Genomic DNA, 288,358 nt, shown 5'->3' with positions numbered 1-288,358 from the left:
GCACAAACATACTTTTCTATAACCTAGATGAGATTAATTGCTATCTGAAGGTGGACAGAGGGAAAGGTCAAAGAGAGACAATTTTAGAAAAAGTCATGTTAAAAATAACTTTCACTGTAATTGAAAATTTAAATTAATAAAATCAAAAATAAAATTTCGGGATAATAAAACTTTGAGTACAACAAAAAGTACAAAATGACGTTTTGATCTACATTCAGATTCTATCAGTTCTTGATCTGCTTCACCACCCTTCTTGTTTTGAAAGAAAACATGCATGAAAAAACTGCAAGACATAGAAGTCCATTTTCCAATGGCTTTTAGGCTTTCCTTTATCTTCAGATTCCATCCATTCTTTCTCTGGAGGTAGATCGCATCCTTCATCATGAATCTTTTGGAGTTGTCTTAGATCATTGCGTTCCTGAGAAGAGTTAAGTGACTGACAGTCAATCATTGTACAATCTTGCTGTTTGCTTTGGCTACTGATGTCCTGGCTCTGCTCGCTTCACTTTGCATCGGTTCCTCCAAGTCTTCCTAGGTTTTTTTTCTGAAAGCATCCTCTTGGTCCTTTCTCATAGGAAAATAGGATTCCTTCCCAAGCCAACACTATAACTTGTTCATCTGTTCCCCAGTTGATCTGGATCCCCTCCCTTTCCAATTTGCCACCCCAAAAAGGGCAGCTATAAATAACATTTTTGCAAACAGATCTTTTTCCTTTCTGTGTGTTCTGTCTTTGAGATGGTGACTCAGTGCAGTTATTGTTGGGTCAAAGTTCATGCAGGTTAAATGCCTTTTGACTACTTGTCAGAGCTCCAAGTAGCTTCCCAGACTGAGTTCACACCTCCACCAAGAGGGTTAAGGACCTACCTATGAATTAAACTTGCCCCCTTGCCAAGTTCCAACTCCCCCCATTTTTAAAAGTAGGCTTTCCTCTACCTTCAGATTCCATGAGTTACTTCTTTGGAGGTAGAGAGCATCTTTCATCAAGAATCTTTGGGAATTTTCTTGGATCACTCTATTGCTGAGAAGACCTCAGTGACTGACAGTTGATCATTGTACAATCTTGCTGTTTACTTTGGCTTCTGGTGTCCTGGTTCTGCTCACTTCACTTTGCACCATTTTCTCCAAGTAAATGTTCCCTGGTTTTTTCTGAAAACATCCTCTTTGTGATTTTCTTTAGGACAATAGGTTTTCTTCCCCAACCAATACCACAACTTGTTTAACCATTCCCCATCCCCTTCCTTTCCTCTATTTTTCCACCACAAAATAGCAGATGTAAATATCTTTTGTGAAAAGATATTTTTTTTTGCCTTTCTGTGTGTTCTGTCTTTGGGATGGGGGCTCAGTGCAATTGTTATTGGGTTTCATGCAGGTTAAATGCCTTTTGTTTACTCTGCAGATCTCCAATTAACTTCCCAGACTGAGTTCATACCTTCACCAGGAGAGCTAATGACCTACCTTTAGGTTAGACCTACCCCGTTGCCAAGGTCCAAAAAACACCCAAGAACTGTGTCCCTTTTAAAGAGTAGGCTTTCCTCTACCTTGCTGAGAGGAACTAAGTTATTGCCAGTTGATCATTATAGTCTTGCTGTTTATTTTGGCTACTGGTGTCCCTTCACTTTGCATCAATTCCTCCAAATCTTCCCTGGATTATTTTTCTGAAAGAAGCCTCTTGGTCCTTTCCCTTAGGAAAATAGGATTCCTTCCCAAGCCAACACCACAACTTGTTCACCCATTCCCAAGTTGACTTCAATCCCCTTGCTTTCCCATATTTTGTCCCCATAAAAGGGCAGCTATAAATAACTTTTTTGTAAAAAGATCCTTTTCCTTTCTGTTTGTTCTGTCTTTGGTATGGGGACTTCCTATAGTTATTCTTGGGTCAAAGTTCATACAAGGTTAAATGCATCTGGACTACTTCATGGACCCGAAAGTTAGCTTCCTACACTGAGTTCACACCTCCACCAAGAGGTCTAATGACCTACTTGTGGCTTAACCCTGCCCCTTTGCCAAGGACTATATAAGCAAGTGAACTTTCCTACCACAATGCCATAGCTTTACAGCAACCTCTGGGAGAGACATCTAGAGACTTGTCCAGAGAGACTCGTCCAGAGAGACTCTTGGAGACTTGTTTTCTCCCATCTCCCTTCCTCTGGAGGACATTGCCAGAGACGTCCACTTGTTCTGGAAAGGGTGGGCTTGGTTTCTACAGCACCAGTTACCAGGCAGAAAGCTGATATGGAACCAAACCAAACCAAGCAGCTTCTCCTGAAGATTGTGAAATCAGCACAGCAACTTGACATCATCCTTGCAGGAAAGGCAGCCCCCTATGAGTTTTTCCAGGCTGAGAGTATGGCCCTGAGGGCTGAGATGGAAGAACTTCTCCTTCAACTCCTCTTCCTGAGTCCAGGACATCAGGGGATGGAGGTAGAAGAGCTGCTGTGGAAAAAGGTCTATGTTGATGTCCAAAGGCTCAGAAATACCAACAGATGGTTGATAGACAGGTGTAGCCCAAAAGGGGCCTACCAGGGCCACTTGATCCACGGGATCCACCTCTACCATGGCATGTTTTTTTCTGTGCAAGCATTTTTTCAGCTGAACTTGGACAGCTACATTGACTGGACCCCACCCTCCCCTGTGAGTGCTGCTAAGGAGGCAGGGTCTCCCTCCCTGGAAGAAATGGCCTGGGCTCGCCTGTTCTGTCATGGCTGTCTTCTGCGCATCGGAAACTTGTACCATGCTTTGAAAGAATTCCTGGGTTCCTATGCAGAGAAGCAGGCTGAAAAGTACTACTACAAAGCTCTGGCCCTGATTCCTGAGATGGGCTCACCCTTCATGCACCTGGCCACTCTGTCTGGGGACAAGTATTCTTATGTGGAGGCTGCCTATTTTTATCAATGCGGCATCTACTCCAAGATGTCCCATGCTGGAGCAGCTTTGGGTCTGGAGCAACTTTATCTCAAAATTGAGAAGCTCTACAGACAGCTGACAGGTGGGGTGATAGGGAAACTGAGTCCAGAGAGGAAGCCATGGGATGACATTAAGAGGCTGCTGGTGAGCTTCCTGTATCTTCAGAGCCTCCTGAAGCCAGGAGGCAGGAAGGACATTAGGTTGGAGAGACTGTGTGAGGTTGTCCTGGAGGAATTAGAGCTCTGCCTCTCTGACGTCAGACCAGCAGGGCATCAGGGGCATGGCTCCCCCTTGCCGAGTCAAGTCATCTTTCAGATGGTAGTCCTGTGCCTTTTGAGCATACACAGCTTAAAGAAGACCAACATGGAGCTCAGCAAGATGGCCACGGCCTTCAGCCTGGCTTTCTTCTCTCCCATTGTTCGCCAGGTGAGAGAGCACCTTCAGGCAGGCCCAAAGAATAAGCTGGGTGCAGGGAGGCTAGAAGGATCCCAGCTGAATTCTGGGAAGGCCTGGCCTGAAGAGGGACATCAGCCACAAGAGCTGGGCCCTGCCAACGCATCCTCAGGACAGAGCAGGTCATCAGAGAGTAGCCAGGAGTCCCTTTTCCCCACTCACCCCCCTGCAGCTTCCTGGGAGAACAAAGAACCCATGGAAGTCTCTGTCTTGGATGTGTCCTCTGACTCATATGGAGACTTAGATGACAGTGATGACTGGGGGAACATTTCCCTGTGTTCCCTTCCTGATACAGAAGGCAGTGTGGGGGACCTCCTTTCAGATGTCAAGCCAGATGGGAGACCCCCAGGGGAAGAGTCCCATGCCAAGCTCCTGAAGCTGCAAGAGAGGCTGCAAGTTGTCTCTGGAGAAGGGCTGCTGCCCACTGTCAAGGTCATCATGCAGTGGCTCTGCACAGATCAGACCCTCACATTCCTTAGCATGTACACATGCCCAGACTTGTGGAGGGACCTGATAGTGGTGCTGAACCTGATGCCCACACCAGAGGAACTTGGCAACCACCTCCTAGGCTTGGCCCCCTGGCTCCAGGAATTGCTGCCAGGCTTTGACCAACCAATCCCCCCCAAATCTAGGCCTCTCCCTGAGGATGTCATTCTGCACAGCCTCCTCCCCTTCCAGGCTGCCCACCACAGATTGGACTTCAACCTGGACATGCCTCCTGCTTTCTCCAGGGAGGAGGCTGCCCTCCGGGCCTGTACCCTCCGCACCTTTGGGCATCATGCTGCCCAGCTACCTTCCAGCCTCATCCGGTTTGATTCTACACGGGGCATCTTCATCCAGACAGCCCTGACTCCTTCCCAAAAGAAGACTTCAGAAGGAGGGACGCAAAGCTGCATCAAGGACATCATGGTGAAGCAGCAGCTGCAGAAGGAATTGAAACTCATGGAGAGCCATCTGCAGCTGCTCCAAGCTCAGGTGGCCCTTTCCCCTTACCTCATTCTAGACAGCCTAGCCCTCTGCCATTACCTTTCTCTCATAAGGGAGATGGCCAGGAGCAAGAGGTTCATCATCATTATCCCCAGGCTTGTGATTGATGAGTTGGACAGAACCAAGAGGCATGCCTTTCCCCGCCATGCCCTCAAGTTCTTGGAAGAAGAACTGAAGAACAGGAGCCCATACTTGAGGTGCCAGGTGCAAGTTGGGGAGAAGTTTATTGAAGCAGCGAAAGAAGAAGCAGATTTGCCTGCCAGGAACCTCTGTGGAATTCTCTTTGCTTACCAAGACCTGATGCTCCTTGCTGGGGCTGAAGCTAAAGATGTCAGAGGCATGGTGACCATCCTCACAGCCCTTAGCTTGGAGGATCCAGGGACTTTCTCCCCTTCACTGAAACATGCTTTCTGGGCTGCTCACAGAGCAGGGGTAGCCATTCACCATGTCCTTCCTTTCTATCAACACTGGAAGGCTCTTAGCTGAAAGACAGCCCATTCTGCTCTTGGAACAGAGATGTCATTCAACTGAAACTTTTCTTGATTGTAAACAAAAAGCAAGTTCCAAAACACCAAAACCCAAGAAATCCCAAAACAAAGCAAATATTCATAAATTATTGCTTTCATGTAAAAATATGCCTCTGTATAATCTACTTGCAATTAATTTCTCTCTTAGGGTTAGGGGAGGGAAGTGTCAAAAGGAGGCAACTTTACAAAAAGTCAGAATTGAAAATTATCTTTCTATATGTTTGGAAAAATAAATCAATAAAGTTAAAACAATTCTCACTGTTCAACCAAATTCTGAGAGTACCAAAAGAAAATAAAAGTATAGTTTTCTCTTCATTCTGATATACCATCTGTTTTTTCTCTGGAATTTTCTTGGATCTTTGCATTACTCAGAATAACAAATCATTCACAGTTGATCATTGTACCATCTTGCTGTTTTCTGTGACTAATGTTGTCCTGGTTCTGCTCACTTCACTTTGTATCAGTTCCAATAAATCTTTCCAGTTCTTTATGGAAGCATTTTCTTCATTTTGACTTAGGATCACTGAAAGCAGACATAGACCCTTTTGGCCTTAGGAGTTAAGATATCATTCACCTGCAACTCTTTTTAAGAATCAAGCAAACATCAAAAAACTCAAAAACTCCAAACGCCTCAAAACAAAACAAAAACACATAAATGCTTTAATATCAAAATGTGCTTTTGTATAACATACATGATGAGATTAATTGCTATTTTAGGATGGAGGGATGGAAGGGTCAAAGGGAGTCAACTTTCCTAAAAGATGTAGTTGAGGGACAGCTAGGTGGCGTAGTGGATAAAGCACTGGCCCTGGAGTCAGGAGTCCCTGGGTTCAAATCCGGTCTCAGACACTTAATAATTACCTAGCTGTGTGGCCTTGGGCAAGCCACTTAACCCCATTTGCCTTGCAAAAAAAAAAAAAAAACCTAAAAAAAAAAGATGTAGTTGAAAACTCTTTTCATTCATTTGGGAAAATAAATCAATGGATAAAGTAAAAAGTAAACTCTCACTGTTCAACAAAATCTAAAAGTACAAAAAAAAGTCTAAAAGTATGCTTTTATCTACATTCCGATTCCATCAATTCTTTCTCTGGCGTTGGAAAGTAGCTTTCATCATGAGTCCTTTGGAATTGTCTTCCATCATTGTATTGCTGAAAAGGTGGTCATTGTATCATATTGCTGTTTACTTTATCTAATGTTCTCCTGATTCTGCTCACTTTTACTTTGCATCAGTTCCAATAAGTCTTCCCACTTTTTCTGAAAGCTTTGCCTTATGATCCCTGAAAGGCCTTGAAAACAGACATAGCCCTTTTCAACCTTGGCCTTTGAGATGTCATTCACCTGAAACTCTTCTTGTCAAACAAAGCAAATTCCAAGAAAACCTAAAAAAAAATAATAAAACAAAAAACCCATATAAATTAACTAGTGTTTTTATGTAACAATATGCTTTTTTTGTATAAACTACATGAGTTTAAATACTTAGAGTGGAGGGAAGGAAGGGTCAAAGGGAGTCAACTTTATAAAAAGGTATGTTGAAAACCAACTATTAATATACTTGGGAAAATGATTTAATTGATAAAGTAAAAAAATAAAATCTCAGTGCTCAGCAAAACTCATCTGTAAAATGGGTATAATAATATATAAAGGTTCAAATGAGGCAATAAATATGATATATATATATATATATATATATATATATATATATATATATATATATATAGCCTTCTCAAGTTTTTCTGAATACATTCTCTTGTTATTTCACTGAAAGGCACTTACCTGAATGTGACAGTCCTTTTTGGGCTTAGGGGTTGAAATGTCATTTATCTGAAACTCTTCTTGCAGTGGGAATAAAAGCATACTCCAAAAAAACCCAAAACACATAAATAAATTAATAAGTGTTTTGATTTAAAAATATGATTTTGGACAACCTACATGAGATCAATTGCTTTCTTAGCTTGGAGGGAGGGAAGGGTCAAAGAGAGACAACTTTACAAAAAGGTATCTTGAATACTATTTTCCAGTATAATTGGGAAAATAAAGTAATAATGTAAACATAAAGTCTAAGTGCACAACAAATCTCTGAGAATCAAATAAAGTATAAAAGTATGATTTGAGTTGCATTCGGTTTCCATCTGTTCTTTCTCTGGAGATGAAAGCATCCTTCATCACGCGTCCTTTGGAATTATCTTGTATCCTTGTTATTGCTGAGAATAGCGAAGTCATCCACAGTTGGTCTTTGTACAATCTTGCTTTTTACCGTGTCTAATGTTGTCCTGTTTCTACTCACTTCACTTTATATCAGTTCCTGGACGCTTCCCATGCTTTTCTGAAAGCATCCTCTTGGTTATTTCCTTTTTTTCCCCCAAGGCAATGGGTCTAAGTGACTGGACCAAGGTCACATAACTAGGTGATCATTGTGTCTAAGGTCAAATTTGAACTCAGATCTTCCTGACTCCAGGACTGGTGTTCTATCCCCTGCACCACCTAGCTGCCCCCTCTTTTTTATTTCTTCAGCACAATGATATTCCTTCACAATCAAATCACCACATATATTCTTCACCATTTCACCAATTGATGGCATCTCATCAATTTCCTGTTCTTTGTCACCACAAAAGAACCAGTACAAATATTTTTGTTGAAACTGAGCCTTTCTCATTTTGTTTTATCTCTTTGAAGTTGGTTCTTTGTTATGGAAGACTAAAATAATATCACTATGTTAGAGGCAAGTTACAGTGTGACTGACTAGGGCTAGTCAGACCAATACAACCTCAAAATACTCTATCATAGGCTGGGCACAAATAATCCATGTGAACACCTGGTGTGAGCATCTCAAGTCTCCTTTGAGCTACTTCCCTTCTGCCTTCTGATGGGGGCACACTATGCTGGATGGTCCTATGCCAGTGTCTCCCTTGCTGCAAATCAATTCCAAAGATTTTGAGGGGCCCTGAGAATGTCCTTGTATCACCTTTTCTTAACCCCCCCCCCATTCCCCATGAGTGCTTGCCCTGTAGGATTTCTCTATCAAGTCATCTTTTTATCAAGTGTTAAATTTGGCATTTGAATTTTGGCATTTGTGACATTTAACTGCTTGCCAGTTTGGCTTGAGAGAAGACCTCAGTATCTGGTATCTTATTCTGTGAGGTGATCTTCACAATCTTTCTAAGACAGTTTAAATATAAGTGATTTGACTCCCTGGCATGGAGCTGGTAGACTGTCCAGGTAGGCATATAGCAATGAGATCAGTTCAAAGGTTCTGTAGACTTTCAGTTTGGTAGTTAGTCTAATTCCTCTTCTCTCTCTCACTTTTGAAGCTTCCCAAATGCACAGCTAGCTCTGGCAGTGTGAGTACCAGTCTCACCATCAATGTGTACCTCCCTGCAAAGAACACTGTCGAGGTAAGGGATGTTATCCTCAGCATTTAAAATTTCTCCATTTGTTGCAACTGATGATTCTACATAAGGAGGGTTTGGCTCATAGAGCACCTGTATTTTCTGGGTGTTGATTGTTAAGTCAGAATGAGCACAAGCAGCAGAGAATCAATCCATGCTTCTCTGCATCTCAGCTTCAGAAGCTGCATTGAGGACACAAATAGAAGATCCTGCACCAACACTCCCTCCACTTTAGTCTTGGTTTGTGGCCATTTCAAGGTGAATAATTTGCCATCAGTATTGTAGCTGACCTTGATGCTTAATTCATCCTTAATGGAAGTGTTTGATACCACGGCTGAAAACATCATGCTGGGTCAAAGGGCGGACACAGTTTTATAGCTTGTTTTGACCTAATTGCTCTCAAGAATGGTTGAATCAGTTCACAACTCCACCCAATCTGGGAGCTAAGCATTGCAGAGTGAAAAAGACAAAAGACAAACTCTTTTCTCAAGGAGCTTGCAAACTAATAAGTGAGCTAACATATCCTATGCAGGATAAATAGGAAATAATTATGAGGAAAAAGCACTGGAATTAGCAGAGGGTGGGGAATGTTTTCTGTAGAATGAGGCATTGTTGTTGGGACTGAAAGGAAGATTTATATTTACTGCCTCGTTTGAATCTTTATATTGTAATATTATTATACCCCTTTTAAAGAGGGGGAAATTGAGAAGCAGATAGGGTGAGTGACTTGCTCATTGCCTTATTGTCTCAGCCTCATTGACTTGAACTCAGCTTTTGATTCTATCAATTCTATCACATTTTCCTGTGGGTTTACTTGTTTTTAGGTACCTGTGCCCCAAATGGAGTCAGGAAGAGTAGAATACCAGGAAAATGAGTGCACAACTTGTGTATAAGTGTGGGGTGCTTGGACCTGAGTCCAAACCTTAGCCAATAATCTGTCAGTAAACATGTGATTCTTGAGTATCTACTTCTCTATCAAGTACCAGCTGGAGGGACCAAAGCAGAGAAGAGAAACAAGCGTTTGACAGGTATAAGAGACAGCCATCACACAAGATGATCATGGTTGTTTGACCTGCATAAGTCTTCTCTCCACCTTAAGCCTCCATTTCTTTAGCTGTATAAGGGAGTTGGATTTGATATCTCTGTGAACCTTTCCAGCTCTAACCTGTATGATTCCGTGCTCACACATGCTCAGTTTTGGGTAAATTATCCACAATCATACCTCTCTCCAATAGGCAAATAGGTAAGAAAACAAATTTTGTCCACATTCGGTTCCACTGCCCAAGGTTAATCATTAGTCACCATGACCACATGACTGATGAAGAGATGGTATCATCCATGATATTTCATAATCAACTAAGTGTCTTTCCCAGAATTGAAGCCCCTATCTAACATCTGAGCCAAGGGGGGATAGGAGATGATGATAATACTTAGATCTTCAATTTACTAAGCCCTTTCCTTACAATCCATGTATGAGGTGGGATAGGCAAGTATTGCCTTTGGAGAGTATTGAGAGGGCTCACTACTACCCAGTAATGGATTAAGTTTATTCATACACACACACACACACACACACACACCTCCTCCCTCTCTTTCCCCCGTCTCTACCTCAAGCATGATGATTTTCATTTACTGGTAATCAGTGGCATAATCATGGTTGAAATTGGTCCCATGGCAACAAGAAAGAATCTTGTATTTTCCATTCTTGACATGAGTGACGTTATTTTAGAATCAGCCTCCATTTCAGGATAAACAAGCAGCTTCACCTTACTTTGAGTTTTGCCTTCCTTTACTCAAATCCTTGCGAGGGGATAGGATATGACTTATATTCAGGAGTTGTTACATTTCTCAATGTGGCAATGATCTTCTCCTTTCCTATGACTGCTGCCATGTATGGAATAAGCTTTTTACCAACATGTGTTCTTGGCTGGAAAAAAAGTGAGCTTTCTTGTCATACTTGTCCATGGGCATTTGTGACAAATTGTCTTGGGAGTAACATGGAGGAAGTCTGTAGGAAATAGAGAGTGATTGGAAAGTCATTTGGGGCTTGGAGCCCCAACTGTTGTGAGATGGGGCAGGAAGGCGCTTTGTTAGGGTCACCATATGTTCAGACTAAAGGTGTGTGGCTGACACAAAGTGTATGGGTGTGGGGTGATGTGAGGGCTAAAATGCAGATCCTCTAGCATATGGGAGTGCATTGCAGATGTTCATGCATCCTTGAATGTTTACCTCCCTTTGAAGAATGTGAAGGTATGTGAAAATTAAGGCAGGGTATGGAAGCAGGCACCCCCATATTTTATTTGGTAGGATTAAGTCACAGTAGGTCCCTTATCATCCACATAAAATGAATCTAATTTGGCAGGAGTTTTGTTGACCAAGCTCTGATAGATGTTTAATTATTTAGCCCTGTTTTATCTCCCATTAGAAGAGACATTGTACAGTGGTAAGAATCAGAAGAATTGAGTCCAAGTCCACATTCTGCCCACTCATTACCCAGGTGCTCTTGGTTCATGTCACTTACAGTCTCCAGACTAGGTCCTCATCTGTAAAATGAAGGGGTTAAACTGGACTCAATGGCCCCTAAGTTTCTTTCCATCTCTCTATCTATAATCCTTCAATGACTCACCAGAAAAGAGTAACACCTGAGAAATTCTCCCAGGATGAACACCGCCTCCCCACATTCACATAGATTGACCCACATTCCTTCACCTTGCACACAATAGCAACACTCATCACTCTAACTCACACCATGTGTCATTCCAAGTCTGACACACACACCCCATTTCTACCCACTTTATACTCCATTCTTGACAGTGTCACAAACACTCGAGGGATGGATTCCAACTTCATCTACTCCACCAACCGCTAACATCAGGAAAATACCCTGACATTCTCTTTTATAACAGATGGGTTCATTTGTACCACACAAAGCGAGAAACCCTTTCACCTTGGCACAAAACTTTTATCTCTTCTAAGTCTAATAGCAAGTATTATTATTTCCATTTACAGATGAATAAACTGAGGCTAAGGAGGGTAAATAATATAGCCAAGATCATGCAGTAAGATATTATATGATGACAGAACTGGAGGCAGCTTTAGAAATTGTCTCATGTGAGCCTATCATTCTGCAGAGGAGGAAGAAACTGAGTCCCAGAAAGGAGCAGAGACTTGTTAGCTACTAGCAAAATGCTGACTCCAATCCAAGTCTAACTATATAGTGATGGACAATGGAATTCTCATATACACAGAAATGAAAACCTGAGTTGAACAAATGCCCAAAAGGAACTGCCTGCCTTAATTGGGTTTGGCATGTGACTTCCAAATGCCTGCTGCTTATAGATAATACACTTGGAAATGGAGTTTACAAAACCCACCGAGTGCCAAGGATGGCAGTAACCTTAGAAAAGGCTCCCAGGGCCCTGGCACGAGGCATTCTGAGGAAGTCAGCATTGAGGAGAGTTGCTCTGCTAAATGGAAACAGATTTGTTGTCATTTTCTCGCTCGGTCTAACTCATCTTGCCGTTCTCTCTTTCTCCCTTCTCGACCTCCTAATTTTTTCTGAGTGCAGTCAGATTAGATGTTTAAAATTACCTCTAAAAGTCAAGCAAGTTGCATTTCCTAGTTGACCCGTGGAATTGGCGCGTGGATCAGAGGACCTGGTCTTCAAACTCCAACTTAGGGTTCTGGACTCTGGGTCTTCAGAGGGTCAGAATAATTGAGTCCCATTTGCCCAAGATTTCTCTGAGGGGGTGGGTGGCTATTTACTGATTCATTGATAGATTTAAAAATATTCTCAGAATGTTTGTTATTTGCCTTCATAGTTAGAGGTTGGTGTAAATAAAGATATCTTTTTCTCCTTTTCAAGTTCACAGAGCCTCTTGAATCTACAGTACATTTAGGAAGGGTGAGGTGGTCCACGTGTACCAGGCTAAGAGCCCCTGTTCTCTATCAACTATAGATTTCCTGTTTTGTTAGTAAATCGGTTGGTTGTTGTCCTTTATTCTCGAAGAGGACCAAAATGGCATCACTACGTTAGAGTCAAGTTACAGTGTGTCCAACTGTGGCTGATGAGACCAATATAAACTTGGAATGCTCTCCCACAGGTTGGGCACAAATAGTCCATGTGAGCATCTGGGGTAGGTTCTCTAAACTTACATATCTCATGTTTTCTTTGGGCTGCTTCAATTCTATTTTCTCATGGAGTGTAGCTCCCTCTCTAAGGAGGGCATGCCATGATGGGCAGTTCTATGCTGTGCTGCACAATCAATTCCAAAGTTCTTGAGAGAGACTTTGAGAGTGTCCTTGTATCAACTTTTCTGATCCCTTCCCCCCAACATGAATGCTTGCTCTGTGTGATTCTCCATAAAATAGTGTTTTTAACAAGTGTCCCTTTGATATTTGGAACACTATGGCCAGCCCACTGTATTTGTGCTCTCTCTAGTAGGGATTGATTGCTTGGCAGTTTAGCTCAAAAAAGGACCTCGTATCTGGTATATTATTCATCCAGAATCTTCCAAGATAATTCAACTAGAAGCAATTCAGTTTCCTGGCATGGTGTTGGTAGGCTTTCTACGTTTCACAGGCTTACATCAATGAAGTCAGCACAATAGCTCTATAGACCTCCCACTTGAAAGTTAGTCTAGCATCTCTTCTCTTTCACACTCTCCTTCGGAGGCTATCAAACACTGAGCTATCTCTGGCAATGCATGTGTCAGCCTTATTATCGATGTGTACCTACTTGAATAGTACAATATCAAGGTAAACATTCTACAACATTCAAAATTTCTCCATTTGCTATAATTAATGATTCCACATATGGATGGTTCAATGGTGGCTCATGGAACACCTGTGTTTTCTTGGTGTTGATTGTTAAGCCAAAATTAGCACAAGTAGCAGAGAATCAATGCAGACTTTGTTGCATCTCAGCCTTAGAGACTGCATTGAGTGCACAATCATCTACAAATAGAAAAATCATGTACCAATACTCCTTTTACTTTAGTCTTGGCTTGTAGTCTTTTCAAGTTGAATAATTACCATCAGTGCAATAAATAAATACAACAGGGATAGCTAGGTGGCATAGTGGATAGAGCACCAGCCCTGGAGTCAGGAGGCCCTGAGTTCAAATCTGGCCTCAGACACTTAATAATTACTTAGTTGTGTGACCTTAGGCAAATCACTTAACCCCATTGCCTTGCAAAAACCAAAAAATAAAAATAAAAATAAATTAAAAATAAATACAATATATTCAGTTGTAACCAGTGTGTACGCAGTCAGAGTAGCTAGGTGTCACAGTGGTTAGAGTACCAGCCTTGGAATCAGGACTGAGTTCAAATCTTCCCTTAGATACTTGACATTTACTAGCTCTGTGATCTTTGGCAAGTCCTTTAACTACAATTGTCACATATCCAGGGTTACCTCCAGTCATCCTTATCCATATTTGACCTCTAGACCCAGATGGTTCTGGAGGAGAAAATGAGACTGTTAATTTAGCACAGCCTTCCACCCCCCTCATTCAAATCCAATTCACGTGCATGTCATGGCATCATCTCCCTTATGTCATGGTCTTCTTAGAGAACAAAGGACAAACAGCAACAAATCAGTGTGGCAGAGGGGAAGTGATTTGAAATTGGAGTCAGAAAGCCTGGGTTCAAGTCATGGCTCTGCTCTTACCACCTGTGTATTTTTTCTAGACTTGTTTATTCATATGTTAATAAGGGCTTTGGGCATATACCAGCACAGTGCTGTTTATTGCTGACTGACTAAGTGACATCTAAGGTCCTTTCCAAGTCACTTTTCTGGGGTTCTGATATCCTATCAGTTAATCTTTTCTAGAGGATTTAGAATTTATTTCTGTAACTCATTTGTTCAATTATTCTGTTTACTCATTTCCTTGTTTGCATATTCATTCACTTGTTCATTTACTTATAGTTACATTCATTCCCTTATTCACACATTCACAGTTCACACGTTCATCCATTCATTCATTTTTTTACTTATTCATTAGTTCATTTGTATCTTCATCGTTTTTCACTCACACTCAATCATTCGTTCATTCTTCTTTTATTCATTCCACCAAAGCATAAAGAAGGAAGACTGATTAAAAGTGTTTGACATTGCTCTGGAAGCTATTGAACATAGATTACTAATCAATAAATGATTCTTTGTAAACCTAGAGGTCCTCCTGATGGGCTTCTTTGTAGGCAATGGTTAAATCCATGATTTCTTTCATTAATTTGTTGAAATCCTCAGGAAATTTATAGCCATTCAAATAAGATCAACTTAACAATTCACATGGATGATGATCAAATGAATAACATCTAGTTTTATGGATGGTCCGTCAAGCTTATCCATCAATACATTGATCTTGGTCAGAAACTGCATATAGGCGCTCAGCTGGTCTCCTGCCTTTTTTGACCAATGCTTGCTCCACTTCATCCTGATGTGTCTTAGGAATGAACTCTTGGAAACTCTAGAGGGCCATCCAGATGGAAGGGATGGATTTTCATAATGATCATTGGCCTAGTCTCAGCCTCATTTCTCATCTTTAAACATAACAGTGAGCATGGTGATTAAGTTTCTGCTGGTCTCTATCTGCTCCTGTCTGGTAATTTATTACTTAATTTTTAATCATTTAGATTATCAGGTGTTATTTCTACAAGCTTGATTGTCCCTGACTTGAGAAAATGAGATGACCTGAAGACCAATTATTGAAACCTTACACTGAGGCAGGCAGGGCCCCAGGACCATTCTGGATCCAAGGAGGAACATCCATAGGGAGTCAATCTTTTCCTAATGTAAATTATTCCAAGACATCAATGATGGTGCCCTGAGTTCTAAATAAGGAACTAGTAGGTAAGCACTGAATATGGAGCCATATATCTCAACAGATCAGAAGATTTTTAGAAGCTTTCTTCTGTCAGAGTTTGTAGCGAAGAGATTTGAACACGATAATGTGACAGTTATGGTTGCTGCAGTCTCCAAAGTTTAAAGGCTCACCAACAACATTGTGAGATAGATTTTATCTCCTTAAATCCATCAGGAAACTGAGATTTAGAGGAAAATAAATGATGTGTCCAAGTCACCGAGCTATTGATATTTGGAGCAGGGATTTGAATCCACAATTTTGGCCTCCAAGATCAGGACTCTTTCCACTAGCCCATACTGCCTTTCAAAAGACAGCTTTTCTGGGAAGAATAAAATCAAGAATATTTTCATAGAAGTAACACATGCAAAGGGGAGGAATCAGAAAGCCTGGGTTTGAGTCATCTCAGTTATTAGACTCACTTATTACGCTCAGATTCTGGGTGAGGAGGTGAGAGCTGTAGGTCCTAGAAGATCATGGAGGGCAGAGTCTATTTCATGTTTGCCTTTGACTGTTGGGCTGCTAGGTAGCACAGGAGAAATCTGGGCTTGTATTGAGGCAGGGCTGAGTTCAAATCTAGCCTCAGACCCTTATTGTGTGATCTTAAGTAAGTCCAGTGTTCAGTACAACACCTGGAGTAGAGAAGGCATTATCTGGCTGGATCTTGGTGGCAGTAGAAGTAACAATATCCTGACACCCACCACATAGTAGGAATTAGAGAAATATTCATTGTTCCCACCAACATTGTTATTATTATTTCTACTTTCAACACCAGCAATCTCTGAGCATAGTTTTGTTGCTGTGGAGTCATTTCAGTTGCATCTGACTCTTCCTGACCCCATTTGGCTTTCGTGTTTGTTTATTTTTTGCAAAAGTACTGGAATATTTGCCATTTCCTTCTCCAGCTTATTTTACAGATGAAGAACCAAGGAAAGCAAAGTTAAGTCGTTTCCTAGTAGCTTAATACATTCTTGTTGCCTGACTGACTATCAGCGATATGGTAATAAAAGGGATGGGCATTTCCCCCTCCACAGAAGCCTTGGAACGTATCCTCCAAACCATTCTTTCACTACATTCTCATCACTGTTTCCCATGGCATAGTTTTTGCAAGTATCATTGTCTCCATTTTACAAGGAAACGAATTGAGACTTAAGAAAGGCAGTGACTTACCCAGGTTAAATAGATAAGAAGTGTCACAGCTAGGATGCAATGTGGGGGGACCTTTGTCTCAGAAACAAGCACTCTTAGGATTCTAGGCCTCCTTTACAGTGACCATGGTGCAAGGAGACCATGTAGACACAAGTAGCAATAACATCAACAATGTTGATGGTGATAACTAACTTGTAGATGGGCTGTTGGAGGGTTGAAGAAGCAAGCTTAAACATCCTCATTACAGTTGGAACCTTGCAAATATAATGGGTTGCTGTTTGTTTTTTCCATGAAAGAACCCTCTCTAGAAGTACATTTTATGGTTCTTTTTATAGTAAAAAGAATACTGGAACCAAAACACCTTGGTGCAAATCACTCCTCTGACGTATACTAATTCCATGACCAGAATTAGTCCTTTAACTTCCCTGAGCCTCAGTGTGACCATGAGGCCTTGAAAGATAAAGCCCTATTGACCTCTGTCTTCTCCAGAACTCAGAATAGGACTCTGAGGTCAAGTGCTTCCCAACTGGGAAACCAGAGGCAATTCACCAAGCCTCTCAGTGGCTCCAGGCATCTCTCAAGATTACAAGTTCCAGAATAAGGGTTGGTTGGAGAAAGCTCCTCATTGAGAGCTATCTCCAACAAATTTATAGAATGACAGTTATGGTCACAGTCTAGTTGGGAGGAATAAGGTCTTCCTGAGTCCTGGTCTGTTCTCTTATTAGCTGTACCGAAAGAGCAGGAAAGTTCCAAGGTGGTTTAGGAAATGGAGAATGGTTTCTGTAAACCATCAAAGTGCTTGTAGAGATAGAATTTGGGATTTTCCTCTGAACTCTCACCACAGTAATGATGATGCCAGTTGTTAGCTTGAAGCAGTAAGGGGTCAGCAGGATGCCCAAAGGTTCAGCCTTCATCTCTGGTGTCTCAGATCTGCCCATCTCTATTTGGGGAGCTGCAGCTTTTTTTCTTCCCCCTTGTACTCGGCGCCCACATTCACTCCCTGTCATCGCACAAAAGACTCAGTAGGGCTGGTTTATTTTTGCAACTGTGAACTCATTTGGGAAAAGAACCTGAAATTCCACACTTCTTGGGAGCAGCTCAGACTGCCTGGGAATCAAGGGTCTCTGGAAACCATCATTTAAAGTGTTTCTATAGAGAAGTGCTGGCAGTACTTTGGGTCCCCAAAAGGGGATCTTCAGAACCTTGGCCAGCACTTGTCATCCTTAGATAAATTCTCTCTTGGGGGCAGGGAGCTAAAGATGTGGTTGTGGGGCTTGAGGTTTGTTGTCATAGGATTTTGGGTTCTTGGGGAGGTTGCTTTTACTAACTTTTTTCCTCCCCTGCATCCTGTTTCTCGTTATCTCCCCTTGACTAGCACAATTATCTGTATACAGTAGAGATATCAAAAATGTTGAATTCCAGTGATCTCCTTGCCTCTAGTCTCTTTCCTCTCTGGTAGATCTTTCATACCCCATATAGAGTAATCTTCCTAAGATGTCTCTCCTATCCTTCGTTCTTCTATAAGGAGTATGGAATGAGAACCTTCCAAGATCAGAATGCCAAGCTAGGTGATGAGGAAGACAGTGACACAAAGACACAAAGTAAAAATAAATTAGACTCAGTTTCTGTCCTTAAGGAATTTGTTGTTTCCTCAAGGAGACACATTTACATACACACAAAAACATACATCCACAGAGTACAAAATTAAATTGTGTGCCTGAAGAAAAGTACAAACAAAAAGCTGTATTTTTAGAGTTTGGAGAGATCACCTCTGACTGGTAGAGACAAGGGGGGAGATCAGGGAAGGCTCCCTGGATGAAAAGGCATTAGAGCTAGAATTGAAGCATAGGAAATATATCAACAGTCAGGAGTGTGGGACACTAGGCCTAGGGAATGGTGGGAGCAGACATGGGAAATTATTGGCTGTGTACCAAAAACAATGAGTCGTCCCCTGGCCTGAAGAATTACACAATTGAAGATTAATATGACCATCTCAAAGCCTTTGCTCACTATTCCCAATGCCTAACATGCTCTCCCTCTTCCTTCAAAGCCTAATTCAAATAACACTTAAATGAGGTGATGAAATGTGAAAGCAGAAGTAGAAGTTTGTGTACAGAGAACAACCCCGCATTCATAGATATGTTGTATGTGTGTGTGTGTGTGTGTGTATGTGTGTGTGTAAAACAGGTCCCAATGTAGCAGAGCTTCTGACAGATTTGAGAAAATAATAAAAGCATCTTTTTTGTGATCTGTTAACTCACTTGATCCTATTTTGCTAAATGCTTCAAGTTTGTTATATGCCTTGGATATGATTATTAAGTTTATAATCAAGAATAGTTTTAAGTCTAACTCAAATGATATGTGAGAGGCTCTCATCAAGATGGCTGAATAAAAGGAAGCAGAAAAGACCAGTTCTTTTCCAAACTCCTTCAGGAAAGATTTTAAAAAGAGCCCTGAACTGAGAAATGATTGAGAAGTTAAAGGAGAAAATCCACTAAGTGCATTTTACCAGACTCATCCCAGACAAAGGCACAGCCAGGAGCCTATGGATACTAGGAAAGGGGTCCAGCCAGAAAGCCCAGATTGGGAGCATGGCACATGGTAGGCTTCCAATGCAAGGATCAGAGGTGAGCCAAAGAAGTCTAGAGACTGAAGTTATATTCTAGGGGCAGGGAGATGGGAGTCTGAACCATGATACCTGGAGCCAGAAGTAGTTTCCTTAATCCCTCATAAGGGTTCAGAATCCTAGAGGGGGGGGCACAAACCTTTAGAGAAATTATCAGAGTTTCCTGGATCAAACCATCTTATATAGATGGTGTCAAGAGCAGGATACTCCTCAGATAATTCTGAAATCCTTAGACTCCAGATAATTCAAATAAATAGCAAAGAAGGCTTCATCATTCTTTCCAAAAGTGTATAGTGGCTGACCTCAACACAAAGTCCTCATTTAGGAGTGAAGCTGGAAAAATGAGTAAACAGAAAAAAACAATAGGGACATTGAGTGAAAACCTCAATAATGAAGAAATATTTTAGAACTAGGGGCTTTTGTGAAACAAGTCAAGAAGAAAATAACTCTATGTCACCTCTAAGCATAGCCTCAAAGAAATTCATAAATATACCAAGGCAGTGGAAGAAAGAAAGCAAAAGTGTTTGTTTTCTAAATGAAATTAGAGCTCTAATGGGAAAGGAAATGGGAGCTCTAGAAGAAAGAAAATAAACAACTTCATGTCAGAGGTGCAAAACCTTCCTCAAAGAGCTGATTTCTACAGCATTTCCTCTAGGATGCTCATCCTAATCCTTTGATAGACCTTCTTTCTCAGTCCTCACATAACATTTAGTTTTTGCCCTTTCTCCAATGCACTTGTGTAATACTGGGCAGTAAAGTTAAGTATATGTGCCTTATTCACCTAATAAACAGCAAATTCCCTATAGGCAAGAATTCTGACATATCTACACCTTTTCTCCCCCCCCCCAGAACCCCACATAGGGGCTGTGTACACAGCAAATAAATAATTGATGTTTTTCCTTTTTTCTTGAAAAAGATCATGATATCGGGGAAGTAATGCCATGACAAGCATATGAGTTAGGTTTGAGTGAGGGAGATGCTGTGCTAAATCATCAGTCTCAGTTTCTCCTCCAGAGCCATCTGGGTCCAAGGGGCCAGTTATGAATCAGAATGACTGGAGATGGCCCTATATGTGAGGCAAAAAGGCTTAAGTGACTTGCCCAAAGTCACACAGCTAGTAGGTGTCCAGGGTCAGATTTGAACTGCCATACTCCTGACTCCAAGGCCGGTGCTCTATTCACTACACCATAGATGTTTAATGAATGAAGCTTTTTCATAAGCCTTTGTGCTTGTGGATTCTTCTAATATTATACCTGCCTCCCCTAGATAAATCTCCTAAATTTATTTAGAGAATAAATTGACCTCAGCAAACATTCATTAAACACCTATGGTGTATAATCCTCTTTTGAACACTGGAGGAGACAGAGGTCAGTAAGTCCCTGCCTTCCAAGGCCTCCTAGTCTAGTTGGGAGGAATAAGGCACATGCACCAATATTCAAATACAAATTAGAACATGCTTAGTGAATAAAAGCTTTTAGACAAGGGATCCTGGAGGACTCTGATGAATAGGGTTATTTATATTATTATTAACTACAGGAAGAAGGATAGAGTTAGGTATCCAAAATTATATACAATTTTTAAAAGTCGGAGGGTGGAAGGCATATTGAAATAAGGAAGTTAAATGAATACAGAAGCAGGAAACATAGGATGTGCCTCAAGTAGATGAGCAGTCCAGTTTTCTTGAGCTTAGAGTACATGGATGGGCTTAGCATGTAGAGATGAAATGGAAAGGTAGGTTTTGTTATTTTTATTTAGTCATTTCAATCATGTCTAATTCTCTGTGACTCCATTTGGGGTTTTTTTGGGCAAAGACACTGAAGTGATTTGCTGTCTTCTCCAGCTTATATCACAGATGAGGACACTGAGGCAAACAGGGTTAAGGGACTTATCCAGGGTTACAGAGTAAAATCAGATTAAATTCAGGTCTTCCTAACTCTGGGCCCAGCATCCTATCCACTGTGCCACCCAGCTGCCCCAATGAAGGTTTTAGCTAGGTCATAGGGTGTTTTGAATGCCAGACTAAGTAGTTTGGATAGTTTCTTACAGCTTACATTTCTACAGTGCTTTGTAGTTGGCAGTGTTTGCCTCGAAACCTCTTTGTCAAAGAGAAAGTTCCTCTTTTATTTTATATATTTTACAGGTGAGAAAGTGAGACAGAGAGAGGTTCTCCTTGTTCATGACCCCATGATAGAAAAGGCCAAAGTCAAGATTCAAATCCAAGACTGCTATTTGGTGAAACATATCTGGGATCTGGCATCGAGAGAAGCAGGTTCAAATCCCAGTTCTGACTTTTACTCTCTGTATGGCCTTGACTGAGGCAGTGTGGTGTCATTTGTAAACATTGAATTGGAAGTCAGGAAGACTCACATTCAACTCTTACCTCAAACTTTTACTATCTATGTGAACCTGGGCAACTTAACCTTTCTAAGCCTCAGTTTCTCTAGCTGTAAAATCAGAGAATAGGACTTTGGTTTCTGAGGTTCTTTCCAGCTCTAGACCAATGGTCTTAGGAACCCATGAGCTCATAAAATGAACAAGTGGAACTGGATGACTTTGTAGCCTCCTGCTTTTGATCCAGACTCTTGGGTCTCCTCTCTAGTCCCTAGAAAGAGTTCCATAGAAGTCAACCCTGATTATGACCCATCTGCTGACGGTGTTCTCAGTGTCTCATTGTGATGTGACACTGGTCCTGAGCTCTCAGTCTGTGCCCCCAGAGAATGTGCTGGGGAGTATCTTACCAAGCTAGATGGGCACCAGGCCCAGGCTAAGTGACAGACTGCATGGCTGTTGTCTGGAGACTATCCTGGCCCACCAGAAGGCCAACCCAGTCAACAATTTGGCTTGGCCACAACCCTGTGTGAATCCAGCAATTAAGGTACGAAGAGGTTGGGATCTGGACTGGTCAATGGGGGGATCTACACTGGGGAAATCATGGCTCCCCGAAGCCTGTGCTTCTGTGAGCATTCAGTTTTTTGGTCGAATTTGAGCAGCAGCTGCTGCAGGAGATGATGGGGGCACCTGTCTAGCCCTGCCCCAATGCCACCATTGCTTCTAAAGCCAAATCTGAGAGATGTGACTTAACCAGCTCTCTCTCCCGAGGCAGAGATGCATTGCCGCCTCCCCGTGGTTCTGATGCTGTGCATGCTTAAAATATATACATCGAAGGATCCAATTATAAAACCAAACAGCATCCTCAGAACTGCCTCCTCAGCTCCTGCTGCTGGGCTTCCTCCTCACCTGCTGTTCTCTGCCTCTTCCCTCCCCCACGCCGCAGGACAACCTGAGCGGGCACTGGCTGGCACCAGGTGCCCTGGTGGCCCCTGGCATTTTAGAGCCTTAATAAAGATGCCAACTGCCAGCTGCCCAGGGTCTAGGGCCTAGTTTTCTCTTTCAAAGTTTTCTATGAAAAGTTCAAAATGAGGCACCTGCAGGGAACCTTATCTTAGAATGACCTGGCCAGGTGAGACTTTGTATTTTCAACTTCCGTTCACACCGTGAAATCATAGAGATTCAGTGGTGGTGGGAGGGAATATAGAATGCCCAGAAATAACCATCCAATCTGATTCTGTCACTAGGTGCCTACTATGTGTACTTTTCTAAGCCAGAGCTCCTAACCTTGTTAAACTATTGCCCCTATTGGGCAGTTAGTCTGGTAAGGTTCATGGTCCTCATCTCAGAATCATGTTTGAAACATAGAAAGCAAATGGCATTGCAAGGGATGCCCATTCTGTTGGCTTCTAGCTAGCTCTTAACCTGGGGCTCAGGTTAAGCTCACTGACTTTAAGACTATAAATTCCTCAGCAGATACAACCCTGACCAAGAAAGGTTTCTCAAGAGGAGTTCTCTATACGAATGAAGCCATAACTCTGGCCCCAAATAAAAATGGACAAGACATTATGACAGAGCTGGGGGTCCTAGAATCCCAAGTTTAGAACCCATGAGCCTAACTCCCTGTTTTACAAAGGAGGAAACTAAGACCCAAGAAGAGTGAATCACTTTCCCAAGGTCACTTTTTTTTGTTAGTAGAAGATGTAATGTTTTATTTTTCAATGTTATTTTATTTTATCTTTTCAATTACATGCAAAGATAGTTTTCAACATTAATCTTTTTGGAAGCTTTGGAGTTCTACTTCCCTCCATTACTTCTCCCCTCCCCTTCACAGTGAATAATCTGATATAGGTTGTATATATACACAATCTTGTTTAATATATTTTCTTTGTTAATCATATTGGAAAAGAAGAATCAGAACCCAAGGGGGAAAAACATAAAACAAGTTTTAAAAAGTGAAGCTGGTCTGCTTTGGTCTGCATCCAGACTCCATAGTTTTTTTTTCTCTGAATGAGGATGGCATTTTCCATCACAAGTTTCTAGAATTGTCCCAAGGTCATTTTCATTAAGAAAGCTTTCCTATGAAGGCAACTTCTCATTCTTTATTCATTCTCGTGGAATTTATTAAACAATCTTGTGTTTAGCCCTCAGTATTCAAAAAGGGAGAGGAAATACCTTAAATGAATGAATGAGTGAATGAATGAAGCATTTTCTGCAAGCACTGAAAAATAATAGGAATATAAACAGAAAAGAATGATAATAGGGGGCTTTCAGGAATTGCCATTCCATTGGAGAAGAAAATAGAGAAGCTTCAAGTCACGTGGGAAGACCCCTAGCCTTTAGGAGGCAGAGGCAAAGCAGATAATTAGGGTCTCATCATTCCCCCCATGTAATCGTGTTTTATTCTATCCAATTACATATAAAGAGAGTTTTCACCATTTATTTTTATAAGATTTTGAGTTCCAACTTTTCTCCCTCCCTCCATTCCCTTCCCCCTTCCCAAGACCACAAGCAATCTGCTATAGGTTATACATGTTCAGTCATATTAAACATATTTCCCCTTTAGTCATGTTGTGAAAGAAGAATCAGAACAAAAGGGGAAAACCATGAAAAAAATCGAAAGAAGTGAAAATAGTCTACTTCGGTCTGCATTAAAACCCAATAGTTCTTTCTCTGGATGTGAATGGCATTTTCCACCATGAGTCTTCTGGGATTGTCTTTGATCACTGTATGGCCGAGAAGAACTAAGTCTGTCATAGTTAATCATTGCAGAGTGTTGCTGTTGTTGTGTACAGTGTTCTCTTGGTTCTGCTCACTTCACTCAGCATCAGTTCACATTAAATCTTTCCAAGATTTCCTAAATCCTCCTGCTCATCATTTCTCATAGAATAAAAGTATTCCCTTACATTTCTATATCACAACTTGCTGTCATTCCCTAGTTGATTCCAATTCTTTGCCACCACAAGAGTTCTATAAATATTTTTGTACATGTAGATCCTTTCCCTTTTGTTAATGAGTTCCTTGGGATACAGACCTAATGGTAGTATTGCTGGATTAAAAGGTGTGCACAGTTTTGTAGTCCTTTACACGTAGATCCAAATTTCTTTTCAGAATGCTTGGGACAGTTCACACTCCACCAACAACACATCACTGTTACAATTTTCCCACATCTTCTCTAATGTTTATCATTTTCCTTTTCTGTTACATTAGCCCATCTGATAGAGTTGAGATAGCACCTCACAAATTGTTTTAATTTGCATTTCTCTAATCAGCCATTTAGAGCACTTTTCACATGGCTAAAGATAGCTTTAATTTCATCTAAAAACAGCCTGTTTATATCCTTTGACCAATTATCAATTGGGGAATGACTTGCATTTTTATAAATTTGACTCAGTTCTCTATATTTATTTAAGAAATATATATCAGGGGGTGCTAGGTGGTGCAGTGGATAGAGCACTGGCCCTGGAGTCAGGAGTACCTGAGTTCAAATCCAGCCTCAGTCACTTAATAATTACCTAGCTCTGTGGTCTTGGGCAAGCCATTTAACCCCATTTGCCTGGCAAAAACCTAAAAATTATGTATGTATGTATGTATGTATGTATATATATATATATATATATAGAGAGAGAGAGAGAGAGAGAGAGAGAGAGAGAGAGAGACTATAAAAGTTGTTTCCCAGCTTTCTGTTTTCCTTCTAATCTTGAGTGCACTGAAGTTGTTTGTACAGAAACTTTTTAATTTAATGTAACCAAAATTATCCATTTTGAATTTCATAATATTCTCTATTATCTCTTGTTTAGAGATAAATTCTTCCCTTCTCCATAGATCTGAAAGGTAAACTATTCCTTGCTCTCCTAATTTGCTTATTATATCACACTTTATGACTTTTTGACCTTATCTTGATCTATTGTGTGAGATGCTGGTCTATACCTAGTTTCTACCATATTATTTTGCAGTTTTCCCAGGAATTTTGGTCAAACAATATGTTCTTATCTCAGATGCTGGAGTCTTTGGGTCGATCAAATGATAAATGACTATAGCCATGTACTATTGTGTCCTGTGTACCTAGTCTAGTCCTTAGATCCATTGAATTTTTTTAGTTGTCTGCCCAGTTTATTGATCTACTCTTTCTCTCTTTTATTCATGTAAGCATTTGGATATATAAATTTTTTCCTAAGAACTGCTTTGGCTGCATCAGTTAAATTTTGGTATGTTCCCTCATTACTGTCATTCTCTTTGATGAAAATACAGATTGTTTCTTATTGGTTGTTTGACCAGTCACTTATTCCTTAGGATTAGATTCATATTCCCTTCACATACAGGCATTTTCATATTGTTTTCTCTTCAAAGTTGATGATTTGATCTTCCTTGTTGCCATAGTAGTTTTCTGTGGTCAAGGCTTCTTTTCTGGTTTTTTGCTCATTTAAAAAAATGTATTCTGTGACTTTTAAAGTTGAGCTGTTCCTGGGGCACTGTCTCACACTTCTTGTACTCAGGGGGCAGGGGCCTGGTCATTGACTTTCTGAGTCAGAGCCATAGGTACTGGTGGCTTGCCCACTGTGCTGGGGTGACTCGGCTTGTTGTATGGGGGTTCCGAGGTTGGCAGTTTCCCTTCTACAGTGGGGTTGGGGGGCTCATGTCTGGTCTGCTGTGTAGGCATGGGGGAACGGAGGGGTTAGTTACTGACTGTTCTGTGTCTAAATGGTCCCATATGGTCTGTGCTCAGCTGTGTTTCCCTTTTCCGCAAGTGAGACGGGCCTTTCCTGAAGCCCTTCTAAAGTTATCTTAAGCCGGAAAATTGTTTTTCTCCATCTTTTTGTAGGTTCTATCACTCCAGAATCCAGCTTGATTTCACATCATTTCCAAGGGAAACTGGGGACAGCTCAGGTAACTTCCTGGCTTCTCTCTGCCATCTTGATTCCATCCTTTCCTGGGCTCATCTTTATTTCCACTGGTGAAATCCTATCTATTTCTGGTGCTGAATGACTAGACAGGGCCAAAGGCATTAATGGCAGAATGTTGACTGGGTCCTCACTCTCTGGCTGTAACCCTCGCATGGGCAGTTTCCCAGGGTGGTGGTAGAGGGCTCTTGCCTCCTAGCATGGCCCTTCTCTAGGTTTGGGGATCCAGTATCCTGGGCTTCCTCCGTCATGGTCTCCAGGTACACAGTGGTCAGAGTGATGGTTGGGGTGATTGCTCTACTGGGAACATGCTGCTTCCCTCAGGGCGCTCTGCTGCTTCAGCTAGACTGACGTGTCTCCCCTATGGGTGGTAATGGGTTAGCAGCTGGTGGGAATAGTAGACCCCTTCTCTCCGGGTGACAGCTAGGTGAGACTGGGCTACAGGAATGACCAGCAATCTGAGGGTGGTGCTGCCAATCCTTGGGCTCTTTTATTCATCTTCCTGTTGATTGTTCAGCAGCTATTGGTGATGACAATGAGGAAGGTGGACCCTCTGTCCTTATTATTTCTGCCTTCAGTGCCTTTTTGCTATAAGGACTGGTCTGGACACAGACCCGGTGACCTGGGTTACACTGTTATTCCCCAGGTATTGGGGTTCATGGACACTAGGTTATATACATCCGAGTCCAAAAGGAGATGGTGATCAAGGTGGGGGGAGTAGTTTGATTTGCCTGACAAATGCTTCTTCCTGTCTCTCTAATTAGCTTGCATTCTCTTGGGGGAGGGGAAAATAGCATGTACAAAGACAAGACAATGCAAAGGGGGGAGGAGACAATGACTAGAGGAATCAGGAAAGATTTTGTTTAAAAAATGGCACTTGATCAATGAAGGAATGAAGCAGGGGATCCAAAGGGACAAGGCTAGCAGGGAGGGCTTTCCAAGAATGGGAGATAACCTGGACTGCAAGGATGTGGAAATGGGAGATGGGATATTGTGAGAGGAAATAGCCAGTAAGCCAGTGACTCAAACAGAAAAACCTGAAAAGTCTTGTATGAACTGATGCAAAATGAAGTGAGCAGAACCAGGAGAACATGCAATACAGTGTCAGCAAGATCTAACAACAATCAATTGTCCTATTCCTCTGCTTCCCAAACCTTCCGTACCTTTCAAGGTCAAGGTCAGGACTTACCTCCTCTAGAAGGCTCTCCCAGACTTTTCCAGCCCACAGTCATTATCAGTCTCCCTCCTTGTCTCTTTCTCTCTCTCCCTCCCTCTGTGTATGTGTCTCTCTCTTTCTATATCAGCGTCTGTGTGTTTATGATTGTCTCTGCTTCCATCTCTTTGTCTCTCTTTGTCTCTTTTTCTATCTGTTTGTCTCTGTCTCTTTTCTCCAAAATTTCCATGTGAATTACTTATTTTTCTGCTCATAATTGCAGAACCCCAGAAGTATCATTCACTAATAAACTTTGGAGACTCCATAATTCTGGGTCATGAAATTGTACTGTCATAGAACATGAGAGCTGAAAAGAATCTTAGATATCATCCCATCCTTCCCTGTACTTTACAAGAAGTTAATGCTCAAAGGACCCTAACTGTTGCAGTGATACTCAGAACTAGACCTCAGGATTCCTGGCTCTCAGCACAATGTTCTTTCTGGTTTTGTTCTGCCACTGAACGCAAGCCATTGTCCTGCAGAAGAAGCACCTGCCTTCTTTGGCCAGTTGCTCCTGTGCTATCATTTCTACCCACCAACTGGTTGATTTGGGCCTGGGCATCACTGGTGGGACCATAGCAGCCCTGACAGGAAGTAAGAAAATGGCTCTATATTTCCACTTGGGCTACCTGAAGTCTAAGAGAAGATGCCTGGTAGGTTACCCAGTTAAAAAGCAACCCCAAATATATTTAGCCTCAGACTCTCTGCCTCCAAATACAGGATGCAAATATAAATTGCCCTGCTTTGTAGGCACTTATGAAGGAAGTTTGAAGGGATGAATGAATAGCAAGGTAGACATCAAATTGTGGAAAGCTTTAAATGTTATAATAAGAAGCATGAGCTTTTCTTCAATAAGCAGTGGGGAGCCATTAAAGGATTTTAAGCAAAGAAAGGAGGCAAATATAGACTAAGGAACTTTCCAATCTAAACATTCTATATACAGTAAACAGCTATTTATTTTTTCCATTTTTATATTTCCTTTCCCCCTAATTACATGTTAAAATAGTTGTTAAATTTTTTTCAAAGTTCTGAATGCCAAATTCTATCCCTCCCTCCTCCTTCTTTCCCCTACCTGAGTTGTTAAGCAAAGAGATTGAATGCAGGTGCAATCATGTAAACCATCTCCATATTAATCATTTTTTATAAGAAGACTCAAATAAAGAGAAAGGAGGGGAGGATATAGAAAGGAAGGAAGAAAGGACATAGGAAGGAAGGAAGGAAGGAAGGGAGGGAGGGAGGGAGGGAGGGAGGGAGGGAGGAAAAAATAGTATGCTTCACTTTGTATTCAGACATTATCAGTTCTTTTTCTGGAGATAAATAGCAAGATTCATCACGAATGTTCTTCAGAATTATCTTGGATCATTGTATTGTTTATCTATTATTTAAGTCATTCCCAGTTGATCATCATACAATATTTCTATTACTCTGTACAAGATTCTCCTGGTTCTGCTTACTTCACTTTGCATTAGTTCATGTAAGTCTTTTCAGGTTTTTTCTGAGAGCTTCCTCTCACAGCACAATAACATTCCACCACACTCATATATCACAGTTTGTTTAGCCATTCTGGCTGGGTATCCCCTGAATTTCTAATTCTTAACTACCACAAAAAAGCTACTATAAATATTTTTGTACAATTAGGTTCTTTTTAATGTATTTAGTGATGTGGCTGCAATTTTATATCACTGAGGACAGAGCAACTATCCATTTTTATTGTTCTATGCTTTGAAATTCCCTCTTCTAAGCTCTCTTCGAATTGAAATTCCTGTTCTGAGGCCCCTCTCAGCCCTGACCTCCCCTGTTCAGTGATGTTTCTGTGAGGGAAAGGTAGTGGATAGAAGGCCTTAGAGTTATGATGACCTAGGTACAAGTCTCACCTCTGATATGACTGGGCATGTGACCCTGGGCAAGTCACTGTACCTTTCAGGGCTCCAGACACCTGTCTGGGCCCCTGCATTGAAAAGCAGCCTCTGCTCTGCTGTATAAAGGAGAATTTCCTTACCAAGATCTCCCACACCCATAAAATTACAGTTCTGGACTTTAAAAAATAACTTGTCCCAGCCAACTCCATTCCAAAAGGACCCGTTGAGGTTTTCCCCTGTCCTTTAAAATGGTGCCCACATCAGAAGCAGGAATGTTGGGAATCAGACAAAAGTTCTGTCCTAAAAACTGTCCTGGCGGCCACTCAAGGCAACCAAAGACATTCCCAGCACCAGTCCAGTCCCTAGGGTATCAGGGCTAGGAGGGAGTGACGTCATAGCTTCTGGGCCTGGGCTCAGTGTCTGCTGAGGCTGCCAGGGCGAGTGGAGAGGGGCAGATTCTACATCTTGTTCCAGTAGTGAGGAAGGAGAGAAATTCCGTGGGCAAAAAGATGTTTCCCCTCACAAATGGAAGCTCAGACAGGGACTCTCTAAGGGGAAGAACTCTCAAGGGCATCTGGTTCTGTCCAGTCCAACAACGACACGCAACATGTTTCTAGTGTTTGTTATGTACCAGTCACTATGTTAATTATAATTATCATGTCATTTGATCCCCATAGCCCTGGGAGGGTAGATGTTCCTATTATACCCATTTTATGGATGTGGAAACTGGGGTGAAACTGAGGTGAAGGGACTTATCCAGGGTTATACTCACAGCTAGTAAAAATCTGAGGCTGGATTTGAACTCAGATCTTCCTGACTCCAAACCCAGAGTTCTGTCCGCTGTACCACTGAATAGAATAGACAAGAGAAGCCACTATTCATGGCCAGGAAGAGCCAGAGGGGAGAGCCAGGTAGGGGCCACACAAGAGAGGGCAAACACTGAGAGAATACAACAAATCCTATTAATGTCTCTCTAGGAAGAGTCCAGTTGCCTCCTGAGAACCTCTGGTGATGGGGAGCCCACTTCCTCCTAAGGCAGACCATTCAATGAGAGGTCCTGGTTGAAAACCCTGCTTTTGCCTCTATGTCAAACCTTGATTCTACATCCAATTCCATTCAAAGCCTGGGAAAATCACTCCCTCTTCCTGACCTCAGTTTCTTTGTCTGTAAAATGGTTGTAAAGTGGTTGAAGTACTTGGCTTGGAATCAGAAGACTCATGTTCATGAGTTCAAATCCAGCCTCAAATCCAGCCTGTGCCTTCCACTTAACTCTGTTTTCCTCATCTGTAAAATGACTGTAATAATGTTTGCCCAGCCTTCCTCCCAGGACAGTAGGGAGCAAAGGGCTTTGTAAACCATAACATCCTATAGAAAGGGGAGTCTTTGATTTTTGACCGTAGCATTTTCCAAGGTAACTAGAATCATGCTTCCCCATGGACAAGTCACTTCCCAGCACATAGTAGGAATTTAATAATTGTTTATGAGTTGATTGATTCTCCTTTTGGGTCTCTCATTTCCAGCTATTTACAAAGCCTGGATCATAGACTCAAAAATCTAGAACCTAAATTGACCTCTAAGAGATTGTCCAAGCCAATCTCCTTATTTATAGATGACAAAGGTGAGATTCAGAGAGGATGAATGACTTGCCACACCAGACCAGTCCCTAGGGTATCCCATAAGGGTCCAAGGTGGTCTTTGGACTATTCACAAGAGGTGGCTGCCAAGGGAATAGGAAACCCTTTTCCTGGAGCACTCATTTTTCAGAGGGAATAGCTGTTGTCTTGATCTTGTAGCCAAGCCCAGGTTCTGCACACAGTAGGCAGTTAGCGAAAGTTCCCTGAATAGAATGCAACAGAATCAGCGTAAGCCTTACAAGGTTTTCTTTTTCCACTTCCATTACCCTATAACTCACTGATGCAGGGCATTTCTAGACCAATCAATGGCCAGGACAAATGACTCTTGGAAACAGTGGTCATTGATCATAATTACCTACTGTGTCGGGCAGGTTAGGGAGAGGAGCTCATATTCTAGCTGAGGAGACAATATGGGTACTTAGGAGCAAATATAAGGTAACTTGAGCAGCCAGGGAAAGCAGGGAAGGAGTTGCCTAGGATATGGCTCCTTTGGAAGAAGATAAGGAGGGATACATTCAAAACATAGTGGGAGGTGGGGAGAGACAGTCTAGATAAATGCCTGGAGGTGGGAGATGGAGTGTTAAGTTGGGGTTAACAGCCAGCAAGTCAGTTTGACTGGAACAATTTATTGCGCATCATTCATTTATTCTACAAATATTAAGTAAGACTACAATCCCCTGTATATGAGAACTCAAGTTCCTAAGATCCCTGATAAGATGTAGCCTCTGCTCTTCCAAAGCTCCCCTAGTGGGGAATACAAAGTATTGACTGAAATGCCTATTAGTATATTAATAATCCATGAGTACAAAAGGAGGGAGAAATCACAACCAGAGGCAGAGACCAGCAAAGGCTTCCTGGAGGAGACAGCATTGGTATGCAGCCTTGAAGGGCAGGTAGACAATTACATGAATGTGACCCTTTACCTAGGTGGGTGATGTGGATGGTTCACCTTGGCTTCCTCTCCTGTGGCTCGTAGAACCTAAGCAAGTCTCAATGACCTCCTTTGCTCCCTTCCTGTGGTCTCTGGGATTTTAAGGTTCTCAATTAGCCCTCTCCCCCTCTCAGGAAAGGTTCCCACTGGCTGTCCCCAGAGTCCTCAAGAACTCTGCATCTTGACCCATGGTAGAGTGCCTCTTCTCTAATGGTTTGTTGCCTCTCTTTGCTCAGGTAATTCCCTGACGGATCAATGACAGCCAAACGATGACAAGTTGTGGCCAACAGTCCTTGAATGTGCTCACAGTCATTCTCTCATTGCTGTTCTCAGCAGGTAAGAAAGTCTCTGCTAAATTCATGCTCTTGGGATGGGGGTGGAGTTGGAAAGTCTGGGGAGGAGACAACAGTGGTCACTGTGCATGGCTGGGTCACATAGGAGAGGGCAAACACCTGAGAGGAGAATCCCATTCATGTCTCTCTAAAAGAGTCCCAGGGATCAGGAGAATCAGTCACAGAATTTCTTTAGGAGAAGGAGATCTAAAACCTCAGCAAGCAGCATGGGGGAGGCTGAATTTAAAGTCATAGGTCATGAGTTCAAATCCTAATTCTCCCTATGTCACCTTACGCAAGTCATTTTCCATCTCTGGGCTTTGGTTTTCTCAAGTATAAAATGATGAGGAAAGATACCCTCTATCCCTGGACCTCTGATGTCATGAGCTCACTTTCTATGAGAACAAAGTCTATCTCTCTTCCCCATTATCCTATCCTGCCTCAGTTGAGGGAGAAAGCTGACATTGGAGACATTGGGCTAACATTGGGTTAATGGTATTCTAGTGCTGAGACTTGGGAACTTACAAGGCTGTTTCTATGAAGTGTCTCCCATAAAGAATGAGTCCCAAGGGGTGGCTAGGTGGCGTAGTGGATAAAGCACCAGCCCTGGAGTCAGGAGTCCCTGGGTTCAAATCCGGTCTCAGACACTTAATAATTACCTAGCTGTGTGGCCTTGGGCAAGCCATTTAACCCCATTTGCCTTGCAAAAATAAACCTAAAAAAAAAAAAAAAAAGAATGAGTCCCAGGGATCACTGCCTTGCCCACTGTGCTGCTGATACCTTCCCTGTCCCTGCAACCACAGAAAGGTGAAGGACAAGGATGTGGATCACAGCTCATGTGAGCTGGAAGAGGCGATGAGAGCAGATCAGTAATGTACAACTAGATGGGGAAAACTGATCTCAGTTTGGGGAACTTGGACCCCTGGTTCCTCCACTTACCTGTCCTATGACCTTGGTTAGGTCTCTTTCCCAATCCTCTGTTAAAAAAAAAAAAAAGGAGAGGGGTCTAGATAGCCTCAGAAGTCCCTTTACCTCTGGCATTTAGGGGCTGGGATTTGAGGTTCAGAGATGTGTTCAAAACTTGTTAGCTATGTGGCCTTGGAAGTGTCCCATCCTTTCCCTTATCTGGAAAGAACCTCAAAGACTCTTACCAGCTCTAAATGAATGATTCTATATCATCTAAATTCCCATCAGTTCCCTGGACCTAAGTTTCCTTTTCCATAAACTACAAGGTGGAACTTGGTATCCTCTGAGGGACCTTGAAACCCTGGGATTCTGGAACATGAAGACTAATTGAAGTGACACTAATTATAACTCCCATTCCAATAGCCCTTGAAGATTTATAAAGACCTTCTCAGTGATATTGGAAGTCAGATAATTCAGCTATCATTTCCCCCACATCCTAAAAATAAGACAAATGAGGCAGCCAAGTCACAGAGAGGGTGAATGAACTGTCCAAGATCACAAAGGCAGTGAGAACTAGACTGGACCTTAGAATTCAGATGTCCTGACACCAGATCCCCAATGCCACTGACTGTAGCATTTTGCCAAGAACAAAACCAAACCAGAAAACCTTCACAGTGAGAGAAATCCGAGCATCTGACTGGAACTCATTAAAAATGTCAAAAATTAACTGCCAATATGGAGGTTGGTTCATTGCCGAAAGATACTCATTAGGAGACCAAAAGGCTTCTCTAAGTTTCCTTTCTCTGTCTTCCTTATTCTCATACTGGCCATTTGATTAATCCTCCCAGTGGTGGAGGTAATATTCTGTCTGCCAAGTCCACCTTTCATTAACTGTGGAACTAGAGGGAACTGAGGCATTTAGTCTGACCCCTTTAGTTTAGAGAAGAAGAAATTGGGGGCCTTAATTTTCTTCATCTGCAAATCGAAATCAATGGAAGGTCATGACTAGTTCCATCAAACAGAATAGCATAGGTTCAAAATTGGAAGGGATGTTGTCAAGACCAATCACTGCACCTTTCAGATGGAAACTACAAAGGGAGGCTGTGAATTGCCCAGGATATCCCATCCCTCATTTCACAGAAAGGGGAACTAAGATTGAGAGAGGGGGGTAGTATCATACCCCAAGGTTACCTAGGTACTTTTTTACTCCAAAGAGAGTGCTCTAAAGGAGCTCAACCCCAGCCTGGTTAGAGATAGAAGTCTTCACTGGCCTCCAATGCCTTCTCTTCCATGAAGTACTGTTGGAGTACCCCCAAGTCATAAGTAATATCTTTCTCCTCCAACCTCTTTTGAGTTTGGGGCTTATAGAAATGGAACTGAAAGGGTCTCTGAGCTGCTCTAATTCCTTTATTTTATAGTTGGGGAAACTGAGGCCCATAAAGTGACTTGCTCAAAGTTACACAGTCAGTAAATATCTGAATTAGGATTTGAATCCACATGTGACTGCAAATGTAGTAGGAGGTCAGGGAAAGAGATGAGATCAGCATCACCTTTTCTCCAGCACCCAATCATCTCCAGCATCAACTACACGAGGGAGTAGGACCTGGATGGGTCTTTTGGTTATGGTCCATTGGAGGAAAAAAAGAGAAAGTTCCGAGGAGCCTTGGATCTAGCCACAAGAGGAATCATAAAGGACATCAAGTCCACCCCCCCCCCTTCCATTTTTCAGAAGAGAATACTGAGCTTCAAGGAAGTGAAGAAGTGACATGTCCAAGGTCATACAGATAGTTACTAAGAAATAATTTAAATCCAGATCTCCCTTACCTCAAATCCAGGACATTCTCCACTACATCCTGCTCCCTTCAAGGGAAGTAAGGGGAGTAAACTGAGGCTTGGTACTCAGAAATCATAAGGTCAAGATTCTGAAATTCCACAGATCTGGATTAGGCCTTTATTGTATGAAAAACTCAGGATTGAGAGCTGTGGGGATACAGGGATGCAGAAAACATGATTCCAGCCCCCATGGAGTTCATAAGCTAGGGAGACAGGGTGGGGTGTGAGAACTGAGACAGGTGCAGAAATTCCTAAAATGTAAAATGAGAAATGGTAAGTAGCCATGAGGAGTACAGCCAAAATGAAATTGGAGTTACTTCCCAAGGATCTGGGAAATCAAGGAAGGCTGCAGGGAGGAGGGAGAGGAAAAGGGATGAGACGGGAATCCCAAGCATGGGAACAGCATGAACCCAGGAGGCAAGAATGACACATTTTAGGACTAGTGAATCATCTTTATATGCAGAACATAGAAGATATGAGGGGGAGCAGTGTGAGATAGGGTTGGAGCCAGGCTGGGGAGGACTTAGGAATTGGCATTTTATCCTCTTGTAGTAGAGTCTCCCATTTTCTGGTCAGAACTGAGTGTAAAAGATGAGTGCCATGGGGTCCAAGGCCAACTCCAAGAGGAGGAAGGAGGGAAAGGCCCACTCTTCTCTCCTGGGGCACACAATGAGAGTGAAGGGCAGGGATGGCCAAAGATGCCCAAGTCAGTGACCCTTCCCCAAGCCCCCATCACAGAGCCCTTCTCTGTTGTTTCTTTTGCAGCACTGTCCGCACACTTTCGAGTCTGTGAGCCCTACACTGACCATAAAGGTCACTACCATTTTGGCTTCCATTGTCCCCGGCTTTCCGACAACAAAACCTTCATCTTGTGCTGTCACCATAACAACACGGTCTTCAAATATTGCTGCAACGAGACAGAGTTCCAGGCGGTGATGCAGTTGAATCTCACCAGGCAATCTGAAGGCTACATGCATAAGTAAGTGATTCTTTCAGACCCCTATTGACCCTGATTGGATCTTTCTGGTGTAGAAAGACTAAGGGTTTGGGAATCAGGCTTGACCTGGGAGCAAAGCCTGCCTCTGACCCAGTGCCAGCCCTGGGGTGACTCTCTGACCTTCACTTGCCACATCTGTAAAATGGGAATAATTATTCCCAAATGATTTATTGCTTGCATTGTTTTCAAGGAAAGTGCCAGGGAAAGGGGCATTACTGTTTGAGCATCTTTCCTTCCCCTGGCACTGTTGCCTGCTCCTTCCACATATACACACACACCCAGGAGGAACATCAGCCCATTCGATTGTTAGTCCATAAGACGAATCACCCAATACTGTCTGGCACTCAGTCCCCAAAGCTCACATAGCCTTCCCCCGACATAACTCGAGACAACACAGAACAGTAACAACACTCTCAGAATTCCGAATGCTTTATAAACATGAACAAGCCCTAGCCAGGCCCCGCTCAGGATGGGAGGCAAATGGGATCATCACCTTGCTCCAGATGGGGAGCACAGTCCCAGAGGGGGGCAGCTGGTGCCAGAATGAGAATTCAAGCAAACGAATTTCATATGAAGAGACAGAGAGCAGGCTGGAGGTTTGGCAGGCAGAGAGGACTCCAACTTTTCAAATAGAGTGGAGAGGGGATTTTTTTTAATCCTTATTTTTAAATCCATGTGTTTCTATAATCTGCATATTTGCATGTGATTTCACACTTAAGCTGCTGAATGTTTCAGTGTTTGGTTCCTGAAGCTCATTGAGCAAATTTCAAATGAACCATTTGTCTCCAAGAAAAAAGGGAATCATTGAGTCTTAGGATCATGAGCTCTTCAAATCAGAGCATCCTAGAATCTTAGCATCTTAAACTGGAATTTCCTAGCATCTTAGAATTGGAGTAGGCTATAATCTTAGCATTTCCAAATTGGAGTATCCTAGAATCTTAGAATTGGCTTCTCTGAGAGTCTTAAAATGAAAGTATCTTAGAATCTTGGATGTGGAATATGTTATCATCTTGTAATGGGAGTATCTAGAAGCTTAGAAGCAAATATTCTAGAATCTTTAGAATTAAAATCTCATGGAATTTTAGAACCCAAGTATCTCAAAATCTTAGAACTAGAGACTCTTAGAATTGGAATATTCTAGAATCTTAGAATTAAAATCTTTAGGAGCTGCTTGGTGGTGCAGTGGATAGAGTACCAGCCCTGGAGTCAGGAGTACCTGAGTTCAAAACCAGCCTCAGACACTTCATAATGACCTAGCTGTGTGGCCTTGTTAACCCCATTGCCTTGCAAAAAAAAAAAAAGCCTAAAAAAAGAATTAAAATCTTTTAGACTCTTAGAACTGGAATCTCATAGGCATTTAAAGCTGAAGTATCATAGAATTTTTAAGCTAGAATATCCTACAATCTTAGAATTAGAATCTTTTAAAATATTAGAACTGGAATCTTATAGACCCTTAGAACTGGAATATCCATATCTTAGAGTCTTAGAAGTCTCCTAGTACACTAGAGTTTAAAAATTAGAATCAGAATTGTTTAGAATCTTAGAACTGTAGTCTCATGAACTCTTAGAACTGGAGTCTCATGAACTCTTAGAACTGGAGTCTCATGAACTCTTAGACAGGAGTATTACAAAATCTTAGAACTAGAGTGTCCTAGAATCTCAGAATTGGAGCCTCCTAGATTTTTAGAATTAAAGTATTTTAGAATCTTAGAATTGAACTCTCTTAGAATTTTAGATCTGTAGCATCCTAAAATCTTCAAATTAGAATACCCTAGAATCTCAGAATCGAAATCTCCAAGGCATTTAGAATTAGAGTCTCTTAGAATCTTAAAACTGGAGTGTTGTAGAATCCCAGAATTGGAATATCCTAGAATCTTAGACTCTTATATTATCTTACAACCTTAATTTACAATTTCATAGAATCTTAGACTAGAATATAATAGAATCTTAGAACTGAATTATCAGACCCTTAGACTACACTATCATAAGCTTTTAAGAATCAAGTATATATCTAGTCATAGAATTTTAGAAACAAGGAAACCAAGTTTTTTAGAATCTCTGAATCACAGGATACAAACTACCATCCAATTCAACAAATCTTTAAGCACCTACCAAATATGGGGCATGAGATGGAGGTATCTGAAACAAAAAGACAAAACAAAACTACTCATATCCTTGGAAGCTCATATGTCATCCTAGGAATATCAAAAAGACGGGGATACAGAGATCACCTAGCCTTTACAGGATCTCTAACAGGCAAGCCAACCATCTCTGAATAACTGCAGTGATGGAGAATTCTAAAATAGATGAATTCATTCATTTGCATGGATGTCCAGCCTTTTAGCTCTTCTGGGTCTCATCTCTCAACAAAACCTCTTCAAGAGCCACGTGAGTTAAGGATTAAACTGGTCTGTGATACTGCACCATTAGCACATGAATTCCTTCATGTTAGATGACCACATGAATGGACTTTGGGAGCTATATGAATGGGGTCTTGGGACCATGAGGCCATTGGGCTGAAGTTTGGGCACACCTTGAGCCCAAAGTAGAGGGGTTTTTTGCATTAAGAGGTGGCAGTTAATTTTTAGATGATTTAGAAACCAAATACATAAACTTCATTTCCTCCAAATACTGATAATATACCCTTCCCACATGTACCAAGGGCTGGCCTGTCTTCATTCAGTATTGCATCATTCATTCATCCATCCAGTTATTCATTCAATGAACATTTTTTCCAGATTCTGTATAAGGGACTGAGGAAGCTTTGGACCTACTCTTGTGATCAGTGACTATTTTTTGAATTAGACTGAACTGAACTGTGCACAGGATAGGCTAAAGCAGGCTAGAAGTCCCACCTGGGGGGGGGGGTTCCTATGGGATCAGAAGAGATAGTCTGGTCCCAGCATGGAAGCCCCCTCTCCTGCTGCTCTGGAGGATCCAAACTGGCCCTGACTGTTCTCTAGACTTGTCAACCCAGCTCCTCGCTCCTTCTCTTCTCTGGGTCTGATGCCTGGGGTCTGGAATGCCTCCCCTCTTCTTCCCATCTCTTCAAAGAGCGCTCTAAGACTCAGCTCACATCCTTATCCCAATCAACAATATTCCCTGGCCACTTAGCTCCTCTCTCTCACGATTTCATGGGTGTATTTAATGGGACTCTCCCTTCGTGCTTATGTATCACAGCTCCAGTACACATTAGGTGTGTTTAATCAATATTTCTTGGATTAAAAAGAAGTGCCACCTCTATGGAAGAGCTTAGAGAGGAATCATATCAAAGTCATAATTCACAATTATGTATGATCTGTACTGATGGAAAGAATGATTACACTGATAAGATCACATGGGATCAGAAAATCTAAGTTGAAAAATATCTAAGTTTAGGGGCAGCTAGGTGGCTCAGTGGATAGAGCACTGGCCCTGGAGTCAGGAGGACCTGAGTTCAAATCAGGCCTCAGATACTTAATAATTGCCTGCCTGTGTGACCTTTGGCAAGTCACTTAACCCCATTGCCTTAAATAAATTTAAAAAATTAAAAATATCTAGGTTAAACCTCTAAGCCTCAGCTTGAGAGAACTTCTTTGAAAACCTAGTATGGAAAGTCAGAACTGGAAGGGGCCCTAGAACAGGACTGTCAGAGTTGGGAGGAACCGTGCAGATTCATAGGGAACCTTAGAGGTCATTTAGCAAGACCCCTTCATCTTACAAATGAGGAAACTGAGACCTGGGGAAAGAAAGTGATTTCCCCAAAGCCTTGTAGATCATACACTCTGGCCTCCCAGTGCAACAATGCCTCCCCCCCCCCTTCCTGCCTCTGTGACTGTGAGTCACTGTTGTCTTTCATATTATTAACTGTTGGGAATCATCTCTTTAACTTGTGGAGGAGACCTGGGGGAGTGGAGCTTAGAGTGAGCTGAGCTGAGCCAGCCTTCTCCCCCCACTCAGCCTCACCCAACCCCTCTGCTTCTCCCTAGCACATGAATCAGCCCCAGAGGCGGAGCTGGTGGCAGCCAAAAGGGGAACAAGCTTCATGACGGATGCCTGGTTTATTTGTGTTTTCCGAAAGAACAGAATGGCTTGTTTGGGTTGGGACTGTTTGGCAGATGGGATGCCTGGCCAGACTACAGAAAACTGCCTGATGGGGGAAGCTCCCCAAAACAGAAACCAGACTCCTTTGGGGGTCAGGTGGATGGCATTAAGGGCATTGAGGAAGGGAGACGGGTAGCAGGAGCCCTGATCTCAAGCCTTGTCTCCAGTGTTTACCTTGGACAAAATACATTTGTGAAATGGGGAGAATCAACCACACAAAAAGTATTTATCACATCCTTATGGTGACCCAGCCACCTTAAAAATGTACTAAAAACAAAAGAAAAACAGTTCCTGACCTCAAAGAGCTAATATTCTAACTGAGGAGACAACATTGTTATGGAAGAAATACCTCTTTTTGGAGGATATGTGGCAGATAACTGCTATCTAAATAAATCTACCACAACACAGAAAGTACAGATGTAAAAACCTAGGTTTTATTATGCTTGGACACAAGTTCAGGGAGGTAGAAAAATCATCCCTGAGCAGACATTGGGATTTCTGGACAGACTTGTGTAGAGAAGATTGTCTTAGAGATAGAAAATGATTTTTTTTTATAGATTGCAATCTTGTACATTTTTAAGGATAGGAAAGTTAAGGAAAAAGATAGATTCATAACCCCCATAATTTTATAAAAATCGAACAGACTTACATTAAGCACAATTATAATCTCATACATCCCCCAGGGAAACAAATCTAATTAAACAGATGATAGATAAACTAAGTCAGGTTATTGATTAAGCTGTATTTGGAAGTTACACAACTAGGTTGATTGATGGGGGAAATTCAGAAGTGTCTAAGGGTTGTTCAGTAGAATTCTTTCCTTATGTTGAATTGTTTTGAGTCTCTTTTTTTGACTTTTAATCTGAGGAATGTTAAATAGTCTTCCTTTTAGCACTAGTATGCCATGAATCGGGTTTTGGTCAAGTGAGGTTAATATTAATAGAAGACAGGCTTTCAATTAACCAAAAATTGCAGGAGGAATGGTCCTATCGTAATTGGGTACTTGTTTATCTGCCCCACAGGGGTATTTTGAGGAAAAGAGTTCTGTAAAATCTGCGGTTTTCAAGAAATGAGTTGTTGTTGGGAAAAGGGAGCTGAGCAGGCCACTTCTGATTCTGCCTCTCCTGGGAAATTTCTGGAATTTCCCTCATTCACAGAGGGAGTCTGGTGTTTGAGAAGAATCCCTGAACTTGGGATCAGGAGACATGAATTCACATTATAGCTATAACTTCCTAGATGTCACATCCAACTCCCCTCACCATCCTCACCGGTCCTCTCTCGGTGGAAGTTTTTAAGTAGACCGGGATGATGACCACTTCTCAGGTGTGTTATAACAGAGGATTTTTTCTTGAGTATAGATTGGGTGAGATGACTGCCCAGGTCCCTTCCAGCTCTGAAATTTTTGCTTGCTTCTAAGGCTGGATAGCCTCTCTTCTCTGGACATGTCCCCTCCTAAAGCATCGTCCTCAGTTTTCTGTGGATTACAAATACTCATTGACCTAGAACAGGCTCTACCACAAAGAAGCCATTGTCTAGATTATTTATTACCTGGGAACACCTCCATCGATATCCCCTTCCAATGACTCATCACAGGGTCAAGGTGACCTTGGGCTCCCAAAAGCTTGAAGCTTGGAATCCAACTTCTGACAGGTTCTTCTAGGTTGGAACAGCATCAAGTCTGGCTCCAAGGATGAAGTATGTGTTTGTGGTCCAAGGATCAGCTAAGCTAAGTTCCCAGGAACTCATTTTCAGATTGGTAACCAATAACTGAATATTTCAATCAAAGCAACTCCCAAAGTATACTAAGTCATAGAGAAATTGCTATCTGTATCAGTGGAGGGAGCACCCACACCAAGGAAAACTCAAAAAAAAAATTGTGGTATCTCTCCACTGTTGGATACAAAGGTGAAGCTATGAAGAGTGACCAGATGACTATCCCTGATGTGAGTTCAATTACATGTTTCTACAGATCACTGATTTGCTTACTGTTGTCAAAAAACATATTCCAGCATATCCCCCTTAATGACTTCACTCCTCCATCCTCAGCTTGACTATCTCTAAGTGACAAGCAACTCACTACCTGTCAAAGTAGACAATTAAATTTTCCATCTTAACCCTAAATCTACCTCCTTGAAATTTCTCTAGGTTTTGCCCTCTAGGACCAAGCAGGACCAGGCTGATTCCTCATCCATGTGTCAACCCTTCAAATACTTGAAAATAGATGTTATTCTCCCTCCCCCAAAGTATCCTCTGTCTCAGGGAGTCCTCCTATGATGTACTATCCTGCTCCCCTCCTCCTGCTCCCCAGGCTCATCAAGGGTCTTCCTAAAAGGTTGGCACTCAGAACTGAACTCCAGACTCCACCAGGGTTGTCTGAGAAGAGAATAGCTCAGAGAGACTCTCGCCCTTTCTCCCTCTGGCCCCATAATGCCTCCTGAGAATCAACAGCAGAAAAGATTTGCTGACTTTTCTTCTTAGCCAATATCTACAAAAAAACCCTTCTTTCTCTTATTTTAATATTATTTATCATTTTACTTTTGGATGGAAAAGTTGTTTTTAGGTGACCCTAACTCCAGTTGGGCTGTTTTTGGTCAGCTTATCAGCACCGGTTCTATTGGAAGGTTTAGAGCTCACAAATTGCTTTTAAAGATAAGTTTGTTTATTGCTTGGGAAGCGTTGAAAGAATTTTCAGCCAATAAATAACCCCCAGATTCACTGGAAAGTCATGTCTGTGGCTTCTAGTGCCCCTAATAGCATTCTGTTGAAAAGGACTTCTGCCACTGAGAGATAGAGAGACAGAGACAGAGACAGAGACAAAGAGAAAGAAGCATCAGGATAGGATTATTTTTCCAGATCACATTTTTCAAGCAAAACTTTAACTGTCCTAAATGATTCCACCATGAAGGATCCAGTCCCAAGCTCTGGGCCATATTTCAGAAAGGAAACTAGAGGTTGACTCAAGGAAGGTAAAGATGGTAAGAGGACAGAAACAGGAGGAGGACTGATTGAAGAAAATGAGGGTATTTATCTAGCCTGCAAAGGGGAAGACACAGGTGGGACCCACCCTTTGCTGACAGTCTTCACCTGGCTACAAACAATTGTCCAGGGGTATTCAGACTCAATTGAATGAACTCCTTACCAATGGAGATGTTGAGTAGGGATCTCTCAGGAATCCTGTAGAGAGGATTCATGCTTTGTGTAGAGTTGAACTAGATACCAGAACGAGGATGTAAACTCCATGAGGGTAGGTACTGGGTCCTCCTCTAGAAGCAAGGTCATTTTTTTAAATGTACTTTTTAAAATTAAAAACAATGTCAATAAACGTAAACACTTTGATGTACAGAAAAGGACAGAAAAGTAGAGACAAGGTGGAGGTAGGGAGTTATAGATGAAATCGGGCATCTCTGCCCTGTGCTGTTTGTTCCCATGTACAGGAAGGGCAGGACCTCTGACTGATGTGAGAAACATCTAGGCAAGGAAACTCTACTGATACATCACTGGCTTCTCAATCATTTCTAGTTCCATATTTAAAGCTGGAAGGCATCTTAGAGATCATCTACCCACTCCCCAGATGAAGAAACTGAGGCCTAGAAAGACTGAATCATATCAGAGAAGGGTTTCGTTGTTGTTCAGTCATGTCTACAGGATCCCATTTAGGATTTTCTTGGCAAAGATATGGACAGGTTTGCCATTACCTTCTCCAGTTCACTTTAGAGATGAGGAAACTGAGATAAACGGGGTGAAGTATGACTATTCTTGACCCCCTTTGGAATTGTCTTGACAAAGATAATGAACTGCTCTGCCCTTACCTTCTCCAGCTCACTTTCCAGATAAGGAAACTGAGGCAAACAGAGTGAAGTGACTTGCCCAGGGTCACACAGCTAGTGAGTGTCTGAGGCCGAATTTGAAATACTCTGAAACTCTGGGCACTATGGTGCTCCCTTAGTGACCACCATACTCCCTGCACATAGTAGGCGTTTTATATCAGTTTCCCTTCCAATTGAAGTTACAAAACTTGCTTTGTAGGGGCTCAATCATGGGTTAAACAAATTCATTACTATATCAATAATAATAATATGAAGAGCTGACATTATATGGGACTCTTGGAAAACCCTCGGTATATGTTGGGTCATTTGCTCCTCGTCACAGCCCTTTGAGATAGGGGCTGTAATACACCTGTTTTACAGAGGAGGAAACTGAGGTTGAGGGCTGCTCATCATGAATCTCACTGCCGGTAAATGGCTGAGGTAATCTCCAAGCCCAGCACCCTCTTTATTAGCCACCACCCAGACATTCATTATTCATGTGGGAGCTGCATCAATGCAGCCTATGTCTCAGAAAAATTTGTATTCTCAGATTGTTGCCTGAGGCTCTAAGATGTTGACTTGCCCATCCTCACACTAGGTAGGATTTGAACCCAGATCTTCGTGAGTCCAAACCCTGCTTCCATGGCATTGCTTTTCAGCAGACAGGAGCTCACTCTATCCAGGTCAGAATGCTCCTGAAGGGGGGCCACCTCTCAGACCCTCCCTCCCTTTTGCTCTCCCTGGGCTCCGATTACTCCTGGATGCCGACTGATGAAGGGATTAAAACAAATCCGCCAGCCAGGGAGGCTGCACACGCGATCTGACCAGAAAACATTTATATTCAGGAAACTATAAAAACAAGCTCTCCAGGAAGGGAAAATTGGAAGCAGGCCTGGGTCTGGGGAGAAAGGATTCCGTGCAGCATCAGACCTCTGACAGAGAGGACACTTAAACCCCTTTTGGGATGCCTGGCTCTCTCTGCCACTGGGTTTTATTGTTGGTTTCTGAAGTTGGATTCCACAAAGAAAAGTAGAAAATAGCTGACATTTTTAAAGTGTTTTAAGGTTTGCTGAGCATTTTTCAAATTAGATTTTATTTTATGTTCAGACTTGCCTTCTCTCCCTCCTGCCCTCCCTCTTTCCCATTAAGAAAGGAAGAAAAACAAACCCGTTATAACTATGTATAGTCAAGCAAAACGAATTCCCGCATTAGCCATGTCCAAAAACAATATATCTCCCTCTGCACTCCAAGTGTTTAGCCTCTCTGGCAGGATGTGGGCAGCACATTTCATCATGAGTCCTCTGGAATCGTGGTTGGTGATTATGCTGATCAGATTCCCAAATTCTTTCAAATCTCTTAGTCCATATAATATTGTCTTTTCTGTATAAATTGTTCTCCTGGTCCTGCTCACTTCCCTCTGTATCAGTTCACATAAGCCTTCCCAGGCTTCTCTAAATCCAACACCATCATTGTTTCTTGCAGCCCATTAGTATTCATCACAATCACATACCCTAGTACTTTTGGTCTTTCCCCAGTTGATGGGCAGTATCTCCCTCAGTTTCCAGTTCTTGCAAAGTACTTTCTAGCCACTGATTCTTTTAACTTCCTTGGCCAGGTCAATGCTAGAATGCCAAGAAGAAGAGCCTGAAATCTGCTCAAGGCAATAGGGACCCATTGAATATCTTTGATCAGAAAAGTGAAAAATTATTGATCCTTAAATTCTGCAGCTCAAATGTGGGCTCTGGTTTCATTGATAAACTAGAGAATAGCCAAAGTCGGTATAAATGAGGTGATGAGTGGACTAGAAGCTAGGACTGAGAGGATTGACTCAGAGAACCTTGGGTCTTGAACTGGCAAGGGAAATAAATGGGAGACCAGAGAGAAGCCCCCTCCATTTTGAAGGTAAGAACACTGAGACTAAGCAAGGCTATGGGTCTTAAGATAAGACAGTAAATCTAAACCAGGAGGAGTTCTTTGAGTCATTGAATCTAACCTCTTCTGCTTTACAGAGAGGGAAATTGAGGCCCAAAGAGGCTAAGGGATTTTATAGGGTCCTAGATGGAAAGTAAAATTCTACAGAATGAAACTCCAGCAAAAAGAGAAGAGGTGACACCTCCTTCATTCCCTTCTACTCCTTCTAGGAAACCGCTCAGCAGTCAGATCCCCCTTTCTCACATGTCTTCTTCAGTCTCTCCCTCTCTACTAATGCTTTCTCATCTACCTACAAATATGTTCAGATCTCTGCAATCCCTCTTTAAAAAGCCTTCCCTAGACCATTCTAGCTCCTTGGACTATTGTTCCTTCTCTCTCCTTTTTTTAGGTTTTTTTTTGCAAGGCAATGGGGTCAAGTGGCTTGCCCAAGGCCACACAGCTAGGTAATTATTAAGTGTTTGAGGCTAGGTTTGAACTGAGGTCCTCCTGACTCCAGACCAGTGCCCTATTCACTGCACCACCCAGCAGCCCCTTCTCTCCTTTTTTTCAGTGCTCGAAAAATAACTCCACCCCAGGAGTCTATACCTCAACCTCATTCCTCACTCCTCTCCTCCATTTTCGGCCATCTGGCTTTCACTCCCAGCCCCAGCCACACTTGAGAGAAACTACATTCTCAAAGGTCACCAGCAACCTACTAAATCACCAAATCTCTCAGCCTCTTAAAGGATCCTCATCCTCTCTATCTTCTCTCTGTCTTTGGATGATGTTGCCCTCCCCTTCCAGTACTGTTTCCTCCCTTTCTTTTAGCTACCACCGTTTCTAGATTTTCCCCATCTGTCTGAAGCAGCTCTTCTCTGTTCCCACTCAATGAAGCCATTCACTAAGGAATTGTCCTTGGGTCCTCTCCTCTCCTTTCCTCTCTCCCCAGTCCTCCCTCTTTCTCCTTCTTCAAGCTTCCCCTTATTTCCTCTTCTCTTTCTTTTTCTACATTCTCTCTCTCCAGTCTCTCTCCTAAGAGGCAAAAGAGGAGAGATGAGGAGAGAACCTAGGGAAAGACCATGCAAAAGCAGATAGAATAGAGCATCCAAGGAACAGCATCATTTGGCCAGGACATAGAGACCTTGTGATAGGAGAAAATGTGAGATCATGTCAGAAAACCACAGTGAATCCAGACTGGGAAGAGCTTGAAATGAGCAGGGGGCAATCATAGCCGAGAACGGCTATGCAGTGAGTCCAGGGGGGCAGCAGGACCAGACCTTCTCTGGACTTTCTTTCTCCTGCCAACACAGGGCATCATCAATATTTGTGCATCATACCACCCAGCAAGGGGTAAATGGGTGAAGGGGTCTGTGTGGCCCATGACGAAAATACAAGTTGACCTGCAAACTCTGTCTCCTTTTCTTAAATATACACACATTTAGGGGCGACTAGGTGGTGCAGTGGATAGAGCACCAGCCCTGGAGTCAGGAGTATCTGAGTTCAAATCCAGCCTCAGACATTTAATAATTACTTAGCTGTGTGGCCTTGGGCAAGCCACTTAACCCCACTGCCTTGTAAAAAAAACTAAAAAAATGCACACATTTTTCGCTCACAAATCTACACTCACACAATTACATGTACCTACATAGACACACAATCAAACACACAGATAACAGAATTATCCATGCAGACTTTCCCCACACACAAATACACATATGCACAAATATACACACATATTCTCCTTACACACTCACACAATCCACCCATAGAGGTGCCACCTTCTCTCGATGGGCACAACATCCCCAGAACGGCCTCCAGAAGTGGTTCAAACCCATTTGATTTTGTTTCCCAAACAGACCTAAGTTAAGAAGTCACAAATCCTACAGTCTCGCTTGCTCCCTCTTTAAGACCAAACATTTCTTGTGGAGCAATAACTCCAACCATCATGTGTCTTTCTATCACCCTCTGGGTTATTTGTAACTGTGGAAGAAATCAAAACCATATGGGAATGACATGAAGTTGATGCCTGTCATCCTGCCTGCTACTGTGATTGTCCCAAAGTTGTTTTCATTTAGTCTACAGTTGAGCCCCAGTTCCAATACTTTCATCCAATTATGAAACAAAAGTCTGTGAGATCCCTTGGAGACAACTCCCCAGCTTGGCACTCTCGCTTGCCTTGGAACGGTTAGAGTGGCTACAGATATGGACGTTAGGATCATCCTCCGAGACAGCATCCAGAGCTCATGAGCCCCCACCGGTAGTAGACTTGCCATTTATATTCAGCCAAATAGAAACAATTAGCGCTTAGGAAAAAACATTTCCTAAGATAGTATAAGAGCAGGTGTTACCAAATAACTACCCCCTCCACCTCCACCAAAAACCTATGGCAGATTTTCCCACTAATACACTTGAGGAGAGTGGGCAAAAGTTGAAGTACAGTCATAGTGAGGGAACACATCCGGCTGAGGTAAATCACAAATGCTCTTATTGCAGGGACTAGAAGTCTTTGGGAGTTTGATGGGGCCCTTCCGTACCTCCCCAAGTTGCAACAGCTCTGTGGTGTGGGGGCCCATTTGGAATGCCAGGGTCTGCTCCTTACAGTCAGTCTCTGGCATCAGGAGAGATGTTTCTTAAAGCTGTTTCCCACCTCGAGTGACATCACTATAGTCATATCTGCTTCAAATATGATGGAGGCATCTCTGAGGGTCATTCAAATTGGACCTTTCTCAAACTCTGGGCACATGGTTGCCAGACCTGGACAAGGGGAGAAGATAAGACAGAAATCTGTGCTCTGATTCTTGACTCTCTCTGAGACTATTTTAATCTGTTCCCTTGAAACACTAGCTTCCTTTTATTTTACTGAAGAAAGGCGTTCCTGCATCCTTAATGGATCAGCCCATCTGGTCACCTTGTGACCACTAGATATCTATTCTTTACTTCCTGTCAGTATGACAATTGAGGGTACTGGGGAACCAGCTTCCTTACAAGTCCCTTTATCCACCCTTAGGATAGTTGTCTGAAAGGTAAGCAAAAATAATAATGGCAGGGAACAATTTAACCTAAACCCATTTCTAGCCGAGCTCTATTGAATATAAACATGAAAAGAATGTTGACAACCACAACAGATGACAAATCTCTGTTCTGTAGAAACAGACCTGAAATTGCTTTGAGGATATGACAAATAAGCTTGACTAGGATCAAAACAACATCACAGGGGAAGCTAGGTGGCACAGTGGATAGAATACCAGCCCTGGAGTCAGGAGGACTTGAGTTCAAATCTGACCTCAGACACTTGCAAAAAAAAAAAAAAACATCACAGACTAAACTGGGGCCCACCATCTCTTGGATAGAGAGCCTCAACCCATAAAAACCTAAGAATGACATTTTTGATGAAGTTCACTCTACCAAAGTCTCATAATTTCCATTCTACTTGGTGAGATAAGGGATGGGAATGGGGAATGGGAATAGCATGAAGTCCAATATAATTCAATAGACATTTATTTAGCACCTACTATGTACCAATGCATAGTATGCTGATAACATAATGGGGAAGAGATAACACAAAAGAGGGAAGCCAGAGGTTACCATGGCACTAGGGCAACATGTTCTTTCATGATGAAACCAGGAAAAGCAATAGATAAAGAATGGAGAGAACCAAAGGACTAGTTTCTACCCTCTGTAAAGGAAAGAAATAGGAGGAGTTTGGTATTCCACCAGTCAGCCCTGCAATCAAAGGGGAGAGGAAGCTGAGGGAGGTGCTATCGATCATGGCTTGTGTTAGCAGCATAAAGATGAGGTTAGAGATGATAAAATTAACCTGGGAAGGGGTCTCTTATTCCCTGCAATTGAAGCCAGGTAGATCAGGAATATCATTCCCATTATCTATTCAGATGGAGTTGTCCCAAGGATGCTTTCCATAAGCCTTTAATCCTAATAATTCTATTCAATTATGAAAAAGAGCTTTTATCTCCACGTGCAAAATAATCCACAGAACATTCATTTAAATGAATCATAGCAGCTTGGTCAGGGACTATAATTATCTGAACTCCATCAAAAAAAGGAAAATGCTATTAATAGGAATATTATTAATAATAACAGCAGTTATCTGCATATCAGGGGCTGATAAGCCCTCTCCTTCATCTTATTTGATCTCTTATTTAACCATTAATTATTTATTATATTATTTAGCTATTAATGTATATTTATGGAATCAATTTTTGACCCCAACTGGAAAACTTTACATTTCTTCCTTTTAAATTGAAGTCCACTATTCCAGCTTATTGAAATGTCCTGTTGGATCTGGACTCTGTTATCCTCTGTGTGATAGATCTCCTTCCCAGTTTTCTGGGTCCATAGATGCAATAATGGCACTCTTTATACCTTTATCTGAGTCATTGATAAAGATGTTATCCATCAGGTTCAGGGGGAGATCCTTGGGGCACTTCTCTGAAGACTCCTTCCACATTGACATTGGTCCATCATTCCAGATTCTTTGGGTCAAGTTCCTTCCCCTTGGTGAATGCCACCATGATGGTCACCAAGCCTCTTTGTTGATTCAGTTCCCCAAATCTTATCTTAATTAATACAAAGAGGTGCTTCTTTCTTCTGTGTGTCAGAAACAGATGCTATTTACAAGGAGCAGATGGGAAGCCCACATTCAGAGCAGTTAATAAATCCATGCCTGGAAGTCACCACATTCTAAAATAACCCTGGTTCAGATTGAGCAGCACTTGAAGGGAGCCCACCCTGTCTGATTTCCATCCATTCACTTAGCCCCATGCTCGGTGAACTCTCTTGGTGAACCCATTCAGGGTACAAAGAAAGGCTTCATGAAGGCAGTGGCCAGAAGGGATGGCAGAGGCCATCTCATCCAGTCCTTTCATGAGCCAGGGATCCCCTCTTCAATGAAGGTCATGGATCTCAATAGAGGAGATGCACTTTTAAAATCATTGGTTGCAATCTCCTATTTTACATTCGGGGAGACTAGATGAGGCTTAGGGCGGAAAGTAGCCCACCAGCGAACACAGAGACAGTGAAGTTGAGCCCAGCTCTCCTGACTCCTGACCCAGGTCTCTCTTGATATACTCTGCTACTTAAAGGCCTCCAGTAATAGGGAACTCCCTACCTCCTAAGATATATTCCATTTTTTGGACAGTTCCAATGGTCACTTCTTGAGAAGGGTGGCATTCCACGTAAGAGGCTCAGCATCAGCAAAGGAGCAGACACGACTGATCATGGCACAGGAAGGGGGCATTACCTGATGGCAGGAAAGTGACTTACCCAGGGTCACATAGCTAGGCTGGGTCCAAGGTGACCTTGAGCCCAGGTGTTGACTCCGATGTCAATTCTTTATCCATTATATAGACATCATCCCTACCTCTACTCTCATTATTAGTTGCTTCTCTGGCCCCTGATATGCACAATTGATGGTTTACTAAGTCCTTAATAAAAATGATCTCTTTGGATTCACCCCCTCCCTGAGCCTCAGTTTCTCCTTCTCAATCAGGCTGAGGGAAGAAGGACAAAGGACAGTCTCTTCTCACTCTAGAGTCCTGGGGTTTCTTAGCTCTTCTGCCCACATCATGGCTACTTTCTTCTCTCTCAACAGCAACTACACAGCCTTACTGGGTGTCTGGATTTACGGCTTCTTCGTGGTCATCTTGCTGGTGTTGGACTTTTTGTATTACTCGGCCATGAACTACAATATCTGCCGAGTTTACCTGGCTCGATGGGGGATCCAGGGGGCATGGATGAAGCAAGGCCCAGGCCGCTGGAGTAAGCCGGCTCAGGGTCCGAGCCCGGCTCAGCCCCCTTCCCCGGGGTCGGGGCCCCCAGCCCCCACTGCCTCTGCCTCTGCGGCACCCCCCTCCCAGACAACACACGCTCTCAGAGGAGACACACTAAGCCCACCGCCGCTGATGGCCTTTCCGAGCTCCTCTGCCTGGTAAGTGAGATGTTTCAGTTGTCCTTTGTAGAGGGGCTGAACCCCTGTGGGGAGTTCCAAGAGGGAAGGGCCCCCCCATCTCTTTCCATCTTGGTCAGTCAAAAGGGCTCCCATTTAGGATCATAGAATTACAGGATAAAGCTACCTTTGAAATCATGGAGGCCAACCCCCTCATTTTACACAGAGGAAACTGAGGCACAGAGAGAAGTAACATCTTCCTGAGAGAGGTAATAATAATAATAGCAATAATAAAAACTGACATTAATATAATATCTTTAATGTCTTCACAATGCTTCATTTCCAATCTTATAACTCTTGCACTGGCATGATGGTGCTATCTCCATTTTACAGCTGAGAAAAGGACACAAAAAAGATTCAAGTGATTTGCGCAGGGTCACCCAGCTAGTAAAAGTTAAAGGCAGGATTTGAACCCAGGTCTTCTAGACCCTAGGCAATTCTCTGGGTAGACACCACACCTGAAGCCACTTCTCAGAAGAAGAACTGCTCTATCCTTCCCAATAATAATAATAATTAATCATGAGAATGATGCTTCCAGCTGCCATTTTTTTCTATCATTTTCTAGTCACTTGCTAGGGGTGAAGTGCAGAGATGATTGTTCTCATTTTAGTGATGGCAACCCAAACAAGGACTTACCCAAGGTCTCCCAGAGGGAGAGCTATACCTCTACACCTCACTGCCTCCAGAGGATGGCGATAGAAAGTTCTCAATGACATCTTCCTTGAGGTCATTTGCCTTAAGTGGACTTGGTCTTCTTTCATTAGCCCAAACGCTTCTTTGAATAGGTGGGATGTCTAAATGTCTAATTCTAAGGCCCCTCCCAGCTCTGACATTCCCAATTCGAAGATTCCCTCTCAAATCTAATATTCCCTGGTCTAAGGCCCCTCCTGCCTCAGACAATCTAAAATAAACATAATCAGAAACACTACATAAATTACTGGACACTAATTCCTCATATATTTACTTAGTTTTCAATGTAATATTTAAAATGTAATTGTATTTATGTTTTATTGTATTTGAATTCATTTTGTTAAATATCTCCCAATTAATAAATATAATATATAAACAAAATATCAAAAATGTATTAAAAATATGAAGTAAAAATTCCCAGATTAAAATAGAATCTGATTGGGCCACAGTCAGGAAGGAGGGCATTTTGATTCTTTTTATCTAGAGCATCAAACAGTAGCATTCCAGACTTCAGACCAAATATTTTTAGAATCTTTTCCAGTGTCCTACATCATTAATGATTCTTGGTTTTTTTCGGGTTTTTTTTTGCAAGGCAATGGGGTTAAGTGGCTTACCCAAGGCCACACAGCTAGGTCACTATGAAGTGTCTGAGGTTGGATTTGAACTTGGGTCCTCCTGACTCCAGGGCTGGTGTTCTATACACTGCACCACCTAGCCACCCTTTCATTAATGATTCTTAATGGAAATAATAGTAGCTTGTCTTTTTCTAGCATCTTATGGCTTGCTCCCCTCTTTGCCCACAACAAATCTGTAAAATGGTTTATTTAGCATTCATTATATCTATTTTGTAGGTAAGCAAACAGAAATCAGAGAGGACCAGTGGATTGCCTTGGGTTTCATCCTGGAGTTTTAAGGATCAGGTTCCTGATTTCTGATCCAGGGGGTCTTCCAGTAACTCCATATCAGTTCCTAGGGAAGAAAGGTGGTGTAGAATATAGAGCACTGGATTTGGGATTAGGAGGACGGAAGTTTGAATCCAGCCTTAGACACTTACCACTTACTGTGTGACCTTGGACAAGTCACTTCACCCTGATTGTCTCACATCCATGGTCACCTCCAGTCATCCTGATTCATATCTGGCCACAAAATGGCAGCTAGAAGCATCATTCTCATGATTAATTATTATTATTATTGGGAGGGATAAACCAATTTTTCTTCTGAGAAGTGGCATCAGGTATGGTGTCTACCCACAGGATGGCAATAGAAAGTCCAGAAGACTTGGGTTCAAATCCTTCCTTTAACTTTTGCTAGATAGATGACACTGGGCAAATCACTTAAATCTTTTTGTGTCCGTTTCCTCCGCTGTAAAATGAAGATAACACCATCTGGCTAGATGGCTCCAGAGGAGAATGTGAGGCTGGGGACTTAGCACAACACCCCCTTACTGAGATCCAATTCATGGGCTTGTCATAGCATCACCTCCCCATTGTCATGGTCTTCTTGGAGAGCAAAGGACAAACATCATCATCATCATCATGTCCCTTCTAATGCTTAGAGAAAATTTAGAAATTGTGTCATGAAAGACCACAGTCTCAGAAGATCTGTGTTCAGATTCCTGCACTGATACTAATCAATTTATTTATGTTCATGTCCTAATGAGATTATAAAGCTCTTTAAGGATCTGATACACAGCTCACTATATACCATAAATGATGATTGTTTACATCTCTTTGAGTCAAGGTGAGGAATCCTTATTCTGCCAAGAACCATTTGGATATTTAGAAAATCATTTGTGGGTCATACAAAATTATCAGCTTAAAAATTAGGCTATATTTGTTCCAACATTTAATTAATTCACTCCAAAAAACACTCCTAGATTTATTGAATTTCAAATCCCACTTGCTGTTGCTTTGGCAACATCAGGCCTAATGATTTCAAGGACCTTATAGAGCCAAGGGCTGGATGTCCCCTGCCCCTGTCTTGGAGGCAGAGTGTTAGAGCGGAAGGGACCCTGGAAAAAGGAACTGAGTCTCTGAGCTCACATCCCTCATCTGCCACTCAAGGGTAGAAAATATAAAAATGTAGGTACCCATAAGAGGTGAGCTCTCCAGCTACTGTGGTATGATTTACAAAACGGTTTCCTTCCTGAGTGATATATATGATCCTAGGCTAGGTACTTTCACTCTCTGGAACTCAGTTTTTTTTCATCTAGATAATTAATCAATTAGCATTTATTAATCGCCTACTATGTGCTAAGCCTTGACATACAAAAAGAGGCAAGAGACAGTTCCTGCATCTGAAGAATTTATAATCTAATAGGAGAGACAACTGGCAAACAAATATATACAAAGCAACCCAAAGACAGGAGGAAAAGGAGGTCATTAACAGAAGGGAAATACTAGAGGACCAAGAGGGCTTGTGGAAGGCTTCCTGAGAAGCTCTGATGAGACCAGCACACAGCGAGTCAGGAGCAAGGGTGGTCTCCAAACCAAGACCCCAAGACTCCAAATGCAGTCTTCCTTCCTATTTTTTTTTGCCAGCTCCCTTCTTACAGGGAAGCTAAAGGACATCTGCTCCTTCTCCAGAGAGACAAGGAAAAATAACAGAGCTGCCATGGGTCAGAAATCCTCTATAAGCAGGCTAAAGGACTCGTGTGTGTTTGTGTGTGTGTGTGTGTGTGTGTGTGTGTGTGTGTGTGTGTGTGTGTGTGTGTGTTTGGGGAAGGAGCTGTCAGATCCTTGGATGGGGGGAGAGCCTAGGAGGGAAGGGGTACAGGAAATCCTCAGGCTAGAATTGCTTTGTTTATAAGTCACAATTTAAAAAGCAATCCAGTTAAAGTGGCTCGAGCCCCCAGCCCCAAGGGGATTGATTTTCTCTTGGTGGGGGAGGGGTCCCCATGCTTCTCCAGGCTTGTGGCACACAACTCCCAACCACAGCAGAGCAGAGTTTCCATTCCTGATGTGGAGGGGAAATGCCAAATTACATTACAATGTAAATGGGAGCAGTCCTGGCAGCTGACTCCCCAGATCTGATTCTCCGGTAACCAAGTTAAGGAACATTCTCAAGGAAAATGAAAGCAACTATAATTGGGGGGGAATACTGGCTGCCTGTACTTCTTCCAGGGGAGATCTCATCAGACTTTTTTCCTTTGTCACTGTTTAATATGTAATGAGCCCAGACAACAAACTCCTTCCTGAACCCCACCCCCAGCTCACTTCCCTTCCAGTCTCTGCCCCCCCCCCGCCCTGTGCTCTGTTAGGGTTCTTTGGAAAGACAGCAATCCCTTAGCTCCTTGGGCTGCTGATATGATGAACCCTACATTGAAGTCTTTCCTCTTTCATTATTATTAGTTTACTTTTCCACTCAATAACTTTATTCTTGTTTTAAAAAAAGAAAAGATAAATTCACTTTGGAGTGGGTAAATTTCCTGGGGGGGGGGCAGGCGGTGGACTCTGCTTGGCTACCTCTCCCCTGCTTATGATACTCTACCAGCTCATCAAGGGTGGGACCAGGACAAAAGCCTGCTTTGGACCAGGAATAGGAAAGCCTGAGGTTAAGTCTCAGACAGAGAAGACAAAAGCCGTGGCCATCAAACTCACACTGCAGGTTTCAGCATAGTGGAAACAGAACTGAATTCATAAGCAGAAGATCTAGGAACAATTCCAAGCACTTCTCTTCCCTTGTGTGTGGCCTTGATCAAATTACCAAGACAATCTGAACCTCAGTTTCCTTATCTGTAAAACTAGGGAATTAGACAAGATGGCCTTGGTGTGAACCCTTCCATCTAAGACTTTTTTCCCTTCTAGCCTGAGTTTTCTTTTCTGTAAATTAAGGGATTTGTACAAGAAGACCTATAAGTCCCTCCTACCTCCAAGATTCATTCTGTCATTCTAGGCAGGAGACAACCATGTTGGGGGTCCGAGTTATGAACTGGGGTCCACAGAGCAGGTAGAATTAATTTTAACTGAGATTGGTCCCAAGTTTCCAACAGACCAAGAAAATGAGGCAGGTCTAAATTAACAAAGACCACTCCCTGCCCAGCCCCTGCCTCCAACAGGAATGTCTAGGGAAAGTTTGATGGTGATGATGATGTTTGTCCTTCATTCTTGAAGAAGACCATGACATAAGGGAGGTGATGCCATGACAAGCCTGAGAATTGGATTTGAGTGAGGGGGTGCTGCGCTCAGTCAACCAGCCTCACTCTCTCCTCCAGAGTCATCTGGGTCCAGTGGCCAGATAGGAATCAGGTCAACTGGAGATGGCCCTGGATGCGAGGCAGTCAGGGTGAAGTGACTTGCCCAGCTAGGAAGTATCAAGTGTTTGAGATCAGATTTGAACCCAGGTCCTCCTGACTCCAGAATCAGTGCTCTATCTACTGTGCCAACTGGCTGGGAAAAGAGTCACCTATAAGAAGCATCAGTCAACACATCAGCCAACTCATCGCCTTTAAAAAATTCAGGATCTTTCCACCTCTGTGCACATGCTACTTGTTCCTCTCACTATTATTTGCTCACTTTGGGGCAGAAATGGGGAAGCCTCAGGACCACCCTTCAAGCCAGACTTGAGAGCCAGGAGTCTAGTCTATAAGATGCCCACCCAGCTCAATTCAACTCTCAGGCTAATTCCCAGTCCTTAAAAGATAAATACAAACTAGTGGACTCTTCCCATTGGCGTCTGGTCTCCTAAGAGAACATAGGTCACACACAAGCACTGTTTTTTGATCCATCTCAGATAAAATAGCAGAGCTGGGAAGGGACTTAGACAAGGGATGTCAGAGTTGGGAGGGACCTTAGAACAGGGGATGTCAGAATGAGGGACTTTAGTACAGGGGATGTCAGGACTGGGAGGGGGCTTAGAGAGGATGTCAGAGCTGGATGGGACCTTAGAATAGAAGATGTCAGAAGGAGCTTGGAACAGTGGGTTGATTGGGTCATCAAAAAGGACAGGGTTCAATAATCTAGCCCAACTCCTTCAATTTACAGATGGATGAAACCAATGCCCAGAGCAGTACTTTGTTCAAGATCCCACAGCCAGAGCTAGAACCCTGATGTTCTATTTCCCAGTCTGATGTTCCCTTCTTTCATGATGGTTTCCCGGGAGGAGAACTGTGCTGGCTTTCTCTTGGTCTGCTCCACATCCCCCCAACACTGCTAGGCTGGGATTTCCCAAGGACTTCTTTGTTGATTTGAGATTCCTCAGATCCTCCTGGACCATCTGTAGTTTTCCAGCTGTCCCAGCAATATATGAACATCCCTACTCAGTCCTCTCCTTACTTCCTACCTTGTCTAAGAAAGCTATGACGGAATTCCTGGGGATCGCAGTGTGGGGTGGTACATTTTGGTGGTACTATCTCTCTGTCATGCTTCTGGTGACACAGAAAACTGGAAAAAGCTGGGGGCCCAAGGGGCCTCAAATATAAGCCAACAAAGGGATGTAGTGACCAAAAACGTGGATATGACCTGGGATTGTATTGAAAAAAAAGCCTAGTGTCCAAGTACAGGAGGTGATTATTCCAATGTATGCTGCCCCGGTTAGGTCACATCTAGAGTATGTGAGCACTGCACTCTACAAACAGGACCTGAGCAGGCTGATTAGGTTGCAAGCATACAGTAGGGGAAAGGACAAGAAGCCAGGACTTAAAAAGATTGTTAGGAAGAACTAAGCAGGGCAGGCTAAGTGGCACAGTGGATACAGCATCAACCCTAGAGTCAGGAGGACCTGAGTTCAAATCAGACCTCAGACACTTAATAATTGCCTAGCTGTGACCTTGGGCAAGTCACTGAACCCCAATTGCCAAGAAGAAAGAGGAAAAAAACTAGAGGTGTTCAGCTTGAAGAAGAGCAGGGGTTCTCTGCCTTTTTGTGTCCTAGCCCTCTGGGGCAGTCAGTCCAGTGACTGACTTTAACAATACTTCACAAATATTTTGAACTGATTCCCCCTAGCCCACTTCCTCAGAATTTGGTTGTAATATTGTCTCCTCCAGCTAGATTGCAAGCTTCCTATGGGCAGGCCCTGTTTAGATTCTCTCTCTATGCAAGCCCAGCTCCAGGGTTCTTGATAGGACCTTAATCAATGTTGGCTGGTGGGTTGGTAGAACAGTGGATTGGTTGATTGATTGAAAAGCTATAGACGATATTTGGGGCCATCCCTCAGGAGCTCTAGGTCCATGACCAGATGATGGGATCTTGATGATCGCCCATCACAGAATTCATGGTAAGGAGAGGAGCTCCTGGGTCTTTTTCCTTCCAGCTCAGCAAACTCCTTCTCTCCCCACCCAGAAGCCTCCTCTCTGGCTAATGTGGCTTAGAGGGGTTTTATTTTTCATCTTTTCATCTGAATAGCCTGCTGTTTTCCAACAAACTTGTATTCATACAGGCCTTATTAAACACGAACTCACTCATTCCCCTTTCAGAAAAATGCAGACGAAGCAATTTCCAAATGATGAAAGGAAACAGGTTTTCAATGGGGAGATTAAAGCTGAGTTTCAGTAGTGTCTGGAGGGACTGGGAGGGGAGACGGCACACTCTTCCCAGGCTCTTTCTTCATCCTCAAAGTGATTTCTTCCATTCCAAATGACAGCTCTTTGAGGTTAACAATCAAGGAAAGACACTGGCCTGGAGTCAGGGACCTGGGTTCTAATCCTGTCCCTGATACTCACTGTCCTTGTGCCCTTGAACAAGCATGTTGCAACCTTGGAGCTTAATGTCCTCCTAGGTAAAATGGCTTCCAAGTCCCTTCTCTTAGGAGCTTTCATCCTAAGTCATCTCACCTCCCTGTGCCTCAGGTTCCCTTTATATTAAATGAGAGGCTGGTCTTGGTGACTTCTTATCTCTTTCCTTAAGATCTATCATCCTAAGTCACTTCACCTCCCTGTGCCTCAGTTTCCCTTTCTATAAAATGAGAGGTTGGACTTGATGGCTTCTGAGGACCCTTCCAAGCAAGTTGGGTGACCCACTTCTTATAGCAACATGTTACATGGAAAGTCCAAGTGGGGCAGCCTTGGATGGCCACTTTGCCTGCCTCCAGAGGCCTGTCTCAGAGCCCAACATGAGGCAAGTGTATCCCTATTTTCCAGATAAAGGAACTGTGACCTGCACCAGGAAAGGGAGTAGGGGACTTAGATCCCAGATTCCAGAATCCAAATGCTATTTTATACATGCTTGTTGTGTATTTGCTTAATTGATTGGTCCGTCTCAGATTCTGAGCTCTTAAAGAAACTCTCAGGATCATCTAGTCCCACCTCCTCATTTTACAAGTGAGTAAACTGAGGCCCAGGGAAAGCTTAGCAATTACTGGGGTTTTTTTTTGAAAGTTTAGCAATTTCAGTCCATCAACAGGCATTTATTAGGCACCTAGTATAGTCCAGGAACTGTTGGAGTTAATGGGTAGAGAAAGGCAGAAAGCAAAGCCTTCTTGCCTTCAAAAACTAACATTCCAGTGAGGGAAAGAAGTTTGTCTCTATGTAGTCCTGGAAGGAGCTAGCTCTAATGGCTGGAGTCATGAGGAGAGATGAGCCGGGGTTCTCACCTCCAGGACCCTTCCTCCTGCTCTTGCAGGTGCCTCTTCTTTCTGGGAAGGTGTCACTCCTAGGGACACTGTTTAGAAATCGAAGACAAGCCTAGTTCTGCCTTTCTGCCATTTTCCCTCTCTATGCCTCAGTTTCCTCTTCTGTAAAGAAAAAGAGTAAGTTTACTTGGCTTCTACAATTCTTTTAGTTCTATTATAATCTCACCTGTTTGTCAACTTGGGGAGAAGCTGGGGGATGGCCACACCTAGAGCTTTGCCATCAATTCTGCCCTTCCTTCACCATGGCCACACCCTCACTCAACCTTCCACAGATAGGACCCCACTAGTATCTGCTCATTCCATCTTCTGAGATAACTGGCACAGCTGGGCCCTCCTTCTCCTCCTCCTGAAAATAAGCCAGGATCCTGAGAATGTAGAAATAGCAAAGAGTTGGGGGGCAAAGGATCTGAATTCAAATCTAGCTGCCATTAACAAATTTGCCTGGCCAGTTTATCCAATAAACAATCTATGAACAGTGTCCCTAAGCTTCCCTAGATTGCCTAGACAAGGCCTCTCCCCATGGATGGATTGATAAATGGCTGGCTGGCTGGCTGGATGAATGAATGGATCTCATTCTTTGGGAGACTCCTTCCAGAATGTAGAGGAAGCTACCTTGCTAATTTTTGTTAAATAGTATTATTTTCTATTTTTTATGAGTTCAGAGGCGGGGTAGAGTAATGGGTAGATTACTGGTCTTGGAGTCAGGAAGACCTTGAGTAGGTCACTTCCCTAGGCTGGATCTCAGTTTCTTAATCTATAGTATAGATCGTTGGGGTGCCTTCCAAACTTCATCAGTGGAGGATCCTCGCATTTCCCCCAGGTCACCCGGTGATTCAACCCTCCTTTTTGCTGGCACAAAAACACTCCTCCTCCCCTAAGCCAGCTTGCCTTACAACATGATCATGGTGATGAAAAGACAAACGAGTCCTGCCTTCCTGGGGCGTGGGGGAAGAAGGGGCAGGATGAAGCCCATTCCTTCTCCATCCCTGGCCGACTCAGCCTCCCTCCACCCTTCTCTTCACCTCCCTATGGCCAGAGCCATCAGCCTGTGGCTTAAGAAGTTACAGGCCAAAAGAATGAGATTCCAGGAAATAAGAAATGGAGAAGAGTCGAGTCAATATCTTATTTCCTTGGCCTGAAAATCAGACAAAATCAGAGGCTCCGTGGGTGGAATTTATGAGACATTTCACATCCCAACACAAGGACTGAGGTTTCCAATCTCAGCTTGATCGGTGAATTCTCTGCTTGTCCCCTCCAACTGACCTCTTCCCCAGCTGAGGCCCAGGGCCCTCTTCCTTCACTTCTTCACCAGATCTTTCCTTCACATTACAAAAAAAAGGCACGTGTGAGCAGGAAGTCTGGTGCAGCTGACATTTTTTAAAAGCAGTGCTGCCTCAGCATAACTGGGAGAGCTTGGGCAGTGGTTTGTAGGATCAAAGTGCCCTGAGATCAGGGAATGTCAAGGTTGGGAGGGCTCTCAGAACATAGGATGGCAGGATTGGGAGGATCCTTAGAACAGAAAATGTCAGAGTTGGGTAGACCTTTAGAATATGGAATGGCAGGGTTGGGGAGGGGGTCTGAGAACAGACTTGTAGAAGGGAGATCGATTTTGTTCTGTTTGGTCCAGGAGGTCAGAAGTAGTTATGATGGGGGAAGAACAAAGTGACCAGTTTGGACTGGGTCATCATTAGGTGGACTTTACCATGGCTGCTCGGGGGAAGAGGGAAATGGGCTTCCCTTCACTGAAAGTCTCCTGGCAGAAGCAGGATAACCATTTGTTGGTTCTGTTGTGTGTGGATGGAGGGAGGAATGAAAAAAACACATTTTCTGGATGTTTTCTGTTTTGCTTTTCTTGTATCCCAGTGACTCAGGTTTGAGCCATCTGAACAAATGGCGAGCATCCCAAGTTCCCTCTGATGCAGGCTCTTGTCGAGGAAGCGATGACCCCTGTCCTGACCCACACAAACACCTCTGTCCCCTCTCCCTTCCTCCAAGGTAGCGCTGTTGACCCTCCTTTGGGGTGGTTTACCCTGCTTGTGATTTCACTTGCAGCGTCAGTCCCGACTTGCGGTCTCAGGTCAAGCTCCTGATGGGGGCTTCCTCCATTGGCCTGGTAACCGTCCTCTTGAATTTGTGCATAGGGGATGGAGTCTACTCTCTGGCTTCCTAGAATCAGGGGTCTCGGTGGAGGAAGTCCTCCCTGGTGTCCCTGATAAGGGGTTCTCCCCACGACAACCTGTTCCCGCTGAGTGTCAGAAAGATTTTGATCTTTTTGTTTGTACTAAATCTGCCCCCTGTGACTTCCTCCCCTTCCTTGCTCCAGGTCCAGCCATCTCAGGCCAAGCAGAATAAGTCTCGCTCTGGTCTCTGCTGATTCTGCATTCCTGTGGCTTCCCTGTGGCTCTTTTCTTCCTGTTAGTGTCTGGCAAATCCCCTGTCTTGGCCTGACCGCCCAAGGACCCTGTCCGTCCTCAGGCCCCCGTGTCTCCACCCCCCACCTCCATCTCCCAGAAATGGCATGTGGGTGGGGACAAGAATACATCCTTAAAATGAAACTAGAGAGTTCATCGGGGGTGCCCTTCTGACATCCTGGAGCTCCCCCATCTAAGACCCCAAGCAATGTAACACCTTGCCTATAGAATGACCCCCAGAATTGGAATTGGAAGATGGGTAGAATGCCAGTTCTAATTTCCAACAAGTGACCTTATCCAAGTCCTTTAATTTCTCCTGGCCCTGGCTTCTTCTTCCAAGAAATAAGGGGTTTGGATTGAGAGAATCACTGGGTTAGACAGAACTCAGAGAATGCCTCAGCCCTCCCCACCTGACCTTGCCTTGAGTTCCCCAATATTTGGACAACTCTGCTCCACCAGCATTGGCTTCCTGTGTAATACTATCTATTCTATACATTTAAAAACATAATTCTGAGAAGGGCTCCCTATGCCTCACCAGACTACCTGGGTGGGAGGGGAGGGGCTGCTATAGGGCATTCTGACCAAAGCAAAGAGTTCCAAGAGTTCCTCTGGGGGCAGCCCAGAAATTCTTGCCATGGCCCTCTGGTTGAGGCTCCCCAAGGCCCCACGTGGATATTCCTAGCAATGGTTCATGACCTGATGGGTGACTTAGCCCAGAGAGTCCTGGCCAATGGCAGATCCAGAAAGAATAGGGGTTGTTTTCATTTAATTTTCAAAGTAACCTCTTTTATAAAGAAAACTCTGCAAGAGGCCAGGAGCAGGATTCCAAAAGACCAACTGGAACATATTTTTGTGACAAAGCAGGCCTGCCAGACCCTGCCCTCTTCTTGTCGAGCCTCTCACTCCCTGTAAAATCCTGAACAAAGGGCTTAATCTAATTACATGAGATTTTCTGGGCCAAATTATAAAAGACAATAATGCAATTTGGCTGGGCCTGACCTGGCACATTCCCAAAGGGCATCCCCCCCCCATCTTGTATTGCAAGTAGCCTCAACCAGCTGGTTAAAGAGGACTGGTCCGGGCTTTCTGAGAGATGTTCCCAGAGATGTCAATCTAATAGGGAGGTGTTACCCAGAGATCACCTGTACAATGTGATAATTAATATCATGACCTCACACCCAGGGTTAGCCTAATGAATGGCAAGTTGATTGATTGGCAAGTTGATTGATTGATAATTTGATTGTAGGTGACTTTTCTGGAGAATTGAGAGGTTAAGGGACCTGTCTGTGGTCACAGAGCAAGTGTCTCAGGTGGGATTTGAATTCAGGACTTCTTGACTCCCAGGCTGCCTCACAATGTTTGGAATGTCATCCTTTTGGACTTGGTTTCCTCCTCTTAGGAAGAATTTGGAATAGAGTAGACTTGGAGTGACAAGACCTGGATTCAATCCTACCCCAAACATTTACTAGCTATATGACCCTATCCTGGGTAAGTCACCTAACCTGTTTGTAAAATAAAGTGTTTAGATGTAATGGCTTTAAAGGGCCTTTTCTCTCTAAACCTATAAAGAAAGGACTGGAATCATCTCCCTTCTCAGACATTCTATAACCTAAGGATCTTTTTACACTTGTTTTAATAATCCATATTCTAATGTCCTTCTTGGCTTTAGCACCCCATATCCATCCATAAAATGCATTTAGGAACAGAGAAAAGATTATTATCCTGATTTTACAGTTGAAGAAACTGAGGCTTATAGAGGTTATTGATTTTTGTCACAATATCAGGGCAAGTCAGTATCTGATCTTGGAGGTCAACCTGGGTTTTGGGAGGATTGTGGGTTTTGAACCTGGAAGGAACCTTTGTTGACTTGAAGGTCACGTGACCTTCAATGAGTAACTGCAAATAAAACCACTAAAACTGGAGCCCAGGTGCCCAGGGTCCAGTCCTGGGGCTCTTTCACCAGCTGCCCCTCTATCCAATGACACAAGATGGGCCAGCAAGGGTGGATGGGATGGACCCTGGAGGCAAAGATCTCCCCAAGCAGGGGCAGGGAAGGGGGAAAGGAAACAGTAGAATAAGTCTTGAGAGTGCAACCAACCAACCATGGAACATCTGAGGAATGCTCCCTATGTGCCAGCTACTGTGGGGGCATGGGGGCATGAGGGCCAAAGGGAAGAGTCTCTGCCCTCAGAGAGCTTACTCTTTGCCAGGCTAAGTTGTTTGTGGCTTAGATAGCTTCAGTTAGAAATCCATCAATTATTTATATCCCTATTAGCCACAGAATGCCATAATGAAGAACTTTAGTCACAAGGACTGAGGTCAAGTTTCGACTCCTGGGCTTCTCATCTGTGTGACCCTGTATAAGTCACTTCCCACCTTGAGCCTCAGTTTCCCCATCTATAAAATGGAGGGGGCAGTGTGCTTGCCTCCCCTTCCTCCCCAAGGAGGAAAGGACTCTGTAAACTTGGAAGGATTGTAGGAATGGGAACCTGAAGGTATTTCTCAGGTGCTGCCGACTGCACACCCAGCTGCATAAGCAATAAGGAAGGGAATGCAGAGATGTAGCACAGCTGCTCCTCACCCCAGGAGCTGACATCTCCTTGGATGGACATGACAGATGCTTGTAAAATGATAATTAACAGCACCAGCTTTCTGGGCACGAGGCCCATGAGCAGGGTCACTGATGGAGGGAGGGAGAATTCCAGAAATCACACTATTGCAGCAAAATCATTTCTTCCTAAGAGCCCAAAGCAGGAGGAAGAAGAGGGCGAGTCAGTGCTCTGCTTAGCCCCTTGTGGGCCCTGGACCCCCACCCCTACCAGGGAAGCCTTCTCAGAATCAATCTGGTGAATGCATTGGGTGACAAAGGAAACCCATTCCATTGAAAGAAGTCTGTGGACAGGAAGCTGGGAGCTATCAAGGTTACAGACCCATCAAAGCTCTGATGAGTATGAACGAGGTTTCAAGATGTTCACAGCCACCATGATGTGATATGAACCTGTGATTTCTACTAGGGACAAAATCACTTCTGATGTGACTGGTTTGACTGCCTTCAGAAAAGAAATGCTATATTTCAGTTTGAGTAAGATGTGATTCCTCACCCCATCCTGGGATTGGGATTCTCTGAAATCTGTCTGTTAACTGTTGGGTCCACAGTCTTTGGATCCAACAATGACATATTTTAGGACCCAGGACACAGATGTAGGCCATGAATGTAGACATTCTCTTTTCTAAGGCCCCTCCCATAAATGGCATTTTCTATTCTACCATCCTTCCTACCTCCACATTCCGTGTTCTAAGATCCCTCTCACTTCTGACATCTGTATTTTAGCTCAGAGATAGTGGCTCTGTGTTTAGTCCATAACAGACCCTTAATGAATCCTTGGTGATTGATTGGCTGACTCATGAATCTCTCCCAGCGCTGACGTTTTATGTTCGATGACTCAAAGCTTTCTGGATTTTCTTCTCCAAATGCTTCTTCCTGTCTCCAGGAAGGCCTTGTTCTTTCTCCTCTTCTTCCTTAATTGGGGACACCGACAATGATCTCCTGGTCTTTGGAAATAACCATTCTACTCTCTTTCTGCTTATTTGAAGTTTATCCTTAATTCTTTTTTTTTTTAGGATTTTGCAAGGCAAATGGGGTTAAGTGGCTTGCCCAAGGCCACCCAACTAGGTCATTATTAAGTGTCTGGGGCTGCATTTGAACTCAGGTCCTCATGACTCCAGGGCTCTATCCACTGCACCACCTAGCCACCTCTGTCCTTAATTCTTAATCACATGAATGCATTCACACATATATGTTTGGCCCAGTTAAATTAAGATAGAAAGAGTTCTTGCTCACAACCAATAATAATCCCCTTCAAATGTTCAAACAGACTTGAAATCAAAGCAATTTCAGCTCCATGAATTCAAAGGATATCCACAACTGCTGAGGGGAGGAGGCAGGTTATATATAATTATGTCCATGACACAGATGAGTAAACTGAGGTCCAGAGACTAAACAACTTGCCCATGGTCCCAAAGCAGCATCTTCTGACTTCTGGGTGGGGGGAGGGGGAATCTGCTAGGAACAAGCCAGGAAGAGGCAGTGAAGAGAGAAGGCCCAGCAGCAGCAAAGGCGAGCCTTCTAGAGAGAGAAACTGCCCATCGGGAGGTGGGCCAAAAGTTCTAAGGTTCAGTCAAAAGTCCCCCCACTCACAGGTTGAGAATTCTTTTCTGGGCAGTTACCCAAGACCCCCTGCTTTTCCCCCTAAGAACCTGGACTTTGCCACTCATGTGGATAGACAGTCTTGGGACCCTTAGAGCTGGAAGGGGCTTTAGGGATCATCTGCTCCATCCATCTATAAACCTCATTTACAGAGAAGGAAACTGAGGCCCAGCAAGGTAAGTGACTTGCCTGCCCCAGGTCCCAGAGAAGGAATGCTGGTGAGTCAAAAGCCTGGAGGCTGTTTTCCAGCTATGCCCATTTCTGTATGTCCTTGGGCAAGTCACATGCCTTTGCATCAGTTTCCCCACCTGTAAATTAAAGGATTGGAGAAGAGAAGCTCTTAGCATTCCCTAATTTCTCATTCAGACAGTAGGAGAGGTGGCTCCTTTCATTTCTTCATTTCATCTGCCAAGAAACTGAGACTTGGATGAAATGAGGGTTCATTCAGGGCTACAGGCTCAGTGACCTTCCCCAAGGGTGAGCATACACATGCTCACACCACCGCATGCTTTCCTGGGCTAATGGTCTCTCAAATGTCAGAGAAAAGCAGACTGCTCAACAGAACATGTCCCCGACTGCAGCTCTCAGAAGCTTGGCCTGATTCCATCACATTCAGCAGATGTTTTAATGATTCAGAATCAAACGGGTAGAAAACTCAACATTGGAACATGATGGAGAGAGAAGGACGCAGGTCAGAGGCTCTTCAGCAGAGCGCCTCTCCAACCCCAGACATCCAGGGCAGGAAAGAGTCTAAGATGAAGATCATGAGGCCTGGCATGACCTGATCCCAGCCTCTCTCCTTAACCTGTTCATACAGAATTACAGATTGGGAAGCAAGAAACCTGGGTTCAAATTCTCTTTCGATCAGAAATTTAACTCTCCAGATCTCAGTTCTCCCATAGCCTTAGAGCAGTTGGGTTAGAGCATAAGGGAAAGACCACCTGATTGGGTTGGAACTTTGGATGTATAGCTTGGAAGTCTAGTTTTGCATCATTTGGTGGTTTTCTTCATTGAATAAAATTATAAGCTTGGTGACTCTGGACAAGTCTTCAGCCCTCTCTGAGTTTTATTTTACTCATATGGAAAATGTTGGGGGTCATTGTCCCTACGTGATCTTCCCCAGGGATATTGTAAGTCTAAAATAACGGTGATGATAATAATCTATAACAATAGAAAACATTTTCACAGTGCATTAAGGTTTGCAAAGTATGTAGCATCTTCCATCTGATTTTGTCCTTATCACAATGGGGGGGGTGCTATTTTTATGTTCATTTAACAGAAAATGTGTTCTGACCAAATATCTAGTTGTGCTGTGGTCCATGGAGTCAGGAAAAGGCAGCCATGATTGAGCAGCAAAATGTGCTTCTCATATAATAATGTGTATTGTAAGTCTTTAGCTTGGCTTCTACTAGAGTAAAAGCTGCATGAGGGCAGGCACTGTGTCTTCCTTACAGGCGTTATCTCTCCATGGGCTTGCGGTTACTTGATCTATAGCAGATATGCAATGCAGATTTGATGAATAAATGACCTTTAAAACCTACAGAAAGTGAGTATAAAAACAAGAAAAAGAATCATTTTCTCCATTTCCTTTTTAAAACATTTGACTTTTGACAATACTGCAGTTTAAGAGGCAGAATGAGGATTGTTAACCTACATTTCACTGCGGGGAAGGGGGAGGGATGGTGAATTGAGTCCCAGAGACTCATGCTATGAAGGAAGGCAAGCTAGAGTTCGGTCCCGGGTGATTTCCCAGCTCTGCCATCAACTGCCTCATGGAGATCTCTTCCTGGATGGCCTTTTGGTAGCTCAGCTTCACCAGGTCCAAAACAATTCACTGTCTTCTCTTAAACTATCCTCCCTACCTTCAAATGTCCCTATTTCTGTTGAGGACAACGCCATCCATCCAGGGCCCAAGTGACACAGTCATTCTTGATTTTGTGCTCCCTCTCATCCCTCATTCTCATTCAGTTGCCAAATCTGGTCCATCTTTCCCATCTTTCCCATCTGTCCCTTTCTCTCCATTTACCAAAGCTCTAACTCAACCCCTAATCACCTCTTACTCAACTGCTACTGTAATAGGATCCTAACTGGCTTCCCTCTTTATGCCTCTCATCTCCCCAATCAGTCTTCCACAAAGCCACTAAGATAATCTTCCTAAGGATCAACCTGAGCACATTGTTCCCCTGCTCAAAAACCTTCAATACTATTCATTGGCAACCAGATAAAACATATGTGCATGCATGAGACCTTCCACCATCTAGTGCCAACTTTAATTCATATTTTTGCTCTTCAGAAAGTGCACATTCTATCCAGCTGAACTGGGACCGCCACCAACCTTGCTACCCTTACTTCCCTCCTCTCTTCATACAAGACTTTTCCCTGCTTGGGAACCCCTCCTCACTGCTGCTCCTCAGAACACTTCTTTTCCTCCCAGGCTCAATCTATCTGCTACCTCCTCCATGGAGCCCACCTTGGTTTTTCCAGTTTTTTATGTTCTTTCCTCCCTCAGTTTCCTTTGCATGGTACATACTAGAGTATTTGCCACAGTCGAAGATAAGCCCTTGAGGGCAGGAACTATTTCATAGGGCCATTGACCTAGAACTAGATGAGAGACTTATGAGGCTCTGGGGGGAACCAAGATTGACTTGCTCCAGGACATAGGATCATTGACCCAGGCATCCTAACATATTTTATCTCTGTCTAGTCTAGACTCTCTCTGCTTGGGCTTAGACCAGTAGACCCCACTGTGGCTAGGTTCAGGGTTCTAACATGCCAATGATCGCCATCCATTGTGAGTCTGAGGTTCAGCAACTCTAGATTTCGGTGGTCCTGAGATTACTTCTGATAAGTCCCTGGCTTGGTTCTCACTTTTCTTCTCCAAGTGCTATTTGAAGTGATATTTTCCAGACAAGGTTAAATTCACCATAAAGGAACCTTTTGAAGATCATTTGAAAGAAACTCTATGAGGAAGATTTGGGCAAACTGAGTTCAGGCTAGGTCCCAAGTCTGACTTTTTACCTTTTATCAGACACTGTCCTATGACCAGTTCTGAGGGAGGGACTGTAATTCTTTAAATTTAGATCCTTCCTTTCCTGTTTTCCCCTGCCCCCCCCCGAACTCCATCTTCTGTGAAGGAGTGGAGGAGGGGAGAGGGAACAAGTGCCTACTTAGTGGGCTAGGCAATAGGCTAAGTATTTGACCAATTTTATCTCATTTGATCTAGGTTACAGGGCATCACATCATTCCTGCCACTGGAATTCCCCCCACTTCAAATTTTAATTAGAATTTCCAGTTACAGTACCCTTAGCTAATACTTCACAAAGATGAGATGTGCTCTCCCAGAGGTAATTAAATGGAGTAGAGCCTCCCTGAAAGAAGCCAGGAGATATTTCTGTGAAGGCTGCAGAAAAAGCTTTGGACCCATTAACTTCCCCAGAGCAAGAGAGGGTATTTCTCTTTGTAGGCTTGACAAGAATCCAATGTAATTATCCTCTGGGCCCTTACAAGGTTAATATTGGAGAAGTTAGGTAACCAGAAAAAAAAAAGAAACAGGCCGACAGAGGCAGCAGGGATGTGCCCAGGGAGAGATTAGCATCCACCTTACTCAGAGAGCTAGTGCTGCGGGAAACTGGGAGAAAGCATCTATCTTAGCAGGCCTGGGTCGTAGAGACATGGTCTTATGTCTCCCACCATCAAAAGTCTCAGCTTGAGCTGCCAAAATATTTGTTTCTGGGGATGGATGGTGGCTGGAAGAGTAAACGATTCCCAATTTGGACATTGGAAATCCTGTCAGAATGATAGAAACAAACATTTTCTTTGGGGCTATTAAGGCAACCCACTCTTTGAAAAAAATTATTGTGACTGTTAACACACATCAGAGTGGAAAGGAAGGAAAGAGAATTGTGGAGAATTAGAGGGACCTCAAAGGCCACCTAGCCCAGCCTGGTGCTAAACAAGAATTCCCTCTACTACTTTCCAGACATCATCTGTTCTCTTGTTGAAGATTCCCTATGACAGAGAACTCACTATCTCCTACACTGCTCTGGGTTTTAGCAAGCTTTATTTTCTATCAAAACTAAGCCTTCCAGTTGCTTCGTCCCATCAGCCCTAGTTTGGCTCCTGAAAGACCATTGGCATTTTAGCTCAAAATGAAAACATGACCTGAGCATTAAAAGCTATTCTATTTCTTCCAATGGTTTGAAGAAACCCAGAACAAGTGCCTCCTATAGCTTTAGCAAGTGAGAAAATTCTCATCCAGAAAAGTGAAAGAGGTAATCACAAAGGAGAAGATTGATAATTTTGCTTAGGTAGAATTGAAAAAACATTTGTGTGAGCATTTTAGTCAATAATACTGGAAACATTGACTTAATACAACAGATAAAGGGAGTGAAAAGGGTTTGCAAAAAGAATTTTGTCTAAAATTCCCAGAACATGAGGGGCATGAGTTGCAGATTCAAGGCAAAAGGGTTTTTTAAAAAAAAATCAAAAGTGAAATTAAGGCAGGAAGGCTAGATAACAGTAACTATGGGAGGGGAAATGATCTAGGGGTCTTAGTGGACTGTAAGCTGAGCATAAATCAAAATCATGACCAGAAAATGCAAAAATACAGCTTAGCCTGAGAGAAGAGAACCAGAGGGCCCAGAAAGAGGCAGGACACTGATGATCCCTTTGGTAGAAGGAGTTTCCTCACTGAGTGTTCCCTAAATCGATGGTAAATCACAGGTTCAGGCCAAAATAAAATAAAAATAAAGATCAAAGTCAAACATCACATTTGGATCCAAAAGCCTGTGTTCCCAAATAGAAGCCTTGTGATTTGACTGCTAAAGAGTCAAATGTTCCCTTGGATGGTACCAAGGAGGGCACAGTGCCCAGGTCCTGGGAGGGGTAGCTCCCCTGTACTCTGCCCTCTCTGGGCTTCAAATAGGAGGAATGACTTGGACAGACTTGACTAGGAGAGGGAAAGATCAGAGATCTGACCATGGGTCTGAGTGGAGGGACTGAAGAAGGCCTAGAGAGGACCAGGGATCAGACAGCCTTGTGGGCCTCAGGGGGCACAGCCAGGCACTACAGTGATTTCAGCTGGATTAAGAGGGCAGTCTGCCCAATAACCTGGGTCCTCTTGAGGTAGATGGGGCCCCCTCAGCAGGGAAGGCTTCTCCCTCCCAGGAGACCTTCAAGTCCAACTTGGGTGAGTGGGATGGAGTCCCCTCTGACTCCGCCAGGATGTGAAGGAGCCTGGAAAAGGGAAGGTGTGAGGACACACCACTTGACAGTTCCCCCTTCTATCTGCCTCACTTGCCTAGAGTTCATTCATTTATTCAACATTTTCTTTTCATCTGCTGAGTATCAGATATGAGTGGTTTCAAGATTGATAAGATTATAGGATTTTCACTCACTAAGTGATCTAGGTCAAGTCATTCCCCTTCTCTGAACCTCAGTGTACTTTTCTGTTAAATGGGCAAACACCTCCCAAAGGTGATGGAGCTGTGAATGTGAGACAGGGTCACTGGTGTTAAGGAGTCAATTGTTTTGTTGGACATGTGTGCATGCAGTCCATGACATCAGAGAGGTGACGTCATGACAAGCATATTAATTGGATTTGAAAGAAGAGGGCGCTGTGCTATGTCACCAACCTCACTTTCTCCTCCAAAGCAATCTGGATCCAGTGGCCAGAGAGGAGTCAGAACAATTGAAGATGGCCCTGGATGCAAGGCAATCGAGGTTGAGGGACTTGTCCAAACAGCTAGTAAGTGGCAAATCTCTGAGGTCAGATTCGATCTCCTGTCCTCCTAAATCCGAGGTCAGTTGCTCTATACACTATGCCACTTAGCTAGGTGGTTCACTGGTTAGAGCACTGGGTTCAAATCCAGCCTAAGACATTTAGCTTGTGACCTTGGACAAGTCACTTAATCCCATTGCCTTGCAGAAAAATAGAAGACAGAAGGATGGAGTTCATTAAAGAAGTTGCTAAGGCATTTGGGGTAGCAGAGGATGGCACAATGGGTAGAGCAGTGGTCTTGGATTCAGGAGGACAGGAGTTTAAATCCGGTCTCAGACACTTGCCGTTTACTAACTATGTGACCTTGGGCAAGTCATCTCACCCTGATTGCCTCATATCTAGGGTCACCGCCAGTCATCCTGATTCCTATGTGCCCACTAGAGCCAAAAGGCTGTGGAGGAGAAAGTGAGGCTGGTGACTTAGCCCAGCCCTGCCTCACTCAAATCCAATTCATGGGCTTGTCATGGTATCACCTCTGATGTCCTGGTCTTCTTCAAAAATGAAGGACAAGGGAGCACAGTGGATAGAGCACTGACCCTGAAGTCAGGAGGATCTGAGTTCAAATCCTGCCTCACTTAATAATTATCTAGCTGTGTGGCCTTGGGCAAGTCACTTAACCCCACTGTCTTGCAAAAACCTAAAAAAAAAAAGGAAGGACAAACAGTGTGTGTGTGTGTGTGTGTGTGTGTGTGTGTGTGTGTGTGTGTGTGTAAGAGAGAGAGACAGAGACAGAGACAGAGAGGAGAGAGAGAGAGAGAGAGAAAAAAATAAGAGGCAAGGGGAGGAAAGAGGGAGGGGGGGGGGGGAGGGAGATGGAGAGAATGTCTACCCTGGTGCATTGGAAAATAGTCAATTAATTTGAATTTGGAAGATCCCTGCCCCACTCCCAGCTCTGCTCCTTACTCCTATGAGAACTTGGGCAAGTCCTGGTTTCTTCATCCCTAAATCAAATGGGCTGGGCCTCGGAGGTGGTCCTTAGCTCTCGCCCTCTGGGATCCTGTGGCCTGTTATTTGATGAGGACAGTTCTGGGGAGGAATCCTCCCTATTGAGTCAAGAGAATCTGGGCTCTTCAATATGGAGTCTTAGAAGCTGTCTGGGCCTGGAGAAGCAAAGAGACGTTTCCAGGGTCCTGGGGACGGACCAGCTCAGAAGCAGGCCTGGAACCCAGTGTCTCTGAGGCCAGCTCTCTATCCCCTAGGCCACACTCAGTCTGAAAGATATAAATAGGAAAAGCCCAGACGGTGGCTCTCCAGGGTACCAGAAATCCACTTTTCACTTATTGTCAGAGCTGAACGAGTCCACTGGGTCCTTCTAATCCAAATCCTCCCATTAGGCGGAGGAGGCAACAAGACCTAAAGAGGAGGAGGTGCCCCAGGCAGGGGCACTAGCATCCAGGAGAATCAGGTTCAAATTCTGCCCTCCTCCCTCTGGGCTCAGTCCCCATCCTCATTCCAGTGGGTAGGCCCAGGCTCACCAGGCTGGAACATGGCTTCTCAGGGAAGCAGAAGGGGAGGGGGAAGAAGAGGATGGGTGAAGGAAGCGAGTAAATATTTGCAAAATATTCCTTTAGCAGGAGCTGTATCAATTTCATGCTTGGATGATAATCCGGAATGATTATTCCCCTTGAGTTCATCCAATTGTGGGGAATGGCAACAGGGCCTGAAACCAGGAGGCCCGGGAGGGAACCCGCAGTGAGGCTTTCAGCCTACAGTGCCTCTGATGCACCACCCCTTTCGATTCAACAGACATGCATTAAGCACCCAATGTTTGCAAGACACCAGGATTGTGTTAGGGACATCAGACATCCAGACTGGGAGGGCCCTAGGACAGGGAATGTGAAAACTGGAAGGAGCTTGAGGACAGAGATTGTTAGAATGGGATGGAGCTATAGATCCCCTTAGAATAAGGGATGTTCTAAGCTAAGGGAGCTTAGAACAGGGAGGTCAGAACTGGGAAGGGCCTAGAATGGGATATCAAAGGTGGGAGAGTCCTTAGGATAGGGGATGTCAGAACTGGGAGGGAGCTTGGAACAGGGAATGTTAGGCCTGATAAGGGTGTTATCACAAGCCTGTAAGAGCTGGGAGAGACCTAGGATAGGGAATATCAGAATTGAGAAGACTCTTAGAACATGAAATATTAGAACCTAGAAGGAGCTTATTCTAGACCATTAACCACAGAGGAGGAAACTTGCCCAAGGTCATCAATCAAGACCCGGGATCACTGGATTTGGATTCAGGAGAAGCTGAGTTTTCATCACCCACCTCAGACACCATCTGTGTGACCCTGTACAAACAAGTGACATCTCTGGGTCTCAGCTTCCTCATCTGTAAAGACATGATCATCTCTAACAATCTACTAAATTTGTTATTGTACAATTCTAGGCCTAATTAGTTGGAGAGTGTCCAGAGCAGGAAGTCTTACCCTGGACCCCTCTAGCAGAAGTCTGGGGAAGCCCATAGACTCTTCTTGGAAACCCCTTTTTAAATGCATAAAGTAAAATACATGGGATTAAAAAGAAAATTGATTTTATAGAAAGACATCAATTTGATAGATAGATGCACTCATACATACAAACATGGATGCAATACCCACATACGGTAAAAATGAAGGTTTGGGGTTTTTTTTTTCATCCAAGGTCATGGATCACCTAAAGTCCATCCATGAACTTCTTAGGGGTCTCTGGGTCCTAAATGAAAAAACCCAATCTGGAACAAAATATCGTCAAGTGGGTGGGGGCTGGATTCAGGTATGCTGTCCATGGTCCTTAAAGGTTTGCCTGACCCAGGTGTTCTCTCCACAAAGAGCTTTTGTCTTCTCCCTCTCCCCCTTGAAGATCAGAGATTTCTAAAGGATCCTTTAATGTAATCTACTTCAACCCACTCATTTTAGAGATGAAGAAGGGGAGTTTCAGGAAGGCTAAGGGAATTGCCCAAGGTCATCCAGCTAGTGAGAGCCGGCGTTCACACCAATGTTCTTTCTACCATCCCATAGCTCTGCCTTGGTAGGTCATGTGACCACATAAAATCTCTTTCTCCAGAATTAAATTGCTTTCCTGTGAGCGCCTCCTGTCCTTACCTGCCATTGGGAACAAAAATAATAGATCGGATACCGTTTAATCACCACATCCAGAATACTGCAGCTGCTGCCGAAAATGAACGGGCAACCCAGGCAGGGGATCCATCACCTATGAGGTGCTCATCCTGGCAGCCAGCAGGACTGCCCTAATGCTTCTTAAGTGAACTTTTTCAGCTCAGTAAAAGGCCCAGATTCAATGGAATTCAATTCAACATACATTTACTGAGTGATGTCCACAAGAGGCTCAGTCTTGGTAGAGATGGGGAGCTAAAAAAAAACCATGGTGACCACCCCCAGGGAGATTCCAATCTTTCAGAATATGTCACAAGAACACAGAACTGTATTATTAGTCTGGAGGCACCCAAAGGAAAGGTCTTTTCCACCGTAGGGTAGGGATAGCATCAGAAGTCTTCCTGAAGGGGTACCTCTGGGCCTTGGATTCCAGTAGCCAAGAGGAAGCCTTTACTATTCCATTGTGTCAGTGGTCAGGTGAATTCCAGCTCTGTCACTTATCACCTGGGTGACTCCCTGGACCTCAGTTTCCTTACCTATAAAATGGGGGAATTGAACTCTGGCCCCTGATAATCTGCATTCTTTCCACCCCATGATGTGACTAACTAACTTTGCAGGTACCTGGCTAATCAGAAAGATCTGAGTTGAATGGGCAACCTTGTTCCTTCCCCTGTGCAGGTGCCATCTGTACAGCATCTTAAATTGGTCTGAAGGTGTCAGACTTGGAAGGAAAGAGGGAAGTCTCACGATGTTCTTTATGTTTCTTGGGGTTCTGTTGTACAATCAAAGCTCGGGAAACTTTCTAAGGGTAGAGGGTAGTGTTTCCCGATGGCCAACTTTGCAGCCAAGTCAGTCACAACTCCCCAACTTAGATCTCTTTGAATAGGGGAGGGCAGAACTGGGAGGGAATTTAGAATAAGGAATGTCATAAGGGCAGCTAAGTGGCACAGTGGATAGAGCACCGGCCCTGGAGTCAGGAGGACCTGAGTTCAAATGCAGCCTCAGACACTTAATAATGACCTAGCTGTGTGACTTTGGGCAAGTCACTTAACCCCATTGCCTTGAAAAAAATCCCCCCCAAAAAAAGAATAGGGAATGTTAGAGATGAGAGGTCTTAGAACCCAAAATGCCAGAATTGAAAGGAATTAGTTGATTCTGAGGTCCTTTCTGGCTCAAATCTTAGATTTCCCCATCAAAAAAAAAATCAAGATTTAGACCTGAAAGGGCCCTAACATGTTATCCAAGCTATCCCAACACCCCCCTCAAATTTGTAGCTGAGAAAACTAAATCATACCCAGAAGAAAGTATGTCACTTGTCCAAGGTCACACAGGACAGAGCCAAGAGTCTGCCCCACAGCCTGGCTCCCTGAATCCACTGCCTGTGGCAACCCTCTCCCCTGGCCCTGACTGCGTTTGGCCTTTGTTTCTTCATGTCCAGCAGAAGATGTGAAAAAATCACATGGCAGGACTTATTGTCCTTACTCTGATTACCAGAGGATTATTTATTCAGTTCATCAATAACCCAGGCTACTGAGGAGATTTTTATTTAATTCTCTGTGAGAACTTGATGGTTATTCAGCCCTATTTCCTCCCTCTCCTGGGAATCCTTCAGCTCTCCCCTCTCCCTCCATCCCAGAATGCTTTGTCCTCTCCTCTTATCCTCCAATTTTCTCTATCTTTCAAGGCCCAGATCAAGGGGAGGAAGAGAGAGTCCCCAAAACCTTTATTAAAGGGGTCCACCCCAAGGTTGGTCAGGAATTGGCTCAGCTCCTGTAACGGGCTCAATCATAATCATTTATTTAAGCCCCTTCTAGGCCCCTGCCCTCAAGAAGCTTGGCTCCTTTCAAAAATGGCAGCGTCGTTTTTACATGTTTTTGTTTGTTTGTTTTCTCAGAAAAACTTCCTGCCGTGCCTCAGGATGGGAGGGGAAGATGACAAAAACGCGGGCAGCTTCCAGAAGGAAAGACATCCAAGGGGACAGAAGGACCAGCCAAGCAGGCAGTGGCTGGTGGCATGGCACGTGTCTCTGTGGCCCTTCAGCTGACTTAGGAAATGACCCTCACTCTGTGGCGAAGAAGGGAACCCAGGACAGGAGTCCATAAGCAATATTCCCATTGTAGCCTGGGAGCCCTAGGAAGGTGATGTCAGATTTACCAGAGGGATTGTTGGCAGGAGCCTTGCCAGAGCTGCTCTGGCCGGACCAAAGCGAAGAAGGATTACAAACGGTTCAAGTCACCCTCCTCTGCCTTCCCATTCTCCAGTAGTCGCCAAATCAAGCTTCATGTAAATGTCAGAATATTGAATGTGAGTTGTTGGATAACCCAAAGTCCTCCGGTGAATGGCTCTCTGAATGTGGGAGGGGCTAGCCAGCTGGTGATCACAGTGACCGACCATTACTTGAGGATGGCAGCGTGAGGCGTTCCCCAAAGGTAGCAGTCTGGAACCAGGTCCGTTGGTTCACTTCCTGGGAGGGGTGGATTCAAAAAGACCAATCAGGATGAATTCTTATGGCACCCTCCCCAGATGCAGAAAATAGCTATAGGGGATCTGTGGCAGTCTCTGTGAGCACCCAGCTCAAGTCATGATCATCAGGACTTCCCGGTGACTTACGTCCCAAAATAATCCAATCACATTATTCCTAGATCTTTGGCTTCCTGGATTGTCACAGCACAGAATGTTTGAGCTAGAAGATAACCTAGTCTGACCCTTGTATTGTGCAGGAGGGGAAACTGAGGCTCAGAGAGGAAACACAGCGTCACAGAAGCAAGTCAGCAGTCAATGATATTAGCTTATATTTCTATAATTCTTTCAAGTTTTGCAAAACACTTCCCCTCTCCACTGACCTGTGAAGTAAGTACATTATTCCCCATTTTACAGATGAGTAAACTGAGACTCAGAGAACTTAAATAATTTGCAGCTCATTGCACAACTGGTAAGGCTTGGAGTCAGGGTCCAAACCCAGATCTCCTGGCTCCAATATCATGTTGCCTCAGAATGTTTCTCTTTTTTTTTTTTAATTGAATTGTGTTAAACCTCTCAGTTATGGGATGGTAAATTCTGGCCTTCAATTTCTAGAAAGAATTTTGCTTGAGAAAAGAGAATGTTTGTGTGTGTGTGTGTGTGTGTAAATGTCTGTGACAAAAATAAATGCAATTAGAGTCAGTTCCTCAAACACTTAAACATATACTAGACAGACTAATAAAAGATTATGGGATGGGGTGGCTAGGTGGTGCAGTGGATAAAGCACCAGCCCTGGAGTCAGGAGTACCTGGGTTCAAATCCGGTCTTAGACACTTCATAATTACCTAGCTGTGTGGCCTTGGGCAAGCCACTTAACCCCATTTGCCTTGCAAAAACCTAAAAAAAAACAAACAAAAAAAGAGTATGGGCATGGAAAACCAAGTAGAGAGAAAATCAAGACGAGTCATTAATTTTTGAGTAGGGGAATGATGGGAACACTTCTCTAAAGGGGGGGGGCTCAATAACTGTGTGTATTTGTTCATTGAAAAGCATTTCAAATTCATTCTCTCAGTGAATTCTCTTATCACTCCCAAGAGGAAGACAGAACTGCCCTCAGCCCCATTTTGCAGATGGGGAAACCCAGGCTCAGATTTGGGGAACTGTTGCTCCCCAGCGTTCCTTCCTCCACCCTAGTCTACCAGGGTCAATGAACAACCTAGAAGAAAACATTGTTCATCCAAATACTTTGTCAAGTCTATAAAACCATGGCTAAAAAGCAATAGTGATGGAGCCAGCTGGGGTGACTCCCTCAACCCCCTCCCCCTTAGCATCTGAATACAAGATACTAGAGTCACACAATCCACTCTTCACCCCATGACACTGGTAGACATTGCTCCCCTCAGCCTCACTTAGTCCTCCGTGTCACCCAATCACCACACCCTTATGTCCCACCTTAGTCATTATTCATTTTTATTTTACAACCCATAGCCTGCACCAGCAGGACCTCCCATCCTGGGCTCTGGGAAAAGTGTAATGCACTACACACACTTCCTATATAGGTCTGATGGTCCCTTGTCTCTTAACAGTAACTATAATTCCGCCTTATTAACCCCTTTTCCTTCTCTCTCTCTCTGCTGTTCCAACCCAGAGGAAACAGTCATCATTCCTTATAATGTAGCTGCATTTCCTACCAAGCTGAGAGTACATTATAGGATGTCAGCCAGTTCTTACCCAGTTTCAGGGGCAGCTAGGTGGCACAGTGGATAGAGCACTGGCCCTGAAGTCAGGAGTTCAAATATGACCTCAGATACGCAATACTTAACTGCATGACCCTGGGCAAGTCACCTAACCCCATTGCTTTGCAAAACAAAAAAATTCTTACCCAGTTTGTCACTCCAAGCCTTGGTAAACTACTTTTGAGTCCCCCCCCACCCCTTCAGTGAAGTGTTCCCATCATTTCCCTACTCAAAAATTAGTGACTCGTCTTGATTTTCTCTCTACTTGGTTTTCCATGCCCATAATAATCTTTTATTAGTCTGCCTTAACAGTTTCCTATCTCATTCTTCCAATCAAGCCCCAAACCTACCATATTTCCTACCATTCCCTACCATCACCCTACAATCCAACCAAACTGGACAACTTCCTCCTTGGTCGGCTTGGAGACAGACTGGGGGAGATTTGAACAGTCAGAGTTGGAAGGAAATAGCACGTGTCTGGAGGCTAGAAAAGGCAGTATAGAGAAAGTAATCAGTAGGCACAGTTTATGATCCTCAATTTGTGAACTACCCCCCCTTGGGGACTTAGTTTCTCCATCTGTAAACTTACACTGCCATATTAGCTAGACCCTTGGTTTCCTCCTCATATTCTAGGTTTCTCAGGACCAGTCACCACAAGACAAATGAATTCCTTCCTAATGACTAAGTTGAGGATGATGCATGTGACTTTGTTCATCACAATTCTAAATTCTGGGAATCCAACATGGTTCCAAAACAGGGACTTTCTGAAGAATCCAAGGTTTTAGTTATTTAATAATGAGTCACAAGACAGGCACCGTCCACTTTCTCAGTCTTCAAAGAATTCCAATCTTTAAAAATCCACCCAACACTAAAATGATATCATTAGCAATGATGAGAGAATAAAAAGGTGCTGGAAGGTACTAGAAGACAAGGTCAGAGATTTAAGGATGGAAAGGAGCTTAGGGGTAATCTAGACCTCTGGGCACCATCTTTCCATCTCATCAAATCATCCTCAATCCCCATCCTCAGTTCACGTGAATGACTGCACAATTACCCAGACCCAGAAAACATCCTCAGTCCTCCCAAGGATGGCATTACTGGACATGGCCACTCCCTTTCCAGAGGGAGTGGTCCCTCAAAGGAAGACTCACTTCCCAGTGAACTCATTGAACTTGTCTAGCCCTTCTGATCAATTCTCAAAATACATGTGAGGAAACTGAGTCTCAGAGAAGTAAATCATGAACTCCAGGTCCCCAGGGAATCTTGAACCTATTTTGTTAGATATAGAAGGAACCTTAGAACTGAACCTGGTTGAGTGGATAAAGACCCCAGGCTCAGGAAGAACTGGATTCAAGTCCTGCTTCCCACCCATGCTATCTTTGTCACGCTAGACAGGTTACTTAACCTAATCTGAAACCCACTCCACAAAAAACGAGTTGCTAGAACCTGAAAGACTGGGTTTGAATTACCACCCATGTCCCCATTCCCTGTGGAAAATCACCTAAACTCTCCAGACCTCAGTTTTCCAAGATATCTCCCTCCCAGCTCTAGACCTGTGATGTCATCAGCATCAAATGCCAGAGCTGGGAGAGACCTTGGAGCACCCTGACTGATTGTGGTTCCACCTTATCAGACTTTTCCATAACCCTTTACAAAGTTCATTCAACACATTATCAAGGAATTTTTTTCTCCCTTAAAACAACCCTATGTGAAGGAGGTAGTTCAGAGACTGTTATCCCCATTTTACAGAGGAGAAAACTGAGGGTCAGACTATCAGGTGCCTCAAGTTATCACCGCCAGGACTTGGACCCAAGGTCTTCTGACTCCAAGTTCTGGGTTGTGCCAGTGATGACCGTAATGTAATCTTTCTTCACTCAGTAAGGCCCTTCCGGCTCTCACATTCTTTGACAATTCAGGAAGCACTTTGAGAACTTCCTCAGGCTTACTAGGAAGAAGATGCCCTGATTGGCCACCAAGATGCAGGTTGTGCGAATGAACCCAGGCTTCCAGACACTGCCAGATCCCAGTACCGCAGGACTGCCCCTCACATGATCTGGTGTCTTTTCCATGGCTCCCCAAGCTATCCTCACTCTTGTCTCCTTCCCCCGTGAGTTCCTGCCCTTTGTCAAAAGAAAACATGGTCATGCCACCAACAAAGCTTATGTTCACAAAGGACTTTGTATTCAATCCTGATGTGTGTGACTTACTGTATTTTGTATGGTTCTCTTCCCTCTGGGAATTGTGTGTTATTAATGAGCAGTTCTATGCTTTTCTCCTAGCCGCCCCCAGCCTCATGTAGAGTGTCCTTGGTGAGTATCTTGTATCAGTATCTCGATACTGAGCCAATAGTTGGTAGGTGCCCACTGGCTTGTTTAGTATCTTAGGCTCTAGCCACCTGTACAGCCCTCCCCCTTCCCCAAGGTAGGGGACCAGGTCTTCAGCTGCTCTCATAACAACACATTTGGAAACCTAGTCTTTTGATTGTGAGCATTTGCTATTGACTAAGATCAACTGTAGGCCATTAGTTTAAAAACACATGTGAACCTTGCAGGTAGATTCCCATACCCGCTCCAAGTTCCCACCGCCATGATGCGCTAAAGTAGGTGAATGGTATTCCTGTCCTCAGGACTTTTGGCGTCTCTGTTTAATGATGAATGCAGACAATTTAGGAAACCAAATAGTACATACTGGACTGGAGAGTCATCAGTGTCCCTAAAGGTTTATACACTACCCCCCCTCCCAACTCAGGGGATTAACTGAGGTAGAATCATCAGCCCCATGATGACATGACGTCTTTGGGCTACAAAAAGCTCTTCATAGGCATCATCTCACTGGATTCTGGCAATAGCCCAGAGAGATAGAGGGTTCAATGACTCTTCTACCCACTTTCAGGTGAGGAAACAGAGTGGAGGGAAGAGATTTGCCCAGGTCTTCAGGTTGGTAAATGATGGGGCCAGAGTCAAATCCAGGTATTTGAACTTGCAGACCAAGACTCTCTCCTGTTGCTTCCTGGCTCTGTGGATCATCCAGCTTTTGCTACTTGTGATCTCACCCCAAGGTCATGTCCATCTCCTCGGAACCTAAATTTATTCAAATGAGTTTGTGGGAGCATCTCCACTCTGGGGCCCTCCTTGTCCTTTCACTTCAGCCCTTGGTAGAGATAATAGGAGATGCTCATTGACAACATCATGACCCTGACAAGCCAGCCTACCTTCCCGCTGGTCAAGGGTGCTACTTGCAGCATATTTCTTTCATGGTTTCCTGATTAAACAACTGAATCCTAATGACTTTGAGAATTATGGATCCATGAACCTGATCATGAATAAATTGCTGACCTTGTACTGACAATGTGTCCCTTGTCCCCCAGACAACTCTCAGAATGGTAAAAACCTTCCTGACAGGTAGCTAGGTGTTTGAATTATATCATGCCAAGCAATTGAGTCACAACTGAAAAATCTGGGACCTCTAAGAGAACTCTAGAAATCTCTTAGTCAAACCCCAGGCCGAACCATTAGTCTATTCTTTAGCACCCCTTAAGGTGGTTACCTAGCTGCTACACAGATAGACTCAATGATGGGGAGGGCACTACCTGTACAGGTAGCCAGTATCACTATAGGAAAGTTCTAATTGTTCTCTCAAGCCAAAATCTGCTTCCTAGAACTTTCTACTATGACTACTAGTTTGACCCTCTGGGACTAAGCACAAGCCGAATTCCTCTTTCCTCGAACAGTCCTTTCAATACTTAGATCATCTCCCCTCTAAGTCTTCTCTTTTCTAGGCTGAATACCTCCCACTTTTTCTAAATGATCCATGTATGTCATTAACTCAAGGCCCTTTACCATACTGGTCACATCCTGTGGGCATATCGAATATACCAATATCTTTCTCAAAGTAATGCTTCCTGAACTGAAGACTATCCAGATGCTTCCTGATTAAGGAAAAGGATAGCACATCTTATATTTTCCTAGTCTTGGACACTATATCTCAAAACAGTCTAAGATTTCATTAGTTTTCTTGCCTGCCCTGTCACTCCATTGCTTCATAATGTTTTTGTAGTCCACTAAGAACCCCCAATCATTTTCACTCAAACTGTCATTTAGACACAACGTTATGCCCCATCAGGTCATAGCATAAATGTAGCTATGGCCTACATTACTTTTGATCAGACAGCTGCCCTCTTTAGACATCTCCACAATAGAATCCCTTCAATCTTTTGATCCAATTTTCCATTTGGAACTTGATCAGATCTGAGGACCTCAAGCAGAAAGGTTAAAGAGCAGTGTGGAGAGAAAGTACAAGTTTATTACTTGCACATGAGTCCCCTGAAATATCTCCAGCAAAGAATAGTGGCACAGAATATCAATGGCTACTTGTGGGAGCCTTGGGGGAAGGGGATGGGAAAGGTGTTTCTGGGACAACAGAGTGTTTTGTCTTGGGAAAAACTGAATGAAAAGCTTAGTACTATAATAAAGGAGGCTATTCATGGGTCCCATGGGCCATGTCTATTTTAAGCATTTATCAGGGAAGGGGCAACACCCAATCTAGCACTCATAGAATATCAAGGCTGCAAGAATTCTGGAATCAGAGCTGCTGAAAGAGCTCTAAATAATGTCTGAAGCATTATACGAACCAAAATGATAAGTAAGATTCATGAGGCTGAGAACATGATCTGATCTACAGTGGGTATATGCACACAAGCTGTTCCTTCATTCTCCAGAAAACCAAAAAAAAAAAAGCCTCCAGTGTTAAATCCTATCTCTGAGAAGTCACAAAACAAAGGCAAATGACTGGAAGAGGTCATCAGCAAATGATGTCAGGAGTCTACTATTTTCCTATTGGCTCATTCGTCATCCAAAAGGTCACTATCACTGCAACCTCTTAACTGCAGGAGATAGTGTGATACAACCTGGGCTTAGGCATCCAGAGTCCTGGGTTCTCATCTTGGCTCTGCCCCTCCCTCCCTGTGTGACCCTTGAGATTTTCAAGCTGTGGAACCCTAGATCTTGTCCAAACCCTCCTAAATCTGATTCTGTTGATTGGAAGTCCTTCAGTTCTGGTGTGGAGAGTACATTTCTACTCAGGGTTGGGAAGAATGAGGATGTGGAGAAGGCACCTTCATTTTTGAAGGAGCAAAAGTGGCATTATTCTTACCTGAACACAAATAGACTATGAAAGGGTCAAGAGCTCCTAACCCATCCAGGCCCAGAGTATCTGATAGGAAGACCCCCCCCCAAACCAGTTGTCATGAGTTACACCCAGGATGCTAAACCCCAAACATGTCAAGCTATAATCTCTTGTCAAAATGTCCCGTTGATTTATGAAGCTTTATGTTACCCTCTGTACCATGTTAGTTACTGGTTCCTCAGTCAAATTAGATGCACAATGCCAAGACTTGTGTTCCCCCCCACCAATCTTCCATAGAATGTATGGGCAGAGACTGCCATTTTGGCCTCTACATTCTTCATTCCTCCCACAGTGCCTGGCACATGGTAGGCATTTAATGTCTGTCACATCAAATTGAATTAAACATCAAAGATTTCAGTCATTTCTGACATCCATCCATAATGAACCTCTGGCATCACAAGTCATTTCTTTTAAGACTTATAACACTGTGCCAATCCCTGCATGGTTGTGTACCCAACCCTGGGTTGGCAGCCTTGTAGCAACTCCTCTCCACAAATTTGGATTCACTTTCAACAAGAACCTTGCTTAAGAGTCAAAGGGTATCAATTTCTGTGTAGACAGCAACATTTGGAACAAAAACTGATGCGTAGAACAGGACACAGATGGTATCACTGTGCTCCCTTGCCATCATTGGCAATATGGAGCCAGTCAAGAATGCAGATTCTATAACACAACTAGTAATGAATGTTTGAAGGTTTGAATTCTTTGGTGCAATTAGACATGCCACTGCTATTAAAAATTTCTGCTTGGGCTATATCCCAACCTGTCTATGGCATCAAATCCCTGGCAAAGAAGGCACACTCAAACCTGCATTGGGCACAATGTCCTTCTTAAAATGGCAGGGATGATCATGAAAGGAGCTGCACAGCAGCTGTGTCCACACACACACACACGCACACACACACACACACACACACACACACACACACACACACACACACACACACACACACACACACACACACACACACACACACACACATAAAAAGAAGAAGGGAATGAGTTTCCCACAGAAGCAGCTGGTATATTGGCCAAGTTTTCTATCTTGGGCTATACAACTGACCCGACACTTAACAAAGACAGTATTGAATGAGATCATCACTAGACTCCAGAACTGCAAAGAAATATGGAGATCATCTAGTCTTCCCTGTCATTTTACAGAGGAGGAAACTAGCCTAGAGGCTGGAGGGGACTTGCCCTTCCAAACAGAGTCAAGTAGATTTTAAGCAAGTCGACATCAGCCCCCGGGATGTTCCTGATTCTAAACTTGCTACTCCAACATGTCTCCTCTAGCTCTGAGACTCTATGATTCCTCTTATATACATCATTGTTTTCAAACTTGGCACATTCTTGAGCAAATTGGTTCAAGTTTTGAAATAACTCAATAAGGATTTGGTCCTTTTAAATTGGATAATACCAAGACAAAGATTTCCCGCTTAGAGACTTTTTTAAAAGTCAGATTACACATAAACTCTTGAAGTTAAATGAAATTGGATCTTGGAACCAATTGAATTTCTTTAGCAGTTGACTTGATCACATTAGGGATTAGCCAGAAATCATTCTTTTGTATCCTCACCAGTTCCTAGGGTGTCATTCTGTTCATCATCTCCCCCCCCCCCCCCAAGAGTTTCCATTTCAGAGCCAAGGAAATGTCTCACAATTCGATAAAATAAACTGATGGAGTCCAAGGTGAGGTTACTTGCAATAACGGAGAGGGGATTAAAGGACAAAGAGTTATCCATCTTCTTTAGTTGGAAATAGCACTCTCTAAAAGCAGTCTGTGTTTTCCTCTGTTTCCTCCACTGACCAGGAACGGGCTGGTTGGGTTGGGATCCAGGGCTTCAGTCTCTCTCTTATAGACCCTGGATGGGCTCAGTCATGGGGTGTTTCTAAGAAACGGTGTCTGGGAAAACCAAATACTAATAAATATGAATAATAATATGAATAATAACCACAATGTGTTTTACACTGAGCGTTCTTGCGCTGCTTTTGTCTTTCTATACTGTAGTTTTTATAAAGATGTCTTTTGGTTTTAATAAATGAGTGTGATGTCAATTACTCCCTCTATTAAAATTGGCTTTAATGTTTCAACATGGCTCTTTGGAAATTTAAACGTGTTTTCTTTCACGTCAGCATCAGGAAGACTCAAAAGAACAGGTCGTCTTCACAACCCACTCCAAAAGATGAGCTCTCACTGGATGGGGCAGGGATGCGGACCCATAAGACAGTGTTCAGAACAAAGGAGCCAGGAAAATGTACCATCTCCATAACATGCCATGAACTGGAAAGATCCCAATAACTTCAAGGAAGCCACTGAGGCAGAGAAATAACAGCTCCCACAGTTGGATTGGGAGGTGAGGGATAAATCTAGGACTAGGGGGCCCCATTCTACTGGCCAGTCCATAGAAGCAGCAACAATTGAAGCAAAAACTAGAAGTCCATTTTTAAAAAAAGAGAGACCAAGTTCATCCCATATATCCCCTTCCCTTCCCTTCCCATCCTTCCATCCTATAGTTAAAAGTCATAATTCAGTATAAATAGGCTTATCTTTACCACACATGAACCCAATCTTAAAATTATTATTGGGTGAGAGAGTGAGTGTATTCCTCCTCCCTCTGGATTCCAATTTCCCTTTATCTTAGAGCAGTAGTATGTTTTCTTTATTATCAATCCTTTTTTCTAATGCTTCTTTCTTCTACCTTCAGCAGTCTAGTTTTTCCTGGTCCCAGAAATCACTAACTTCTGTGACACCTTCCCTAACAACCCAGTCCATTTAAATAGATTAGGATAAAGGGAGGTCTTCACAGAAAAAATAAATAAAATATCTCAAATGCTTTAGGCAATAAATCCTTATTGTGGTGCATTTGAATTCACAAGGAAATGCCTGAAGTGCACATGAAACACCCAGGGGTAGCCACCAGAACCTTTGGCACAATATTCTTAGGATGGAGTTGGATATAGACGGGGTATCCCAACAAATGGTTCTTGGGAGTCTGCCTTCAGCCCTAGCAAACCCATGTTCCATCGAGTTTGTTTGTTTGTTTTTTAACCATTCCTACTCATCAGTGGGTGGGACATCTGGGTCTTTTGTCACCTGAAAAAGGTAGCTTAATGACTCAGGCAAGGATGAAGGAATGAATAATCAGTGTGACAAGAGTGAAGATTCACAGTAAAGACAGCCAAAAATAAGAGTATCGCATTGACCCCACCCCACCCCCAAAGTCAAGGAGGTTTTCAGACTATTACGTTCCACCCCTTGGTAGACCAGATAAATTTTAAGATTCTTTTACCCATGGGGCAGCTAGGTGGCACAGTGGCTAGAGCACCAACCCTGTAGTCAGGAGTATCTGAGTTCAAATCTGGCCTCAGGCACTTAATAATTACCTAGCTATGTGGCCTTGGACAAGTCACTTAGCCCCATTGCCCTGCAAAAACCTAAAAATTAAAGATTCTTTTACCCAGTTGAGCATGCAAGCCCCCAGTGCCAGATTTTAAACCATAGCCCTACAAGAACATGGGGCAGGAAATAATTTCTACCATAAGGATTCCAAGATTGACCTTTTTGTACAATGGGTCAAAGGCTATAATTCTTTTTTCTTTTATTGGTCCCAATGCAGAATCGGCATCATGATCTTCTCATCAAAATAACATTTTTTGGAATTCCTTTTCCCTGACCATTTGGAGTCCCTTTCCCTAGGCTTCTGAAGCTGGAGTTGGGGGACCAAGTATATCATCTACATGGACCCCTTTATCAAATACTGTTAGCTAGAGACCATCACAACTTAGGACCAAATACACTGAGAATTTGCCCAAGCCACCAGTCCTCCTTAGTGAGAGCCAAATTTACCATGACCTTTGCTGCTGGAAAAATTAAGAATATCGAATACTAGCAGAAGGCATATATGCATATATATATATAAAACATATATAATATATATATATAAGATGTAGATTTTTAAAACTGCATCCTTAATTGTGCAAAGCAAACACAATCTGCCTAGGGATAAAATGTGATAGTCCAAAACTGTCTCTCCCCCTTCCTCATATTGGGAACATTCCTTCTTAGGGCACAGAGGGAAACAACATTGTCAATAGAGCCTATAGAGAAAAAGTGGAAAAGTCCGTTTATCCCTCCCATAGCTCCTCAGGGCTTCCACCCTAACGGAGAGATTGGTTCAACAAGTAGCCTCTGATTTATCTTACGCACAGACCCATAAAGATGGACTGCCCCGCCCTGAGACCCGCTAGGATCTCATCCTTGATCAACAGCATCCTTTGTCGCTCTCTGGCCTGGGGTCTCATGTCCCATCCATCCGAACAACTGGATCTTTCTCTTTATTTCACTTTGTTAGGCGAAATCTTTCACACTGCCTTGATCCTGTGGAAAATTGGGATCCAGAATTGTTCATCATAATACATCTTCACATCATCCAGAGAATTGCACGGATAGATCCGTCACCAACTAAGCCAACCTTCCAGGAGAAAAAACCAAAGGCTATTCTATCCACCATCCATTTTATGGATGATGAAAATGAGAATCAGAAGGAGGAAGTGATCTTCCCAATGTCCAGTCACTGTCTTCCCAAGATCATTGTTTCTGTCTTTCTCACTATTTCTGAATGGACATCAGGGATTAGTTTTTGTAGAATCATTTCCAAAGTCACTTGTAGTCAGCAATCTGTCCCTGTCTCTCCTTGGTGATGGTTACAGGGTCATCAGTAATGCATTTGGTCTTCAAATTCAATAGGCCTATTCAAATAGAACTATTCGATCCAATGTGTGGGACGGCTCGAAGCAAAAGCCCAAACAGAGAGTAAGATGCAGCGAGGGCCCCGGTGGCTCCCACCCCACACCGTAAGCTCCATCGTTTAGTGCCACACCAGAAACATCAAACTCGCTGAAGAGATAGCATGCAGCTGGTTAATGATTTGTCTGCTTCCATCAATATTAGCAGGCGCCCGCTCGCTGGCAGCAGTAGGCAGCCTCTCCTTTGGGTCTATTAAACATTTTCCTTAAGTCTCTCTAAAGCTTAACAAGTATAGAAATAGCTCTTAAAACAATCCCAATCATATTTGACAGTGATCTGGTGATTTGAAGCTCATAGAACATCTTGCTTCCAATTCAGCTAATGGGCTCCAACATATACCAACTCAGCCACCCAGGGCATTATGCTTCCATTTTCTCCAGGAGCTGTCCTGATGCCTGTGGGCGCCTGCCAGCCTGAATGGGGCATCAAAGGCAGACTCCCAGCTTCCTCTCCCTCCGGCTTCATGCTGACCTTTTTTTCTGGGACTCATTTTACCACTTGACCCCAGCCCTGGTCCACTGAGCAGAAGCTTTTACTGTGGGTCACATGGCTAAGAAACATTCTCCATCCCACGGGCATGATTCTTGCCCATTTACATAGAAATCTCACGGCAAAATATGAGGTCTTGGAGGGTCAAGTTCTCAGACCATTTTGCTAACTTTTAAAGTACAATCAAATTTCCCTAGAGACAGTCTCCTCTCCAGGCTCTTAAATGAACTGGCCCGGGGAGGAATGTGACCTGACACTAAGGCATGAGGGCCATGGATAGATTGGCTCATTTTGTCTTGGCCTTCCCTTCCGCTCTCCATCTCTATGTTCCTTCCTGAGCTTCCAGCTTCAGTCACACAAGATCCTCTCCCTCCACTCTCCCCCAATCATAGGACCAGACCCAGAACACCATAGAGTCCAATCTTCACATTTTGTAAACTGGAAAACTGAGGCCTAGAAAAGTGAAGTCAAAGTCAAATGACTTATCCAAGGTTACACAGGCTTGACATGGCAGAAATAAGATTTAAAGATAGGTCCTCTAACTCCAGAATCATTGTTCTGTCCACCATCTCCCACAAGGGCAAAATCAGGAGTCTAATTAAGAATTCTTAGTGGGTTTAGACACAGGCAAAGAAACTAGGCTCCTTTTTCATCTATCAAGAGTTTGGAGGGAGGGAAGAGAGAAGGAAGGAAGGAAGGAAAGAGGGAGGAATACTGAAAAGAAGTACAACCCTAAAGAGAGATGGAAGTGCCCATATCCAGAATCCCTGAAGTAGCTGGTCACAAGTCCAGGGGAAATAAATCCATTCCAATGAATCAGAGCTCCCATCCATTGTCCTTAGTGTTTGGCACAGATATCAGATTGGTTTAAAACCTCAGTTATCAATCCTAAAAGTTCAGAATTAGCCCCAGTGTGTCTGGTCTTTCGTGAAATCAACTCAGTCTGAGATGTTTTCAAAAATGTCAAGTCCAGAGACAGCTAGGGGGCACAGTGAATAGAGTACCAGCCCTGAAGTCAGGAGGTCCTGAGTTCAGATCCAGCCTCAAACACTTAATAATTACCTAGCTGTGTGACCTTGGGCAAGTCACTTCACCCCATTGCCTTACCAAAAAAAAAAGCCTATAGGAATGATACATCCATAAACCCTTTTTATGAAAACCCACACAATGTTGGGCAGGAAGAGGTGGCAGTCCAGACAGGAGGCCACCTGCCACAAGAAGGTCTGACTTCTAAAAGACCCCAGAGATCATCACACCTATTAGGAGTTGACTTGATAAGGGGATGATGGACCTCATGACAGACTCTTCATCTTTGGACCTCAGCAGTTCCATTCCACCCTCCCTCTCCTAGACCTTGGAGGACCTTAGAACATGGATTGACAAAGGAAAAAAGAGACTTAGAGCACAGAATATAGGATTGTCCATCCTGGGACAGAGAGTGCTGGAACTAGGAAGAGTCTTAGAACAAACAGTATCATAATAATAACTCACATTTAAATGACTCTTTATGGCTTAAAAAAAGACCCAAAGGTAGCCGAAGTTATTGATTAAGCACATGAGGAAACTGAAGTTCCAAGATGGTGGGTGATTTTCCAACTCCTAAATTTCAAGTAAATAGCAGAGCCAAGTAAGTCAGTGAATCAATGAGCATTTATTAAATGCCTATTGTGTAGCCATATTGAGCTAAGCTCTGGCGATACAAAGAGAAAGGCAAAAAATTCTGGTCCTGCCCTCAGGAAGCTCACGGTCTGATGGGAAGACACAGGATTATGTCTCCTGACTTCAAGACTGCGGCTGTTTCCATTCAGCTTCTGGTAGGCCTGGAAGTGATTTTGGGTGCCATCTGGGCTCACCCCCCCCATTTGATTGTATGGCTTGTCCAAAGTCCAGACCCATTCTGGGTTAGAATACAAATCTCCCTCCAACACACCATGTTCTCTCTTCCAAATGATCTTGGGCAGATAAGAATAATTTATAAATGTCATATCAAATATTTATACACAAATGGATTCTTTGAATGCCCCAAAGAAGAAAACCAGAGGAGGTTTTATATGTTTAAAACATTCCCTCCTGTAGTGACAGTGCCTCAGCAAAATATTCCTGCCAAGACAACGTAGGGGAGAGCCTGGGCACTGCCAGTGCCAACCCAGAGCCCCAGAAGGGGCCTGAAGAGGCAAAAGGCAGTTTTCTCAATAGATTTTGCCCTAAAAGACTTACAATTCAGGGCTCGCTCATCTAGAATTATATAGAGGAGTGATTAGGAGTGGAATGATATAGGAATCAGGTGAAAATGTGAACAAATAAAAATACAACAGAACATAAATGATCCCAAACTTCAGGGAAGAAGGGAAGCAAATGAAATAATAAGCATAAAGTGCTGGCACCTAGTAGGTTCTTAGGAAATATTAGTTGTTGTCATTAAACTCTGTTAAGCATGCGAGAGGGACAAAGTTCTCTAAACGTTTCAAAGCAAAGAAAGATTCGGTTCTATATGTATTAAGCATGCAGTAGTGTGCAGGGAGGAGAAGTTATATTCATAAATAACCCTCCCATTTAGAACAGAAGAGGGACAAACCCCTATGGACATTTCCAATATAGAGAGTTTCCATGTTACACACACTTATTAATCACCTACTGTATGCAAGCCTGGCCCATAACTCCAAATGGGATGGACACCCCTGGCTTCAAGGTGGGAAGGACCCAAAAATTCCAATTGCATCATGAATGCTGACCCTCCCCACCATGGAGAGACTCCTTGGGATCCTGTGGTCCCAGAAACCCACCCAATATCCATTCGCTCCAGCTCTGAGCCTCTGCGGAACTGCCTTCCCTTGAGACTTGGGCTCAGATCTCACTTCTGGCACCTAAGCACCTGTGTGGCCTTAGTCTCCTCATCAGAAGAAATGGGCTGATGATGCACTTCTGGGGATTGGTGAGAGCAAATGAGATCATGATTGTAAAGAAAGCAGATGCTTTGTAACCGCACTATATAAAATCAGCTATGGCCATACCTTGACAGAGTAAGGATAAGGGCTCTCTCCCTTCGCTGGCCACAACAGTTCCTGCCCAAACAGACCCAGGACTGGGCATTTTGCCCCTTCCAGCCTGTTTGTATGGGAATGGCCTTCCTCACGTAGGCAAGCAATCCAGGTGATAAATCCCACCTACAAGGGCAAAGCCATCAGCAAATGAACATGATGCCATCTCCACAAATGCCCCTTCAAGCCTCTGAGTAGAAAGAACTCTGGATCCAAAGGCAGAGAAGGGGGCTTCCACCCAGACCTAGCTGTGTGACCTTGGACACATTGACTCCTTTCTCTGGGAATTCATAAAATTGGGTTTGGTGGAGAAGAATTGATTTGATCTCTCACTTTAAGCTTCTAGATTATGAAAGACAAAAGCCTTTTCCTCTGGCCCCACTCCCAGCCTCATCATCTCAGCCTCAGTCCACCCATTCAAATAAAATTCTAATCACCAATTCCCTCAGTGAGGATATTTTCCATTAATGGAAGACCTGGTTTCTCATTTAAAATAATTCACGCTAACGTGTGAATGATCCATTAGCTTATTATTATCATTGGTTATTATTACCAACTCTCCGATGAGTATTTACAATTTACCTGAAAAGCTAATTCATTCAAATAAAATTGTAAGCTGTGGACCTTGTGGAAAGAATCCTGGAAATTTACTGATGGGAACTCTATAAGGAAACCTGCGCCATAGAAAGAAAGAAAAATCCAACCTCCTAGAAGAGTTCCCTTGAGAGGGAGTGAGGCAGGGGTTCCCCCAGTCTCTGAGAATTCAAAGCAGGGAATCTTTCAAAAGGACACTGTTGGGGCAGCTGGGTGATGTAGTGGATAGAGCATGGGCCTTGGAGTCAGGAAGCTCTGAGTTCAAATCCAGCCTCAGACACTTAATAATTACCTAGCTGTGTGATCCTGGGCAAGTCATTTAACCCTCCCCATCGCCTTCCACAAAAAAAAAAAAGGACACTGTCTCCTCTTCCCTCAGGTCTGTCTTTTGTATTATAAACAGAACTGGAGGCTAGAAAATTGAATATCAGGAGGTCACAAGTTCACAGAGCTAAAAAGGGATCTCAGGGTCAGCTAGTTCTATCCTCTATTTTTTTTACAAAGGAGGAAACTGAGGTTCAGAGACCATGCAGTTAATTATTGGCAGAGCTTGAAGTTAACACTAAGACATGGGATCAAAGAGTCATTGAATCAGAGATGGATCATCTCAGCCAGGGGCTCAAAATCTCCCTTGTGTTCAGGACTCTTGCAGACCTAAGAATTCCTCAGAATCAAATGTTAATCCAGTGCATAAAATAAAATACAGATGATTACAAAGTTATATTGAAACAGAGAAACATTTGTGTGGGTATTTATACATATAGACATAATATAATGGGGTTAATTATTATATCATGCATTAATTATGAGGGCAGCTAGGTGGTGCAGTGGACAGAGCACTGGCCTTGGAGTCAGGAGGACAGGAGTTTGAATCCAGTCTCAGATACTTGACTTGTACTAGCTGTGTGACCTTGGGCAAGTCACTTAACCTTGACTGCCTCACATGTAGGGTCACTTCCGGTTATCCTGATTCACATCTGGATGCTGGACCCAGATGACTTTGGACCCAGAAAGTGGGGCTGGTGACTTAACACAGCCCCCCCTCACTCAAATCTGATTCATGTGCTTGTCCTGGCATCACTTCCCCTGATGTCATGGTCTTCTTTGAGAATGAAGGACAAACATCATCAATATTGATTATTTATATGTAATATAATATATTGTGTGACATTTTAATTTTCATATATGTGTGTATACATCATTTCTTTTTTCTTTCTTTCTTTCTTTCTTTCTTTCTTTCTTTCTTTCTTTCTTCCTTTCTTTCTTTCTTCATATATACACACTAAAATGACAATGGACTCTAGGCCAAAAGCCCCGATCTAGTCCAACCTTCTCATTTTTCTACATGAGAAAGCTGAGATGAATGACTTGACCAAGGCCATACAGTCCACAAGTGCCAGGGGCAAGATTTGAAGCCAGGTCCCCTGTCTCCACAGCCACTCTTTTTTCCCACTCCACATCTGTGTGGAAAAACTGAGCTGCCCAAGAATATAACCCCAGATGATAATAGGGGGATGATGAGCAGGTTATCCAGACCTTGAACCCTGGCAAAGACCTTGGCAGCCCAGGGCTGAGTCTAGGATCCTAGGGAGGCAACGGAGGAGAGTTCCTTTAGTGGGCACAGACAATTTCCATCTCTAGGAGGGGCAATGGTCCCAAAGGACTTCCACATGAGTTGCTTTATTCAACCCTCTCAACAACCTGTGAGGGAGGAAAAACAGGGGCTCATATCCTCATTTTCTAAGAAAAATGGAGAAAGGGGAGGCTAGGTGGCATAGTGGATAAAGCACCGGCCTTGGAGTCAGGAGGACCTGGGTTCAAATCCGGTCTCAGACACTTCATAATGACCTAGCTGTGTGGCCTTGGGCAAGCCACTTAACCCCATTTGCCTTGCAAAAAAAAAAAACTAAAAAAAATGGAGAGAAACTGAAGCCAAGAGAGGGGAAGCTCAAGATCAAACCACAAATTAACATCCCTAAGTCCAGGGCTCTGCCCATTGCACCATCCTGCCCCATCACCAAGAGTCTATCCTACCACTACCATAGAAATTCTGTTATTCTCACTAGGGGGAAGAAAGAGTTGGGAGTGGGGTGATTCTCTGTGTTGTGATGCTTCCAAAATTTAATATTGGTTTGTTCATTTCTTCCTTTATATAAACTCTGACCCTGACCTACCTGCCTCCACATTAGGGACTTAATTAAGGGGGTAGGGACAGAAGAATAACAAGGGTCCTTTCCATGGTGGGAGCTGTGGCCTGGGGAGGCTCATTGGTCATCTACATGTCCATTGGGACACACCAGGGCTCCTATTTTTCCTCATTGCCTCCCCAGTCCCAGCCCCCTCTGGGCTCGGAGTCAGAAGAGAAGGGCTTGGGTCTCGGCTCAGTCACTGTGTGACCTTGAGGAAGTTCTTTCCCCTCTCTGAGCCTTGGCCTTAGATGCAGAGATCCAAGATCCATCCCAACCCACCTCCAACTCCAATCTATGATCCAGTGATTCCAGCCAATGCCCAGAATACAGGTTCTACCACAGCCAATACAGTTCTACCACAGGGCTGGATACAGGTGAGACCAAGAGAGATGGGGGTGCACGACAGGGTGGCTGCAATCAGAAAAGGTTTCATAGAAGAGGCAGCCACAGCCCTGAAGGACACACCGGATTTTTATTTGTTATTCTCATTGGCCTAGCTTCCTTCCTCATTTACCAACCTCTTTCTTTGTACATCTTCAAATACTCCCTAAAAGTGGATGGGTCTTATGATGGCCAGGCACCCCTGTTGCAGGCCCATCCTTCTGATCTCAGCCATCCTTAGAACTTGAGGCTGCATCTTTAAAAAGCTTCCAGAACAGGCTGAAGGGCAAACCCCCCATTTTCCTAAGGTCGAACAAAGGAGATGGAGCCATTTACAATATGCCGCAGTCTAAAAATGTTTGTTTTATTAATGCCACACAGTAAAATGCAACTGTTTGGACAGACGTGGGTAGCAATGAGCGCTCTCTACGCAGATTGACATCTGCAGAATGAGTTCTGCAGAAAGGGCTGTTCTTGTTTAAGACATTTTCATCCTTCTTTAATGGGGGTTGCTGCAGACCTTGGGAGCCGAGTGACCTCAGGCAAGTCATTTCCCTTCTCCTTCCAGGCCTTGACTACTGAGTGCAGAGGGTTGGACCAGATGGTCTTAGGAGGGTCCTTCTACTTTTCAACATCCCAAATGACCCTTTCTGGACCCTTCACATAAAGAGAGTCTCCACACTTGGAACGCACTCGGCTGAATGGCCTCTGTCCAGCTATGGGTGCCATATTGGAGGAAAGATAGTGACAAACCAGAGCATGTAAAAAGAAGGGTAACACCGAGGCAGCTTGGTGGCATAATGGAAAGAGCACTGGCCCTGAGTTCAAATCTGTCCTAAGACACTTAATAATGACCTAGCTGTGTGGCCTTGGGCAAGCCACTTAACCCCACTGCCTTGCAAAAAACCTAAAAAAAAAAAAATAAAAAATTAGTTCTCTCTCTTAAAAAAAGGTCATGTTAAAAAAAAAAAGAAGGGTAATCAATGATTGGGGGGAATGAGGCTTGGAGACCCCATCATGAGGCAGTGTTGAAGAGACAAGGGAGGTTTACCTAGCAAACAGTTGTAGAGAAGGTAGAGTTGGAGTCGGGGGCAATTGTTTTCAGATATTCATTCAATAAACATTTATTAAGTGCCTACTGTGTGCCAAACTAATGTACTAGCCATTAGAGATACAAAGGTAAAAGCCAATTCCTACCCTCCCCACCTGTATCAAATACAGGGGCAGGCAGCACCCCTCAGTGTGGCTGTGGGAACCACAAAATAAATAAAAATACCTGACATTGTAGACACTGGTAATTTAATTCCATGGGAATCTGTTTCTATTTGAGTTTGTTACCCTTGGTCTACAGCATCATCCCCGCTAGAATGTAACCTCCTTGAGAGCAGAAATCAGTTTTTTCCCCTTTTCTTTCCTTCTCTCTTCCCTCTCTCCCTCCCCCCACCCTCTCTCTCCTTCTCCATGGGCAGAGGAAGTTTCTCATCTGGGAGGTTGCTCTCCCAGGGACCAGACCCTGCCTCTCCGACATATCTCAAAATTCATCATGAGGGAAGAAGGACTGATCTTATTCTGCAAAGGGGAAAAGGTATCAGGCAGCAGATTCTGGCTCCCCAACAATGACAGATCATCAGACTGGGAGCGCTAGGCATTCTCTTTGTCACCCCAGCATGATGTCTGGCTATAATAAACACTTAACACATCCTTTTTGACTTAGTTTCCATGTCTCTATCCTTGGGGACATCAAGAGGCCACTGGTGTAGCCATTTGTCCCAGGTGGTGAAGAGAAGATTCGCTTGGGAAGGGGTTGGACTGAAGCCCCTTAGGGCTTCTCCCCCTGCCCGCCCCAGCTCTGTGGGGTCTCTTAGCAGTGCAGACTTTTAGAGCTGGGAGGAACCTCCAGGTCCACACTGGGTCCAACTCCTTCCCTGAAGTCCAAGAGGGAATGAACTCATAAGCAAGTATCTTTGTCCTGTTTGAAAGGTGGCAGAGGCAGAGCCCTAGCAAATTCAAGGTGGCCCCAAGGTCACCCAGCCATAATAGGAACCCTGACACTGTTCCCTGGACCATGATTTTCTCAAGAGCAGGGTCCTTCAGGGAGCACGGAAGACAGAGAGGGCCCCAACTTATGGAGAGGAGGAGGGTTTGGTTTCTTGCATTTTCACCCTTCATTTCTGTAGCACAATATGGACCCTTTAATAATAACAGCTACAAAAACACTTTTGCAGCATCTTATAGTTTGTAATGGGTTTCTGATTATTATCTCATTTAATCCTGCCAACAGTCCTGGGAGTTCGGCGTGATTATTATCCCCATTTCACAGATAAGGAAACCAGTTGGGATGCTCACCCGGGGCCAGGCAGCAAACAGAAGTCTGAGGCTGGATTTGACTTCAGGTCTCTGGATTTCAAATCCTGTGCCCTCCACCCAGGACCCAGTCACATTGTGTGACTCAATGGATGCATGTGTTCATCAGATGCTCCCAGAACCCACAGGAGAAAGGGGGAGAGAGCAAAGGAACCAAGAGTTGGGAGCCAAACATCCTCTTTTCTTTGTCGAGGCCCCCCTCTCCCACCCTATCATTAACCCCCTGGGAAATAACTCTCTACTGGCAAATATTCAAACCAGGAGGCAAGTGAAGGATGAGGCAGAATCACGTCTCCCGCTCGCTCACTAGCTTGCCAGGGGAACAGACGGGAGCTTGCTAAGGCGATGCTATTTGCAGCTCTCCTGTCTCATTTCTCTTTAGGAATTCATATTGTTCCTTCTTCCCTAAACTGAATGTTCCCTCTGGCTGCAGAGGTGAATTGATGCTGCCTTGGTCTCCTCTCCGGTGTCAGCCCAGTAGAGAAGGCAGGGCTACTGGAGGCAGGGAGGTAGTGACCACAGGCCATGTCCTGAAGAGGGCACCGACTTCTCCCATACCAGGCTGCCAAGCAGGAAGCAGATAGAAGAGAAAGCCAGAGGGGCCGGGCGGAGGCTAAGGGCTGGGTCTTTCTTGGGCTTTTCTGGGCTATTTATACTTGGTGGAGGGAGAGAGCCAGAATCCTTGAGACCTCTTTGTGGTGAAATTGTGGGTGTGTGCACACATGTGTGACTGTGTGTGTGTGTGAGTGTAAGAGAGAAAGAGAATGTGAGTGTGTGTATGTATATGTGTGAGAGAGAGAGAATATCGGTGTGTGTGTGTGTGTGTGTAGGAGAGAGAGAATGTGAGTGTGCATGTGTGTGAGAAAGAGAGTGAATGTGTGTATAAGACAGAAAGAGAATGTGAGTGTGTATATATGTGTGTGAGAGAGAGAATGTGTGTATATGTAAGTGTGTAAGAGAGAGAATGTAAGTTTGTATGTATATGTAAGAGAGAGTGTGTATGTGTGTAAGAGAGAAAGTGTGTGTATGTATGTGTATAGAGAGAGAATATAAGTGTGTGGATGTATGTAAGAGGGAGAGAATTGAGTTTGTGTGTATAAGAGAGAAAGAGAGAATGTGAGTGTGTAAGAGAGAATGTAAGTGTGTGCATGTGTGAGTGTGTATGTATGTGTAAGAGAGAGAGCATGAGTGTGAGTGTGTGTATGTATGTGTGTAAGAAAGAGAGAATGTAAGTGTGTATGTGTGTAAGAGAGAGAATTGAGTCTGTGTGTATGTGTATAAGAGGAAAAAAAGAATGTGTGTGTATTATTCAAGAGAGAGAATGTGAGTGTGTGTGTGTATGTAAGAGAGAAAGAGATAATGTGTGTAAGAGAGAGTGAGTGTGTGAGTGTGAGTGTGTGTAAGTGTGTATGTAAGAGAGAAGGAGAATGTGTGTGCAAGAGAGAATGTGAGTGTGTATGTGTGTGAGAGAGTTTGAGAATATGTAAGAGAGAAAGAGAATGTGAGTGTGTGTGTGTGTGTAAGAGAAAGAGAATGTAAGTGTGTGTGTGTGTGTGTGTGTGTGTGTGTGTGTGTGTGTGTGTAAGAGAGGGAGAGAATTGAGTCTGTGTGTGTAAGAAAGAATGTGAGTGCCCTCTAAGAGTTTTCCATTTCTCTCAGGGATATCTGAGACTGAGGCAGGCACAGGATCCAGATTCCAATCTTACCTCAGACAATGAGGCTCTTTGGGGCTGCCACCCAAATTCCCTGAACCTCAGTTTCTCCAACTATAGAGTGAGGAATATGATTTAAATGACCGCAGAGGACACTCCAAGCTTTAGATCTATGAACCAACGAGGTCGAACTGAGCCCAGTTTAATTGCGGGCAAGCTTGGCTCTGAAGAGGCAGAGCACTATGGGGAAGGAATGTTCCAGGCAGTGTCAGAATGGGGTCACTGTGTGCTTTATTTCACTGCTTTCTTGCAGGGGGGAGTGTGTATGGGAAGGAAGGGAGGGAGGGAGGGAGAGAGAGAGAGAGAGAGAGAGAGAATAAAGAGAAGGGAATAAACATTTTATTGCTATTATCATCATCCTTATCAATATGCTTATTAAGCACCTATGACACGCTAAGCTCTGTGCTATGAACTAACTACAAATATGATCTCATTCACTGAGACAGCCAGCACGGGCACGGACTTCCAGAAATGATATAAAACCAGGACCCAGCCATAAAACTTTGTTACAAGCTTTATAAATGCCTTTGAGGGCAGGCACTGGGTTGATTTGCATCTTTGCGGTCCCTGATGGAGATGGGGAATGACAAACAGTAGGTGCTTAAGAAATGCACATCAGAACAAATTTAATTAAATCGGGTTGGACCAAGCTGCACAATTCTTTTTGGCTTCATTTCTCAGGGATAAATAGAACAGGCCCCTTGCCCAGCATGGAGGCTTTCTCTTCAGTTCTCCCCACCACACACACACACACACACACACACACACACATACATACACACACACACACACACACACACACACACACACACACAAACACACACACACACACATACATACACACACACCACACACACACACACACACACACACACACACACACACACAGCTTCTCCCTTGCACAGATAGTGCCCAGGCAGGACCAGAACTGGGGAAGATAAATGCCTCAGGGATTTATGGGTTGAGTTGGCTGGGACCTCGCTACCAGAGCCCAGTGGGAGCCGTCACTCCAGGAGGATAAAAGTCAGCCTCATCCAACTCCACCAGCCCTTTTCAGAACACTGGGGATGTCGGGGCTGGAAGGGATTATTCATAATAATAACTAATGCTTACTTCAATTTTATCTCATTGGATCTGCACAACAACGTTTAGGGCAGTGCTATGATTATCATTTCAGATGAGGAAACTAGAGGGCAGCTAGGTGGTGCAGTGGATAGAGCACCGGCCCTGGAGTCAGGAGGACCTGAGTTCAAATCCAGCCTCAGACACTTAATTGCCTAGCTGTGTGACCTTGGGCAAGTCATTTAAGCCCATTGCTTTAAATAAATAATTTTTAAAAATCAGATGAGGTGGAAACAATGTAAAGACTAACAGACTGCCTTCTGTGGGGGGTGGGGGAGGGAAGCAAGATTAGGGGGGAAATTATAAAACTCAAAATAAATAAAATCTTTCTTAAAAAATCAGATGAGGAAACTAAGGGAGACAGAGGGTGACTCTCCCAGGATCACACAGACAGGATTCATATCCAGGGCACAAGCCTCCAGATCCAACCCTCTCTCTCCTAAGCCACGCTGACTCTTAATGCTATCCCCTCACTAACCATAATGACTGGCACTTTGATTGAATGATTGATACCCAGGAAGCTTGAAGAAACCCTGAATTTGGAGGCAGCTCTAGGAATCCTAGCTCTGTGGCAACTGAGTGATGCAGTGGATGGCACCCTGAGCTTGAAATCAAAAACACCTGAACTCAAATCTGGCCTCAGACACTAGCTGGGTGACTCTGGGCAAGTCACTTCACCCCATCTGCTTCAAGTTTCCTCATCTGTCGTGTGAAGAAGGATTGGCAAACCATTAATAAATCTTTGCCAAGAACACCCCAGACTGGGTCACAAAGAGCTGAACCAACTACCTTGGACAAGTCCCTTCCTTTCTCTGTGAGCCATTTTACAATGGAAAGTGCAGTGTCAGAGAATCCAGGTTCAAATCCTTGCACGGCCACTCATTCCTGCATCTTGTATGACCAAGGGCTAGTGAGTTTACCCTCCCTCTGTCAACAAGAGCATTTGAAGTAAGAGACCTGTGACTTCCCTTAGCATACAAGGTCCCTTTATAGCTTGAAATCTCAGGAGATCTCTATAGTTCCCTCAGACACATAAATATTTTTATCTGAATGTTATGAGAAAGGTGAGGTGGGTTGTGGATGGTTCTCTTTACTGGACAAATGAAGAAGCCAAGGCCCACTAGAGGAAGGCGGTATTTCCTTGGTCACGTGCAGCGCCATTGCCGGGACCTTACTTACAGGGAATGCCATACCAGATCCTACCTTCCCAGAGGAGGATCCTGATGCCAATTAGTCCATCAACTAGCATTTACTGATGAAGGTGCCAGTCTGAACATTGGAGGAAAGACAAGAACCCACCCCAAGGCTAAAGCCCCCAGTTGAAGCGGGACCAAACAACCCAGATTATCAATAATCGAATGACTTCGCCAAGTTTTGATTAAGAGTCTTTTGGGCACAGGTCACCATGGTTAGGATCTATCTGATGACCAGTATCTGTGAGGACATGATTGGGGCCCCTGGCAGGAAGGGGGAGAGAGGAGGCAATGTAGAAGGAGATGGGGAATGGAGTCTGTTGGGGATGAGGCTGCTGTGGGTCGGGATCCAAGTGTTGAAGAGAAGGTTGCCAAGCAATTTTCTTCTGTGTTGGTTCTTGTTTTGATCCTGGTTTTAATTTCAAGACTCCAAAGTGGAAGAAAACAAAGGCGCTCTTTGCATCTCCAGTGGCTCCCAGGGGCCCTGCCGAGCTCAGCTCTCCCTTCCTCCCCTCCTCCCTTTTCGATTAATAAAATGGGTCAAGGAGGCCTCATGATGCCCAAGGAGGAGAGGAAAAGAGTTCTGGGCCAGGGATCCGGAGGCTCCCAAACTACCCCAGGGCTGCACAAGTTTGGGAGGTCATCCACGCATGTGGCAAACCTTTACAAAGCACCTACCGATAAAATAACAGTAATGACAGTGAAAATAATAGCAAAGGGTTCTGGGAGTTTGAAGAATTAATCTACAATATTTGATCATTTGATCCTCACAATAACCCTGAAGAGCACTGTATTTTGTATTGTCTTCATTTTATAGACAAGGAAACTGAGGTAGACAAAGGTAAGGTAACTTGTCCAGGGTCCCCCAGCTAGTGAATACTATACTATTTAGGGGGTAGCTAGGTGGTACAGTGGATAGACCTCCAGCCCTGGAGTCAGGAGGACCAGAATTCAAATCCAGTCTCAGACACTTGCCTAGCTGTGTGACTTTGGGCAAGTCACTTAACCCCACTGCCATAAATAAAAAAAATTTTAAATACTATATTATTTAGTACTACAGAACCACTCAAAGGGTCATCCACTATATGGAAGGATTACAAAGATGACAGATGGAGGTTTCCACCCTTAAGGGGCGTCTAACCTACTGGGGAAAGGTGGAGGACAGCACTAGAAACAGAGACTCAGCAGATTTATCATTGTTATTAAGGCAGCCCTGGCCTTTGCGATGCCAGCGTGCTAACAAAGGAGACCTCTATAAATAAACATGAACTGAGGAAGAAGCAAATTGGAAAGAAAGAAATAGACACGAGTTGGGGGGTGATATAAGTAAAGGAGAGATTCAACCCAAATGAATGAGGGAAATCTGAGTATAGACAGGCCACCAGCAGCCTGAGGGAATCAGGGAGGGCTTCCTGGAGGAGGTGATGCCCCAAGCTGAGCCAAGGAGTCTGCAAAGTCTCTCCCCACTGCCATAGTCAAGGTAGCTATGTGGCCCAGTGGATGGACATTGGACATTCAAATCCTGACTCAGACACTTACTAGTTGTGTGATCTTGGGCAAGTCACTTAACCCTGCTTGCCTCAGTTTCCTCATCCGTAAAATTTTCTGGAGAAGGAAATGATCAGCCACTTCAGTATCTTTACCAAGAAGACCCCAAATGGGGCCAAGAAGCTTCCCTTCTAGCGTTGTTTGTGCAAAATTTGTAAAATGCTTTGCATGAACCCTTCAAAGCACTGAATGCTAGTTGCTCTTATGGAATTGTTACCTGTATCTGATAGTCCATGAAAAACTCCCTGCAAATCTCAGCGCGATCTAAAACTGAGACGTTCGTAATATTCTCTTTCCTTAGCTGGAGGCTCTTTATTGGACTTTCCTGGTATTTAAGGGGAAGGGCTTCCTGGAGGAGGCAGCATCTGAGCCAGGCTTTGAAGAACAGGTGACAGGCTGACTTTAGGGAGGGAGTAGATTGAGAGCATGTTCCAGGCTTGGTATAAACAAGACCGTAGAAACAAAAGAAGTGGAGTGCCTTTAGCTATTAGTCTTTCCCATCTAGGCATGTCTGTCTCTATCCATCTGTCTGTCTGTCTGTCTTGTCCGTCTATCTATCTATCCATTCCTTCCTCTTGTCTTGCAGTTCTGTTGCTCTGGACCTGACGTTGCTGACCCCTGCCTCCCTCATCCTCGGGCAGCTAATGGTACTTTCTGCCTCTCCAGCAGATCAATGCTTCATCTCCAGTGACAACTGCTCCATTCACTTAAGAATCATAGACTCTTAACAGAGCCTGAGAAGGGACCTCAGAGGACATCTAGTCCATCCCCCTCATTTTACAGAGGAGTAAACTGAGACCCACGGAGGTGAATGACTGACCTAAGGTCACACAGATGGTAATCTTGAATCCTCAGTTTCTTCTCTATAAAATGAGGGGAGTAGATTAGATCAAGTCCAAGGGACCCATGGAAAGGCATGGGAGATCTGTGAACTTGAATGGGGGAAATGACATCTTTATTTTAGCATAATTAGTTTCCTTTTGAATTCTGGGTATTTTATTTGATGTAAGTATGAAAATGCTTCTATGGAGGGGTCCATAAATGTCCCAAACATTTCAAAAGGTTTGTGACACAAGAAAGGTTAAGAGCCCTGTGCCTTCTCTCCTTGGATCACACCTCTGACTGTCCCTCCATTCTGCCAATGGGGAGCTCCTCCCAGCGCCTTCATTTTGGGCAAGGCCCCAGGACTAGCATCCTTCTGGGCTTCCCCTGCTGCGCTTCTGATTTTAAAGACTTCATCTTCATCCTCCCTTTTCAGCTGCATTCATGTGCTGATTCCACCGTTAGAATGGCAGCCCCTATCTGTATACTCAGCGTTTAATAAAGAATCTCATATACAGTAAATGTTTAACAAATGCTTGCTAATGGACCCACACACTCACTGTGCTAGAGCATCTCTAATTCTTATTAGAATTAGGGGAGAGGTGGACACCTTAGAGAGAAGAGTTTTGGGGAAAAGAAGGAATTCTAAAAGATGGAAGTCAGGGTAGAGAAGTGTATTCCAGGTAGGAATACACTTATATACACTTATAGAGAGTATAAGGCCATGAGGCTGGAGCCTTATCTACATAATGGGAGTAGGGTTTTTCTGGGGAACAGGCACCAGAGTAGGCAGCCACCCATGCAATGGGCTTCAGTGAGAGATGACAAGATCCTAATCCTCAGATACAGAGAATCTCAGAGACTGAAAGAGATCCCAGAGGTTCCCCAGTCAGCTTCCATCGCATTTTAGAAACGAGAAAATGGAGGCCTAGAGAAACTGAGGTTCTGAAAGTATTAAGTGTCAGAGACAGGATTGGACTCCAGAACCTCTCTACACTGCTTTTTTGATCAGAGATTGGATGACTCCTTAACAGGGATATTGTGGAAAGCGATGCCCAAGCAGCTGGACTGGAGGCTCTTCTTTTTTGTGTGCCATGGACCACGTTGGCAGTTGACCTGGGGAAGATGAGGGAGCCCTGCTCAGCAGCGGGATTGTAAATATGCCATTAAGATGGGATCACAAAGGAGCCCTGTTCTATCAAATAGAGCCACCAAATATCTAAGACACAATTTCATGGGGGTAGAGACTGATTCTGCCTCCTCCAGCAGTTCACTGCTTCATCTCCAGAGACAACTGCTCCATTCACTTTGTGAAATTTTCTGATTTCACTTCTGCTCCGAGATATTCTGTACTCTGAGACAGAGCCATTGCAGGAAAAAAAGAGAGAAGACCTACCTAGGCTAGACCAAAATAAACATGAAAAAGCCACTTTCCTCTCGATTAGCCCATTTGTTAATGAGACTGTCTTGTGGTGATGAGAGCTTGATGGAACAGATCATTTGGTTAGGATTCCAGCAGGCTGGGGCCCCAAAATAGATACCTCTGTCAGACAGAGTGATGAGGTCCCCATGAGAACGGAGCAGCCGTCACTGGAGATGAAGCAGTGAACTGCTGGAGGAGGCAGAAAGTACCATTAGCTGCCCGAGGATGAGGAAGGCAGGGGTCAGCAACGTCAGGTCCAGAACAACAGAACTGCAAGACAAGAGGAAGGAATGGATAGATAAACGGACAGACAGACAGACAGACAGAGACAGATAGATAGATAGATAGATAGATAGATAGATAGATAGATAGATAGATAGATAGATGATAGATAGATGATAGATAGATAGATAGATAGATAGATAGATAGATAGATAGATAGATGATAGATAGATAGATAGATGATAGGTGACAGATACAGACAGACACAGATGGACAGTTTCTACTCTCAAAAAACATTTTAATAGAGAAAGACAAAATATAAAGGGGAATTTCAAAGCGAAATGAAAATGGAAGAAAACTCTCTGGGGAACAAGCTGGTGGATAAATGAAGTAGTCAAGAAAGTGAGTTATTCTGGGAATAAAATCTTAGAACAAAGAACAGATTCTGTCAGAAAGGACCTCAAACCATGGAATGCCAATTGGGAGATAGCTTCGAATAGGAAATGTCAGAGCTGGGAGAACATAAAGACAGGATGATAGTATTTAAGGGCACTTTGGGTCAAAGAATATAAGAATATTGAATGATCACTACAGAAAGGCTCTCAGAAGTTAGCCCCTCTCTGCAGATGAGGACCCAGAACCAAGCACTGCTTTGCTGAGGCACCCCATTTCGAGTTAGTCAGTGGAGAGTAGAACCCAGAACTCTAACAAATTCAGGGCCCATAGCACTCTGTAGTAGCCAGTCACTCTGCCTCTAACTTCCCCCCTCCCCCTACAGATCTTCTTAATGGGGAGATGTCCTCTGCCTACTAGTCCTTGCTCCCTGGTTTTTCCAGTGTTCCCACTGTTCTAACACTAACCCCTGGGTCACCCCTATCAAGGACGACCTCATTTTCTGTTCATTTGTATTAGTGTTCCCAACTGCTGGCACATAGTAGGCACCTCATCAATCCTTGTTGAGTGATTGAGGTCAAGCTACATCATTACTTCCCTTGCTCCATCAGCCAACGTTACTTGAGAGCTCAAGATGGGCACTGTAGAAAGTACCAGGGATGCAGAGGCAAAAAGGAAACCTTCATGGCTTAACTTCCAGTCGATAGTAGATGGCAACAGTGCCCACCGATACAAGACACAAGCCTCACCAGGAAGCCCCTCAGTGACTTGCTAGAGGAGTTGACCTCCCTTGAGTCTAACTCCAGGAGGATGCCTCTTAGAAGAGTTGTGTCCAGTGATGAGAAGGAGGTCCTGCCTGCTGGTTCAACCCAATGGCTCTGAACAAACTCTACTCTGGACCAGGCACTGGAGACACCAATAGCAAAGCCCGTCAGTCTCTCTTCACCCTCCACTGAGTGAAGAGAGATGAGTCAACACAAGAGGACTTCAGCATGGAGATATAATACTGATTGTTGAGGGGGCCCAATGGGGAAGACCTCCCAGGGTGAGAGGAGCCTGAGCAAAGGTCCTGAGGAAGGAGATGGGGGATAGGACGGGTAAATTTGGCAAAAATTCAGGGTTTACCCTGAGCAAGTATCTCCTATACCATCCAAATGGTTGACCATAAGCAAATCCCTTCCCTTGAGCCTCAGTTTCCCTCTTCCATAAAATGAAAGTGGTAATAATGTGTTGTAATAATGTGCTTCTCAGGGCCAATGAGGGGACAGCATTTTTTTAAATGGCAAAGCTCTGGAGAGAGATAGGAGATCTTATCATGTGGTCAGGAATCCAACTGGGGAAAGCTGTGGGCGGCCAAGTTACAAGTGGCAGCTCTAACAGCTGACAATGCCTTCAGATCAAAGGACCCCATTGCTTCTGATGTAGAAGGTGACTTAAAAAATTCATGACTGCTAATGGTACAAAGAGGTCTTGGAACTGGGCTTAATTGGTTGACTGACCTTCCTCCCATTCATTGGACTATTAAAGTTTAAACATAATCTCTATCCCTAGACATCTCCTCTGGGTTCACCCCTAACCTCAAGTATCTTTCCCCAGAATAATTGCTAACAGTTCTGTGTTGGACCTATTTCTTTCAGCCCTCAAAAGAAAAGGAATTTTGGACATTCAGTTCCAACCCTGTGAACAAGATTTCTGGGCCCCCTGACCTGTGATTATCTCATCTGCTGGGGAAAGTTGCCCCTCACTTCTCTGGAAAACCAATCTTAGACCACAGGTCACTGGAATCCCAAAAGTTCAGACCTGAAACATGCCTTTAAAATCATCTGGTCAGTTCCTGGACAGGAGCCTCCAGTCACTGCCACCAATATGTGTTCATTTGGGTTCTGGTTAAAGATGTCCAGGAATGGGGAACTCACTACTTTGGGGAGTCCATTCTCCACATGTTTAGGTATCACTATTAAGAAGTTTCTCCTCTAGATTCTAAATCTGCCTCTCTGAAGTTCTCCCCCTTCATGCACAGGCCCACACTGCTTCTGTGGAAATAGAAATACAGAGACCAAAGGGAAGCCTTCAAGGCTTAACCTCCATTTGATGGATGGTCCTGCCTTTTGGGGTCACACAGAACGAGTCCAAATAGTCTCCTCCAAAATAATCCTTCAGATACTTCGGCCTCATCAAGCATTTAGGGAGGATTGCAAAGCATTTCACTTGAATCATTCGATAAGGCAGGTGTTGTTTATATCCCCATTTTACAAATGAAAAAAATGAGTCAGATGGAGGTTTAGTGACTTGTCTTAAATCACACAGTAAGTACCATGGCCAGATTTTTGAACTCAAGTATTCCTGACTACTGGTCTTAAACCCTATTCACCAACGCAGATAATATAGTAGATAGAGACATGGACCTGGGAACACACACACACACACACACACACACACACACACACAAAGAGCTCTGAATTTCAATCTTGTTTCAGATGTTTGTTAGATATGTGGCCTTGGACAAGTCATTTAACTTCTCTTTTCCTCAGTTTCTTCAACTGTAAAATGAGGGGTTGGACTTCTACCTCCAAATCTATGATCTGATTATTTTAAGCTATGAAATCTATAGCCATCCACCCTTCCCATGTCTTCTCTTCTCCAATAATTTTCATCTTCAGTTCCCTCAACTAATCCTCACATGCCTCACCCTGATTGATGAGGGAGAGAAGGAAGGGGGGATGAATGGAGGAAAGAAAGGATAGATTGAATGAGCAGGATAGGGATAGAGGGAGGAAAGGAGGGATGAGTGGGTGAATGAGTGGATGGAGAGAAGGATGGATGAGTGAGGGAATGGAGAGATCAATGGAGAAAGGGAGGGATGGAGAGATGGATGAGTGAATGGAGGGATAGCAGAGTCTTTAGGGTTCTTAATAGACCAGGCAATGCTTCTGATAGTATACCAAGTGTAATGGAAATGTAAGGAAAAAAACTTACACTTAATTGGCTCAGCATAAGTAGCTGGATAGTTCAGATTCTGAGCATACCAAAAAGCAAAATTGGCATAAAAAGCCCTGCTGGAACAGTCAAAGTCTGTGACTTGAGTGTCCAAGTAATCTTCTAATGACCAGCAGTGAATGCATCACTCTTCAGTTTAAGAATTGGGGCTGTCTCTATATGGTTTTATGAAGAAAGTCCAATTCCCTGTTTTATAGCTGAAGACTCCAGGGCTCCAGGTTGGGAAGTGACTCCATGGACATGGAGCTACTTCATGTCAGGTATGTGAGTTCTCTGATTCCCCTCGACTGTCTCATCTTCCCCTCTAGGGTTCCTTAGAGTCAGGAGATTCCTCTACCAGGCTACAGAAAATCTCTTATTCCTCTTTTGGATTATTGGCCAAGATCTATGCTCTAAGAAACGTAAGCCCCAAGAGGGCAGGGCTGCTGAATGCCCTACCTTTCTCTTGTGTCTTCCTCCAACAGACATGGGCCTATGAACAATTAAAGAGACATCAATGGAGAAAGAAGAGAAGAAGGGAATCCAGGATCCTTGAGTTTCTGAAGCCATGGTGGATGGGGGTATAGTAGGTCTCCCTCTGCTGGGACCCAGAGGGCAGAACCAGGTTGGTTTGGGCAAAGTTCCAAAGAGCCAAGTGAGGCTTGAAGTTAGGAAACTCTTTATGACAAAGGTAGATGCTTTGAGAGTTGGTGACTGGCTCCCCCCCCCAATTAGAAAAGGGCTTCTGGAAGAGGCTGGAGGTCCCCTTCAACTCATACAATGAGGTCCAGGCTGGACTGACAGCTTTGAGGAGAGAACAGGTGGTATAGACAGGGAGACATCGAGTGTGGATGGATCTTCTTAGAAATCTTATTGTGAAAGGGAGGAAAGAGGGAGATAACATGAGGGGGTGGGAGGGTCACAGGAAAGCTTTTTATAGGATGAGAGACCGGGGCCTCTCTGCCAAGATTGGGGAAAGCGCCAGAAGAGAGGGACAGATGGAAATCACTCCCCTGACCTCAGCCTTCACCACCTGCTGCTCTGACGCTTCCCTCAGGTTTCTTTCAACCCCTCGGAGTCCCACTCCTCCCCCGCCCCATCCTTTCACATGGTAGAAGGAAGGAAGAAAGACTATAAGGCCATATGAAAATGGCAAAACCCCTTCTATTTCTTCCCATTCTGAAGGAGGGAGCTTTCCACTCAGCTTTCCCAGCAGACTTGAACACGAGACCTTGAAGAAAGTTATTGGAATGGGAGATTTATAGTGGCAGGAAATTGGGAGGTCAACCAACATCCTCATTTTGGAGATGACAAGACAGACTTGGAGGGACCTGTTCAATAATCACAGTCTTTCCTGCCAGGCTGTTTTCCCTAAAATTCTAACAATTAGACAATTAATCAATAACCATTTATTAGGCTCCTATGGGCATTAGAATTAAAATAAAATGCTTCTCCCTAGTGACTCAGGAATGTTTAGAGCAAAAGTAATTACTCCAGATGGGAGTCAGATACCCACAATCCTTGAGTTGAGGTCAATGTTTCACCCAATGGGTCATTGGCTACCAAGTGGACATGCTAGAAATATTGTAAGACCATTAACAGCTGATAATCAGATCCCTTCCAGCAGAAAAGGAAGTGGGGAAGGAATGGGAGAATGTTCAGCTGGGGCCATAGCCACAAAACTGTAGAGCTGAAAGGACCTTGAAGGTCCTCTGGTTCAACAACTTATTTTATATCTTTTAATCAATTCTTTGTTCAATTAACAGGCATTCGTTTTTCTCTCCCTTGGAGAAAAAGGAAAGAATCGAAAAAGAAAATGGGAAGGAAGAGAAAGGAAGGGAAGGGAAATAAGGGATAAAAATAGAGAAAGGAAGAAAAACTCTCTTAAAAATATAAAACCATAAACTTTCCCAACCCCATCCCTTTACAGATGAGGGAACTGAGGCCCAGAGAGCTTTATTGTTTTACCCAAGACCATATAAATGCTAATTAACCTTCCTAATTCTAAGTTGGGTCTTCTATCTCAAGGATCCCTATTCCTAAGTCCTTGGCCCTGTACTGAACCAGAAGGGAGCCTGATAACTGAATTCGATGGGAGCCTGAGGAGGGGAGAGAGTTCATGATTTTCCTCCTTCCTTTTTTCATCCTCCCACCAGACATTCCCCCTCCTCTTTTTTCCCTCCCCATCTGTTCAGGCTTCACCTCCCAATAAGGAGATTAGAGACAACAAAAGGGTTTAAAGCAGAGAACCTAAGATAGTACAAAAGGAAATCCTAGAAGGGTTTGGGTGAAGTGTCCTTTCAGGCAGCAGCTGTGAACAGCCAGCTCTCTGGGGAGGGATGAAACCTCCTGAGACCACTCACCCTGATAACAATCCTTGCAGATCTGGAAAGAGCAGGTTTGTTTCGTAGGGTCCTTAGATCTAAAGAAAGGAGAAAGATTAGAGGACATCTAGTCCAACCTTTTCATTTTACAGACAAAGAAACTGAGGCCCAGAGTGGTTAAACCCCATAGGTAATTAGTGATAGATGCCTCTCTTGGCATCCTTTTGTGTTAGCCCTTTTGTGTTAGACTATCTTCCTACACAGAGAAAAGAGAAACAAAATGGAGTATTATTATTTATTATTATTACTATTTTTATTATTATCATAATCATCCTACTCACCCTGTGCAGCAAGAGATAGAAACGGCCTGGTCAATGGCACAAAGTAAAGGGCGATCTGCTGGCATCTAAGGCAGGATTCGGACACACACCTTCCCGATTCCAGACACAGCATTCCATCCACTAGGGTCCATGGCTGCCTAAACTAAAGGATATCTCCCTCATGGACCTTGGGAAGCACCCATGTCCTGAGCACTTCACTGAGGATGAGCAATTAAATAGTACCTATGGTGAAGGAAGCAAATGGACAGCCAGCTTTGAATCCAAGAAGACCTGGGTTCAAGTTCCCCCCTTTGCCACATCTTGGACAAATCACATATTCTGGCCATGCTCTGGAAGTTCTCTAAGATAACAGGGGGTGGGGGGATGAAGTGTTGACTTTCATTGGTAGAGATTCCTTACTTGGGAGCTCATGCCAATAAAATCCAGGTTCATTACCTATCATAATTATTGTCATTTTACTCAGTTTAGTTAGTACAATGATCCTCCAAATCTAGAGTGTCTGCAATGGGAAATGAAAGCAGCAATGGACAAGAAAGGCATTTGCAGCTCTTACCCTCAGACTTTGGTCTCCCTGAGCTCTTGGCTAGCAGGAATTTCTCCTTGGTCCCATCCTTAAGAGCATCCTTCAGAAATGCATCTCAGTGGGAGTCCTTCCTCTTTCTGGGGGGGGGGGCAGGAGTGGGTGGGGGGAGGTCATTAATTCCAAGTTCCTTTCTTCTCTCCTAAGATTTGAGAACAGAGCACAGCAGGAAGATTCAGGTCTCTTCAGATGCCACAACATGTGGGAAATGATAAATCAGAAATGCCAGTCGATAACTTGAGCCCAGTTTCCTGAGGATCATAATATAAAAATGTGCAAATGGGGAAAAATGAAGCTCAGAATAGTTCAGTGCAGCAGAGTGCTCAGAGCCGGGTCTGAATCCTCCTAGCTTGGACACTTGGCCATGGGCGGGTCACATCCCCTTTCAGGGATGGTTTCCTCACTGATAAAATGAGACTGCACCACAGGTAATCTAGAATCTCTAGGGACCAGGACCCCATGATTTCTCAATGAATCTATATCTTTGTCGGACAGCTCCAATAGGTGAAACCTACCTGGAACTCTCCAAAGCCAAGATGATGAGGTATCAGAGGGGGACAGTGTCCTCTGGGAAAATGGTGTCTTATGTTGTGTGAAAAATTCAGGCCTTCATTTGGATATTTGGTCTTTACATATGCTCCTAATTATTTTCTCACAATGGTCCTCAATTCAATTTATTTCCATGGAGTACAGTTTTCATTCATTCATTCATTCATTCATTCACTTTTTGATCTGTTTATTCTCTCATTTGTTCATCTGCTGTAAAAGCACTTAGAAAGGAGCTACTAGGTAACAGCCACAGGGCTGGTTACTATCAAAGGTTGGTCTGGAGGTCCCAGTCAGACCTATCTGAAGATCCTCCAGTCAGACATTTTCAGATAAAGCTGATATCCATGCACAGCAAGTCCAAGTGTATATATCAGACACAAGTAAAGGTTCCCACATCCTCAGACCCCCCCCCCCACACACACACACACATAGCAGCCCCCAGGGTTCTATTCCCTAAAACTTAGTGAGAAAGTTCAGCCTTAACCCAAGCCTGTAAACCAGTACTGTTCTCTCAGCCCTTTGAACCTAATCTCATTAGGATCCCTTAACTCATTCATTATCCAGAGCCCACAAATTGGGAGAGAACACAGAGAGTTTTTCTCTCCCAAACCAAAAAAGGTCTTTTTCTGAGATAGAACTCATTTCTCAAGAGATCAAGGGCTATTTCACATCACCCTGACCCTCTCTGGAAATTCAGGGGAACACCAAGAGGGACTTAGTGAGATCAAGGAAGCCTTTTTCAAATGAGCAAAAATCAAAACATTTTAGAAATGAAAAAACCTTGGAAAGATTTAGTGAAGAAGGGAGAGGGATAGCCTTGGGGTGGGGGGCTCCTCTTGACTCAAAGTCCAGTGTTAACTTGGCCAACTCACTGCCTTATCAGTGAGTAGAGCTAGAAGAAACTGTAGACCTCCCATTTATTTATATGGGAAGTGAAGTCCAGAAAGTTAAATTAACTGATGCAAAGTCACACAACTATGTGGTGGCAGATCCAGAATCCAGTCCAGAATCTCATAGTATCTTGAAGTAATTTGGTCCAAGACTCTCAGCTAACAAATGATGGAGCAAGAATTAGATGCAAACTAGGTGTCCTACTACCCTCCCTTGAAGGAAACTTTAGAATTCCCCTTTCTAGAGGGAACAGGGAGGGAGAAGGGAAATCTTCCTTTTTAGAACTTCGAAACTCAAACCTATGTCTCAGAAGGTATGCATGTTTCACTGCAGGAAGAACACCAGATTATGCTTTGGGAGAAAAAACTCCAGCTGGCAAAAGAGATGTGAGCTACAGTGGATTCAGAAACTGGTCAGATTGAGATCCGAACCATGAGAGCAGAGATTCATAGGATGCAGGTTAAACTTGCACAACTGAAGAAGCATCAAGAGAAAATGATACGGGAAGTGGAAGCAGCCATCTCTCACAGAGAGTCCTTTGTGATTCGGGGAGAAGGCCAAAGCAAGACAGACAAAAACCTACTTACTAGAACCAATTTTCACCACCAGCAAATGGAGCTTAGGAAGAAAATCAGAGAAACTCAGAAGCTCACTGAAGAATGTGACCAAAGCATCTCTGAGATGGAAGAAAATCAAAAATCCCTAAGTCAGTCCCTTGTAGAAAAGCAGCAAAAGCCTGACAACCTACAGAAAGAGGCTGGCCAACTTGATACCAGAATCAGCAAGCTCACAGAACTTAAAAGACAGAACTTTACAGAACTTGTAATGCTTCAGAACCGTGCAAAGTATCTCCGGGCTGTAAAGGATGGAAAATATGTGTGCCAATACCGAGCTGAACAAACTCTGAAGTATGAAAGGAAGAAACCGGAAGCCCGAATGAATCTCATATGCAGCATTCTAGACCATGTTGCAAAGTAATATCCCCATTTCCAGGCTGCACTTCAAAAGCTCAACCAAGCAATGTCAACCAAGCCAGAATTAGTTCCTTCTTAGAGAGGACAGGACAGGTTACATCTCCTGAAAGCCAGCATGTAAGAGAGGAAATCTGTGAATTTTAACTATAGAGAACCACATTTTAATAGTTTCTCTGTAAACAAAGATGGGGGAGTCTTTTATGATATATTACCAGGCCAATAGAGCAAGATCTCTTAATATCTCTTAAAAAACCATAGTCAAGCAATCTATGAATTTTTCACTTCTTTGAGTACAAATACAAAACCCCTGAATACAAATCAAAATGTCCACATCTACAAATTAAAGGAAATTGTAGTTTCATTTATTTTGAGGGTTCTATACATCAGAATGGCCCCAGGGAAATGTTATTTATCCTTTTGTCATCACAGATTTTAGCAGCTTGAAGCAAAAAGGACAAAGGAATAGCATGTCTTGGCAGCAAAGATCCTTTTAAAAACTATATCCTTTGTCTTACTAGCAACTTTCTTTAAAATCTAGAAAGCATCTTTTTAAGAACTTAGACAATGATTTTTACTCTTTGGAGGCTCGTATAACAAAAGTCTAAAGAAATCATTTCTTTCCATAGACACTAAAAATATAAGAAAAGGTCCTGTCATTTCAAATTTATACATTAAATTATAATTAAACTTAGAGTGACTACTTAATAAATACAAATGAGAACTATAATAACACTATGGTTTTTAATATTAGAAATATTTGTTGTATTTACCACATGTTCCCATTCATTTTCTCCACATCAAAAGTTGTGATGCTTTCCTCTCTTCTTTCAATTTCTAACTGCCGACTTCTCTAAACACTAATATAGTACAGAGAAAATGCTGTAAGATATTTTTCCTTAAAAATTTTTCTCAGTAACAAAATTAAAAAATTAATATAGAAAAAAAAGAATTCCCCTTTCTGATTTCTTGATCTCCCCTGAGCATAGAGCCCTATGTCCAGACCTAGACATCCTCTCCTCTTCCTCTCCACCCTTCAACCCCACCCTAGAGTCCCTCCAGTCACAGGTCTCTCCCACAGAAAAGAACTTCTCATCCTGATCCCACTGGAGGCCTAGCAAAGGCCCCAGGAGCTTCCAACCCAGTTCTTCCCCACAATACACTGCGTTTGAGTCCTACCCCCACACCCATTCTCCTAAAGGCTGTGCCATATGAGAGAAAAACCTGAGGCCTGAAATCAGAAGAAATCTGGTTTGGCTCCCATATCTTACACCTATTAGCTGGGTGATTGAGAGTAAGACCATCAACCCTCTCCGAGTATTTTCTTCCATATAAAAATCAAGATAATGATTCCAACAATGTCTGTTTTATAGAATTGTTGTCAGGATCAAATGATATTCAATAAACCTAGCAAACATATATTAAGTAGCTACTCTTCTGGGCTTGTTTAATTCTGAATTGAAACACTCCTGAGGATTTGCACAAATGCCTTTCCACATGCTGTACCAGGTGTGGCTGTCCTAGGTGCTGAAGTAGAAAGACAGAAATCCAAGAGCACCTGCCCTCAGGGAACTGACATTCTCTTAGAGATGAGGGTGAAATCCTTCTGACATTCTGTTCCTAGGGCCTTCTCCTCCAAGGTCCCTTTCATCTGCTCTGAATGTCTTGTAAAGATATATATATATATATATACATATATATATATGTGTGTGTATATATATGTATATATACATATATATCAATACATATATAAACATACACATACATATGGATAGATACATCTGAATCCATATGTGCATGTATGTATTATGTGTATTATACATGTGTGCATTTTGTCCACATGTATGCACACAAGTGCATTTATATATGATGCATATATACACATACTGTGGCCAGAGGAATCTGAAATGACTGAGGAACCAAAGGTTCCAGTTTCCCAACATATCATTAAGGTATGGATACCAATTTTATAACATATTGGGGCCACATACTCCTCAGTTTGGCAATGGGCCCCAACTACGGGGGGGGGGGAATTTTATGCATTAAAAGCAAACAGTTAGCAGGATATAAACCAGGTTACAAAATGAAGTAATCTTGATTTCTAATTGAAGGAGAGATTAAAAAATCTTCAGGTTGGGAGGGAGAGAGCAAACAGGTGCAATTCTCTGAAATCAGGGAAAAAAAGTATCCCACTCCCCTCTAAATGTCTATATTCAATTAAAGAAATATGGAAATAAAAATGAATTGATCAGTATAGGACCAGTTTTCAGATGAGACATAGTGATTGTTTGAGATGTATCATTGTGAGAAAACTCCTTGCATCCATCTTCATAGCTGACAGGGTTTCTAGTCAGTATAACCTATGTCCTGAGTTCAACAGAGAGAGCTGGTCCAGTCACACTGAAGTGGGTTTAAATCATGCAATAAAGTTTTCTCACAATTCCCATAACTGAATAGTTTTCTCACAAGATGGAAATTGGACCAGACCCATAATGGAATAGAAAGGGAACTGAGCTAGATCCAGAATTGGGTCCCAAGATGAAATCAGTGTTGTTCACTCAGTTCCCATAATATCCTCAATACATATATACATATATACATATATACATTCAACATATGCATGTGTCCCCTCTTAGAATGAAAGCACCTCAGGGACGGGGACTACCTTTGCTTTTTCTTAGAGTCTAACACATTAAGAATTTAATAAGTGCTTTCCAATTGATTGAGCAACTCTATGGATTCAAATCCAATGTTACTTATTCAATTCAATTCAAATCCAATTTATAAGCATTGATTAAGCATCAATTATGTTCACATTGAAGAAACAAAGACAAAAATTAAACAGTCGTACAAGATGAGCCCAATAAGTAAAGTCAATTGAGGATGATCATGCATATAACTTGTCTTTTGGTACAGCTGTCATGTTGAAGGATGTGTGAGTGAGCTCCCTGACAAGAAGTTTCCAGGGCTCCCCTGTTATGCTGAAGTCTTATAAAGAATGCAGGCTCCATACTGTGTGAGAGATTTAATCACCTGCCAAGAGGGGCAGGCAGGGGAAGGAGGGGGGATGCTTTCTCTAGACAATCTGTTCTCTTACCAGCTGCCTGTGGTCTAAAAAAATAAATAAAAAGCCTAGAGCCATCTGTTCCCAAGCAACAGTAAAAGTGATGCTGGGGGGCTTCTGGGAGAGCAGGATTTTGGTTCCAGGGAGACAGAATTCTTATGATTGAGAGAGAATTGATTTCTGTGCTCAAAGGGACAGGGACCCCATAATCAATAGAATGGAATCAGAGGTGCCCTAAAGTAAAATGAGCAGGAGAGACTAGATGGTTGCTTGTCAGAGTGCTGGGGGAGGAGGGGATTATTGGATCTGTCCCCCCTGAGTTAGAATGGGAGTTCTTGTTGGACTAGTTCTGGTCACTGAGGTCCTCAGTCCAGATCTGAGATTCTGTGATCCCTTCAGGGAATGACTTGGTTTCAGTCAATCCTGACCTTCTTAAATGATTCCTATCTTCTTAGATCTTCTCACAAACCCAAGGAAAGGGTCCTGAATGCTCCCAACACAAGGGATTAATCATCTTGGAATGTTTTTAGTCATTTCAGTCCATTTAATTCAATTCAACAAGCATATAGAAAGCATTTGCTATTTTCTAGACATGGAATTCAAACTAGAACTACAAAGAGGGAGAAGTATCTGCCTTTAGGGAGCTTTCCTTCCTTCGGAGGAAACAACACATACAGACAAGAAAATACACTGAGTCAACGGAATGATTTGGCTACCACAGAGGCTCAGATGTTGGGTGGCAAGGAACTTTAGAAATGATTGAGATTATCTCCACCCAAATTTTGGACCAAGTAATGCCATCTGGTTCATCAGGGACCTTCCAAAATTAAGATATCAAGTGAATGAAAGTAAGTCTCCTAGCTCAATGATTGCTCCCCTGACTGTCATCGTTATCAGAAGATGCTTGTCTCCATAAGGTACAGCAAAGGTCTAGAATCTAGATCCTGCTCTTCAAGGACTTAATAACTCAAGATAGACACCAACTGGAACCAACATAGCCGGGTGTGGAAGAAATGGATAGATGCATTTGAAATCAGGGTTTAAATCCCAGGCTTTTTCTTAATATACTCTGTAATCCTAATTTGAATTAACCAACACAGCCTCAGTTTCCCCCTCCATCAAATTAAGAATTTGATGGAAAGATTTCCAAATTTTCTGTCTCATAACAATTGATAAGATTACAAACTCATAACTTTGCCCCTAATGTTACCTTGTAACCTCTCTCTCTCTCTCTCTCTCTCTCTCTCTCTCTCTCTCTCCCTCTCTCTCTCCCTCTCTCTGGGGGGTGGGTGTAAAATGATGGCATTTTAGCTACCCTATGTATATATGAATATAATGGAAACCCCATGACTAAGGAGTTTGGGGTTTTGTATCTCCAGTATTTAACACAGTAGTACTAGTACTTAAAAGGTTATTAATTAATTCTTGATTAGTTGTTAACTGATTGATGTTGATTGGTTCCTTCCTGCACTAAGCACTGACTGAACACTCATTCATGTCACATGCAACACTATACAGGATAAAGAGATACAGCATTGTCCTCAGGGAACTTGAAGTCTTGGAGAGAATGGATGGAAAGCTAATAAGAGATCATAGGATTGCAAAGTTAAAAAGAAACAATTTGAGGTCCAGCATGATTGAAAGACCTGTCCATGGGGGTGGCTAGAGCACTGGCCCTGGAGTCAGGAGGACCTGAGTTCAAATCCAGCCTCAGACACTTAATAATGACCTAGCTGTGTGGCCTTGGGCAAGCCACTTAATCCCATTTGCCTTGCAAAAACCTAAGAAAGAAAGAAAGAAAGAAAGAAAGAAAGAAAGAAAGAAAGAAAGAAAGAAAGAAAGAAAAAAAGAAAGAAGGAAGGAAGGAAGAAAGAAAGAAAGAAAGAAAGAAGGAAGGAAAGAAGGAAAGAAGGAAAGAAGGAAAGAAAGAAAGAAAGAAAGAAAGAAAGAAAGAAAGAAAGAAAGAAAGAAAGAAAGAAAGAAGAAAAAGAAAGAAAGAAAGAAAGAAAGAAAGAAAGAAAGGAAGAAAGAAAGAAAGACTTGTCCAACTTCACATATAGATAAGAAAAGAAGGTGCAAAGATTACTGAATTTGGAGTCAAAGAACTTGGGAAGAAGATATTTACTCCCTGTGAAACCTTGGGGTCCAACATTTGCCTTTATGGGCTTCTGTTTCTTTGTCCATAAAATGAGAAGGTGGGAATAGAGGGCCTCTATAATGGTGTCCAACTTGAATCCATGATGCTATGGCCCTGGAGGTAAGCCTAGACATTCTTCTAAATCCAAGATTCTTTCCAGTATTAGAAGCTGCATGACAGAATTTAAAGGCAAAGGGGCTGACAAATTCAGGAGGGAAGTTTTTATGTGGTCTCCTTCAGTTGGGATGATCAGGGAAGAGCTTCCTGATGATTAGAGCTGCCCCAAAATATAATTTGCTGCATTGAGAAGTCATGAGTTGGGATATCAAAGCCAAGAAAGACTCAGACAAGTGGGTAGAATATGGGAGTTGATTCCAAATTAGTCAAAGACAAGGAGGCATGAATGAACATTCATTCATCCATTCTTTGAAGCAGGAAAAAAATGTGATACAAGACAGGATAGAGGGAGGTAAAGCTAGAATTTCCATGATTGTGAGCTACCTTTGAGTCAACAAAGCAATATGGTGGTCAAGAAAATTAATGGAATCTTGGACCACATTGAGAGTGGGAGCATTTTCAGAATGAGGAAGGTGATAATACCCTAGCCATGTTGCATGTAGACTATAGTAATTACTTTATGGCATTGTGTTTTTAGAAAGGACATTGATAAACTGGCATGTGGGGGAAATGAGGAATTTGCTGAAGAAATCTGAAGAGGAAGAGATTACTTTTAGTTAAAGAGTTCAAAATAGAATTTCCTAATACATAGAGCTATCCAAAAGAGGGATTAGTATCTATATAAGTAATGAGTTCCTTGTCATTGAAAATCTTCAGGTGGAGGTTAGCTAATCAATCATTGGAAATGTCATAGAAGGGATTCTGGGGAGATGCTAGACTATATGGCCTCTAAGGTCTCTTTCAGACCTGAGATTCTGTAACTCTGGGTTTGATCCACCAGTCAATTTATTGAACATAAGTTAAAACAAGGAGGAAAGAGAACCAGTATTTATAAAAAAAATATGTTCTAGGGAAGCTTTACAAATATGATCTCATTTGACCAAAATGGATCATTTGGTGCAGCAGCCCTGGCTTCCGAGGACTTAGGGTCAAATCTTGGCTCTGTGTGATCTTGGGAAATTCACTACATCATTGTGGGCTCCCATGTATAAATGAAAGTGTCACATAAGGTGACATCCAAACTGCTTTATAGCTTTCCATCTATGAGACTGAAGAACATCAGAAGTCATTTAAAAGACTGAGTTCAGTACTTCAGTCTCCTTGATACCCATGTGCCCTCCTGTGGTAGAGATTAACCTATCAGACACCATCTCCTCCTGTGACTCCACAGGTTGTCAGTCCATCTGACTGGAATCCTCCCCTTAGATTTCCTGACATTCTCCATGGACACCAGTGGAAAATAGGAGCCATTCATTTGTTATCCCTCCATCTCATTCCATGACCTTCCCTTACTTTCTCTAGTCACCTTCTGGCTGACGATGCCCTCGACATGACTGAGGCTGGAAGAGGTTGTGTGGCAAGCTAACCTGCTGCAACTGGGAGGATGCACAAAACCTCCCTATGACATGACAAGTGTTGGTCTCTACCTTTGTTGGTGAAGTTTTCTGGGGTGGAGATTATCCTCTGGGAAGAGTTAGTGTTTCATGAAAGTGAGGCCAGACTTCTGATGCCAAAAACTTAATATAGACAGATGGAGGAGGAGGAGCTCAGGATGTGTTTGGACCTCATCTATGACACACTTTCTCCTTGGGGATTATGAGCTTTTTACTGCTTATTACCAGAAAAATAAATAGTTAGCTATATTAGCTGGGAAAGATAACATCTGGTGAGTTTGGAAGGGTTGGGTATGAAGAAAGAAAATGATATTTTTTCCTCCAGGCATCATGATGCTCTACAAAGTGGATTACATTGGGACCCTGATCTGGAGATCTGACTTTTCCCTGACTCAGGTAGGACTATTGTTAGATCATTCACCTTTTCTGGGTCTTAATTTCTTCATTTGTAAATTGAAAAAGTTGGGCTAAATGACCTCCAAGGACTTTTCCATCTAAAACATGTCCTGTTCTAAGGTTGTTCCCAATCTTGGTATCCCCTGTTCTAAGGTCCCTCCTAGTTCTGACATTCCCTGTTCTAAGGTCCCTCCCAGTTCTGACATTCCTTTTCTAAATCGTTTCCCTTCTCTAGGCCTTATTTTCCTCTCCTATAAAACTGAGTCACTAAAATAATAAAAATATCATCTCACAGTGCCAAGAAGCTTTAAGATTTTCAAAGCCTTTTCCTCAACATGGAACCATGTCAGAAAAAACTCTGCTATCCTCGTTTTATAAAAGGGGAAATCGAGAGTCTAAAAAGTAGAACTCTTGCCTCTGAACTTACAAGTAAATCTAAGAGCCAGAGTTGGAATTAGTATCTCCTGGATCCAAGTCTCAAGTTCTCACCTCCTTTCAGGGAAGTTCCCTTTAGGGCTCCAATTCTGCAATATTTCTGGTAGATTGGGACCCTCTACCTCAGACCCTTCTTCTCCCTTGAATTTTATTCAACTGAATTCCTCAGCAAAGATCACCAGAATGGGAGGCTCACTCTCAGGACTCCCCACTTAAGTCCGTTAGAACTTTTCCCAGAGAGGGAATGCTCAATGTCAAGTCTAAGAACCTAATATTCCCTGCCTCCCCCTTCCCTTCTGTACAGACACAGAAACATACATGTACAATTCACATCCACACTCATGTAGATGCATGTAGATACCCCTACACATACATACACCTTTACTTACATATAGATATACCCATGCCTCCAGACAAAGAAAGACAGGACTCTCCCCTTCTTTTCCCCTCTCTCCCCTTACTCCCTACACTGTGTCCCTCTTTCTCCCTCTCCATTTCCCTCTCACACACTCTCTCTCTTCCTCTTCCTCTCCTACACACTTGTATCTCTTTATCCCTGCCTCTCTCTTTACCTCTCCCTCCCTCATTAGGGCCATTCTCCCTTTTCTTTTCTTCTCTTACTCCCTTCCTTTCTCCCCTTATCTGATCCTCCTCTTACCTTTCTCCCTTCTTTCCCTCTTCCTTTTCCCTCTACCTCTCTCTCCTTCTTTTCCTCCCTCCCTGTCACTGTTTCCTTTCCATCTCCCTCTCCCATTCTTCTTTCTCTCTTTGTCTCTTTCCCTTTCTTTCTCCCTCCTTGTTCTTTCAATAAAAATACCCTGACCCTCCTGGTGAGCAGCAGAAGCTGCTGTTGATTGCATTTCTGCTGGTAAAAGGTTCAGAACATTTTCCATTTTACTCCTCAGGGCCATGGTGACTCATCCACCAATCCATCTCCAAGTATTTACAGAGGGCCTACAGTGCAAGCAGTCCTGGGCTTAGTGCCATGGGGAACATGGCTGGCCTTAATAATGTTCTTCTCCTTCTACTCCACTTACAATTGGGTACAGCTCTGGTCTCAGGATGCCACATCTCAAACAGAAGTCTAATGATTGACTAGCCTGAGGGCCGGCTCTTATCTAAAGCCATCAATCTGCCAGGAACTGACCTTGAAGTAGATAGTCAGGACCATGGCCAGGGGTAATGGTGAAGATCTGTGCTTCGGCAAAGGACAACACCCAACCAGCCCCACCCCAACCCCAACCCCCTAATAACTGTGCAGGGCTACCATGACGGATGGATGAAGTGGTGGGGGGCAGGAAGGAAGGGGGCTGAATGCAATGGGGAGAAATTAAAGAAAATGAAGAATGGAACTTCCTGCTTGCTACTAGATAAATTATAGTTATGTGACATTATAGTCTTGTGGCATTCATTGGTAGACAGAGAGTGAGTACAGTGTGGGCATGTGAGTAATGAGAGTGTAGACTAGGTATGTTGACACACTTTGCCTATACCTCCTATGTACACCCATGGATATAGATAAGACTCTGGCCTGGGAAAGGACCTGACCCCATAATTTGAACCCCCCAGTGTGTTTCCTTGTGTCTCTCCCAGAACGCCTCCTATCAAGAAGTAAACTAAAGGGCTGTGTCTGATGTCTTAGTTTTCTCTCCTCCCAATCATCTTATCTGCTTGTCTCTACTCATACTTTTCTTGGATTATAGATGTGGACCTGTAATGATAGTCTTCTAAAACTGCCTCCAGTATAGTTTTTATCTCAAAACCTGACCTACTAAACTTCTAGAAGGGCACCAAGCATCTGTGATAGGGCAAGCAAGACCAGGGGTGAAGTCAACTTACCCCACATGTTTAGGGTTAGAGTTTAGGATTAGGGTTAGAGTTAGAGTTGGGTTAGGTTAGGCTTAGGGTTAGAATTTATGGTTAGGGTTAAGGTTAGATCATCTCATCTACAAGGACAACCACAAAATGGATCAGGACCAAGGTGTTAGAGGAAAGAGATTCCAGCACAGAATCACTTAATGAATGCTTGTGGACCCTTCAGGCAAGTCTGATTGATTTCCCATTTCTGATGTCACAGTTGGGGAAGCGGGGAAGGATACCAAAGGGCAAATTAGAAATCCCAGAAGAGGGTTGAGGACCATGTTGGAGGAAAAGGTTTATCTGAAGCAGAAGCATTTTATTGTGTAAAGAGCCAAGTTCCAAAGACCAGTGAGGTTTTTGTAAAACTCTAGTGAGCTTAGCATCAAATGGAAGAGATGGACAATTATGTCCATTGCTGTTATTATACAAGGTGGGGGGATAAGGTGACAATGTAGTTTAGAGAAAGTTCCTCTAATCAGAAAGTATGGGTTCAAATCATCCATCTGCTGCTATCTGCTAACCTCAGATAAATCTCTTTGCCTCACTTGGTCTCAGTTTCTTCATCTGTAAATGAGGAATTAAATCAATAGGCTTTGAAGTTCTTTCTATTTCTATATTCATGAACAAGGACATGATCCTATGATAAATGCAAAAAGATGCCAAGGCCAGATGCCATAAAATGTGAGGTTTTATTATTATTATTTATTCTTGGCATAGTATTTATATCAGACTGTCCTGATTTCCTCCCCCTGCACCAATTCATATGTCTTCCCACATTTCGTTGTCTTCCTCCTAGTCATCATGTCCTTTGTGGGCATATCATTCTGGTCCATGTGTCACAATTTCTCCAGCCATTCCCCAATCACCACATGCAGGTTGTTTTCAATGTTTTGCTATTAACAAAAGAAAATCAACTGTGGATATCCTGTTGTCACAGTTTTTTTTTCCTTATCTTAATAAACTTCTTAGGGAATCATCCAAGGAGATTCATTGAGGTGGAAAGAATGAGCAGCTTTTGTGACTCTTGTTGTCTATCACCATGTTGCTTCCTCAAAAGGTTACTTTCAGCTAAGAAGAAAAAATGCTTATTTCATGGAGGTAAGGAGTTTTAGGAAGCAAAACCTTGGGATTGGGGTTAGGATTAATGAAAGCCTCAGCATTGCCTCTATCATCATCATCATCATCATCATCATCATCACTAGGTGTTGATTTGTCTTCATATGATTATTTTGGACTAAATAATCTAAATCTAAATTATCTAAAAGGCAAAGTCAAGATATTGTAGACCTTGTTCTTCAGGCTTCTTATAGCCTAACATTAACAGGGTGGAGATGCTGTGTGACCTTGGGCAAAGAACGAACTCTCTGAGGCTCTTCAGTTTCTTCACTTGTAAAATGAGTGTTTTGGACTAGATGTTGAGTGGTGTTCCTTCCAGGTCTAGATCTGAGATCCTATGACTTTTTTCCTCTCAATAACGAGGTTTTAGACCAGAGATACCCTCTAAGGTCCCTTCAAGCTCTAAATCTATGATCCGATGATCTACAACTGCATTAGGGTGACTTTCTTGGGCAACCCCATCAGCATTGGCCAGATCATTACTGCTGATCCCTGTGAAGTGGAGGGCATAGCTGTTAATTTTCAAATCTGGGGTGGGAAGCCAAGGAGGCCATCCCAAGACCAATCAGAACCTTAGGCCTTCGTAGCCCTTCCTTTCCTCAGAGACTCTGTCATTGTGACCCAATTCAGTAACAGCTTAGGATCCCAGATCTTAAGGATTCTCCCATCCTACCTGGCTTTGACTTTACCCTGGGGTTCCCTGACTTTGGCTTACACATTTGCTCTGGCTGCATCTCGAACTCCAATCCTATCCATTGTACCTGTTTCCCTGGGCACTTACCCCCTGACCTAGGGCCCCCTAGTTCTAAAACCTGATCCTGTACTCTGGTCTTGCCTCCTGAACCTCTATCCTGTTGACTCTATGGGGCACTAAGCCCCTGGTCTCCTTGTTTCACAAGAATCTGATCCCACTAAGGTTCTCCTAACATTTTTTGAGTGCTGGGAAGGATTAGACCATGTGGCCCAGGAACCAAATGCTTAGAGGAGAGAGAAATCCAAGTGGACCAAGTCGGGTGAAGATGGGCTTTTGCTGGGTCACATTCAGGTGGTAGAGAAGCAGGGAGGGTATTTAAGAGAGAGAAAAACAGCACAGGTAAACGTATCAAGGTGAAGTGAGGGTGACAATGAAAAGTAAAAATATATGGTCCAAGAATAACTAAGAAAAACTCCAGGTACCAGGTCCACAACATCCTTGGTAAGTGACCTTGGGCAAATCACAAATGCTCTCTAGGGCTCTGCTTCACACTTGTCAGATGGAGATGTAGTCTCTGTCTTACAGGGACGTTAAAATGAAAATTCCTTGTTGAACAATGTAGAAAAGAGCTTGCTTCTATAGGAAAATTGGGGCCAGATTGTGAAGAGTTCAAGGAGAAGAATTTCACTTCAGTTTCAAATGGATCTTGATGATCTAACCCCTTCCTCCCAAGGGGTGGAAGTGACTTGGATAAAGTTAACTTAGAAAGTTGCCATCTTGGAATGTGAACCCAGATCCCCCCGACTCCAACAAAGCTGTTTGTGAACTTGCTATGGAAGGCCATGGTAACAACCTGATTATCTGTGGATGCCACCCACGCTCCTTCCCTCTCTTCCCTCCGCTTGTTTCTCCCTCAATGGTTTTCTACCTAAAATGCCAATTTGGGGGTATAATCTCCTCTGCTCTAGAAATGAAACCCTGCAAATACCATCTTTAATCCTCCTGCAAGGTTTGATTCCTTTGGAAAATAGAAAATGCCAGGGCTTAGTTAAGAGAAATTTCTGCACAAGCTCCCCCATAGGTAGGCAGGACCATTAGGCCACCCCAAGGAGAGCTTTTTTTTATTTCTTTTCTACAAAATATGTGAAAATAGCCACAGGATTTAGCTTTAGATACAGTTCCTTCAGTGAGCTGATTTAATTAAATTTTCTGGGAGAGGCAAGATGATTATTTTCAAACTTGTTGGCACCAGATGTCTCATGAATCTCAGAACAATAAATTCCAGTGGTTGGCAATGAGAAAGAAGGGTGTCTAGGGCTCTTCTCAGCTCTGACATTGCATGGTCTAAAGGATCTCCCTGCTCTGATGTTCTAGGGCTCTATAACCTTGGATCTGAGTCCCCTTCTTTCCTTTGACCCTCTCAAATGGTCATGTACACCTAGACCTAGGGAAGGAAGCCTCTTTTATTACATCTAGAAGCTTAACAAAAATCATGAAAAATAAGAGGATAGCCAGCTCCTTTCTCCCTCTCTTCTGCCCATTCTATCCTGTCACTCTAAGATCACAATTCTGACCTGTCTCTTTTGGAGAGAGTGGTTTTCTGGGCATTCCCAACCCTTAATATAGTCCCAGCACATACTAAGTGTTTGACAAAGGTCTCATTGACTTGACTTGACTAAATGATGGAAGCAGCCTTAATGCAGGGGTGAGAAATGTCCAGCCCTTGGGCCATATCTGGAGCTGCATGGCAACTGCAGGTGGAACTCAAAATTCAATAAATCTAGGAGGTTTGGGGGTAATTAATTAAATGTTTGACCTAATATAGCAGGAGAATGATGATATAAATATCCAAATGGTCCTTGGCCATAAAGGTTCCCTATCCCACTCCTGGGAGGTTATGAATTTCTCATTCTGGATATGAGAAGCAGAGACTTTTCTTTTGTCAGAGATAACATAGAGAGAATTCTGTTCATTTCCTGGTTGTGTGACATGCTTCCCCACCACACACACACACACACACTCAAAGTCCCATTCAGTTCCCATTCCATGTGACTCTCTGGGTGGGAGTTACACTGGAATACTGTGATCTCATCAATATGGTTTTTCCCTCCAAAGAGGAAGATGGCAACTCATTCTAGTCTACCCATCTTTGTCCCTTTCACCCCTCAAAAGCTGACTGCAGCAGGTCCAGCCAATATACTAGAGGCCCTCCTTGACATGACCAGGACACTAAGGTAAGCTTGTCCAGTGAGACAAATTTCATCTCTTTGATACAAGGAAAGTCTTCCTAACAATAAGCGCTGTCCAAAAATTTAATGGGAGGGCTATTCCCTTTACTGAAAATATTCTCCTCTAAGAGGGAACATTAGGTGAACACTTGATAAGAATGAAATAAATTAATAAATTAATGGAATCTGATATGGATAGAGACTGGATTCAATGAACTCAGAGGTCCTTCGTAGTTCTGGGATTATATGACTAAAACGGTGTTGCCATTCACTACCACCCCTCTTCTCCTGGTCATCAGAAAACCAAACACAAGCCTTCTGAGCTCCTGTCAGCAAGCTAAGGGAAAGCTTTTTGTCCCCTCATGATCACAGGGGTTAAAGAGCTAATCAGATGTCCTGGGCAATCATCCATTCCCCAAGACTGAGTTCAAGGTCAGAGGGTCACATTCTTTCAGAGGTCAGCTGACATTTATTGGCTCACTCAGCTTGCTTCCATAGATCTCTATGATTTCAGGGATTAAACACATATAAAGCTCATACTGGCTGAAACACAAACCACCTTCAAGGACTCCTAACTCCCAGCTTCCGTCTTTGTCTCCTCAGGGGTCTCATTCATCTTGTGTTTAGAAAACAAGCTGTAGAGCACCCTCAGTATAACTTTGGTGTCTCCACTGGTGATATCTGTGAATAGAAGAGGAAAATGTACATTTTTCTATTTGTCTTTCATTCAACAATTCCTTATTAAAGCCCTAGTGTTTTCAGAATGGTATGCAGAGCCCTCCTGGGGATACTGAGGCTATCCCACAATCCATAAGGAAGGCAAGGCTCAGAAGAAAGGCTGAAACTGAACCTAAGCTCAAATTCTAGTTTCACAATTTTACCTCTGTGACCCTATGCAAATCATTTCCCACTTGGAACTTCTGTTTCCTTTTCTGTAAAATAGAAATTTTAAAAATCATTTTACTGAATTTTTCACAGAATCATGAGAGCACAATTTAGAACCAAAAGGTCATATCTTTCTTTTTACAGATGAGGAAACCAAGACTCTGAAAAGGAAAGCAACTTGCTCAGGGCAGGGATAGCACAGAGAAGGACTGGGATATAAACCCAGATCCTTTCTTTCCAAATTCAGCATTCTAGAACCACTGCTCCTAGTGTTCTAGAAGCTTTGAGAAAAGCCCTGAGGAGAGTGGAAGAAATAGCACCACCACTACAAGGCAGGCAGTGCTTTCCAGAAGATTCAGAGCTATCTCTGGGAGCAGGAAGAGCTGCTTCTGACCTCTCCTGGCTGTTGACCTTGGATCAGTCCCTCAACTTTTCTATGCTCCCAATCAACTTTCAAAGACTGGAAACTGCAGAAATAACTGCCAGTCTTCATTGGCAGAAGGGGTTTTCCTCACTGACTGTTCCTTATACCAATGAACTCACCAAAATAAAATAAAATCAACCAAGCAAGTCAAAACAAAATAGACTATTAAAAGGGCTAGGAGAATGGCAGAAAATATTGTGAAAATTCAAAGATGGAAAAAGTTCTTTCTGGCTGAGAGCATTTAGGGAGGGCTTTATACAAGAGGTGACATTGGATTAGGACCACTGAAAGGTGGGTAGGAATTGAACCAGTAGAGATGGGGTAGCATAAGGAGGTGAAGGGCATTATGGGAATGAACAAAGGTACAAAGGTGAGAAATCACCAGTTGCTCAGTTTGAATGGTATCATTAGGGAAAGGGAGGATTGTGACATACTATGGAATAGGAGGGTGGTGCTTGATTACAAAAGTCTTCAAGGACCAGGCAGAGAAGAGCAAACTTTGCTCAACAAACGGTAGGGGTTCCTTGAAGCTTGTTTAGAGCAATGAAGTGACATAAGCAGAAATATTCATTTAAAAAATGGTCTTGGGGTGGCTAGATGGAGCAGTGAATAGAGCACCGGCCTTGGAGTCAGGAGGACCTGGGTTCAAATCCAACCTCAGACACTTAATAATTACCTAGCCGTGTGGTCTTGGGCAAGCCGCTTAACCCCATTTGCCTTGAAAAATCTAAAAAAAAAATGATCTTGGAAAGGATAGAAGGATGGGTGGAAGGAGAAGGAAAGGGGTGGGAATAGCCATTGCACTAGCCAAGGTGGGTGATGATGAGGATCTGTAGCAGGGAGATACCCATGGACATCAAGAGCAATGTCCCAGGGGTGAAATGGACAGGACATGGGATTGATCAGCACATGATATAATCAGTAGAACTTGTCAAGTGGCCAGTTCTGAGCTCTCCCCAATCAAAACTGGCTTCCTCTAGGAAATCTCTGATTTGAACTAGTCCCACCTTGATTCTTGAAGATCAAGTCTGAGATTTCTGAAAAATGTGTGAGCCACAACAGACGTGATCATCGTCATTTCATAAACTGGGGAACTGGAGATCGGACAAAGGGATAGATGCTCTGACTCACCTAGCCAATGAAGCACCTGCAGACTCAGATGTTCTGACTATAATTTAGTTTCTTTGTATAGAACCTGGCCTAGTACCTAGTGTTTAAGAAATGTTTGTTGATTGACTAACTGATGGGGGTACAGGCAGCATCTGAATGAGAAACAAAGGCTTCTTGGCTCTCAGGAGCCTGTTTTCTTGCCAGCCCTCTTTCTTCCTCCCAAAAACATTTGTTCAGGCTCCCACAGACCTTCAGGGTTGACTGGGTAATCAAGCAAGTCTCCTTCCTTCAGCAAGTCCACGGCCAGGCTAACATTATGCAGCTGGGAAAGAGAAAAAGGTACCTATGAGAATTGAAAAGAGCACAGTCTGTCCTCACCTGAGTAATGGTTCTGGAGACCAGCCAAGATGGGCAAGGAGGGAGGGAGGGAGAGAGAATCACCCCAACTCAAATGAAACCAGAGACAGCACCTCAGGCTCTGGCCTGGCTCCCTCTCAGTCAAACCAGACAAGAAAAGAAACAGAAAATGGACCTGAGCCTTCAGCTGACTGGAGGCTGGTTCAGGGTCTGCCACAAATTGGCAATGTGACTTTGAGCAAATCATTCCACAACTCTGGGACCCAGACTTCGAACCTGGAAAGAAGCGAGGTTCACTAACTAAAAACTAAGACTCCTCCCAACTCTGACTTTCCCTGTTCTAAGGCCTCTCCCAGTTCTGACATTCTGTGGCCCATATTCTAACATCATATGTTCCAAGGCCCTTTCCAGGCTTCTGTGATTCTCTCTCTAGGCTGCTGGTGGTGTTGTCCTCTCACAATGACCCTGACAGGCTTTGATAAAAGGAAAACCATTTAATTATCTTGCAAACATATCTGCTGCCATTGCCTGGGGAAAGAGATCCTCCGATTCCTGGAGCACGCACATCTACTTCAGAAAACGTCTTGTACTCATATCTTGGAGAGGGAACCTGAGAGGGCTCTGGGTGACCAGGGACCCCAGCCTGGAGTGGGTGAGGGAGGGGAAGAGAGAAAAATGGATGGTAGGAGAAAGGAGGAAGGCACATCCTCCAACTCTTCCTGGGGAACTCCAGGTCTTCATCCATCAGCTTCATCACTGGGAAATTGGGGGCCCTTCCTCCAGACACCCCCTCCTGCTCCAAAGAGGACCCCCTCAAGGAGCAAGAGCCCAGCTGAGCTGCTTTCCATTTCCATCCATCTTTCTTGGGTGAAGGGAGGGAGCTGGCATTAGAAAGAGGATGCCCCAAATGACCTTGGCTTCCCTCCTTCAGGGCACTGTGATTTCAGCTGACAGAAGAGCCCACATCTGCCTAGTGTTGCCCAAGGGCCTGTAGGGAAGGGGCTATTCTTCACTTCTATTTCACTTGAGGGGCAGAAAGCTCAGGGAACATTATCAATTGGTCCAATCACAAGCATTTAGTGAGCTCCTGGCAGAGAGGATCTCCTTAGGTTTGCAGACTGCCCACCAGGGCTTTCCTTGAGGATAAGACTTGTCTCACTTTTTTACGTTGGCACATTGCGGGGGGAGTGGGGAGCAACTCACCATTTCAGCAGGAGAACTGGGGGTCAGGAAAAACTCTTTCAAGTTCAAGAAATAACCTTCCAGCTGTCCAATCAACAAAATTAGAAAGACCCCATCTGTAAACTATAAAAGAAGACACTGTGAGGGCCGGCTTGGTGATTGTGCTTCTGAGAAACTGGATTCCATTCAATCCACCAATTAAGCACCTACTGTATGCTTAATTAGTGGACTGTGACCTGAGTCTTGGAGGCGTCTAAGGCTTCAAAGAAGTAGACATGAGGTGGAAGAACACTGCATGCGTGAAGGAACTAGCTGACCAGTGTGGCAGGAGGAACAGCTAACCACCCTGCAAAGGAAAGCCAGATTGTGGTGGATTCAAAAAGCCAGAAAGAGGAGTTGATTTTATCTCAGAGGCAGGAGAGAGGCACAGAAGAGTCTAACCCAATTTAACTTGGAGCTCTGCAGATGAGAAAAATGCCCAAGTATTCCAACAAGGAAATGGAATTCCCCAGGAAAAAATTAGATGTCTGTCACAGGAAGTCTCAAGAGAACAAAGTACTCATCAGAGATATTGGCAGGGTTGACCTCTGGGGTCCCTTAGAGCTCCAGCATTCCATTGTCCTGCTGTAATACAGGAGCGAAAATCTCATTTATTTCTAGGAGTCTCATATTCAATTATTGTGTGTGTGTGTGTGTGTGTGTGTGTGTGTGTGTGTGTGTTCTCTCTGATGCAGATCTCAGCCCTTCCACATCACTGGAATTGGAAAGAATATGGAGAGACACCATTTGAAATAATGGCTAGAGAGTCAGCCTCAGAACCAAGGCAACAATCCTGCCTCTGACACACTGGCAACAGGACTTTAGTTAATCTCTTAGCCTCCCAGGCAAGTCTTTAACATACAACAGGCAGAACAGTGGGACATTCTGCTTGGGTAGAGAGGACTTCCTCATGGGAAATTCCTTATATCAATGAAATCAGAGATCTAATTTTTTAAGAAGGGGAAGGAAGGAAGCAAGGAAAAATATGAATTTCTAATTTAATTCTCAGCACTATCATTGTGTAACTTTAGACCTTTTTTCTATGCTTTACTATCATAGTGATCTTGGGGAAGTCACTTAATATTCCTGGGTCTCAGTTTCCTCATCCGTAAACTAGGGGAGTCAGACTAAATGGCTTCTTAGGTTCTTTATGGTAGAGGAATGTTCATAAATGATTAACAACTGGGTCCCCAAAAGAAAAACTGTATCCGGGACATAGTTCCAGGTCCAACTGGCATTGTTAACATTTTCTCTATCAATTTCTTAAGTCTAGACAATCAACAAAATGATCAACTGACTCTTAATGTGTAGTAGTTGCTGACTTTCAAGGTTTAAATACTCATAATGGGGGCGGCTAGGTGGCCCAGTGGGTAAAGCACCGGCCCTGGAGTCAGGAGTACCTGGGTTCAAATCCGGTCTCAGACACTTAATAATGACCTAGCTGTGTGGCCTTGGGCAAGCCACTTAACCCCATTGCCTAGCAAAAACCTAAAAAATAAATAAATAAATACTCATAAGGAAATTTTAATAATTCACTTTCTCAGTAGTAATGGACTTCACTACACCTCTACCTCTACTCCTATATCTGTTTTCCTATGATCCTAAGTCATTTCTCCTTCCCTGTGCCTCAGTTTCCTATTCTGTTAGGGAGTTAGACTAGAGAGTTTCTTTTTTTTTCCTTTTTTTTTTTTTAGGTTTTTGCAAGGCAATCAGGATTAAGTGGCTTCCCCAAGGCCACACAGCTAGGGAATTATTAAGTGTCTGAGGCCGGATTTGAACCCAGGTCCTCCTGACTCCAGGGCCGGTGCTTTACCCACTGTGCCACCTAGCCACCCCTAGAGAGTTTCTTAGGATCCTTCTACCTCTAAGCCTAACTCCAACCTTTCAGCTAAAAGAACTTTTTCAATCTCTATGGGATCTGATAGCATTTGGATTTCCCCAGAAGAACCTTTGAGGACCCAAGCTTGCCTTTACACTAGAATGAGCCCTCAGACAGGGCCATACAAGGGGATCCCATGAATCTGTCTGTTGGTATATAGGGAAACAAAGCTGTATGCAATGCCACACATCCTTATTAATATAATCCCACAGAGTAGCCTCAGGGGTATCAAAAAGGAGATTGTTTATCTGAGGGAAGTCATCATTCAAGTCCCATAATGGAATTTCCTTAGATGAGTTTTGGTCTCCCGCTATTTGTCTTGGACTAAGAGTTTTTCAGTGAATACTAAAGAGTAACACAATAATGTCATCCCTTCCATTCAACCCATTCCAAACCCTTTCTCCATCCTGTGTTATTCTTCAGATCTGATCATTCTACAGGGGTCACCCAGCAGGTCAGAGACAGCAGAGAGACCCAGGAGCAAAACCCATGAATAATGAGGATGCATAGAGACAGACAGATGCATAGAAGGCATTTTTTTTAGGTTTTTTGCAAGGCAATGGGCTTAAGTGGTTTGCCCAAGGCCACACAGCTAGGGAATTAATAAGTGTCTGAGAGCAGATTTGACCTCAGGTACTCCTGACTCCAGGGCCAGTGTTCTATCCACTGTGCTACCTAGTCGCCCCATAGAAGGCATTTTAATAACAGCCAGGCAGAGTCCAAATGTTAATAAGATACTTGCAAATGCAGGAAGAAATGAAAGATTTTCTAGCACCAGATTCTAAGGCTAACTCATAGTAAGTGCTTAAATGTTCATGAAATGAATGATACAACCCCTCGACCCTACCATCCTCTCAAGTTATCTTCTCTTTTCCTGCAAAACTCTTCAAAAGAACTGTCTCCTGTCCCTGCCTTCCATGTCATTCACCTGATCAAAACTCAGTGGGGATCCCTGTTGTCTAGTGCAGAAATCCAACCTCTTCAGCTGAAGAGGGAAGGTTCCCCAGAATCTGGCTCCAGCCAATCATTCTCATTACTCTCGTTCATATAGTTTGTATCCTACAATTTATATCATACAGAGTACTCTCTCTTGCCTAACTGCAACATTGCATCTTTCACCTTAGAGCAATCATCATCTCCTGTGCCATGAATGTATTGCTGTTGGTTAAATCGTCCATTTTTCAGACACCCCTCTTCCTGAAAGCCTTCCCTGATCTCCCCAGTATGATGGGATCTCTTATTTAATTGTTTCTAACACACCTTCCCTCAGTCTCTCCTTTGCTCTTTACAGCCTCTTCATTTGTCTGCATGTCATATTTTGGAGCTATTTGGGGAGGTAATTCCCAGTGCTGAAACCACTTTTGCCCCCACTGAATGGTACCTTCAAAGCCATAGAGAGTTGTCCGAGGAACTTACTCTGTCCAAAGAGAGACTTGGACCTGGTCTTCCTGTCTCCCCAATTCTCTCTCTCCTTTAGACTATGATGGCTTTCTATGTCATATACCCGCAAACAGATTGGATGCTCTTTAAAGCTGGGTATTACCAACCATTTTTGTCTCCCTAACCTCACACCCAGGGCTCTGCCACGTGTAGACACTGAATGGATTGAATGTCACCATAATCACCTTCTCCCTCCCCCAGCGCCTGGCTCGAGTCTACACATAAGATAGCCATTGAAAGGAAAAAAAGGAAAGTACCCTAACCTGTTAGGGATATCACAGCTTTGCATGAACAGACTTGTCAACATGAATTCTCTCCACCTACTTCTAGCTAAAGGGATCTCCAGTCATCACCCAAGTTATCATAAGAGCAGAAAATCTATGTTTTAATGAATATCCAAGGGGAAAATGAGTAGCTTGGTGCCCAGATCCCTGGATGAAACCAGGTAATATTCTGAGAATCTCTACCTGAGTATCGATATTTTGTACAGACAACCCCAAACGCTCCATTTTCTTGTTGACAAACTTCATGATAGCCTAAGAGAAAGGGGAAAAAAAACTGAGCATTTCAGAGAACTGAGCATTTCAGAGCAACCTGCAATAGACCACTGCATGACAACTTTCAGTAGAGTCAGGGTCTTGCTTACCTCTTTGACAGCATTCACTTTCTCTGGGGCTAGTTTAAATAATTCATCAAAGACGTCGACTTCTGCAGAAACATATCCAATAAAGGTTTCATTAGGATTCTATTACCTGCAAGAGGAACAAAGGCTGAGCCAAAGAGGCCCATCGTTAGAGGGTTTCCCTTCTCTGGAGCCGGCCCCAGTGCATTTAGTATCAACTGGATAATTGGATATTCATTCACTCACACATTTATTCACTCTCTTGTTCACTTATTCACTCATTTACTCACTCAGTCACTTACTTATTCACTCATTTACTTATCCATTTATTCATTCACTAACCCTTATTCATGTATTCACATGTTCATTCACTCATTTACTTATTCATCCATTCATCATGTTTATTTCTTCACTTATTCATTCATGCACTCATTCATTTATTCCTTCATTCATTCACTTTCTTATTCATCTATTCACCTCATTTATTCCTTCATTTATTCAGTCATTCACTCATGTATTTATTTGTTCTGTTATTCATTAATTCATTCGTGCATCCGCTTACCCTTCAGCCATGAACTGATTAACTTATTCTCTCATTAAACTCACTTGTTCTTATTCATTTATTCACATGTCCACTTATTCAATTTTCCTTTCACTAACTCACTTGTTCTCTCATTTACTTATTCCTTTATTTTCTCATTTATTCATTCAACTCATTTATCCTTTGATTTACTTATTTATTCATATATTCAGTTATTCACTTACATATTCCCTTATTCATTCGTTCATTCATTTACTCATTCACTCATTCACTTATTCACATACTCATTCAACTCCATTATCCCTTTATTTATTTGCTCATTCATTCACCTATTCAATTATTCACTCGCTCATTTACTTATCCACTAACAAATTCCTTCAGGCACCCATTCTCTCACTTACTCTTTCAGTCACTCATTCAACAAACATCATTCACTCACTCATTTATTCACTCCATCATTCATTTACTCATGCAATCATTTGCTTATTCACTCATTTACTTATCCATTTATTCATTCATTATTAACATCCTTTCTATGTGAGAGATCCAAAGAAGAATTCAATATCAGGAGGTCAGATCTATTTGAGGAATAATGCATAAGATAGCCTTGTCAGGCAAAACAACAGACCCAAAGAGGGACAAAGACAGGGCAGTTGAGCTGTCTGAGTTCATATGATCCTTAAGGTCATCATATTTACCCTCACTGGCATCATCCAAGGTGATTCCAGGTTCTCAAAACTAAACTAGAAAAAGTTTAATCTGTGAGTCAGTCAAACACCTATTAAATGGCCACCATGCACTAGTATAAATGTTGCTATATTCCACCAAGTTGGAAGGGTTTTGAGTAGGAGCTCGATTCATTTGTGTATCTCTGTCTTTCCTGATGTGGTTCCTTACAAACCAAAAGCCCTGTACAAACTTACTACTGAATCCTGGAAATAAGGAGGGCAAAGTTACGTTAACCAGTTTGGGAGCTTGAGTTAAGACATAGGAAGAGAATAAAAAGTCTTTCTATTCACCGGGTGAGCTGCAACTTCCAAAGGTTTCACATGCATCATTTTCTTGATGCTCATAACTCAAGGAAATCAGAAATACTGAATATAAACCAAATGTAGTTGCATCTGCTTAGTCATGAGGCTCATCATTAGGTTGATCTCAGGCTGCTGGATTTATTTTATTTAGTTTTGGAAAGAGACCCGGCAAAATCAGAAGTCTTTATCCTATGATATCTGAACCCAAATATCTAGCTGCTCCACCTAAACATCTTCCTAACAATGAAAGTTGTCTAGGAGGAAAATGGACTATGTTGGGAAGAGGTGAGTTCTTTCCTCAGTCTTCAATGAGCACAAACTGCTATGGGGTTTATGTGAAGGGAACTTCTGACCTGCTATGAGACGGACGAGATGCCTTCAGGATCTCTTCTAGTCTGAAATGCTGTGATTCTAGTCTTAGAAAACAGTAAACTCAATTCTCATACACAGTTATGAAGTCTTCTATGGCCACAACTTCTTTTGAACTCCATGGTATGTTGGGTGGTAAGGTCATGAAAACATTGTTAATGCATTTAATGGATGAGTAAATAGCCTCAGAGAGGGGGGAAGGTGACCCTAAATGTTATAGTTAGGCTGGGAGTGGGGCAAAAATTGGAGCCCAGGTCTCCTAACTCTGAGTCTTTTGCCATTCCCAAGACATCCAACTTTCTAAAAGATGGATGGGAACAACCAGGTGGTGCACTGGCTAGAGCACTGGCCCTGCAGTCAGGAGGACCTGAGTTAAATCCAGGCTCAGACATGAAATAATTACCTAGTTGTGTGACCTTGGGCAAGTTACTTAACCCATTACCAATCCCCCCCCCAAAAAAAACCAGATGGACAAGCAGGGAAGCAAAAAAATAAGACACTTGAGGGTTTCATACTAGATAATGAGACCAGTACATGGACCCCCCCCTCATTAGAGTCCCCCTTCCTGAGGACAGGCACTGTGGGGTTTTTTTTTTCATTTTCAGTACCAAAACAGTTCCACGACATTTTAAAGGGTGGAGGAAGTCAAGGTCTACGACTTTTTTTCAGAGTAGACATCTTCCCATATAGAAACTCCCTTTATGAAAGCATTTCATTGACTTGCCTGTGGACCTTAGAGATTGACCTGGAGCACTGATAAGTATATGTCAAAGGCTGAACTTGGACCCAGATCTCCTAAGTGACCCCTAAGTGACTCCATTTTCTATGACTTGCTTCCCCTTCCCAAGAACACAAGAGACTCGATAAATGTTTCTTGGGAGAAACTGAATTGAATGCAAGGAAAGCTCATTCATCATGCATGTCTCTAGCAACAGTCAAGGAATAGGAAGAGATTTCCACTTTTCCACCTAGGGGGAAGGACTTACTTGACTGCTGATTTGAATCCATTCTAAAAACAAAAGAAAAAAGTGGTTAAAAACCCATCTTCTGCCAACATCCATCCTTCCCCCTGCAGGCAGCACTTCAGCCCAGTGGGAAGCTGGGTAACCGAAAGGCTCTCCAGCAAAACTTCCCAAATCAGCCGCTCCTCCATCTTCATTTGTAGGAGTCAGTGGGACTGACCAGACTCCAGGCCATTCCAGAGGCTCTTCCAAGGGTCATCCATCACCTATACCTAAGCTGCAGGGAATGGAGGCACACGCAGGAAGAAACAAATGGAAACTTGGGCTTAGGAGAAGCAAACTGCTTTCAGCAGAGGGGTCAGAGATTTAGCTCTGGACACAACCCCCCAATGTATCTTGCAGCCCAAATGGAAAACAAGAGGCGAGCTCATAAAATGATTTATGATCCAGAGAGGGAAAAAGATGATGATGATCATCATCATAAATATTAATGACAGCATTGCTGAGGGGGAGATGAATTCTTGGAATGCCTCTCTAAAGCATTTACCTTTCCCTATAGAAACCCCAAATTCTCAGTTTACCAAAAACAGCCCTTTATCGGGTAGTATGTAATTACTAGCAGATCAGAAATGTTACCACTTACTAGCTATGTGACCCTGGACAAATAGTTTGCCACCTCTGGATGACTTTTCCTCAATTATAAAAGGGAGTGATATATTCTTTCCAATATAGAACATGAGCATCCTTTCCATCTAGAGAAACAGGTAGAAGGCTTGGAAGGAATGCTGCCATACACAGAATAGATACCACAGCACTCCCATCCTATATAGTGTTGTAGCAGTCGAGAAATGTTCACTGGATCTATAGGATGCTTGAGGGAAGGGACTTGGTAAATTAACTCTTCAACACACATAAACTTTTTCATATTCCATTTTAAAATATCTGTCTTCAGTATTTCAATCACAGAACCAAAGAATGTCAGAGATGAGATTTTAAGAAATAAAATATCAGAGTGTGGAAGGACTGAGAACAGGGAATGTCAAGGCTTGGAAGGGCATTAGAACAAGAAAGGTCAGAGCTAGGAGGAGCCCACTCACTTCTCAAGCCTGGAAATCTTTCTTCTCTCTATTTTTGATCTTATTGCTAAATCCAATGGTCTCATCAATCCTCAGCCTTGACTCCTTTTCAAACGTGGCATTGCTGACCAGCCCATTTCTCTGACTACTTTCTCCTCTGCCGTCCTTGACTGGGCCCTGTTGAGGTCCTTTCTCCACCTGTCTGATATTCCCTTCTCAGTCTCCATTGCCAAATCCCTACCCATGTCCCAGGAAGTGCCTCCTCCCCTTTGCTTACTTGCAGTCAGTGATCTGCTCCATAGACTTTCCAGACTTTAAGCCGTTCTTGGTGCTCTGGCAGGCAAGGAAGGAGAGAGATGATATATGATGAATATCCCAAGGTCCACTCAGGAGGAGAGCATCAAAGCCCTTTGGGTCTCAATGGTCTGAAAATACCTAGCTTGTATAACAAACTTGGCTTGTACACAACCCATGTACAAGCACCACCAACTGTGTAGCTAAGGGACACTACAAAGAGAGTTGGACTTCAATCCAGAGGCACTAGGTTCAAATCCCAGCTCTGTCACATTCTGTGTGACATGATAAGTTCCTTCATCTTTGGACTTCAGCTTCATCATCTATAAAAAGGGGGAGAATTAATCTCTTTTTTAAAAAAATTATATATTTAAGGCAATGGGGTTAAGTGACTTGCCCAAAGTCACTCAGCAAGGTAATTAATTATTAAGTGTGTGAAGTTGGATTTGAACTCAGGTCCTCCTGACTCCAGGGCCAGTGCTCTATCCACTTTGCTACTTAGCTGACCCGGGAATTGATCCCTGAGGGACCTTCCAGGTCTACAGTGATGATCTCTTCCAGAGATCTAACTTGAGAGATGTAGTTTATATCCAAGAACAGCCTATATAATGGTCCCCCAGTATATAGATGGCATATGGTCCCCCAAACTCATGAGCAGTGAGGGTTGAAAGGGATCTCAGAAGACACCTGGTTCATCTTCATCTTCTAGTGTCTTGGTCTGGCCATGTTAACTCACTGCTCAAAACCCTTCCTTGGCTCCCAGGAGAAAGTAGAAACTCTCCAGTTGGTCAGCCAGGACCCTCCTTATGGTCTTTCTAAAGATTACTCCCCTTCCCACCCATTGCGTTTTGGTTCTTAACCTGCTTCCTCCAGCCTCCAAGCATCCTAAGACTGGCTTCCATGTCTCACTGACTCCCTCATATCCTTCCTCTTCTCCTTCTCCTCCTCCTCCTCCAGGGAGATGTCCTTGAGTCCTCCCAATTTAAATAGCTCTCTTTCTATTTGCCCTGGATTTCTCCTTTGTCTTTATCATCTTGTACTTTTCCTGGTTTATGCTGAGCATATCACATTCCCTCTAATTGTATGTAAGCTCACTGATGGTAGGGAAGAGACCCTTTCTCAGGTCACCTCGTCACCACCAAGAACAGAATAAGAGAACCTGGCACCTGCAGCTCTCATAAAAATAGCATTTCAAGGCTTCAAGGTACTTCACAACCACTTTATGGATTATCCCCTCATAATAGGTTGCTTCCTTCTATGGAACGGAATTCCCAGAGAGCAGTCACTGCTGTCTTTGTCTTCCTAGCCCACAGCTTGCTGCCTGCCACTTATAAATGAATAAATGCTTGCTGATTGATTAATTGTTTTTGATCCACACCTCATTACAACCTTATAAAGGAGGAACTCTCATTCTCCCATTTTGTAAATAAGAAACTAAGTCTCTGAGGTTAAGTGACTTGCCCAGGGTCATACAGCTGGCATGGATCTGAGATGATATTTGAGCCCAGGTCTTCCTGACTCCTAGTTCAATGCTCTGCATGTTTAAAGATGACCCTCAAAAGGTATTGTGTTCTAAGTGTCAGAGGAGGAATCCAGACCTAGATCATCAATCTAGCACTGGAAGGGTCTTTTAGTTGATGATGTTCAGCCATTTTTCAGGAATGTCTGACTCTGCATGACCCATTTGGGGTTTCTCAGCAAAGATCCTGGAGTGGTTTGTCCTTTCCTTCTCCAGTTCATTTTACAGAAGAAACAGAGACCCAGAAAAGATCATGGATTTGGAATTTACTTTAAGTGTCATCTAATCCAACTTCCTCTTAAGAATACTGAAGTCTAAAGCAGAAAAATGATTTGTCTGAAGTGACCCAGGTAGAAAGTTGGGATTTGAACCCAGTCTCTGGTTCCGAATCCTGTTCTCTTGCCATTGTCATCTTGCCTGAAGATAATATAACAGGAATATAGGAGATGGAGAGAAGCATCACCATGATGCAGAGCAATCATGGGAGGCTTCATTAAGGAAGCAGGACTTGAATTAATGGTCTTGGTGATTGGAAGAGCTGGACAGGTCCCTACCAATCTGAGCACACATCAATACTCCCACCCATGCAGATGGTCAAGCAAGGTTATGATGTGAGCTGAGACTCAAACATGTTCACTGACAGAGTTTGCTAAGATAATCTTGGTCTCTACAAGCACCCAGTTACCTCAATTGTTAACACTTCCACTTGGACATTTTCAGGGAGGGACAGGTCAGGTTGGAAATGCTTAGCCATGGCCACCAGAAGATGGAGAGTGGCCAGCAAGTCCTTATTGAAGATTCCTGTGAAATCAAACAGAATTAAATTAAGTCTGAGATAGGGGAGACAAGGCAAGGTAGTGCTTTGTATGAAGAAGAGCTGGGAGGTAGAGGGGAAAAGGAAAAAGCTGAGGGTTCTAGTGGCCCACAAGTTCAGCAGGAGTCAATGAAATAGCATGACCTCCATAAAAGTCCAAATGTAACCTTAGGCTGCACTTAGAGGGGCAGAGTGATTCTAGGATAGGAGGTAATAAGTTCCCCTGCACTATGTTCTTCACCAACCCCACCTAGAGGATTGTGTTTTAACTTGGTACAGAAGTTTAAGAAGGACCACTCTGTTCTGGAGATCATCCAGAGTAAGGAGAGCAGGATGGTGATGCACCTCAAGTCCATGCTATAAAAGGGTCAATTAAGATATAGAAAGAGACAAATATTTCTGAAGGTGGTCAGTGAAGGAATTTATTTTGTTTGATTCTGCATATTTGCTATAAGGTTAAGTTTGTTTTCCAAAGGGGAAGGGAAGGTAGGAGAAAGAAAAAGAAAATAAATGTTTACTGAGTGAAAAAATATTCATCATCATAATAAATAAAATTAATAAATCTTAAATGATTTATACAATTCAGTTGAGTTTTTTTTAATCATAGAGGAAGTATGTTTAGCCTAGAGGAAAAAAGACTAGGTATTGGGGATGGAGAGGGAGAAAATATCAGAGTTGTCTTCAAGTCTTCCAAGAGCTCTTGTGCGATAGGAGATTTAGCCCCAGAAGAAGTGGGGGGCAGGGGAATACAACTAGGGAGATTTGGGCTCAATATCACTTAGAACTATCCCATAGCTCCCCTTCCTCTTTCGCCTTAATTTAATTCTTTAAGAGAAGTCTGGAGGATCCTTTGTCAGGGATGATGGAGAAGGAATTCTCCAGGGGCAGATGTATGGTGCTGTTCCTCCCAGCTCTGAGCATTCAGAGGAAGTGGGACACCAAAGCTTGAGTCGTCAAAGAGGAAGGTCATGGGATTTAGAGCTGGAAAGAACCTTAGATATCACCTTGGCTAAAAACAAGAGGGTCCTTTTTACAGAGGAAGATGCCAAGACTTCAGGGAGGGAGAGAGGGCAAGGCAGTGTCCCAAGGTCCCACAGCAAGTCAGGGTAAAAGCTGGGATCTTAACTCTCATGACTCCCCTTCACCAGCAGAGTCATCACTAGAATGTGTTGTGCCTGGATCACACAAACCATGCCTGAGACATGAAATGTAGTGTTGAATCCACTTTATTAAACAAGGGCCAATTCCATTGACTGAGTATGGGGTATCAAGGTTCAAGGAAGGCCCCTCCACACAATACAAGAAGGATAAAAGTTCACATCCTCTCTTTTACAGGCTGCTCTAAGGAAGGCACTTTGGGAAAATGTTTAAGAAATAAGAACTTTGTGGAGGCCAACCTTTGATCCATAATGATTGTGTGACCCTGGACAAATCACTTGACTTTTTATCATCTCAAGTCTATGAGCTATAGACAAGGAGTTTCCTCATCAGGAATTCTCACCACCAATGAAATCCTAAGTCTGGCTTAAAAACAAAAAAAGGAACTTTGGTTGGTCATAGTACTATAAATGTTGTTACTTAAATAGTTCAGGGACTTTTCTGGCTTCCTTGTTCTGGTTCCAGGTTGGGACAGGACAGGGGACTTTTATAAACCAATTCTGACCGGAATTCCCATTGTGAGGTTTCTGAGCAACACCTTGGACAGAGCCAAGTAATACCTACTCTCCATATTCCATTTGGCTGGATTCTCCTCTAGCTGCAAACACTGGTGCAATGCCTCCAATACAACAGTGAGCTTCCGCTTCTGGTTGTTGGCGGTCAAGGCGATCTCTTCAACTTCCAACGTGACAGACGCAAGCTTCTCTGAAGGTGTCAGAGAAAGAGGAAAACGAGAACTGAGCCAGGATAAGCAAATGCGACTGTGAAGACTTCAGGTGGAGGGAGGTCTCAGAAAGAGCCTCAAAGAAAGTCAAAGCTGGGAGGGAACTTAGAACCTGGAATGTCAGAGCTGAGAGGGACCTTGAAATTAGGAATGTCAGAGCTGGGAGAGGGCCTTAAAATAGGGGACGGTAGAGGTAGGAGGAGTCTTAGAACTAAAAATATCAGAGCTGAGAGAGAACTTAGAACCTAGAATGTCAGGGTTGGGAGAGGACATAGAACAGGGAATATCAAGGCTAGGAAATATTTCCCTTAAAGGGGACTTAGAGATCAAGTTTTCTCATTTTATAGAAAAAGAAACTGAGGCACAAGGCAGTACTATACAATGGAAAGAGCATTGACTCTAGAGTCAAAAAACCTGTATTAAAAATTTTCCTGGAGCAGCTAGGTGGTACAGTGGATAGAGCGCCAGCCCTGGAGTCAGGAAGACCTGAGTTCAAATCTGTCCTCAGACATTTAATAATTACCTAGCTGTGTGGTCTTGGGCAAGTCATTTAACTCCATTGTCTTGCAAAAACCTAAAAAAAAAATTTCCTTCCATTGTCTACCATTTTATCTTCCATTGCTTACTGATCTTGGACAAGTCATTTCCCTGAGCCTCATTTTCCTCATCTATAAAATGGAATGAGGGAAGAGATGGAGATAAACCCAACAGCCTCCTTCTGAGGATCCTTCTAGGATTCTCTTAGTCCACAGAAGGGATGGGACTTGCCTAAGCTCACATGCCTGGAAGAGGCAGGTCAATATTTAAATCCCAGGCTTGAGTTCCAATTTTTCATTCATGCCTCCACCCCATGCTGACGTCCTATCAACCACCCCCCTTGTTTCTTCATCTGTAAAGGGAAGGCTGGACCCAGTTATCACAGATGCTCCTTCCAGCTCTACCAAGTCCATGACTGATGCTTTCTCTCATCAACATCTTACGTAGGAGATGATGAAGAACGAGTCCATCAAACAGGTCTTCCTCCAGGTTTTGGACGACTATATGTTCCCGAAAAAGGGTGCTATTGATCCACTCCACCAAGACCTGCCTCACAAACAAAGAAGAACGACTGAGTTTTAATTGTCCAGCTCTCCCCCAGCTGCAAGGCTGACCCAGTTGCCAGGGGGATTTCTGGAGGAACTGCATCAAGTTCCTTCCCTCCCCCTGCCCACTAATGTCCTTTCTCAGTTGGTGGATGGCCACACTGATGGGGCAGATGCAGGATACAACTTAAGATCTCCTGGGCCCTGCCAGTTTCCCTACAACTGGACCATTAGGACTGCAGTACAGCTTCGAGCAATGATAAGAAGGCAGGGAATAAAGTGGGAAATGGGGGAAAAGGCAAATAGGTCATCTTGACAGGAGCTCAGAGTTCATGAGTAATGTTACATAAAAGGAGGTCCCATACCCAAGTAAATGTGGCACAAGATATTTTTTTTGCAAGGCAATGGGGTTAAGTGACTTGCCCAAGGTCATACAGTTAGGCACTTATTAAGTGTCTGAGGCCGGATTTGAACCCAGTTCCTCCTGACTCCAGGGCCAGTGCTCTAACAAGGTATTTATTTATTTTTTTATTTATTTATGTTTTTGCAAGGTAAATGGGGTTAAGTGGCTTGCCCAAGGCCACACAGCTAGGTCATTATTAAGTGTCTGAGACCAGATTTGAACCCAGGTACTCCTGATTCCAGGGCCGGTGCTCTATCCACTGTGCCACCTACCTGCCCCGGTATTTTTAATAATAATAATGAGAACTCTCATTTCTATAGCACTTTGCAGGACCATTGCAAAACCTTTCCATCTATTCTGCTTTTTTGCATGTCCTTCGGACATTAGAATATGATCTCCATGTGGGAAGAAAACATTTATTTCCCTTTTCTTTACATCTACAGTACTTAGAATAATGCCAGACACATAATAAATATTTACAGACTAATTAACCAACAGCCTTGGGAGATTGGGAAGGTAAATATTATAAATCATCTTTTCAGGTACAACAAATTTCCCATGATCACACAACCAATATGGGTCAAAGCTAAGATTTATATTCAGTCCATTTGACCCTAGATCAAGACATTCTTTGCTGTACCACCGCTGATCAATGTGATAATAGTATCCCTATAACAGATTGAGGGACATCAAAGAACAACAGCCACCCTCCAGGGAAGCAAAAAAGCCTAGACTTGATCTTAAAATTGGCAGAAGAGATTCCAAAATGGCAGCCATGATGGAACAGGGAGTTGTCTATGTAGTGGCCCCAAGTCCATTTCCTTCTAAGGAAGCTCAAGTCGAAGCAAAACTATGAATCTAAGGGATTACCAAGGGTTCCAGAGAAAGACAGAATTCACTGGAAAAACAAACAGTCAGTAAACAATTATGAAATAGAAGCTTTTTACCTTGATTTTATTATTGTGAGTCCCTAATGTGTTTTCTATACTTTCTATGATGATTCAATGGTCCTGCGTCTAATCTAATTCAGCTACCCTGAGTATTTTTCCCATAACAACTTTGAAGAATTTATCTTTTTCTTGTCCTTTTTGGTTTTTTAATTCTTATATTTATTTAATTTATCTATTTTCTGTTACATTTCAAGTTCTGAATTGTCTCCCTCTTTCCCTTTCAATGCTGCATTCAAGGCTACTTTGAATATTTAGACTGGAGACTCTTGCCCACCCATGGGAAGATGTAAACACAAGCTGTATTCTGAGATTTCCCAGAAGCATCAGTGGATGGAGTGAAATGAAAAAAAGCAAATGATTTGGAGAGACTAACCCCAATATTAAAAGGATCAATATTAGCCCAGGGGCTCTGGTTCAAGACCACAGGTCATACCCGAGAGAAATATAAATGAGAAAAAAAATCACTGTCAGCTGGGGTTGGCAACTTTCTAGAAGACACTGAAGGGGAACTGGGCTTGGAAAGAAGAGATTAATACTAATAAATAGAGATGAGGTGGGGGCATCATCCCATGTATTCAGCTTCCATAAAATTGCCCCTCAAAGGGCAGAGAGTAGGGGAAGGTGTGTGGATACCAGTATAAAGAAAAAGAAAAGCGAAACTGGTCCAAGGACTAAGAGGATCTGAATTTGAAACTCATGTCTGCATCTCACCACTTCAGCAAATCTGACCGCGGGGAAGAATTCATTAGTTCTGCCGTGACTCATCCCCAGCTGCCCAGAATGCTTCTCTCCCTGCTAATGATTTTCATCTTTGCAAGGGGAGGTGATGCTACAGAAGGAGAAAATCTAGAGAGAAGAAATCTTCAGCTCAAAATCAAAGGGAGTAAGATGAGATTTCATTATAATTAAAGCTGCCTGGGACTGAAACAGGTCACTCTGGGTAGGGAGTGAGCTCCCCATCTCCAGCAGTTAGAAACCATAGGCTAGGTAACAGGTTAGGGATGCTAAAGGAGGTAGTTGTGTTTTATCTGGGAGAATTAGCTTTGTAATTAACCCCTTCCAGTTCTAAGAAACTATGATTCTGTGAAATAGAATCCCTGCCTGGCCTAGCCAGAGAAAGAGCAAAGTTTCTCCTTTTCCCCGGGGGAAGTCACTTTAGCTTCATTCAATTCAGCACAAACTTATCCAATATCTACCACGTGCTAGATACTGAAGATACAAGAATAATAGCAAAACAGTCCCTGGCCTCAGGTAGCTTATTTTCTACTGGGGGGATCCACATACACAATAAATAAGTAACCATAAAGTTTATAAGATTTGCCAGTTGTGTAGCTACAGTGCTGGTCTCCTAGTGATTGTCTTATCTATCCCTACTCCCCCTCCAAATTTCCTGGACAGCTTTTCAAACATTCCCTTGTAGACAAACAACCAGTGAGAGAGATTACTTCAATCTACCAATGGATCCGCCATCAAAGGAGCACGTGGCAACCCATCAGGGCCTGCCTGTCCTCCACGACCCTTGTCCATGTCCTTCCATAAATTCACCACCAATAAACATTTGTTAAGTGCCTCTGTATTAATCAACGGGGACACAGAAAGAGGCCAATGATAGTTCCTGCCCTCAAGAAGCTTACAATCTAACAGGGAAGACAACATTCAAACAAAAATGTACAAAAAGGCTATATACAGAATAAATAAATAATTAACTGGGAGAAGTGACCAAAATTGAAAGGGACGAGGAAAAGAGGGGTTTGGGCAGCTAGTGGATAGAGTGCCAGATTTAGAGTCAGGAAGACCTGAGTTTAAAGCTGACCTCAGACACTTTCTAGCTATGTGACCCTGAGCAAATCACTTAACCTTTTTGCTTCAGTTGCCTCATCTATTCCTTTGCCAAGAAAATTCCAAATGAGGTCAGAGAGAATCATAAATAATTGAACCACCACAACAAGGCAACGTTTCCTGTAGATGATGGGATTTTAGTTGAGCCTTAAGGAAGTCAAGAAGCAGAGATGAGAAGGAGAGAGCATTCCAAGCAGGAGGACCATAGGGGAAAAGGTCTTCTAGTCACTGGATCAAAGAGTATGTTTTGGAGAGTAAAATGTAAGAAGACCGGAAAGGGAGAGGGGGGTAGGGTTATGGAGAGCTTTGAATGTCAAACAAGATTTTGTATTTGATCCTGGAGCTTACTGAATAGGGAAGTAACATGGTAGGATTTGTGCTTTAGGAAAAGCATTACTATATAATTTCTGATAATATGCTGCCTCCTACTCCCACCTGCTATATTGCCTCATGGATTATATGCCATCTTAATTCTTCAAAAACAGTCATGTTTCATGACCTGACAGGCATTTGACAAAATCAGGGGAGTGTAGTATCAAAGAGATTGGTCTTTGTTTCCAGAACAGGCATGAGGTGATTGAAAGAAGTTGACCAATCCCCAAAGGTAATCCAATTTGCCCTCCTCAATTCTGGGACCAACTGGCATTATCTGAGAGAGACTGATGGCCCAGTTCTATAGGGGTTCATCTCATAGTTTAGACAAGAAGACTTCTTCATCCACTTGGTTTTTCCTCTGTGGATGGAGAATTAGCACAAATTCTTTTGAGTTGTTATATATCTCTTTTACAAGACTCTGAATAACAGAGAGAAACCATGTTCAGTGAGTTTCTGGTTTATTTAAAGGGATCAAGACATGAAATAGCAAGACCAATGCTCACCAAGCTGGACATCCCCAGATTTTGGAATCCTCCCACTTCTATGAATCTCACGTATATAAGACTTTGGAGAGCTCATTAAAAGGATGGTTGGGGGTGAACATTCAGTGGTAGACATGTGTGGGAGCTGGGATTCAAACCCAAGTCTCCTAAGGCTGAGTTCTGTATTCCTCCCAAGCCCTGTGGCTGTCTCTTCCAATTTTGGATCCCCAGATGTAAAACTCAGATAGAGCAGACCCAAATTCCACTGCTCATACAGAGCTTTCCTGATTGTGACCTTGATGCTTCCTTCCTATTATCCTCTTTCCCCCGTAGAACTCTGTGGGCAAATAGAGCTAGTGAGGCTTTCAGTACCATGATAATCAGGATGGCCCCATGAGGGCATGCTCTGGAGAAAATCTAGGCCCAGTGGGGAACCTATAATCTGAACAAAGACCTGATGAAATTGGAGCATTTCCAAAAATGAAGGGCCGAGTCAGCTTGGCTGGATACTGTCTAATGACAGCATTCATTGTCCCCATGAGCATCCAGCAGAGCCTGGTCAGTCTTGACCTTGGAAAAATGAGGGATTTGGGCCTGAAAACAAACCAATTTGATCCTTAAGCTTGGATGGAACTGCTGTCTGCTCTCAAATATCCACAGAAACATTCTGATTCTTGCTCAGAGCTCAGAGAGCCAGGAAGTCATAGAACACTAGTGCATACAGCTTGTCCCACAGTAGGCACTTAATAATTGCACACTGATGAACTTTATATGTACAATCAATATTAAATTGTCGTCTCAAGGAGGGGAGGGAAAGAAACAGAGGATTTGGAATTCAAAACTTTTTTAAATGATTGTTTTAAAAATATACATGGAAATGGGGAATATTTGATGAAATAAAAATACTTTTTAAAAAATAAAGAAAAAATGCCAGTTGAATGATTGACTATGGCCAACTGAAGGGGGTCTTTGAGCTCATTGAGCTCCTCTACCCTATTTTTTGGAGGAGGAAAGTAACTTATTCAAAGTCACACAGTTAGTTTAATATCAGCTTCAGGTCTAGAACTCAGTTGGGAAAATCATCAGTTTTAGGGTTAGGGTTAAGGTTCTAAGGTCCCTCCAGTTCCAACCTTCTCTGTTCTAAGGCCCCACCTAGCTCAGACCTTTCCTTATTCTAAGACCCTTCCCAGCCCTCTCAATTCTATAAGGGTGAGATCTGAAGACTCACTGAAGGGACTGTTAGGAGTGGAGGTTTGGTAGAAAATATCAAAGAAACTCCATGCATTGTCATAGGGTGGAAATGAAGAGGAATATCAAAGGCCAATTAGTTCAGTCCCTTCATTTGACAGATGAGGAAATTGAGCCCCAATGAACTTAGATGACTTGGTCCTGATCACCAAGCAAATTAGTGACAGGGATGGACTTGAACCCAGATCCTTGGCCTACACACCATCATTCTTTCCACTGCTCTACAAGGTCTGTTTTGCTTCCCGATTTCCAGAGTTTTCTGGGATGCTTCAGCTCATTTCATGTGAACTCCACTTAATTAAGTATTTGGTCAACATTGAAACTGTTTATTCTCTTTTGAAGGCGAGGGTAGAGAGAGCCCTTAAGCCTAAAACACACAATTATCCACTTCCCACTTAACCCCTAGGGGAAAATACAGACCAGAGAAATAGCAACTCCAGAATCCCCACAGCTCACAATTTTCCAGAAGATTAAGACTTACAAAGGGCTTTCGGGACTGACACCATCTCCTTGGTTAGCAGTACAAACAGACCCATTCTACAGATGGGGGACTGAGACCCAAAGGTAGGCAGTCACCTAAGCTAAGAATTGGCACAGCCAGATTTCCTTATTCTAAATCTTCAAGGTCATGATATCATGGAAGCCAAGAAGGGGAGGGATGAACTCTATTTGGACTGATGCTTCAATGTGAGGGGCAGTTCTGGATTAGGAACTGGGTTCAAGTTTCAGTGTTGCCCTTACTGGTCCTGTGACCTTGGCTTTCATCATCTGTAAAATGGGGAGATTGTATCTGCCCTACTTACAAGGCAGTTAGATGGTGCCTCAAAAGGAATCTCCTAGGGTCCAGCCACCTGGGCAGGCTGAGTTTTTCCAGAGCCTTACCCCACTGGGACTAGGCTAGGCTTCCCTTAAACCATCCCTAATTGACTCAAGAGACAAAGGCTCAAAAAAGTGACCAATGGCCTGAGTACTTAAGGTGGGTTATGAGAAGACATTTGCTTTTCAATCGGACTTCTGGCCAATAGGCCCTCATGCTTACACATAATCAGGGATGTTATGTCCAACATAATCAAAATGATATTTTTGTTATGACTGCTAAGTGTCCTTTATTCTAATTGGAGGAGAGCCTTGTTTCATTCCAAAATTCAGAAGAAAATCTCCAGTCTTTTCCAAGAGTGAAGTAGAAATGTTCTGTATCTCCTTCCATCATGGATTCTCCATCATCTGCTCCTGTCCTTTGACCGAGACACTCAGGAGGTGGTCGTACCATGCTCTGAAAGTTGGTCTCCACTTGCTTCAGAACTCTTTTTACCTCCACAGAAATTCAGATTTTATCTTTGGGCTGGAGGATTTCCTTACACAGTACACTTGATGAGAGAACTTTAGACTTTGCTTCAAAATTGTTCACTTTTTACTTTGCATCTGAGACCCTGAGGATTGGCCTACCATCACCTTATCAATTTGCAGTTTTAAATGTTTAAAAAAATGTAAAGACTATCAAACTGCCTTCCATTGGGTGGGGAGAGGGGAGGGGAGGGGGGGATTGCAAAATTCAACACTTTGCAAAAAATGACTGGTAAAAATTACTATTGTATAAAATTGGGAAACAAATAAAATATTTATATTAAATGCTTTTTAAAAAACAGAAACTCAGACTTATATGGGTAGTGAGTTCTCCATTGCTAGTAGTGTTCAAGAAAAGTGTGGATGACTGTTTGTCAGAGATGTTGGGGACATGATGGGGAGGTTCCATGGCAGACTGATGAGAGATATTTGAGGAAGGAAAAATTAACAATTTATCCTTCAAGACCCAAGTCAAGATTTACCTTCTCCATGGAAACCTTCCCTGATACTATAACCTAGTCTTCCAGCTTTGCCTATAAACCTATAAGGAGGGGGGGTAAATTAAAGGAAATAAATTGTACCTTTTGTAGCTGTTCAAATTTTGGATTCTTTCGAGAATCGGGTTGTAAAATTTTCTTTTTTTCTCCTGTAAATAAAAATGTACATTAGATGTGAGAGATGCTTGGCAGACCTCAGTTCTGAGATCAGTTTGACCATTGACTTATCATGGGACCTTGGCTAAGTCCTTTAACTCCTCAAGAATTCAGCCGTGACTGGTTTTCATTTGTAAACTCAAAGGATTGGAAGATGGAAAAATATTTAGAAAAGGGAGCTTTGCTCACAACGATCGTCTGTGTGTGTGTGTGTGTGTGTGTGTGTGTGTGTGTGTGTGTGAGAGAGAGAGAGAGAGAGAGAGACCCTGCAAGGTGCTACCATCCCAATCCATCAGGTGCCAGGAGGTAGGATCTAGAAGGGCAAGATAAGGAGAGCAGACTGCATGCCCTGACTTTGAGTCAGCTTTTCCTAATAAATCACCTGGCGGCTGACTTGGCAGCTCAATACTCAAGGCAGAACATGGTGGTGGTGAGGAGCTCCACCTTTTTGGATGCCCAGGAAGGCCATGCAGCCATGTTTGCCTAGGACTGACCTTGGAGGCACAAGACCTGGGCTCAGCTCACTGCCAGTCACATCGCCTCCCTGTCTGTTTCTCACATGGAAAGTGAGAGCATAGAACCTGATAGATCAGGAAGCATTTATTAGGCCTTACTGTTTAGTGGAAGCATTCATTAAGCACCTGCTATATACCAGGCACAATTCTAGGTGTGGCACAAACACAAAACATGAAGTGACGCCTGTCCTCGGAGAGATGACAGACTCACAAGGGAGATGACAAGGACATGCAGTAGAAGGCAAATGTATTGATGGAGGGACTTCCTCATCTGGGAGTGCCCTCCATCGGGGCTCCAGGTCTGAGCCCTACTCCCTCAAGGGAGCTGGAAGTTTCTTTGCCCCCAAAGCTGGGCAGCCGAGAAGGCCTCGTCTCTTGGAAGGTGGAGGCAGCGATGAGGGGGCTGCCATTCTGAACAAGGAAATGAATGATTGCTCAAAAGGAGAAGGAAGCTTGGGAGGAAGTGATGCTGCGGCTGAGAGTTGGGGAGGGAGGGGGAAGGGGAGACGAGCGGGCCCGCCGGGGCCCTGAATAATGAAAAGTCAAAGGAAAATGACTCAAAATGATGTGGCCTTTCACAGCTCATGAAGTGAGCTCTTCCACCCCTCCACGTGCTCCAAGTACAGGTTAGGACACTGAGGTTTACAAAGGTGAAGGAGCCCAGCCAGGGCCAGACCCCGGGCTGAGGTTTGTGTTCTCTCCACTCTGCCAAGGGAGGAAACAGGGGGTCACTCTGGGAGAGGAAAAGCCCCAATGTGACTGTTCTGTGACCCTGAGTAATCTCCAGCTCGGACACTCCCTGTCCTAAGGCCTGTCCTGGCTCTGCCATCCCCTACTCTGAGCCCCCTCCCGGCTCTGCCATCCCCTGCTCCGAGCCCCACTCCCGGCTCTGCCATCCCCTGCTCTGAGCCCCCTCCCGGCTCTGCCATCCCCTACTCCGAGCCCCCTCCCGGCTCTGCCATCCCCTACTCCGAGCCCCCTCCCGGCTCTGCCATCCCCTACTCCGAGCCCCCTCCCGGCTCTGCCATCCCCTACTCCGAGCCCCCTCCCGGCTCTGCCATCCCCTACTCCGAGCCCCACTCCCGGCTCTGCCATCCCCTACTCCGAGCCCCCTCCCGGCTCTGCCATCCCCTACTCCGAGCCCCCTCCCGGCTCTGCCATCCCCTACTCTGAGCCCCCTCCCGGCTCTGCCATCCCCTACTCTGAGCCCCCTCCCGGCTCTGCCATCCTCTACTCCACTCCCGAGCCCCTCCCGGCTCTGCCATCCTCTACTCCGAGCCCCCTCCCGGCTCTGCCATCCTCTACTCCGAGCCCCCTCCCGGCTCTGCCATCCTCTACTCCGAGCCCCCTCCCGGCTCTGCCATCCCCTGCTCCGAGCCCCCTCCCGGCTCTGCCATCCCCTACTCCGAGCCCCCTCCCGGCTCTGCCATCCCCTACTCTGAGCCCCACTCCCGGCTCTGCCATCCCCTACTCTGAGCTCCACTCCCGGCTCTGCCATCCCCTACTCTGAGCTCCACTCCCGGCTCTGTCATCCTCTACTCCGAGCCCCCTCCCATCTCTGCCATCCCCTGCTCCGAGCCCCCTCCCGGCTCTGCCATCCCCTACTCCGAGCCCCACTCCCGGCTCTGCCATCCCCTACTCTGAGCTCCACTCCCGGCTCTGCCATCCCCTACTCTGAGCTCCACTCCCGGCTCTGTCATCCCCTACTCTGAGCCCCCTCCCGGCTCTGTCATCCCCTACTCTGAGCCCCCTCCCGGCTCTGCCATCCCCTACTCCGAGCCCCACTCCTGGCTCTGCCATCCCCTACTCTGAGCCCCACTCCTGGCTCTGCCATCCCCTGCTCCGAGCCCCCCTCCCGGCTCTGCCATCCTCTACTCCGAGCCCCCTCCCGGCTCTGCCATCCCCTGCTCCGAGCCCCCTCCCGGCTCTGCCATCCCCTACTCCGAGCCCCCTCCCGGCTCTGCCATCCCCTACTCTGAGCTCCACTCCCGGCTCTGTCATCCTCTACTCCGAGCCCCCTCCCGGCTCTGCCATCCCCTACTCTGAGCCCCCTCCCGGCTCTGCCATCCCCTACTCTGAGCCCCACTCCTGGCTCTGCCATCCCCTGCTCCGAGCCCCCTCCCGGCTCTGCCATCCCCTGCTCCGAGCCCCCTCCCGGCTCTGCCATCCCCTGCTCCGAGCCCCCTCCCGGCTCTGTCATCCCTCATTCTCTGTTCTTTGGTCCACTCTGACCCCCGCCCCCGTGGTGGGAAGGATTTCAGCCCCCGATCACCCTGCCAAGCTGGACTCTGCCCTGAGTGCGGATTTTGTTGCCTGGGAAAAGAAACAGGAACCTGTTGTTTGATGAGAATTTTCAGCAGAGGCAAAAATCCCCGAGCCTTGCGGGCCTTTGCCTTTAAGAAAACTTGGTTTAATTCTAATTTTGTGCTGATGAAAGCGCATTTAAAGGATTAACTCACTCTTGCTTCCCCCCTCAGCTGCCTGTGGAAACTCAATTACAGACAAGAGGTTTGGGCTTGATTAAAATGCAGAGGAAGGCTGGGAAATGTTGCTTGGGGTTGGGGAGGGGGCTGGGCCAGCTGGGATCACGAGAATCCGCAGCTGGAAGGAGCCGGGGGTCTTCTGAGCCTCCCCCTGCCCTTTCCGGATGCACGGCCTGAGACTGCGGAAAGGGCGAGGAAGAGCCTCAGGTCAATGGGGGGGTGGGGTGGTACAGGGACTCCTGACTCCAAGGGTCTTCCTAAATCTTACACTGTCTTGTGTCTGTGTGTGTATCTGAGAGAGACAGAGAGAGACAGACAGGCAGACAGAGAGACAGAGAGACAGAGAGACAGACAGAGAGACAGAGAGAGACAGACAGGCAGACAGAGAGACAGAGAGACAGACAGGGAGACAGAGAGAGAGAGAGACAGAGAGACAGAGAGACAGGGAGACAGAGAGACAGAGAGAGACAGACAGACAGAGACAGAGGCAGAGAGGGAGACAGAGAGAGAGACAGAGAGAGAGAGAGAGACAGACAGGCAGACAGAGAGACAGAGAGACAGACAGGGAGACAGAGAGACAGAGAGACAGAGAGACAGAGAGACAGAGAGACAGAGAGACAGAGAGACAGAGATCCTTCCTGCCAATACTGGCCTTGTAGGCACCTGGTTATTGTGTGATGACCTGAACCCAGAACCTCTGGCCTGCCTGCATCTCCACAACCAGGTCCCACAGGTAGAGCAGGAAAGGGAATAAGCATCTTTGGAGCACCAAGTGCCTTCTAAATACTATCTCCTCTGATCCTCACAACAACCCTGGTGCTGTTTTTATACTCATTTTACAGTTGAGGAAACTAAGATAAACAGGGTTATGTGACTTGCCAGGGGTCACACCGCTAGGAAAATGTCTGAGCCTGGATTCAGGTCTTCCCACCTCTATCCACCGAACTTCCTTGCTGCCCTTTGTAAACTTGTGATCATCTGACCTATCAATAGCGTGTTCCTATAGACTCTTTCCCTGCCTGAAAGAAAAATAATGATCATTACTCTGAAAACATGAGCGCATGTTCACACACAAACACACATGGACACGCATGCAACATCTAGACACAGACACGCTTATTCTGTCTACTTGCTCACATTGTCTCTCCCCATAGAATTAGAACTCTTTGAAAGAAGGGATTGTTTCATTTATTCCATTTTTAGCCTTTGTGACCGGTATACAGTAGGTGTACAATAAATGCTTGGTGCATGAGTAATTCCTTGATTGATTCTCTCATGAGAGAGAGCGCCTACCACTTAAAGCAGCTCCAGAGTAAATATCAAAGGCCTGACAACATAGTAATGAAGGAGGAAGGGCCTGGTCTTTGGGGGGTCGGGAATGGCTTCAGGGAGAATAGGGGCTTCAGGAGGCCTCTACTGGGGGACAGCTCTGCTTGCTGGGAAGTTCTTTCTGAATTGGTCTTTTGGCATCTCCCTGTGGTTGATCTTAACTCTGCCCACTGAGGCCAAGCAGATCTGGCCTAAGCCCCCCAGACCCTCCTCAGCCTAGCGCAGGTTGTACCCCATCTGTTGGGATTCAGCCGTGTCTGTAGGGAGCCCCCATCTTCAGGACTCCATCCCATTGGAGCACTGCCCCAGCCAGCTCATGAGACCCCTACCTTGAGCCAGTTCCTCCCCCTCCGGGGGCTCGGGGTTGGTGGGGAGCTGTAGAAGGTTGTAGATACATTCTGACTCCATCCTCTTCCTGAATCTCCTAAGAAACAAACAGGGAAACCATTGCCTTTGGCATGGGTAGAGCCCAGGGACCCCTGAAGGAGGCCAGAAAAATCTCAGGAGGCCTGTCTCCTGGGACCTGGTCAGGAAGCAGACTAGGCTGCTACAAGAGCCCTGGCTGGGCCGCTCTGGTTTCCTCTCTATGAAGTGTCTGAGAAGCCCAGAGCTGGGAGCCACCTCAGGCCAAGCTCTGCCGGGACCCCTAGTCTCCCCCTACGGAAGAGATGGGCCGCACTCTGGACTACAGGAGCGTCTTCAGACACAGAGAGCTGGGCACTGGCTCAAAGACCCAGTCTCCCACCCCACCCCTGCTCTACGCGCCTAACCCCCAAGTCTCTGGGCCCAGTCACCAGGGTGAGTGGCGCCTTCCCATGGTTCTATCTGATCTCTGGATAGGGTGGGTGAGGAGGGGGAGTCCTGGCCTGCCCCAGGAGCCCGAGAGAGCTGGGCCCACCATTCATGTCTGCTACAGTCGTGCAGGCCACCCCGGCCAGGCCAAGCTCCTCCGGCCCCAGTGTCTTTATGTGTGAGATGAAGGGATGGGATGTTACCTCAGGGGCCACTTGAGGTCTTCTCCTTGGGCAGAGAGGAGACTGAAAATCCAGCCCAGCCCCTCGCTCCTCTCTCTCTCTCTCTCTTTCTCTCTCTCTCTCTCTCTCTCTCTCTCTCTCCTTTCTCTTTGTCTCTCTGTCTCTGTCTCTCTGCCTCTCTCTGTCTCCCCCCCTCCCCTTCCTTCATTTCTCCCTTCCCCCTCATTTTCACACTCCCAGGCCCCCCACGTCTGAGCAGCGGCCTCCAGTTCAGTAATTGCTCCACTGTGACAGTTGACTCAACCTCTCAATGGCCATCTGCCCCGGCCCAGGCTGGGACTGCCAGGGAGCATGGATTTCACACACACACACACACACACACACACACACACACACACACACACACACACACACACACACACACACACACACACACACACACACACACACACACACACACACACACACACACACACACACACACACACACACACCAACACACACACACACACCAACACACACACACACACACTCTCTCTCCTCCAGGAGGGGAGGCTAAGACAGTGGTCCCAACTTCGACCTTCCCCCAGGCAGGTGGTGGTGACGGGTGGGCTCCCAGGGGTGGGGGTGAGCTGGCCTAGGAGGCCAGTGGAGAGCCTGGCGCTGCTGGGGAGGGGGGGATTGGGGGGCAAGGCAGGTTGTCTGAAAATAGCAACAGCAGTTTCTGGTGGGGGTGACACGGCCACGGACACCACACAGTCCCCTGAGCTGCGCAGGCCGGAAAGGACCGTGGACGTGCTCCACTCCAACCGACCCCCTCATTTCAGCCAGAGCAGAATTGGCTGCCCAGAGAGCCGGTGGGCAGTTCTGAAACTTCATAGCAAAGACGTGTCTGAGCCAGGAGTGGAGGCCTGGTCTTCCTGACCAGGCTCTAACGGCCTCTCTAAAGTAACCCAAGGGGAAGCCAACCTGGGCCCTCCCTGATCTGGGCCTTCCTTGTCCAGGTTTCCTGTGCCCCTCCTGTGCCCCCCACCCCTCCTCCACCATTCCAGGTCTGTCCATCTCCCCCCCCTCCCCAGCTCCAGTTTCCTCCCAGCATCCAGCAGACCCCCCCCTTTTCACTGCCCTCACCCCTCCAGTTCCTAGGCCCTCAAAGACAAGTCCTGGGTCTGACCCAGTCTCTGAGTCCCCAGCAGCAGCCTAGACAAGGTGGGTGTTTGGCGGATCTGTCTTAATCTCCCGCGGACAGGAGAAATCTGAGGCTCAGAGACAGTGACTCGTTTAATGCCACACAGCTTTTAAGGATGGGCGATAGGATTAGAATCCAGAGCCCAAGCCTTCCCAGCTGCCACTACTGCCCGGGGGGTGGGGGTAGGGGGCAGGAAACTGAGACCTTACCTTCCTGAAGGTTCAGGCCCAAAAGAGAAAGCCTGGGGGTGGTCTGGGGGAGAGCAGGCAGTGATCCTGGCCCTCAAAACAAAGCCCCCCAGTCCGGAGCTCTGAGCAGTTGGAAGCAGCCCCAGCGGAAGTCCCAGCCAGGCCTGCGGTGGGGGCAAAGACGCCGTTCCGCTGCTCACTTCCTCCCACAACCTGGCTCTCCAAGGCAAGCTCCAGGGCCCCACTACAGGGGCTCCAAGGTCAGTCTGACAGCCTGCATCTGCCTCACCCGTCAGGCATCAAGGGCCAAGGGGGCGAGGAGAGGGTGCTGTGAAGCTTGGACTCCAGCATGGAGCATTGGCTTGGGGGAGGACAGGGTCCTGGGGCATGGCCCTGCCACAGAGGGCTGTGAGACCTTGGGACAGTCACTGCCCCTCTAGGATCTCCAGCCTTCTCTTCTACAAAATGAAATTGAGGTCTAATATCCCCTGTTCTAAGCCCCCTCCCAGCTCTGACATTACCTGTTCTAAGCCCCTCCCAGCTCTGACATCCCCTGTTCTAAGCCCCCTCCCAGCTCTGACATTACCTGTTCTAAGCCCCTCCCAGCTCTGACATCCCCTGTTCTAAGCCCCCTCCCAGCTCTGACATCCCCTACTCTAAGCCCCCTCCCAGCTCTGCCATGCCCTGTTCTAAGCCCCTCCCACCTCTGCCATCCCCTGTTCTAAGCCCCTCCCAGCTCTGACATTACCTGTTCTGACCCCTCCCAGCTCTGACATCCCCTGTTCTAAGCCCCCTCCCAGCTCTGCCATGCCCTGTTCTAAGCTCCCCCCCAGCTCTGACATCCCCTGTTCTAAGCCCCCTCCCATGCCCTGTTCTAAGCCCCTCCCAGCTCTGCCATGCCCTGTTCTAAGCCCCCTCCCAGCTCTGCCATCCCCTGTTCTAAGCCCCTCCCAGCTCTGCCATCCCCTGTTCTAAGCCCCTCCCAGCTCCGACATCCCCTGTTCTAAGCCCCTCCCAGCTCTGACATTACCTGTTCTGACCCCTCCCAGCTCCGACATCCCCTGTTCTAAGCCCCTCCCACCTCTGCCATCCCCTGTTCTAAGCCCCTCCCAGCTCTGACATTACCTGTTCTGACCCCTCCTAGTTCAGACCTTTCTTGTTCTTAGACCCCTCCCAGCTGGGGGAGGGGGGCTGCAGAGAAACAGTGATGGGCGGTGATGTAGGACCACCAGGCAGGAGACCAGGAGAAGCACCAGGTGTGACTATGGACTTCCTCTCATCCTCCGGAGCCCCAGGGATCTCAGTCATGACCTCCTGGAACACCGGGGAGGTGAACAAGACTTGCCCAGGGAAAGGAGAGGCGGCAGGACTGGGGGTCAGTGGGGCCTCAGAGATTCCAGTGTTTACCAAAGGACCTGCCAGACATAGCTGGTCGCACCCACTAGGATCCTAGACCCTCAGAGCCCACCAAATGCACCCCCTCTTCTTACAGAGGAGAAAACTGAGGGGAACCCAGAGAGGCTCAGGCGCTCCTCCAGGGTCAGAACAGCTAATAAGTAGGGGCAATAGGGACTTAGTAGTTAGGGCCCTGGACTTAGTAGGACTTAATAAGGACTTAGTAAGACCTAGGTTCAAATTCTCACTCAGATACTAATCAACTATATGACTTAGGGCAAGTCACTTCACTTCTGTCTGCCTCAGTTTCCTCATCTATAAAAATGAGGGTTGTGAGGATCAAATGAGACACTATTTGTAAAATCCTCTGCCAGCCTTAAAGCATCATAGAAATGGGCAGCTATCATTATTTAGTATTTAGGGTCAGATCTGAGTGGTGACCTTCCTTTCTCCAAACCCATCCATGCGGCCTCTCCTTAAGCAGAGTACAAAGGTCCACTTTCTGTCTATGGCTGGGATATCAGGAGGGGGAAGGAATGGTGGATGTTCTCTGCCAGCTTCTGGGAAAGCTTCTTCCTTTGGGAACAATTGAGACCTTACTCTGGTGGAATCCCACGGCAAGAATCAAAGCTGAGCCTGGCGATCAAGATGGCAGCAGATCCCTCCACTCAATGAGGGCTCTCATTATTGCATTCTGTTACCTCCCGCACCCCAAGTCTCTTCCATGGCAGTCGGTCCCTCCTTGAGGGAAGGGACTGTCTCCCTCTCATCTGCCCCCACCCAGTGTTTAGCACAGTGTCTAACTTACTTAAGGGTGCTTAAGAAATGGGATGAGAGCTGAATAAACTGGGGATCAGAGCATTCAGAGACCACCACCATCATAGACCTGGCTCTCTTCAATCAAACAATAAACATTTATTAAGCACCATTTATGAGGCAGGCACCAAAGTGAAGCTGAAATACAGAGAATGAAACCATCCCTGCTCTCAAGAAGCTTCCATTCTAATAGGGAAGACAAGGACACACATAGACAGAAATACAAATCAATCTGGGATTATTCGTCATTTTGGGTGTAGACTAGCAATTGGGGGGAAAGGGAAAGGACCCAGGTAGAAGGGGATCTTTGAGATGCATCTTAAAGGTAGGAAAGGTGGAGGTGATTCTGGGTAATCTGGACAGCTGGGGCAAAACACAGAGGTGAGAGATGGAGGAAGAAATGGAGAAAACCAGTTTCACTGCATCCAAGTGTGGGAGAGAGGTGCCCCCAGTCACCCCAAGAAGGCTGGGAAGTCTCCCCGGAGAGATAAAGACAGGGGAAGGAAATTTGAGCCTGCATCTAGAGTTGTGCTATCCTGTGTGGCCAAGCAAAGAGAAGGGTGGAGATGGGAGTGAAGCCAAGTGTGAAACTCTTTTTGACACATGTACCCACTACAGAGGTAATAGATAAACAAGGCAGTTTTCTGGAACATTGTGATTTTCACACCCAAGGGTGCAGATTGGTTGGGGAATATACTGGAAAGCTGTTGGAAAAAGTAAGAAAACAGGAGCACGAATACAGAGAATATGTATATTTGGGTCCTTCTGAGATCTTTCATTTCTCCTTGCTAGCCTCCCTGTGCCGATTCTACCCAAATAGCCGGGGACCGGGATTGCAAGGAACAAGGGAAGTCATCCCTGACTTTAAGAAGCTTCCATTCTACTAGGGAGAAGGTGATGAGACACAAAGTACTGAGAAAAAGGAATGGACACTAAAGCTGGGGGATGGGGGAGCAGAGGCGGCTTCCTGATGGTCATCTTCAGTACCAAAGGGCAGCAACAACATGGTGGAGGGTATTTCCCCATGCTGAGGCCTCAAAGGGAAATAAGAATTCAAAGTGAAAGTGAGGAGGGAACATCTTGTCAGTATGGGGACAGCTTACATAAAAAATGGATTCCAGCTCTTGCCTTCTTGCCATTCAATGGGGTTCCCCCCATGTCTGGGATGTCCTCCCCCTCTCAGAATCTTCAGCCCTCTCCAATAGGAAGCTAAGAGACTCAGCAAATGACCTTGTATTTACTTTTCTGTTTAGATACTAGAACATAAGCAACTTGAGGGGGAAAGCCAGGACTATTCTTTTTGGTTTTGGTTTGGGTTTGGGTTTTGCAAAGCAATGGGGTTAAGTGACTTACCCAAGGTCACACAGCTAGATCATTATTAAGCCGGTCTGAGACTGGATTTGAACTCAAGTCCTCCTGACTCCAGGGCTGGTGCTCCATCCACTGTGCCACCTAGCTGCCCCTGGGACTATTCTTTTTTGACCTTGTAGTATGGCCAACATCTAATAAAGTACCAAGTAAACAGCAGGCACTTAATAAATGCCTATTGCAGTGGACTGGGAGTAGAGTGAAAATGGGGAGGGCACTCTAGAACTAGGGAACAGCGTGTGCCCAGAGGTTGGGACATTATTCCTTTGGCCGTAGTCAGTCAGCCAGGCGGCTTCCAGTTTGTCGGGGGCTTTGAAACCAAAACTCATCTGGTCTTGACTCTTCAGGCTTAGGAGCACATGCCTAGCACCCATTCTCAGACAGCTTACATCTAGAATGGTAGGATCTGAGCGTGGGGCGGCCCTCGGATCGCGACCTGTCTGAGGAAGTCTTTAGCATTTGCGTTGTTTCCAGGGAGGAGGAAGCTGGCTGCGGGCAGGGGGCGGGGGGCACTCTGACTGCCACCAAGTTTTCCCTGACGCCAGGTAAGGGGCAAGTCTCTCTTGAGTATCCACGATCATCAATAAAGGACACATCATCCAAGGACGCCAGAGAGGGAAAGGATGAGCTTGCTAAGAGATGGGTGGAGGACGAGAAGCTTCCTACAGGCCTGGAAGGGAAGGCCGTGAGCCCCCAGTTTTTGTTCTTACAATGCTTAGGACATTTACCTCATTCCCCGATAGGGCTTATCTTTGTTGAAAAAAGAGAGCTTGTGGTGTATGTGAGTGAGCAGATTGTAAGAAATGGAGCAAACGTGAGCTTGGGATGAATTAAGACCAATGCCACATGATGGCAGATCTGGAGAGAGCCGAGTGTGGTCCTGGCTCCCTCTCCTCCCCCAGACAGGTGGCCATTTCAGAATGAGTGCTGTTGGAGCGCCACAAAGCCTACCAGGAAGAGAGCCCAGAAGATCCCTTCAGCTAAAACTGGGTGAGGGGTGGGGGATTCTGATCTGCCACATTCCTTCCCATTCTCTCCTAATCTCATGTCAGCCCGAGAGGCCTGGGCTCCTGCCTGTCTTATCTTTCTTTTCCTCGTGCAGGTTCAAGTTCATTCATTCCTTAACCAAAGGAAAAAAGAAAGAAAGGAGCAATCTGCCATGGGCCAATGACTTTGTAGTGGATATCAAGTCATTATTAGGATAATAGTGTAATAATAAGCTATTAATATTTCCACCAAGCACTACCTTAAGACTCTGAGCCTGGAAGGTCTATTCTTTGATGGGGAACCCTCCCAGCACCTGCCGTTAGGTCTCCCTTGGCCAGCCCAGTCCATCAGCTGACAAATATATCCAATGTCTTTGCTGTCATTTTTCAAAATCCAGAAACAGCGAGACAGCAGAGTAGATAGAGCACTGGGCTTGGAATCAAGAACTCCATCTTCCAGAGTTCAAATTCAACCTCAGACTGGCTGTGTGAATCTGGGCAAGTCACTCTGCCCTGCTTGCCTCTATTTCCTCATCTGTAAAATAAACTAGAGGAGGAATTGGCAAAATGCTAAGTAAACCTCCAATGGGTTACGAAGAACACAAAGGAATGACAATAATAGTCCCCCAGATTCCAGTTAGTTTGTTTTTCATTTAAAAGTAGAAAACATTAAAGTACTTTTGATGCCCCAAACACTACGTTCCTTTAGGGAAGGAGCAGAAAAGAACCCCAAAGGTTAAGACCTTATCTTTGTCCCATCCCAAGCTTCTAGGACATCAGAGTATGGCAAGGTCCAGGGGACCTGTTTGGTTCTCAGGAGTCAGAAGCTCTTGGCAGACTCCATGCATCTAGCAGGAGGAATCAGGAAGGCTGGCATACGGAGGCGCAAAGAACAAATATTTCCCTGATTATCACGCATCGAGCAAGAGAAGAAAAGGATTCTCTAGCTGTGCTGGTTTGAGGAACTCAGCATGCCCCCATTTGGGCAAGGAAATTTGGGGGAAGGGGAAGCATCTTGTGCTTTGAGTCTGGTTTAATCATAAACCAAGATGGGGTATGGCCAAACCTATCTCTAGGCAAGGACAGATTTTCTGGAGTTATTAAATGTATATTGAAATGAAAGGTGAGGCAGCATGTGAGAGTCAGATGGGGTCAGAAGCCCCTGGCTCAAATAGTACCTCAGGAAGGGAGGAAGGTTTTTGAAAGCATGATCTTTCCAATCTCCTTTTCATGAATGGATAAATGAAAAATGATGGGGTGCTCAGAATAATCTGAAGGGAACTGTCCACTCAGATCACTGTGAAGAGCACCCCCTCTTCCATCCCAAACAACCCATGGCCTCCTCATCCATATGATAGGAGGATACCAGGGAAGAAACTCCCTTCTGGTTTTATTCAACAGCTATGAAAGAAGCTTCTTTTTCCTTTGAGAGAAAGAGGGAATAGAAAAAAATCCCATATCCTGCCTTAATAGTGGTGTTTCCAGATTTCCACATAGTCACCAAAGACTGGTTCAGAGAGAGGAAGGGAAGGATGAATTATATTCAAAGTTAAAAAAATGTTTTAACTGGAATGCCTTGTTTCAGTTGCACAACTGTGACTGAATGTCAGAATCTTAGAACTAGAAAGAACCTCAGAGGTCACCGCCAGGTTGGGTAAGGACAGAAATTCAACATTAATCTGGTAGGACAGTCAAGGAGCTCTCTCTCTCCCTAAGTAGTCTTCCCAATGCTGGACAGCTCCAACCTTTCTGAAGGGGGTCTTTCTGAGTCAAAATGGACTTCTTTGTCCTTGCTCTAGCAACCAACCAGAACATATTTATATTTACCTTCTTTTCTCATCAAAGAACCCTTCTGATGACTCAACATGCCATGAAGGCTCCTGAAGGTTATGCCAAAGGATGAATGCTTTGGGGTAAGTCATTCTCCAGTCTACAGAACATTAAGATGTGGACTAGGCAACAAACTGCATGTATGCCTATGGCCTGAGGACCAGCCTCCAGGTCATGAAATAGTGAACCCAGTGGGATTGGCATCTCATTACTGGAGAAAGGAGAGAAACAAAAGTGAAGTCAAAGGGACAACATTGTGGTTGGGAAGGAAACTCTCCATTAGCCTTAAATAATTGGAAAAGTATGAGCTATTAGAATAATAAATTGTAAATTTAATGGCTTCATTGAGCTGGAACCTTACACTGGAAACAGAAGATAAAAAAATTAAGAACACTAGAGGATGAAAACCATGTGATGTTTCTATCATTCCTTACAATTAAAGGCTGGGAGTGCAGAAGAGAAGGGAAGTAATAGGTGGTGACCCGAATCAGAGAATAAGAGATGGAGAGGAAACACATTGCAGGATCACTGACCTAGAATCAAAGATACCAGGGCCTCAGAGGTCATTCCTCTGCCCATTTTACAAGAGGAAAATGAGGCCCAGGGAAATGGAGCAGTTGTCAAGGGTCATGCAGAATGGCAAAGGAACCCCAGGTTGTCTACCTCTACAGCCAATGAGTTTCCCATCAGACTTCACTGCCTCTTTCTAGTCCAATCCTTTTATAATAAAGATGGAGAAATTGAGGCCCTGAGAAGTGATGGGATTTTGACAGGGTCATACTGCTAGCAAGGAACAGGGCTGAGATTCCAGTTCTTTGGATTCTTAGTCCAGTTGCCCAGAGGTTAGAGATTGTGAAAGAAAGATACTCAAGATTTTTGTCTGGTTGGTTGGTTGGCTTGTTTCTTCCTCTGTAAGGAGCAGAGGTAAGACAAGATGACTTCGGATCTTTCCAGACTTAGACACAAGACCATGATTAAGGAATAGAAGACTCATGTGGATGGGGACGGACACCTATCCTGGACCAGGTGTTTACCTGCTTCAATGAGAAGGCTTTAAATGAAAAATGAAACAAAAATCAGGGACTCTCTGGCAAGGGCCCAGGGTTAGGATTCACAATCTGGCCCAATTATATCACTTATGAGACCTTGGTTCTGATTCTTCATCCATCAAAGGAGTTGGTTTAGGGTTTTCAACTTATAAATCCTAGCATATGCCAAGGAGCCCAGAAGAAACAGAACCTCTTGTTACTAAGACAATACTCAGACCTGAAAGAGGAATCCCCTAGCTATTCCAAGGGAGCAACTTTTGGGTTCAGTGCCAGTCAACTCACAGAAATTAGATAAAGTATGGAATGGGGGTGGGGGGAGAAACATCAGTGAGAAGCAGATGAAGAAGTCCACCTTGGGACCAGCATTTAGGTGCTCAGTATTTAATCAGAACTTAATTGCTCTAGGGGTAAAACATGAAGTCTGTTGCCTAGGGAGGGGGAATACACCATGGTGGGGGGGCTACACCCTAAGTTCTGAGCAAAGCCCAGTCTTGACTTCCCAGGGAAATGCTTATCCATTTGAAAGCTAGAAATTCTGTTGTGCAATTGTTCTCATTCCTTTAAAGAGAATTTTAAAAAGCAAAGACAAAGAGCAGAATCTTGAAGTGAGTGGCTTTGTTTTTGCTGGGGCCATAGTCACCCATCCCGTTGTCATTCTGAGGTCAGTTCTAAGGTGAGTGAGCACCCAAAGTTCTCTATGGCCATCACAAATCTAAGGTCACTGAGATAGGTTTGTTGGGACATGTAGCTTGCCAAACTAGGAGGCCCCTCCCAAGCCTGACATTCCCTGTTCTAAGGCTCCTCCCAGCTCTGTTCAGGTAGTTCTGGCCTCTCCGGTTCTAAGGCCTCTCCCAGACCCTCTGATTGACCTTAGAGCCCTGGACCTGGACACTAGGAGCCCGGCTTAGTCCCAGTCATGCTTTGACCCTATAGCCTCAAGCCTCTTTCCCCACCTGTAAAAGGCCTTGGGCCAGTCCCAAACATCCCTTCCACTCCAATGTACTGAACACCCAGTTCTGCTCGGACACTGCAGGCAGCTGCCCCAGGCCCTCTTTGCACAATTGAAGGCCAGATGCCAGCACCAGGGGAAAGTTCGAGTCCCTATCTTCCAAGTCCTCACTGGAGGAGGCCAATGTGACCCCCTCCTGGTTTTGGAGGCTCTGGGCAAGCACTGCAGAAGAAACAGGATGCTCTGACCCGACCAGACCATCGCTGCAGCCTCTGAATATCAGTGTCCCTTAAGAGAGGGGTCACACACTGTCAGCTTCACCTGCCGTTCTGCCCAGATGATGCGACAAGGGCAGGGAAAACATTTCTGAGACTGTCAGCTCTGGCACCCCAGAAAGCGGCACTGGCTCTGGAGGATGGAAGGGCGGCCTTCTCTCCCTGGGGCTGAGCAAGGACACAAAGGAACTCATACTTGGACAGAAGGGGCAGGGCCTTGGAGCTGCTGACACCAATCCCCTGATCTTACAGAGGAGGAAACTGGGGCAAGGATTTGCCCAAGTTCACATAGGTAGCAAGAGGCTTCAGATCCCGGGCTCTCCACCACCAAATTCAGGGCTCTAGCCAACAGGCTCCCCCATCTCCTGACCATCCTCATCTTAGCTTTTCAACCACCTCAGGAAGAGGAAGGGAGTCAGAAAGGCCATAGGAGTGCAGGATCTGTTTCTGTTTGTCTTTGTATCTTCCCCAGTCTGGTGCCAGTGATGGAGTGGGTGCCCAGCAGACTGCCCTCTTTGAGGGCAGAACTATCTTTCTGCTTTATATCCTCCAAACTTAACAGTGGCTAGTATACAGCAGGCATCTAATAAATGCCTGATAAATTGAATGGCATGCAAAACAGACTGTAAACTCCCTGAGGGCTGAGACTATCTCCAAATCTTTGTGCCCAGCCCTAAAACTGAGTCTGGTACACAGTAGGTGATTAATAAATAAATGCCCATTGGTTGACTTATTGATGTCACAATTAAAGAAACAGTTTTAGGAGGGTGGGAACTTCCCCAGGATGATACAATATAAGTCAGAGAAGGGACCAAAAACCCTCCAGAGTCATGGCCAGTAGGTAAATGCTACAGTTTGGTAAAGCAGGGGCCAAAAGCAGGTAGATGCCGCCCAAGGGCTGGGCCACTCTGACCATCATCACTTCTACCTCCCACCAATAGGAACTCAGGGTCAAGTCAAAACCCAGCCTCCAGGAGGTCAAGAGGAAGAAACAACATTTGACCTCCCCTTTCCAATGAGATTTGGGGAAACAAAGTCATGTTAAAAAATAATGCTTTGGATGCAATTGCAAATAGGATGCTTAGAAAGTCACAGACTCAAAGATCACCAGAGTGGGAACTGGGTTCAAATTCTACCCCTGATTCTTATTATCAATGTGATGCTAAAAAAATCAGTAAATGTTCCTAGGGTCCAGGTTCACCATCTGTAAAATGATGGGACTGGATTGGGGAGGAGGGTCTCTTCCAGCTCTATCCCATCATCTTAACTCCGAGTCTGTTTTTTGGTTTGCAAAATGAGAAAGCTGGACCAGATGATCCAAGGACTACTTTCACCCATTTTTTAATTGACAGCAGGGGAAACTGAGGCCCGGGGAGATGCAGCTAGACAGTAGCAAGGCTGGGGAGATCTGCAGTTCATCTATCACATGTCCCTTTGACATGGGGTTATCAGACATGAAATCAAGAATAAATAAAGGGTTTCTTGTAGAAACTTTATACTTGGGCGGCTAGGTGGTGCAGTGGATAGAGGACCGGCCTTGGAGTCAGGAGTACCTGGGTTCAAATCTGACCTCAGGCACTTAATAATTACCTAGCCGTGTGGCTTTGGGCAAGCCACTTAGCCCTAATGTCTTGAAAAATCTAAAAAAAAAAAAACCCAAAAAACTTTATACTCGGGAATTGGGGTTCACATCATGTAAAATGGGTGGCCAAATATTCATATGAGGAGAAAGGAAGCATCAAGAGTTTTGTATGAATAGTTTCAGATTTTCTTTGAAAGGAAGAAAAGGGTGGAAAGAAAGAAAATGCAAAGCTCATTTTCACTACAAAGTACAGGTTTTAAAGGAACTTCCAGCCCCAAAGAAACAGTCAAAGAGCCAGGCCAGGGCACAAGGACATTTGAACAGACCTCCCGTGCCTGGTGGCTCCTTCCAGAACAGTCCAGGGGAAGAGTTTGAGCTTGTCATCTGTCTCAAGAGCAAAGCAGGAGGGAAGATCCAGTATCAGAGACCACCCCTGGCCCCGAACCATCATGTCCAGTGGGCTTTGCTCCGTAGCACCAAGGAGACCCCCAAAGAGGAGGAGGCAAATCCTAAAGCAGCAAGAAGGTAAATTAAGGCACAGAAAGGAGAGACGACCTGGGGGATTGGGGGGGTGGGGTGGGGAAGGATTGCCTATTTCCGCAGCTTCTGATCACTCAATGTTTTTGTACTTGGTGAAGAGGTTGTATAAAACTCTCAGGGTAGACTTGAGATCCAGGTTGACGACATCTGTAGGGAGGAAAAGAAGCTGTTATTTATGGGGGGAAGGTGAGAGAAGGTGGGGAAGGAGCAACCCCCAGGGAGCAACCCCCCCCACAACCCTGTGTGAATAAAACCCAGAAATGCCTCTCAGCCAATTACCAGACTCACCTGATTCAGGAAAAACACAATAATCTGTCAATTAAAAAGCAGGATGTGCAAAACCCTGGGGGTGAAGGAGAAAGGCCCCCATCTGAGGGAGCTCAGTCTACTCTCAGGCAGAAGGTGGGGAGAACACAAAAGGCCCTGTTCTCATGGAACTAACCATCTACTGAGGGCAACAATGCAAAAGTCAATATAGGCTCCAGCAGCCAGGCAATCAGGGTCATTCTTTTACAAGGTCCTCCAATGGGAGTGAGAAGGGGGTCGACTGATTGTTAATTAAGAAAAAAAAAAGCTAGGGAATTCTAAGAGGAAGTGGATGAAGGTACATTCTAGGGGTCACTGAGTAAGGGAATAAATAGCCTGGAAGGGAAAGTGAGGCATGGCAAGTCACAAAACCGATTTCTCAGGCACCAAAGAAGAGCAAAGAGAAAACTCAGGCAGAGAAATGTCTCTGGAACAAAATTCTTTTACATTTATCTTATCAATGAAAAATCCCCGTGTCCTTGGGAAAAATCACCTCCCTTCTGTCAAATGAAAAGATGGCTGAACTCAATCTGAAAGGGAGCCCCCCTCCGGCTCTGGTCTTGTTTCAAAGTCTCTCCCAGGGGGATCATCCCCATTCAGTCCTCTATCCACAAGGTGGCGGCAGGAGCCTAGGACCCCACCCTCCAATCAAAGCTAGATGTAATTAGAGGTGAAGGGCTTCATCTTCGAAAGCCACCATGGTAGTGGTGCCCTGTTCTAAGGCCCCTCTAAATTCTACCATCCTCTGTTCTATGGACCCTCCCAGCTCTGACATCACCAGTTCTAAGACCCCTCCCACCTCATACATCCCCTGCTCTAAGGCCCTTCCAAGTTCTACCATCACCAGTTTTAAGGCCCCTCCCAGCTCTGACATCACCTGTTCTATGACCCCTCCCAGTTCTAAGGCCCCTCTAGGTTCTACCATCCTCTATTCTAAGACCCTCCCAGCTCTGACAGTCTCCAATGCAGGAACCAAAGAGCTTGCCATTAGACTTCACTTGGCCAATTCTTCCCTTGTCTCTTGTCTCAACTCCAGGCCCAGCTTCTCACTATCTTCCTTCTCTCTGAACATTATGGAAGAGACTTCAAGCCAATATTTCTGCATCCATAGAAGGCAAAAACTTGCCCCAAGTGGCAAAGTAAGTAGAAGAAAAGCAACCAAAGACACTTCCCTAGCCCTCTGGGGGATATAAAAAAGGAAGAACCCCATGTAATAGGCCCCAATAAATGCTAATCCCCCCAAAGCTTCCTGACTCCTGCCAACGGAAGGAAACCACTTCTATGCTCCTCAAGAGCACTGAGGTAAGCACCCAATTCAATCAACATTTATTAGCCGCCTCCTGTGCACTAAGCCCTGGCAGATACAATGAGCTTTGTTTTTAGGTCCCTCTCTCCACGGAGCTTCCTCTCCAGTTGGGAACGCCACACATAGAGCTAGGCCAAGAGCTCAAGGGTTACCTGCAATGGGGGTGTTTGAGGGGAATGAGTCTAGAGCTGCTTTCTGCCCTCTATTCATAAAGAAGGTAGTGGGAGAAGCCTGGAACCCCATCCTCCAAGCAGAGGGGAGAGGTGTAGTCAAGTCAATCAGAGGAGGTGACTGGCATCACCTGGGAAGGTCCCATGTTAGTGGACTTGAAAGCAGGCAAAGTGGCAGGAGCAGAAAGGAGTCAGGAGCGGGGAAGGGCTGGGGGAGGGGATAGGGGAGGGGGAGAACCATGGTTCCTTCCCTCCCCCTCAACTGTGATCAGGATGGGTTGGAGTTTGCTAATTCAACCACCAGAAATGCTTCAAAAAAGTCCTTACCCCCTACCATGCCAAAAGGAGTCTGGGTTGGGAATTCCTGGGGGCAGAACCTACCCTGGCCACTCATTAGCTGTATGACCTTAGTTAAGTCACTTCACTGGGGGAATCATCCCCACCACTTATTGGCTGTGGGATAACCCAACAAGAAGTGTTTATCAAGCACCCTCTGTGTACTAGGTATGGGGACTGGGAGGAGGACAGGGATATAAAGATAAATAGGAAACAGTTCTCACCCTCCAAAAGCTTCCATCATCACCCATAAATAACTCAGGTGTGGAAGGACTAAGCACCCCCCAGGTGCCAGGCACTAGAGAGACAGAGAGACCAGCCCCTGCCTTCAAGCAGCTTCCACTCCAGAGGATGTGCATAAAGAGCCTTCTAAAACAAACGGCATTTATGTAATAAAGTTTTATATTTTGTTAGTTATTAATTATCTGATACTTAATGACTGTTTTCCTCATTCCAACCCTGTGAGATCATATAAGATGACAGGTGAGGAAATGAGAGCTAGACCCTAGTTGAGCTACAGACTTCAGACTTGCCCCCTAAAGATAAGAGTAAGCCCCTAAAAACCTTCACAGATCTAAAGGTAGAAGGACCCTGGGATGTCATTTGGTCCAAACCTTTCATTTTCAGGGAAGGAAACTGAGGCAGAGGGAGGCACTTGCCCAAGAACTAGTGATAGAAGGGACCTTGGAATGCCATCTTGTTGGACCCTCTCATGCATTCATGGAGGAGAAGTGAGTGATTTGTCAGAGGACCCAGATGGAGTAATCATCGGGGGTAGGATTGGAACCCAGGCCCCTTGCCTCAACAGCTTGGGCACTGTACCTCACAGTCCCTTAGCTGGGAGTCAGATGGGTCGCTGTGAGCTTGGCCTTGTGATCTGGCTGTGATACTCAGGAGAGTGACCCGGTCCAGAGGCAACCCCCAAACCAGGCAGTTCTGACTGAAGGAAGACTCTACAACGGGGGGCCCAAAGAGGGATCCACCTTGGAGTCCCTGAACCTCACCCCGCTTAGGCACTACCCCACCCCGTAACTAAATTAAATTCTCTCCTCCACAAGTATGAAGTCTTCCGGGTATCACAGCTGCCTTCTGTCACGGGACGGCACAGGTGGCTGTCCAAATGAACTGGTATCACCAAGGTTCAGAAATCCCCAAATAACGAAACCTGAGCTACTTGGAAAGTGGCCAAGCTTCTCACTGGCTATTTCTGAGCACCAGCTGCCTCTTAACCAGGGTGTGCCCACTCCCCAAGTCCATCTCAGCCTGGCCTCCGTATGCCCTGGCTTGTTTAACATCCAAAGACTCAGAAGAGGACACTGTGCAGGGCTCTGGGTGGAGCCAGAGGGCTGGAGAGTCTGGTGCTCTCCCCTCCAGTGACATACAGCCCAATTTCAGGGCCAAGAGAAGATAAGATCAACCCAATCATTGGGGTTCTGACCCTTATTTTAAGTCAGCATGAGCTTGAACAACTCCCTTGATTTCTTTTTTTCTTTTTTGGTTTTGGCAAGGCAGTGGGGTTAAGTGACTTGCCCAAGGCCATACAGCTAGGTCATTATTAAGTGTCTAAGGCCACATTGGAACTCAGGTCCTCCTGACTCCAGGGCTGGTGCTTTATCCACTGTACCACCAAGTCCCTTCATTTCTCAGGGCCTCCTTTTCCTCAACTGTAACATGATGGGGGGACCCATCATTGGAAATCACTGGGGGTGGAGATAATCAGACAGATAATACTCTGATTCATAATCTGTCCCTGGCTCTGGAGGCTCCTGGATTTTCTTCCATGGCCCTGAAGCCTTCCCACCAGGACAGATTCCTATAGCCGTACTGGCCCCTCTTCCTACTGGAGAGCTCCTCAGTTTGGGGGATGGGCCCAGGCCAGCCCCCATTACCCCTGCTCATCCCTTTGCTCGTCTGCTGACTTTCCCCACTTTTCCCAATATGCCCCCATATGTCTTTTTCTGGGCTGTCTTCCCACATTAGAATATAAGTTCCCTGATGGTAGGGACTTTCTTTTTTGCCTTTATCTATATTCCCCATAGCTTAGCACACTATACGTGCTTGGTAACTCAAATTCCCTCATCTATAAACTGTAGGAGGGATGATCAGTGGCCTCTTAGTTTCCTCTAGTTCTAGACCCATAATTCTTTTATCTTACAATCCTGGTTCTTGTGCTTACTACATGCACTAGTCCTCAGTTTACTCAACTGTAAAGTGAGGTGGTTCAATGAGATGACCTCTAAGGTTCTCTCTCCTGTCCCCACTTTGGTCCTCAGTTTCAGAATCTGGACACTGGATTCTATGACCTCGCAGATCCCTTTCAGAACAAAGTCTAAAGCCCATTCCATAGATGAATGAGAATTTTCTCCTCTCCCAGGATCCCAAAAGCTTCTCTAATAATTTCCCTTTGAAAACCCCAGGAGACAAGCCAACCATGTTACCCTCCAAGGCAAGGAATGCTACCATTCATGCTATCAAGGGGAGAAAGGATGGATTTAAGTTCTATCTCTGACCCATCCTACCTCTGGGCAAGTCACTTCACCTCTCCATAAGCGAGGTAGCACTCCTAGGTGCTGCTCTTCATCATGGAATTATCATGATTAACCTGGACTGGGTCCCAAGGAGGTGAAGGAAAGCATCTCCCTTCTATTTTTGCAAAAATGGGGGGCTATGGGTCCAAAATACTGCATATACCCTCTAACTTGGAGACTCAAACTAAAGTAACTTTGCTGAAGGGTATTTTGTTGATGGTTTTTTTAAAAAAAGATATGAATAAATCAAAAATAAAAGATATGAATTGTGGGGGGAGAGGGATATATTTAGAAATGGAAGGGGATAGGGGTGGCTAGGTGGCACAATGGATAGAGCACCAGCCCTGGAGTCAGGAGTACCTGAGTTCAAATCCAGCCTCAGACACTTACTAATTACCTAGCTGTGTGGCCTTGGGCAAGTCACTTAACCCCATTGCCTTGCAAAAAAAAAAACCCTGAAAAAAAAAAAGAAGAAATGGAAGGGAATGAAAACAAGAGAAATCAATGATTTGTTTTTTAAATCTGTAAACGGAATCTCATACCTTCTGGGCGAGCCTTTGGTTTCTTGAGTCCTCCATCTTGCATGAGCTCAAAGGCAAATGAGACATTGTGGACCTGCCCCCAAAAAGAGAAAAGAGTTGGTCATCAACACCAAAGAGCAACCATTACCTCTGGAGGACATGGGTCAGAAATAGAATGTAAGCTTCCTGAGAGAGGGACCAGTTCAATTTTTGTTGTCACATTCCCAGCACCTAGCAGGCAAGCAAACAATCAACATTCATTAAGCATCTACTGATCACCAGGTGTTGCATGAAGTGCATACAGTAGGCATTTCATAAAACTTGGGCAGACTGAATCAAATCCCATGCCTCCTCTTTATTCTCCCCAAGAAGAGAGAATCACATTCAATGACTGAGGACAAACTGCCATCTTCATTTTCATTTCAGGAAATTCATCCCCAAGGAAAGGCCAATGGTTATCTCACTTTGATTTTGTTTTTTTCTTGTAAAATGATTTATTCTTACAAAGTTCTATATGGCTTAAAGTTACTCTTTGCCCTTCAGTTGAGGTAAGTTGGGAAAGGACACCGTGTGTCAGGAGAATTGGGTGCAGTCCCAGCAGAGTCTGAGTCTCCCTTCAGGGACACCATCTGTCAAACTACAAAAAAGAACATTTGGCTAGGAGATGGGACCCTACTCTAGACTGCCTCATTGCCAGGAGACCTTGGGCAAGTTACTTAATAATCATAGCTAGAGTTTATAGCCCATTCTGAGGTTTGTAAAAAGCTTCATCAATCCCTTATCATTTCTTCATCTATAGGCCCTTTCATCTAGCTATCTTCTTGTGCAGACCTTGTGTAGACCCCTCTCACCTCTGGCTGGCCCACCTTGCCCCGAGTCTCTCCCCATTCAAGGCTATCCTCTTGCATGTCTGACTATTGCCCCATCCCCAATCAATCAAGCCCAATGGCTCCCTATATAAAATCCTGTTCATCACTGAAAACCCTTCCAAACCTAACCCCTTCCCACCCTCCCAGACTTTTTAGTGGCATGGGTTCCTCCACCCCCACCCCGCTCAATGTTTTTCCATGACCCTCTGTCTCTGGACCTTTCTCCACACTTGGACTGCTCTTCTCCTCTCTTCATCCTCTGGTTCCCCTAAAGATTCAGTCTTTCTTAGTTTCTCCTACAATTGGCACTTCCTCATTCCCCCACCCTGAGACTCCTCCTTTCCAATACTGTCTTGTGTGTACTCAGTTCTTTTCTTGGTGGCTTCCTCATGAAGACTGAAAGCTCCAATTCGGATCAATGTATATCATGGAAACAATGTAAAGACTGATAAATTGCTTTCTGTGGGGGGGGGGGGGTGAAGTAAGATGGGGGGGAATTATAAAACTAAAAATAAATAAAATCTTTAATTAAAAAAAGACTGTGAGCTCCCTGAGGGCAGGCACCTGGCTTAAACTCTTCTTTGTATGCCACTGCTGAGTAGGCAGTACTACTGAGTACACAGTAGGTACAAGACAAATGCAACAAACCAGATGCAAAGATTCTCTCGTTACCCAGAAAGCTCTATCCCATCCCCCAGGATTTTTATTCTGGTGGTTCTGGGATTTCTAAAAATGGGAAACAACACATTAGAGAAGATGTTCTAAGCCCTCTCTTCCAGATAATCAACGTCATTGGGTCCTAAATGAATTGGTGGGCTGTTATTCTGGGGGCATTTATTAGAATCAGTGAGATGCAGCCCAAGGTCCTGGGTATGATTCCAGTCTTTGTTCCCTATTTGGGGAGGTGACAATCTGTGGACAATCAGCTTCCTCATCTATAAAATGAGGTTAAAAAAGTAGCACCCACCTCTCAAAGAGAGAGAAGTATTAGTCTGGTGCCTCCACCTACCTAACATTTGCTACAAAGACACTTCAGTTCTCCCCAGAATTCTCTAATGGCTTTTGCCCCTGATTTCTGTGTTTGACTAACAGAGAACCAACTGAGTTTTAGACTGGGTCTCTCTGAATGCTCATTTTAGTGTCTTCTTGCCATTAATTATTTCCTATTTATCATAGCTTACTTTGTCTATATTTGTTTGCATGTGTCTCTCCCATCCAATTGTAATCTCCTTGATAATGTGGCTCTTTCTTTGTATCCTTGGTATTCTCAGGGCTTGGCACAGGGCCTGGGAACTTCAGAAACATTTATTGACTGAGAAAAAGTGCCACCCTGCATTGGTTAAGGGACATTCCTCACTTGGAATTCCCTACGCCAATGAAAACATTAAAAATCAGATCAGTCCTCTAATTCATATCTTCTGACTCTCTGATTTTCACCTTTCCTGATCAGCCTCCCTTTCACCCACCTCCTACTGGAAGAATTCAAATATTCCTGGAACCTTCTGCCTGGGTCTGCCTCATCCTATTCTACCTGCTGTATTGTCCCACTTAGATTCATTATACTTGGAGGGACCACAATGGCACAGTGGAGAAAGTGCTAGAGACAAAGATTCAGATTTTGCCTGAGGATACTTATAAACTGTGAGACCCTGAACTTTTTTCAGCCTCAGTTTCCTCATCTATAATATGCAGCTAATAATAGGCACCGCCCCTTCCAGGGTTATGTCAAATGAGATGACATTTGTAAATACCTCTGAAAACCTTAAAGAACTTTGGAAATGCTACTATTATTCTCTGATAAATTTTGTAGGAGGCAGTTTGGCAGGGTGGGGAGAGAGGACAGGCCTCTAGGCCTCCTTGGAAGTCATGGGTTCAAGATGCCTCTGGGCAGACACGACACCCCCAAGAGATGACAGAGGAAGCGAGGGAGACACAGTCAATGCAGGAATTCGTTTTGCTTGATTACAAAAGTTTGTAACAGGTTTTGTTTTTCTGGCTTTCTGAGTTGGGGAATGGGAAGAAGCTAAAAATGATGATTTTTTTTAAAGATGTCTCTAGGGACAGCTAGGTGGCATAGTGGATAAAGCACTGGCCTTGGAGTCAGGAGGACCTGGGTTCAAATTCGATCTCAGACACTCAATAATGACCTAGCTGTGTGGCCTTGGGCAAGCCACTTAACCCCATTGCCTTGCAAAAAAAAAAAATGTCTCTAGTACACACTGCCCATATGACCTTGGACAAATCACTTCAATTTCGCAGGAGTTCTGGGCCATGCTCTGAGATTTGGGGTCTAATGAAATCATTCTTCCCAAGCTCACCTGCTGCCCTTTGACTGTAAGCTCCCTGAGGGCAGGGACTAGATGACCTTTCAACTCTGTTCCCAAGTATCTGAACTATGACACAGATCCTCATCGACTGTTTGTTAAATTTAGTTAAAAATAGAGTTAAATTTAGGGTTCTGTTTACTGACGAGCATCTCAGTCCCTCTTCACATATGTTTTTGTAACAGTTTCACTTAAAACAATCTTTTCTCCCAAACAACGCCGCTAGCACTTGCCCCACGGAAGCAGAGAAATAACAAGAGCATACAAGCAAACACATTTGCTTCCAATGTAGAGGAGTCATGAGAAGCAGAGTGGATAGGAGCTCCCAGTCTTCCCTGAGTCTGGCAGGGGCCCCTTCCCAGACTCTGTTGGCTCCCCACCACCCTTGCTGGGTTGGACGTGCTGCAGATGTCCTCAGTTAGCCTCAGCAGCCGGGAAGCTCGGGGCAGCCAGACAGGAGCCGTGAGATGGCCAAGACCAATGCATCACCTATATGTTTGTCTCTGGCTATGAGCACGGGCACCTTCTCTGCCTATTCCCAAATCATCATGGTGATGGATGCCTTTCAGATGAGCTTTGGAAGGGTCAAGAGTGACGTTTTCAATGACCAAAGACTAACAGTTAACACACACCTGGAAGCTTCAGGGGCATAACCATAAAATAATGACAGCATCTTCCTGGGGGTCTTCCCCAAACTATCACCAAAGCCCACAGCCCTGACACCCAGACCTACTCATTAGTGGGTACCTACCTTCTGGTCAAAATTCTCTGGAGTTAAATGGAAGTTATGGAGAGGAACAAAGTACCCTTCCAGCAGGCCCATGAGTAAAACCAGGTAGACACCATCTGCAAACTGAAGAAAACCAGCATCAGTGATGTTCCTGGACAGGTCTTGCCTCTCTCTCACTCAATAGAGAAAAGTCACGGTCAAGTCTAGAGTGCCTGCCCCTGTGCCATGCTCCTTCTGCCAGGACCAGAGAGCGACCTTCTCTAGGTCCAAAAGAGGGAATAGATATCCTTGGGCTCCCATTTTTCAATCCATAAGAATAATTATGAAAGATTCTTTGTGTCCCCCAGACCTCAAGGTACAGTTACTCCCTTCCCCAATCTATAATCATTGTCCACTGAGTTCTGGAAGGGATCATTGCCCCTTCCCACAGAGGGAGAAACCAAGGCAAACAAAGGTCAAGGAACCACACAAAAACCAGAGGGTATCGGAAGCACTGTGTCCCACCCCGCCCCCCCCAAACTGGGTTCAAATTCCTCCTCTGATCCTTATTTCCTAGGTGACCTCGGGTAAGTCATTTAAAATCCCTGGGCTTTAGGCCCTTCCCAGCTCCAGGAGAGCCATGACACTATGAGATCATCCTGCCACCTTGTAGTCACAACTTTAGACAAAATGTGAACCTCAGTGTCCTTGTTTGTAAAAAAAAAGGGGTGGGAGCCTCCCTCCCAGGTCAAGGTCTATGATCTGATGATGATCCCAGCTCTTTCACTTCCTATCTTGGTGGCCTTGGCAAAATCACTTAATCTCCATGAGCCTCAGTTTCCTCTTCTATAAACTGAAAGGTATGGACCAAATGACTAAGGTCCCTTCCACCATCCTGGCTCTGTCACTTATGTGTGACTTTAGGAAAGGCCCTTTCCTCCTTTGTGCCTCAGTTTCCTCCTCTGTCAAAGGAAGACACTAACCAGATGCCTTCTATTGGATACATCCTCTTTTACAATTAAAATATAGGAGGTCCAGAAAAGAGAAGAACCTCAGAGAAGGTCCCACAGTCAATGGGCAGAGGAGAAGGAAAGAGACTCCAATATTTTCTAGACATTCCAGGTATCATTTTGAAAGGATAATGTATGGACCAGGGGAAGAACAAGGGGGTCCTGGAAAATACCAGGATGATGGGAGGACATGAAGATAAGCAGAGATACCCATGAGGAAGATGCCAGGAACCTCAGAAAGTGGAAAGGAGTGAACAGAAAACAGATGGGAGCAATAATGGGGTCCCATGGAGAGGAGGGGATGGACTGGCCCATCCTGGAGTGGCAGCTCAGGAGGAGGAAGAAGGAAGGGAGACTCTGAAAACAAACTTCAGAACAGGAATACATAATTTTCCATACAAACTTTTTGTCTATTCTTTTTATGATTAATATTCAGAACAGAGGGCAGCTCAGTGGATAAAACACAGGGCCTGGAGTCCAGAGGACCCACATGTGAATCCCACCTCAGATATTTACTAGTATGACCCTGGGCAAGTCACTTAGCCCTATGTCTGCCTCAGTTTCTGCATCTGTAAAACAGGGATAATATACCTAACTCCCAGGATTGTTAGGAAAATGAAATGAAGCACATTTATATTTTTATATCTATCTAAAGGGAAGCTGGATGATGGAGTGGATAGAGCACCAGCCCTGGAGTCAGGAGGACCTGAGTTCAAGTTTGGTTTCAGACCTTCTATTGGAGACTTCCTCCTTTTACAATTAAAACAGAGGAGGTCCAGAAAAAGGAAAAGCCTCAGAGAAGGTCCCACAGTCAATGGGCAGAAGAGAAGGAAAGAGACCCTACGTTTTCTAGACATTCCAGGTGCCAGGCCTCCCATCCAGGGCCATCTCCAGTCAGACTGATTCATAGCTGCCACTGGACCCAGAGGACTCCAGAGGGAAAAGTCCAGTCCAGTCCAATTACTTGTCATGACATCACCTCCCTTAAGGCATGGTTTTCTTTGAGAACAAAGAACCAAATATGAACGTTATTATAGACACACACACACACACACACACACACACACACACACACACACACACACCCCTAGATGTGTGTGTGTTATCATATATATAACTATGGTGCATTGCCACCTTTGAAGTGACAACAATTAATCAATCAGTCGACAAATACTGAGGGGACTCCCAAGGGAATGAAGACCGTCAACCAATGCAGGCCGGCAGCTCTCTTAGACAATCAATAGCTCTTCACCGAACACTTGTTAGGGGACAGGCATGTTGCTAAGAAAGGCAAAACACAATCCCTGTGATAAGGAGCTTCTAACCTAATGGGGAAGCCAACATATAACATATATTCAAAGTAGCTCAATGTATAATAAGTCGGAAATAATTAATGGAGGGAAGAAGGTGCTGGAATGAGGAAAGGTCAGGGAAGGCTTCCTGAAGAAGCTGAGGTTTGGGGTGGATCTCACAGCAAGCCGGGGTGGGGGGGGGGGGGTTCCCAGTCAGAGGGATGGCCAGAGAAGGGTGGAGTTAGTGATGGCCAGAGGATGGACAGGCCTGCGCCACTGGATGGAAGGGGGAGGCCTCAGAACCCGGTAAGGTGCGAGGGGCAGGCTGTGAATGTTAACTTTGTTCTTGGGGACAAGAAGGAGTCACTGGAATGTGTGGAGGAAGGAAGAACGGAGGCTGAAGTCCATTTGTGTGGGCATGAGAGTCCAAGGGACCAGCCCAGCTCTCTCCTCTCCACTCTCCCCTGTACAATGAGGAGACTGGACTCACCGACCCCGACCTCCAGCTCCAGGGCTCCCTTTGTTTTCACTGTCACTGACTGTCCTTTCTCCCCAAGCCTCAGTTTCCTCATCTGCACACAAGAGGCCAGCACCCTGGAGATCCCTTCCAGTGTCTCCTAAGCCCCCGGCCCCCAGCCCCCTCCACACCTTAATTTACTGAGGGTGACTGGCACCTCGGCAGAAGGATTTTAATAAGCACCAGACTCCCCTTTATGAATCGGGGGTGGGGGGGCTTCCTCAGCATTTAATTAAGTCCTGGCAGATTCAGCCAGAACTGGGGGGGGGGGGGACATGTGATCACAGGCAGAACTAATATTAACCAGCTCCCCCTTCAAGGGCCCTTCCCAACCCGCTACAAGGGAATTAACTGTGCCTGAGCCCACAAACAGCCTGAAGACAGACTTTGGGGAGACTAGACCCCAACCACAACCTGTAGATGAGGCAGAGAGCCGGGGCTGGCTCCTGCCCCTGCTGGACCCTGGTTCTGGGACTCTGGGCAAGTCAGAGCAAGGCACCACCCTCTCTTTTCTTTCCTTTCCTCTTTTGTAACTGAGGAGGAAGATGAGACTCAGTGAGCTTCTGGTGAATCTGAGCCAGGCCTTTAAGCCCGCGTCTCCTGGGTTCCCAATCTAATTTGCTTTCTTTGGTTGCTCCTGGATTATGAACTTATTAATCAGCAGCAAACCAATGTTTCTGATTTGAAAATCAAATTTTAAAACGTTTGTTTTCCCCCACGCTCCTCTTAGAGAGCAAACCTTATAGCAAAGAAGAAAAAAGGAGGGGGAAAGTCCAACCAGCATACTAGGAAAAGCCTAGCAGGGCATGCAGTATTCCAAGCCCCTAGCCCCCACTCTTCAAGGGCTGTCTAAAATCTCATGATCCCAAACATTTCTTTCTCTTTTTTTTGGGGGGGGGGGGGGTTGCAAGGCAGTGAGGTAAATGGCTTGCCCAAGGTCACACTACTAAGTCTTAAGATTCTGAATTCAGATTTGAACTCAGGTCCTCCTGTCTCCAGGGCTGGTATTCTATCTACTGTGCCACCAAACTGCCCCAAACCCAAGCATTTCATTAGATAAAGGAGACCCCCAAGAGGGCAGAAATTATGGATATCAGTTCCATGGAAATTAAATATTTTAAATGTGGGCATTAAATTAGCAAGGACTGGGCCTTGCCTGGCACCCGCCTGGCACCACTCAGGGTTCCAAGAGTAAGTAACTTGCCCAGAATTCCCAGTTACTACGTAAGAGGCAGGGCTTCCCGAGTCCTCCACAAGTCTCTCCAGTGTCTTCAGTGGGCGCTTTCTTCACTGGCCCTGCTCAGGCCTGGAAGAGGGCCAGGTGTCCCTCTCTTCCCCATGCCCCTTGGGGACCATTCCCCATGCTCTTCACAGTCTCCACGCCCCCCCCCCCCAGGGCTTCATGCAATCACAACCCTGGCTGGGGCAGCCTTGCTAATGCAGAGACCCCCAACCTATACATCTGTCTCCGGAAGTCATCCATGCAAACAAGGCCAGTTTCAGTTCATCCCATCCACAAACCCTGAGGGCCCTTGGGGCTAGCCTTCCTTTCCTGGGAAATGGATTGAGGTGCCAAGGCTCCCCCAAGGCTAACCCCTGGTGGATCCCCAAGGGCTCCATTTTACAGATGGGTAAACTGAGGTGAAGGATGATGGCTGTGACTTTGACCAAGGCCTCAAAGACAGCAGAGACAGGATTCAAACCTGTCCCATAATCACTGGATTTGGAACCCAAGAGGTCATCAACCCTTTTGACCAATTCTCCTCATTCTGGAAGGAACCACCAGCATCTTCCCTGGCAAATTCTTTCCCTTCATTTGAAGAGGAAACAAGGGAGGTTATTTCCCACTGGATCAGTATTAAGCTGTCCGGACCCCTTGTTATTGGAAAGGGAGGTGCCTGCCGAGGCCCAGCAACAGCCCCGATCATGGGGAGGTGAACGGGATCATCTTTACCAAACACATCGCAGCCATGAACTGAGGAAGCCAGCAATCCCACTGAGGCCAGAGAATGGATGGCCCATCTTCATGTGCCTGAAGAAGGCTTGGAAAGAGAACCCCCCCCCTTGGGCTTCCTTTGGGCCAAAAGGACAGAGGGAGACCCTGTTATTATACGGCCTTGGCTTCGATTTTGGGAAGGATTTTAGGGGCCAGAGCCATGAGAAAACACCCTTCACCCACACTAAGGAGCACCCCTTTCCAAAGGATCCTCTCAGGAAGCTGCTTAGACTACCCTGAAGTTAAGGTCAAGGGTCCTGGGCTTCAAAGTCGGCTCTCTATCAACTCCCGCCCAGGAGCCCCTCTTAAATATGTTATAAAATGTAGATAAGATGGACCTTGATCTGAAACCGGCCGGCCCACAAGCTTGTTTATTAGCACGTACTATAGAAAGAAGGATGCTGCGTGTCTGTGGGGACATCGGCGGGGCTGACCCTTCATTCTGTAGAGACCGAGGACCTCCCTACAGGTCTTCCCAGAGGACCTGAGGCCGATTGACACTCACCCTGGCAGTGGGCAGCAGGGCCAGGCCTCGAGCCCGGAGTTCCTGCCACTCCCGCTGGTCTGACCCATCCCTCTGGACTCCCCCACCCTGGCCCAGACCATGTCTTCTGTTGTCCCAAGTTGCCGCCCCCCAAGACCTCAGGAAGCCTGCCAGAGCAGCCAATCTTACCTGTGTCTCCAGCTCGGTCACCTCCAAGTTCAATTTATTAAGGTGTTTGTTCACGAATGTGATGAGAGACTGCCGGGAGAAGAGCACAAAGAACAATTGGTTAATGATGGGCCGGCCCATCCCCTACAGGCCCAACCATGACAGTTCTGGGTCCTGAAAGTAAGAACAAACTCTAAAAATTGAAAGTGAATGAAACAAGCTGTGACACTTCAGTGGGACGGAATATACACTGATACCCTTCATGTGACGGGGAGCTCACTACCACTGGAGACAGCCTGGTCCACCTTAGTCAAACTGTTCTAATCAGGATTGTAATGGGAGGAGACCCAGCCCCTTCTGGCCTGCCTCTACCCTTCTTCAGGCTCCAGAGCACACACTGGCTGCTTTTTCCATGGGACGGTCCTTTGAACATGCAAAGTCATATTCACCTATCCCAGAATCCTGGTCTGAGGATCCTTGTACAGGGGAGGAAACTGAGTTAAGTGACTGGACCAGGGCCCCCCAAAATGGCAGGCTAAGGGCAGACACACAGGATAAAATCCAGGATTCGATCATTAAAACTGACGCTAAAAAAAAAACAAAAAACAAAAAAACTGACTGCTGAGGAGCCCTGCTGTGCATGTAGATTTTAGGAGATCCCAGACTCTGCCCATCCTCTCTGCCACCCCCTCCCTGGTACCCCTTCCAATCCAGGGTCCCCATCCTTCTTCAGAATGCAGGTAAGCACGGATGGATGAATGGACTCAGACAAAGGCACAGCCACAGCACAGGCCGAGTGACCCAGGCAGGGGCTGGTGTCATTCTATGCCCCACCAGGAGGGCCTTCATTGTCTTTAACAATAAAAAAAGGTTTTAAAAAATTCAGACTAGGGACAGCTAGGTGGCGCAGTGGATGGAGCACCAGCCCTGGAGTCAGGAGGACCTGAGTTCAAATCCGATCTCAGACACTTAATAATGACCTAGCTGTGTGGCTTTGGGCAAGTCACTTAACTCCATTGCCTTAAATAATTTAAAAAAAAAAAGAAAAAGAAATTCAGGCCAGATGCTCCTTTGGGCAGATCAGCTTCTACCATCCAATTTCAAGAGACAAGTTCACACAGTTTAGGTTCTTCCCCCCTTCCAGGCCCTTTCCTGTGTTGACCTGTCTGGAAGAAAACTGGAGCCAGTTGATGCTCCCACCCTGCTTGGAGAAAGGGACTTGAAACGCTCGTGGGAAGTGGCAAGAAGGTCCAACAGGCCCAAAGGCTTTAAAAAAGCCTCAGAGAAGAAAGCCCTAGAATCTGAATTAGCATCCCCAGAGCAACACGGCCGTGAGCTGCCAGGCGGCAGGTCCCCAGGGAGTCGAAAGGGCCGCGTCACCCATCCCTTCCGGGCTCTAATTACAAGTTGGCATGTGCGGCAGAGACGCCGGAGGCTTCAAGTACAGACAGAGCCCAGGGCCAGAGTGGACCCCAGCTTACCTTCTTCACCACGCTGAGCTTATCAGGGGCGTGGTCAAAGAGCGTGTCGAAGGCATCTCGTTCTGTGGGGACATGAATCAAGAGGGGAGTTAGACAAGGGAGAGCCGGGACACAGACCCACCCGGAGCCAGTCGGAGAAAGGCCTCCCTGAGAGGAGGGCACCAAAGATGGTCCTAGGCAAGTCCTCTGAGGGCAGCTCTTCCCTTTCTGTCTCTGATAGGTCCTAGGCAAGCCCCCTGAGCAGAGGGCCTGGCAGAGTCTAGACCAGGATCAGCCTTGGTGTAAGGAACCTCCGGGTGAGGAATTCACAGGCAATGAGTCCAACCCCATCATTTGACAGAGAGAGAAACCAAGGCCTGGGAAAGTGGTGACAAAGAGTTGGAAGGATCCTTCAAGGCTATTTGAGCTCAAAGTCTAGGGGACTTGTTCAAGGTCACACAGCTAAGCAATTATTAGGTGTCTGAGGCTAAATTTGAATTCGGGTCCTTCTGACTCCAGGGTCAATGCTCTATGCACTGCACCACCTGGCTGCCCCATTGTGGTTTTTTTAAAAAGTCAGATTTGGAAACATTCATCTTGTTTAAGATCATATTAATTTTTTTTTAATCTTGATGGAGCAACTAGGTGGTGCAGTGGATAGAGCGCAGGCCCTGCAGTCAGGAGGATCTGAGTTCAAATGTGACCTCAGACACTTAATAATAGCCTAACTGTGTGGCCTTGGGCAAGTCACTTAACCCCATTGCCTTGAAAAAAACCAAAAACATACAAACAAAATAAAAAACCACAAACCCCCACAATCTATGGCCTCCTCTTAAGATATGGACTCTGGATATATTTGTTGGCATGATGACCCCCCCCATTAGATTGTAAGCACCTTGAGGGCAGGGACCCCCCCTTTTGACTCTTTTAGTACCCCCTCCCACCCTCAAACCGCAGAGCTTAGACCCAGGGCCTGGTCCATAAGAGATACTTCATAAAATTTTAATGAATTAAATTGAATGGAATGCAAGTCCAGCTGAGACCCAAGTTCAAATCTGCCTCAGACACTTAGTAGCTGCATGACTCTGGGCAAGTCACTCTACCTCTATCTACCTCAATTTCTTCATCTATAAAATGAGGATAAGAACACCTGCCTCCTAGGGTGTTTGGAAAGATTAAATGTGATAAATGTGTAAGTTAAAATGCAAACACTGAAGCCCAGAGAAATGCTGCTCTTGCCATTCCCATTGCTAATGCGATGCCCGACAGTGATGATACTTTACAGTTATTGGTATCACTTACTACTGCTGCCTAGGAAAAGTCAAATCACCCTCGCCGTCTCCTTGAGCATTGAGAGTTTTAACCCTGAAGCCAGCGGGTCTGGGAAGAGATTTCGGGGGTCAGAGGCTTATCTGTTGGAGGGGGGCTTGATAAATATGTTACTAACAGTTTCTCACTGTGCATTTAAACCCTGAGTCTGCAGAGGACTCTGGAGACTTTGTCAGACTGACAGCCCATGGGGTCCAGAACATAAGCAAGGCTAACCCCGGTTTTAGGGCCACCAATAAGCTGGCCTCCATTCCCCAAAGGGGGGACCCAGAGGAGGAACCTAAGAATAACCAGACCTAGAACTCCCAACCTCCCCAGCTTGGGGAGGGCAGGAGAGGGGTGCTCAGTGAACAGGATCACAAGCCCAGTGGAGTATACCTCAATTTTTTAGGGGGGCGTGGAGGGATCGATAAATGCCTCCTCCCATGTGTCTCTGGTCATAGAAAGGGTGCAGGGCCCACCCACCTCTCAGACCACCCAGTTTTCGGGGCTAGCGGAGGGCAATAGAGAGGGAGCAGGCCTCTAGGAAGCTGTTGCCATGGCAACCTCACATCACTCACTGAAGATGCTTCTTCCCATTAAGAGGAAGAGACCCTTCATGAGCCGCTGTTGGGGACCTCAACCTGGTCACCCGATGGGCTAAAGGGGGTCTTACTTCTCTCTCTGCCTCAGTCAAGAGGTGTATTTCTATTGTACAAAGGGGGAAGCCGAGGCACCAGAGACAGGATTTGGACTGAGTTTCTCTGATTCCAGACCTCCTGGTATGTCTGAGAAGAGCTGCAATCTGCACAGGTGGATGCAATTCTGCACCAGCCAAGGAGCAGAGGGTAGAGAAATGCTCCCTCCTCTCAAACACAAGACAGCTATGGCTTTCACTGCTCCCAGGGAGGGCAGGGGGAAACTCTATGGTCCTTGGCACCCTACCCCCCCCCCAGAATCTAGCACCTCCTCTTCTAAGAGTCTCTTCCATCTGTACCTATTATTGGTCTGTCCTTTCCTCCATTGGTCTGGAAGTCCCTTGAGGGCAGCATTGATTCCTCCTTTCCTTGTAAGTCAGGACCTAGCCTAGTCTCTGGTATACAGCTGGTGCTTACTAAGTGCTTGTTCACTGACGGGCCAACAGACCCATTGTTTATACCTTTCTCATCTACCCACACTTACCACAAAAAGAGAGGCAGCGATTACCCAGTCTTACTTCTGTCATTTAAAATCCTCTTTTCCTTTTGGACAATTATCCTTCCCTTCTCCTCTCCCCTTGGACTGTTCCACAGAGTCTACATCACTAATGCCAACCTCAATCCCCTCTGGCCTGGCCCCAGACCTAGGACAGGGCCTCTCAAAGCCTGGCACCCTGGCCCAAACCACTGCTGTGACCAAGGCCATGCTGGCCATTCAGGTCAAATCAAGCTCCTGATGGTAACAGAGGGAAAGACCCTGAATGGCCCCAACCCCCTACCTTCCTGGAAAGACCCCCACCCCCACCCCACCCTCTCCCCCTCCATTCCCAATATCCCCATTTCAGAGAATGGAGAATGGCCTGGCTTTGACTCAGGTTTCTAATACAGAAGGGAAAACGTCAATCCCCTAATCTTAGGAAACTGGCTGACTGGCTCAGCCCACCCTCGTTTCTGGGTGGCACCAGGGCTCCCCACCTGCCTGTGCCCTCCATGAATGACCCCTCTCCTATGTAGAGCCACTTTACCCACTCCCCATCTCTTCTCTAGGCTGTAGCAATGAAGACTGGAATGTTGGCACAACTTTTCACTATCTCCTGGGGTCACTTCTTGGGGGTCAAATATCGCCATGACCTCCCTCTTCTAGGTCCTCACCAATACTTCACATCAGGAGAGAAGGAACGCCAGGGGACAAGACCCCCAGGCTCCTCACCCTAATGGGAGTAGGGCAGGTCTAAAGTCCATCAGTTTGACCAGAGAATGTAAAGCTGGAGGGCTTCCCAGTAACCAAAGGTCCACACTGGAGGTGGGAAGACCTGAGTTCAAATCCAGCCTTAGATAATGACTAGCTGGGTGACTCAGGGCAAGTCATTTCATCCCTCTGCTGGCCTCAGTTTCCTCATCTGTAAAATGAGGATAAAAATAATACCACAGTCTCAGGGTTGTTGGGAGAATGAGGGAGATGGTTGCAAAGCACTTCCCTCTCCCAGGACACAGGAGGCACTGGGGGAAAGCCGGCTAATGGTCACTATCATCATCATCATCATCATCCTCATCGATCATGGGTCAGCATCCTAGGGTACTCACCAAATCTTCCCATCATCATCCTGCAAATGAGAAGAGGAGAGGGACCCTCCGTTAGAGCAGGCTCGTTTACGGAGTGAAAGGAGAGACAGCAGAGGAACAAAAGCGCGTTGGCAGAGTTACTGACTGTTTGGGTTATAGAATAATTCAGATAACTAATTGCTCATCATAGCCTTTTATCCCCAACCTGTCCCTATAAAAAGCAGACTCCACGCCTGAGGAGGAAGAGCTTTCCATTTTGATCATTGTGTCCCAATTGGATTGACTTTCACTGCAGTCCCAGGCATTCTCTTGTCCTCTTTCAAAAACCTCATTTTTGGTGGGGCTTCTTTTGGTCTGTTTTCTTTCACAACATGGATAATAGGGAAATATGTTTTACAAGTTTGCACACATATAACCTATGTTGGTGGCTGACCATCTGGGGAGGAGGAAGGAGAGGGAGGGAGAGAATTTCATCTCTAAAATTTTAAAAGATGAATGTCAAAATTTTTTTATATGTCATTAGGAAAAATATTATTTTAAAAAAATGTTATTCAGAGAGGGTCCCTCAGTTCCACCCCCTGCCAGAGGTCCATGGAATACAAAAGGTGAAGAGCCCTTGGACAAAACACAAAATTGGGCCTGTTTCCTATTAGAATGTAAGCTCTCAAGGGGCAGCTAGGTGGCATAGTGGATAAAGCACTGGTCCTGGAGTCAGGGGTACCTAAGTTCAAATCTGGTCTCAGACACTTAATAATAACCTAGCTGTGTGGCCTTGGGCAAGCCACTTAACTCCCATTTGCCTTGCAAAACTAAAAAAAAAAAAAAAAAGAATGTAAGCTCCTCAAAGGCAGGGCTTGTTTGGATCTCCTCTCTCCTCTCTCCTCCCACCCAGCAGCATAGTGTGGGGCACATGGCAGCTACTCAATCTATGCTTGCTGATTGGATGAGTGACTGATCGGGATACTTGTGTTGACTTTGGGATGTCCCTTCTTCAAACTGAGATGGTTTCCTCATCTGTAGACTGGATCCCGGTCACGGCACTCCCCCCTCTGAATCCTGAGGGTGCTTCCTCCCAGGGGGCTTCACCAAGAGTCACCTTGCCTAGGGATGGGGCTTTAGACACCTCTTCCCCTACTCTCCCAACTCCAGGAAAACAAATCCCTCAAAATGAAGTCTGGAAAGGTGAAGAGAGCAAGGAGGCTAGGGTCTCTGGTTTGGACCCCAAAGGGAGGGAGAGACCAGACAGGGAGACCTCCAAAGCCAGGGGCCTTTGAGGCTAAAAGTGAGAGGCAACCACTGAAAGTTACTGAGGGATGCAGGGGGAGGAGACCTGCACTTTGAGGTAAGTCGGGCAGCAGAATGAGAGCCCAAGGCCAGCATCATGGTGCAGGTGAGAAGTGGGAATGGAGAAGGGAGAGAAGAAAGAGACACAGATGTGACAGACATCTGGACATGGGGGCTGAGTGTCAGTGAGGATGCCAAGGTCCTGAACCTGAGTGACCAGGAGAATAGCAGTGTCCTCCATAGTAAGTGGGCAGTTCAGGAGGAAACTGAGACCCTAGGAGGCAAAGACTTAACACTGAGGTGGCAAGAGACACAGGTAGGATTTGTTTGGTTTTTTTTTTTAGGTTTTTGCAAGGCAAATGGGGTTAAGTGGCTTGCCCAAGGCCACACAACTAGGCAATTACTAAGTGTCTGAGACCAGATTTGAACCCAGGTACTCCTGACTCCAAGGCCGGTGCTTTATCCACTATGCCACCTAGCCACCCCTACAGGTAGGATTTGAACCCAGGGCCCTCAAAAACCAGGGACCCCAAAGAGGACCCAGTCCAAGTCTGTGCCATCTCTCCAGGTCCGTCAGCTTCGGGCGGGACTCACAGCTTATCTACACTTTACTCTCCCCAATACTTGGCCTAGGGCTCTGCATACAGGAGGGGTTTAATAAATGTTTGTGGCATTGAATGACTGGACCAATAAAACATTTACTTAAGAACCACAATAGGTTATGGAGATTTTAGAACTTTCCAGATGTTGTCTGTCAAAGAAAAGAGTTTCCTGTGAGGTGTGCCAGGTGGAGGTCACCAGATTGTGGGCCAGAAGAGACCAGAGGCCCACAAGGCCTGGGAAGTGGGGCAGGCCAAGCCTGACAATGGTCCAGCAAAAGGCTTTGGATCTGGAGACCCTCTGAGCCAATGTCCAAGATTCACAGGAGGATGGCTCCAAAGGCACAGGGGTGTGGGGACAAGGGGGGCACTTACTCAGTGGTGGTGGTCAGCTCCTCCGCCACGTGGGTCGAGTGCAGCAGGCCTTCCCGCTTCTGCCAAAGACATGAGCGTGAGGTCAAGGCTCTGTGCTGGCTGCCCCCACCTCCAGCCCCTCTCCCTTGATGCAGTCATTCATCAGGTGCCCATCTCCACCCTGCTCAGAAGACAGCTTCTGCTCCCATGAGGGGAGGCCTGCATCCCCCAATGGGGGGGGGGGAGAGAAGGGGCCTGGGGAGGAGACCAGAGGGTGGAGCTCCACCAACTGGGGTCCATCAGCTGTCCTGCCACAGGTCACTTAATGGGTCAGTGACCCAGAGCAAGGCTCTGAGGGAAGTAGCTGGAGCAAGATCAGACTCTGCTGGATGAGACACATCTGGAGGACAGGGCATCGGGAGCAGGACCGCACCCAGATAGAGGATGGAAGGGAGCCCCAAATTCGCCCCTAACTTGGCAACTGAGAGATGGAGAACAGGGCACGAGGGGCAGGGCCAGGGCAAAAGGGGCAATGGACGTGGGGCAGGGGCAGGGCCACAGCAGCCAGAGCCCCAAAGTCTTCCTCTGCCAGGGGCTTGTTCAGCCTCATTTGTATGGGAAAGGGAGGACCCCCCTGCCCAAGACCAACGGAAGTGGGGAAATGCCACGGACCACCTAGCAGGGGGTGCTGGGCTCAGCCCTCACGGCCCACCACCTCTGCCTGTGTCCCAGTCTCGGAGCTTGGGGGCCTTCTCAGTTCTGAGCAGGAGAAGCCAACTGGAAGGATCTGGGAGTCTCTGAGTGTAGCAGGCGTTGAAGGGGGGCTCAGAGAAAATGACAGACCACATGTGTACACATACGGACACGCACATGAACACTCACCTTAGGCACTCACACTCACCTTAGGCACTCACACCCACACCCATACTCGCTGTCACACACACTCATGCCTACTCATTCTTGCAAGCACACTCACACTTGGTCTTGCACTCACACACTGACATGCACATGAATACTCATCTTAGGCACTCACACCCACACCCACACTTGCTGTCACACACACGCCTACTCACTCTTGCAGGCACACTCACACACTCACTCTCACACCCACACTGTCACACACAATCATACCTACTCTCTCACATGCACACACTCACGCACACTCACATACACACTCACACACTCATTCTCACACTGTCACATGCACACTCGCTCACACACTCAGAGGCCTCCATTCCCCAAGGCCAGGGTCCCCAGTTTCCCCTATGCTGCTTCATCAAAAGAAGATAAAGTCTGAATTGAGAAAGCCAGGGAAGGAGAACGCCTGGGAAGCCACCCGCACGCTTGGAGCTGAGCATCACCAGGAGCTGCACATGGGGTTCTGAGACCTTGGCTCTAGAGAGAGAGGACTGCACCTTCTACAGCCATCTTGGAAAGTTGGGGGCCCCAGCGCACCTCTCCTTTCCATCAATGATGTAACACCCAGGGTATGTTTCATCAAACAGAAGAAAGCCTCTCAAGAAGAAAAAAGACTAGAAAATGAAGGGGGACCAGAGGGGCTGCAACAGGGAGCCAGCCCAGGACAGGTGCCCAGGGGATGTGGCAGGGCGCTACTTACCCGAACGACTACCACCTGCACAGAGACGTGCTCAGGGAGCCGGATGGGGGCTCGGAAGTGCATGGCCAGGGCAACCAGGAGGTGGAGGATGGCCACCAGGTTCTTCCCATGGATTGCTGCCAGGAGGAGAAGAAAGGAAGGTGCCTTTGGTTACATGTGCATTGGGAGGGGAGAGGGAGGAGGGATGAGGGAGCAGCAAGGTCCAACCAAGGCCACTGGCTTGGACCAGAGCCCAGCCCCTCCAGGTGACTCTGAGCAAGCCCCCTGCCTCAGTGCTGGAGCCTGCTCTGCAAAATGGTCTTTGACCCCTGGGGTCCCTCCTGACTCCCACCACTACAAGCACCTCCTGTGGGATGATGATAAGCTATTAAACGTCTCTTCCCCAGCCTCATTTGTGAAGGAGATGGGGCCAGGTGACACAGAGGGGAAACTCGATGCTACTCCCAGGGGGGAGAAGGGCAATGAGATGGGAGCTGGCTGCTCCCCTCTCCCAGGCCCACTCCCCCTCCTCTGCCCAGAGAGCCTGGGCCTTCTCCTGCCACCTTCCAGCCCAGCTACACTGTCCCTCCACCTCCTTGGCATGCCGTCTCTCTCCGTTAGAATGTGCCCAAGCCCTTAGGAAGGCCCCTCAGCTCTAAGTATGCCCCGAAGGAGAATTGGGGCAGGGTGTCCAGGACTTCCCCTCCCTCTGCCAGTGATGATCCAAGCCCTCCATAGGCCAGGGTGGTCTTCAAGAACCAAGGGGGCAAGAAGCACCTCCCTCCCTGGTCAGATGGGGCCTTCCTTAGCTTCACCAGCCAGGCTGGACATGGCTCCTGTGGCAGATAGGTTGTTAGTGGGAAAACATCTGTATTAAAATGAATTATCTCCGCCATCAAAAGACAGAAGCACATTATCGCTTCCACGTGGCGGCCAAGACAGAGAAGGGGAGGGGAGGGGGAGTTCTGCCAACAGGTGACACCTGCTCTGGTTAATTAAGCTACTACTCACTCTTCCTTGGGGCGGGGGGCTCGCATTCAGAAGAGCCCTGAAGGAAACACCTAGCGATAACTGCTTCCCATCCCCAAGGAAGACCCTCCCTGGGAAAGGGAAGAAAGGAGCAGAAGGCTCTGGATTGGAGGGGGGCAGAGCCAGGGTGGGAGGTAGTGCGGGAGGAAGGACAACTGGTGGACAATGGGACACAACAAGGGGCAGACAAGGTCCAGACTTAAGGGACTGTCTCTGACACTTGCTTAGACTCTGCAATGAGGGGCCGGTGGTCCGCCTGCATGGCCTTGGCCATGCCCCTTCCCCTCCCTCAGCCTCAGTTTCCTCCTCTATACAATGATGAGTCAGCCTTGGGGGGCCCTCCCAGCTCCAGAGTCAGGATATTGGGTCTGTGGTCCTGCTCAGCTCTTCTGGTGGGAACCTTAGCTCGGGGAGGGTCCAGCACCCCCAATCTGCCTCTTCCTTCTGATTTAAATTCTGACATCATTCCATTTAATATCATAAATACACAAGCTGCTAATGCTTTCCAGTGATTGATCTGGGAGCTTCTCTGGCCCACTGGTTCCCCTCCATTCAGGCAGATAATCCACTATTGACTCTCCTGTCTTTGGGGAAGTCAGATTATAACTAAAGAAAAAAAAAGGACTCTCCTCCCTAGGGCCTAGGACGCAGCCTCATCTGACCCGCCACCCGTCCCCTGTGACCATCTTGACTTCGTTTCTCCAAGGGCATCCTCTACTTACAGTCCACATTCCACTTGATGGTCCAACCGTGGGGCCGAAGGACATCATAGACCGCCTCCAGGATGGTCTGCAGCTTTTGTTTCTGACCTATTTCTGACTGTGTCACCTCAGCCACGTTCAGTTTACGGTCAGCTAACTTCTCTGCAGCGAGGACAAAGGGGAAAAAGGCAGAGTCAAGAGTGGGATGTGACTGGATGGATCTCTCTACCCCCCACCCTGGCAAAGGCATCATCTGAAGTCATAGGGAGTGCGCAAAAAGCGGGACCCTATAGCCAAGGATTAAGAGACACTTATTAGTTCATTCTTTCAGTCATCCATTCTTCCTCCTCTTCATTCCTCCATCCATTCATTTGTTCCATCGATGGAATAAGCTGAAACATTCCACCACAAATGTCTTTAGAGGCCATCTAATCCAACCCCTTCCTTTTACAGAGAGAGAAACTGAGGCCAAGAGGGAGTGGGTGCTGGTCAAAGTCATTTCATATCTGAGTCCTCACTCAGTGGTCGATGGTCGATGTTAATTAATGCTTAATCATTCATTCAGTCAGTCAGTGGTCCTCCTAGGACACCCCCACCTTGGAAAACCACCCCAGTATGGAGGAAGGAGGATGGAGAAAACAAGATTTCTAGAAGGAATAATAAGAATTTGAAATCCATCACAAGAGAAGGGCCATTTAAGTAGGAGGCAGGAAAAAGGCTGCCAGAGAGCTCTGAGAAGGACAGGGATTTTGATAAAGAAAATAAATACCAGCTTAAAAGCCCCCCCCCACTACTCTTTCTTCCATCCTAAAGCTCAGAAGAATGATTAGATCTTCTCCAACACTCCCCGACTGCTTTATTACCAGGAGTGAGTGAGTTCTGAGCTGAGCCAACCCTGTCACATCCGCTTGGTGCTCAATTACCAAAGGCCAGACCCCCAAAGCCGGCTCTGGCTCATTCATTATCGCTATCGTGTGGAGCAGGCAAGGAGGAGAGGCCTCTGGCAGAATTACCTGGGGAGCTGGCGCACCTGGGACTCCATGGATCCTAAGCCTGTGTCCAGGGGGAGGGGGCACCAGTGGCTCATCTGTCCTTCTGTGCCTTCCCCCACCCACTCAGCTTGGGAAACAGAGAGAAGAAAAGCTATTTGGAAAATAGTTTTCAAAAATAATTAAAAAATAGTGACTTCTTGATTAGTCACACATGGGTTATCAATGACCAATTAAAAACAAAATCTATATTTGGGTTCTTTGTTACTCAATAGACTTTGGGGACACCACCCAGAAAGGGGGAGTCAATCACAAGCTTGGAAAGTTAACCTTCTTGGGGGTGGGAGGTAGGGGAGAAAGGAGAGGAGGAAATGGAAGATAGATGAAAGGTTTCAAAGATGAACAAAAACACCTTTTCTTTTTGCCTCACACCTGAGATTACTTTGTGGCAGGGAGTTCTGGGTAGGAACATTCAGTAGGGGGAGGGGGGCAGCTAGGTGGTGCAGTGAATAGAGCACTGACCCTGGAGTCAGGAGTAACTAAGTTCAAATTCGGTCTCAGACACTTAATAATTGCCTAGCTGTGTGACCTTAGGCAAGTCACTTAGCCCCACTGCCTTGCCAAAATAAAAAGAACATGTGGTCTGCCAGTGAAGCCACGGGACCTTAGACCCAGACCGGGAAGGGACCTCAGAGGTCCCTGGAGGCTTCCCATGTCTTCACCCACTCAAAGATGCCCCCTCCAGTCTCCCCTCTCCCAGGAAGTCCATCAGGCTGGCCTTCCAGTATGGTGACTGGTCTTACCTGCCTTGACCTCCCATCACTTCTATTGCCCATCACATACACACCAGATCCTGACCACAAACCACCTTGGATGACTAGCTGCCTTTAGTGGGTCTACTCCTCAGAGGTAGTGAGCCTCCTTAGGGAAAGGGCTGGCATAAAATGAAATGTATGAAGTTTAATTAGTATTAGTCAGTCAGCCAGCCAGCAAGACTTTATCAAGGCTACTATCTGCATTAAGCTCTGGGAATAACCAGAAAAAAAAACAGTCTCTGCTCTCAAAGAGCTCACAACTCCCAGTGGGCAACAACAAGCCCAAATCTCATCCTAAATAAGCTAACATACAGAGTAAATTGGAGATAACCCACAGAGAAAAGGAGCTAGGATTAAGGTGGGGTGGCCAAAGCTTCCTGTCGAAGATGGGACTTTATCTGAGACCTGATGGAAGTCAGGGAAGCCAGGTGTGCAGATGAGGAGAGAATTCCAGGAGGGACAGGAGTGAATGGGCCAATAGGAAATGGAGAGGTTTGGGGGAATAACCAGGAGGCCAGGGTCACTGGATCCAAGAATTTTTGTCCCAGTTGGTGGGGTGAGAAATCAAAAGAGTGGAAGGGCTCTTAGAAGGGCTCTGAACACCTCTCCCAGAGGCAATTGGAAGCCATGGAGTTTACTGAAGAAGGGGGCATAATTAGACTTCATTGTAGGAAAATTATACTAGTGGGAGAGATGTCACCCAGGCAGACCCATAACAGACAACAGCCCAGAAGGCAGGGGAAGAGGGTCTGCACCAGGGTGGGGGCATCCTGGAGAGATCTTGCAGAGGGGAAGTCAATAGGCCTTGGCACCATATTGGACATGAGAAGTGAGAGAGTTCAGAGTCCAGGATGACTCTTAGGTTGGGAGTCTAAGGGACCAGGAGGATGATAGAGCCCTCAATAGTAATAGGGATGGAAGAATCTGGAGGTAAAAATAATGAGTTCTATTTTGGACATGTTGAGGTGAAGACATCTCTGTGATATCCAACCCAACGGAGTTGGAGATTCAGGACTGGAGGTCAAGAGAGGTTAAGCCTGGCTGAGTGGATTTGAGAGCTGATGAGATCACCAGAGGAGAAGAGAAGAGGACCAAGGACCGAGCCTTGAGGGATACCTACATTTGGCATCAGCAGGTTGACCTGGATTCAGATTCAAGGAGTGGGGACAGCTAGGTGGTGCAGTGGACAGAATACCAGTCCTAGAATCAGGAGGACCTGAGTTCACATCTGATCTCAAATACTTAATAATTGCCTATGTGTATGACCTTGGGCAAGTCACTTAAACCCCCATTGCCTTGTGGGGGAAAAAAAGATCCAGGGGATGACTGGTTCAGACCAGAAGAGAAGGTGGAAAAGAACAAGGTCACAGAAACCTGGAGAGAGAAGAGAAGACAGTGTCTAAGGGTCAAGGGGCCAGGATGAAGAAGAAAGTTCATTTGAAAGCCAGAGGCAGAAGGATGGAAGTGAGAGGCAGCAGATTGGCCCCTAGCCCTCACCCTGCCACTACCAGCTTTGACTCCTGGGGCAAGTCAAGAAGACCCCAATGGCAGTCCTCTCATCCAGAGAATGTGGGACCCATGGGGCGATCTGCTGCCCACCCTGGACTACCATGAAGATGACATGAGCCACCAGATGGGAACATGTTTGGGATGCTGGGAAGTGTGACACAAAATGGGGGGTGGGGTGCTAGGAACCCTAAGAGGATGCAGGTGATTTAGCAGTGGGCACATCCAGTTTAGGAGTCAGGCCTGAAGGGGATAGCCATGATTTCAGAGCTCACTCGCCTGGGATGGAAAATGAGAAAGAGGCCCAAGTGTCCCCAAAGCACCTCTTCTCTCATTGCAATCTCATCAAGAGAGACTAAAGTGTGGAACAGGGATTAGGGATGCAAAAATGAAAAGAGCAAAGTAATGAATAAATGAGGAAAAATCATTTGTTCAGAACTCTGCATGTGCCAAGCTCTGAGGGAATCTCTGGATACCCAAATGCAAAGGCAGAAATCCCTGCCTTCCAAGGGCTTCCATTCTAACTGGCAAGGTCAACAGAGAGAGTAGAGAATCAGCCTGGTATCAATAAGCTACCTGCTCTTGGGGAGTTCTCATTTAATGTGGAAGGGGAGAAAATCTACCAATAGCCACAATCCCAGTTGAGAGACCAAAGAAGAAGACCTGCTGGGAGTGGAGGAGGTGGTACCTGAACTAGGTTCTGAAAGAATTCAAGGCAGAGATGGGGGGACGGGGAAGGGAACCTTCCCAAGGCACAAGGGACATTTAAAGACAAGAAAATGAGAAAGGGCAAAATGACATTGAAATGTGGAGTAGAAGAAGATGAGGCTAGTAGAGAAGAGCTTGAGTGTGATCAAGTCTCCCTTCCTTTTGTCACTCCCTCTCTCCTTCCTTCTCTCTATCTCCTTTCCTTCCTTCTTTCCCTCCCTTTTTCCCTCTCTCCTTTTCTTCTTTATTTCCTTCCCTTCCTTTTTCCCCTTCCCTTTTTTCCTTCCTTCCTCCCACATTTCCCTCTTTTCCTTCCTCCTTTCCTTTCCCTTCCTTTTTCCTCCCTCCCTTCCTTCCTCCCTCCTTCCTTTCTTTCTTTCCTTCCTTCCTTCCCTCCCTTCCCAATCTCCTTTCCCTTTGTCCTTCCTCCCCTGAAGGCAGTTAAGTGATGCAGTAAATAGAGTACAGCCCTGAAGTCAGGAGGACCTGAATTCAAATGTGACCTCAGACACTTAATAATTACTTAGCTGTAACCAGATTAATCTTGATGGACTCCCTCATTCCATCAGTGCAACAATAAGGGACAATTTGGGGCTGTCTGCAATGGAGAATACCATCTGTAGCCAGAGAAAGAACCGTGGAGTTTGAACAAAGACCAAGGACTATGACCTTTAATTTTTAAAAATTAATGTTATCTTCTTATGTAATTTTGCTATCTCATACTTTATTTTTCTTCTTTAAGGATATGATTTCTCTCTTATCACACTCAACTAAGATCAATGGAAACATTGTGAAGACTGACAAATTGCCTTCTGTGGGGGGGGGGGAAGATTAGGGGAAAAATTATAAAACTCAAAATAAATAAAATCTTTCTTTTAAAAAAAATTACCTAGCTTATGTGACCTTGGACAAGTGCTTAACTCCACTGCCTTGAGGGCAGCTAGGTGGCACAACAGATAGGGGAGTTCATTTTATCCTTGGAGTCAAGAGGTTAGGAGTCCAAGTCAACCTCAGACCCTTGATACTTCCTAGCTGTGTGTGCTTGGGCAAGTCACTTCACCCTGATTGTCTCACATCCAGGGCCATTTCCAGTTGTCCTGATTCCTATCTGGTCATTGGGTCCAGATAACTCCAGAGGAGAAAGTGAGGCACAACACCCCCCCACACTTGAACCCAATCATGTGATTGTCATGGCATCACTTCCCTGATGTCTGATTTTCTTTGAGAGGGAAGGACAAAACCATCATCATTATCATCAACCTGCTCTCCTTCCCTTCCTTTCTTCCTCTCCCTCTTCTTCTGTCTAAGGTAAATGACTATTATGTTACTGTCCTCATGGTCTATGTATTATTATATCTCTTATTAGCATAATTTGTGGAAATGATGCCATAATATTTTTTTTCATCTGAAAAATGAGGGAAAAAACAATCTCTCTTCAGGTGAGGATTTTATGTATTCCCTTTGGAGATACTTGAAGGCAGAAGGACCTGAGAGGAGGAAAGTCTAGGGTTTATCCACTGCTTTGCTGCTCTCTCCCCATGGACTGTTTCTAAGGACAGAACTAAAGGCTAAGCATATGATCCAAGACACGCACACTGACAAATGTGTATGACAGACAAGCATCCTTCCAAGGAGAGAAACCGAGTCAGAGAGGGTTTCCTGGGTCACTTCCCCTTCCTGGGCCTCAGTTTCCTCTTCTGTAAAATGTATGAGGCCCCTCCTAGCTTCACCTGCCCCACACTTGGATGGAGGCTGGACTCCACTCTCCCACAAAGCCCATGAAGGCAGCCCTCACCCGACTTTTCTGGCCACCTCACTCACCCAAAAGCTTTTGCAGCACCTGGCCATCATACAGGTCCTCCTCCAGCTGCTTGACGATGATTCTCTCCTCTACCAACACATCATTAATCCAGTCAATTAAAACCTAAAAAATAAAATCAGAACTTAATGCCTCACCAAGGTGGGACCTAGGTCAAAAACAGGTGTTCACTGGGTTAAAGATGAAGAAGCCTTCAAGACCAGACAGTCCCTCCCTCAGGCTGAAAAACCCTCCAAACCAAGAACAAAGAAGAGCCCATGACCTGGAGCTCCTCAGTAACTTGTCCCAGGGCATCCAGTGAGGGCTCTGGTGGTGGTTAGTCATCACTGCTAAAAGATCATCTGCTGCCATCAATGTCTAGGAGAGATTTATGGGCTGGGCTCCAAGGGGAGATATGGCAGAGTGTGGGGAAATGGGAGGAGGAGATCACATTCCTGCAGCAAAGAGCTCTCCCAAAAGGTTCATGTGGAGTCCCCACAATCCCAGAACATTCAACTCTGCCTCCCCACTGTTCTCTGGTAAGACTATGCCATGGACTGTCCTTACATGTATTCATCATCATCAGCAGCAACATCATCATCACCACTATCATCATCCCCCCCATCACTCCTACCACCATCACCAGCATCACCATCACCATCACCACCACCATCACCACCACCACCACCATCACCATCACCATCACCACCACCATCACCATCACCACCACAACCACAACCAGCACCAGCACCAGCACCAGCACCAGCACCATTCAGGCTAACATTGGTATAAGACGTACGATAAGTCTGTGAGATCATTCTCTTTCCCCCCAAGTCTTCTCCTCCTCCACATTTCCCCAGTTGGGGGGGGCACCCTCTTCCCAGTCACCCAGATTCATAACAGGAGTGTCCTCCTCCACTCCTTCCCCTTCCTTCCTCCTCACATCTTACCAGCTGCTAAGCCTTGCCACTTCTGGGTCCCACAGACCTCTCCATCAGTCTCTAATCCTCATTATCCCTCATTATCTCTCACTCAGCCTATTACATTAGCCTCTAATGGGGCTCCTTATTTCACATTGCTCCTCGCTCCCCCCTCCACTCTCTGCACAGCTGCCAAACTGTTCTCCTCAAGTGCTCATCTGACCCCCTCCCCAATAAACTCCAGTGCTCCCCTATTAACTCAGGAATCTAATACAAACTCATCTATTTGGCATTTTTCAAACCTTCACGACCTCTCCCAACTCTCTGGCCTCATTATAGGCTAGAGAAGATAGCCAGATGCCCTAGTTTCCAGGTGATTAGTTAATGAGATGGGATGAGAAAGGGTGGTTATCAGCAAGCTCAGAAAAGGAGAAGACAGAATCTAGGGCCTGGAATCAAGAAGGTTCCAGTTCTGCTTCAGATACTTACTAGTTGGCTAAGTTTGAATCAATCATTTCACTTCTCTGTGGCTCAACTGGATGACCTAGAAAGCTTCTTCCAGATCTGGATCTATGATCCTCAAAATTCTGGAAACTTGGAGCATGGAATTGGAAAGCCATGAAATGAGGGAAATTCAAGAAATTATGGGGCCCAGGAAATAGAATGTTGCACCTGAAGTCAGGAAGCCCTGAATTCAAATCCTACCTTAGACACTTACTGTGTGACCCTGGGCAAGTCACTTCACTGTTGTCTGCCTCAGTTTCCTCATCTATAAAATGGAGATCATTTATAGAAAGTATTTTATGTAAACTATGTAAATGTTAGCTCATTGTTATTCTCTTCATGATTATTCTTATAGGCCTAGGTGAAGAAGATAGCCAACAGCAGAGGAAAATCAAAGTTGTTAAAGAGAGGCCATCCCAGATTCATGTCAAGTCATCACTGAGCCACGGTGTGAGACCAAGTGGCTTTGCAATGCTAAGGTATGATGCCATTTGTGGAGTAAAAAGAGACCAGAAACTCACCACTTTACAGAGGAGCCTAGAGAGAAGTCATTTGTCCAGGTTAGCTGGGAGCATCAGAACCCAAATTCAAACTCCGATCCTCAGAGTCTCAAACTCCAGGATTGTCAAAACATTCCTTTGTGGCCAAAAGCTTTAAAAACAGGAGCAGGGCAGAAGTTTACGGCAGGGACTCCAGTCGCCCCAGTATTGGTGCGGCATTGTCAAGGCAACTGAAGGCTGGGACTTGAAATCCAATAATCAAGCAGATTTTTAGGGGTGAATTAATTAATGATTGACTAAATATAGCCCACAAATGAGGTTATAAATATCCAAATGATCCTTGGTAGAAAAAAAAGGTTCTGGGGCGGCTAGGTGGTGCAGTGGATAAGAGCACTGGCCCTGGAGTCAGGAGGACCCGAGTTCAAATTTGACCCTGGAGTCAGGAGGACCTGAGTTCAAATCTGACTCTGGAGTCAGGAGGACCTGAGTTCAAATCCGACCTCAGACACTTAATAATGACCTAGCTGTGTGGCCTTGGGCAAGCCACTTAACCCCATTGCCTTGCAAAAACCTAAAAAAAAAAAAACATTCCCCATCCCTACCTTATAGTCTGAGAGCTGGTACCTCTCTCTTCTAGGATGTGCTTTGTAAAATAAAAGGTACCTAATAATTGTCTTCAGGAACTGAATAAGAGCATCCCCAGTCTGATAATGGAGTCCATGAAAAAAAGAGCATCACAGTCTGGTAATGGAGTTCACAAAAAAAAGGGCAAATGGATACCCCCAATCTAGTAATGGAGTCCACAAAAAAAGGGTATCCGCAGTCTGGTAATGGAGTCCATGAAAAAAAAAGAGCAACTCCAGTTTATAATGGAGTCCATGGGGGCGGCTAGGTGGCGCAGTGGATAAAGCACTGCTCTTGGAGTCAGGAGTACCTGGGTTCAAATCCCGTCTCAGACACTTAATAATTACCTAACTGTGTGGCCTTGGGCAAGCCACCTAACCCCATTTGCCTTGCAAAAAAAAAAAAAAAAACAGATATAATGGAGTCCATGAAAAAAGAGCATCTCTAGGCTAGTAAAGAAGTCCATGAAAAAAGAGCATCCCCAGTCTATTATTAGAGGCCATGAGAAAAGAACATTGGCTTCTTATAAAAAACTGTTAGTCAAACAACAGTACTGGGGCTCATCATCATCCCCTTAAACATAAACAATGCCTGGTTAGGATGATCCTATGGAAGCTGAGCTCACCAAACTATGTGAACTCCAACCACTTCATGTGGGGCAGAGCCCTAACTTTCTGGGGAGGGGGGGTGCAGGATGGTGGAAGGAAACAGGAAGGATGGGGAGTCAGGAGGCCTGGGTTCAAGGGCCAGACTTATTACTTTTACCAAGTCATCAAACTTCTCAAGGGCTCAGTATACAATGGAAAGAGGGGAAGGGTAAACTAAATGACTTTTACTATCCCTTCCAGATCTGAAAGAAAAAAAAAAAATACCCTATGACTGGAGGATATTTTTAAGAAGCAGAGCTAGAGACACAGAAAAAAAAGACAGAGGGAGAAAGAATGTGTGACTTTGGAACTAAGATTCATTTTCACAAAATCAATCATAAAGAAAACTCTGTGAAACAAATCCTATATAGCTCCCAATGACATCATGAAATCAGCCTAGAATCAAGAGGGAAGCCCACGGCCAGATTGGCTCAAGGACAGAGTTGCTTGGCCTCCAGTGCCCCGGCCACACTCACACACACCTGCACATACCTCCATGTACATAGACATGCATGCACATACACCCACATAAGAGGCTGACGCCTCTGCCAAGCCCACCCCCACCCCCCAAAGGGCTCGCCTGGCACTCTGGGCTCTCAAGTTAATGAGGGAAGAGGAATGGGAAGGACCTGTGGGAAGCCAAGAACCGATGGGTCCCTCCCCTTCCCCCATCGCAGCAGCCTTGGATCACTGCCTATGCTTGGTAGGTGCTTAATAAATGGTTCAGACTGAACAAGAGCAGCTTCGAGCAAACATTCCTCCAAATCTGGGTATTCTGGTCAGGTTGGAACAATTTTATTTTTTCAGACAACTCAATGGAAATAGCCCTCATTATAGAGAAAGGGGGCCTCAGTTTCCCCCTGTATAAAATGAAAAGGCCAGACAGGATGGTCTCTAAAGACCCTTCCAGGGTCTACACCTGTGATCCTAAATCCCCTACCCTCCCCCAGCCTCAATTTTGCCCTCTGTAAAATGAAAAGGCCAGATGAGATAGTCTGTTGTAGTACTGTTGTACTCCAGGGTCTCTGATAGTAAATCCCTTACCCTCCTCCAGTCTGTTTCCTGCTCTGCAAGATGAAGGGTCTGCAGTCCCAGCTTGGGGTCTCATCCTTTCTTCCAATAACCCACTTCACATACTACTTTTTGAAAAGAGGACAGCAATGACTATTTCTAGATAACATATTCCTCCCCAGGCAGGCCTCTTATCCAGCTGAAGGATGAAGGAGAATGCCTTATGCCTCTATTTCTCACGTCCTTGGCAAAGTCTTCACACATTATACATTAAGTGGCTCCTGGGGCCAAGTGAACCAGAATAAAACATGATTTTTCCATTAGTCCTTTCTGAATTGCAATGGGGTTCCACAGTCGGCCTCCCCCCCAGAGCCAGCATAGTCATGTTTTAATCACCTCCAAATGCATGCAAAGTATCCTACCTTAAATCCACTACAGAAGGACGTGAGTCTATTACCATGACAGGGACACCCCAGCAAGCCTTCTGAAATGGTGGGAGGGATTGCACCCCAGGTGCCCCCTGAACAAGAGCCCCTGGTTCCTTCTAGGGGTCGACTCTGTTCAGTGCCTTATTTTATCCAAAAGAGAGGAACTGAGAAATTATAGGGAAGAAGACCTTCCATCATGGAGCTGATTGCAACTCTTCTCATCAATGTGTTTATGAGGCATATTTCCTATTGATTTTTTCCATTATAAAAAGTGAGAGCCATCCTGCCCCTCAAGAACCACAGAAATGGTCAATCTTTTTGTTCATTTTAACCAGGTACCCTCCATGGAATAGGTGATGATAAGAGGTGAAAGCATCATCAGGAGGTGATGTCAACAAAGGACCTGAAGACAAGCTTGAATGGATACCGATCTCCATTTCCAAAACAAGGGGTGCCCTCCCTTTGTTGCAAGAAGCAGGAAGATGACCCACCCTGGGGTAGAGGATACAGGGGTCCAGGAGACCTGATGGGGAGGGAGAAGGAAAGGCTCATAGGCTGGGCACAAATAATCCACATGAACCCTTGGAGTGGAGAAGCCTCTAAATTTCTGCATCTCATGATACACACACATGCAGAGAGAGAGAGATTTAATATAAATATATAATTACATTTGATATATGTGTGTGTATTTTAAGCCCAAGATCATTGTATAAAGATATTTATTAGATGGACAAGGGTCTGGGATCTCTGAGCAGCTCATTCATTATCCCATGTCATGGAGATAATGATTAGTCAGGTCCAGAAACCACTTGGAGGCGATTCAAGTCATTAATCCGACCCTCCATCAAAATGAGACCAACAACACACAGGGCCAAAGAATGGCTGAAAAACAACCAAGAACACCTATTTAGCACCTACTGTGTAGGGGACAAGTGTCTTCAGGAATCTGACATTCTTTGAATGAATGAATGACCTAATTCCACCCCCCACAGGTCAGAGCAGGGCTCCATCATGGTCCTGTAGAAGGCTGGAATCCAGAGCTCCTTCTATAATCAATCATTCAATCAGTGAGCTTTTATTAATCACCTACTATGGTCACACCTGGAGTTAGAAAGGCAAGGAGGAAGTGAGCTGTGTTTCCCTGGGAAGCTGACATTCCACCCAGGGACCCCAGTGAAGGGCTCTGGGACCTGAACCAGCACTTGGATAGCCTCCCTCTCTCTGGGTCTGTTGGATTCGGGGTTCAGCCTCTTGCAGGGGGGATGATTACATTAAGGAAGGCTTTTCCTCTACCAGAACAGACCACCTCCCCTCTCCTCCACAGAACAAGAGACCACCTCCCCTCTCTTCCAGCAGAATAGATCACCACTTCCCCTCTCCCTCTCAGTCACCCATCTTCAAGATATGCTGAGACAGAAAACTGGAAAGAAAGAAGGGGCTGTTGGAATGGGGGCTGGCTCACACATGGAAAGGAATGTTCCTTGCCCCAAGAGACGAGGCTTGAGAAGAAGACAGAGAAAACTGGAAAGCTCTGTAAGAACTGATGCAGAGGGAAAGGAGGAAACCAGCAGAAGACCCACCAGGGCCACCATCGTGTAAAAGGAAACAGCCCCAAGGGACGGCAGATGAACCCCAAAGACCCCTCGTGGTCTTAGGGATCAGAGGTAACCTGCCTTGTGGTCCCTAGATCAGTGAACAGTGCACCAGACCTGAGTTCAAACCTAGCTCTATGACCTTTGCCAAGTCACTTAACTTCTCTTTGCTTCAATCGATGCTCACATGAGGGGACAGTCACAGGCCCCACTACGAGGGCAAGTTTCCTACATGAAAATGTAGGAAGTGCATGGACAGAAAGGGCTGTGTTTGTTGCTGCCGAGGCCCCATACACCTCTACCCCCCCCCCCCCCAGTAATGGCACTGTGCAGGAGGATAAATAAAGAGCTGATAATCATTGGACATGACGAGGCTGTCGAAGCTGGGAGCCAGATCGGTCTCTTAAATGCTTCACAAAGTAGCCCAGATGCTTGACAAATAAAAATAAACAACACACAACATGCTTCCCACTCTCATCTTCTTAAAGGTCATTGCTACTGAAAGCAGGATGGGGGGGTGGGGACAGAGAACATTGGAAGGCGAGGTCCAAGGTCTGGGTTCAAATCCACAGACCGCCTTGTCTGGGCTGGTCAGCCTTCTCCCTGCTCACACATTCTCTCCTGTTATTCTCACTTTTCAGAAGCCTCCCACCCCACCCCCAGGAAGCTCTTTCAGGGGTTCTGAGGAGCTCCTGTGTTTCCACCTCTTGTACCCCCAACACTGAGCCCAGAGTCTGCCTGAAGGATCATAGATTGGAAGATGGAAGGTGAGGAGGCTAGATAGAGCAGTGGACAGAGCACCAGCTCTTGAGCACCAGTCCTGGAGTCAGGAGGACTTAAGTTCAAATCCAGCCTCAGACACTTAATAACTGCCTACCTATGTGACCTTCGGCAAGTCACTTAATCCCATTGCCAAGCAAAAACCAAAAAAAAAAAGATGGAAGGTCCAGGTCATTACCGAGGAAGAGGGAAACTGAGGCTAGGAGTTTAGGCCAGTCAGATAAGAAAGGGCCAAATGAAATCTTAGTGAGTGGCTGGGGGGGACATCATGGGTAATCATTGCCTGGGGCCCTCCTGCTCTCCATGCTGCCCAGAGCCCCACAGATCCCACAGAAGTGGTCCCAATAACACAACCCCCCCTACCTTGTTCAGTTCTCTGAACTTGGGGTCCTCCCTGGAGGTGGGATCAATCATCGTCCGCTCCTCATTCTCCTCTGTTGAGTTACAAAAGGGAAACAGTCAGAGCCAGACCCCTTCCCCCTCCTCTCCCTGACCCCTAATAAATGGACAGGAAACTGAGAAGGCAGTGGAGACCAGGAGACCTGGCCCCAGGGGAGAGAAGAGTAGACCATCCAGAAAGTGCCCCTTTATAAGACCCATCTGAGAGACAGACAGACAGAAAGAAAGACAGACAGAGATGGGGAGGAGGAAGAGAGGAGGGAAAGGAGGAAGGAAGATAGACAGATGAGACCAAGAGAGATGGAGAGCGAGAGGAGAGAGAAGAGGAAAAGGAAGATAGATGGATGAGACAATGAGAGATGGAGAGAGAGAGAGAGACAAACAAACAGATAGAGATGGGGAGGAAAGAGAGAGAGGAGGGAAAGGAGGAAGGAAGATAGACAAGACAAAGAGAGATAGAGATGGGGGAGAGAGAGTTAAGAAAGGGAGGAGGGAGAAAGAGAGAAGAGAGAGAATATGGCCAGATGTTAATTTTATTTATTAGATATTACTTTCAAAAATAAATAAATAAGACTAAATGCTTGACTCTGAGTAAGGAAGCCTGAGTTTACATTACATTTAACTTCTCACCAGCTGGGTAACCTTGGATAAGTCCCTTATTAACCACTCACAGACTCAGTTTCCTCATCCACAAAATGGGAACAATTTGGCTTCTACCTTCTGTTTTAGCCCCAAAAGCTTAGGAAATAAAGCTCCTGTTAAAGGCTTTGACTTCTGTGAGCCTCTGGTGGAGGGGGCTCTGCAGAGTAATTTGGGGTTCCAGGCCTTTGAAGCCAGCACCCGCAGAGGGACAGAGACAAAGGTCAGAACAAGGTCTTATGGACAGGCCCAAAGTCAACCGCTAATTCCAGGAGACAGCAGAGCCATGATCAGGCTCATTTCCCTCCACACAGCTGTGACTGGATTTGGGATCATCATGAGAAAATTGGGACTTCCTCCGAGGACAGTGTTTGGAAAAACATAGGACAGCCCATGAGCTGATCACTCTCTGGTTCAAAAAGTCACAAAAAAATCTTTTTTTGGGGGGGGGGCATTAGAGTTGCCATCCCAAGAAGGTTGGGGTGCTTGGAGTCAGGAAGACCTAAGCACTAATTCTGTCTCAGACACTGACTGACAAGTCACAGACCCTGAGCCTCAGTTTTCATTTCTGCAAATGGGGTTAAAAACTTCACTTGGGGGTGGGGGGTTGGTGGGGAAATGCTCTATAAACCTGAAGACCCAATGTTTGTCCTGAGGACAATTGGTCACCATTTTATTCCCTGGTTGCCACAGGAGATATCCAGGTCCACAAGGGAGCCTGGGAGCCGTCCCATGGCCAAGGGAGGTCTCTGGCCAAACATCACTGGAAAAGAAAGGAGAAAATCCAAGGTCTAAGAGAGATGTCCAAACCCCTCTCCCCAAGCCTTCTGTTCTTAGAACAAGAGAGGAAGAGTTAGAACTGCAGCACTGGTCACTGCCCTCTCTGGGCCTCAGTTTCCTCATCTATAGAATAAGAAGGAGATGAACCAGCTAGCCCTTGGCTGTGCATTGTATCTCAGAATCACTGACTGAGAATTAGAAGGAACCCCAGATGTCATATGGCCTCTTTGAGGAAACTGAAGCTCAAGGTCACACTGGAAGTGTCTGAAACAGGATTTGAACCAGATCTTCCTAACCTCAAAAAGGTCCTTTCATCACTCCTCCCCTTGGATCTCCACTGGCATCCTAAGTCCTCTTTATCTGTGTCTTCTCCCACGAAAGATAAGCTCCCTATGGGCAGGGTCTGTCTTACTTGTCTGATGCCACTCTACAGCAATGCTTCCTCTGGTCCCAGTTTCAGCCTATGCCCCCCACCATCTCCCCTCCCCAAGCACAGAAGCGTTCCTGGCCCATAGAAGGGAAGCTGAAGCAGAGACTGTACCAAGGAGGGTGTCCTCGGGGTGGATGTCCACTGTGGCGGGAGTCATGGGAGAGTTGATGGCATTCTTGCCCTCCTCCTGAAGGTCACTCACTGTCAAGAGAGAAAGACAAGGAAGGAAGCCGTCAGCCAAAGGCAACATGGTGGCCGTGAGCCCAAAGCCACTCCTAGACCTGGTGGAGGGAACGAAACGTGACAATGAAAACCCAAAACAAGGCAGGTCTCGGTGGTGGTGACAGGACCTCTGGAGCTGGCCATGTGAGCTTCGGCGGCAAAGTCACAGCTCCCAGCATCCAAAGGAGGAATGGGGTGGCACTCGAAAAGAAATAACATCTACTCACAATAATTTACAGAGAGCGGCAGATGTGGCATGGGGTGGGGAGCAGCCTGAGCCAAGAAAAGCTGGATTCAAATCCTGCCTTTGTGAGCCACCCCCCCCCCCGGCAGCCCTCCAGGAGGGGAACTGAGGCAGGGGAGGAGGAGGGAGGGAGATCCTCACTGGCAGTTCTCTACACCAATGAGAGGATGGGTCTGACCAAGTCACCAAGAACTACAACCATACAGCCCACTAGCCAATCCTCTCTGGGAGGATCCTCCTCTGAGGACGAATGACCAGAGGCAGCTTAGGAGAACCTTTCCAGGAGGGGCTGGGTTTTGTTCTCCCTTCTTCAGGGTTCACAGATGCTGGAAGGCCCCAGGCCGGGTCAAGAATGCAGATGGACATGGGAGAGGCACGAGAGGAAGGACCGTGGGAAGGAGGAGGAAGCGGGGAGGAGGAGGAGGAGAGACAGGATGAAGGGGAGATGGGAGAGAGAGACAGAGAGAAAGGGAGAAAGGGTTGGGGGAAAGATGCACACCCACACCTCCCTGCTACCACACCTTCCTAGGGTAGAATGTAGGGTCTATGGCCGGGTCTGTTTTCTGCTTTAGCTCCATATCCCTCAAACTTACCAGGATGCTTTACATACAGTAGGTGCTTCATAAATGTTTGATAGATTGGGAAGCTCCCTTGGAGACCCAGCTTGAGTGCCATTGCCTACCCAAGGTTTGCCCTGCTTCCCCCTCCCTCAAAAATTTTTTCTATCTACACACCTGTATCGTCACTGTAGCCTGTCAGACCCTTGTCTTTGTATCTCCAGGAACTAGCAAAGTGTCCAATATTCAGTAGTTATTTAATATATGCTTATTAAATTGAATTTATTGCCTCATTTAAATTTCTAATTCAAAGTAGGGCAAAGCATCTTTTAAAAAAAAGAGAGAGTGAGAGTGGGCCACAGGTTGGAGGAGAGCCCAGGACCAAAGAAAGACCCTCAGAGGCGGGCTGAGGTCATTTCCTGCCAGAGAGGGGGAGCACACAACAAAGATGATACCAAGTCTGAGATTTCACCTCTCTAAAGAGAAGAGTTCTAGGAAGAAAAACTAGACCAGTCTCTGACTCAGTTTCCCTTTCTATAAAATGAGAATCCTATCAACATCCCCCTCCCAAGGTTGCTGTGAGAAACAGTGAGACAACACTCAGAAAGCACTTTCCCAACCTCCAAGTGCTATCTAAACATTAGCTCTTGATGAATGAAGAGGATGACATCAAATTCCTCTTCTATGCGCAGCCCCTGACCGTTCAAAGAGCCAGGCCTTGAGCAGAGGTCAGATGGTCTCTCTTCAGAGGATCGGCCTAGTTGGGGACAAGGACATTCTTTGGAACCTACTCTTCTTTCCCCAAGAGTTCATGGCCTGCCACTTAAATCTCAGGAATATTTTGGTTAAAGGCCTTGGTCCATTTGCCAAAGAACCTGAGGCCAGAACCAGGAAAGAGCCACATTCTTGGAGCCACGTCGAATGTTCCGCCAGCCTCAGGAACCTGGCAAACTTTCACAGACCCACGCTTAGTCCACACCAGGGGTTACACAAGTTCAAAGAAGGATTCTTGGCCCTTGTCTCTTGGGCTACATGATTAGTGGGGAAAACTCCCTTGGTTTGTTTTTCTCAGTTCAGGCCATTGTTCTCAGGAGGATGCCCATCTGTGGCTTATTTAAGCACAGTCACCATGACGGCCGATGCTACTCCTGCGGTATCAAACATTTTGCTTTGGCAGAGGCCTTCAAAGTCTCTGACACAAGGGATTTGTGGGCCTTAAAACACAAGTAGACATTGAGCCCCCATGAGCTCCAGGTCTTCTGAACCTCCACCATGACCCAGATGATGGAGAATTTAATGGCATTCAAAATAAGTGTATTTAGAAAAAGGGATCCCCAAAGAAGCCCCTCATTGAACTTGCCTGTCTACAAGCTATGGACAATGGTTCTGGCCTCGTACAAGCCCATTGGCCATTGTTGGAATGACATCCTCAACTCTATAAGAGCAGACTCTGGGCCATGAATAGCTTCTTGAAACTTAAAAAAAGGTGGAAGTGAATAGGTCTGGGTCTGGAGATCAGAATGCCCCATATGCCATCAGGACCACCCCCCTTATGTGCTCTCCTACCCAACTATGGTCTTTGGCATGTGTGTCTTCATCTAGCCATATCCACCTCAACTTGGATGACCAGAGGATAATCTGGTCCATACTGCAAGACTTCACCCACATAGCCTCCCTAGCTTTGATTCTACCTCATTAAATTCAGCCCATGGTCCCACCCTGGTGGGTTTGAATACTGATTCTGCCCTTTGGTGAATCACCACCCTGATTCATAGCATCTGCCCATCTCAGAAGCTCCTTGTCCCTCCAGGCCCCTGTCTCGAGAGAGAAGATCCAGGCTGAATACATGTCTCCAAGTGCAAAGTCAAGAATCAAGTCAAGAATCAATCAAATCAATCAGCCGTCTGCTCTGTGTGCTTGGGGATGTGGGTCCCTCACCCCAGAGGAGCTGGGGCTGGTGACCCCCAGCAGCCACTCCCCCCACCCCAGAATTTGAGGAAACCCAAGAAAAGGGATTGGGGTTGGACAGGGAGTTAATAATCACTGCTACAAACACAGTCAAGAATCAAGTCTCCAAGTTCAAGATCAAGAATCACTGAGGAACACTGGACCTGAGTCCAACAGCCCTGCCCTCTGGTCATCCCTTAAAATCTGAAGGGAAGGGGTCACAAGGGGAGGGGGGAGGGGCTCAAGAAAGGCATGAGGGAGGGGCAGCTAGGTGGTGCAGTGAACAGAGCCCCGGCCCTGGAGTCAGGAGGACCCGGCCTCAGACACTTAATATTCACCTGGCTGTGTGACCTTGGGCAAGCCACTTAACCCCATATGCCTTGAAAAATCTAAAAAAAAAAAAAAAGATTTTAGGGCGGCTAGGTGGCATAGTGGATAAAGCACCGGCCCTGGAGTCAGGAGTACCTGGGTTCAAATCCAACCTCAGACACTTAATAATTACCTAGCCGTGTGACCTTGGGCAAGCCACTTAACCCCATATGCCTTGCAAAAAAACCTAAAAAAAGAAAGGCACGAGGGAGGAGGCAGCCCTGACAGGTACGAAGACCTCCAGTAGGTATCCAGGTATGAGGCAGAGCTTCAGAGCTGATATCTAGCCAGGCTAGGGCTTTTTTCAAAGGATAAAGTAGCAAAATGAAATGGAGAAGACCCAAAAGCAAAAACAAAACCCCATCCAAGACCTCCAGTAAATAATCCTTTTTCATAGTCATTCAACACACATTGTCCAAGCATCAGCCATGTGAGAGGAGAGAGAGGCCAGGGAGCCCAGCTCGCTGAGGGGTGGGTCAGAGACCTGAGGCAGCCCCCAACTCCAAATCCAGGCTTCTCCCCACTGAGCCTCCCCGCTTCTCTCACTCTCCCACATCCAGAGTCTACACTTTCCATAAATATCTCATCTGACCCTCACAAAATCCTGGGAGGTAGGAGGCAAGTGAATTGTCCAGGGTCACACCACCAGTGCCTGAAGCAGGATTTGAGCCCAGATCTTCCTGACCCTAGGTCCAGAGCTCTACCCACTTCACCACTTAGCTACCACTGTGCTTGAATACCTCCCAGATGCCTGGTAGCTCACTACCCCATGAAGCAGCCCTTTCCATCTTCAGACAGCTTCAATCCTTGGGAAATTCTTCTATTAAACTGAAATCTCCCTTCAGATGGAGCCCAGAATGTAGCCTCCAGGAGAGCAGAGGCCATTTCATTGTCCAGCACAATGACCCTCAAACCATCAGGTTTAGCTCAGCTTTTAAAGTCCTCTCTATTCTGATCCCAAACTTTCTTCTCACCTTTATGAAACATCACTCCCCCACCTGTACTCCTGGGATCCAATCAAACTGGCCTCTGCTCTGAGGCTCACATTCCACACCCCATCTCCTGCCTCCATGCCTTTGCTCTGGCTGTCCCTGATGTCTGGAATGCCCTCCCTCCTCATAGAAATCAGACTGCATTGGGGTGGCAAGGTGGCATAGTGGATAAAGCACCAGCCCTGGAGTCAGGAGTACCTGGGTTCAAATCCAGCCTCAGACACTTAATAATTACCTAGCCGTGTGGCCTTGGGCAAGCTACTTAACCCCATTTGCCTTGCAAAAAACTAAAAAAAAAAAAATCAGACTTCACCCTCTTTCCAGATGGGTGAAATTCCTTCAGGCCCATCCTGGTTATTTCTGTCCCCCCTACATCACCTGCCAAGACTTTCCCTTCCAGAGGTCACAGCTGTCCTCTCCTTGATGATGGCTGGCTATCTGGACCCTAGGATGGATTCCAGCCCTCTCAGAATGGGGGATATCTGGCACAGCTGGCAATGGCCCACTCTGCAAGGAGCCCCAGGCTTCGGGACTGCCCAGCTCAGGAGGAGCCAAATGGAGAAGAAGGCGCATCCCTAGGATGGTTCTGGGTTGACAAGAAGTCCATCAGCTGTGAGAAATGCCACAGGGCTGGGGCTGGGCAGGCAGCCCCGACATGGCCATAAAGTGTCAATCCTTCTGGCGAGTGCCTGCCAGAGTCGGCCAGCCGTCTGCTCTGTGTGCTTGGGGATACGGGACCCTCACCCCAGAGGAGCTGGGTCTGGTGACCCCCAGCAGCCACTTCCCCCAAGAATTGGAGAAGCCCAAGAAAAATGATTGGGGTTGGACAGAGAGTTAATAATCACTGATACAAACACAGATGCCTGGTTTTTTCCCCGTTGTCTCTGCAGCAAAGAGACAAATGTTAAAAACATAGAAAAAAAATGAGTGCGTAGGAGGGAGAAAAAGAGGAGAGTTTCCATGCTTCCATTAACCAAGGGCCAGGATCCCATCAAAGCGGTTCCAAGGCCATCCTCTTCTTTGGCCCCAGGGAGGTCAAAGACAGTGACATAGACCCATTTGTTCACTTTTTTTCAGATTGCAAGCCAACCAGGTCAGTTTTTCTCATTTATTTCCTCCACCAGCCTAAATGGGACAGTAAGTAAATCTCTAAAAAGTGAGCAATTTATTCTTAGAGGCAAAATGAAACTTGACAAAAAAAAACAAAACCTTTCCCTAAAGCTTCCTAAGGATAACAGAGATCATCCCCACAACAGCTCTATGGGACCCTATTGGGTAAATGGTGCAAGGACTCATCTCCCAAAGGAGGAAAACCACAGCTCAGAGGGTGAGGATTTGGTCAAGGTCCCAAAAGTAATGTAAACCTAGAGCCTGGTAAAGAAATGGTGGGGTCAGCCGCACCCAACATTCTGCCAAGACACGCCAGGCCTTTCACTGGTCACTGATGGGCCCATCTCCCTCCTCTTATCATTGGGGGAGGAGAGGTACCTGGATGGGGGGGGACACACCCAGCAGGTTTAGCTCTCTCTGCTTGGCTTTTAAAGTCTTCTCTATTCTGATCCCAAGCCTTCTTCTCACCTTCAGGAAACATCACTCTCCCACCTGGACTCCCGGGATCCAGTCAAACCGGCCTCTGCTCTGAGGCTCACATTCCACACTCCATCTCCTGCCTCCATGCCTTTGCTCTGGCTGTCCCTCCTCATAGAAACCAGAATCCCACCTGAGAGAACCCCTTTGTACAATCCAGACCGGCTGTGACCCCATCTCCCGCTTAATGCCTTTCCAACCACTCCCCCCCAGACTATTAGGGTCCTCTATCTCATTCTCCGATCCATCTTTATACTTATTCACATCGGATTTATTCAATAGAACCATAAATATTTATTGTCTTCCCCATTAGACTATGTGAGTGGAGATCATTCCATTCCCTAAGGTAGCTCAGTGCCTGCCACAGGATAAATTCTGAATAAACACTTGTTGAAAATTGCCTGAGAAGTGACTTGACCAAAAGCAAAGGCTGGGATTTCAACTACGGTCCTCTGTGTCCAAGGTGGTCCCCACTGCCTGGAACAGATCCTGCTGAGGTCCACACACACCTCTCCAAGGGCATGGACACTAGGGCCATGCAGATCCAGGACCCCCAAAGTGCAAGACGAGTCACAAGCCGATGGGGCCCTGGATCATCCTCCCCGCCATTGCCTCAGATCAAAATCTTGGTTATTTCTACACACACAAAGCCCATTTATCAACAAGAAGCACCCCCCACCCAAGGCTCCTCGGCTCGAGAGGTCAGAGAAACAAAGGTGATTTCATTTGAGCTGCTCTTCCTGGCCCCAGAGCTCCACCCTGGCCTTTGGACAAGCAGCCACTGCCATCCTTCTGAGGACCCATTAATCACCACATTAGGCCCGTCTCCATCATAAAAAAATTGGCAATTATTTTTAACCTGCTCAGAAGGCAGCACACCTCACCTGTCATTAATTACTTTCTCCGCAAAAGAGACTTCAGGAGAAATGACACGAGAGGCGGGAAGCGCCGAGTCCCCAGGGACAACCACAAAACCAACATGTGGCAGGAGCCCTGGGGCCGGCTGCTTCAACACTCCCCCTTTGTAGAAAGGAAGGCTCAGTGACTTGCAATCCAGCGCTCCAGACCAAGAATTTCAATTCCACAACTGGAAAAAGACTTATCATGGCATTCAGTCCAACAGAATTGTTTCAGTTGTGTCCGACTCTCTATTATTCCCATTTGTGGTTTTCTTGGGAGAGATACTCTGGCTCATTTTACAGATGAGGAAACTGAGCCAAACAGGTAAAATGACTTGCCCAGGATCACATAGCCAGTAAATGTCTGAGACTGGGTTTGAACTCGGGTCTTCCTGACCCAGGCTCAGCTCTCTATCCATTGCACCACCTAACTTTTTCTTTACAAACGGGACACTAAGGCCCAAGGAATTTAAATTGACGTGGCCAAGGTCACAAAGATAAACCACGAGTCTCATCTGGTTCAGAAAACCATCAGTTGTGAGCTGAGGGTGCCCTTCAAGGTGACAGCCTTCATTGCAAATAATAACACTGAAGTCCACAGAAGGAAAAGTCTAATCAGGATTTCATAGACTCAATCAATAATCATTTATTGGGGTGACTAGGTGGCACAGTGGATAGAGCACCGGCCCTGGAGTCAGGAGGACCTGAGTTCAAATCTGTCCTCAGACACTTAATAATGACCTAGCTGTGTGGCCTTGGACAAGTCAGTTAAACCCATTGCCTTGCAAAAACCTAAAAAAAGCCCACACATAATCATTTATTAATATGCTAGGGGTTGGGATACAGAACAAAAAAAATGGCCAATAGCCTAGAGAGGGAGAAGTCAAGATCCTCATTGTAGAGAAAGAAACTAAGGTCCAGAAACGGGGGAAAAAGCTTGCCCAAGGCCACACAGCATGCCAGCAGCTGAGAAGATGCCAGCTTCTCAGCCCTACGGACATCAGCAACCATCCAGCTCCACTTCCTCATATAACAGGAAATGACTTATCCAAGGTCACACAGCCAATCAGTAGCTCATAGAGTCAAACAACAAGCATCTCAGAAACTGGAGATTGTTACTTGGGATCTAGGAAAGTGGGGTGAGGTTTTTCTTAGATATTTTGTTAACCGAATTTCAATATAGTTGATTTTTTCTGCAGTCTTCTGTATTTACTTTATGCATTTAAAAACTGTTCTGGGGGCAGCTGGGCAGCACAGTGGACAGAGCACCAGCCCTGGAGTCAGGAGGACCTGATTTCAAACCCAGCCTCAGACACTTAAAAATTGCCTAGCTGTGTGACCTTGGGCAAGTCACTCAACCCCACTGCCTTAAATAAATTTTAAAAATTGGAAAAAAAAATCATTGTTCTGGGAAAGGGGTCCATGACACAGAAAAGGTTAAGAAGCCCCCTATAGAGGACCCACTATATGTCGCACAGGCTTGGAGACACTGAGACAGAAAAACAGCAAACAGATTTAGATTTGTAAAGAAGCTGGGGGGTCACCTCCAAGTCCCATCTCTTATTTTCTAGAAGCCCAGATGGATGAAGGACACACCACTATGCTCTCAATAATGAAGAGCAGAGATGTCAGCCCTGGGGGGGTTGGGAGAGGAGCCCCTGCCCAAGCTGTGTGAGGACCCTTGCCATCCGGCAATGGCAGAATCAATTGCTCATTTCCAGCCAAAGACACATTTTAACGAAGCCACAGAAAGGCAGAGGACGTCAGGAACCAATGTTAATAAAAACAGGAAAACCCATTCCAAAGTCAAGGGGGCCTGTTCCCACTCCAGGGAGGGGAGATCAATTTGAGACTGTCTAATGGCATCTACAGAAGTGCCACACTCCTCTAGCAGGGGAGAAAATCAAAAGATGAGACATTAAATGTTAAGAAACTGAATTGACTGGAGGGGAACCCTACTGCAGTGGAACCTACAAGTGGACCGAGATGACTTCAAGAGAACAAGGCTGGGACCACGGCACCTCCCGGAGGCTCTTCTCCACTGGTGCAAGGAGAAGCCAGGCTGGGGGGGGGGGGGGGGGGGGGCGATGACACCGAGGGTCTCAGGACCTCCCAGCCAAGTGTTATCTGTACTCTATGTATTTGCTTGCTTATTCCAGAGCACAGAGCCTCTTATCTAAAAATCATTCCAAGCCTTTTGTGGGGTAGGATCTTCTAATCCCAATTCATCCTTAGAGAAGCATGCTAGGACCAGGGCAGGGATGGAGGAGGGAGGGGGCCAAGGATGAGACTCTGCCTCGGATGCCGCACGCCTGGTCACTCCACCACCACTTCTTCAACTGTAAAATGAGAGCGTTGGGTTGGATGACCGGTGAGGTCCCTCCCCAAGGTCCTGAGAAACTACATGTGGAAAGAGAGCAAAGATAAAGGCCTGCTTCTTAAGGTAGCAGAGTTTCCTCATCTATAAAATACAAAGCAAGAAAATCTGTAAAACTCCACGGTCTTCAAGGGATTTTAAGGTGCTTCCAGGTCTCAGTCTAGGACTTCTTTGGGGTCTCCGTTTACTCCTCTGAACTCACCAGCTGAGCCTGCAATCCCAGGATCCTGTCACTTCAACACAAGCCTCGGTTTCCTTCTCTGTACAATGGACTAGGACCGTTGCAGGTCTAACTAATCAGAGGTAGGAGATCTCCCAGTTATCCCTCCCCACCTTTGGCTTCCTTTCATCAGAAGGATGTGGGGGGCCTGGATGGGTCCCCCAGCTCTGCCCACTGAACAGAGACATGACCTTGCTCTGGATCATACCGAAGTTCCCTAAGGGGTCTGGTCTTCTGGCCTCCCACCCCTCTGTTACTCTGGCAACCCAAGAAAGCTTTCCAACTGAAGACCCTGAGGGACTGCTAGCCATTGGTGGTCATGGCAGCATCCATCTCCCTTTCCCTGCCCCACTCGCCACCTCCCCAACATCAAAGAGGGGGCAGAAAGGACAGGAAGGGAAGGGACCCCTCCAAGTCCAACCTCTAGGCTTGGGCATGGCCAGGGTCCAAGAGAAGGGCAGATGGATCATATATCGAGTGAAAGCACCTTAGAGGGAATTATTCACCCGGGCCTTAACTTCCAAGTGACTTGTTTGCCTTTTCATATTAATCCTCTACTTTGTTTCTGTCCATTTTCAGAGAGAGAAAAAAGTTCTCTTTTTGGTACAGAGGCTTCATCTCCTGTCACTTCATCCCCAATAACTTGGTCAGAAGATCTGAGTTCAAATCCAACCTCGGACACCATCACTATGACCTTGGACAATTCACTAAAACTCCCCGGGCCTCATTTTCTCCTTCTATAAAATGAGGGGGCTAGGCTACACCACCTTTGAAGTCCCTTCCGGCTCTAGGCCAAGGGTCCTACCTAGAAGACCACTGGTAATCACTCTCTGGGTCTCAGTTTCCCTGTCTGAAAATGAGGGAGCTGGGCTTGATGGCTTCTGAGGATCCTTCCGGGTCTACATTTATGAGTCAGATCTTTTTTTTCCCTTACCCATCACTAAACAGTTCTTTTTTCCCCTCCCAAGTATTGCTTAGAGAGCAGAGGCTGGTTTTGCCTTTCTTTGTGCCCCCCATATTTAGTATGACGCTGGCATACAGTAGGTATCTAAAAAATGCTTCTTAAGCAGTTGATCAGTCAGAACTGTGATTCCATATGGTCCTGTTTCATTCTCCTACTAAACCCGAGGGTCTAATTCTTCATTGTCACCCAGCATCAGACAGGTTCTACATACAGAAGGTGCCTAATAAATGTTTGTGGTTGTACTTCCTCTTTCTAGCTCCTGGTCTTTGAGTTCTGAGGTCAGGGCGTCTTATTTAAGCTCTTCTTCTACCTTCCCCAGCATACTGTATACACTGTATACAGTAGGCAACTAACAAATCTCTCGAATACCTCATTTTTCTCCCCGGATGACAGCCAGTCCAGCAAGATCGTCTGCCATTTGGAGGAGTTGGCAGTCTCGGCTCCAGGCTCTGGGCCCCTGGGATTGTTTCCCAACTCCCACATGACTGACATATTGCCTTGGCTCTCAGGGAGGGAACTTTTCAGTGGAAATAAGTGGTTTCCTTTTGGACGAGGTACTATAAGGACAGGAAAGACCTAAGTGGTCCTGGAAAGAACACACTTCAAGTAAGTCCCAATCACGCTCTGCATAATGGTAAACGTGCTTCAAAAGTTTCCTGGTCCTTGAGCACACGTCTTCCCACAAAGGAATTCCCTGGGATTAAAGCTGCCATCCATCCATCCGTCAGTTAGTCAACAAGGCCCTGGTGGCCCACTGGGCTTAGAAATGACCCAGGACCACCGATGACAGGGGCAGGATATGGCCCCAGAGGTCAGCTGGTCCAAGCCCCTCATTTTACAGAGGGGGAAACTGAGGCACAGAAGGATTAAGGGACTTACCCAAGGTCACCCAGGTGCTAAGAGGCAGAAGTGAGATTTGAACCCAGGGCCTCTGTCTCCAGAACCAGCTCTTTTTAGTTTAGGAAAGAGGGAATGACTACTTTCTCTTAGAAGAAAAGTCTGCAAAGCACTTTCCAGAGTTTATCCCTTTTGGAGTAAGAACAATCTTCCCCCTGCAGGCTCAGGTTGACTTCTGGAGGGAGCCTCAGAGGCAGCTCTGCCATTCCCTCCTTCATGCCATGGATAGGGAAACTGAGGCATGAAACATTGACATGACTTTGGGTTCTCAGCCTGGAGGCAGAAAGGACCCCGAGGCTATCAGATCTGAACACAGTCCTCTGTATGCAGTAAGAGTTTAATGAATGCTTTCTTCATTCATTCACTCACTCACTCAAGGGACTAGAATTCTACCCCAGTCACACAGTTCATTATAAGACAAGAAATATATGTTTCTGGAGAAAGTCTTTCTGGGCCTGTTTCCTTTTCTGTAAAATGATGTCATTGTGGTATCTAGGCTCTAATGCACCTTTGTTCTCAAGGTGGGCTGGAGTAGGACCTTGACCATCCTCATCCTCTTGGGTTCTAATAAACTTGCCGGTTAGAGTCCACCTGGGCTCCCCTGGGCAAGTCGCTCCTGTCTCTGGGCCTTGGTCTCCCTATCTGAAAAAGGTCCTTTCTACCCGCAGCCTGAGGATCCATGGTCACATCAATGCGCTGCGCTATCCGTGACATGATGGAGGGAATGGCAGAGATGGCCACTGAGGCCTGCAGATCCCCCCGAGGGTTATAGTGACAGAACACCTGCCAGGCAGGACCCTGCAGGGTCTCACCTGCAAGCAGGCTGAAAGACAAATGGAAGGACAGACAAAGAACTCACTGGTGATGAGGGATGCTGATGGACAGAGGACCCCGAGCGATCCAGAGCTTGGCGGAGAACGGGAGGAGGCTGCTGGGGTTCAGGACCCAAGCAATGATGCCCATGGGGTGGGAGGAGCAGAGCCTCTGCCTCCGCCTCCCCATGACTTGCCATTCTGGAGCCACCTTCTTTGGGAATCCTTAAGGAAGGAAGGCCACAAAAAGTCTAAGAGGGCAAGGCTGTTATTTCATGATACAAATTGGTTACCAAGTTATCTTATCTTGGTTGCCAGCAGCCACCCTCCAGGCCACATACATCCTTCTTTCCCTGCTCACCCTCAAAAGAAGGAAACCCATAACACAGAGGGAAATGAGGAAGGAAGGGTGGATCCGCTCTTTGGCGAGTCTTCAGAAACCCCGGGTCCTGGGCAAAGCCAACCACGGCTCTGGGGGCCTGAAGGAAACCTTCACTGGCACACTCCAAAGCCAGGCTCCAGGTAGACGAGAGGGAGGACTAGCAGTATGCCAAAAATATGGGGCACTAACATGAAAGGTGCCCAATAATGACCCCCTCCTACAGATACTCTACAGTCCTTCCTCATTTCAGAAGTTCCACAATTCTTCCCCACTCTGTTTCCATGACTTCAGAAATCAAACATTCGAAAAGAGATAATCTACAAGCCAAGTGGAGAGACTAAGGAGGTTTAAAGATGGATATTGCAAAGTATCGGTCGGGAGGCTCCAGGAGCTGCCCGCATGATGATGGTCTGTGAGGCACAGAGCAGTCATCACGGCTCCATTTTATAAATATGGAGACTGAAAAAAGGGAAGAGGAGGAGAAGGAGAGGAGGAGAGTGAGAGAGAAACGACAAGGGGGAGAGACAGAGAGAGAGAGAGAGACAGAGACAGAGACAGAGACAGAGACAGAGACAGACAGAGAGGGCCAAAAGTCACAGGAAGAGTGATTAATTGATTGGTGGATCTTTCTTTTTTTCTTTTTTTTGCAAGACAATGTGGTTAAGTGACTTGCCCGAGGTCACACTAGGCAATTATGAAGTGTCTGAGGCTGGATTTAGCTGCCTCAGTGGATCTTTTCTGGAAGCAAGGGAGGGTTGATTTGACTTCTGGGTCTAGAGGAGTGGGGAGGAAAGGAGGGGACTCTGGTGACCTGGGGATGGTAAGCAGTTGGCCAGATGGCTTGGGTGGAAGGCCAGATGGGACGGGAACCTCAGCCAGGTCTGGCAATGTCCAAAGAACATCTACATTCATTCACTCACCAATCAGGACAGTTCAGACCAGGGAACCAGTTCCAAAACTAAGTGAATGAATTTATCCAGGAATATCTGAGTATGATATCTGGAGGTTCTGTCATCAGATGTAGAAATGGAACCTGAGAAATCATTTTATTCAATGCCTTCCTTTTTTGACAGATGGGGAAACTGAGGCTCTACCAGGAATCTAGAGTTGATGGACTCAGAGGTCATCTAGTCTAATCCCTCATTTCAGAGAAGAGGAGTCTGAGGTTCAGAGAGGAACAGGGACTCCCCACAGAGGAAGTCATCAAGACAGGCAGTATTTGAAGGAGGCCCTCTCTTTTCTGAGAGGAAGAATCTCACTTTCTCCCAGAGCAGAGCAAAGCCCTTTGCGAATTCCGCCTCATTGTATCCCAAGAATAACCCCTCCAGTGGATGCTTATTATTAGCACTTTTTACAAATGACCAGTAGTTTGAAATCATCAAAGGAAGAGATGATTTTTTCCCATCCAAGTTCAGGGAAGCCCCAAAATCTCTCCTGGGAAACCCTTGGGGGTCTGGAAGCCCCAGCTTAGGAAGCCCTGCTCCAAATCCAAGATCCCTCTGGGAAATCTGCCAGCGTCCATTTGGTCCCTTCTCTGCCACCATTTATCAAGTCATACTAGACATCCCTGCACCCAGTTTCTGGGCCTCATTTCCCTATTAGACCCTCCAAGCCCAATCTAGGATATCACAAAGGAGGTAATTATTAAGTGACCAAATCAATGGAGGTTCGATGCCATTCCAGGCACGACTACTGACAATGACTGCATGTGACTCCACTGTTAAATGAGGGGCTCAGAGTCCAGACCCTAGGCCTAGGATTCCGGGGACAGCTCCTTGTGCAAAGGTCAAGGTCAAGATCAGCAGCAAAGTCCATAGCACAGGAACTGGTGAGGGAGCACTTTCCTTCTAGAGAAGCAGAAGGGCTGTGGCTACTCTCTCAGAGTAAGCAGACCATGTTTAAATTTTTATTATTATTAATATTATTATTACATTTTTGTTAATGTTTAATTTCAAAGATCCAATGAGGGACTCTGGAGCTTGCTGACCCAGACAGAGAAGGCAGAAGAAGAGGGCAAACTCAGGGGGCAGCTAGGTGGCACAGTAGATAGAGCACCAGCCCTGGAGTCAGGAGGACCTGAGTTCAAATCTGACCTCAGACACTTAATAATTGCCTAGCTGTGTGGCCTTGGGCAAGTCACTCTTAACCTCATTGCCTAAATAAATAAAAAAAAAATTTTAAAATTAGAAGAAGGCAAACTCTGGGAGGGTTTCAGGCCCACAGGAGACCCACCCACCCACCCATCCCAAACAAGAGGATGGAGGTTTCCTGAACTCTGGTCCAGGAAAGCCCCAGGAGCTGAACCAGGAGTGGGCAGAGGCCAGTGATGGAATCCCACCTCTCCTCCACAGGCAGCCACCCCTCTGCTTTCTTGGTCTCCAGTCTCTCCTCATCTAGAAAACCAGTGGAAAGATACTCCAAAGGGGAGGAAGGACTCTTAGAAACCTAAATCCCCTTGAGGACAGGAAGGTACAGTTAGAATAAGCAATTTGTTAGACTGTTATTGAGTGTCTGCCACAGGCACCATGAAGAAGATACAAAGACCAGGGGGCCTGGGATGTGTCTCTCCCTGATGCTTTCCTATATGGGGTCTTCCCTGATTCCCCCAGCTCTCAGCAGATCACCTCCCCACTCCAAAATGTTTTATAGGCATCATGTCTCTCCAATAGAATGGAAGCCAACTGAGAGAAAGGCCTCAGCAATATTCTCAGGGCTCCAGTAGTGCCTGGTGTATGGTAAATGGGAAGGGAGAGAAGAGGACATGGCATCCCAGAGCCGCTCCTAGGAATCAGTGAGTGCTTTATATGAATATTATCTCATTTAAACCTCACACTCAACCCTTCAAGGTAGAGGCTGTTATGGTCACCATTCTACAGTTGAGGAAAGAAAAAAGGTCAAATGACTTGACCAGGGTCACATAGCTAGTAAGTGTCTGAGGCTAGATTTGAACCCAGGTCTTCCTGATTCCAGGCCAAGAACTGTGGAGCCACCTAGCTGCCCCAAATCAAGGGGTAAGGACATTTGAGCCACTTCATTTGCATAATTTAAAATTTCCAGAATGGTTGCATTAATACACAGTTTTACCAACAATTGACTACTTAGTGTGCCTGTCTTTCCATAACTTTTCCAACACTTGCTTGTGACATCTTAGCCAACTTAAGGTAAAATGTCAGCATGAGATGAAACTTCAGGTTGTTTGGATTTCCATTTCTCTTATTATTAGTGATTTGGAACACTTTTAATATGGACGTATGGGGAACAGCTCCTGGTCTGTAAAATTGCTGCTTGTTGTGAATATCCATCCATTGGGGAATGGCTTAACAAACTGTGGTATATGTATGTGGTTTATGTACTGTTCTATTAGAAACCAGGAGGGACGGGAATTCAGGGAAGCCTGGAGGGATTGGCATGAACTGATGCTGAGTGAGATGAGCAGAACCAGAAAAACACTGTCCACCCTCACAGCAACATGGGGGCAATGATCAACCTTGATGGACTCACTCATCCCATCAGGGCAACAACCAGGGACAATTTGGGGCCGTCTGTGGAGAATCCCATCTGTATCCAGAGAAAGAACTGGGGAGTTTGAACAAAGACCAAGGACTATGACCTTCAATTTTTAAAAAAAGTTTTTTTATTCTATAATTTTGCTAGCTCTTATACTTTATTTTTTTCCTTAAGGATATGATTTCTCTCTCATCACATCCACCTTGATCTAAGGTTTTGAATTTCCAATGGAAACAATGTAAAGACTAACAGACTGTCTTCTGTGGGGGGTGGGGGAAGGGAAGCGAGATTGGGGGGAAATTGTAAAATTCAAAATAATAAATTAATTAAATTTTTAAAAAAAGAAATTGCTGTTAGTTGACCAAATATCTTGGAAATCAAACCCTAACCAGAGATATTTGGTACAAATATTACCCCCCCCATCAATTCCTTCCCTCCTAGGTAGTTAGCAGTACTACAGTACACAAAGAATGATCCTGAACTCAGGAAGACCCAAGTTAAAATCCAGCCTATTTAACTGTAAAATATGGTTAAAAAATAATGTCACACAATAGCTCTTAATTCCCAGAAAGTTACTGGGAAGATCAGTAAAGCTTAGACCCTATCACATAGTAGGGGCTTAATAAAAATTAATTTTATTATCCTAACAATTCATTTTACTATTAATTATAACTGATGCTATTTTAAAATTAAGAATAAATTAAATTAAAATTAACAATAATCAATTTAAAAGCTTTTTCTTTCCATATTATTTTCCTTCTGTCTTATCCTAGAGGCATTAATTCTATTTGTGCAAAAGCTTTTCAATTCACAGAATCAAAATGATCTATTTTCTCTTTTGTAACTGCTTCTGTTCCTATTTGGTTCAGAATTTATTCCCTACTCTCAGCTGTGAAAGACCTTTATGTGATCTGTTTTTCCATTTTTATGCTGTGATTTTTGAAATTCAGGTCACTTGAATTTATTGTGAAATTCAGTATAGGATGTTAGTCTCAGGCTAATTTATGTCAGAGACTGTTTTAGTTCTGATTAAATAACAAGTTCATTCCTAAGGAATTTGTGTTTTAAGCTTTATAGAACACTGGTTTATAGAGCTCAATTCTTTCCAAGGCTTTTTTGTCTAGACTCTTCCATCAACCAAAAGAAAGATACCCCCCCCACCAGGCACCAGATATTTATACTGAAGCAGCAGTTTTTATGGAATTAGAAACAAAATAGATACTCATCAGCAGGGGAATGAGCTAAACAAATTGTAGTGCATACTGTAACAGCAGTCCAGTCCCCAGAAATTACAACTATAAATACAGAGAAGCCCAAGAAGATGGCCCTGAACTGATGCAGACAGAGGAAAGCAGAGCCAAGAGAACATACGCTCCAAGACAGCAAGGAAGTAAACGGACAAGACAACTACAACAGGAGGCTTCAACATCCAAAACACATAAGATTTATCAGCAGAAATAACCTTAAAGAAGGGATATAAACCTTTGTTTTATTGCTACAACCTAAGAACATTTGATTTGTAGTTGAACTCTTTCCCCATGTGGTGACCCTTCCATGACAGGAGCTCCTTGAAAGCAGGTAAAAACCACGTGACTTTTCTATTTGTATTCTCAGTACTTAGCATAGAGTTTAATACTAAGAATTTAATAAATACTAATACTACTTAAATACGAAGAGTTTAATAAATGTTTATTCACTAAAACAACCAGAAACTGGAGACTGAAAAACTACGACATAACATGAACACCAAGAAGGAAGGGGAGGGAGTCCCATATAATGTCAGTTGTTTTCTATGTCTCGATCAATTTGGTTCAATTTTGTATTACTTTTTTTAAAAAAATTTCTTGGTTTTAAGGGTGTCTCTGCAAAGGGGAAGAGATAAAAGGGGAAATTGAGGCACTACAAAAACAAAAGCTGCTAATAAAAGTCTATTCTCTAAAAAATAAAAACTTACTTTATATTTAATATACCCTGTTTTAAAGATAAAACATGGGATAGTGGATAGGAAAGCCAGGAAGACCAGGAAGACACCAACTATGCTAACCACGTGACCCTGAGGAAATTACTTGGCTTCTCAGCATTGCAGCAAACTCTCTAAAATGGCTCCATTCTACATGGACTGCATTGGTAAAGTCAAGGCTGACTTGCATGGATAAAGGGAATTTTCTTATCTAGGATTTCCCTCTGTAAATGAAATCAAATGATCAGTTTATATCTCAATCATCTGAATAAAGATGGAGAAAAGTGTGTTAGAAAGATTTCCAGAAGCACAGACTCTCAGAACTGGAGATCTCAGAAGTGAGCTTTGCTTTTGTTGTGTGGTTGTTGTTGAGTTGTATCTGACTCTCCATGACCCCATTTGGGGTTTTCTTGGCAAAGATACTGGAGTATTTTGCCATTTCCTTCTCCAGCTCATTTTACAGATGAGGAAACTGAGTGACTCGCCCAAGGTCACACAGCAAGGAAGTGGCTAAGGCTGGATTTGAACTCAGATCTTCCAAACTCCAAGTCGACACTCTATCCACTATGCCATCCAGTTGCCCCTTCAGCCCAGCAGAATAAGTGACGTCCACCTCTGAGAGAGGAACGAGACAACAGCTAACATGCCCCCCTTCCTATGACCCTCCAGTGTCACCATATCACAAACTCTCAGGGCTAGGAGAGACCTCGGGGACCAGAGGGGTCACTTACCCAGCTCCCAGATGGAGGATCGAGCTATTTGTCAAGTAAAACAACATTTATAATAAGGTCTCAGACATAATTTAGAAGAAATAAATCGCTCTCTTCTATTTTGAGAAACTTTTAAAGAAACAACAAAACATTTCTTTCCTTTTCCACTTTTTCTTTATTCTTTTGTTTTAAAGGCATGAAAGAGCTTCGAAGTGAAAAATTGCCTAGCTACATACAGGATCCAGATGCCAGGCCAGAAGCTGGTGAGAATGTAATGAGTGGATTGATGTACTAAAAATGCTTACTAAGTCAGTCATTTTCGCTTTAAACGGTGTGGGTTTTGCTCTCCCCTCCCCAAAATGGGCCAAGGCTATATGAATCACAGGATCTTAGAAAGGGTCTAGAAGACACCTTAGGGGCCACATGCCCATCCTTCTCACTCTACAGATGAGGAAACTGAGACTTGAAGTGACTTGCCCAGCCTCATCATACATAGCCAAAGTGAAATTTTGAACCAGACCCTCTGAAATTTCAAAGACACTGGTCTATAATGCAAGGTTCTCTCTACCAAACATTAAAATCCTTCAATGAGCATACAACTTGGAGAACTGATCTTTGGGCACCTCCCTGTGAGGAAATTCTCAGACCCTGTTAGACCTCAGAGATTATTCACTGCACTTCTCAGAGCCAACCCGGGCCTGGATGCCCAAAGAATAATCACAAGTATTGTGTCTAGTTCCTCAGTCTACTGGGAAGGCGCGCAGAGAAGGAAAACAAAGAAGTGAGAGAATGAGGAAGAGAAAACAAGAAACAAACTCTTTGTTCTATGAGATAGCTCTGGGAGGGGAAAGAAGACACAGGGGCATGGGAGGAAACTTTGGCAATTAAAGACAAGAAATGTCATTAAAAATATTTTTAAAAAGAGAGAATGAAAAAGGAGGAGAAAAGGAAAGAAACAGAAAGAAAGAAAGAAGACTGTGGAAGGGGAACTTATTCACAAGAGAGAAAAGCTAGATAATTTCATGAGCCGGCCAAGTCCATGGCTCAACTTGGAACTAGCTATGCCTGAAGGACAACCAGACTGTGCAAAGCCTTGGACCCAGCAACACACTTCTAGGTCTCTGTCCCAAAGAGCTCAAAGAAAAAGGGAAAGGATCTCTAAGAACTAAAATATGAGGGGCAGCTCCCTTTGTGGTAGTTATGAACTGGAAATGGAAAGGATGCCCATCACCTGGGGAATGGCCAAACTAGTTATGGGCCATGATTGCAATGAAACACTATTGTGCAAGATGCTCTCAGAAAAACCTGGGACCACCTATAGCAACTGATGCAAAGTGAAGGGAGCAGAAGCAGGAGAACACTGTACACAGTATAACGATCAACTGGGAATGACTTAGCTATTCTCAGCAATACAATGATCCAAGACAATTATGAAGGACCCATTGAAAAATGCTGTCCCCCTCCAGAGAGAACTGATGAACTGTGAGTGTGGGATTGAAACAGGTTTTTTTTTAATTCTATGTTTCTTGTTTTTTATTGTTTATTGCTTTGTGTTTTTTTAGCTTATATGAAAATGTTTTGCATGACTTCACATGGATAATGGATGTCCTATAGCTTGCCTTTTCAATAGGTGAGAAGGGCAGAGAAGGGGGAAAATTTAAAACAAAAAACAATTTTAAGTGAACATTAAAAATAAATTTAAAAAAAAATTTTTAAGTGTTCTGTACTGTAGGTACAAATCCAAAAGCGACACAATCATAAAATCAGGATAATTATCTCTAAATTTGGAAAGAACCTTAGAGGGAGCCCACACCCTTTATTTTATAGTTGAAGAAAATACCCATCCCATGTAATTAATTACATTATCAGAGGACCAAAGTTCCAGAATTAGGAGGGACATCAGAGGCAATCTAATTTATTTTACAGATAAAAAAAACTGGGGGCTGGGGAAGGGGGGGGAAGGGGTGAAGTGACTTGCTCCAGGCCATACAAGTGACTTTATCACCATATCAAAGGAGCACAAATTCAGAGTGTCCAACCCCACCATTTGACAGACTGGACAACTGAGGCCCAGGAAACTGAAGGGAATTGCTAAAGTTCTGACTCCAAATCCAAATCTAGACAATTTGTACCACGCATTCCTTCAAAGATAGAAGACACCTTGGGGGGGGGGGGGGGGGGCAGGGGAGCCTAAGCAGCAGGGAGAAATAGGAAAGGACTCATATATAAGATACTGTTTGAACTGAGCTTAGTGAGAAGCCAGGGATTATGAAAGGCAGAGGTGAAGGGGGATTGTGTCCAGGCAGAGATGAGGGATAGAATATCCCATGCAAAGAAAAACAAGAAGGATCCAGGTTATACACTGAACTAAGTTTTACAAAGGTCCAGGGCCTGAAGCATAATTACCTATACTTTGTGGAAGAAACTGAGACTAAATGATGTGACATGGGGCTGCTAGGTGGCGCAATGGATAGAGCACTGGCCTTGGAGTCAGGAGGACCTGAGTTCAAATTCCACCTCAGACACTTAATAATTACCTGTGTGGCCTTGGGCAATCCACTTAACCTATTGCCTTGCAAAAAAACTCAAAATAAAAAAAAATTAACAAATGATGTGACCAAAGTCAGGTAGAATTTGAACCAGATTGCAAGTCCAGACCCCAGTTGGGAGAGCCTCCAGGATGCTAAAGAAAACAAAAGGCTGTAAGCTTGGAAATGTGTTATTGGCCCCATTTAAGAGATGGGAAGATGGAGGCTCAGTAATATAGTGTGAGCTGCCTGAAGCCACATAACCAATATGTGTTAGGGCTGGAAACTGAACCCAGGATTCTTGTGACTCAAGTTGCTAGCACCTTCTTCCTCTCTCACCATTCCCTGCTTTTATTTGGTATATATTCATATGTGTCCATCTCTTGATAGAATGTAAGCCCCTTGAGGACAGGGACTTGTTGCTTTTTGTCTCTACTCTTCCAAGGGCCATTATGGTTCCTGGCACAAACTAAGTCCTTGATGATCTTCTAGGTGATGGACATATCCAAGTTGGAACTCAACCTACTTCTTGGAAGTTCCAGTTCAGTGTGGGGGGATGCCACTCACAAACAGACTTCCCAAATTGGTGTCTATTTGCATGGAAAGTCTTGCTCTGCCAGTGGTCTCCCATCAGAAGGACCTCAAAACCCTCCTCAAAAGGAAAACATGTCTCTTTTTCACACACCTATGACCCATCCTTGTATAGACATGGAAACATATTAGAGTGAACAGCCCACCCGCCCCCCACTCTGCACAGCAAGCAACCCAGCCAAGAGAATGACACGTCCTATTTAAAATCCAAAGACAGCAAGCTCGGCATCTGTTTAATAACAGTTCTTCATACGCCTGTCAAACATGCTAAGTGAGACCATTTTTTTTTCTGTTTTAGAAATGAGGCTGAGATACAATCACCACCAACCACTCAGATCCTAAATGGTGCCCCACGTTCCGCAACACCGGACACCTATTCTCCCCACTCGGCCGATATAAACAGGAGATTGGGCAGGCTAATTAAAGTTCCCAGAGCTGACATAAATTAGTCACAATTTTAAAGGTAAGAACGGTTTTATTTTTGTTGTGTATCATTACATAATGTGGTGTTATACATTGTTATATAAATACAAATTGGTATTTCCATTATGGCTAAATAATAAATCAGGAGTCAGGGAAAGTAGAGGGAACTGTTGTGTCAACAATGGGAGCCAATCACAGGACCGGTGGCTACATAACTTTTTAAAAGAAAAGAACCAACAATCTTCCTTGTCTCTCTACCCCAATATAAAACAGATCAAAAAAGAAGTATGACAGCTCTGGTCCCTTACCGGGTTTAGAAGTCAGATTAGGAACAATTTTCACATCTATGGTACCAGCATCATCTCAATAGGACCAGGGAGAAAGTTGACTGTCACACTGAGAGATGAGAAATGGAGCTTCAGACAGGGGAACTTCATCCTACAGGTAACAAGTGTTGGAGGCAGAATAGGAAGATCAATTCAGGTCTTTCCTGACTCCATACTCCACAGTACAACTGGGAAGAAATGTTAAGAATCCCTTCAGTCCAGTGAGTGCAGTCACAATAATTTGTTAAATTCCTACTATGTATTGGGCACAAGGTATCTACAGAGTATAGGGGGAGATGAATGCTAAATATACACAAAAGAAATAACATAAATGGCTCTTCTGATGGCACTCCCCCACCTCTTAATGCTTCTACTCTCCACCCCCCAAAGGCTTTTCCATTACTCCATTTCTTCCATTCTCCTCCCTTCCCCTTTACCCCACCCCCAGTCAATCTTCAGTCTACCAATAGCCAGCTCCCCTTCCAATTCTATCAGGAAATTAGACTTCATTTTAACACCCTGACACATCACCCCCCCCATTACCTGCCCCCTTATTTTACTGATGGAAATCACTTGGAGTGGCAACAACCCCATCCCTACACCAGCACTGGTCTGGACCAGAGTTGAGGAGGTTCTGAAGCAGTGCAGTATTGTGAGTAGAAAGAAAAGGATGAGGGGTGGCTAGGTGGTGCAGTAGATAGAGCACTGGCCCTGGAGTCAGGAGGACCTGAGTTCAAATCTGGCCTCAGATACTTAATAATGACCTAGCTGTGTGGCTTTGGGCAAGTCACTTAACCCCATTGCCTTGCAAAACTAAAAAAAAAAAAAAGAGAGAGAGAGAGAAAAGTATGGATGGATAAGATGGGAGGAGGAAACACTAAGGTCCAACAACTGACCAGACACATGGGGAGAAGCAGAGTGAGGAGTGAAGGATGAGTGAGGTTGTCCATCTGAGTAACAAGAAAGATGGCGGTCCTCTTAATAGAAAAAGGGAAATTAAGAAGAAGGGAATTTGGGAGGGAAAGGAGTTCTGTTTGGACATGCTGAATTTGAAATATGCTGATGGGACTACCACGTGACCGTATAGAGAAAGAATGATTCAGAGGGGTAACTAGGTGGAACAGTGGTTAGAGTACTGGCCCTGGAATCAGGAGTACCTGAGTTCAAATCAGACCTCAGACACTTCATAATTACCTAGCTGTGTGGCCTTGGGCAAGCCACTTAAACCCATTTGCCTTGCAAAAAACTAAAAATAAGGCATGACTCAGAAAGACACACAAGAAAGCAGTTCATTCAGACCAAAAAACCTCATTAAGCAGATCAAAGGACCTGCGCTAGCAGATGGGAGGCCTGAAGATGAGAACAGTGATCCCTGACCTTGCAGAACTTACATTATAAGGAGGGTGAAGAGACCAAGAAATACTCAAGGTAACTTTTAAACAAAGGAGAGGGAGAAGGTTAAAGTAGAGAGATTCAGGTCAAATGTGAGGAAAAATACAAAGAGGACAGCTCACCATCACAAATACATGGATTGGTCCATGAATTCTAAACTACATAATGATTCTTGATTTGGAGATATCTAAGAGATAAATGGGTTGTCTCAGGAAGAAATCAGATTCCTGTCACTGGACAGGTTTGAGCCAAGGCCAGATGACTCCTGCTACAGATAGAGTTGGATGAGATCCAGATGGCCCCAGAGATACCTTTCAATTCAATAGTTATATGGGAGACCTTAGTTAACAGCCCCAAGAAAATTTCCCTAACCTTTCTAAGAGGATATATAAGTCCCAGAAAATCAGGTTCCATCTGTAGAGGAAGAAAATTAGCTCCCTTCCCCCTCTATGTAAGACATTTTTTAAACACTATTTATAATCTAAAATCATTTTGTTCACTTGGGAACATAAATATGTGTTATATATAACCTGAAGGGCTCATAAAATTACCATGTTTGCTAAATCAAAAATATCGTTTATTCAAATACAACAAATTTGCTCATTGAATTTACTTATGAATGTTTTTCATTTAATTTCTGTTACAATGAGTTAGAAATTGAGTCTCTTTTACTTTTTTCCCTAGTTATGAGTGAAAATTTGAAAAGAGAGAAAACTATCAAAAGTGACTGAGAAACAAAAGAGAATGAACATTCCACCCCCCATCATCTTCCATCATAACCTGCGGGACATGCATTCATAGCCCAGGTCCTCTTAACAATCCACGGAAGAGATTTCAATGAGAGACAATGAATTTGGTTGGAGGGAAGGGGAAGAATTTCATTTTAATTTCATTATAATTGGTTTTCTTTGTTATCCCACATTACTTTATTTTATGCATTTCAAGGAACCAGAGTTTAGGATCCCAGCTGAGGAGCCATCCTTCCTGACTAACCAGTCACCACTTCCCAAGTCACCAAACCTTTATTAAGCACCCACTGTAAGGCACCGGGCTTGGCCCAGGGATACAAATTCAGAGAATGAAATCATCCCTTCTCTCAAGAAGCTCAAATGCTATCCAGACCATAAGATTTTAGAAACTCAGGAATCAAAGCAGACCTCAGTACCTAAGCACTAGGGGGTAGACCATGATGCCCAGGTTCTAGGTAGCCCCTGAGAAGACCTGGCAGGTTCTATCATGTGCTCTTCCATTGTTTTCGGGCATTTCTGGAGAGAAACTAGATTCTTTGCCACAGAAACAATAGATGTGAAAAACCTAGAAAGCTAAACACATTAGAGGAGCAGAGACAAGTGTCTTTTGACTGTTTCCAGGGGTCAAAATGGCAGCACAAAATTAGGAATTTAGGGCCTATGTGTGGTTTGAAGATAGTGAAGTTAAAAGATAGGGGTAAGAATACCCTAGGAAAGGAATGAGGAAGAAGAGTGAGGAACATACGATTTCTCAGACCTAGGGTCAAAAGGACACTTAGCCACCACATTCCTAGGGCTGGGCAACAGGCCTCCCATGAACCTCACTCTTATTTGAAAAGGGAAAAAGGCAGGGTGGACACAAACACACACACAAAATTATTGTAGAAATAAAATTTGGTCAGCAGGGGAAAGGGTGAGGAGAGGGGAAGGGGAATTTTAGGAGACTAGAATGGAGAGAGATGGGCAAAAGTAAACTTCAACTATAGAGATGAGGCTAAAGGGGATGGGGAGGGGGAGGGAGGGAGGGAAAGATGGGGGAGAATCAAGTATAATATTTCGATTCCTCTTCCGTGGGAGCCTTTCTTTCAAATATTTTGAAGACAAAATGGTCTAGTGGAGAGGTCTTCCCCATGGCTCAGATGACCTGAGTTCAAAACACCTGCCTACTTCAGTCTGGCTAGGGGACCAATCATTTCCATTCTTGGGGCTCCAGACAACGTTCTCATCTTACAAAGAGCAGGGAAAGGGTAGACCTGCATTAGTGGAAGGAATTTCCTTGCCAGGAGTAGCTCTAGTCCCTCTTCCCTCCTAATCTTTTTCCCAAAGCACCAGGTTTGGTCAAACATCATGATATGGCTCCAGACCTCTCACCATGCAATGGCTCTTCTTTGAACGTGCTCCAGATGGTCAACATCTCTCATAAAACCCAGTCCAGAATCTGTCCAGAGAACAATGGGCCACTCCAGCCCTCCTTTCTCTGGATGTCCCTTCCTGAACCTGTCCATCTTTCCAGCTGTCAAGAGTATTCTGCTCACGGGTTCCATCATCAATGAGTCCAGGGCTGGTGACTTCATGGAGGTGGGGAATGGTTGGACATAGAAGCCCAGGTCTTGGCTGGAAGGGTCATGGGAGGCCAACAACCCAACCCCTCATTTTACAGAAAGGAAACTATAGTCCAAGGATAAACCAAGGAAAGTCACATGACTACTAAGCATCAGGGATGAGATGTGAAGAGTCACCAGACGGTAAGCTCCTTGAGGACAGGGACTGATTTTTGCCACTTTTTGACTCCCCAGAGCTTTGCACATTGCCTGGTGGTTATGACTGACTTAGAAGCCCAGGGAAGGGAAGGGACTTGTTCACCCTACCAACAGATCTGAACCCGGCTCTCTCTGACTGACTCTCATTTATGTCCCGGTAGGGTGTATGGCTTCTCTTGTTCTAACAGTAGTATCCAGTACACGTGATCTGGGCAATGGGGCTCATTGACAGGGCATCGAAACAGGGACCTTGAGTTCATTTCTATTCCTGGGCCATTTCTTCCTTTTCTTGGCTGACTGCCAAAAGGTTCACACTCTCCCACCAAGCAAAAGGTCAGTCCTTGGTTCTTTAGCTACCAGGCCAACCATAGAGCACACACCTCCCCTCCAAAATGGAAAATAAAATGCCTTCTTGTTTTTCTCCCCCATGAATCTTAGCTATTACCCGGGTACTCTCTGCACTCCCAAGGCTCGCATCTGTTGTCTCTCTGGCCTTCTAAAGACCCTCCCCAAGATACCATCCCAGCAGATCCCTGCCAGGCTTTGTTAGAAACCAGAAATACTAGATGGGAGGCTCAGAGGCACCACCTATATAAGGCTGAAGAACGCGGAGCATGTTCCTACTCAGTGATTAATCTCCCCCAGGGCCTATAAACAGGCCATAACTAGGGCACAAGCAGCCTCTGGGCTAAGATGAGGTCACAGGGCAAGGTTTCCTTCCTACATAGGAGCTAAAAATAAATAAACATGTATATGGGCGTAGATGTGTGGAGGTTTGCATGTATGTATCTATGTAAATACAGTGCATCTGTGTAAACATATATGTATGTGCGTGCACGTATATGTCATTACCTTTATACTTCACAACTGGGACCCTTCAGGCAAAAAGTTCACATCCAGAAAAGACTTTTTTCACCAAAATACAACAGGATTTTTTTAAAGAACCAATCATGGATATGGTTCCTGGGTTATTATTGACCACAGAAAGATTTCCACTATGGCAGCAGGGAAAGCCAAAGGTCCAGCTCAGAGACACCAATGGGAGACTTCGTGAATACTGGAAAATCTGCATGAACCATCTCCCAGCTCCCTCAGCCTCAGAGGTTATCTCCAAGTAAACCTGCTTCCATCTTGTGCATACTTAGGGGTCTGCATGTGGTCTCCCCCATTAGACTAGGAGCTCCTTGAGGAGCTTGAGGGCAGGGGCTACCTTAGGCTCTTCCTTCCTTCCCATTATGCCAAATAAAGCTTAGCATAGAGCCTAGCTAGAATCCAAAGTAAATGTTTGTTGACTTTAATATAACCATGATCCCACTCTATTTGCTCTCACAATCAGGGGTAGGCATTATTCATCACCTCCTTCATAAGAGACCCAGAGTGGGTAAGTTGGTTACACCTGCTCCAGTGAAAGAAAGCGGTGCAAGGGGTGTCTGAAGGCAGCTCCAGATCCTAGAGTCTGAGAACCTTTGACCAGAGGGAGAATCATTTAGCTAGAATTGAAGAGAAATCTTTCAGGGGTGAAACCCTTCATTTTACAGATGGGGAAACTGAGGCCCACGGATGAGAAGAAACATTGCCCAAGATCACGCATGACGATTTAATATTAATAATAATAATAAATGATAATATCACTTTAAAGATTATGAAACACTTGATGCATGTCTCATTTCATCCCCATAATATCCTTGGGAAGCAACTGCCTCATTACTCTTATTGTTATTATTATTAGTCCCATTGTACAAGAGAAACTGAGGCAGGGAGAAACTATAAGTAGAATCATTCAAGAGCTAGGACTCCAAAGTCAACCCTTTTCCCACCAATCCAGGGAAGTAGAAAGGCCACACTTGGGTTTGCAGGTGGTCCCGAACATGAGAAGCAGGCCCCGGAGGGTTTCAGAGCAGGAGAGTGGTGCAGTCAGGGCTTCCCCTTAACAAGATCACTGGATCATCCAGGGTGGATCTCAGATACAGAACTGGAAAGGACCTCAGAGGTTATTTAATCTAACCCTAACATTTTATAAATGAGGAAATAGAAGCTCAAAAGACAAAAGACTCATCCAGGGCCACACCTGAATCGAGGTCCTCTGATGCTAGCAATTGCTTTGGCAATGGAGACAAGATTGATCTTGCTAATCTCTTATCCTTTCTCTTTCTTCCTTAAGGATGTGATTTCTCTCTCATCACACTCAATTTGGATCAATGTAGACCATGCAAACAATGTGAAGATGGACAAATTGCCTTCTGTGGGGGGGGGGGGGGAGCAAGATTAGGGGAAAAATTATAAAACTCAAAATAAATAAAATCTTTAAGGCAATGGAGACAAGAGGTGGGAGACCTAATCCCCTCCTTTTGGAAGTGATTTATCCAAAGTCACACAGACAGTTGGCAGCATTGCTTCAATTAGAACCCAGGACTTTGGATCCCCTCAGTCTGAGGTTCTTTTTATCACACTACCTCCCTGCTCTGTTGAAATGTGCTTCATGATGTATTCAAGGCTCAGAGACTCAATGCTGACAGAAAAGAAGTGAAGTTGGTCCACTGCTGGGGAATCACCCTTCAGAGGGGTATACAGTCTTTCATGACTGTTCTAATTTTACATTACTTGTAAACAGGGCCATTTATAAATATTTATGCACAGCTGTGTTAATAAAGGCTTCTACTTTCATTATATAACAAAAGAAAAAGTCCAGGCTGGCGTGGGGCAGGGAGTATGGGCAAAGAGACCGGTCTGGAGGCTGGTAGCATGGGGCATGGGGTCCTGAAGGTCAGTCATTCAATAGTCAATGAGGATGGATGGAAAGGAGGGGGCAAGATCTGGGAGGCCAACACCAGACCCCACGCAAGCAGACTTCTTGGCTGTCATTCTGTCCACGTCCGGCTGAGGTGGCAGAAAGCCTCAATTAACTGTGGGTCTTGTTCAGGTTGGGAACAATTTCAGCTTCAAGCCGCCCTCACTGGCTCATGGGAGCCAGAGACATGGAGGGCCTAATTATACTGGCTCCGGAAAACCACCGGCCAGACGTTCTGCTCAACTGGACCCTCTGATGACCTCTAGGGCCAGCAGGGCCACCCCTTCAAAGCAGCAAAGCGCCTGCCAGAGTTTCATTTCCAGGTTGGGCCTTGCAATTTTTAAAATCTCCAGAGTCCGTCCCAGCCTCCTCCAAAAAGAGTTCTCAAAATTGGCCAGCCTGGGAGAAAATAAAACTAATAAATGCTGAAAGACTGTTCTTGGGACTTTGTATCCCTGAAGAAAGATGACCAACGGGGCAGCTAAGTGGTGCAGTGGATAGAGCACCAGTCCTGGAGTCAGAAGTACCTGAGTTCAAATCCAGCCTCAGACACTTAGTAATTACCTAGCTGTGTGGCCTTGGGCAAGCCACTTAACCCCATTGCCTTGCAAAAAAAAAAACCCTAAAAAAAAAAAAGATGACCGACTTCTGGGTGAGCTAGGGACCACACTCTCTCACTTGGCTGTCTTGGAGATGCTCCCCTCTTCTTTCAAGGCCCCTAACCCAGGATGGTTCCTTCCCTGACCAGATCCCCTCCTTCCTTCAAATAAGCAAGCCTGTGCCTACGTGCATTCTACTAGAAAGGAAGCTCCATGAGGCCAGCCCCCAGTCTTTGCATCCTCAGCTAAAATTTAGCCCAGGCGAGGCCCTTACTAAATTCTTGCCAATCACCAATTACATATTGTGTCCAATCCCACCGCCTGGCACAAGCATTCGGGAGAGGCTCATCACTTCTTTGGGAATAGATAGTGGAGATTCCTCCTTGCCCCATGTCCAGGTGGTTTCCAATCCACTCCTCCTGTTTCTATAGAAGACCATTGGAATGGAAGCTCCCTGAGGGCAGACCCCAGCTTGCTTCTGAGTATTTTTATAAACAGATCCTTTTTTGTTTAGTCTTTTTTTTATATTTGTTTTTTGTTCATTCATTCCTCTTAAGGGAAAGCCCTTGGACAGTCCAGATAGTGACCTTCTCCAGAACTCATAATTACTTCAAGTGCTGAATGAATGAATGAATGAATGAACATTTATTAATTAAAGATGCAGAAAAACACGTCATTCCCTGTCCTCCCAGCCTCACATTCTACTTAGAGAAGCCAATGAATCCAGCCATGTAGGTGAATGGAAAGTTCCTGAAATCCTAAGGGTGTGGTGGCAGTCGGATGGCAGTGCCAGTGGTCTGGGATGTATGGTAAGTCATTTACTATAAAACTCAGAGTCGAGGCCATCCAGCTCGTGGCAGCATCCTCCCACTGGCTGGCCTACAGGGGTCAAAGGTGATGACTTGGCCAGTCGTGACACCACAAATGGAGGAGTTAGAAAGGTGGCCTTGAAGTTCCGAGTTCAAGATTCCCAGACATAGACTGTAAAATCCTCCAAGGCTAGTTCCCAAGTTCCCTCCCACTGGTTCCCTCCAAGACTAGGGATGATAACAGTGGCATTAACAGAAGAGAAAGCAGAGGCCTGGAACACACTGAGGTATGTTAGAGGATGCAATCTGTGGGACACAGATAGGGATCCATGTCCTAGACTGAGATTAAGGGGCTAGAAGGAATCTGGAACTTCCAGGCCGCTTTGGGAATCAGCGGCCACTAGGTGGTGGCCTGGTGCATACCAGGAGTCTGAAGAGCTGAGTTCAAATTCAATCTCAGCCAAGTAGTAGGCGGGTGCCCCCTGTGACAGAGTGCCCTCCTGCTTCTCCACGCTCTGGGATTCTGTGCCTCGGGGAGGTGCTGGCTGCAAACCTCCAAGTGCTCTCTAAACGTCAGTGATTTCTCTGTTGTGAGAACTGCAGCCACCCAAGGGAACAGACCACCCAAGCCAAGACTCTGGATAAAGAAGACCGCCTAAGCCAAAGCCTCGGAGAACAGCCACATTTAAGGGAGGAGGTCAGAGAAGGAGGAGAATGCCCAGGACACCTCTGTTGGAAAGTGGGCCCTTGGGGTGTCTGCCAATTGAGGGGTGGCTAGGTGGTGCAGTGGATAAAGCACTGGCCCTGGAGTTGGGAGGACCTGGGTTCAAATCCAGTCTCAGACACTTAATAATTACCTAGCTGTGTGGCCTTGGGCAAGCCACTTAACCCCATTTGCCTTGCCAAAAAACCTAAAAATAAATAAAAAATAAAAATAAAATCATAATTGAATGAAAGGCTCCCTTTTTTCCCCATCAAAGTTCACAGCTTGTAACCTATCCACAGACTCTCTGTGGTCCCAGGTAAAAGCCCCTGATATGATTGAATCGGGCAACACAAGCAACATTCTGATTCTCTGACCCCTTCCTCTGCATCAATGGGTATGGCATCACCATGAGGAACTCCCACATTAGGAAAGTCCCTCCACCAATGGCAGCCAGCACCTTCCCTATAGTATAGAATCCTAGAGAACAGAGAAGGAGGTCACACAGGTGGGCCTTGGCCTTTGGGAAGTTGGCGTTCTGTGGCACTGCATGACCTTTCTATCAGGAGAATTGCAAAGGGACTTCAGAGACTGCCTAGTCTACAGAAGGGTAAACTGAGGCCCAGAGACATGAAATGACCAGCCAGGGCCACCCAAACCCTCAGCCCATTGACTCCAGAGCCTGGTATTTCCCCACTACTTTGTCCCTTGTTTCTCCATCCATATGATAGATGAATACCCTCTCCTCTACAGTCCCTATTAAAGGTGGCACTCAGAAAAGTTTCATTTGGAGAAAGTTAGTGACAAATGGATGACTGGTCAAGCATCCAGCAATGCCTCGGGGCTGGCCACAAGTAAACCATGGGATAGGATGGATGGATGGATGGAAGGAAGGAAGGAGGGAAGGAAGGAAGGAAGGAAGGAAGGAAGGAAGGAAGGAAGGAAGGAAGGAAGGAAGGAAGGAAGGAAGGAGGGAAGGGAGGGAGGGAAAGAAGGAAGGGAGGGAGGGAGAAAGGAAGGAAGGAAGGAAGGAGGGAAGGGAGGGAGGGAAAGAAGGAAGGGAGGGAGGGAGGAAGGAAGGAAGAAAGGAAGGAAGGAAGGAAGGGAGGGAGGAAGGAAGGAAGGAAGGAAGGAAGGAAGGAAGGAAGGAAGGGAGGGAGGGAGGGAGGGAGGGAGGGAAAGAAGGAAGGGAGGGAGGAAGGAAGGAAGGAAGGAAGGGAGGGAGGGAGGGAGGGAGGGAGGGAGGAAGGAAGGAAGGAAGGAAGGAAGGAAGGAAGGAAGGAAGGAAGGAAGGAAGGAAGGAAGGAGGGGAGGGAGGGAGGGAAAGAAGGAAGGGAGGGAGAAAGGAAGGAAGGAAGGAAGGAAGGAAGGAAGGAAGGAAGGAAGGAAGGAGGGGAGGGAGGGAGGGAAAGAAGGAAGGGAGGGAGAAAGGAAGGAAGGAAGGAAGGAAGGAAGGAAGGAAGGAAGGAAGGAAGGAAGGAGGGGAGGGAGGGAGGGAAAGAAGGAAGGGAGGGAGGGAGGAAGGAGAGAGAGAAAAGAGAGAAAGAAGGAAAGAGGGAAATGCGGTTCTCGCCCGCCCTCTAGTGGCCACCCTCTTCAACAGCTCCTGATGGGGACGGCAATGGGAGGCAGACCTGGAGCGTTGCTGCTCGGGGATGGCTCTGATGCTCTGTCCCCTCGCCTCTATCTCTGCAGATCCAAATCTTTATGGCTGCAGCCAAAGTTGTCCCTCATGACCCTCAAAGAGTGAGGTCACGGAGTAAATACCCTCATCCTTCCAGGCCTCAGTTTCCCTCTCTGTAAAATGAGAGGGCTGGGCGAGAGCTGCCTTCAAAGTCCCTTGATCCTGGGTCAGGACTGACTTCCCTGGCATACCTGGGAACCAACTGACATGGACAAAACTGAACACCCCAGCATCATCACTGCCATCCATGTCCTTTCCCAATGTCCTCTGCATGAGGCGGGAAGCCACAAACATCATTCTCTCCATTTGCCAGTCAGGAAAGTAAGGCCTGGGAAGAGACAGGGGCCTAGCAGGACCCCACCTAGAGCTTCTGGCCCAGGTTTGGGGCTCTTTCCACCATCCTCCATGAACTCGGGATCCCCACAAAAAGAATTGGAAGACAATGAAATGGGGGTGATTCCACATGTACTTCCCATGGCTAGAAAATCTTCACTATGCAGCATTTATCAAGCACCTACTATGTGTCAGTCACCATATTCAGGTCCTGGGGATACAGAAAAAGAACAAGACAGTCTCGGCCTCAAGGAGTTTACTATCTAACGGGCTCTGACTACAGATATATATAAGATACAAACACAACAATTCACTACGGTCAGTGTCATCACCAAGGAGCATTTATGAAGTCCCTACTGTAAACCGGCCACTGGACATCCAAAGTCAAAACTGGAACAGTGCCTACCCTCAAGGAGTTTACATTCTATAAAGGAAGACAACATGCATCTGGCCCAGCACACCCAGGACATGTACAAAACCATGACAGGGAGGGTGAGGAAGGAGCAGGGGACAAAGACCTGAGGGAACCACCAAGGGGTCTTGAAGGAGGCAACATTGGAGCTGGAACTTAAAGTAAGCTACAGAGGGTTCCTCAAGGTGGAGGCAGGGAGGAAGGGCACTCCAGGCATCCAGCACAGCTGGAGCAAAGACACCGAGGTGAGCAATGGGATGTAAACCAGATGTGTGAGGAGGTGTGACAGCCGCCGGGAAAGAGGCTTGAAACACAAGTCTGCCATTCTGGCTGGAGCATGGAGGACTGTGTCATCAGCCTAGAAAGACAGGCTTGTCTCTAGTAAGTGCCAAAGAAAGGAGTATCTCCTAAAGATAATGGGGAGCCCCGGAGCTTCTTGGACAGCCCGATCAGACTTGGAGAAGGGAAAGGCCAATCGGAAGGCTGGGCAAGAAGCGCGGGGCCTCTGGCACTTCAGAGGTCTAGATGGGAAATGAGGCCATTTTCCAACGATTCCATTTTCTAATAAAGAATTAGGGGGAGCAGATAATGGGTAATTACAGCACAAAAGCCCAGTTTTCAGGAGTGGGAGCTGGCCAAGTCCTCCTTGGGAGCGGACAATAATGCTTTATTTTACACCCATTAGTTCTCAAGGCTCGAGAATGGGCTTGCCTGGCTGGCTCCAAAGGAGGCTTTCTTTCCTGGCCTGCCCTGAGGGGCTGCAGTGGAGCTGATGACAGGGACACACAGACCCCTTCTATCATGGAGCTCTCCAGGAAGGAAGCCACTCTCCTTAGATTATCAGGGTCATCAGCCCAAGAGAGCCACAGGGCCCCTGCTCTGACTCCCAGGTCACAGGGATCCTCCACAACCCTAAGCTGAGGTTTGGGAAACAAATGGGGCACTGAAGGGAATCTCAAAAAGAAATCCATCATTTATTGGCAATCATTATAGGTTAGGTGCCCCAAACACAAAGACAGATGTCAGCAGAAAGAATTCTGAGTTTGGAGTCAGATGAAAATGCCACTTCTAGGGGCGGCTAGGTGGCGCAGTGGATAGAGCACCAGCCCTGGAGTCAGGAGTCCCTGGATTCAAATCCAGTCTCAGACACTTAATAATGACCTAGCTGTGTGGCCTTGGGCAAGCCACTTTAAACCCATTTGCCTTGCAAAAACCTAAAAAAAAAATCCCACTTCTTGTCACTTCTAACCTGTATAACTTTGTCACTTCCATCTCCCAGGGTCTCAGTTAACTCTATTAACTCTATTAAAAGTTCCTTCTAGTTGGAAAAATCTAAAATCTTATGTAGATAAATAATCTACATAATCAGACAATGGGGGGGGGGGGGATGATGTAGCCATTTCTGAGGAGCATTTAATGGACGTGTCTGAGTGTACCGAGGAGGGGGACTGAGATGGAGACCAGAAACCAGCCCATATGAGGGTCACTGGAAGACCACAGGACTGTCTAGTGTGGAATGGCACAGGGGCAATGGGGAGTGTCCTGCAGAAAATGGAAAGTACCAAATTCTCCAGAGTGACTAGGACATTGTGAATGCTCAAATAAAAATAGATAGATGATGGAGGGATGAATAGATAGATAGACAGATAGATAGATGGATGGATAGATCAATAGACGGACAGATAAAGATGCACAAGTTCAACAAGTCCCAGAAATAGTCTTCCCAGACCGTTGCCCAAATGAAAGCCGTCATCCACTTTGGTCATCCACGAAATCCCAAGGACTGGTAAGTAGTACCTGTTCCACTAGAAGAAAATGATAGAAGGGTAAATGCCAAACAATCCCTATCCTCAAATAACTTACATTCTAATGGGCAGACACATACTCCTACTGGCATATACAAACTATAACAATAAATACAAGGGAATGAGGGAAGGGTGGAGGGAGGCCACTGGAAGCTGGCAGGGAGAAAAGGTAGTGAGGGAACCGAGTGTTGAGGGAAACGAGGCATTCTCAATAGCCAGGAGAAGATAGAGCACACCAGGCAAGCTCCTATACCCTCCAATCACTTCTCCACTCCCTGGGCCTTAATCTTTTCCTCCATAAAGAGAGGGGGTTGACCTCGTGGGGGCCTGATGACCTTGGAGGGATCTGAGGGGATTTCATCTTCCCATTTCCAAATGATAGCTGGAGAAGGTGGGAGTAGGGAAAGCCAACAATAAGCCTGGAAAATCTATTATGAGGATGACCACAGAATAACAAGCCTTCCCTCCTCTGGTGACAACATTGTGCTTCAGTTTTGATTAAGCCCATCAGACTTTTCAAACCAGGTGGAGATTCTGGGGACCTTCCATAAGAGAATTAGAGGCAATTGGCCAAAAGAAAGGACACTTGAGGAGAGCTGAGGGATTGGAGAGATGTGAGCTTGCAAGGAAATGAAGCTTAACCAAAACTAAAAAAAAAAAAAGCTGCATAAAATGGCACTGGAAGAGCCTTGTGCACTGCTCCAAGGAAATATTAAGTCATTAAAATCTCATTACCCTAATAAGATTTTTTTCTAGGCAAATTGAACAAAGACCACTTTTCCCCTAAGAAAGCACAAAGACGTTCATAAAGGGGAAATGAAAATAGTGGCAATGGGAAGAAAAGTGCAATAGACAGGTTTTGATGGAATGTCCTCCCAGGGTTCCACTATTTTTTGATCAAATAACTTAATAGGTGATTTGTTTTCTTTAATAATATATATTAGTTTTACAGGAGTTTGTTTTTTACTTGATTTTTCCCCAATAATGAAGAGAGAAAGGTCTATACTTGACTCAACATCTCCCACCTAAACATCATCACAGTGCTGGGTCAAAAAAACTTTCAGGCCATAGTTTCAAATCCCTGGGTTCTTTCTTCAAGACAGTCAGAAGGTACCAGACGGGGAGAGCACCAAATGACATTGGTCAACTCATTGAAAATATGATTGCATTTTAACAGACAGAAAATAATCTCATTTAACGATATCCATCCAAACCATCTCTCCCCAATATAGCTAGACAGAACATCAATTGAGAAGAGCAAAAGTTAAAATCAACACCAAGCTGGAAGGAAGATGGAGGTGACCCCAACTGCAAAGATAACAAAACCCTCCTGAGCTGTCCACATTAAAGATTGGATAAAGGATGAGACCATCAGATCAACCAGTCACCCTATCATTTACTGAAGTTTGACCCGGAGGAAAGCAATCACTGCAAAGAACACAGAGCCATCAGGCAGGGATAGTCGACCCTCCAGCCAAGCAACAAGACCACACGACTAAGGACCATACCAATTTAGATTGTAAATTCAATATGGAAGAAGAAAAAACCAACTGAAAGCAATGTATACTGAGCAAGCTGCTCCAGGAAGAACAGATAAGAAAAAACAAGCCTCCCTCCCATCTTTGTCAAGGCAAAGGACTATGGGTATGGAACCCACAAATATTCTCAGACTTGGACAGACATTGATTAATTTTCTTATGTTCCCTTTTTTTTTCTTTGTTACAAGGGAAAGGAAAGGGAGAGGGGATGCATTTGGAAAAAAAGATGGGGTAATAATATGAAGTTTTAGGATTTGTTTAATTGTTTTAAACATCACAGAGGAAGATGTTGGAATATTCATACTTCACGAAACAGTGAGGAATCAAGGAAGGGAAAAGACATTCATAGGAAATTTAATGTGAGATGCCACTGGACCAGATCATTCCATAAAAAAAAATAACCTATTTTCCTCAACACCGGCAGTGGAATGCTTCCATTTGAACTCTACCACTGCAGCCGCTTCTGAGTTACATGAGGAAATAGAAATGGCCCTCAACAAGACAAAGGCAGGAAGGGCAGCTGGGATGGGGGCTGGGATGGACCAAAGACAGATCAACGAAATAAAACCACCAGGCTGGAAGGATTGATTTTCAAGAAATCTGATGAGTTAAAAACACCAAATAACTAGCGTTGGGGGATTGGGTCTGAGGATCTAAAAGTCAAAGATGGTTTTATTATCCAAAAATGGCAGACAGAGAACTTTCTATTATTATCATGATTATTAACTGAGGATAGGTCTGCTTTCTCATCTGCAAAAACTCTCAATGAAAATGATGTAATTAAAAGAGATAATCAGAGAAACTGCCTTTTGAAAATAATAGATAGTTAGGAGATTCATTAGACAGGGCACACATGCTTCCTGGAATCAGGAAGCCCTGAGTTCAAATTTGACCTCAAACACTCACTAGTTGTACGACCCTGAGCAAATCACTTAACCCAGTTTGCCTCAATTTTCTCATCTATAAAAGGAGTTGGGGAAGGAAATGGCAAACCATGCCAGCATCTCTGCCAAGAAAAAATAGGGCACAAAAAGTCAGATAGGACTGAACAACCACATACATTAAGCATTTCTTTGATGAAAAGGAGAAGGGAATAGATGGGCTTTTTCACATAATTTCTGCAGAAAAGTAAAGGAAATTCAAGAACAATACCGCTATTTGTTTGCTGATAGCAGGAGTCAAATATAAGCTCAAAGTCTTTCCTCCAACAAAGCATCATCCATATATGTGCTAAGCTCACACAAAGGGCCTTTGAGAGATGCCAAGTTTCCAGTTCTCAGGGATGACTGTTCCACAATCCTCCAATTATCCACACTGATCAATCCATAGGCATTGGCAACAGGGGATGCCAAGGCGGAAATTGAAATCTCTGCCTTCAGGGAGTTTCTCTTCTATTGGCTAAGGAAAGACCAAACCTCAAACAAAGTGTAACACCAGGAGATCAACCCTTGTCAAATGTGGCTGCTCATGACCTCTTTTGGGAGGGTCCTGGGCCAAGGCCAAGTGGAAGAGGGCATCTGTAGAACAGAAGAGGCCTCTGGAGTCCTGCTCTTGGCAAATCACATTCTGAGTCCTGAAAGTGACCTTAGAGACCTTTCAGCCCAAGGAGATTAAGGGACTTGGCCAAAGCTATCCAGGGAGTAAGGGCAGAGGTTAAGGGTCTTGTCTGAAGCGACCCAAGGAGTAAAGAGTAGAAGTTAAGGGACTTGTCCAAAGTGACCCAAGGAGTAAGGGCAGAGGTTAAGAGATTTCAAAGTGTCCCAAGGAATAAAGAGCAGAGGTTAAGAGACTTGTTCCAAAATAACATAAGAACTAAAGGGCAGAGGCTAATTTGTGGACTTTAAAAGATATCACACTGGAAGCACAGAAAATTCTGGAACTGTGTACTTCTTTAATGACTCACAACTTAAAATCAGTACAAGATCTTTTAAAAAGAAATAGATTCAAGAAACATAAAAACACAAGGATTATGGACCTGGAGTAAGGAGGGATCTCAGGGTATTATTATACTAAGAAGGAAACTGAGGACCAGGGAGATAAAGTGATTTGCTGAGAGTCACAACAGTAATGTCCATGGAGCTAGATTTGAACTCAGAACTTCTGACTTCTGAGAACATGTAAATTCCATTGTACTGGATGAATATTTTCTTTCTGGGAGAAGGAAACATAAAAAAGTTTTAAATGTGAACTATGACAACAAAACTGTGGAGACTACAGACCTAGAGCCCCAGGGGTTGGCTGGGGGAAGAATGTCCTGAGGGACGTTCTAGGAGCCCAGGGTCTGAGATAAAGGAGTCACAAGCTTCTCCCATCCCCAACACCCTCAAGCATAGGACAACAGACTGCTCTGAGAGATAAGACAGCAACCACAAAGACTGCAGCCATTTTCTAGTTCTCCTTTGAAGGCATCAAGTAGATAGAGCACTAGGCTTGGAGTCAGGAAGACCTGAGTTCAAATCTAGCTTCAGACACTTACTAGCTATGGGACCTTGAGCAAGTAACTTCTCTGCTTGCCTCAATTTGCCCAACTGTAAAATGAAGATAATAAGAGGATCTACCTCCCAGAGTTGTCTGAGGATCCTGTAAGATATTTGCCAATGGACCTGGCCCATAGTGGAGTTTTAGGAAATGCTTGCTTTCTCTTTCATAGTATTAAAAATGCCTGCTCTACATTGCAGCAAAGTCCTGCCTATTCAGAACTGTGGGTAAACACACACACACACACACACACACACACACACACACACACACACACATTCTGTCTCTCTGTCTGTCTGTCTGTCTGTCTGTCTGTCTCTCTCTCTCTCTCTCTCTCCTCTCCCCCATGGCATGCAACTTTTCATTTGCCCTGCTTAAATCCTGTCTTATTAAATTAGCTCTTGTTCCTTATTCTGTTGTGGAGCATTTTCACAGCCATCCCCCCAAGCTCTGTCACCTGTTAAAACAATAAACATGCCTTTATCGGAGCCACTGAATGGGATATCACCATTGGATAGAGTCAGGAAATACTCCACACCAATCTGATTTCGACTCATTAAGTTCACCACCCTCTTTGGGTCCTTGGGTCCCATCACAGACCAGGGAAGGGAATGAGATCAGTTCTGAATCTTCCCAACTATAGTCATCCAGTCCCTATCTCTTCATATAGTCCATAAAGGAGACACGGAAGACAGAATCAAAGAATCTAGACTTCGGAGGGACCTCAGGGGTCCCTCCCACCACCAACCAGCTCCTAGAGTCAGAATTCCCAAAGGCAAGCACTCCATCCCCATAGGTGACCATCTGGTCTTTGTCTGAAGTAAGAGAGAAGAGGGTACTCCCAGAGGCAACCAATCATCCGTGTCAACAGCTCTCCTGGTTAGCCAGTTTTCCGGCCCAAGACTAAGCCCTTTGCCGCCTGCCTGTCAAATGCCTTTCTTATTTTAAGCATTCATGATGTCTTTTGTTTTTATCCAAGAGAGTCATTTCCAAATAGAGTCCTGCCCTCCCCAACAAGTCTTCTCTTGTACAGAGAATTTTAAAAAATGGGGGTGGGAGAACCGCTTTAGAACAAATACAAAGACACTAAAGCTGAATAACTCTAATGCCCAAGACTGGCCCCTAAGAATAGACTGGAAAACATGCCTTGGCAGAGATGAGGGACTACAGGTGTGGAATGGCCCAAATACTGTCAGATTCTGTTGGTGACTTGGGTAGTTTTGCACCTTGTTTGTTTTGTTTTAATTCCCTTTTTTATTCTGTGTTAGGAAGGATAGTTCCCTGGTTGCAGTGGGTGGAATGTGGAGAAATGAAGGCAACACTAAAAATGAGGAATTAATAAAAATGTAAATTTGTTTAAATTCAGTTAAACCAGCCAACACATTAACCACCCATCTGACAGCAAATGTGGCATTCCTCACTCTTGGCCCCCAGCTCATTCAAGACCAATTTTTAGGAGGCTGATTAAAAAGCAAACATAAGATAATCAACCTAAAAGCAAAACAAAACAAAAAAACCCTCTTAAAAAAATCTCCAAACTGTTATTCACTTACAAAGATTCAAGCAGAGAAAAAGTGGCTGCTAGCCTAGCACTCTAATGACCAAGACTCAGGCAAGCAGAGCTTCCCACAGATGAATCTTGATTAATAAAACATTTTCATTTGCTCAATGGGGAGGGAGTAAATAATAATCTCTGATTCAACCCACATAACACTTCAGAGCCCCAAACATCTACTTTGGCAAGGATAGAGCACTGGGACTAGAATCAGGAAGTCTTGAGTTCAAACACTTATTAACTGTGACCTTGGGCAAGCCTGCCTCAGTCTCCTTAATTATCAAATAAGGATCCTAATAGTGCCTGCCTTGCAAGGTTGTTGTGAAAATCAAATGAGATCTTCTAGGTTAAAAATACCACCCAATGCCTGGCCCACAGGAGATGCTGTTTCAATGATTATTCCCTTCATGGAAACCTTGCAATGTTTAACTTAAATTACAACAGGTTCCAGTCAGAATGGATTCTAGTCAAGATTTGCAAAGAGCCACTTCTGAAAAGCTAAGGATTTCAAGGATTTATGAAAGACTAATCCAGCTGCTAATAGTCATGTGGCCAAAGAATGATTTCCAAGGATAAAATGAAAAGTGCCCCAGCCTGGGAATCAAGAGAAATAGGTCCGAGTCCATGGTCTTTGACTAAGTAACTCACCAAAGACAGATCACTTCATACCTCAGTTTACTCTTTGGTTCAGTGGGGATTGTAATTCGTTCCATCTCTACCTCACAAAGTTGTAGTGAAGAGTACATAATAGAGAGGCTATATGTATTATACTAAAAAGAAAGCAATTTAAAAGTCCAATGACACCAGCAAGAGTGAACTGGGGCCATTTACAGCTAACCCAATGGTAGCATTCTAGGCAAAGGGGAAACACTAAAACTTCTCCAATAAATACAGGAGTAGAGTAAGGATATTTCTTTTCTCTGATGTACTTTGACATAATTCTAGAAATATTAGAAAGAGCACAAAGATAGTAGGCATAATAAACACAGGTAAGGAAGAGGAAAACTGTATCCCTATTTTCTGATGACATGGAATCCATAGAAAACCATACGGAATCAACAAAGAAGCAAACTGAGACAATAGACACTCTCTAAAATAACAACATAAGCAATAAGCCCACAAAAATCCACAGATTTTTACATACCCATCACAAAACCCAAGATGAAAGAACTAAATTAGAATAACTAGAGGCATAAAATCAAATCTCTGGCCATCTTCCTTTACCTCTTTGCTCATATCTCTGTACAAGTTTTCCCTCAGTGGAGCCCATGCGGTTCAACCATGGAAGACAAAGGGGGCTTCTCTGACAAACAGGGAAAAGGACATCTGAGGATGTCTTAGGGCAGAAATGAGCAATTCTGAAGAGGATCAAGGTGTTAGAACCAGAATCAAACAATTAGCAAGGATTTAGGAAGTGACTCCTATGTGCTAAAAGAGGAAGTAAAAGCAATGCAAAAATATCCATAAAAACTATAAGGAATACTAAAAATCGCAGGAATCCCTAAGTGGACAACAGCTGCCACCTGAAAGAAGAGCTGATTCATTAAAGAGTGTTACTCATTTCAGGGGCCCTTTTAGAAGGGGCAGTTTCTGACTGACCCTCCTCTGGAAAGACATATCCTTCAGAGAGGCTTATGTGGATTGGTGGAACAAATGAGAAATGCTGGCTATAAAGATAATAATGGAAAGAATAATCAAAGGAAGTTAGCAAAGCCACACCAAGCAAGGTTTGAAATCAAAGTTACTTCCTCTTAACTAGAGAAAGAAAAACAGGGAAGTGATTTCCCAGCCCATCTCCCCCAGGGCTGCTTGGGGAAGGGGCTAATTTTAAAAGGCCCACGCCTACGATCTAGTCTGCAATGAAACACAATTTTTGCCTTTTTAAAAACTGCCATTTGAAAGAGCTGCAGCCAAACAAACTGGCATCTTCATTTTTATCCAAAAATGACTCTAAGCAATGGGAAAAGGCCAATCAGTACCAAGACTCCCAGTTAAAAGGAAATAAAATAAAATAAAATAAAGAGTTTTATCTTCAGTAAAGGAGATAAATAGGATCTTAGAGCTGGAAAGAATTTTCAATCATCTCAACTTTGCAGTCCTGTAAGAGACAAAAAAGAGTAAAAGGGGGAGGGAAAGAGAGAGGAGAGGATGAGAAAAGGGAGAGAGAAAGAGAGAGAGAGAGAGAGAGAGAGAGAGAGAGAGAGAGAGAACACAAAAGACAGAGAAAGAGAGCATTTATCCAAGAAGAGTGGCACTGCACATGAACATTCAGCTGGCTGAGATGAGCAGAGTATCCCCAGAAGGCGCAGGAACCACTGCTGCTCCCACTGGCCACTATGGGAGGCCATATAATACTCTAGGTGCGTCCACTCCTCCCATCCATCTAGGTACTTGTAGGAGACTGCAGCTCAGGTTTTTGGAAAATGTTCTACTGCTACCTTTCCTATGGTACTTTCATTAAATAACTTTACTTTGGGGGCTGGGGAAGGAGAAACACCTTTATGACACTTCAGAAATTCCAACAGTGCACATTAGTCTTTGATAACACATTCCCAAGCACCACCTGCTACCTGTGGAACAAAGAAGAAAAGAAAAACATACCCCTCCTCCATGGAAAAAAATCTTTGATTTTTGTTTAAAATGTTTAATCCAGTTTCTGAAATCTGAAAGTCCTTGCCCACCCCTACTGGCCACCCTACTCCTTGGAATTTACCAAAAAAGTGGGATCAGCACACTCCTGATGGGAGGGAAGTTGGAGAGACCCCAGAATTCTAGTCAAAGCACTGTCCAATTCTGACTTCAGAAAACAGAGAGGTAACACACCGGAGACCCAGAAGCAGTCACCTTGTCTCCTATAAACCCAATAGATTTACTTGACTCCCCAAGTCTGTGATAAGGAAGGAACTCTGGGGTGAGGGGAGGGGCTAAGGAGCAGTGCCAGAAATGGAAAAGTGCCTTAATCTAACCAGTTTTTAAGGTACAAAATAAAAAAGTGAAAAAGGAAGTACAAATAGAATAATTCTGTTTTATTGAGTCATTGACTCCCATGTAGGGTTTTCACAGTAGAAATCCTGGTTTGCCATTTTTTTCTCTAGTTTATTTTGCAGATGAGGAAACTGAGACAAGCAAGATGAAGTGACTTGCTCCCCGCCCCCCCCCCCCCCAGCCCAAACCTCTATAGACAATTGTCAATTGTGGGCAATTCTAATACTACTGGCATAGAAACATCTTTTTAAAAATGGTTGTTTCTCCCATATTCCTCACCCCAGGTCTCCATTTCCTCAATGGGAGTTTGAGGATTACATTTACAATTGGGTTTGTTTTTTTTTTTAAAAAAACAATCAAGTCCAGGAGATTTGGCTCCTGAAACTCCAGGTTCCATCACTAACCCATGACCCTCCCTTCCCCTGGGATCCACTGGGGCCAAATCTCATTTCCTCCACAGAAGTGAACCACCCTACCACCCCTTACCGTGAACAATGGTGGGGAAGGGGAAGGGGATTGTTTTGAGAAGCTTAATCTAAACTCATCAGAGAGCTTTAATCTCCAACTAGGTCTTCAACTGGAGATTTAAGAGGGGTCCAAAAGAGAAGAAAGTCAACCCTTGGAGTCCCAGGCCCCCTTAGGCCACTGATGGCTTCCAATTCTGTGGCAAGACAGCCCTTCTCTCCATGAACCCCAAGCTGATGGGAGCACCTGTGAGCTGCCAGCATTCTTGATATATTATGCCCAGGGACCTTGATCTCTGGGGTCTTCATACTTGAACAAATGAAGGAGTGAAAATATAGTAAAAAACAAATAGTGGACAAGGCTACAAATGGATGGATGAATGAATCACAAGGGATATAACATGAGCTTACTTTGTGCCAATCATTTTCCTACAAATTGGGGATCAAATACAGAAGTGAGAGAGTCAAATAGCCCCTTTGCTCAAGGTCCTCAATTCTAAGAGGCAAGAACACCAGAGGAGCCTGGTGCCAGAGGTAGGGAAATCCCAGAGCCCCCCTCCTCCAGGAAGCCTTCCCACCTCCTCTCCCTCCCTCCATTTCACATCTCCTAATTGTCTTATTTAGAGTTTGATTTGGTAACTCAGTAGGTGTTTAATCAATGGTGATTGATTGACTAAGAGGACAGTCAATGGCGAGCCCTTCCCAGAAGCAATAGTGGTGGGGATTTGAGCACAGTTCTGGCTTAGAACTATAAGCAGAAGGAAGGGTCTTCCGCAGTGGCCCAAAATGTTCTCCCCTAGTAGCCAGTCCATTTGAGAGGGTGCTTAGTTACTAAAGAGAGCACTCTCTAGTTACAGAGTTGGATTGACACTGACTTGTGTGATCCTGGGCAAGTCATTAACTTTCTTGGAGTCTCGGTTTTCCCATCTGTAAAATGGGAACAATAGTACTTCCCCATCTCCAAGTACAGCAAAGAGTTGTCTATACCTGAAAGAGCTATAGGAAAGTGAATTACAATGAAGAAGGTCAGGGGATAAAGTAGGCAGAGTGGACTAGGAGCCTGGAGGATTTGGGATGGACTTCTACCCCTCCCCCCCATAGAGCATCTATTGGCAAGTCTCTTTGAGGCTCAGTTTCCCCATCTGTAACATGGGGATAAAGACAACTAGTGGCACAACAGATAGAGCACACTGGGCCTGGAGTCAGGAAGACTGCATTCAAATTCAGCCCCAGACCTTTAAAGTTGTATGATCCTGCCCAAGTGACTTGTTTGCCTCAGTTTCCTCTCTGTAACATGAGCTGAAGAAGGAAATGGCTAAAACCACTCCAGGATCTTTGCTAAGAAAACCCCAAATGGGGTCACAGAGAGCCAGACATGACTGAAATGACTGAACAAAATGGGAATAAAACCTCACAGAACTATTGTAAGAATTAAATAAAATGAAAAGCACTTTGCAAATCTTACTGTGTATCTCTACATACATGTAAAGAGATAATGCATAACAATATACATACATTGACATAGATCATTTTTAAATCAGATCTTAAATTTCCTTGATGGGGAGAGCTCCTGCAGAGGAAACGCTTGCCAATGGAGGTCAGTACAATGTAGAATCTTAGGAAGTGGCCTTGGGTTAAATGGTCCCTGGCCAGTATAGACTGGATTTGAACCCACTTCACATGAGGAACTATAGCACAGTAGGAAAACTGCTGGCTCTGTAGTAAGCTGTGATAATTCCACTTCAGAGGTTTACTTCCCCTATATGACCTTGTTTAGTCACAACATTCTCAGCCTCAGTTTCCCTAACTATACAATGAAGGGATTAGACTAGATGATCCCTGGGGACCCTTTAAATCTCAGTCTTCTTTTTTTTATTTTTTGTGAGGTCTTCGGGGTGAAGCGACTTGCCCAAAGTCACACCGCTAGTGTCAAATGTCTGATGACAAATTTGAACCCAGGCACTCCTGACTCCAGGACTAGTGCTCTATCCACTGCACCACCTAACTGTCCCCATCCTCCTGACTCGAAAACATCCTCTACTCCTTCAAAACAGTGTCTGCCATTATATAAATAAACACCAGATACAAATAGACACACAAAAGTGTGTGGGGGTAATCTGATCTATGGTACACATTGTCTCTGGGCTTTCAAACTGTGCAGAGGACAGAGATAGCTCAAAAGGAGACCCAGAGAAGCTGGACAGATATGAAACAGTGTTTGAATGTATCATAGTCTGTCAAAAGAAATGCAGGCAGCTATGCTGGACACAAAGCTTCATGTACCTTCCCCCTGTTCTCATGAGTGTGTGTGTGTGTTTGTATAAATAAAACTTCATCTTTGACATTTAGCAAATACAGAAAAAATATGTATTTTATATATACATATATATATAGAGATAGATAGAGAGAGAGAGAAAGAGAGAGAGATTATAATCTCATACCTGAGTTTGTTTAGCCATTTTTCTGGTCAAGGGGTTGATTGTTTATCAGAGACTTTTCACATACACACATATGTATGTTTGTATGTATCTATGTATCTATGTGAATATGTGTGCATATAATATTTTAAAATATATATTATACACTGTGGTTATAAAATAATATGATATATACTATATAAATTTGTATTATATAGTTATTTACATACAGATATTTTTATGAAATATCTCTGAGAAACAAACTAGAAAATGGCTAAACAAACTTGGATATAAGATTACAATGATATATATTGGGGGGGCAGGGTTTGCAAGGCAGTGGGGTTAAGTGGCTTGACCAAGGTCACACAGCTAGGTCATTATTAAGTGTCTGAGGCTGGATTTGAACTCAGGTCCTCCTGACTCCAGGGCCAGTGCTCTATCCACTGTGCTACCTAGCTGCTCTATGATAATATGCTACTGGGCCTTAAGAAATGACAAATATATTGGGGCAGCTAGGTGGCACAGTGGATAGAGCACTGGTCCTGGTGTCAGAATACCTGAGTTCAAATCCGACCTCAGACATTTAATAATGACCTAGCTGTGTGGCCTTGGGCAAGTCACTTAACCCCATTTGCCTTGAAAAAAAAAAGAAATGACAAATATAAAGAATTCAGAGAAGCATGGAATGACTTACATGAATTAACAGAAAGTCAAGTCCACAGTGACCACCCCAATAAAAATGGAAAGAATCAACAACCACAAAACAATTTAAACCAAATGCTATAAAATTAAAATGACCAAACTGGGCCCCAAAGAAGAAATCTCAACAGGCACCACCCTCCCTGCTTTGCTGAAATGTGGGACAATGGGTGGGGACACTACAGATGTCAGGTTTTTTTTCCATACTTTGGTTAGTTTTGCTGAAAATCTTTTTTCCTCTTTTATATTCTTTATTATAAAGATAGTTCTATTGAAAGAGGTAGGTGATGCAAAAACAACAAAAAAATACAATTTTATTTTAAAAGAAAGGTTTCCAGGGCTTCAAATAGCTGTATTATATGTCCTTTAAATATTTCTTTCCATTTTTCCCAAAGGTCACATTTTGTCACAGTTCCCTTTTCTAAAATGAGGATGCCACATGATGGAAAAATGTTTTAGTTAGTCATGGTGTGATTCACAGTTTCACAGCCCTTCCTGTCCACCATTCAATACCAATGCCATTATATCTCCTTTCTTGTGGCTTCTAAAATCCTGCTTAAAGAAATCAGCATCAGTCCTGGACAAAACCCTACCTCAACCTCATATTTCAATGAAAGATTTATTTAAGATTTGTGAACTGATACTAACAGGCACTGGACAACTGCAGCCTCCTATTCTGTATTTCACTTCAGCTACCATCTGTTCCCATTCCCCTTTCCCTCATCTAAGCATCCTCTCCACATGTGGGGCTCCCCAAGATACCTGCTCTCTCCCACAAGTTCCCATCAATTCTCCAACAAGGAGAAAGGAATTGATGTAAGCACCAATGGAAAACTCTTCTCTCACTAATTCTTTCCCTAAATAAAAAACTCTTTCTGCTTCCAAGACAAAGAAATGCTACTTCTAACACATGAGGAGGTCAGGACAGGTGCTTCCTGTGCTGAGTGCAAAGTGAGGGACCTTCAAAGAGAAAGTCAAACCCACCAGGGCAGACCTTGGGACTCTGGAGCATCACTTACTAGGCAGAAACTCCAAGGAAGTCCAATGCAGAAGGAGAGGACCCACATGTGTGCATATATAGTTATAGATGATTTTTGCTTTGTGGCAAAGGTCTGGGAACAAAGGGGATTGTAATCATCACCTGGCACCAGATAAAAAACAAAATACATGTTATGTAAGATTATCAGCCCACAAAAATCATGGAGAGCATGGATTCAGAGAATAGTGATGAGATGAAGACAGATAAACAGACAGAAAGCCTTAATGCAGTGTTTTAAGGTTTGCCAAGTGCTAGCTATCATCTATCTATCTATAAATATATTGATTTATATAGATAGATGATAGATATAGATATATATTAATTGATTTGATCCTCAAAACAACTCTCACAGATAAATATTATTCTTATTCCCATTTTACAGATGAGAGAAAGTAAGGCACTGAGAGAAAGTTCAAGAATTTGCCCAGTCACATTCCTTGGAAGTGGCTGAGACAGAATCTGAATTCAGGTCTTCTTGCACACTCTATCCACTAACCCATGGAGATGGCTAGATTTCAGAAGACTTGTATGAACTGATGCAGAGTCAAGCAAACAGAACCAGGGGAACAAATTACACAAGGACCACAACAATGGGAAGGAAAACTCTCTGAAATGAAACTTCAGAACTCAGATCAGGGTCATGAGGAATCATAATTTCAGCCATGAAGCCACACAGAACTTTACTTCTCTATGATCCAACCACAATGCTCCATTTGTGGTTCCTCCAACATACTACTCCATTCCATCTCCCATCTCCATGCTTTTGTCCTGGCAGTGGTCCATGCCTAGAATATTCTCCCTCCTCCCCTCAGACTCCTGGTTTCCTTCAAGACTCAGTTCAAACCTCACCTCACCTTTCCAGGTGATGGTTTTGAGATTCTCAATCTCTCTCTCTCTCTGTCTCTCTGTCTCTCTGTCTCTCTCTCTCTCTCTCTCTCTCTCTCTCTCTCTCTCTCTCTCTCTCTCTCTCTCTCTCTCTCTCTCCCCCTCTCTCTCTCTGTCCCTGCCTTAAGGACCATCATAAATACTTATTGCCCAGCTCCTTTTGTGTCTACCTATCCACAACAGGTAAAGTGGGGTTTTTTATGATTTTTTCTACTTCTATATGGGTATTATAGACCTATGGAATTCTGACCAAAATCCAGAATGGAAAGATGGTGTACAGTTTGAATCAACACCCCCCCTCAAGAGGAAACAAGCACAGGTAGAGAAGAGCAAAATCAAGCCCAGTCTTTTGTCCTTTGACTAACAGTCAGGGTTTTGCATATATATATTATATATATTATATATATATATATTATATATATAAATTTTCCTTATTGAGAGGAATTGGGGTCATTTATTAGCTCCATATAAGAGTGAATACTCAGGTGTCCATAGTGAATAAAACTCCTTAAATTCAAAGGCAGCTTATTTAGGAGAGACACACACATAGTCAATTGGCCCACAAGGCGTAATTTCTGGCCGGACCCCCAGTGCTTTCACCTCTCATCACCGGATACAGGCTCGGAAGGCCAGAAGCCATTTGGGCCCTTGGCTGGTAGAGACAACAGGTCAAAGGAACAGGGACAGGGACTCAACTCCAGGCCAGGCCGACCTGGCTTCTGACCCGAGGCCTGGCTCTAGCTGGGACGGCCCTGGGCAGATGGCCTCACCCTGAAAGACTTCATGGTCCTCAGCAGAAAAATGGGCTTAGATAATAATCCCTCCCAACCGGAAACTGAACACTAAACGAGAAGCTGGAAGTGAGTAAGTAAAGGTCTTTCTGCGGCTGGAATTTGAGGATCAACCAGAGCAGTAACTGGTCCAATGGACTGTAAGCCTCCCCAGTCCAGCGCTTGTGGCGCTCTGGGCTTGTTTCTTGGGGTCTGGGGGGCTTACTCTCCGTCTCTGTAGCCTCAGTAGGCAAACAGGGTCCTTACACTCAGTAGGTGCTTAATAGTTGTTTCTTGCTTCAGGGCCTGCTGGCCCGGATGTGAACCCTGAAGGCTGACTCTAAGCAGGGGCTTGGGCTGCCCCAAGGTCACTCATTATCCACTCTGTGGGTGCCCAGGAAGCAGAAGGGGGGGATGTACAGTGAAATGGAGCAGGGTCAGGCCCCACCCCCCCCCAGAGTTGGGGAGTGGGCAGGAGTGGGAAGGGGGCAAAGGGGGGAAAGAGAAAGGGGCATTGGGGAGGGCAGGAGGGAAGGGGCAGAGGAGGGAGGAGGGGCGGCGGGGAGCGGGTCCGGGGCCCCTCGGCCGCTCACTCACCCTCCTTGGCTCTCTTCTTCCGGCCCAGCGTGCCGCCCAGCTTGCCCAGGAAGGACTCGTCCTTCTTGGGCCGGGGCGGCCGCAGCGGAGGCCCCGGGGAGCGCAGCGGGGCGGCGGGCAGCGCGGCCATGGGGCCGGCGGGGACGGCGGGGGCACCGGCGGGGGACGGGGCGCGCGGCTGTCGGAGCCGAGCGCGTGGGGAGCCTGGGCCGGAGAGCGGGGCCGGGCTGGGCCGGGCTGGGCTGGGCTGGGAGCCGCGCGGGGCGGGGCCGGGCTGGCCCCGCCCGCGCCCGCCCCGCCCCTCGCTGACCTTGACCTTGGCTGCGGCTCAGCCGCACCTCCCTCCTGCGGACACCCAGATCCAGGCGCCCGCACTGAGTGAGCGTCTACTGTATACCCCGCCCCGGCTGCCCTCCCGGAGCCCGGAGTCCATCCTCTGGGTGCTTAGAAGTCTGCAGGGCACCGAGGCCTTGGCTCCAAGGACGCCTGATGGTCCAGAACCAGACCAGGAGCCCACGGAGCCTGGCCTCAGCTGCCCCGCGCCCTGGGCTGGGACCCAGAGGGTCCAGAGGGCGGTGGCACCCGGCAGGCCAGGGCATTGGCCCGAGAGCCTGGAAACTTCCCCCCCCTGGCACTGACACCACGCTGCCCCTTTGGTGGTCGGCCTGGGTGGCAGGTCCCTAGCTCCTCCACCAGTGTGACCCGACCTTCACCAGCAGCCTGGTCTCCAACTTTAAAGGAAGACGCCAAGGAAGGGGGGGGGGGGGTGACCACAGGGCAAAATACTGAGCAAGAGAAGTGGGGTGCATAGTCAGTCCGACTGAGAAAGGACCAGCGCGCAGGCACACACACACACACACACACACACACACACCCCAAAGGAATAGCCTTCCAACCCTTGTGGGAGTCGCAGTGGAATTCTGTGACCCAGAAATCAGAGTCCAACAGCATCCTGGCCAATGGCAGGACTTCCCCAAACATCTGAAGTCTAGGTAAACCACAGTGTAAACCACAAGAGGAAGGTAAAAATCTAAAACTCAGTGGGGTTAAACCACCAGTTGGCCAATCAACTACCACCAGATAAAGTCAATTTAGTCTTTTTTTTTGATAGATTAAATCTTTAATATTTTTAATTCCAAAAACCTAATAAACAATCACATGCTCAAGACTTTGAAAAAAATGGTCATACATAAAACCCTTAAGGAAGAGGGACTCGTGGTTTTATCTGAACAGGGAGTTTCCAAAATAAGAAATTCCCTCCACTGGTACAAGTCTTCAACTGTTGTTTAATTTATAGTCTCAGAATTTGCCTGGAGGCCTCAGAGTCTTGGGTTCCTAGGTCACACTGCTAAAGCAGCAGAATTTGAACACAGTTCCTGGAATCTTCTATTGTCCACAGTGGTCCTGAGAGGTGAAAGGACTTTCTAAGCCCACAGAGTTGGGATGTGTCAGTGGGGGTCCTGACCAAGGACACCTCTCATTCCACTATATCCTTCTGCCTTCCTCATGAAGTCATAAACTTCATTCTGTACAGTCTGTTTTAAAAATAGGTCTGTAGCAAGTGCTATGGCTTAACTGGAGGTCGAACAGCCATATCTGGCTTCTTCTATCCCAATTCTCCTCCAAGAGATTTTGTACCAATGCGGAAGCAGGAGGTTGAGGGGCTGGAAGTGTGGCCCCTCTGTTCTCCTTAGAAAGGTGACAGTAGGCTAGCTTGTATCTCCCAAGGCTGGGGAGATAAATAAGAACTCAGAAGATCCAAGATTTAGAGCTTAGAAGATGAAATTGCCACCTCTGAGATTCTGGGGCTTTGTGGAGGCTACAGACATTTATTATGCTCTTACTGTTTTCCAGGGACTGGGTTAACCACTGGGAATACATAATATATGCCCTCACTCTCTACTAGGGGGAACAATATGTAAGAAACAATATACAAATAAGACCTAACCAGTAACTGTGAGATGACAGCAGGATGAGCCTCAGTTGTCTCATCAGTAAAATGGGGGTAATAACAGCACCTCCCTCCTCCCAGGATTGTTTTAAGGATCAAATAAGATAATTTTTATAGAGTGCTAGATAAAGATTAGTTATTATGATCATTGAAGGCAGTGGTAGACAAATAACTCTAACATATGATGGGTCTCACACAAGGCTGATGAGCAGATGCATCAGGCAATAACCCCCTGTGGGGGGTGAATTATGGGCTCCCCCATGAACATTTCCCCTTCATGTGAGCTAATCACAGTTTTAAATGACATTATTTCTTAATTACTTTACCATCCTTGATATCCCAGTGGATAGAGTACCGGCCCTGATGTCAGGAGGTCCTGAGTTCAAATTTGACTTTGGACATTTTCTAGCTGTGTGACCCTGAACAAGTCATTTAACCCTGATTGACTCACATCTAGGACCATCCCCAGGCATCCTGATTCATAGCTGGCCACTAGATCCAGATGACTCTGGAGGAGAGACCGAGGCTGGTGACTTCACGCAGCCCTCCTCACTCTAACCCAATTCACTTGCTTGTCATGGCATCACCTCCCTGGGTCGGGATCATCTTCAAGAATAAAGGACAAACACCCATCCAAGAGTCCTGCAGGAGGCTCCTTTTTTACAGATGAGGAAGCTGAGGCTCAGAATGGAGGGATCTACCCCCAGTCTCACAACCAGCTAGAACTGGGCCCCAAGCTTCACACCTGGCCCCGTTTCTAACTGAAGTGACTCAGCAAACGTCCAAAGCAAGAACTCTGGATGATACCCATGTGAACAGCCCTCTTATGGTCTGGCTTTTGCATAGTGGGGAAATGAAACTATCTAGTTATCTCTGGTCTTCTAGGTATTTTATAAATGGGTTGTTTTCAGAAATATTTGTTTGGGAGGAATCAGGAGAGATAATTCTAGGGTTTGGGGCGGGGAGCAAACAGGAGGAGGAGAGGGAGAACCTGTGAGGAGTCAGAAGGGCACTGGATCATCTAGAAGGATCTTCAAAGAGCACAAGTCTAGGATCCTCAGGAAACTGAGGGGAGATGTGTGGCCTGCCCAGCTGTACAACTAGTAACCACCCATTGAGGCAGGAGTGGAACCTGTGTCTTCCTAACACCAAGGCCAACATTCTACCCACCATTCCATGCTTTCCTGGGGGTACCTAAGAGTGAGAAACAGGCTAGCAGTAAGGGAGTCCTAGTCTTCCTCTTCTGAATTCTGCTAAGAAAATCCATGACAATTCATCCATCCAGGATGCCACAGTCTTTTGCCAAATTAGCCACCACATCCCAGTTAGATGAAACCCAAGGAACGGTGTACATGGGGCAGTGGAGTATGAAGTTGAAAAGAGAGCCTGGAGGTCAGGGTGGACCTGGTCTACTACTGAGCTGTGATCTGACTTAGAGCAAGATTCTCCTTGCTGGACCTCCTTCTCCTCATCTGCAGAATGAGGGGGTTGAGGGAAGCAGAGGAAGTGACCCAGAGAGGGAAACAGAAGCCCAGCAAAGGATAATCAATCAGTCAACCTTTATTTAGTACCTCCTAATGGCCAAATACTGTGCTAAGAAAGTGGTTGCCTCAGGAGGGCCTTCAAGTTCAAGAAGAAAATGAGAGCCTAAAGAAGGAAAGAACCCAGCAGGAACATCAAGAGGGCCAAATCTATGAGCCACAGGTTCAGAGAAACAGGAAAACCACTGGCAGCCCAGATAACTGAGCTCTGTACCCCACCCTAGGGTTCCTATCAGAACACGGGCTGCTGAGGGCTCAGAGATCTCTACCATACAATAGGGAGGCAAGTGGGCCACCTTCAGAGTCAGGAAGCCCTGAATTCAAAACCTACTTCTTTTTTTGTTTTTTTTTTGTTTTGGGGGGTTTTTAGGTTTTTTGCAAGGCAATGGGGTTAAGTGGCTTGCCCAAGGCCACACAGCTAGGTAATTATTAAGTGTCTGAGGTCAGATTTGAACTCAGGTCCTCTTGACTCCAGGGCATCCATTACACCACCTAGCCGCCCAAAACCTACTTCTGACAGGTAGCACTTGAGGTATGACTGACCAAGTCACTCAACTCCTGTCCCCTCTTTTGTAAAATGAAAGGCTTGGACTCAATGGTCTCCTCTAGTGCTAAGCCAAGGAGCTCATGGATCAGTTGAGGGGACACTCTACTTGAGTATTCAATGGACGGTCAACCTTTTGATGGTCCTCCAGGCCATGTGGGCTTCCCCTCTCTTGGGAAAAAAACATGGCACAGGTCCCTCTCTCCCCTTGTAGCTGCTCAAAACTACAGAAGGGAATACTTTTGAATCTGTTAGGTGTCACATGGATAGACAGAATGCTGAATTTGGAAGAAGGAAGGCCTGAGTTCAAATTCTGCCTTAGACATTCATTTGTCACCCTGGGCAAGTCACTTCCCCTTTGCCTCAGTTTTCTCATCTGTAAAATAAGGATAATAACAGCACCTAGCTTCCAGGGTTGCTGTGAAGATGGAAAATGCTTTGCAAATCTCAAAGCCCCTGTATAAATGCTGTATTATTATGATTATTATTTGGAGGAGGAGGAGAAGGAGGAGGAAGAGGTTATCCCTTGGGGTTGGTGATTCTCCAAAATTGTACTATCTTTGCTGGGACCACCCCATCTCAGACCAGAGAAATACTATGGTATTTTTGCCTTTTTTTCCCTCCAAAAGCTATACATCAAAATTAATAATGGGAAATAAAATAAGGACGACTCACATTCCAAAATGATTTTAAGCTTGTTGTAGAAGGGAGTTCCTGCCCTAATGTAGTTGAGCCCATACACAAAGCATTTTGGTTTGCTTTTTGGTTTGGACTGAATTTAATGTTCTCTGAGGATGACATCTGATGTTCTGTGATTCTGAAGGAAAGTTTCCTCACCCCCTTCCCCTTCTGTCCCAGAAAGAGAATTTAAGAAACAAATTTAACCCTTTCTTGATGACTCTGGATGGGCATGACAATAATCATTTCTCTTCATTCTTCTCCCCATCTTCTCCCCATCCCCAAGAGGAATCTTTCCCACTTCTGACCTCTTTTATGCCTGTATCACTTTTCATTTGTGTTACCATATGTAACCTAAGCCTAAATTCTCTGGTCGATAGTAATCTCAAGAAAGGGACCAAGTCTTCCTCATCTTTGTTTCTCCTTCAGAGTGCACACAGTAGGTGCTCAGGAAATGCTTGAATGAGTCGGTCATTCCAGTAAGAACTCACATCAACACAGCAGTTCAAGATTTCCAAAATTCTGCCCACAACCATTCTATGAGCTCTTCAAATACCAGCTCCTAGAGGGCAGGACTGCTAGCTATTTGTCTTTGTACCCGTAGAACATCTCATTGTGTCTGTCACATAATAATTTTAAAATATATTATCCTATTTTATATGTGATGAAATTGAGGCACAGAGAGGTTAAGAAATTTCCCCCTGGTCACACAGCTACTAAGCTTTGCCACCCTAGTGGATGGCAAAGGTGTCTTTAGCCTTCAGCATCCAAGTTCTGATAGGAGCCCTGGAGGGATACAGTAGAGTTCTGGTCTTCTGGTCCCAAGGTTACTGCCCTTTCAACCACATCAGTCATAATTTTTAGACTAACTCAAAATACATTCTAATTAGAAAGGCACATGCAGTTGGACAAGTTTATCTGTCAGAAATACAAGATGTCATCCATTAATAAAATTTCCTTTTGTTGAGGTCTGCTAAATGTACATTAAAATGTGACAAACTCACTAACAGCACATTCACCATTCTACTCATCTAGAATGTAAAAGTGAATAAGTAAATGATGCTCCAGAATCAGTTAAGAATAGAAATATGAAGACATTCAGTGATTTGCTTCATCTAAGGAGGGAACTTTTTAACTGAACAAATTTTAAATCTGAAAAGACATAAATAAAGTAAAAAAGAGTACTCAAAAAGCTGAACTCAGGGGAAAAAGTTAATACCACCCTTATGTGGAAAGAAGTATCCATTTTACAGATGAGGAAATTGAATCTCAATCCTTAAAATATCATTTATGCTCAAAGATTCCAAGACAGAGGCCTGTGTCCAGGCCCTCTGACTCTAAGTTCAATGGATTAATTGTGTGGTCCTGTGATATCAAGGCTATTTTAGGATAGAACTTGTCAGCTTCAGCAAAGCTCTGGGTTTTTTTCCTCAAAGATATTTGGAGGGCATCACCCCCATCCTTTCTCACATCCAGGCAACAGGAAGCTATTACAGAATCTTTCAAGTCTCCCCAACCACTGCTTTTCTAGAAATGAGGTCAGACTTGCTGGCACCCTACTGCTACTGCAAAAATCTAATTCTTGTCAATTATAGCAAATAATAAAGATGGCTAATTTTCCTTCTAGGAAAGGAACAAAACATTTGATTTTTTTTAATGTTGGTCTTCCTTTGTTGTGTTTGGAAATACTAGCCTCGGATACTTAGAGAGGAATTCTTTTTAAACTGAAGCTTCAATATATTAATCTTGGCCTTTGCTTTCCAAATGTGTATTTAAGTTGGCAACTGGTAGCTGTATTAGGCACCAACCCTTGACTTTTGCTATTTTTCTCAGTCTTTAGTGCTCTATGATAGGATCACAGGAGCCCTATTAAAATCACCAACTTAAGAATCTTTAAGTCAAGGGTTACTGTTTCCTTACAAATCGGGCATCAGCCAGGCACTCACAGGGAGCCAGCAGCTCTATTGTTGAGGTTTCAGGGGAGCAAGAAGAACTCTCTTTATTCTTTAGAACCTGCCAATCATTTTGTGCTCAGTGGCATTTCAAATAGAGACTTTCCAATTTTTCTAATGATTTTTCATTTCAGTTTTAAAATGCAAGAAGCAGCATTAGAGAACAATCCAGAAGGGCTATGACTGTTCACTAGCCCCTCATAGGAAAAATTCAACATGGTCTGATGAAAACAGTCAAAGGATCTAGATTCAAATCCTGACTCTGCTCCTTTCAACCTCTGTGACTTTAGGAAGGGCACTTAACTTCCCTGTGCCTTAGTTTCCTAATCTGTAAAATGAGAGGATTGATCTAGATGCCCTCCAAGGTGTGTGTGTGTGTGTGTGTGTGTGTGTGTGTGTGTGTGTGTGTCTGTGTCTGTGTCTGTGTCTGTGTGTCTGTGTGTTTTAATGGCACAAAGAGGTGAAAGGAGATTCCTTATAAGGAAGACAGTGTGACTGGGTTCAAGTCAATTTAATCCACAAGGATTCCAGGCATTATGTTAAGATGGGGGGTGGGGGGGGTAGACAAAGAAACAAAAGATAATCCCTGCCCTCAGGGATCTCCCAGTCTGAGGGGGAGATGACACACAAACACCTATGTACAATCAAAATACAGGAGGATCGGTTAGAAATAATCAACAGTGTGCAGGCACTACCATGACAGGGATGAGGAAAGGTCTTAAACTTCAGGCCTCTCTCTCTGAAGGAAGGCTGAGTATCAGAGGCCAGGGGACCTGAGTAGTCAAAGATGATGGACTCAGCAGTCACAGAACAAGGACTAACAAGGACTCGGGGACTCATTAGAGAGGCCAGGCACCCAAGGATGCCTGTGGGGACTGGTTATTTAGACCGAAACAGAAATGGCAGACTGCATCTAACAAGCTGGCCTGATGTGTGCTCCCATCCAGTGGATAATGTTAGATCCAAGGGGAAGGGTAGAGAGAGGAACAATGATGGGAATAGTTTCAATGATAACATCAATGAATTGAGAACAAATACCTCTACTGAAAAAGGATCCACAATTATTTCTTTAACTCTAGAAGAGTAGCAGGTGGATTGCTGGGCTTGGCTTTAGGAAGACCTGGGTACAAAACTTGCCTCTGACACTGACAGAGTTAAGTGACCCCAGACCAGTTCCATCTCTGGACCTCTGGCCACTTCCTAGGAACTATCTATTTATTGTTATAAATAGGTTGGATTCCATTCACTGTAACAGAATTTACTAAGCACCAGGCACTATGCAAGGGGCTAGGGAGAGAAAAACAAAAATGACATTATCCCTGCCTCAGGGAGCTTGCATTAGACATTCTCCAGGCCTTTCTCCAAGCTCCCTGCCTATCTGGCAGTCAAAGTAACCGGAGAATTTGGATTAGTTTCTTTTCCTCCTTATCCTGGATACCTGTATTCTTACTGAACAAAAGCTTTTGATTTTAATTTTTCCTCTTATAATCTTTTCCAAGTCATATTTAAGAACTCTCTACAGTTGGATGATACATAAGATGACATTTCCTCATTCTTTAGTTTTCACATACTGTGATTTTTGAAAAAAATATTTAAATCATTGAAACATTTGGAATTTACTTTGGCCTGAGGACTGAGATGCTTGTCTCTTGTCTTTTTACCAAACTGCTATCTAGTTTTTCAACAAATTCTCTTGAATAATGAAGATTTTCTCTTGTGTCTTGTGATCCTGGTTTTATTGAGAACTAGGTTCCCATGGATACTTGGTTCTATTTTGCTGTTGTCCAGTCCATTCCATTGATGTAATTTCCCTGTTTGTTTCGAATGCAGTGTGAAACAATTTGACAGTCGTAAATTCATATTATGAATTGAGATCTAGGAATACAATGCTTCCTTTCCTTTTCATTTCTTTCCACAATTTCCCTAACCTTAATTCTATTGAACTTTTCTTCTTCCGTATGAATTATATGATCACTTTGTCTAATTCTATAAAATATGCTGTTGCTATTTTGATCTGTATAGTTTTCAAGATGTTCTCTTTTCTATATTAGTTCAGCCCAGTTATGAGCATTGACTAGATCCCTAATTAGTTTTTATTTCTGTAAATAATTGTTTTTAGTTGAGTTTAAATGCTGTGTGGTAGGCTAATTAACTGATGTATCTCATTGCTATTTTAAATAGTATTCCTCTTTTTATCATTTTTGCTGATTTTGATTGATGACTAGATGATTTTGTGAGCTTAGCTTTTATCCTACCATTTTTCTGAAATTGTTAGCTTAACATTTGCTCTTCATTTTCCTAAAGAACCTTCATCTCATCTTCAAATAAAGACATTTTTAGCCTCTTCCTGGCCAAGTCTTATTTCTTTCATTTCTTTTTCTTGTCTTATCAGCTAACATTGCTAGGACCCTATGAATAACAATGATAGGTTCTTAGGATCATAGATTTAGAAACAGAAAGAAAGAGATGGGAAAAGTCCATCTAGTCCAATCCCTTTATTTTACAGGTAGACCAGAAGCCAAGAGAGGTTAGTAGCTTATCTGAAGTCACAGAGAACATAACTAACAGAACTGAGGTTCAAACACCCATTTTTCCATTGTTGAATTCGTTTCTCTATTCCCAGAGTGGACAGACTGACTTAACAAGCTGATCTGTGGGGATAAGGTCTGAAGTTTCCCCATTATTTGTATAACAGTTATAAGGGCTGAGATGTGGCATAAGTTAAGTTTCTCTTGTCCATAACCCCTTGGCACTTTCCCAAGGGCTGGACACATCCTCCCCAAACCTCAAAAGATTTCACAATTCACTATTGATGACCATGTAATTTTTAACACACTCAAAAACAGCATATGAAAGTCAAATAAACAATGAAAACAATGCCTCAAACAGCAGGATACAATAATATTGTGGTCTGAGTTGCTGTCTCCTCCCCATCCACCCACCCACCCTTTCTCCCAATTTTTGATACAAAAGACAAAAGGTGACCAAAGGAAAAGGGATTGAATATGTTTTTAAAATTAGCAGGAGTTTCCCTAGCAAAGTTCTCTGAGGAAGGAAGGAGAAAAAAGGGAGATTTGAGGGGAAGGGGGAGAATGGAGGTAGAATTCTATTAAAACTCTTTCTTAAAATTATTTTTTTTAATTTTGAACCTAAATACCAAACATTTCTGTATATGCTGAACACAGAAATATAATTCTATATGAAACCATGAATCTCCATTTCAATTTTCTTTGCTTTTTTTAAGGCATATAATCAATTCTACATGTTACTTTCCAAACTCTCCTGTTTATCTGTTCTTCCTTCTCAATGTTCATTTTTTTAAAAGTTTCGACAGTCTCCCTAATATTGCCATTAGCTTAGCCCTGAGTCATTAGTCCACTCGCGCTGCCCTCCCTGCTGCCCCAGTCTCATGAAGTCTGTTCCTCTGTCACCTCTGTGAACAGCTCTGCAAAGAGATTTCAGTCATCTATCTGTCCATCCTGCAGTCACAGAGAGTGGGCAGAAGAAAATGAAAACCTCAAATTCTGGGAAAGTAGCCCCAGAGGTTCCTCTCAAATGACAGTCTCCATGACCCCTTTCCCTTACTCTTCTAGGTTTTAAATATTAGATTCAATGTTTCCCAAAGGCTAGGTCCTGCTGGCACAGTGTTCAAGAAGCAGTGGTCACCTCCTTACCCTAAGGAAGAATGGTACACCACAATGACACAAGGGTTGGGCATCCCAACAGAGAAGTCTTGGGGAAACATCGATGCAACATCCCTTGCCTTGCCTTGAGTAACATTTATAATAAATACTTTCCCCAGAATTGTTCCTTAACCCTTGGATCAATATCCCCCCTCTCACCCATTCCACCCCAACTCATTTCATATCACAACACCCTTTTAGCCAGTTCTGTTGATTTGTTTCTTCAATGTTCCCTAGGACTTCTCCTCTCCAATAATATCAGAAGGCAGACTTTCTCTGCTCATCAAAACATTCAGGCAATTTCTTTTCCTATTAAAGTATATGGAAAAGTAGAAAATCAAAGATAGATCTTTCATCTTCAAATATTATTCCTGGTTTCCATGGGCAGAAGATTCTAGGACAAGACTAGATAGCTTTTCATTTTCTGTAAATCCTGATCCATTTTTTCTTTCTTTTTCCATAATAGATGATTAATCCTTTGTGATCTAAAGTGGGATCCTTGATAAATCAGTGAGATTCTTCCTTGCAGCTGCTTATAAAAATCTTTTCTTTATCCACATCTATGGGGATCAGCTCCTAGCAGGGAGCTGAAGCTGATGTTTCTCAATAAAAGGTCCTGGTGAATTTTGTTTATCTGAATGTTATCCTTTGATCTTGATAGTCCTAGGAAATTTTTGTGAGTAGGCTCCTAAAGTGGATAGCTTCGATTTCCAATTTCACCTTTTGGGGGGGGGGGGGAGATCTTTAAATTGTCTTTCTGACCTCTCCTTTTAAAGTCAGGCCTTTTACTAGATATGTTGTCTTTTGATCTTATTTTGTGTCGTATTCCAACATTTCATCCTTGATACTGGGAACCTCATTTCTCCTTGACCAGGTCTATTATACAAACCTTCAAGCGACTTCTCAGTGATATTATTTTTTAAAATAGCACAGTTCCATTTTACTGATAGTCTCTTACAGATGGGAGACATTTCTTTACTCAGGCCAAAATCTTCCTTTATTTCCTTTTAATCCAAGTCTTCTGTGACAGCCAATTTCATCTCTAGAACCATTGCTGAAGGAAGCATATTACTTTCTCTTTCTGGTGACTTCTTTTTGGGATCTTTTAATCTATTTTTTTTATTGAATTGGATCTTTTCTTTGCTTACTCATTCCTTTGTTCTTTCTTTTTCTTTTCTCCTAGAGTTAACCAACTGGGTGGTGCAGTGCATGGAGTGCTGAGTTAAGATGACTCTTCATGAGTTCAAATTCAGCCTCATATACTTACTAACTATATGACCTTGGTCAAGTCACTTAATCAGTTTCCTCATGTTTAAAATGAGTTAGAGAGGAAAAAAATAATAAACCACTCCAATATCTTTATCAAGAAAATCCCAAATAGGGTCCCCAAGAGTCAGACACCACTGAACAACAATAGAGATGATTTTCCTTTGAGCAACAATTCTCAAACTATTTGATCTCACAATCTCACTTTTATTGAGAACTTCAAAAAGCTTTGGTTTATGAGGGTTATATCTATCAATAGCTGCCATATTAAAAATTAAAATGTCTTTGTATTCTTAGGAAAGTAGATGTGACCTTGGGGACTCCTTGAAAAGTTTCCCGGGAAACCAAAGGGTCTTTTTATGGTACTCTGAGGTATGCCCATTCACTGCCTTTGGGTCTCTAAACAGTTTCCTTTCCTTATTTTCCTTCCAGGATTTATTTATTTGGATTTAGAATACTTCTCTCTTCATTAATGTGTCTGTTGAGGGGTCGGCCTTGGTTATCACCTCTCACTCCACCATCTTATCAGAACTCCCATTTCTCTTTGTCCCTTTGTATGGAGCACACAGTCTTGCATGCCATAAGGAGGTGATAAATCTGTTGTCATTGGACTGAATGTTCCTTGGACACCCAAATTACATGCTAGTTTCTTTAAAAAAAAACAAACAAAAATCTTTTCAGTCTCAGGAGCATTTTTATCTCTTTTGAGTCCAAGCAAGAGACAACATGAGCTAGACAAAGATTTATTATTTTTCTCATTTCACAAATGAGAAAAATGGGTAAAGTAAAAGCAGTTTTAACTTGCCAGGCAGAAACTGAGTTGTCTGGTGACTTTTCCCTATGTAGTAATTTTTAAAATTTCTGATCTTTGGCTTGGAAAATTTGGCTGGGGCTAAGCTACAGTCTCCCTTCATTTAGGACTTTGATATACTGAGTCAATCCCACTTGGTTATCAACTTTGAACAATACTACATTAATATCTTGATATAGCATCTTAAAGTGTATGAATTACTTAATATGCTTTATCTCACTGTCATCTTGGGCAGGTGCTGCTTCTGTCTGTCCCTTAGTTTCTTCATCTATAAATGAAAGGAGTTGACCTCTAAGATTCCTTACATCTTTCAACATATGATCCAAGTTTCAGAAAAACCTGGGAAGACTTGTATGAACTGATGCAGAAGGAGCTGAGGAGAATCAGGGGAACAATAATTTCTAGCTGTCATGTGTTAGAAGTAGGTCTTTATGCTTCCGCATGGACTCCAACACAGGGTATGAGACAAGAGTGAGGGTTATCATTTTGGACATGGTCAATGCAGGAATTTGTTTTGCTTGACTAAACACATCTGTAAAAGGTATTTTCCTTTCTTACTTTCTCATTTGGCGGGGGTGGAGAGAAAGGAAAAACAAAAAGTGGATCTTCATGAAAATAAAATTTAATTTAAAAAAATGTGCCAGTCTTCTTAACTCCATATCCCATACTCCATCCATCAGGCCATGCTTCCTCTCTTACAAGGGTAGTAGAATAATCTGAAATCTTTCCCTGAAGCTTCAAAATTAATGGATTGAACTTTGAGCATCCATGATTTCATTGGAGCATGCCCTCCACAGAAGATTGTCACTCCTCTGTGACTTCAGTAGACAAGTTTCTCCTTGTTTAGGGATATAAGATCACACAGATCAAGGACTAAATGGGACCTCAAAAGCTACTTACCCTAACCATCCTTTTTCAGATGAGGAAACAGCTAAACTGGGAAGGTCACCTTGGCCGGCAGACATCGCCTAGTGTCTGCCCTTCTAGTGGACATAGTTAGGGCAAAGGAATTGGATTCTAAATTCTAAATTCAGCTTACTTCCTTCATAACCCGGTCAAATCACTTAGACGTTAGGAGCCTCAATTTCCTTGGGGTTGAACCAGATGATTTCTAAGGGTTTTGTGCATTATATTAATCTGTTCTTATGTCAGTCTCCTACTAGACTCTAATCTCCTTGGGGAAAGAGATCATATTTTAGTTAAACATTTTTTTCTCCAGAGGCTTTGATAACTGTATATTTAATAAGTAAATTTAAGAAATTCAATAAGCTTATTGGCATGATAAAAAAAAGAAATAATGGATTGAATTTATTATCAACTTAAAAAAATATGAACTGTGTGCAGGAGAGATTTGTGGTTTCAGATTCAGCTCTCTCAATCTTCAAATATGGAAATACTTGTGTTTGTTGACATCGATTAAGTATAATTTTTTTTTAAAAATCTGGTCCTCAGTCTCTCCATCTGTAAAATCAGGGAAAGTACTGACTAAGATGGCCTCTCAACTTGTTATGTATGGTTCTGTGACCTGGAATTAAGGTTCCTGGCCCTCATGAAGTCTCTAGTCTAACAAGGGGATAAGTCACATACATACTTAATATTTTATGTAATTAAAAACAGCTCACAATTGTATAGCAATTTAAAGTTCACCAAATAATATCCCTATAACAACTCTGTGATGCAGGCAGTATAATTATTATCTTGGGCCTCTTTGATTACAAAGGATGAACATTATAATTATTATCTTTATTTTTAAAACGAGGTAACTATAATGTACTCAGACAAAATCTGACTTACTGAGGGTAAATATACAGATATATAAACTTAGTTATCTATCCATAACTATCTTTCTATTAAATATTTATTACTTGCTTAGAATGACAGTGAATATCCATTATTTATGTATGGTCCCTGTCATTCTAAGCAAGTATATAAGACATATGTGTGAATGAATGTTTGTATTAAAATAGATTGTTCTACTATGGCCAAAGGGTAACAAAAATGTGCATCACTTTTGACCCATCAATACCACTACTGGGTCTATACCCTGAAGAGATGATGAAAAAAGGGTAAAAACATCACTTGTACAAAAATATTTATAGCAGCCCTGTTTGTGGTGGCAAAGAATTGGAAATCTAGTCAATGTCCTTCAATTGGGGAATGGCTTAGCAAACTGTGGTATATGTATGCCATGGAACACTATTGTTCTATTAGAAGCCAGGAGGGATGGGAATTCAGGGAAGCCTGGAGGGATCTGCATGAACTGATGCTGAGTGAGATGAGCAGAACCAGAAAAACACTGTACATACTAACAGTAACATGGGGCCGATGATCAACCTTGATAGACTTGCTCATTCCATCAGGGCCACAATCAGGGACAATTTTGGGCTGTCTGCAATGGAGAATCCCATCTGTATCCAGAGAAAGAACTGTGGAGTTGGAACAAAGACCAAGGACTATTACCTCCAATTTAGAAAAAAAAACTGCTATCTTATTGTCTGATCTTGTTGCCTCTTGGACTTCTTGTCTCTTCTTGAAGGATATGATTTCTCTCTCATCACACTCAATTTGGATCAATGTACAACATGGAAACAAAGTAAAGACTGACAAATTGCCTTCTGCGGGGGGTGGGGAGAGGGAAGTAAGATTAGGGGAAAAATTGTAAAACTCAAAATAAATAAAATCTTTATAAAAATAGATTGTTCTAGATAGTCAAGATTCAAACTTAGATCTTCAAACTCTGAGCCTGGTGTTCCTTCCACTCTTCCAGAAAAGTCTCTTCACAATAGACAAGAGGGCAATCATCGGAGCCTCTTCCACAGTGTTCTCTAGTTAAGCAAGTATGCTTTAGGTTGAATTGAGCACTCCTGGCTATTGCAGGGTACACATGAGGTTCAGGGCTAAAGGATTTGTGCTGAGATGATGAAACAACCCCCTTCTTGGCCATGGAGCAAGAAGAGTCACCATTCAGGAGGCTTTCAAAAGGGGCGGGGAATTCCCACTGAGAAGCTCTCATGCTCTCTCCATCTCAGTCTGCCCCTGCTACCTATGGACCACAGGATCTCTCCATCAGCTATATTCATTCATTCTCATGACTGTGGGACCTGGAACTCTCTCTATGCTACCCATGACTTCTTCTTCCCCTCCCTCACCTGGAAGTTAGAACAAGTGGGCCTGATCTCAACTCCTTGGCTGCCTCTTCTATCCTGGGTTTCTTTTCCTGAGGACAGGTGAATGATCAGTGAAGCTAAGACAGACATTTGTGTTATGTCTGAGGATCCCCCCATCAGTGCCCCCCTCTCATATACATATCATCGTCAGTGCATGGTGCTTCCTGCAGACACACTACCATTTCTCAGAAAAGAAGATGACCATAAACAGGAGGCTGAGTCTAAGCCCTGGGCCATCTGTCAGAAGCTAAGGACTTGGAGAGAATTATTTAAACAGTGCAGAGTCAAGGTGAAGGTGAAATACGTATTCAACAATCCCACTAAAAACTCCATTTTTCTACTGTTTTAAAATATTAACCTCCTAGGAAAGTGTACAAGGGATAGTTGCTTTATGTTTTTTAAGTGTTTAGCAACATGCAATTATGAGTCTTATATGTTTTAAGCATTTCTTTTGTAGTTGAGTAAATAAACAGATCTCCATCTGATCGACCTTGTGTATGGAGTGCTAACTCCTTTTGGGGCGTCCTTGGGCAGGAGACAAACCTAAGTTTTAAGTGATTTTCCCAGGGTCTCCAGGGTTGGGGGGGGGTGTAAAGAGACAAATAATTTGATTCTTCTCTTTCCAGCTCAGACTCTTAGGACTGAGTCTGGTTTGCATGAAGACAGAGCCAGGGGTTCCTTAATAAGACAAGAGAAGAACCCAACCCCAATAGGCTGAGAAGGAATCTTGTAACAAAATAAAGTGCTACAAGGAAGATCATTACCTACACAGAAGAATCAAGGAAGTCTTCACAGAGGACCCAGGTGATGTCCAGAACACCTTGCTCTGCCTAGGACTAGCTTTTCTTGGAAGAGTCTGGCCACTCCTGATGAACCCATTTCCCCTGCTGATACTCTCTGGCCCTGTCTCTTTCCTGGAATCTGTCCTCTTACTTCTCCCCCCCAATAATCTGGCTGGAAAACCCCATGTTCCATTTAAATTTGCTAAATGTCACTCCCCAACTGTGAGTTCAGGGATGGAAAATCAATCAGACTCATCTGAGGACATCATCATCCCTCCCAAGACAATATCTGGATTCTGTTCAGGTGAACAAAGCCAAACACATGGGACAACCCAGATGGTCCCACACCAGACTGGGCGCACTCCTTTTCTCATACTTTGTAATTATTTATGTCCAAGTTGAATCCCAATGGTAGAATGGAAGCTCCTGGAGAGGGGGGAGCAGAAATGATTTCATGTTTGTCTTGTGCCTAATCAATATGTTTGACGATAAATGAATTCAATTGTGTGACAAGAGTCTGATAAAACCTGACTGCAGGCTGGGTCTCACAGATTCATTGATCCTCCTCCCTCTCTGGCCCTGGTTTAAAGATTGTCACAGCTGGTGAACTCATCCAACCTTTCTGGAGAGCAATTTGGAATGACCCCCAAAGGGTTATAAAATTGTACAGACCCTTTGATCCAGCCACGCCACGCCTGGGTCTGTATGCCAAAAAGCTCATAAAAAGGGCAAAAACCCATATGTACAAAAATATTCATAGCAGCCCTGTTTGTGGAGGCAAAGAAATGGAAATTGAGGGGGATGCCTATCCATTGGGGAATGGCTGAATAAATGGTGGTATATGTATGTGGAAGGCTATTGTTCTATAAGAAACCAGGAGGAATGGGAATTCAGAGAAGCCTGGAAAGACTTGCATGAATTGATGCTGAGTGAGATGAGCAGAACCAGAACATTGTCCACCCTAACAGCACCATGGGGGTGAGGATCCACCTTGATGGACTTGCACATTCCATCAGTGCAACAATCGGGGACAATTTGGGGGATCTGTGATGAAGAATACCATCTGGATCCAGAGAACAAACTGTGGAGTTTAAATGACAACCAAAATTTATTATCTTCAGTTTTTAAAATTACCTTATGTAGTATATAATTTTGCTATCCCTAATATTTTCCTTCTTCCTTAAGGATATGATTTCTCTCTCAGAACATTCAATATTGATCTATGTATTTCATGGAAACAACATAAAAACTATCAGACTGCCTTCTGTTGGGGAGAAATCAAAACCTTGCAAAAAAAATGACTGGTAGAAAATACTATTGTATATAATTGGAAAACAAATAAAATATTTATATATTTAAAAAAATGCAGCCAGGATCCAGACTCCTTCTCCAGCTGGGTTGTGAATGCATCCTATCCTGCCCCTGAGGTTAGCCATTCATGCCCCTCTCAACCCTTCCCACCCTCCTCTTGGCCATCTCAAGTCCCTTCCGTCATGGGAGTAAAAATAAACCCAACAAAAGCCTATTGCTCTTGGCATTTTGGCCAGCTTGCTTTCACTGTGGAAATCTCAAATTCCCTAAACAGCCATGGACTGGTACAAATTGGCAGTGGGACTGGCTTTGAAGAGATAGTTAGGAATTCAGATGGTAAATGGAGGAGGGAGGGGATTTCTGGCCTGGATGGTGCTGTCAACCCAGGCAGAAAAGCAGGAGACTGACACGTCTCCCAGCCAAAGTCTGGAGAGGAGTCTGACGAGATAAGCCTTCTCTCTCTCTCTCTCTCTCTCTCTCTCTCTCATATCTATACATCTGCATATATATCCCATACAAATATGAGACAACTGCCCCTTTGACAGACTAACCAGATTCTCTATCTAACTTGGCAGCAGAGCAGAATCCCCTCCTTCCCAGGACCCCCCCAAGGGGCCAGGCCACATCCCAGCAGGGTCCCCTCTGCCCCTCTGACCCAGCTGCTGCTTCTCTCCCCAGAGCTGTGGATGGCAGCAGCTGGACAGGCCGTGCCCATCCCAGAGCAGTCTGTAGGCCAGCCCCTCCCTGGGTGAGTCGTCGCTCCCCGACCATCCTTGGGGCCTGGACCACTCTGGTGGCTCGCTGCTGCCATCTTCTGGTCCTTGCTGTCTCTCTCATGGTCACTGCCTGCACTCTCTAGCCCCCTCCTCCTGCCCAAGCCCCCCGGATCACATCCAGGGACACCTGGCTCCCTCGCTGGCACAGGGAGGGCTTTGCCTCATCTAGCAGGGATCTGCCGCTTCCTGCCTGCTCCCCTTTCCTCCTCTTCCATCACCCTTCATGGCTAGCGTTTCTCCATTAGAATGGAAACTCCTTGAGGGCAGGGCTTGCCCTCTTTGCCCCACACAGTACAGACCTAAATTAAACTAAATCTTGTCCCACATTGGTCTGGTAACAGAAATATCAGTGGCATTGTGTGTCCTTTGTGAGCTGCAGTTTGGTGTGAATGCAGACCAAAGAATATAGTAAGAGGCTAAAATATGCACACTCTCTCCCCATCCATCTCTCTCCATCTCTTTTTTTTATCTATACTCATGTCTCTCCATTTCTAGTCTTCTGTCTCTCTAGTCTCCCTCCCTCTGCATCCATTCACGTCCCTTCTGTCATCTGTCTATCCACTCATCTCATTCCTTTTCTATTCATCAGCCTCTTTACATCTCTACCTACTCATCTCTCTACACATCTCTCTCCCAATCTGTCTATCCACTCCTCTCACTCCATCTCTGTCTCTGTCTCTCCCCATCTAGCTAGTTGTCAACTATACTACCCCCCAAAAAAAGTGGAGGCCCCAGGGGCCACCTCAGCTCTTTCTGGACCAGAGCAGCTATCCAGAGAAGCCCTTGGACATCATCTGTCCTTCTGAATGCTTTGCTTCAGTCTTGCCATAGCCTTGGTCCCTTATCTGACTTGGGGTTAGAAAACTCCTTTCAGATAACACAGTAGTTTATGAGTTCTTAGAGCTTTAAGAAAGATAACTTATTGATTAGTCTTGGGGGCTGTTGAGGTGTCAGTCACATCCATGTCCTGTCAACCTCCATTGCCTTAAATGTCCCATGGCTGTATCTGTAAAAAACAAATGAGATCTAAGGCAAGGGACAAAAAGGATGCTTGGAAAAAGTGGCCCAGCTGCCCTGGCCTCATAAGCCATCCATAGGTTGGCATCCTGCATGTGTCTTCTCTCCTAGATTCTACATATTACAGTTCTTCATAGAATCACAATACATACATATATATATATATATATATATATATATATATATATATATATATATATATATAAAATTCCTTTCAACCTCTTTTACCAGTGGTGGTCTATGCCAGTCTCACTCATGGAGTAGAGTAGGAAGGGTCTGCTGGCACTCATGACCCATAGACTACTTCCTTGATAGCAACTGTGCTAATTGGAAGCTGGCACCTGGCCTAGACTATTTCCCCTTTCTCTGGAATTTTATCCTTACAGTGGTGGTGGTCAACAGAAAACCAAAGGTGAAGAGAAAAGAGGGCAATTGATGCAGTGCCCATGGACACTGGCGGGGGGGGAATAGGAGGATTGGAAATAAAGAGACCCAAGTCAAGGTTCTCTGCCCTTTGGAGGATCTAAAGAATCCACTGCAGGGGGCAGCTAGGTGGCACACTGGATAGAGCACTGGCCCTGGAATCTGGGGATCTGGGTTCAAATGTGACATCAGACACTTAATAATTGCCTAGCTGTATGACCTTGGGCAAGTCACTCTTTTTTTTTTTAGGTTTTTTTTTTTTGCAAGGCAAATGGGGTTAAGTGGCTTGCCCAAGGCCACACAGCTAGGTCATTATTAAGTGTCTGAGACCAGACCAGATTTGAACCCAGGTACTCCTGACTCCAAGGCCGGTGCTTTATCCACTATGCCACCTAGCCGCCATGGGCAAGTCACTCTTAATCCCATTGCCTTAAAAATAAAATTTTTAAATTTCATTTTAAAAAAAAAGAAACCATTGAAGATTTCTGAGCATCAAGGAGACTGCACATCTAAGGAGCATTCTCTAAGCTACTGTGAGAGGCAGCAGAGAATAAGTGGCTGAGGCAATGGCCTTGCCAGAGGAAGATGCCTCAGACACACCTGGGCAGGTCCTTTCACCGCATGGTGCCCCAGAAAGCTTGCCAAGCGCCTATGTTGCACTGGAAGAAGCATCTTCACTGAGAGGCCCCTACTAGCGACCATCTTTTTTCCTAAATGAGAGGCTATGAATAGTAAGATGAGAGAGGTAGGTTGAGACCAGAGGGAGGGGGGACTGATGAAGGTGCTGGGGGGGGAGATGAGGGTCCTGGACCATGGAAATAGAGAGAAAACCAACTCCAAGGTCTGTCTGGTCTGCCACCCAGCTTTTCCATCCTGCTTTGGAAAACTGCTTAGGGAGCCCCCCAGGTCACGCTTCAGAGACCTCTGCTCTTATTAAACTCCATATTATTTCAGAGAAAGCCATCACAGTCTGACTTCTAAGTTTGCCTCCCAGATAAGATGTCTCATCAGCTAAAAATCTGTAAATGCTCATAACAAAGCATTGCCTCATGGTTTCCTATTTCCAGTTCCCATCCTCCCATTGTAGTATTTCAAGGAAATTAAGTCTAAATAAATAAATTGTAATTTCTGAGAATGGGCATGAGATTGAAGCAACTGCATGTAGGTCTATGACTCAATATGGGGAGGTCACTTTGGAATGCAGAGATGAATGGCTATTGGCCATCAGAGTACTTTCCTGGATCAGCACATCCATCTAATGGCACACTCTGATTAGAAGCCGAGGATTGAGAAGAAAGTACAGGAGAGCTGTCACGTGAGACTTGGTGACAATGGATGGAAGGTGCTTTCTGGACAAGATCAAGTCAGTTTATTCCTTCATGAGACGAGGCTGAGTCTTCCCATTCTGTTTTTTAAAGCCGGCTCAGGCCATGGTGAAAGAATCCAGATATTTCTTTGTTTGAAAAGTATTATTTGGGGGCAGCTAGGTGGCATAGTGGATAGAGCACTGCCGCGGGAGTCAGAAAGACCTGAGTTCAAATCCAGCCTCAGACACTTAATAATTAATTACCTAGTTAGGTGACCACCCCATTGCCTCACAAAAGAAAAAGAAAAAAGAAAAACACTATTTGTTCTACCCCAATTCAGGAGCTGCCACCGTTCTCTCTATGCTTGGCTAGAATGGATTTGTGGCAAACTATTTTTCAGTTGTCTGCACAAGATGCTGGGGGGGAAATCCAAAGTTTAGATGAGACAGAGTCTGTGCTGAGAGACAGACAGATGGGGGGTGGTTGGGGGGGGGGAGCCAGAGAAGGGAGGAAAAGGGAAGGGGAAAGACAGATAGACAGACACAGACAGGGGAGAGGAAGAGGGAGAAAAAGAGAGACAGAGACAGGAGAAACAGAGCCAGACTGACATAGTGAACATAGAGAAAGGGCACTGGTTCTGACATCAGAGGACCTGACTTCAAATTCCCCTTCTTCCACCTATGTGACCTTGGATAAGGCACTTGCCCTACTCCATGGGCCTGTTTCACAAATGAAGGGGCTGGACTAGGTGACCTCTCAGAATCCTCCCAATGCTGGATCTAGCATCAGTTGCAGGCCTGTCATTTCATTGACATAAGAATATCTACCTGGCGGACAGCTAGGTGGCACACTGCCCTGGGGTCAGGAGGACCTGAGTTCAAATGCAGCCTCAGACACTTAATAACTACCTAGCTGTGTGACCTTGGGCAAGCCACATAAAAACCCCATTGACTTAAATAAATTAAAAAAATAAATAAAAGATCTACCAACCCTCTGCAATGTATAAAATCTTGGAGAGCTACCTCAGGCACTAGAAGGGGATAGGACTTGTTCAGGGTCACACCCAGTCTTGTGCCAGGGGCAAAACTTAAACTCAGATCTTCCTAATTCTGAGGCCAGCATTCTATCCCCACGCCCCACTTCTGCTTTACAACATTGTGCAGATAGAGCTGACTGCACTATATAATATTCCATAGTAACTTCACTATGATGGTACAATGGGCTGTCTGAAATCTGAGAGAGGTTACGGCTAGATCTATAGACCTGGGAGAAGTCACTTTCCAGAATGCTGATTCAACCCATCAGAGTTGATCTGATCAGCAGGAGAGGCTCCAGAAGAGAGGTTGTGCTCCATGCTTAGGGGGCAAAAGATGGATGAAGACCCTGCAAAGGAGGCGGAGAGGGGGGGAAGAATGTCACAAAGCTAGCAAGTAGTTGGACCAGACATGTCTAAAGCCCCTGGACTTGGCAGATCAGAGACGGGCCACCACACCAAGGAGCCCAGAGAAGAGAGACAGGGGTGAGTAAGGTATAAGAAGGCTGGAAAGGAGGAAGGGACCAGCTTTAAAAGGACTGTGAACCTCAAAGAGTAGATTCTCTATTAGAACAGGGTTAGGTAAAGACTAACAGACTGCCTTCTGTGGAGGGGGGGGTGAGATTAGGGGAGAAATTGTAAAATTCAAAATAAATAATTTTTTTAAAAAAAGAACAGGGTTCGGGGCGGCTAGGTGGCGCAGTGGATAAAGCACTGGCCTTGGAGTCAGGAGTACCTGGGTTCAAATCCGGTCTCAGACACTTAATAATTACCTAGCCGTGTGGCCTCGGGCAAGCCACTTAACTCCATTTACCTTGCAAAATACCTAAAAAAAAGAACAGGGTTCGAGGTGTCCCAGAATTGTCTGGCAGGCCCCTGGAGACAAACCAAAGGTAGTGGGCAGGGGCCGTGCCTTTCTAACTTTCCTCCCTTCCCTTTGCTTCTTCTCTTGCCAAGCCAAGCCCCATGTTCACCTCCTTCTACACATCAGAGGCCCCTTCCTGCAGTCTCGCCAGCATGTTCCAAGAGTTTAGAACTAAGCTATTAAAAGGAACCAATGTGATCAATATGAGCAAATGAAGAAATCATGGTGATCCATCTCCAATAACCTAAGCACTTTCTATTGGGGAAGATCCTGAGAACCCATATGATCAAATACACAATTAAAATGAGATCCCTGAGGGGAAACTGAGGGAGGGGCACAAGCTATGGGAGCCCACATACATGATGCAATGTGGGCATTCCCTGGCACGATGCAGAAGGCAGCCCATCCTGGGCATTCTTGTCCAGAAACTCACTTAAGTAAACAAGAATACAAATTGAAGATGATGATGATGATGATGATTAAGGCATGGGGGGGTGGGGCAGAGCACTGGCCTGGCCCTGCCAAGCAGCTTGGGCAGCTGAGACCAGGAGCCACCCCAGAGCAGGTGCCAACCTGCATTACAGGGGGCATCTCCTCACTGGGGCGTCCCTGGAGTAATGAAATGATAGGCTTGGGAGGTGTGCCCACAGCTCAGGGAGAAGTGAGCATCAAGTGGGGGGGTCAGGGAAGGCCTCGCAGAAGTGGTGGCATCTGGACGGGTGTAGGAGCCAGATTCAAACAGCAGAGAATGTTGAGGGCAGAGGGAAGGTCTCCAGGGGCAGGCACGAGCAAAGATGAGCCCCTAGTCTGGATTGTCTGGGGCTTGAATTTGAAGAGGGCCACTTCAAGAGATGGGCTGCTAGATGGTGCCATCGTGGGCAACCCCAACACCATATGACCCTGGCCCAGTCATTTGACAGCTCTGTGCCTCAGTTTCCTTAAGTGTAAAATGAGGGCATTGGGTTTTAATGATCTCTAAGTCCCTTCAGGCTCTAAAATCTATGGTTCAACCTCGGATGAAATGAGATGTTTCTTAAGGTGTTTAAGTCAGGGCCTGGCTTACTCCCTTCTTCCTGCCTTGAGATCTCTGATGACAAAGCTACAAGGGTAACAGGCTTCTCCAAGGCATAAACCATGCCCATTCCCATTTTACAGATGAGGTAACAGATGCTCATAGATCTACTTACCTGAGATCATAGAAATAGCTTGAGGATTTGAACTCAGATCTCCAAGTCCTGTGCTCCACCCACTACACCATATTTCCTCTCAAAAGTCCCTGCTCTTCCATGGTTTCTAGGTCCTCAGCAGAAAGACTTGGTCAGATTATCTGATTTTTTTCTATTCTCCCTGCCCTTTTCCCCAACCTCTGACCATTTTCTTGTTTTCTGAGGAAGGAAGGGAAAGTGAGCACCCACATGGCCCATCCCAGGGGCACTGTAGATGGCTGAGCCCAATGGGCTTTCAGGGAAGCACAGGGTTCAAACCCAGAGACCCCACCCTGCCCCACAAAACACTGCATGTCTCCTTGCTGAATTGTCCTCTGGTTTCCATCTTTGACTCTGATGGATGGACTTTCTGACGCCAGACCTCTGGGAAAAGTTTGTCCTGTCCACATCTAACAGCTAACCCTTAATTCATGGTGTTTGGAAATGACGCGGTGGTTACTTGGAGCCTGCTTTCCAGAGTGCAGGAAGCCAGGGTTCCAAACGGCACGAGTGTTGAATGGGGGAAATGCTCTATTTATGGGGTGTCTGCACCGTAAACTACAGAACTCTTCCCCTGCTGTGCCTCCTCTACAGTGCCTGGCGCAAACAGCCAAGGCTGAGGCTTTGATCCTTAATGTGGGCCAGGAGGTCTGAGCCCCCGACCTAGCGCTGGCCTCGAGCAGACAGACCCAGGTGGGGTGACTTGTCCCAAGGGGAAGGTCCAGAGAGCCAGGCTGGAGATGGCCACATCCCAAACAAGATTAAGCTCCAACCCCCACGCTGCGTCCTTGGGCCAATCTCCTCCCCTATCTATCAGCTGCCCTGGACACTGAGCATCCCAGTGTCCAGGGTGGGGACAACGGGGAGAGACAAAGCTACAGGCAAGAAGGGACATCATTAATGGCTGAACAAAAGGTCAGGGCTGCTTTATCCCGAGACAGGAGGCAGGAATGTTCCTGAAAGATGTGGAGTGCAGTTGACCTTGAAGTCCAGAAGACCTGGATTTGAGTCCCTTCTCTGACACAAGTTGACTGTGTGACCCTAGACAAGTCCCAACCTCTCGGGGGGGGACTTCCATTTATTAGGCCCATAATAGACTCTCCTAATCACCTCGTAATCCTCTCACTTTTTATACCAAAGGAAGTTACCAGGCATGTTTCTCCCAGGGGTCCTTCCTCTAAGGTCATCAGTGGACAGTCTGGAACACATGTCCAGAAAATGGAACAAGGGGGAACAACAAAGTTTGAGATAGTTCTGTGGAAGGTAGCTGGCCTGCTCAATCTCAGAATGAGACCTAGCCACGAATGCTACGGCAATAAAGGGAGGACGTCGGACAGGAGAGACTCCAAACTGGAGCCGAGAAGAGACAGGGAAAGGGTGCGATTCATGTTTGAAGTGGACGGGCCGATGGTGATGGCAAAGTCAAGCAAGTGCCTCGATTTATTCTGTTTTTATCTTCTG

General features: G+C 44.9%; 4 protein-coding genes across 8 annotated transcripts; 2 read left to right on the top strand and 2 right to left on the bottom strand.

The window, feature by feature from the left end:
* Positions 1 to 2,232: 2,232 nt before the first annotated feature.
* Positions 2,233 to 4,830, top strand: LOC141512280 (nonsense-mediated mRNA decay factor SMG5-like). The gene has a single exon (XM_074221087.1). The coding sequence runs from the start codon at positions 2,233 to 2,235 to the stop codon at positions 4,828 to 4,830; it is 2,598 nt and encodes an 865-aa protein (XP_074077188.1).
* Positions 4,831 to 21,594: 16,764 nt separating this feature from the next.
* Positions 21,595 to 85,691, top strand: SHISAL1 (shisa like 1). Of its 4 annotated transcripts, none has more exons than XR_012476339.1 (6): positions 21,595 to 21,769; positions 31,997 to 32,096; positions 35,597 to 35,810; positions 51,237 to 51,572; positions 75,282 to 75,435; positions 77,226 to 85,691. XR_012476339.1 is itself a non-coding variant. In XM_074227142.1 (6 exons), coding segments are annotated over exons 3-6 (618 nt in total). In that variant the 5' UTR covers positions 21,595 to 21,769; positions 26,045 to 26,109; positions 31,997 to 32,029; the 3' UTR covers positions 77,227 to 85,691. The 4 variants fall into 4 exon arrangements, 3 of the variants coding, with proteins under 3 accessions (XP_074083243.1, XP_074083242.1, XP_074083244.1); XM_074227142.1 differs by lacking the exon at positions 75,282 to 75,435 and adding an exon at positions 26,045 to 26,109; XM_074227141.1 differs by lacking the exon at positions 75,282 to 75,435.
* A 43,896-nt stretch (positions 85,692 to 129,587) lies between these two features.
* PARVG (parvin gamma) lies at positions 129,588 to 160,795 on the bottom strand. The gene is made up of 13 exons (XM_074227140.1): positions 160,643 to 160,795; positions 158,600 to 158,694; positions 153,872 to 153,936; positions 146,548 to 146,650; positions 145,408 to 145,548; positions 143,557 to 143,672; positions 141,336 to 141,391; positions 140,007 to 140,029; positions 137,104 to 137,165; positions 136,925 to 136,993; positions 133,121 to 133,222; positions 131,810 to 131,882; positions 129,588 to 129,822 (listed from the first exon to the last, which is right to left on the bottom strand). Exons 2-13 carry the CDS (start codon positions 158,676 to 158,678, stop codon positions 129,713 to 129,715), a joined length of 999 nt encoding a protein of 332 aa, XP_074083241.1. The 5' UTR covers positions 158,679 to 158,694; positions 160,643 to 160,795; the 3' UTR covers positions 129,588 to 129,712.
* Positions 160,796 to 171,045: 10,250 nt separating this feature from the next.
* PARVB (parvin beta) lies at positions 171,046 to 262,694 on the bottom strand. 2 transcript variants are annotated; one of them, XM_074227138.1, is made up of 13 exons: positions 262,586 to 262,694; positions 211,722 to 211,811; positions 209,726 to 209,796; positions 202,380 to 202,482; positions 196,562 to 196,702; positions 194,832 to 194,947; positions 193,235 to 193,293; positions 190,998 to 191,017; positions 187,429 to 187,490; positions 185,969 to 186,037; positions 180,523 to 180,624; positions 176,600 to 176,672; positions 171,046 to 171,558 (listed from the first exon to the last, which is right to left on the bottom strand). In XM_074227138.1, the coding sequence occupies exons 2-13, from the start codon at positions 211,765 to 211,767 to the stop codon at positions 171,482 to 171,484; spliced, it is 939 nt and encodes a 312-aa protein (XP_074083239.1). In that variant the 5' UTR covers positions 211,768 to 211,811; positions 262,586 to 262,694; the 3' UTR covers positions 171,046 to 171,481. The 2 variants fall into 2 exon arrangements, with proteins under 2 accessions (XP_074083239.1, XP_074083240.1); XM_074227139.1 differs by lacking the exon at positions 262,586 to 262,694 and adding an exon at positions 223,745 to 223,862.
* Between the last annotated feature and the right edge of the window lie 25,664 nt (positions 262,695 to 288,358).

Source organism: Macrotis lagotis, chromosome 2 (genome assembly GCF_037893015.1).
Source record: "Macrotis lagotis isolate mMagLag1 chromosome 2, bilby.v1.9.chrom.fasta, whole genome shotgun sequence".
Lineage (NCBI taxonomy): Eukaryota > Metazoa > Chordata > Mammalia > Peramelemorphia > Peramelidae > Macrotis > Macrotis lagotis.
The sequence above is the reverse complement of the archived record's forward strand: the minus strand, read 5'-3'. Positions and strand labels throughout refer to the sequence as shown.

What these genes read in the sequence shown, in the direction of transcription:
- LOC141512280 (XM_074221087.1), top strand. Translation starts at nt 2,233, where the DNA reads ATGGAACCAAACCAAACCAAGCAGCTTCTCCTGAAGATTGTGAAATCA.
- PARVG (XM_074227140.1), bottom strand. Translation starts at nt 158,678, where the DNA reads ATGGAGTCAGAATGTATCTACAACCTTCTACAGCTCCCCACCAACCCC. An exon ending in GGATTCAAATCAGCAGTCAA is followed by an intron (nt 137,166 to 140,006) that starts GTAAGTCCTTCC and finishes ATGTTTCTGCAG; the next exon opens with AAGTCGACGTCTTTGATGAA. An exon ending in TACAAAATATCGATACTCAG is followed by an intron (nt 133,223 to 136,924) that starts GTAGAGATTCTC and finishes CTTCTTTTATAG; the next exon opens with TTTACAGATGGGGTCTTTCT.
- SHISAL1 (XM_074227141.1), top strand. Translation starts at nt 32,030, where the DNA reads ATGACAAGTTGTGGCCAACAGTCCTTGAATGTGCTCACAGTCATTCTC. An exon ending in CTCATTGCTGTTCTCAGCAG is followed by an intron (nt 32,097 to 35,596) that starts GTAAGAAAGTCT and finishes TTTCTTTTGCAG; the next exon opens with CACTGTCCGCACACTTTCGA. An exon ending in TCTGAAGGCTACATGCATAA is followed by an intron (nt 35,811 to 51,236) that starts GTAAGTGATTCT and finishes CTCTCTCAACAG; the next exon opens with CAACTACACAGCCTTACTGG.
- PARVB (XM_074227139.1), bottom strand. An exon ending in CCCCGAGGACACCCTCCTTG is followed by an intron (nt 209,797 to 211,721) that starts GTACAGTCTCTG and finishes GTAACTCAACAG; the next exon opens with AGGAGAATGAGGAGCGGACG. An exon ending in AGCTCAGCGTGGTGAAGAAG is followed by an intron (nt 186,038 to 187,428) that starts GTAAGCTGGGGT and finishes TTCTCCCGGCAG; the next exon opens with TCTCTCATCACATTCGTGAA.